Here is a 288,358-nt window from a genome sequence, read left to right as displayed (position 1 = left end):
ACTGCTTTTGCTGCATCCCATAGGTTTTGGATCATCGTGTTTTCATTGTCATTTGTCTCTAGGTATTTTTTGCTTTCTTCTTTGATTTCTTCAGTGATCTCTTAGTTATTTAGTAAAGTATTTTCATAGCCTCCATGTGTTTGTGTTTTTTACGTTTTTTTCCCCCTGTAATTCATTTCTAATATCATAGCGCTGTGGTCAGAAAAGGTGCTTGATATGATTTCAATTTTCTTAAATTTACTGAGGCTCGATTTGTGACCCCACATGTGATCTATCCTGGAGAATGTTCCATGTGCACTTGAAAAGAAAGTGTAATCTGCTGTTTTCGGATGCAATGTCCTATAAATATCAATTAAATCTCTCTGGTTTATTGTGTCATTTAAAGCTTGTGTTTCCTTATTAATTTTCTGTCTGGATGATCTGTCCATTTGTGTAAGTGAGGTGTTAAAGTCCCCTGTTATTTATTATTGTATTACTATTATTGTATTACTGTCGATTTCCCCTTTTATAGCTGTTAGCATTTGCCTTATGTGTTGAGGTTTTCCTATGTTGGGTGCATAAATATTTATAATTGTTATATCTTCTTCTTGGATTGATCCCTTGATCATTATGTAGTGACTTTCCTTGTCTTTTGTAACATTCTTTATTTTAAAGTCTATTTTATCTGATATGAGTATTGCTACCCCAGCTTTCTTTTGTTTTTTTTTTTTTTGCGGTATGCGGGCCTCTCACTGTTGTGGCCTCCCCCGTTGCGGAGCACAGGCTCCGGACGCGCAGGCTCCGGACGCGCAGGCTCAGCGGCCATGGCTCACGGGCCCAGCCACTCCGCGGCATATGGGATCCTCCCAGACCGGGGCACGAACCCGTATCCCCTGCATCGGCAGGCGGACTCTCAACCACTTGCGCCACCAAGGAGGCCCCCCAGCTTTCTTTTGATTTCCATTTGCATGGAATATCTTTTTCCATCCCCTCACTTTCAGTCTGTATGTGTCCCTAGGTCTGAAGTGGGTCTCTTGTAGACAGCATATATAAGGCTCTTGTTTTTGTATCCATTCAGTGAGCCTGTATCTTTTGGTTGGAGCATTTAATCCATTCACATGTCAGGTATTTATCAGTATGCACATTCCTATTACTGTTTTCTTAATTGTTTGGGGTTTGTTTTTGTAGGTCCTTTTCTTCTCTTGTGTTTCCTGCCTAGAGAAGTTCCTTTAGCATTTGTTGTAGAGCTGGTTTGGTGGTGCTGAATGCTCTTAGCTTTTGCTTGTCTGTAAAGCTTTTGATTTCTCCTTTGAATCTGAATGAGATCCTTGCTGGGTACAGTAATCTTGGTTGTAGGTTCTTCCCTTTCATCACTTTAAATATATTGTGCCAGTCCCTTCTGGCTTGTAGAGTTTCTGCTGAGAAATCATCTATTAACCTTATGGGAGTTTCCTTGTATGTTATTTGTCGTTTTTCTCTTTTTGCTTTTAATAATTTTTCTTTGTCTTTAATTTTTGTTAGTTTGATTACTATGTGTCTCGGCGTGTTTCTCCGTGGGTTAAATGCCTGGGACTCTGTGCTTCTTGGACTTGGGTGGCTATTTCCTTTTCCATGTTAGGGAATTTTTTAACTATAATCTCTTCAAATATTTTCTCGGGTCCTTTCTCTCTCTCTTCCTCTTCTGGAACCCCTATAAGGCAAATGTTGATGCATTTAATGTTGTCCCAGAGGTCCCTTAAGCTGTCTTCATTTCTTTGCATTCTTTTATCCTTATTCTGTTCCATGACTGTGATTTCCACCATTCTGTCTTCCAGGTCACTTATCCATTCTTCTGCCTCAGTTATTCTGCTATTAATTCCTTCTAGTGTATTTTCATTTCAGTTATTGTATTGTTCATCTCTGTTTGTTTGTTCTTTAATCTTTCTAGGTGTTTATTAAACATTTCTTGCATCTTCTCTATCTTTGCCTTCATTCTTTTTCTGAGGTCCTGGGTCATCTTCACTATCATTATTCTGAATTCTTTTTCTGTAAGGTTGCCTGTCTACACTTCATTTAGTTGTTTTCCTGGGGTTTTACCTTGTTCCCTCATCTGGTACATAGTCTTCTGCCTTTTCATTTTGTCTGTTTTCTGTGAATGTGGTTTCCGTTCCACAGGCTGCAGGACTGTAGTTTTTCTTGCTTCTGCTCTCTCTGCCCTCTGGTGAATGAGGCTATCTACAAGGCTTGTGCAAGCTTCCTAATGGGAGGGACTGGTGGTGGGTAGAGCTGGGTGTGGCTCTGGTAGGCAGAGCTCAGTAAAACTTTAGTCCTCTTGTCTGATGATGGGTAGGGCTGATTTCCCTCCCTGTTGGTTGTTTGGCCTGAGGTGACCCAGCACCGGAGGCTACAAGCTCTTTGATGGGGCTAATGGTGGCCTCCGGGAGGGCTCACACCAAGGAGTACTCCCCAGAACTTCTGCTGCCAGTGTCCTTGTCCCTGCAGTGAGCCACAGCAACCCCCTGCCTCTGCAGGAGACCCTCCAACACTAGCAGGTAGGTCTGGTTCAGCCTCCTATGGGGTCACTGCTCCTCCCCCAGGTACTGATGCACAGACTAGTTTGTGTGTGCTTTCCAAGAGTGGAGACTCTGTTTCCCCCTGTCCTGTCAAAGTCCTGCAATCAAATCCCACTAGCCTTCAAAGGTTGATCTCTGGGAATTTCTCCTTCTGTTGCCAGACCCCAAGGCTCAGGACCTTCACTCCAGTGTGTGGACTTCTGTGGTATAATTATTTTCCAGTTTGTGAGTCACCCACTCAGTGGTTATGGGATTTGATTTTATTGTGATTCAGCCCCTCTTACTGTCTTGTTGCAGCTTCTCCTTTGTCTTTGGATGTAGGGTGTCTCTTTTGGTGAGTTCCAGTGTCTTCCTGCCGATGATTGTTCAGCAGTTAGTTGTGACTCTGGTGCTCTCACAAGAGGGAGTGAGTGCACATCCTTCCGCTCCATCATCTTGAAGCAATCTGTCCCTCAATTCCTTTTTTTTTTGATGGCTCTAAATTTTCTGGTTCAGACTAACATCCACCAGATCTCCTGGGGAGGCCAAAACTATGGAAAAAGCCAGTGGCACAGCTCAACCATGTGTTTTTTATCTTCAAACATACCTTACTTGGCTCACATTGCTCTACCTGCCACCTTTGCTTCATCTCAGTCACTGCGAAGGCTCACCTGGCCTCCTGCATCAGACTCCCCACTCATCTCTCTGCTTTCACTCCTGCCAGAGTGATTATATTAGAAGACAATTTAGACTAAGTTATTCTTTTCCTCCATACCCTCCACTGGCTTTCTTCTGCACATAAAATTCAAGTAAAATAAAACTCCAAATCCTTACCAGTAGCTTCCACAGTTGTTCATGCTCTGGCCCCTCTGGGCTAATCTCCTGCTATCTTTGGTCAATCAAGGGCAGAGTGATGACTGTGGCAAGCTTTGGGTACAGGCAATAAGGGGATGCACTGACCACAGAAAAATATTAAACCATGGTAAAACCCACTTAGTCAGCTTTTTCTTATCTCCCTGAACCAGCAATTCCAAACTATGTCAGTGATAAAATACTTCCTTGAAAAAAATCATTTTTTGGTCTAAATTCTGAACAATTGCTGAAAGTATGTAGAGTTTTAATAACATATAAGTAAGTTAAATGAGCACATTTTTATTCCTTATCTTTTAATAAACATTGTATTTAATGTGGAAATCAATTTGGAGTTCTCCCAGGTTCTGCAGGCAAAACTTCTTCTTTTTAAATTGCTAGTCATTTTATAACTTATGAGTGAATAAAAATGATTGTTATGGATTCTACACAATTATTATAGAAAATAATTTTGTCATGTAGGGTAGCAAGTGTTAAAAATGCCTCATGGCCTTGGTTTGGTTCATTGGACACCTCAAGCTTGATTGTGACTATGAGCCTTTACTCCAGCACAGTAGTTCTCAAGCACAGTTTTGCCCCACAGGAAACTATCAGCAAAGTTTGGAGACATTTTGGTTATCACAGCTGGGGGTAGGGTGATGGAGCTGCTACTGATATTTAGTGGGTAGCACCCAGGGATGTTGCTATGTAAGCATCCTACAATGCACAGGACTGTCACCCAAAAGAAAGAATTATCTGGCCCCAAATGTCAATGGTGTTGAGGTTGAGTAACCCTGCTATTCTCTCTGCCTAGAATGCTCTTCCATCAGTGCTTCTCATGGATAGTTTCTTGCCATCCAGTTCTCAGAATAAAAGTCACTTCCTTGTAGAGGTTTTCTCCGACTATATCAGTGTACTCCACCTGGTCACTTGCCATTGTATCACCTTATTTTGTTTTATTTTCTTCATCACAATTTTCACCACCTGATCACATAACTTGATCACTTATGTGTTTGCTGGTTGTTTGTTTCTCTTCTGTGAATGGAAGCACAATGAAAGCAGAGATCTTGTTCACCTTTATATGCCCAGTGCTAAGAGAAGTGACTGACACTTAATAGGAACTCAATAACTATGTGTACAATGAATGAATGGACAAGGATAAGGCACCAGATATGTACTGAATTCCTACACTAATGTGAAATAGTGCATTACCGGTTTTCTCTATTCATTAGTGGTGCATTACTTTGCTTTATCTATTAGTCATTCACATATCTAGAGATCAGAATCACACTTTTTTTTTTTTTTTAATTTTGGCCACATGGCTTGTGGGATCTCAATTCCCCAACCAGGGATTGAACTGGACCACAGCAGTGAAAGAGCCAAATCCTAACTACTAGATCACCAGGGAACTCCTGAGAATCACACTTCTGATTGTCCCAATTCAGGATGGAAAATATTCCTTTCGACATATAGACTCAGTGTTTTTTTAATGTCAATATTCCAATAAGTTCTTTCTTGACCACATTCAACTTTTTCCCCTCTCCTTTTGTGCATATAGTTTCAGACCTGAGCAAGAGCAATACATTTTAAATATAAGAAGGTAATCTCTTCATTGATCTCTCAGATATTCTGTGTCTTGTGATTATGCCTATGATTATGCTTACTTTATAAATTATGCTTATATATTATTAAGGCAGGTTACATTGTTATTCACTGTGATAAACTTATTTTGGTGGTAAGAGAGGGGAAAATACACATAATCATTTCCTTTTAAACATTTTTAAAATGTCAATATTCTTCCAACAGACAGATGTAAGATGCCTTACTAGCCCTGGACTATGTAAGTAGAGAGAAGTCAGACAAGCCTCTGAGGGATCAGGGAGAGTACGATGTGCATCAATCAGCTACGACACAAGCTGTATAGGCTGTCCATTCTTCAGGTGTGGAATAGATGAAATGCTCCTGAAGTCCGACTGTTAGACTCAGTAAATCATAGAAGACTCCAGGGAAGAGATGGCATTGATTTGGACCTTAATGGCTGCAATGGATTTTGATCTGGAGAGATGAGGGGAAGGGGGGAAAGAGCAATGTAACCTGAGGGAATTTCATGAGCAGAGGCATAAAAAGCTGCTGCACGTGGTATAAAACAGAGTAGCGATAAGGAGAGGGAGTAGCAGAAAATAAAGTTAAAATTGTGATGGGGTCAGGTTCTGGACACACTAGAACTCCCTGCTAAGGTGTTGGGCCTCACTGAGTTGTAGATGGGAAAACAATGGGGTCTTTGACACATAGAAGTGAGATGAGTGGAACTTCAGGAAATGCAAAGTTGAAACACTGCTTAAGAAGAATCAGAGAAGGCAGGCTGAAAACCATAGCAATAGTCTGATGGAAAGGCCGTAAGGACCAGAACCAGAGATGCCTGGTAGTGCTAGGGTTAAGGTGAAAGTGGGAAGAGACCAGACCATCATTTATCAGTCCCAGATGTTGATAGTTTTCAATAGTTGTCCCTCAACGCTTACATGAAGATTCCCTAAAAGAGAATAAAAGTGCTATGTGCATGAAAACCAGAGGAGGTGCTACGGTAGTAGAGCCAGAGTTCTTTAGGTAAAGGCTATGCCCTTTTGGAAGGCAAATTACTGGTCATCTCTTCCTTTGTGAGCTAACCCTTGGATGCACCTCCCCTGGCACACCCTACCTTCTGGCCACATGCCACACTCTCCTTGAGGAGCTCTGGGAAGTATACTGGTACATCCTGTGCATTTCCAAGGGTATTTCAGTGTCCCTATCATTGGCACTTTTCACAACTGCCCAGGAGCCCCACCCTTTGATCTGGATATGGAATGGGTAGACAAAATGCTGAAGAACAGTCTGCTTCCACACCTAAAGTGTACTTGCCCTTCCTGGATGTTATTTAGAGTAAATTCAATCAGTTACTCCAAATGTCCATCTCCATCTTGACTCTGAAATTCCTTTTAAAAAATTGCTTCTCCATGTAACTGTCCTTTCTACCTCCTTTCAAAAAGCTGAGAATTACCTAAAAATGTAATGAAACTGCACTTATTCCCTCAGTGTCTTTGACTAATAACTTTAACATGAAGATAAGGTAAAATCATGTCGAAACTGCAGTACAAGAGGATCAAAGAAGGAGAACATGGATTTGACATGTTGAAGTTTATATCCATATTCCTTCTGGTTGATCCTGGAGATGTGGCTTTGGCACAATTTACTTTTCAGTACAAAATTTAGTATCTGATAGGAAGAAAGTCTTTGGGTTGGTGGGCTGCAGAGCTCTCTCTCTGAATCACCCTAATAGATCCATTCCTTGATAGCAAGAAGCAAAATCTTTCTCACACCAGGTATAACCACCCTGTCTAAGGGTAAATTATGGTGATTATACCAGTCACCCTTGCAGAGTGCTCCATTCACAGGCCACTGGCCTCAGCATTGCCCACTCTTTTGCTTTTCCAATTTGTGTTCCTTTTATTTCCTTTTCTTGCCTAATTACCATGGCTAGGACTTCCAAAAATATTTTGAATAATAGAGGCAAGAGTGAACATCCTTGTCTTGTTCCTGATCTTAGAGAAAATGCTTTCAGTTTTTCACCATTGAGAATGACTTTTGCTGTGGGTTTGTAGGAGATGACCTTTATTATGTTGAGATAGTTTCCCTCTATGCCCACTTCTGGAGAGATTTTATCATAAAGGGTATTGAATTTTGTCAAACTTTTTTCTGCATCTATTGAGTTGATCATATAGGTTTTATTCTTTAATTTGTTAGTATGGTATATCACATTGATTGATTTGCATTTACTGAAGAATCCTTGCATCCTTGAGATAAATCCCACTTGATCATGGTGTATGATCATTTTAATGCGCTGTTGGATTCAGTTTGCTAGTATTTCGTTGAGGATTTTTTCATCTATGTTCCTCAGTGGTATTGGTCTGTAGTTTTCTTTCTTTGTGATATCTTTGTTTGGTTTTGGTATCTGGATGATGGTGGCCTCGTATAATGAATTTGGGAATGTTCCTCCCTCTACAATTTTTTGGAAGAATTTGAGAAGGATAGGTGTTAACTCTTCTCTAAATGTTTGATAGAATTCACCTGTGAAGCCATCTGGTCCTGGACTTTTGTTTGTTGGAAGATTTTTAATTAGAATTTCAATTTCATTATTTATGATTAGTCTGTTTATATTTTCTATTTCTTCCTGGTTCAGTCTTGGAAGGTTGTACCTTTCTAAGAATTTGTCCATTTTATTGGCATATAATTGTTTGTGGTAGTCTTTTATGACCCTTTGTATTTCTGCAGTGTCCCTTGTAATTTCTCCTTTTTAATTTCTAATTTTATTGATTTGAGTCTTCTCCCTTTTTTCTTGATGAGGCTGAAGGTTTATCAATTATGTTTATCTTCTCCAAGAACCAACTTTTACTTTTATTGATCTTTACTATTGTTTTCATTGTTTCTATTTCATTTATTTCTGCTCGGATCTTTATGATTGCTTTCCTTCTACTAACTTTGCAGTTTTGATTTTGTTGTTGTTCTCCTTCTTTCTCTAGTTGCTTTAGGAGTAAGGTTAGATTGTTTATTTGAGATTTTTCTTGTTTCTTGAGGTCAGATTTAATTGTTATAAACTTCCTTCTTAGAACTGGTTTTGCTGCATCCCATAGGAGTTGGGTCATAGTGCTTTCATTGTCATTTGTTTCTATGTATTTTTTGATTTCCTCTTTGATTTCTTCAGTGCTCTCTTGGTTATCTAGTAGTGAATTGTTTAGCCTCCATGTATTTGTGTTTTTTACAGTTTTTTTTCCTGTAATTGTATTCTAATCTTGTAGCATTTGTAGTCAGAAAAGATGCTTGATATGATTTCAATTTTCTTAAATTTACTGAGGCTTGATTTGTGACCCAAGATGTGATCTATCCTGGAGAATGTACCATGTGACCTTGAGAAGGAAGTGTATTCTGCTGCTTTCCGGTGGAATGTCCTATAAATATCAATTAAGTCTATCTGGTCTATTGTGTCATTTAAAGCTTGTGTTTCCTTATTAACTTTCTGTCTGGATGATCTGTCCATTGGTGTAAGTGGGATGTTAAAGGCCCCCACTATTATTGTGTTACTGTCAATTTCCCCTTTTATAGCTGTTAGCATTTGCCTTATGTATTGAGGTTTTCCTATGTTGGGTGCATAAATATTTATAACTGTTATATTTTCTTCTTGGATTGATCTGTTGATCATTATGCAGAGACTTTCTTTGTCTCTTGTAACAGTCTTTATTTTAAAGTCTATTTTATCTGATATGAGTATTGCTACTCCAGCTTTCTTTTGATTTCCATTTGCATGCAATATCTTTACTCATCCCCTTACTTTCAGTCTGTATATGTCCCTAGACCTGAAGTGGGTCTCCTATAGACAGCATATATGTGGGTCTTGTTTTTGTATCCATTCATCCTGTCTGTGTCTTTTGTTGGAGCATTTAATCCATTTAAATTCAAGGTAATTATTGATATGTATGTTCCTATTACCATTTTCTTAATTGTTTTGGCTTTGCTTTTGTGGGTCTTTTTCTTCTCTTGTGTTTCCCACCTAGAGAAGCTCCTTTAGCATTTGTTGTAAAGCTGGTTTGGTGGTGTTGAATTCTCTTAGTTTTTCTTGTCTGTAATACTTTTGATTTCTCCATTGAATCTGAATGAGATCCTAGCTGGGTAGAGTAATCTACCAGGGTTGTAAGTTGTAGGTTTTTCCCTTTTGTCACTTTAAATATATCCTGTCACTCCCTTCTGGCCTGCAGAGTTTCTGCTGAAAATATCACCTGATAACCTTATGGGAGTTCCCTTGCATGTTATTTGTTGATTTTCCCTTGATGCTTTTAATATTTTTTCTTTGAACTTAATTTTTGATAGTTTGATTAATATGTGTCTTGGAGTGTTTCTCCCTGGGTTTATCTTGTATGGAACTCTTTGCACTTCCTGGACTTGGGTGGCTATTTCCTTTCCCATGTTAGGAAAGTTTTCAACTATAATCTCTTCAAGTATTTTCTCAGACCCTTTCTCTTTGTCTTCTTTTTCTGGGACCCCTATAATTCGAATGTTGGTGAATTTAATGTTGTCCCAGATGTGTCTGAGACTGTCCTCATTTCTTTTCATTCTTTTTTCTTTATTCTGATCCTCAGCTGTTATTTCCACCATTCTATCTTCCAGCTCACTTATTCATTCTGCTTCAGTTATTCTGCTAATAATTCCTTCTAGTGTATTTTTCATTTCAGTTATTGTGTTGTTCATCACTGTTTGTTTGCTCTTTAATTCTTCTATGTCCTTGTTAAACACTTCTCATGTTTTCTCGATCCATACCTCCATTCTATTTCTGAGATTTTGGATCATCTTTACTATCAGTACTCTGAATTATTTTTCAGGTAAGTTGCCTATTTCCTCTTCATTCATTTGGTCTTGTAGGTTTTTATCTTGCTCCTTTGTCTGTACCATATTTTTCTGTCATCTCATTTTTTTTGATGGTTGGGCCTGTGCTCCTATCTTGCTGGTTGTTTGGCTTGAGTCATCCAACACTGGAGTTTGCAGGTAGTTGGGTGGAGCCAGGTCTTGGTGCCAAGATGAGGACCTCTGCAAGTGCTCACACCAATTAGTATTCCCTGGGCTCTGAGGTTCTCTGTTAGTTCTGTGGTTTGGGCTTGGCACTCCCACCACAGGAGTTCAGGTCTGACACCCAGCCTGGGAACCAAGACCTCACAAGCCACATGGTGTGGTAGGGAAAAAAAAGACAACAAACAAAAAGGAGCAGAACAATAACAAGGAATAAAAAGTAAAATAAAATTAGTAAAATAAAAAATATATTAGAAAAAATAAAAATAAAAATGTAACTACCACAAGATCAAAGCAAAACAGAACCATAACACTGCAAAAGCAGAAAGAAAAGAAAAAAAAAGCCAGAAAAGGCCTTGAAGGGGGGTGGTTCTCAGGACTGGGACACTTGCAGCTGGAAAAGGCCTTGGTTGGGGGGTGGGGCTTAGGTTCAGGACAGCTAAGGCCCTGGGGTTGTGGCATAGACTCAAGACCTGAATGGCCAGAAAAGGTCCTGTGGGGAGCGTGTGGGTGGTGGTGGGGTGGAGAGGTAGGGTTGGGGAGGGTATGGGGGCTTAGGTTCAGGACCCCTGTGGCCAGAGTGGGCCCTGGAGGGCTAAGGATCAGGCCTGGGACCCCAGCAGGCTCGCTGGGGCCCTAGTGGGCGGAGAGCCACTTGCCTCATTCCCCTCTGATCCTCTAATCCCCTGAAGGTCTCTCCCCTTCCCCACCAATCCTCACACCATGTGTTAGCCTCTCCGATCATGGGAAACCCTCCCCTCCCCCAGCCGCCCCTCAGGGGTGTTGATCCAGTCCTGCCTCCACTTTCCCTCCTCCCCCTCTCCCCCCAAGTCCTACCCAGGCACGTGGGGATTCTTCCCATTCCTTTAGGTGTCCAAGGTCACTCATCAGCACCTGGTTGGTGCCCTAGTTGTGAGGAGACATGAACTCTGTGTCCTCCTACTCCACCATCTTGACTCTGCCTTCAAATTCATTGTTTCTTACCATAACTACTGGATTATACTATTAAAAACCTTGGGACTTCCCTGGCGGTCCAGTGGTTAGGACTTTGCCTTCCAACGCAGCAGGTGTGGGTTCGATCCCTGGTTGGGGAGCTAAGGTTCCACATGCCTCGTGGCCAAAAAACCAAAACATAAAACAGAAGCAATATTGCAACAAATTCAATTAAGTCTTTAAAAATGGTCCATATCCAAAAAATCTTTTTAAAAAAACCCCGTGACATTGACAAGTTGTATCATTATATAGATTTAAGCTTAACAGAAAGGAGAGCTAGGACAGTATCCTATTTTACATCACTTAAAATTGGAATCTGGTTTTTATTATTCTGTTCTGCATGCTTATATTTGTGGTTTTACAACACAGGCTTTGACAGAATATTTGTAGTCTAGAATCTTCTGAGATCATATGGCTTAGTCTGTGGCATCAGATTAAAAAATACTAAGAAACATTTCAACCATCTTCTTGGTAAGAAAAAGCTGAGTATGGAAAAGGTCTATAGGAAACTTGTCATTAAATGAAGTCCACTAGTCCACTCAAACCTCATACAAAATATTGGATGGAGACAACTACAACTTTGGGTGAGGAAATGCTGAGCCATGTGTGATTGAGGAAGACAGAGAGTACCTCTTCTGAAAATATGATTGAGTCCATCTTGAAGGAGTGATACCTGCTTCCTCATTATGGTAAGTAATTATTAAAAATCAAGGTCCATAGAAGGATTTAAACAGTTCTGGAAGCATAAAGATTTTCACTGAGTGCCATTTTCCAAATTATTACTAATAGTATTTGTACTGAGGCTGGGCTGAGGAGAGAGTTATCCAACTCTAATTATGAAAACTGAGTCTCACATGGGATCCCTATCATGCACCACTGTGTCCCCAAGTCTTCATTCATTGGTGGCCTATATGGCTGTCTCCTGGTGAGATTTAATTTACCTCCATTTTTTAAAGACTAGTTTATTTTCAAAATTAAGTGGACTTCCATTTATTTTTGAGAGTTTTATTTAAGACTTCTTACTTAGCCAGACTGTTTGTTCCAGCAGTGTCTATTAAATCAAGGACAGGCTAGCCAGGCATGGGGTAGTCACAGTTTGTTTTACACTGTCTATTAAACTGTCCATTAATGTGGCTATCAAAGAAGCTGCTCCCACAAAACAGCCAAATTGCGGCTCATGAATTCTTTGCTCCACCAAATAAGTTTTATGAACTTGAGGACACCCTCACTTTCTTTTAGTTTCATTAAACTTTGTATTTATTCTACTTATATGATTAGTTAGACTTAGGAGCCTGAATGCTCAAGGAGATTTTAAGAACTAATTGATGATTTTGCAGCCCAGCTTATTGACTAATTATAAGTAATCCCTAAATCTGATCTATTGATGAGAGGTGACAGTAAGTCTCCTTACCCTTCTCTGCTAATGAACAGTACTACTTTGTGATTACACATGAATTTGGATAAGTGTTTCCTTCTCTGACTCCTCCTCCTCTGATTCCTAACTTAGTTTTTCCATTTATATTATTTATTGGTAGAACATTAACAGAACCATTGCCCAAATTAGTAAGGTTTAGAAGATTATTTATACAGAATGCCTCCAATCTGGCATGTTTCAGCATGGTATTTCTGCAGTTTCGGTGTCTTAGCTCCAAGAAGGCACAGCAATGAAAAATAGTCACTAATTTCAAATTGTTAGTGAAAGATATGTTACAGACGATTTTATAAAAATCAGCTAGTTAACCAGCAATTGCTATCTAAGCAGGAGGTAAGGTTAAAATATATTCTTTGAAGTCTGTTACCATTTCAACTTTTTATCTTGTAGGCTACTGGAGGAGTGAGATAAGAAAGATGCATGTCTTCAGCGGTGAAAAGAAAAGAGTAAACATTTTTCTTTGTTGAGGAACAGCCAACAGTTTTATTTTCCTAGAAAATCCAAGGCCTGAGGAATCACAATTGATAGGATGTGTTTAATAAAATAACAGAAAATTGTTTGGTTGGAAAACGTCAGTCAGTTGGCTAGTTTTACTCAAAATTGTAAAGTATGTGGCTTTTGTCTTTCATGCACCCTTTCTTCCCTGCCCCCTCCAAATGCAAAAGATTACGATGTCTACAATTGACTACAAAATACTTGTGCAGAGTCAGGGGGTATCAATTGCTCTAACCAAATATCCATAATCTAAGATGGTGAGCTTCATTCTACCAGAAAGGCCAAACTCAGGGGCTACTCCTTGACCAACACCTGGGGATTTTCTAATTAGTGTAGTGAATGTTGAAAACAGGTTTTTATTGATGAAAATAGTGGCCTGTTGACTATCATGATAAACACTATACATAAGCTCTAAATGTTGAAGTTAAAGGTATTCAGGACGCACAAATAAACTAAAAGTTTTTAATTTTTTTAAACTTCCCTCCCTCAAATGTAAGGGATGTAAGAATCTAACGAGTAGCCTGTGTACTTTGCCATAACATCTACGCTTGATCCCCAAGGAGTCCTGTGTCCAGTCATTGGTTAAGGTTCTAATGAACGAACTAATAAGGGTAACAAAATCTTGCTTCTGGAACATTGCCCTGTTTTTTTCTCCAGAGAGCCTTCCATGCAATGTAGTGGCCAGCGTACTAAAAGGCTAAGAAGCTGGAACTTTGTGGAGCCTGTGAAACAGGTGATAAAAAGTGTTTAGGGCCTGTTTACCTGAGAATGTGTTTGATAAATGTTTGTAAGGTAGCAGAATTTTTTGAGACTTGCTTCCATAATAACCTGATAGTAAGGTTGTGTTTAAGTTACTAACCCTTATCCGCATAAAGGCTCTTCCTCAGCTGCTGTTATCTAAGACCAAAGGGGACCTAACAGTGGTGTATGGCCAAATTGGCTTTCAGTCCTTTTGGAACACACACCTACAGCAGGTTCATGGTCTGTTTCTTCTTTTCCTAGTGCTCTTCCTTTTATCTTCTCTCTGTAAATCTTTTTAAAACTATACAGACATTCCAGGGATCCTGTGCCCTCATGATATCTTCTATTTCTCAGGTTTCTACTCTCCTCTGCCTTCTTGCCTCACTCACACACCCAAGCGCAAACAGCTAACTTACTGTTAAGGCGCAAGTGCTTACGGTCTCAATGGGATTTCTATTTTAAGCCCCCCAAATGAAGTTCTAACAGTAGAATTTCAGGCATCATAAAGAGTAAGAGAGGTATTTCAAGGTTAGTTACCACCAAATGACTTTAATATTAAAGGCCAGGTCCTGGCAGTGTTACCCAATTAACAGGAGGGCAAATTGAGACAGGGACATTCTGGGCAAATCTGGGTATGGAGTGCCATTTGTTTTATGATTTCCCCATCCTGCATGTGCCTTGTCCTCAACCAGCATTTCAGGCTCTGAACTTTTCCTGACCTTCTACTGGAAAACCTTCTTTTACTCTCCGTTTTCTAAGCACCAGTAATCTGACAAATCATCATTGCAAGGATATCAGTGAAGCTTGTGGGTTCATGTATTATTTTATTTTTTAACATCTTTATTGGAGTATAATTGCTTTACAATGTTGTGTTAGTTTCTGCTTTATAACAAAGTGAATCAGCCACATATACATATATCCCCATATCCCCTCCATCTTGTGCCTCCCTCCCACACTCCCTATCACACCACTCTGGTGGTCACAAAGCACTGAGCTGATCTCCATGTACTATGAGGCTGCTTCCCACAAGCTATCTATTTTACATTTGGTAGTGTATATATGTCAGTGCTACTCTCTCACTTCGTCCCAGCTTACACTTACCCCTCCCCATGTCCTCAAGCTCATTCTCTACATTTGAGTCTTTATTCCTGTTCTGCCCCTAGGATCATCAGAAACATTTTTTTAATTCCATATATATGTATTAGCATATGGTATTTCTTTTCCTCTTTCTGACTTACTTCACTCTGTATGACAGACTCTAGGTCCATCCACCTCACTAGAAATAACTCAATTTAATTTCTTTTTATGACGAGTAATATTCCATTGTCTATATGTGCCACATCTTCTTTATCCATTCATCTGTCAATGGACATCTAGGTTGCTTCCATGTCCTGGCTATTGTAAATAGTGCTACAGTGAACATTGGGGTACATGTGTCTTTATGAATTATGGTTTTCTCAGGGTATATGCTCCATAGTGGGATTGCTGGGTCATATGGTAGTCCTATTTTAAGTTCTTTAAGGAAACTCCATACTGTTCTCCACATCGGCTGTATCAATTTACATTCCCACCAACAGTGCAAGAGGGTTCCCTTTTCTCCACACCCTCTCCAACATTTATTGTTTCTAGATTTTTTGAAGATGCCATTCTGACCGGTGTGAGGTGATACCTCATTGTAGTTTTGACTTGCATTTCTCTAATGATTAGTGATGCTGAGCATCCATTCATGTGCCTCTTGGCCATCTGTATATCTACTGTGGAGAACTGTCTATTTAGGTCTTCTGCCCATTTTTTGATTGGGTTGTTCATTGTTTTGATATTGAGTTGCTTGAGCTGCTTGTATATTTTGGAGATTAATCCTTTGTCAGTTGCTTCATTTGTAAATATTCTCTCCCATTTTGAGGGTTGTCTTTTTGTCTTGTTTATGGTTTCCTTTGCTGTGCAAAAGCTTTTACGTTTAATTAGGTTCCACTTGTTTATTTTTGTTTTTATTTTCATTTCTCTAGGAGGTAGGTCAAAAAGGATCTTGCTGTGATTTATATCATAGAGTGTTCTGCCTATGTTTTCCTGTAAGAGTTTTGTAGTGTCTGGCCTTACATTTATGTCTTTAATCCATTTTGAGTTTATTTTTTTGTATGGCAATAGGAAGTGTTTTAATTTCATTCTTTTACATGTAGCTGTCCAGTTTTCCCAGCACCACTTATTTTCTCCATTGTATATTCTTGCCTCCTTTATCAAAGAAGGTGACTATATGTGCGTGGATTTATCTCTGGGCTTTCTGTCCTGTTCCATTGATCTATATTTCTGTTTTTGTGCCAGTACCATATTGTCTTTATTACTGTAACTTGTAGTATAGTCTGAAGTCAGGGAACCTGATTCCTCCAGCTCCTTTTTTCTTTCACAAGGTTGCTTTGGCTATTTGGGGTCTTTTGCGTTTCCATACAAATTGTGAAATTTTTGTTCTATTTCTGTGAAAAACACCATTGGGAATTTGTTAGGGATTGCATTGAATCTGTAGATTGTTTTGGGTAGTATAATCATTTTCACAATGTTGATTCTTCCAATCCAAGAACATGGTATATCTCCCTGTTTGTGTCTTCTTTAATTTCCTTCATCAGTGTCTTATAGTTTCCTGTCTTTTGTCTTCTTATGTAGGTTTATTCCTAGGTATTTTATTCTTTGTGTTGCAGTGGTATATGAGAGTGTTTCCTTAATTTCTCTTTCAGATTTTTCATCATTATAGAAATAAAAGAGATTTCTGTGTGTTAATTTTGTATCCTGCTACTTTACCAAATTCATTGATTAGCTCTAGTAGTTTTCTGGTAGCATCTTTAGGATTCTTTATGTATAGTATCATTCTGCAAACAGTGACAGTTTTACTTCTTATCTTCCAATTTGGATTCCTTTTATTTCTTTTTCTTCTCTGATTTCTGTGTCTAAAACTCCCAAAACTATGTTGAATAATAGTGGTGAGATTGGGCATCCTTCTCTTGCTTCTGATTTTAGAGGAAATGGTTTCAGTTTTTTACCATTGAGGATGATGTTGGCTGTGGGTTTGTCATATGTGGCCTTTATCATGTTGAGGTAAGTTCCCTCTATGCTGACTTTCGGAAGGGTTTTTATCATAAATAGGTAATCAATTTTGTCAAAACCTTTTTCTGCATCTATTGAGATGATCATATGGATTTGCTCCTTCAGGTTGTTAATATAGATCCTCACATTGATTGATTTACGTATACTGAATATCCTTGCATTCCTGTGATAAACTCCACTTGATCATGGTGTTTGATCCTTTATGTGCTGTTGGATCCTGTTTGCTAGCATTTTGTTGAAGATTTTTGCATCTATGTTCATCATTGATATTGGCCTATAGTTTTCTTTTTTGTGTGTGTGACGTCTTTGTCTGGTATTGGTATCAGGGTGATGGTGGCCTCATAGAATGAGTTTGGGAGTGTTCCTCCCTCTGCTATATTTTGGAAGAGTCGGCGAAGGATAGGTGTTAGTGCTTCTCTAAATGTTTGATGGAATTCACATGTGAAGCCATCTGGTCCTGGGCTTTTGCTTGTTGGAAGATTTTTAATCACAGTTTCAATTTCAGTGCTTGTGATTGGTCTGTTTATATTTTCTATTTCTTCCTGGTCCAGTCTTGGAAGCTTGGGCTTTTCTAAGAATTTGTCCATTTCTTCCACATTGTCCAGTTTATTGGCACATAGTTGCTTGTAGTAATCTCTCATGATCCTTTGTATTTCTGCAGTGTCAGTTGTTACTTCTTTTTCATTTCTAATTCTATTGATTTGAGTCTTCTCCCTTTTTTTCTTGATGAGTCTGGCTAATGGTTTATCAATTTTGTTTATCTTATCAGAGAACCAGGTTTTAGTTTTATTGATATTTGCTATTGTTTCCTTCATTGCTTTTTATTTCCAATCTGATCTTTATGATTTCTTTCCTTCTGCTAACTTTGGAGGGTTTTTTGTTCTTCTTTCTCTAATTGCTTTAGGTGTAAGGTTAGGTTTTTTGTTTCAGATGTTCCCTGTTTCTTAAGTTAGGATTGTATTGCTATAAAATTCCCTCTTCAAACTGCTTTTACTGCGTCCCATATATTTTGGGTCACCTTGTTTTCATTGTCATTTGTTTCTAGGTATTTTTTGATTTCCTCTTTGATTTCTTCTGTGATCTCTTGGTTATTAAGGAGTGTATTGTTTAGCCTCCATGTGTTTGTATTTTTTACAGATTTTTTCCTGTAATTGATATCCAGTGTCATAGCATTGTGGTCAAAAAAGATACTTGATACGATTTCAATTATCTTAAATTTACGAAGGCTTGATTTGTGACCCAAGATATGATCTATCCTGGAGAATGTTTCATGAGCATTTGAGAAGTAAGTGTATTCTGTTGTTTTGGGATGGAATGTCCTATAAAAATCAATTAAGTCTATGTGGTCTATTGTGTCATTTAAAGCTTGTGTTTCCTTATTAATTTTCTGTCCGGATGATCTGTCCATTGGTGTAAGTAGGATGTTAAAGTCTCCCACTATTTTTGTGTTACTGTCGATTTCCCCTTTTATAGCTGTTAGCATTTGCCTTATGTATTGAGGTTTTCCTAGGTTGGGTGCATAAATATTTATAATTGTTATATCTTCTTCTTGGATTGATCTGTTGATCATTATGCAGAGACTTTCTTTGTCTCTTGTAACAGTCTTTATTTTAAAGTCTATTTTATCTGATATGAGTATTGCTACTCCAGCTTTCTTTTGATTTCCGTTTGCATGGAATATCTTTTTCTATCTCCTTACTTTCAGTCTGTATATGTCCCTAGGTCTGAAGTGGGTCTTGTATACAGCATATATATGGCTCTTGTTTTTGTATCCATTCAGCCATTCTGTCTTGGTTAGAGCATTTAATGCATTTACATTTAGGTAGCTATCAATGTGTATGTTCCTATTACCATTTTCTTAATTGTTTTGGGTTTGTTATTGTAGGTTTTTTCCTTCTCTTGTATTCCCTGCCTAGAGAAGTTCCTTTAGCATTTGTTGTAAAGCTGGTTTGGTGGTGCTGAATTCCCTTAGCTTTTGCTTGTCTGTAAAGGTTTTAATTTCTCCATCAATACTGAATGAGATCCTTGCTGGGTAGAGTAATCTTGGTTGTAGGTTTTTCTCTTTCATCACTTTAAATATGTCATGCCACTCCCTTCTGGCTTGCAAAATTTATGCTGAAAGATCAGGTGTTAACCCTATGGGGATTACCTTGCGTATGATTTGCTGCTTTTCCCTTGCTGCTTTTACTATTTTTCTTTGTATTTCATTTTTGATAGTTTGATTAATATGTGTCTTGGCATGTTTCTCTTTTGGATTTATCCTGTATGGGATTCTCTGTGCTTCCTGGACTTGATTAATGATTTCCTTTCCCATATTAGGGAAGTTTTCAACTATAATCTCTTCAAATATTTTCCCAGTCCCTTTCTTTTCTCTTCTTCTTCTGGGACTCCTATAATTCCAATGTTTTTGTGTTTAATATTGTCCTAGCAGTCTCTGAGAGTGTCCTCAATTCTCTTCATTCTTTTTTCTTTATTCTGCTCTGCAGTAGTTATTTCCACTATTTTATCTTCCAGGTCACTTATCCATTCTTCTGCCTCAGTTATTCTGCTATTGATTCCTTCTAGAGAATTTTTAATTTCATTTATTGTGTTATTCACCATTGTTTGTTTGCTCTTTAGTTCTTCTAGGTCCTTGTTAAACGTTTCTTGTATTTTCTCCATTCTATTTCCAAGATTTTGGATCATCTTTACTATCATTATTCTGAATTCTTTTTCAGGTAGACTGCCTATTTCTTCTTCATTTGTTAGGTCTGGTGGGTTTTTACCTTGTACTTCATCTGCTGTGTGTTTCTTTGTCTTCTCATTTTGCTTAACTTACTGTGCTTGGGGTCTCCTTTTCGCAGGCTGCATGTTCGTAGTTCCTGTTTCTTTTGGTGTCTGTCCCCAGTGGCTAAGGTTGGATCAGTGGGTTGTGTAGGCTTCCTGGTGGAGGGGAGTCATGCCTGTGTTCTGGTGGATGAGGCTGGATCTTGTCTTTCTGGTGGGTAAGTACATGTCTGATGGTGTGTTTTGGAGTGTCTGTGTGTGATCTTATTATGATTTCAGGCAGCCTCTCTGCTAATGGGTGCGGTTGTGTTCTTATCTTGCTAGTTGTATGGCATAGGGTGTCCAGCACTGTAGCTTGCTGGTCGTTGAGTGGAGCTAGGTCTTGGCATTGAGATGGAGATCTGGGAGATTTTTGCCATTTGATATTATATGGAGCTGGGAGGTCTCTAGTAGACCAATGTCCTGAACTTGGCTCTCCCACCTCAGAGGCATGGCCCTCCACCTGGCTGGAGCACCAAGAGCCTGTCATCCACATGGATCAGAATAAAAGGGAGAAGAGAAAAGAAAAGAAAGAAAGAAAGATAAAGATAAAATAAAATAAAAGCTATTAAAATAAAAAATATTATTTAAAAAAATTTTTAAGTAATTAAAAAAAAAGAAAGAACCACCAAACCAAAAAACAAATTCACCAAAGATAACAAGCACTGAAAACTATACTAAAAAAACAAACAGGAGAGGAACCAAGATGTCGGAGTAGAAGGACGTGCTCTCACTCCCTCTTGCAGGAACAGCAAATCATAACTAGCTGCTGGACAGTCATCAACAGGAAGACACTGGAACTCACCAAAAAAGATACCGCATATCCAAAGACAAAGGAAAAGCCACAATGAGACAGTAGGAGGGGCGCAATCACAGAAAAACCAAATCGCATAACTGCTGGGTGGGTGACTCACAGACTGGAGAACACTTATACCACAGAAGTCCACCCACTGGAGTGAAGGTTCTGAGCCCCACGACAGGCTTCCCAACACAGGGGTCCGGCAATGGGAGTAGGAATTCCTAGAGAATCAGACTTTGATGTCTAGTGGGAATTGATTGCAGGACTTCGACAGGACTGGGGGAAACAGAGACCCCACTCTTGGAGGACACACACAAAGTAGTATGTGTATCGAGAACCAGGGGAAGGAGCAGTGAACCCAGGGGAGACTGAATCAGACCTACCTGCTAGTGTTGGAGGGCTTCCGGCAGAGGCGGTGGGTGACTGTGGCTCAGCATGGGGACAAGACATTTGAAACAGAAGTTCTGGGAAGTACTCCTTGGCATGAGCCCTTGCAGGGTCTGTCATTAGCCCCACAAAGAGCCCAGGTAGGCACCAGTGTTGGGTTGTCTCAGGCCAAACAACCAACAGGGAGGAGCCCAGCCCCACCCATCAACAGTCAAGAAGATTAAAGTTTTACTGAGCTGTGCCCACCAGAGCAACAGTCAGTTCTACCCACCACCAGTCGCCCCCATCAGGAAACTTACATAAGCCTCTTAGATAGTCTCATCTACCAGAGGGCAGACAGCAGAAGCAAGAAGAACTACAATCCTGCAGACTGTGGAACAAAACCCACATTCACAGAAAGATAGAGAAGATAAAAAGGCAGAGGGCTATGTGCCAGATGAAGGAACAAGATAAAACCCCAGAAAAACAACTAAATGAAGTGGAGATAGGCAACCTTCCAGAAAAAGAATTCAGAATAATGATAGTGAAGATGATCCAGGACCTTGGAAAAAGAATGGAGGAAAAGAGAGAGAAGATGCAAGAAATGTTTAACAAAGACCTAGAATAATTAAAGAACAAACAAACAGAGATGAACAGTACAATAACTGAAATGAAAACTACACTAGAAGGAATCAATAGCAGAATAACTGAGGCAGAAGAACACATAAGTGACCTGGAAGACAGAATGGTGGAATTCACTGCTGCAGAACAGAATAAAGAAAAAAGAAGGAAAAGAAATGAAGACAGCCTAAGAGACCTCTGGGACAACAATAAATGCATCAACGTTCGCATTATAGGGGTCTCAGAAGGAGAAGAGAGAGAGAAAGGACCAGAGAAAATAGTTGAAGAGATTATAGTTGAAAACTTACCTAACATGGGAAAGGAAATAGCCACCCAAGTCCAGAAAGCACAGAGTCCCAGGCAGGATTAACCCACAGAGAAACACGCAGAGACACATAGTAACAAAATTGGCAAAAATTAAAGCAAAGAAAAATTATTGAAAGCAGCAAAGGAAAAATGACAAATAACATACAGGGGAACTCCCATAAGGTTAACAGCTGATTTCTCAGCAGAAACTCTACAAGCCAGAAGGGAGTGGCATGATATACTTAAAGTGATGAAAGGGAAGAACCTACAACCAAGATTACTCTACCCAGGATCTCATTCAGATTCGATGGAGAAATCAAAAGCTTTACAGACAAGCAAAAGCTAAGAGAATTCAGCACCACCAAACCAGCTTTACAACAAATGTTAAAGGAACTTCTCTAAGTGGGAAACACAAGAGAAGAAAAGGACCTACAAAAACAAAACCATAACAATTAAGAAAATGGTCATAGGAACATACATATCGATAATTACCTTAAAAGTGAATGGATTAAATGCTCCGACCAAAAGACACAGGTTTGTTGAATAGATATAAAACAAGACCCATATACGCTTTCTACAAGAGACCCACTTGAGACCTAGGGACACATACAGACTGAGAGTCAGGGGATGGAAAAAGATATTCCATGCAAATGGAAATCAAAGAAAAGCTGGAGTAGCAATACTCATATCAGATAAAATAGACTTTAAAATAAAGAACGTTACAAGAGAGAAGGAGGACACTACATAATGATCAAGGGATCAATCCAAGAAGAAAATATAACAATTATAAATATACAGGCACAAAACATAGGAGCACCTCAATACATAAGGCAACTGCTAACAGCTCTAAAAGAGGAAATCGACAGTAACACAATAATAGTGGGGGACTTTAACACCTCACTTACACCAATGGACAGATCATCCAAAAAGAAAATAAATAAGGAAACAGAAGCTTTAAATGACACAGTAGACCAGATAGATTTAATTGACATTTATAGGACATTCCATCCAAAACCAGCAGATTACACTTTCTTCTCAAGTGCGCATGGAACATTCTCCAGGATAGATCACATCTGGGGTCACAAATCAAGCCTCAGTAAATTTAAGAAAATTGAAATCATATCAAACATCTTTTCTGACCACAGTGCTTAGAGATTAGAAATGAATTACAGGGAAAAAAACGTAAAACACACAAACACATGGAGGCTAAACAATACATTACTAAATAACCAAGAGATCACAGAAGAAATCAAAGAGGAAATCAAAAAATACCTAGAGATAAATGACAATGAAAACACGATGATCCAAAACCTATAGGATACAGCAAAAGCAGTTCTAAGAGGGAAGTTTATAGATATACAAGCCTACATCAAAAAACAAGAAAAATTTCACATAAACAATCTCACATTACACCTAAGGGAACTAGAGAAAGAAGAACAAACAAAACCCAAAGTTAGCAGAAGGAAAGAAATCATAAAGATCAGAGCAGAAATAAAGCAAATAGAAACAAAGTAAACAATAGCAAAGATCAATAAAACTAAAAGCTGGTTCTTTGAGAAGATAAACAAAATTGATAAACCATTAGCCAGACTCATCAAGAAAAAGAGGGAGAGGACTCAAATCAATAAAATTAGAAATGAAAAAGGAGAAGTTACAACTGATACTGCAGAAATACAAAGGGTCATGAGAGATTACTACAAGCAACTCTATGCCAATAAATTGGACAACCTGGAAGAAATGGACAAATTCTTAGAAAGGTATAACCTTCCAACACTGAACCAGGAAGAAATAGAAAATATGAAGAGACCAATCACAAGTAATGAAATTGAAACTATGATTAAAAATATTTCAACAAACAAAAGTCCAGGACCAGATGGCCACACAGGTGAATTCTATCAAACATTTAGAGAAGAGCTAACACCCATCCTTCTCAAACTCTTCCAAAAATTTGCAGAGGAAAAAACACTCCGAAACTCATTCTATGAGGCCACCATGACCTGGATACCAAAACCAGACAAAGATACTAAAAAAAAAAAAAGAAAATTACAGACCAATACCACTGATGAATATAGATGCAAAAATACTCAACAAAATACTAGTAAACAGGATCCAGAAACACACTGAAAGGATCATACACCATGATCAAGTGGGATTTATCCCGGGGATGCAAGCATTCTTCAATATATGCAAATCAATCAATGTGATACACCATATTAACAAATTGAAGAATAAAAACCATATGATCATCTCAAAAGATGCAGAAAAAGCTTTTGATAAAATTCAACACCCATTTAAGATAAAAACTCTCCAGAAAGTGGCCATAGAGGGAACCTATCTCAACATAATAAAGGCCATATATGACAAACCCACAGCAAACATCATTCTCAATGGTGAAAAACTGAAAGCATTTCCTCTAAGATCAGGAACAAGACAGGGATGTCCACTCTCACCACTATTATTCACCATAGTTTTGGAAGTCCTAGCCATGGCAATCAGAGAAGAAAAAGAAATAAAAGGAATAGAAACTGGAAAAGAAGAAGTAAAACTTTCACTGTTTGAAGATGACATGATACTATACATAGAGAATCCTAAAAATGCCACCAGAAAACTACTAGAGCTAATCAATGAATTTGGTAAAGTTGCAGGATACAAAATTAATGCACAGAAATCTCTTGCACTCCTATACACTAATGATGAAAAATCTGAAGGAGAAATTAAGGAAACACTCCCATTTACCATTGCAACAAAAAGAATAAAATACCTAGGAATAAAACTAGCTAGGGAGACAAAAGACCTGTATGCAGAAAATTATAAGACACTGATGAAAGAAATTAAAGTTGATACCAACAGATGGAGAGATATACCATGTTCCTGGATTGGAAGAATCAATATTGTTAAAATGAATATACTATCCAAAGCAATCTACAGATTCAATGCAATCCCTAACAAATTACCAATGGCATTTTTTATGGAACTAGAACAAATAATCTTAAAATGTGTATGGAGACACAAAAGACCCCAAATAGCCAAAGCAATCCTGAGGGAAAAAAACGGAGCTGGAGGAATCAGTCTCCCTGACTTCAGACTATACTACAAAGCTACAGTAATCAAGACAGTATGGTACTGGCACAAAAACAGAAACATAGATAAATGGAACAGGATAGAAAGCCTAGAGATAAACCCACACACATATGTTCAACTAATCTATGACAAAGGAGGCAAGGATATTCAATGGAGAAAAGACAGTTTCCTCAATAAGTGGTGCTGGGAAAACTGGACAGCTACATGTAAAAAATGAAATTAGAACACTCCCTAACACCATACACAAAAATAAACTCAAAATGGATTCAAGACCTAAATGTAAGACCAGACACTATAAAACTCTTAGAGGAAAACATAGGAAGAACACTCTTTGACAGAAATCACAGCAAGATCTTTTTTGATCAACCTCCTAGAGTAATGGAAAAAACAAAATAAACAAAATAAAAACAAAAATAAACAAATGGGACCTAATGAAACTTCAAAGCTTTTGCACAGCAAAGGAAACCATAAACAAGATGAAAAGACAGCCCTCAGAATGGGAGAAAATACTTGCAAACGAATCTATGGACAAAGGATTAATCTCCAAAATATATAAACAGCTCATGCAGCTCAATATTGAAGAAACAAACAACCCAATCCAAAAATGGGCAGAAGACCTAAATAGACATTTCTCCAAAGAAGACATACAGATGGCCAAGAAGCACATGAAAAGCTGCTCAACATCACTAATTATTAGAGAAATGCAAATCAAAACTACAATGTATCATCACCTCATACCAGTTAGAATGGGTATCAACAGAAAATCTACAAGCAACAAATGCTGGAGAGGGTGTGGAGAAAAGGGAACCCTCTTGCACTGTTGGTAGGAATGTAGATTGATACAGCCACTATGGAAAACAGTATGGAGTTTCATTAAAAAACTAAAAATAGAATTACCATATGATCCAGGAATCCCTCTGCTGGGCATATACCCAGAGAAAACACATAATTCAAAAAGACACATGCACCCCAATGTTCATTGCAGCACTATTTACATTAGCCAGGTCATGGAAGCAACCTAAATGCCCATCGATAGATGAATGGAGAAAGAAGTTGTGGTACATATATACAATGGAATATTACTCAGCCATAAAAAGGAATGAAATTGAGTCATTTCTTGAGACGTGGATGGACCTAGAGACTGTCATACAGAGTGAAGTAAGTCAGAAAGAGAAAAACAAATATCGTATATGAACGCATATATGTGGAGCCTAGAAAAATGGTAAAGATGAACTGGTTTGCAGGACAGAAATTGAGACTCAGATGTAGAGAACAAACGTATGGACACCAAGGGGGGAAAGCTGCGGGGATGGTGTGGGGATGGTGGTGTGCTGAATTGGGCGATTGGGATTGACATGCATACACTGATATGTATAAAATTGATGACTAATAAGAACCTGCTGTATAAAAAAATTAAATTAAATTAAAACAACAACAACAAACAAAACAAAACAGAAATGGACAGACAGAACCCTAGAACAAATGGTAAAAGCAAAGCTATACAGACAAAATCACACACAGATGCATACACATACACACTCACAAGAAGAGAAAAAGGAAAAAAAAAAAAAAAATATATATATATATATATATATATATATATATATATATATATATATATATATATATATATCCTTGCTCCCAAAGTCCACTTCCTCAATTTGGGATGATTCATTGTCTGTTCAGTTATTCCACAGATGCAGGCTACCTCAAGTTGACTGTGGAGATTTAATCCGCTGCTCCTGAAGCTGCTGGGAGAGATTTCCCTTTGTCTTCTTTGTTCGCACAGCTCCTGGGGTTCAGCTTTGGATTTGGCCCTGCCTCTGCATGTAGGTCGCCTGAAGGCATTTGTTCTTCCCTCGGACAGGACGGGGTTAAAGGAGCAGCTGATTCGGGGGTCTGGCCCACTCAGGGAGGGGTACGGCGAGCCCGCGGCAGCAGAGGCTGGCGTGATGTTGCACCAGCCTGAGGAACGCTGTGCGTTCTCCCAGGGAAGTTGTCCCTGGATCATGGGACCCTGGCAGTGTCGGGCTGCACAGGCTCCCAGGAGGGGAGGTGTGGATAGTGACCTGTGCTCGCACACAGGCTTCTTGGTGGCTGCAGCAGCCTTAGCGTCTCATGCCCATCTCTCGGGTGCTTGCTGATAGCCGCAGCTCACGCCCGTCTCTGGAGCTCCTTTGAGCATCGCTCTTAATCCCCTCTCCTCGAGCACCAGGAAATAAAGAGGCAAGAAAAAGTCTCTTGCCTCTTCGGCAGCTCAAGACTTTTCCCCAGACTCCCTCCCGCCTAGCCGTGGCGCATTAGCCCCCTTCAGGTTGTGCTCACGTCGCCAACCCCAGTCCTCTCCCTTCGCTCCGACCGAAGCCCGAGCCTCAGCTCCCAGCCCCGCCCGCCTCGGCGTGTGAGCAGACAAGCCTCTCGGGCAAGTGAGTGCTGGTTGGCACCGGTCCTCTGTGCGGGAATCTCTCCGCTTTGCCCTCCGCACCCCTGTTGCTGCGCTCTCCTCCGCGGCTTCGAAACTCCTCCCCTCCACCACCCGCAGTCTCTGCCCGCGAAGGGGCTTCCTAGTGTGTGGAAACCTTTCCTCCTTCACGGCTCCCTCCCACTGGTGCAGGTCTCGTCCCTATTCTTTTGTCTCTGTTTTTTCTTTGTTTTTTGCCCTACCCAGGTATGTGGGGAGTTTCTTGCCTTTTGGGAGGTCTGAGTTCTTCTGCCAGCATTTAGTAGGTGTTCTGTAGGAGTTGTTCCACATGTAAATCTGTATTTCTGATGTATTTGTGGGGAGGAAGGTGATTTCCACATCTTACTCTTCCGCCATTTTGAAGCCTCTCCCTATCATATGGTTTTTATCCTTCAGTTAGTTAATATGGTGTATCACATTGAGTGATTTGCATATATTGAAGAATCGTTGCATTGTTGGGATAAACCCCACTTGATCATGGTGTATGATCCTTTTAATGTGCTGTTGGATTCTGTTTGCTAGGATTTTGTTGAGGATTTTTGCATCTAAGTTCATTAGTGATATTGGCCTATAGTTTTCTTTTTTTGTGACATCTTTGTCTGGTTTTGATATGAAAGTGTTGGTGGTCTCGTAGAATGAGTTTGGGAGTGTTCCTCCCTCTGCTATATTTTGGAAGAGTATGAGAAGGATAGGTGTTAGCTCTTCTCTAAATGTTGATAGAATTGACCTGTGAAGCCATCTGGTCCTGGGCTTTTGCTTGTTGGAAGATTTTTTTTTTTTTTTTTTTGCCGTATGCGGGCCTCTCACTGTTGTGGCCTCTCCCGTTGCGGAGCACAGGCTCTGGACACTCAGGCTCAGCGGCCATGGCTCACGGGCCCAGCCGCTCTGCGGCATGTGCGATCCTCCCAGACCGGGGCATGAACCTGTGTCCCCTGCATCGGCAGGCGGACTCTCAACCACTGAGCCACCAGGGAAGCCCTGTTGGAAAATTTTTAATCACAGTTTGAATTTCAGTGCTTGTGATTGGTCTGTTTATATTTTCTATTTCTTCCTGGTTCAGTCTTGGAAGCTTGTGCATTTCTAAGAATTTGTCCATTTCTTCCAGGTTGTCCATTTTATTGGCATATAGTTGCTCATAGTACTCTCTCATGTTCCTTCCTATTTCTGCAGTGTCAGTTGTCACTTCTCCTTTTTCATTTCTAATTCTGTTGATTTCAATATTCTCCATTTTTTTCTTCATGAATCTGGCTAATGGTTTAACAATTTTATTTATCTTCTTAAAGAACGAGCTTTTAGTTTTATTGATCTTTGCTACTGTTTCCTTTGTCATGTATTATTTTTAAATGACCTACTTAATCATCACCAGGGCCTTTCATGTTCCCAAACCAGAGAGGGAACCAATAGAGGAAATGTTTGTAATCAGGATAGTTCAGAGGAGAAGGTAATTTTAAGTAGATGTCTTTGCCTATGCCCCAAATTGTATACTATTTTTACTGTCAACCTCAGCTTCATAGACTGCCGGTCTCCAGCAGTGACATTCTATTTATGAAAAGAATTAACTAGACTTTCTGCTAAGGAATTTTTTTTATTCCTCTTGTTTTCTAGATTGATGGGGTATATTATTCATTATTATTTTTATAATGATTATAATACAATGAATGAATATCTTACCTTTCTTTTAGGAATGCCAAGTAGTTTCTATAAAATCATATAATTATATATAAAGCATATATTTTTATATATATTTACATTAGAATATTTCCATTAAGTCAATGTGAGATGAGATGGTAGATGTTTTTATTTTTATCTTATAGGCAAATAAATTGTAGCAGATGCTGTTGTGCCCCACCCATACAGGGTCTTATCACTTCAGCGCTGGCCTGCCTCTTTCCCGCTACCCAGAGCCGTATTTCTATGCTGGAGATAGGCAAGGCTACTCTTCCCCACTCACTGGAGACAGAATTACCAAGGGGAATCAACCACCCTTTACAATGACTGATTTCAGTTGGTGTATAAATACTCCAGCTCCCTCTACCCTCAGCAGTGTTACACGTTTGCAGTGTGTTACACCTTTTCAGTATGTCTTGTTATATTTCCCACAGCTTCTCGAGAGAATTAAGTTCCAGCTTAATTTTAGGGGCAACTGATTTAATAATGTGCCCTTAATAATGTGTCCCTTCCCTGTTTTACTACTTCTCTCTGCTACTGTGTTTCTTCTACTAATGTTGTGCTAGTAAACTGGTGCTCAAAACACAAAGAAAACAAAAAACAACAAAAACAGCCCTGATGTGTAGCACCTGTTGATTTCCATGGTGTGAATACTGCTGCTTGGTCTATTCCAAGCTCCTAATGCAACATCACTGAACATGGAACTGAGGAGAGATGTGCACAGTCAGTTCTCCCAGTCGTCATGAGCTTCCTCCAGGACACCACTCCCTGTACCTCCTAAATAAATTGTTTGCATGCAAATCTGTTTCTGGGGGAACACAAAGTAAAACAGAAAATAGAGAAACTAGGTAAATCCTTAGGTGTGGACACGGGGTCAGCAGCTGAAGGAATGCTTTATTATTACCAAATAAATTATATGGTAAGATGTGATATTATGTTGTCAGTTTCTTAGACTTTCCCTTAGTTGTCAAATAGTAATGCATTAAGTACATGCTGCTTTATAGAGAAAAGTGAAAGCAATTATAATTTTATTATTACAAACACTGTGAAGCAGATAATAAAATCCTGTATTACAGCATTATCTCATAATATTCTGCCAAAAGGCCCGATTTCTCTCCATTCATTGCTTTGCTACATCAGTTTCACTAGCCTTGTCTGTACTCATGTAATTAGCAAGATTAATTTTGCCTAGTAAGATTAAGAACCATAACATATTATTGTATTCTTCAGCAGAACAGAAATTAATCAGTCTTGGGCTTTTCCTTTTTTTAAAAAAAATTGCTAAAAGATGTTTAGAACCTCCTAACTTTTGATAACATTGCCTTGAAGTCACTTTTAAAAAACCTTTTTTCCACTGCCAAGACATTCCAAGCAGCTCAACTCCTTTTGCTTTTCCTTTGCAACATAGGCTCCATACTGCCAGCATAGGAAGGGTGCTGGAAACTGCAGGAATTACCCTCCAGTGTGCAAAATGAAAGGATTTCAACTATCAGAAATGTTCCACTTTGGCTTCCTAGAAAAATGGGTCAGTGTGCCAAATACAATATGTGGTATGAATTGGATGCTAAGAGAAACTTGGATGACTGATTCATACAGAGTTCTCAGTACTTCTGAAAACCTTCTTTTAAGAATTATTCCATGCTTCTCTGGTAGAAACAAATGTGAGTTTTGGAGATAAACAGTAAATAATCATTTCCCCCAACTTTACTGACCCTACATACAGATTTTAATCCCTCCTTTACTATATTTATATTCATGGTTCCCTCAATATCCTCTTCTATTTAAGACCCTCTTTGAATTATTTTTTATTTAATTCTTAAGTAAAAGAGCCCAAGACTATAAAGCATTTTGTGATTATTAAAGCACTAACTGTCCATGATTTTGTGGTACAGCAGTGCATACTGAGTCTACTTATGCAAATTAAGAGTGGATAAATTGTAGACTAAGCCATGAGCAGACTGTTTAGGCCTGGGAAGAGACATGATCATTTAGTTCACTCAAAACGCCATTTATCAAATGTCTACTTTGTACTGGGAACTGAATGTGCTAAGAGTAGTCTAAGGGAATGTGGGGAAGTTAACACCTTACTCACTGTTGTTGTCGTTGTTTTTAAACCTTGGTCAATTATTACCATGTCTTGCATTTATTGATTTGTGTATTTATCTTACCCTCTTCATTAGATTTTAAACACTTTCAAGACAGACACTTGGTCTTATATCATTTGTCTAAGTGCCTCGTAGGTACTTGAGAAAAAGTGTTAAACTGAACTGAATTGAGACAGGCTGGGACCTGGGGCCCTTTGCTGGGACCTGGGACCCTTTGCTGCAGTGCTGCAATGCTTGTACCTGGACACATCTCTCCTCAAGCAACAAAATACAAAGAAATTGTATGGGACTAAAAATACTTGTGTGCCTGCACAGTTAGGGCAAATTCTGGACCCAAAAGATACAGAGACCAAAAAGTCCCACTGCCACTTTTAAAGAGCCTGGAGTAAAAACAGGGTGTAGGGAGCAAAAGCAGGGTACTGCACATGACCCCTGCACAAAACATCACCTAATGGGTGGGCAAAACACCTAAGCCACCCCTCTGGCTTGACCCTTGGACACACCCCTACCCTCACCCCATGTAAGAAACAAGCTTGCCCCACCCTTGGGGAGTGAGCAAGCACTCCCCCCTGCTGCAGCAGGGACCCAAATAAAGCCTTGCCTGAATTTCTTGTCTGACCTCTAGTCAGTTTCTATTGATTGGAGAAGGCCAAGAACCCTGGTTGGACTACCAGATGTAAAATAGATAGCTAGTGGGAAGCAGCCACATAGCATAAGGAGATCAGCTCAGGGCTTTGTGACCACCTAGAGGGGTGGGATAGGGAGGGTGGGAGGGAGATACTAGAGGGAGGGGATATAGGGATATATGTATATGTATAGCGGATTCACTTTGTTATGCAGCAGAAACTAACACACCTTTGTAAAGCAATATACTCCAATAAAGATGTTAAAAAGAAAAAAGAATTTATCATGGCACTTAATATAACAAATCTAAATGCCTTTATTCATTCACTCAATAAATATTTATTGAAGCTTTCCTAGCTCCAAGGACACAACAGTGGAAAAAAAAAAAAAACAACAAAGAACCCTGGTTGGTAACAGAGAGGTGAATGCCATTTTTTTAGGCCCGTGCTTAAGTGAGTAACAGAATTTAGGATTCCTGGCTTTACATTCTCAGCTGCTTTACCTTTTATTTATAACTTGTAACATAATTTGTGACATAAATGCCTTTTGTGTCTAAAGAGTTTATTATTAATGGGACCCTTTGAGTGCTTAATATGGCACCATTTATAAATGTGTATTTGGATACTATTTTTTAAGTGTTAGATTTTATTCTGACTCAGCATATTGATTTGTTCACTGGCTCCTGTAAATGTGGCTCAAAGTCATGGGTAGCAAACATGCAGCCTGTGGACCACATGTGTTTTCTAGGCCAGTGGTCCCCAAACATTTTAGCACCAGGGAACGGTTTTGTGGAAGACAGTTTTTCCACTGATGGTGGGGGGGGATGTTTCAGGTGGCAATGCCAGCGATGGTTCAGGCAGTAATGCAAGCAATGGGGAGCGATGGGGAGCGGCAGATGAAGCTTCAGTCACTGGCACGCCACTCACCTCCTGCTGTGCGGCCCGGTTCCTAACAGGCAGCGGACTGGTACTAGTCCACAGCTCAGGGATTGGGGACCCCTGCTCTGGGCCATATTCAAAACATGAAGAGTTCTTGAATTCCAGATGAAACTTGGGCTTCTGGTACAACTTGCCTAAGAGGAGCCATGTCTATGAGATTCTGAGCCAGTGATGGGGCTGGCTGAAAAATGCATTGACCACCCTTACCTGCTTCACAGTCTTTAGCCTTCAACCCAGTTCTCAAGCTTCAGTATGCTTTTAATTGAGTACTTGGGAATCCACAAGAAATCTTTGCACACACTTTTCTGTTTGACACTCTCTTCTTCAACTTGATTCTGTCAGTTTTGCCCTTGTGCCTTCTTCACTTTATTCTAGTCCTTTCCTCTCCTCCTCCATTTCCCTACCTCACACTTCTCCCCACCCCCTCCCAGAAAAAGAAAAACCCAACACCCTGGCTGGGTCACTTTGACTTAACTTTTGCTGAAGCCTTACACCAAAGAGGTATAATTCTGTGATGTGAATTAAACTTGAGTGTAAGAGTGAGATTGTACTATAAACAAGACTAAAACCAGTCAACCTGTGGATGATGAATGTGTGGCATGTACTGTCAGTTGCTCCTCCTGTACCTACAGTGTGCATTATTACTCTGTCCTAGAGCTCTGTTCCATCGAGACTGGACATGACTCAAGAATCCTTCTTAACACTGAGTTTCCAGTATCCAGTACCTTCAACATTTTTTTAATCCTCTTTTGAATTTCTCCTCTTGTTGGGTGGGAAAAACTAGTCTTTAAAGGAGAGGTTTCTCCAAGTGTGGTTTCTAGGCCAGCAGCATGAGTATCACTGGGAAACTTGTTAGAAATGTAAATTCTCTGGCTCCAACCCAGAGCCAGAGACTCTGGGAATAGGACCCAGGAATCTGTGGGGTATTTGTGTGTGTGTGACAAAATACACATGAGATAAATATGCCCTTTAAACAATTTGTATGGTGTTCAATTTAGTAGTGTTAAGTGCATTAACACTGTTGTGTAATCATCACCATTATCCATTTCCAGAACTTCTTCCATCATTTCAAACAGAAGGGCTTCCCTGGTGGCGCAGTGGTTGAGAGTCCGCCTGCCGATGCAGGGGACACGGGTTCGTGCCCCGATCCCGGAAGATCCCACATGCCGCGGAGCGGCTGGGCCCGCGAGCCATGGCCGCGGAGCCTGTGTGTCCGGAGCCTGTGCTCCGCAACGGGAGAGGCCACAGCAGTGAGAGGCCCGCGTACAGCAAAAAAAACCAAAACAAAACAAAACAACAAACAGAAACTCCATACCCATTAAATAACAACTCCCCATTTCCTCCACCCTACTCCCAGTCTCTCTATTCCACTGCCTATCTTTATAAATTTGCCTACTCTAGATACCTCACATAAATGGAATCAGACAATATTTGTCTTTCTGTGTCTGGCTTATTTCACTTAGCATAATGTTTTAAAGACTCATCTATGTTGGAGCATGTATCTAAATTTCTTTCTTTTTTTTTTTTTTTTTGCGCTATGCGGGCCTCTCACTGTTGTGGCCTCTCCCGCTGCAGAGCACAGGCTCCGGACGCGCAGGCTCAGCGGCCATGGCTCACGGGCCCAGCCGCTCTGCGGCATGTAGGATCTTCCCGGACCGGGGCACGAGCCCGTGTCCCCTGCATCGGCAGGCGGACTTCTCAACCACTGCGCCACCAGGGAAGCCCTAAATTTCATTTTTTTTAACAGCTGAATAATATTCCATTGTATGTATAGAAGACCTTTTGTTTAGCCATTGACCTATTGATGGATATATGGGTTGTTTCCATCTTTTACCTATTATGGATACTGCTGCTATGAACATTGGTGTACAGTAAATGGGTCTCTGCTTTCAATTCTTGTGAGTATATACTGAGAAGTGGAATTGCTGGATCATATGATAATTCTGAGTTAACTCTTTGAAGAACTGCCAAACTATTTTCTACAGTGGCTGCACCTTTTTACAGTTATACCAGCAATGTACACAGGTTCTAATTTCTCCACATCCTTATCAATACTTGCTGTTTAATTAATTATTTATTTATTTAAATAATAGCCATCCTAATGGGTGTGAATCAGTATCTTACTGTGGTTTTTTTTTGGTACGTGGGCCTCTCACTGTTGTGGTCTCTCCTGTTGTGGAGCACAGGCTCCAGATGTGCAGGCTCAATGGCCATGGCTCACAGGCCCAGCTGCTCTGTGGCATGGGGGATCTTCCTGGACCGGGGCACGAACCCGTGTGCCCTGCATCAGCAGGCGGACTCTCAACCACTGCGCCACCAGGGAAGCCCCTCACTGTGGTTTTGATAAGCATTTCCCTAGTGACTAGTGACGTAAACATCTTTTCATGTGCTTATCGGTCATTGGCATATCTTCTTTGGAGAAATATCTTCAAGTCCTTTGCCCACTTTTTGAATCGTGTTGTTAATTTTTTGTTGCTGAGTTTTAGGATTTATATTTTATATGTATCTTTTTAAAGTTATATTTTAATATATCTTTATATTCTGGATATTAATTCTTCATCAGATATATGATCTGCAAGCGTTTTCTCCCATTCTGTGGGTTATCTTTTCACTCTCTTGATAGCATCCTTTGATGCACAAATGTTTTAAATTTTCATGAAGTTCAATTATCTATTTTTTTTCTTTTGTTTCTTGTACTTTTGGTGTCATGTCCAAGAAATCATTGCCAAATCCAATGTCATGAAAACTTCCCCCAGTGTTTTTTTCTAAGAGCTTTATAGTTTTTAGCTCTTGTATTTAGGTTCTTGATCCATTTTGAATTAATTTTTGGTTGAAGATAAGGGTCCAGCATTATTCTTTTGCATATGGATAGTCAGTTTTCCCAGCATCATTTGTTGAAAAGACTGTCCTTTCCCCACTGAATAACCTTGACACTCTGGAAGCAATCTTTGTTTTAACTAGGACTTGAGGTAACTCTAATGCATACTCATTTTAACTGTGCTTTATCCTTTATCTTACACTTAACCAACCTAAGATTGGAACAGTCATAACCAAATGGTCTTCCCAATGCATAGAAGGCATATTATCTTGAAAATTATTACCAATCTCACTGCAATAACCTAATGGGAATCCTAGACAATGAGAGAGCTCTTAACAAAAATGAAAATGTTACCAACTTAAATCCATACTTGTTATGACCAGTAAGTGATCCACTGAATTTCTCTCATTGCCCTGTTACAGTTAACCATAAGAAAAGACCCATGACATCTGGTTAATTGGGCTCTAGAAATACAATTTTCTAACAGACACTCAAAAAGCTTATATACAGTCTTTGAAAGATTTTTACCAAACTTGATTTTAAACTTGTTTATGGTAAGCAATGTGCATCTCAATTTTAGTGTAGTAAGTTAACAAGACTAAAAATTTAAAAGCTCTGCTGAATTTTGTACTAAAGCTTGATTTGAATCATGCTAAATTGGTACTTAGCTTTCATGTATTAATGAAAAAAGAGTCTAACACATCATAAATAAATCTACTTAAACAGTTAAAAGTCTGCTTGTATACAGCCAAGCTAAACCAGCCGTATCTAAGTGGGGCAATGATATGCATGTCCAAGCTTTGTAGCAATACCTAGAAATTTATCTTCAACATAGCCCTGGAAGAGAAAGAGTTACATCAAACATTTCAAAGTTCAGTGACATAGATTGATTTCTACTTATTATTTAGATATTTGATTTCTACTTATTATTTAGATATTCAGGTTTATTTAACTGACAAATTAGAATTTATATTTTAGTTAGCTGTATCTTTCAATGGTCAGTCGTCATCCAACCCTGAAATAAATGTTAGCTGATTAAAGTAGTAAAGGTTAAAACATTTAAACCACAGGCTATAGATCTAAAAAAATCAAGTCAACATGTATAAAGGGAAGAATTATTAGAGGATTTATGAAATCTGGCCCAAACAAATTAATTCATCAGTTTAGGCAAAGGTCTGTCAATAAATTCAAAAGCCTTTTCAAAAAGAAAAATATCCATTGCAATTTATGTTTCTGTTTATAAGTGAATGTTGTGGATTATTCCTTCTGAAAAAGGATACAACAGTTTACACAAATGTATTGAAAGTTGATTTGAAACTACTCTTGTGTCTTCCAGGATCAGGGGGCAATCCATAGGGGATTTGTACTATTACTGTACTCTCCACCCCTTCTTGGTGATAGAAGGGAATTTGAACCTCATGGGACTGAAAGATGTTACAACAAACCATGATGCCAAATTTCTAGGAAGACGTCACTAGATGAGTATGCAAGGCCTTTACCTACCTGTGTTGGATTTAATAAAAAGGTGTATTTATGGGAGATTTAAAGGCATTTCCAAGAATATACATATATATCATATACATATACATACACATACACCATATACCATATATATGTACATACATTTCTGCATTACACATTTATTTAGAACCTAACCTTCAAATTAGAAGAAACTCCACTGTATTTTGAGCTATGTAAGGCAGGTATTACACACATGTAATAGATAAGGAAACTAAATCTCAGAATCATTGCATGTATTTGTTCAGGAATGCATAGTTAGCAAGTGGCAGGACTTAAATTTAAACTAATGGCATTTGATACTGGGGTATTGTTCTTTCTTTTGCAACACATTACCTTCCTAGACATTCCCAGCTGTGTTTTCATAGATAATTAAGGCTCATCAGAGGTCACCTACCCTTCCTACTCAAAGTGCGATCTTTGGACCAGCAGTATTGGCATTTCTTGAGAGCTTGTTAAAATGCAGACACTCAGGCCCCACCCCAGACCTAGTGAATCAGAATTTACATTTTAACAAGATCCCAAGGTGCATATTATTGTTTGAGAACCTGGTTTAGAACTCACCTTGGGAAGCCAATGCTATAATTTGTGTGCTAAAATAAGATCTGCTGAAACCCTTAAGATTTCATTTTAAGTTTCAAAACAATAATTTTCTACATTTCAAAGATGCATAATGATTGATTTTTGTGGGTTTTGTTCCAGACTTATTAAAAGACAAAAGATTCACTAACTATAATGGGTTTGAGACCAATTCTTTAATTTTTATTTAGGAACTAGTACAATGCTACACAGAAGAAAATTGAGCAATTTACTTTTGAATACAGTTTTTTAAATCAAGAATAAACTTTTAAAAAGATTTTGCTAACTTAAGTTAAAAACTCATGGTATTCTCTGTTTCTTTCATCTTATATTTGATATATTCTGTATGGTCTTGGTAAAGTTTATGGTTTTTATCATAATTAAGTATGGAGAATGTGTAGCTTTTATTTTGCTCAAAGAATAAGAATCTCAATTAAATATAGTGACCAGTAGTAGGCATGAGTGCTGCAATTGAAAACCATCTTCATTATGGTTCCATTAGCCTTCCAAATTAAGGCTATTCTATTACTGACTTTTATTAGATTTCTAATACTAAAATCATCCCTAGGCAAAGATATATCCTTATTAGCACAAAGGTACAAGACAACGTCTATTATCAAAAGGCCTTTAATAAGCCTGTGGCTTCATGATAACTAGTCCTCAATGGTAGAAAGTGATGACAGTCACTCAATAGTTAAATTTTGATTTTTGGGGTCTTTGTGAAATGCAAATTCTAACTAGCTTTAGCAAGAAACTCATAGCCATGTCAAAGAGGAGTTAACTTCTAACTCTGGTATTTTATATTCAATAAAAATCCACAAAATCAAAATTTGAAATTCTTTAATTGTGCCTCTGAATTACTTAAGTGTAGCAGAACCCCAACTTCAGATGGTGCCATACTCACCATGAGATATGGGCATAATCAGACATGTTGAGAGATCTTGCTGGCATCCTAAGGGTCTATTCACTTGGGAATCCAAGGAGCTTTTGTGGGAGGTTGGAGGTCAGGGTTACTGTAGGAAAAAATATGTGTTGGCATTTAGTGCTTTCTTAACTATCCTCACAGGTAGTTGGAGCAGAAAGAGGCAGACTTCAGTACTATGGAAGCTGGAGCATGATTCACTGGGTAGAGCAGGCAAATAGTAGCAGGTATAAGGTAAATGGGGTATATAAGCCAGATACCACAGAGCCAACCTCTGAAAGCAAGAGGGGAGTTTCAGATAAATAAATCCAAATGGAAGGGACTTAAATAGAAGTTAAACACAGCATGAAATGAAAATGTGCTCAAAATCCTTAGTCATCACACAAATTAGATAACCACTATACACACAGTGGAATGGCTAAAATGAGAAGATAAGCAGTTCCGAGAGCTGGTGAGGAAGTGGAACAACTAGAACTTTTACACGTTGCTGAAGGTAGTGTATGTTGGTACAACCACTTTGGAAAACTCTTTGGCAGTATTAACATATTGATACATATACTCCACGACCCAGCAATTCCATTTCTAGGTGACAAAAATAAGTGCATATCCCAGTTTCTAGTCTGGAATGTAAGGAGCTTGGAAGTCATCACTTCGTCCTAACAACAAGTAAAAAGCTAAACAAAGAGAAAACTCAAGTCTTCTTAGATCTGTCAAAGAAGTGAAGTCACAGGACAAAGTGCTGCCCTCAAAATTGGAGAGACAAACAGGCAAATACACAGCATCACAGCTTTTACTGGAGCTGAAACCCATGCATAGAAACCTCCATGGGAACAAGTACCAAGGTAGGAAAACCTGAACTATAACCAACCAGTTTCTGGCGGCTCAATGTGGACAAGTCTGAGACTTAAAAACTCTAGAGGAGACGGGTGGCTAGTCGTGGGGGGAGGACACAGTTTTGTAAGCTCTTACAGGTACTGATAGTGAATATCAGAAAAATCTTCTCATGCTTCCTGCAAAGGAGAGGGGAAAAGAAGCCATTATGAAATAAGCCAGAGCATTCTGTTCTTTTTAACAAGGGCTGCTCTCAAGAGACACTCGTTTACTGAAGCCTATCTTATTGGGTTATTAGAGCCTAACTGACTTGGGGGAAGGGAAATACCAAAATCCAGCTCACTTTGACCATCCAGTCCCACCTAAGGGGGGGTGGGGAACAGAGAAGCTCCTGCGAAGTTTATAGCCTGGGGCATAGGCTCACTAAAAGACTGAGACCTAATCACAGGAATATAAAATGCTTTCCCTCCTCTGACACCACAGCATTAATGCTTATTCACTAGAGTTCTTTTTACTCACTATATCATATCTAGCTATCAAGAAAAAATTACAAGGCATACCAAAAGGCAAAAACACAGTTTGAAGAGCCAGAGCAAGCATCAGAACCAGATTCAGCTGTGGCAAGGATATTAGAATTATCAAATTATGAATTTAAAACAACTGTGTTAATATGCTAAGAGCTTAAAGGAAAATTGTTTATCTGCTCACAATACTTCTGACATCAAATGTGTGGGTTTTCCCAGAATTTTCCAGTTCTTTGTGGACACCAACTGGGTGACCTACAATTAATTAATTTCTAACATTAGCTACCTTGAGTTAGAACAGACCCCATAGGTTAAGGGCTCAGTCCCACAAGATTGTGCCTCACTTGCCACTTGCAAGTACTGAGTCTCCAGATTGTCCAACTTGGCTACAAATCAGGAGATCTTACAACCGTCCCCTCAAGTTCAATAATTTGCTATAATGGCTCACAGAACTCAGGGAAACATTTTGCTTACATTTACTAGTTTATTTTAAAGGACACAAATTAACAGCTAGATGAAGAGATACATAGGATGAGGTCCAGAAATGTCCCAAGGACAAGAGCTTCTGTCCCCATAGAGTCTGGGGTGTGCCGCACTCTTGGTAAGTGGATGTCTTCAGCCATCTGGAAGTTCTTCGAACCCCATCATTAGGGTTTTCATGGAGATTCCACTTAGTAGACATGATTGATGAAGTCATTGACCATTGGTTATTAACTCAATCTCGGCCTCCTCCCCTCCCTGGACCTCAGGGCATGGAGCCAAAAGTTTCAACCCTCTAATTACATGGTTGATTCCTGTGGCAACCAGCCCCTATCCTCCAAGAGTCACATTATTAGCATAAACTCCTATATGGTTAAAACAGGTTTATTATGAGTAACAAAAGACACTCCTATAACTCCTATTATTCAAGAATTTACAAGAATTTTAGAAGCTCTGTACCAGGAAGATGAAATATATATTTCTTATTATATCACAATATCACAGGGCTCTACTGGAAAAGGTAGATGACATAAAAGAACATGTGTAATGTAAGCAAACATGAAAATTTTAAGAATCAAAAAGCAAGGCTTAAAAAGAAAAGAAAACCCACTGTAACAGAAATGAAGAATGCCTTTGATGAGCCTACTGGAAGACTGGACATGACTAAGGAAAGAAACTCTGAGCTTGAGGAAATGGTGATAGAAACTTCCAAAACTGAGAAGCAAAGGGTAACAAGACCGAAAAAAAACCCCAGAATATCCAAAATCTGTGCGACAACTACAAAAGTTATAACATGTGCACAATGGGAATACAAGAAGGAGAAGAAAGAGAAAGGAACAGAAGTAATATTGGAAGCAATAATGACTGAGAATTTCCCCAAATTAATGTTAGACACCAAACAGGAATCTCAGAGAACACCAAGCAGGAAAAATGCCAAAAAACAAAAACAAACAAAAAACTCACATAGGCATTTCATATTAAAACTTCAGAAAAATCAAAGATAAATGGACATCCTGAAAGAAGCCAGAGGAAAAATTCACCTTATAAAGGAACAAGGATAAGAATTACATCAGATTCCTATCAGAAACCATGCAAGCAAGAAGAGAGTGGAGTGAAAGATTTGATGTGTTGAGAGAAAAACTCATCAACTCAGAATTCTTTATCCTGTGAAATTATCCTTCAGAAGTGAACCTGAAATGAGGATTTTCTCAGACAAACAAAAATATAGGAAATTTATTGCCAATGGACCTACCTTGCATGAAATGTTAAAACAAGTTCTTCAGAGAGAAGGAAAATGATAAAGGTCAGAAACTGGAATCTACATAAAGTAAGGAAAAGCACTGGAGAAGGAATAAATGAAGGTAAAATTAAAACTTTTTTTTCTTATCCTTAATTGATGTAGGAGATCAATTTGTTTGTTCAAAATAATAATAGCAACAATGTATCTGATAATGTACTTTTACATATATATGTTTATATATAAGTAAAATGAATGATAAAAATGATACAAGAAATAGGAGGGAGGAATTAGGACTGTTTTGTTATTATAAGTTATTTGCACTACCCCAGGAGTGGCATAGTGCTATTTTAAAGTGGACTTGGTTTTAGGTGTAGATGTATATTGCAAACTCTAGGGCAACCAATAAAAAAAGTTAAAAAAGTATAATGAATAATGTTAAGAAAAGAGAAAAAATGGAACTATATAAGGAGTTCAATTAAACTACAAATGACAGAAAAAGAATGGAATTTAAAGATAGGAATAAAGTGAAAGCCACTGAGAGAGCAGATCTTTTAAAAAATATTTATTTATTTATTTATTTATTTGGTTGCATTGGATCTTAGTTACGGCAGGCAGGCTCCTTAGTTGCAGCTTGCGGGCTCCTTAGTTGTGGCTCGCCAGCTCCTTAGTTGTGGCATGTGAACTCTTCATTGCAGCATGCATATGGGATGTAGTTCCTGGACCAGGGATGGAACCTGGGCCTCCTGCATTGGGAGCACGGAGTCTTAACCATGCACCACCAGGGAAGTCCCAAGAGTAGATCTTTCTCATCACAAGAAAAAAAGTTTTGTTAACTATGTACAGGGATGAATGTTAACTAGACTTATTGAGGTGATCATTTTGCACTATATACAAATATCAAATCATTTTGTTGTATAGCTAAAAGTAATGTTTTGCTTTTTTTGTTTTTTTTGCTTTAAATTTTCTATTTATTTTTTTACTGAAGTCTAGTTGATGTACAATATTATATAAGTTACAGGTGTACAATATAGTGATTCACACATTTTAAAAGTTTTACTCCATTTATAGTTATTATAAAATATTGGCTATAGTCCCCATATTGTACAATATATCCTTTTTTTTTAACATCTTTATTGCTGTATAATTGCTTTACAATGGTGTGTTAGTTTCTGCTTTATAACAAAGTGAATCAGTTATACATATACATATATCCCCATATCTCCTCCCTCTTGCATCTCCCTCCCTCCCACCCTCCTTATCCCACCCCTCTGGGTGGTCACAAAGCACCGAGCTGATCTCCCTGTGCTATGCAGCTTCTTCCCACTAGCTATCTATTTTACATTTGGTAGTGTATATATGTCCATGCCACTCTCTCACTTTGTCCCAGCTTACCCTCCCCCCTCCCCATATCCTCAAGTCCATTATCTAGTAGGTCTGCATCTTTATTCCCGTCTTGCCTCTAGGTTCTTCATGACCATTTTTTTTCTTAGATTCCACATATATGTGTTAGCATATGGTATTTGTTTTTCTCTTTCTGACTTACTTCATTCTGTGTGACAGACTCTAGGTCCATCCACCTCACTACAAATAACTCAATTTCATTTCTTTTTATGGCTGAGTAGTATTCCATTGTATATATGTGCCACATCTTCTTTATCCATTCATCTGTGTACAATATATCCTTGTAGCTCATTTTATACCTAATAGTTTGTACCTCTTAATCCCCTATATTGCCCTCCCCCCTTCCCTCTGCCCACTGGTAACCACTGGTTTGTTCTCTCTACCTGTGAGCCTGCTTCTTTGTTGTTATATTCACTAGTTTGCTGTATTTTTTAAATTCCATATATAAATGATACCATACAGTATTTGTCTTTCTCTGTCTGATTTATTTCACTTAGCATAATGCCCTCCAAGTCCATCCATGTTGCTGTAAATGGCAAAATTTATCCTTTTTTATGGCTGAGTAGTATTCCATTGTGTGTGTGTGTGTATACATATATATATATTATATTTTTTATCCATTCATCTGTTGATGGACACATAGGTTGCTTTCATATCCTGGCAATTGTAAATAATGCTGCTATGAACACTGGAGTACATGTATCTTTTCAAAACAGTGTTTTCATTTTTTCCAGATATATACCTAGGATTGGAATTTCTGGGTCATATGGTAGTTCTATTTTTGATAATGTTATACATCAAGCATACCATAATAAAAAAGGAACAAAAAACAAAAGCATCAAATTGAAAATAGTAACAAATATGGTAGATATTAATCCAACCACATCAGTAATCACTTTAAACATCAATGGCTTAAATATACTATTAAAAAAGAGATTGTCGAAGGAATCAAAAACCAAAACTTAACTATATATTGTCTAAGAGAAAACCACCCTAATTTTAAAGACATATATAGATGAAAAATAAATGGATGGAAAATGATACAACATGCTAACACTAATTAAAAGAAAGCAGGAGTAGCTACATTAATTTCAGGCAGAACAGATTTTGCAGCAAGGAAAGTAATCAGGAATTAAGAAGAGCATTCCATAATGGTAAAGTGTCAATTCTTCAAGAAGATATAATAATCCTTAACATGTATGCACCTAAGAACAGAGCTGCAAAATACATGGGGCAAAAGCTGGTAGAAATGCAAGAAGAAATTGATTAATCCATTATTATATTTAGAGACTTAACACTCCTCTAACAAAAATGGGCAGATCTAGTAGGCAGAAAATTAGTAAGCACATAATTTAACTCAATAGAACCATCAATCAAACATAAATAATTAACACCTATAAATTACTTAGTCCAATAACAGCAGAATACATATTCTCAAGCTCACAAGGAACATGCACCAAAACAGACCAAAACAGACATTATGGCACATAAAACACACCTTAACAAGTTTAAAAGAAGAAAATCATATAATGTCTGCTCTCAGACCACAGTAGAATTAAACTAGAAATCAATAATAGAAAGGTAGATGGAAAATACCCAAATAATTGGAGATTAAACAACACACTTCTAAATAAAACAAAGGTCAAAGAAGAAATCTCAAGAGAAATTTAAAAATAATTTTAACTAAATGAAGATGAAAATACAACTTATCAAATTTGGGATTCAACAAAAGCAGTGCTTAGAAGGAAATTTATCACACTGAATGCATATGTCAGAAAAGAAGATCTAAAGTCAATAATTTAAACTTCTACCATAGGAAACTAGAAAAAGAAGAGCAAAATAAATCCAAAATAAGCAGAAGAAAAGAAATAAAAATTAGAGAAGAAATTAATAAAATTTAAACAGAAAATCAATAGAGAAAATCAATGAAACCAAAATCTAGTTCTTTGAAAAGATCAATGAAATTAATAAGCTTCTACCTGGGCTATCCAAGAATAAAAGATAGCAATGCAAATTACTAATATCAGAAACAAAAGAGGGGACATCATTACTGATCCCATGGAAATTTAAAGAACAATAAATATTATGAACAACTCAATGCCCACAAATTTGATAACCTAAATGAAATGAACCAATTCCTTGAAAAACACAATCTGTCAAAATGTACACAAGAGAAAGAGACTCTCTGAACACACCTATATCTATTAAATAAGTTGGGTTAAAAATTAATAACCTTCCAAGTCAGAAAGCACCAGGACCAGTTGGACTCATTGGTGAATTCTACTAAACATTTAAGGAAAAAAAATTATACCAATTCTCTACAACCTTTTCCAGAATGTAGAAGCAGAGGGATTACTTCCTAACTTATTTTATGAGGCTAGTATTATACTAACACCAAAAGCAGACAAAAAGGCATTACAAGAAAAGGAAACTACAGACCAGTACCCCTCATAAAACTAGATGCAAACATCCTCAACAAATTATTAGCAATTCAAATCCAACAATATATAAAAAGAATTATACACCATGATTAAGTGGGATTTATCCCAGGTATACAAGGCTATTTTAACATTCAAAAATCAATTAATGTAATCCATCACATCAACAGGTTAAAGAAGGAAAATCACATATCATTAGATGCAGAAAAAACATTTCACAAAATCCAATACCTATTCATGATAAAAACTCTCAGAAAACTAGGAACAGAGGGGAACTCCCTTAACTTGATAAAGAATATCTACAAAAAACCTATAGGTAACATCATACTTAGCAGCAAAAAACTAAAAACCCCTGCTAAGATTAGGTTCTCTCACCATTCCTTTTCAACATTGTACTGGAAGTACCAACTAATGCAATGAGAAAGAAAAGGAAGTATAAGGTATACTGATTGGGAAGGAAGAAATAAAAATGTCTTTGTTCACAGATGACATGATCATTTATACAGAAAATCTGAAAGAATGGACAAAATGTTCTATATTTTGATGTGGGTGGTATTTACACAGATGTATTCATATATAAAATTCATTGAGCTGTACACTTAAGATATGTGCACTTCACTATATAGCATAGAAGCTTTTCTTCAGAGTGTCCTTCAGCCTGGTTCTCATATACTTTGGCCTGGGTCCCAGGATGGAGCTCATCAGCTGAAATCCTATGGGACATTGAGATCCCAAGGTGTCAGCAGCTTTGGTAATAACAGGAGGTAGCACAACCAGCAGCAATGTAAAGGGTCCTCTGTATAGACAGTAGTGTCCTCACCTTCAGGCATTTGCAGCTTGGATTCCCACATCAATAGCAGGAGCAGCACCATTAGTTAAAGCTCTTGTGACACTGGGGGAATCACAGCTGTTTTTGATATTTACAGGCACTAGAGATTTCACCACTGAGGTGGAGGAGAAAAATGGAGGTTACTTTGTGGGGTCCAAGAGAACCACTTCATGGAGACCACTCCTTCTGAAGACTGCTGTCACACAAGGAGGTCAATGCATTTATGCCCTTTTGCACTAGAGTTCTGAACCATTTGATACAGAAAGTGGAACCAGACAGATGGAATGCAAATGTCAGCCTCATTATTAATAGATCAATGGGAGAAGAAGGTATAGAAGAAACATGAGAAGAATTAGATTCCCAATACTTAACCTCAGAATTAGAGGCAGTGCTGGGAAACCACAGCCCCCTGCTCCCCTGCAATGACAAAGCCTTTATCATTTACCTCATGATCAAGAGCAGCCTAAAACACATGCCTTCTGCAGGCAAGCACACACCAGTAATAAAGAAAGAGGAAGGAGCTAAGCTGTAAGTGCCCAGTTCATTATCTGAAGCTCCCTACTCAGATGAGGTGCTACCTTCCAGAGGAGGAGAGTGAGGCAGCACTGTGCCACACAAAGAGCTGTCCCCTGCCTGGAGACCTCAGGAGTGGGGAATGAGCGTCTTCCAACAGCTGCCCGAAATATCTGGCAGGAATGAGAATCTTGAGTTCCCACAGAGCAGACAGGGAATTGTCATTATCACTATGGTCTGTTTTTAGTCAGATAATAGCATAGTCTTGCAAAAAAAGGCACATCCTGAATGTAGGACATTTTGTAATGACATGTGGTGGTCATCATATTATGTCAGGGTCCTGAGAGTGTACGAGGAGACAACAGGAGAAGGATGATGTTTTTTTGTCTATTTATGAGAAGAAAATAAGGCAGGCTCATATTTGGATCAGAATGTAATTTTTACAATTCTAGGTGCCTGTTGCCCCAAGACGAGTGTAAAGAGAGCATTCCTTCTTTCTATGAGGTAAGCCTGTGTAGGAGGAGAAGATGCATACTCAGGGGTCTTTCATCTGGACAGCTAGATCCCCCAGAAAGAGGTCAAATCCAACCTTTCTCTCATCTAAAATGGGATCAGGATGCTGTTCAGATCTTCTGGAGCAGGGCTCCAGTTATAAAGCAGGGAAAAATCAGTGTGCTCAAAAAGGCACATGCTTTCACACAGAAAATAAGCTTAAAAGCTTAAGGTCACTTCAAGCTGGGAGAAAGTGAACTAAATTGCTATCAAGTTTTAAAGGCAAAGATAAAGAATTGCCACAATCATGTGAACGATGTGTGAAAAGTACCAAACTTTAGGTACTTGACAAATATTGTACTTGGGACATCTTATTTCCAGTTATTACTGGATGATATTTTCCTAATGTTTTAGAAATTATTAATATTTTTGAGAACCATTCATATTTTTACCTATAATAGTTTATTTAAATATGTGATTTTAACAGCTGTTGTATTAAGAGCTTTATCCAGATATTAAATTACTTCCAGGAAAATATATCTCTTTATGATAGTCAACAATCACATCACAAAGTAGAATTCACTTGAAAGATATGCTTTACTGTTTTTATTTCAAACCAAAATTCATGTAGTCCATAAGCAACCATGCCATGAAATACAAATGGAGGGTTTCAGATCCTCTGTGGGGGTAGACTATCAAGCCACTTAGTGCATCCTTGAGAGAACACAGATGTTCTGGCAAAGGAATCAGAGAAGAGTACAGAGGGGAAATGACCAGAAGCGACACCAGCGAGGGAGAGACAGGGTCTACAAGAGCAACCACAAGGAAGAAGGAAAGGTTGTTACAAACTTCCCCTATTTCAAAATTTTGCAAAGGACTTGGGTCTAAACTTCTAGTAAATTGAGATAGAAAATTTATAAAAACATTATTATACACTTAAGGCAATTCTTAAAGTTTTGCTTTAATCTTTTGTGTAACTTCCTCTATTCCCTGGAATGTTGCAGTGATAAGGAACAGCAGAGACATTCTTCGTAGAAACAAGAAGAGGTAATTACCTTCTATACTGGCACTGTTTCTTTTTTTTTTTTTTTTTCTCTCCGTTTTATTCATTCATGGGCTTCTTCAGCTGTCCTGAGTCTAGGGGAAAGGGTGTTTACCCGTTAGTCATTGAATGCCTATTTCTCCCTTTCCTGCACTACTGATCAAGTAAAGGACACTTTCAACTTCTCAAAAGTCCATTTTAGATGTTCCTTGTATGACTCAATTGACATGTTCACTGGCGATAAGCAATCTCACTATGACTAACCAGCTTCTACTTTTGACATCTTCCAGTAGAAGAAATGAGTTACTGTGTAGGAGTTTCCTTTCAGGGGGCCTTTACCTCAACAACTAACAACTGATCAATTCTATAATGCAAAACTTTCTCTTCAAGAGATCAGATGCCTTATTAATGTAAAGTGCTTACCGCTGCCAAGTTCTACCTCTCAAAATGGTAGAAGAAAGTGATTTTCCGTTACTGTAGGGAATTTTTAAAAGAATTTTTTACTTGGCACCCAAGAATAAAACTTTTTCCTGTTTCAGATTTTCAGAAAAAATAAGAACATTCCTCCTAAGAAGCTGTCATCTGAATGTACCAGACTGAAAGGAGGGTTTTGCATGCCAGGTGGAAATCTACATTCAGTTGAAGGTAACTAGAAAGCTATAATATTTAATATTAGCTTTAAGATCCTATCTTCCTAACCACCCTGAAGAACCTTGTATATTTTTCATAGTGGATTTCAGAGCAGACTTGGATCATCAAGGCATTTGAGACGGGGTCGACAGTTATGGGAGCTCTAGTATAAGATGAAGCTTCAGTGATGGACTGGGTTTGAGGATATGATGGAGGGACCATAATTTAGTACTTGGTGTTCCCAGGGCTTGTTGGAAATCACAGGATATCATGACAGTTTTTCAACACACGTATTAAAGTGAAGGGGAAAAGCGAGGGGAAGAGAAAGGTATTGTGGGTAGTAGAATACAAGCAAGATAAATGGAAAAAAAAAAGAAGAATTGAGTATTAATTGCAGAGTGATAGCAAGGATAATTTAAATTATTTAACTTTAATTATTTAATTTTAGCTTTTTCATGTTAATTTAGGTCATAGAATATGACATAATTGATGCATAAACCTTATTTTATATTAATATGATTATCTTTACATTTTGTCAAAATCCCCTGAATTAGTAAGAAACATATCCTTGATCACGCTGCTTACTATTGTATACAAAAATGTCACTGCCAGATATTAAGGGAGTAATTTTTATCACCATTTCACAACACTAACAGATATTTCTTCAGCTCAATATTTCACTTTTATATTTAACAGATAAACCAATTTGCTACTAAGTTTGTTTCTCCAGCCTGGGCTGTAAAAAAACAGCATCTTCTGGGAAGCTTTGCAATTAATGCAGTATTACAGAGATGCCAAGACACAACTTCAGTGAGATCCATACTTACTCAGGTAAATTCAACTAATTCTTGTGCTATGTTAGCTAAATGGTAAACTATTAGTCATTCTACTTACAAAAATTGTTAGATTTTACATTACGTCAGAATTTCATCAAATGCCTATCTAAAACTTATGTAAAGGTGGATGTCTGTGATACTGAAAATAATTAAAAATATACTGACCTCTACGAGCTTCAAGTTGTGCAGTGCTCTAGGCCATTAGCATCCATATTTATCCTGAGAGAATACATATTTAGAAATGCAGATAACTGGTACTGTGATGCCAGCTGCCTCTGTCTTAAGGATGATTACCATTATTTTCTTGGCACTTATTTAGTAATAGGTTAATGGCATTCTTTGTAAAGAGTGCTAGTTCATTTTTGAGCTTAGCTCTGTATCTTTAATAGAGAATTCCTTTGGATTCTTTTTTAAAAATTCTAAAAAGTTCTTTTATTATAAATGCTTAAATAACTTCTGTTTTTCCAACTTTTTACTATGAACATTTTTCAAGCATATAGAAAATTTGGAAGAAAAATACAACAAACACTCATATCACTTATACACATACCATCTAGATTCAGCAATTGTTAATATTTTTGCATATAAGCTTGTGTGCGTGCCTGTGTGTGTGTGTATATGTTTGCTGAATCCGTTTCAAAGTGCAGACTTGATGATATTCTTCCCTAAAGATTTTAGCTGCATCCCCTTAAAACGGCATTCCACTACAGAATCACATCATTAACACCCCAAGGAAATTAACATTAATTCTATAATATTATCTAATACCCAGACCACATGCAAATTTCTTCATTTGTTCCGCAAATACATTTTATGTCATATATTGTATAGCTGGTTTGTGTGTCTCCTTAGTCTTTTTTTTTTTTTTTTTTTTTTGCGGTATGCGGGCCTCTCACTGTTGTGGCCTCTCCCGTTGCGGAGCACAGGCTCCGGATGCGCAGGCTCAGCAACCATGGCTCATGGGCCCAGCTGCTCCGCAGCATGTGGGATCTTCCCAGACCGGGGCCTGAACCCATGTCCCCTGCATCAGCAGGCGGACTCTCAACCACTGCGCCACCAGGGAAGCCCTCCTTAGTCTCTTTTAATTAGAACAATGCTCTCCCCAGCACTCCCCGCCCTCAACACATGCACATTTTCTTTTCTTTGGCATTGGACTTTTAAAGTGTTCAGGCCAGTTTTTTTGTAAAATGTTCTACATTCCAAATCTGTTTATTTTTTCATAGTGTCATTTAACTCGTTCACCTCTTCTGTGTATTTCTTGTGAACTCAGTTGAGTCCTTTAAGTCCATCTTAAACATTTGATCTAGTTACACTCACTTATGTTGATCTTTTTTATCATCACATGTACATAAGACTTGGCCTTATCCAATAAACTAGTCTTTCTAATTTCATAAAATGTAATACCATTTAGTGAGACCACTCTTCTGTGCTTTATGATTTCTTAGCAAAACATACACTGCACATTTACCAGTTGAATCATACTATTCATATTCAACCTCTTTGCATTCTCATCCAAATATTTTCATTTAGAATGTAGTATACTACACTAAAAATTATTCTTTTCCTGTCAGTGTGCCATCATTTTTTCTTAGTATTATCTGTTTTTTGATTTTAATTTAATATACCCTCCTGTATTAATATGCAGTTAAAATCTTAGAACTATCTAAACAACTGGTTATCTGCTTCTAGAATAATAATATATATTATGAATATATTAGAATGAATGCATTTTATAAAAACTAAATTCTTTAGTGTACCAATGAAGTGTGAGGGAAATCTGTATGCTATTTCTATAACGTGTAATGAGTATCATGAAGTAAAATAGTCTATAAATGTGAAATTTTTAATCCAAACTATGAATATCTGGAAAACCAATGTCTGAATGTTTCAGTGACTGCAAATTAAACTAATTACAAATCTATTACAATTTATAAGTTAGTTCTTTAAGCTCTTCTCAAAAGAACATAAAAGTGGAATGTTTAATTATGTTTGATTTGACTATGCACAGTATTTGTTTTAGGGCAACATTTTAGTCTTTTTAAGATTCACCTTTTAACTAGATATTGGGGAGAAATTAAACTTTTATAAATAGCAGACATATTTCTGGCCCAGAGGGCACAAATTCAATCACAAATGACACAGTAAAATGTACAGCACCTTGCATCAGAGAATCATTATGTATAATACAGAAAAGAATTAAAGCCAGAAAAGGAGATTTTTCATCCATTTAATTAGTCATTTAAGTTGAGAATTAGAGAGCTGGTAAGCCCTTGAGGTACAGTATCTGGAAGAGGAGGCCAACGTTCTGAAAATTTATTAAAAGTTAATTTACCAATTTTCCAATCTTAATTTTAGCTGATAGTCTTCTTGAATCTATTTGCCCACTAGGAACAAATTATTCTTGTATTCAATTAATTCATTTAACAAGTACTTATTGAGTGCCTACTATGTCCAGGAATTTTTTTTAATGTTGTGCCCAAACAGAGAGCATCAATAACAAAAAGTCGCTGCCCTCACTGTGCTTAAGGGAGATGAACAATGAACACATAAAATACATAAAATGTAACATCTGGTAATGATAATTGCTATAAAGTCCCAACTGTACCTCCTCTCCCTTTCTCTCCTTAGTAGATCTCAGTGGTCTAGATCTGGTATCTATCCCCTGGCAAGTAGCCAAGAAAAGGAGTAATGCTCATAAAGTCATATATGGATCCATGGTCCCTACTTCGGATGAATGAACCATGAGAATATCTAGGGAAATAATAGTACAGGCTGAAGGAACTGCAAATACAAAGAACTTAAAGACAAATTCCTTAATAAACATTTATTTTAAAAGACTACACTAGAAAAAAATGGCCATAAGAACCCTAGACTGCCTATGTCCTCACTTGCTACAAGTTGAATATTCTTTAAAATGATCCCATGAATACAGGCGTTTAATATATTCAATATATTTCAGAATGTTAAATTATCTTAACCATGAGGATAATCTATTTCTCTAATTATTTAGATCTTTATGTCCTGTAATTGGGTTTTAAAACTTTCTCCATAGATGTCTTGCATATTATTTTAAAAGTTTATTACTAGGCACTTCATAGTTTTTCTACTGCTCTGTATTTCCTACTGTGTTTTCTAGATCAGTGGTCCCCAAACTTTTTGGCACTAGGGACTGGTTTTGTGGTAGACAATTTTTCTATGGGGGTGGGGATGGTTCAGGTGGTAATGCGAACCATGGGGAGCGATGGGGAGCAGCAGATGAAGCTTTGCTCGCTTGCCTGCCACTCACCTCCTGCTGTGCAGCCTGGTTCCTAACAGGCCAAGCAACGATACTGGTCCAAGGCCTGGGGGTTGGGGACTCCTGTTCTAGATGATCATTGCCTCTATAGAGAAATGTTAACTGACTTTTAAAAACTGATCTCATACCCAGCATCTTTGCTGAACTTCCTGATTTGTTTTACCTTCTTGAGTTGTTATAATATCCATATATAACATTGTTCTTTGGCCTTTATAATATTTTTCCTTGAATTCTCTTTTGATAGATATTAAGATTGGTACTCTAGCCCTTTTTACTGTTGTTTATATTTTAGTATGTTTTATTAATGATTTAAATTTCCATCTTTCTGTATCTTTTTGTTTTAAATCTCTTATTTTTACATTTAGTATATTGTTTTGTTATCCAATATGAGTAACATTTACATTTACTGTAATTACAGTTATATCAGATTTATTTCTGCATTTCATATTTCCCTTTGCTATGCTGCTGCTTTTTCTTCTTCCTATTCTTTCTTTCACACGGATAAAAATTTGTTCAAATATCAAATTTCTTCAAATGTCAAAAATTGAGATTTACATTCCAGTTTTATTCTTTTAATGGGTTATCCCTAACTTATTAAGACTGATCGTTATACTTTTTCATATTTTTCTATTTCCCAAGTTTATCAATATCTTTCCTCAAACAATAAAAATGATTTAGAATTCTCTCATCTCTTTTTAGTTTCTCCCTGAAGTGTTTTGGTTCACATCATCTAGAATTTCAGTTTTGGAAATTCAGTTGTAAATGTGTTTTTCTTCATTTTCTGACACTTTCCTCTTATTATTCTTTATTTTTTGTCCTTATATTTTTAGACAATAATTTTTAAAAGTTTTTTGCCCACTCTTTCTTCCCCTATTTCTATAATATCATACTGAATTTATTTCTATTAGAGTTCTTCTAGAAGTTTTCATGTATTTTTTAATTGTGGTAAAATATACAAGGCATAAAATTTACAGTTTTAACTATTTTAAATTGTGGTAAAATACACGTAACATAAAACTTACCATTGTAACCATTTTTAAGTGTACAGTGCAGTAGTGTAAGTACACTCACATTGTTGTGCAACCATCACAACTCTCTGTCTCAGGAACTTGTTTCATCTTCCCAAACTGTACCCATTAAAAGTAAGTCTCCATTCCCTCCTCTCTCTAAACCCTGGCAATGGCCATTCTACTTTCTGTCTTTATGGATTTGGCTACTCTAGGCACCTCATATGAGTGAAATCATATAGTATTTGTCCTTTTGTGTTTGGCTTATTTCACTTAGCATAATGTCTTCAAAGCTCATCCATGTTGTAGCATGTGTCAGAATTTCCTTCCTTTTTAAGGCTGAATGATATTTATTTGTATGTATATACCACATTTTGGTTATCCATTGATGGACACTTGGGTGGCTTCCATCTTTCATTATTTGAATAATGTCACTATGAACATGAGTGTACAAATATCTGTTCAAGTCCTTGCTTTCAATTATTTTGGGTGTATAACCGGAAGTAGAATCGCTGGATCTATGCTAATTCTATAATCAGATGATAATTCTACAATCATATGATAATTCTACATTTAACTTTTTGAGTAACTGACATACCATTTTACATAGCAACTGCACCATTTTACATCAACATCCTTCCTACCAATGCACAAGGGTTCCAAATTCTTCACATTCTCACTAACACTTGATGCTTTCTGTGTGGTTTTTTTTTTTTTTGCCTGTTTTTTGTTTACAATAGCCATCCTAATGGGTATAAAGTGAGGTTTTGACTTGCATTTCCCTATGATGTGTGACATTGAGCATTTTTTCATGTGATTATTGGCCATTCACATATTGTCTTTGGAGAAACATCTATTCAGGTCCTTTGCCCATTTTTGAAATGGACTGTTTTCAGATTGTTCATTGCTAGTGTGTGGAAATGCAACTGATTTTTGCACGTTGACTTGTATCTTGCTACTTTGCTGAATTCATTTATTAGTTCTAACAGCTTGTGTGTGTGTGTAGTCATTAGGGTTTTTTACATACAAGATCATATAATCTGCAAACAGAGATAATTTTACCTCTTCTTTTCCAGTTTGGATGCCTTTTATTTCTTTTTTTTTTTTGCCTTATTGCTCTAAGACTTCCAGAACTATGTTGAATAGGAGTGGTGAAAGCAGGCATCTTAGCCTTGTTCCTGATCTTAGAGGAAGAATGTTCAGGCTTCCATCACTGAGTATGATGTTAGCTGTGGGTTTTCCATAAATAGGATTTATTATGCTGAAGTAATTTCCTTCTATCCCTAGTTTATTGTTTTTATCATGAAAGTGTGTTGAATTTTGTCAAATGTTTTCTCTGAATCAACTGAGATAATCATGCTTCATTTTGTTTTTTGGTCTTTCATTCTCTTAATGTGGTGTATTACATTGATTGATTTTTGTATGTTGAACCATCCTTGAATTCCAGGAATAAATCCCACTTAGTCATGGTGTATAATCATTTTACTATACTGCTGACTTCTGTTTGCTAATATTTGGTTGAGGACTTTCACATTCATATTCATAAGGAATAATGTTGGTAGTTTTCTTGTCTGAGTTTGATATCAGGATAATGCAGGCCTAAAATAAGCTAGGAAGTGTTCCTTTCTCTTCAAATTTTTGGAAGTATTTCAGAAGGATTTAATTCTTCTTTAAATATTTGGTAGAATTCACCAGTGAAGCCATCTTGTCCAGACTTGTTTATTGACATTTTTTTTTGTGTGTGTGGTACGCGGGCCTCTCACTGTTGTGGCCTCTCCCATTGCGGAGCACAGGCTCCGGACACACAGGCCCAGCAGCCATGGCTCACAGGCCTAGCCGCTCTGCGGCACGTGGGATCCTCCCGGACCGGGGCACGAACCTGCGTCCCCTGCATCGGCAGGCGGACTCCCAACCACTGAGCCACCAGGGAAGCCCTGTTTATTGACATTTTTGATTAATGATTCAATCTCCTTACTGGTTATAGGTCTATTCAGATGTTCTACTTCTTCATGATTCAGTCTTGCTAGGTTGTATGTTTCTATGAATTTGTCCATTTCATCTAGGTTATCCAAATTGTTGGTGTACAATTATTGATGCACTTTTATAATTCTATTTATTTCTATAAATCAATAGTAATGCCCCCTTTCTTATTTCTGATTTTAGTTATTTCCGTTCTTTTTATTGGTCAATATAACTAAAGGTTTGTCATTTCTGTTGATCTTTTTGAAGAACTCTTGGTTTCATTTTCTCTATCATTTTTATATTCTCTATTTTTGCTCTAATCTTTATTTCCTGTTGCTGGCTTTGGATTTGTTTGTCCTTCTTTTTCTAGTTCCTTAAGTTGTAAAGTTAGGTTGTTGATTTTAGACCTATATTCTCTAATGTAAGTCTTTACAATTATAAACTTTCCACTTGGCATTACTTTTGCTGCATCATGTAAGTTTAAATATGCTGTGTTTTCATTTTTATTTTTCTCAAGACGTTTTTAATTTCCCTTGTGATTTCTTCTTTGACATATTGGTGTGTTTAATATTTATATATTTATGAATTTTCTAGTTTACCATGTACAGTTGATTTCCAGTTTCATTCCACTGTGATTAGAAAAGACACTTGGTATGTTTTCAATCGTTTAAACTTTATTAAGACTATTTTGTGGCCTTAACATATGGTCTATCCTGGAGAATGCTCCTTCTGCATTTCAGAAAAATGTATATTATGCTGTAAGGAGAGTTCTGTGTATGTCTGTTAAGTCCAATTTGCCTATAGCATTATTCAAGTCCATGCTTTCCTTACTGATCTTCTGTCTAGTTCTTCTATCCATTATTGAAAGTGGGCTATTAAAGTCCTCTACTATTATTGTAGCAAAGAGCTTTTTTCTTTTTTTTTTTAACAGTCTGTGTGTGGCAATGTTTCTGAGGCCTTAAATGGCTGAGATGATTTTTTATTGTACTCTCATATTTAAACGATGATCTGGATAAGTGCAAAATTCTAGCTTCAGAAATTTGTCTCCCCTACAATACTAAAAAGTATAACTCAGTTATCTTTTTACAGAAGTTTTTGAAATGCCTAAAATGAGTATATTGCCTGGTCATATGTGAGTGATCTGTTCTTTCACTCTGGAAGTTTTTCTTTATTTTTGAGATTCTTAAATTTTACTAAAATGAGGCAAAGTATGAAAACTATCCAAATAACATCAATCTGTCTTATTTAACTGTGTGAGAGTCTATGTAATCTCCATGTTTTAAAGTATTAATTTTGGGCATGTTATTGACTTTGAATTTTATGAGGGCAGGGGTCATGTCTTTCTGGTTCTTGGCTTTATCTTCAGTGCCAAGCAGGGTTCCTGGCATATGACAGGTGTGCTAAATAAACATTTGTTGAATGAATGAATGAATGAATGACTAAATAGATACTAAGGGAACTGCCAATTTCCTAAGATTCTATAAAATTTATTAATATTTCTTCTGTAATTTATTTCAATAGCTAGGGAATTTTTATGGCAGAAATGTAAGAAATAGACATTTAATAGAATTTAACAGTAAACTGAATTAGTTCCATTAAATGATCTATGGATTATATGAAATATAAGAAATACATAGTCAGGAAAAGGACCATGCAAATTATCACTGGCTTCTACACAAATCTGGAAACTGAAAGATAGAAGTCTCAGTCATAAATGCAGCAGCGCTTTGTACATGTCACTTATCACACTGTACTTGGTCTACAGCCCTTCCTCCCCTACTAAACTGTGACCAACTTGGAGGGACAACCTATTTTTGAAGGAATACTGTATATGACAAGATTTGTACTGCACTTCTTTAGACTAGTGATATGTACCACTTTATAATAATTTAAATACTTAAAAGTGGAAAGAAGTGGTAGTTTTCTTTTTTTCCCTCAAGAATATCCACTTAGGATTTAATGTACAGCATGGTAGCTATAGTTGATAATACCATTGTATATATTTAGAAGTTGATAAGAGAATAGACCTTAAAAGTTCTTATCACAAGAAAAAAATTTTGTAACTTTATATGGTGATGGATGTTATCTGGACTTACTGTGGTGATTGTTTCTCAATATGTACAAATATCGATTTATTTTGTCATACACATGAAACTAATAAAATGTTGTATGTCAATTACATCTCAATAAATAAAAAAGAATATCCACTTATATCAATGAACACTAAGTTAAAAAAAAACAGAATGGAAGAGAGAATGGGGGACATTCTTTCTTAACTCGTCTTTGCTATGGTTCTAAGCTTATTATGCTTAGTGGTATGATTTTTTTCTAATGATAACAACCAGGTGTGAGCCCCCACCATCATATTCTCTGCTTCTCTTAACTACCATCTAAACTAATAGCAGTAAGATGCAGACGTAGAGAATGGACTTGAGGACACGGGGAGGGGAAAGGGGTAAGCTGGGACAAAGTAAGAGAGTGGCATTGACATATATACACTACCAAATGTAAAATAGATAGCTAGTGGGAAGCAGCCGCATAGCACAGGGAGATCAGCTCCGTGCTTTGTGACCACCTAGAGGGGTGGGATAGGGAGGGTGGGAGGGAGGCACGAGAGGGAGGGGATATGGGGATATATCTATACGTATAGCTGATTCACTTTGTTATAAAGCAGAAACTAACACACCATTGTAAAGCAATTATACTCCAATAAAGATGTTAAAAAATAAATAAAAATAAAATAATATCAGTAATGTCCACTTTTAACAGTCCTATACATTTGAAAGTTGTCACAGATTTAGAAACATATAATCTTTCCTGAAGAAAAGTAATAAAAATGTTGATAGAAAAAGAAAAGACAGGTATTCTCATGGTTGTGAATATAGAAAGTCTAATAATAATTCACAGCCACAAAAGACATTATTGTGACAACAATGGTAAATGCAAAAAGATCTTAAGAATATGCTTTGGATGGTGGAATTCTTGCAGGTTTGTTGATATTTAGAATCTGTAACACTGAACTGTATAAATAACTAACAGTAAAAAAAAAAAGCCTATGTTTTTCTACAGAATTTGAATGAATTACAGAAATTCGAGAAGGTTTTAACAGACTTGAAAATATGAATTATTTGGATTTTGCACAGTTGGTGCAAAAGTGGTATGTGATATTTCAACCAGTATGTCAAATAATATATGCATAAATTGGACAGAGTTGCCTTATATTTTAAATAATAGTAATCAGTTTAAAAATAAACTCATTTAACTTTTACATGCTTTTCATATTTCCCTGTCTTAATTAGTTCCTCAAGTTATTCCTAGCCCATGCTATTTCATTTGAATATATTGATGAATGTAGAGCAAGGTGAGAAAAATGATTCTCATAAAGGAAGTATAATAATATATTTGCTTTCAGAATAAACCTCTATTCAAGTCTGCACATCCTGTAATGACCACAGAATTCCCTTTTACTGTTGTTTCATGGTTCCTAAGGTATCATTCCATTTGGGAACATATTTGAAAATTAAAATTTCGGCAACCATCTTTACAAAGTATATAGGCATACTTTAAAATCTGAACTTTAACATTTTGAACCATGTCTATATATCTTCCCTTTTGAAACAGTTGCCTTGTTTGAATAATTTAAGCAATGAAAATGCAGGTAAAGTCACCAACAATGAGGCCATGTGGGCTAAAATAACTTGAGGAAAAGTTACCTTTAACAGAAGTTACACAGAATTTTAGACTTGAAATGGACACTACAGATCATGTAATCTGAAAACCATTTGGGGAGCCCATGGTAAGGATTGAAAACATCTTTCACCCTAAAATTTTTAAATGATTCAGATATTTAATGTTTCTATCCTGCTTAGCAAAGGCAAATCTACATTTTTTGCACTATCTAAATGTTATTTAAATGTAATTCCCATTACGTTGACTAGAATCTTTTGTGGAAAAGAGAATCACATTATGAATATGTAATGAATTTTTGGAGTTTACTTAATTCCTTGGAAAAATACATCTTCATTAGTATTTTCTTAGTTGGGCAAAAAGTCTTTCTATGATACTTATATCAGTTAATTTTTTATGCTACCACACTTTTGGATAAATATGAGGGAAGGAACATATGGATTAAGTCCAAGTATTGTTTTTCAATATTTTATCTAAAATTGTATTCAATTTTCAATTTAGTTTTTAAAAGTTAGTTTTGCAATATCATTGCAATTAAGCCTGTAATTGTTGTATTTATTTAAAGCAATACTAGCCTATTGATTTACATTTAAGTTTTAAACAACTTATTTTGTTTTTATAATGATAAAGTTGAGTAGCATGTTCTTACATGGATATACTAGTTTTATGCTGATTGTTTTCAGAATAAGCTAATCATATATGATATAATTAAAATTTTATGTTAAATAAAAGTATGCTAAAAGAAATACTTCAAACATAACTATATATACATCATTAATATGCAAATTTGACATGTAAACAATAAAATACTGTTCTAGTTGTCTGAAGAGTTAGAATAAAGGCATGTCTAGTAAGGCAACTGCCTTGTACATAGTCGTACAAATGGTATAATTATACCACTTTGTTTATCATTCTATTACTTTACCACTCATTTGGTGTTTGATAGCTGTGCTGGGCTGACCAGAAATTTTGAATATGTGAAAAGAATTTGTTGGGTTGGTGGGTTTTTTTCTTTCTTTCTTTCTAAATTTAAAATTTCCTAAAAATTTTAAAGTTTTTCATTTGGTTTTTCATTTACTTGGAATTTAATTTAATTTTATGTATAATGTTGGACACAAATTCAACTCCAATTCTCTCCCCCATGAAAACTCAATTGTTCCAGTTTTGAACAATTACTTATTGAACTGTTCCTCCTTTCCTTTTGGTATCTTGTCAAAACTGTCTTGATATTCTTGGCACTTTATACTTTTTCTTTATAATCCCCTTGTCAAGGTCCACAGGAAAAAGCTCTGCCAGTAATTTGATAGTGAATTTCATTGAATCTATAGATTAATTTTGGGGAAAGCTGACATCTTTATCATATTAAATTTTTATACCATGAACACAGTGTATCTCTTTTCCATGTATGTTTCCAATAAAGTTTATTATTCCTTCTACAACTATCTTGCATACATTTTAAAAGATAATTATTAACTGTTCTTATATATTTTTAGTTGATACTATAAATAGTATATTTTAAAAATTATGTTTCCTATTTTGTGTTGCTAGTGTACAGGAATGCAGTTGATTTTTATAAACTGCACTTGTATTTGAATTCTCTTATTCTAAAATATTATCTGCATAGTCTTGTATTTTTATGTGAATTCTCAGTTTTTGAATAATAGGTTTTTTTATCTTAATGTGGTAAAATACACATAAAATTTATCATCTTAACCATTTAAAGTGTACAGTTCAGTGGCATTAAATACATTCCTATTGTGCAAGCATCACCACTATCCAACCCCATAACTCTTTTCATCTTATGACACTGAAACTCTGTATCTATTAAACAATAACTCCCCATTCTCCCTTCCACCCAGCCCCAGGCAACCATCATTAACACTTTCTGTCTTTATGATTTTGACTACACTAAGTACCTTATATAAGTGGAATCATATAGTATTTGTCTTTTTGTAACTGTCTTATTTCACTTAGCATAATGTCCTCAAGGTGCATCAATGTTGTAGCATATTGCAGAATTTCCTTCGTTTTTAAGGTGGAATATTTCATTATTTGTATATACCACGTTTTGCTTATCCATTCATTCATCAATGGACACTTGGACTGCTTCCACATTTTAGCTATTGTCCACTCTGCTGCCGTGGACTTGGGTGTACAAATATCTCTTTGAGACCCTACTCTCAATTCTTTGGGGTATATACCCAGAAGTGGAATTGCTGGATCAAATGGTAAAGTAATTCCATTTTAAATTTTCTGAGGAAGTGTCATACTGTTTTCCACAGTGACTGTATCATTTTACATTCCCACCAACAGTGCTCAAGGGTGACATTTCTCCACATCCTCTCCAACAAGTTATTTTTTGATGTAAGTGTTCCTAATATTTGTGATGCGGTACCTATGTTAGTTTTGATTTGCACTTCCCTAATGATTAGTGATGTTGAGCATCTTTTTTATGTGCTTATTGGCCATTCATACATCTTTCATATCCAAGAAATTACTGCCAAGTCCAATGTTATGAAGTTTTGTTCTGTTTTCTTCTAAGAATTTTATTATATTAGGTATTACATTTGGGTCCTTGATCCATTTTGGTGTTTGGTAAGGGTCCAACTTCATTCTTTGCATGTGAATATCCAGTTTCCCAGCACCGTTTGTTGAAAAGACTGTCTTTTCCCCATTGAATGGTCTTGGCACTCTTGTTGAAAATCATTTGACCATATATGTGAGGGTATATTTCTGGGCTCTCTATTCTATTCCATTGATCTATGTCTGTCTTTGTGCTAGTACAAAACAGTTTTGATTACTGTAGCTTTGTAATAAGTTTTGAAATCAGGAAGTGTGAGTCCTCCAGGTTTCTTCTCCTTTTTCCAGATTATTTTTGGATATTCTAGGTGCTTGAGATTTCATCTGAATTTTAGGATGGGTTTATCTATTTCTGCAAAAAAAATCATTGGGACTCTTCTAAGGGTTACATTGAATCTGTAGATTGCTTTGGGTAGTACTAAATCTTAACAATATTAAGTTTTCTAATCCATGAACTTGGGATGTGTTTCCATTTATTTTTTCTGCTTTAATTTTTTTCAGGAATGTTCTGTAGTTTTCAGTGTATAAGTCTTTCATCTCCTTGGTTAAGTTAATTTCTAAGTACTTTCTTAGTTTTGATACAATTCTAAGTGGAAATGTTTTATAATTTCCCTTTCAGATTATTTATTGTTTGTGTATGGAAATACAACTGATTTTTACTTAGTGACTTTGTATTCTGCTATTTTGCTGAATTCATTTATTTTAACAGCTTTTGTATGGGTGTGTGTGTAGTCTTTTTTTACATGTAATATCATCTGCAAACAGATAATTTTACTTCTTTCTTTCCAAGTTGAATGCTTTGTATTTCTTTTTCTTGCCTAATTACTCTGACTAGAACTTCCAATACTATGTTGAATAGAAGTGGTGAAAATGGGCATCCTTACCTTGTTACTAATCTTAGAGGAAAAGTGTTCAGTCTTTCACCATTGAATGTGTTGTTAACTGTAGGTTTTCCATAAATCAAATTTATTACATTGAAGTAGTTTCCTTCTATCCTTAGTTTGTTGAGTGTTTTTATCATGAAAGGATGTCAAATAATTTTCTGCATTCATTGAGTTGATCATGTGGGGTTTTATCCTTCCTTTTATTCATGTGCATATTGCATTGATCAAATTTTATATGTTGAACCACCTTTGCATTCCAGGAATAAATTCTACTTATCATGCTGCTGAATTCTGTTTGCTAGTATTTTGTTGATTCCTGCATCAGTGTTCATAGGGATTTGGCCTGTAGTTTTCTTTTCTTGTAATGTCTTACCTGGCTTTGGTATTAGGTTATGCTGGCCTCACAGAATAAACCAGGAAGTGTTCCCTCCTCTTCAATTTTTTATAAAAGTTTGAGAAGTATTAGTATTAATTCCTCTTTAAATGTTTGAGAGAATTCACAAATGAAACCCTCAGGTCCAGGACTTCTCTCTGTTGGCAGATTTTTGATTACTGATTCAATCTCCTTACTGGTTATAGGTATACTCAGATTTTCTATTGCTTTGTGATTTAGTTTTGGTTAGTTTTATATTTCTGGGAAATTTGTCCATTTCATCTGGGTTATTCAATTTTTTTGGCATACCATTAATTGTACTCTCATAATCCTTTTTATTTCTGTAAGATTTCTAGTAATGTGTCTACTTTTATTTCTGATTTTAGTAATTTGAGCCTTCTTTTTTCTTAGTTCTTCTAGCTAATGGTCTGTCAATTTTGTTGGTCTTTTCTAAAAATCACTTTTGTTTTCATTGATTTTCTCTATTGTTTTTCTATTCTGTATTTCATTTGTCTCTGCTCTAATTTTTATTACTTCCTTCCTCCTGCTAGCTTTGGGTTTTGTTTGTTTTTTTTCTGGTTCCTTAAATTGTAAAGTTAAAGTTGTTGATTTGGGAGTTTTCTTCTTTTTGTATATTTCCTGCTTAGCACTGCTTTTGCAGCATACCATAAGTTTTGGTACATTATGTTTTTGTTTTCATTAGTCTCTAAGTATTTTTTAATTTCCCTTGTTTTTCTTTGATCCATGGTTGCTTAAAAGTGTACTGTTTAGTTTCCACAATTTTGTGAATTTTCCAGGTTTACTTTTGTTATTGATTTCTAACTTCATCCCATTGTAGTCAGAGAAGATACTTTTTACTTTGTTGATATATATATTTTTAAATCTGTGAGACTTAATTTGTGGCATAAAATATGGTCTATCCTGGAAAATGTCTCATCTGCACTTGAGAAGAATGTGTGTGCTATTGTTGTTGGGTAGATTGTTCTGTATGTCAATTAGACCTAGTTAGTTTATTGTGTTAAATCCTCTATTTCTTACCTATCTACTGTCTTATTGTTCTATCCATTATTTTGAGTGGGGTATTAAAGTCTCCAACTATTATTATTGAATTGTTTTTCCCTTCAATTCTGTCAGTTTTTGCTTCATATTTTGATAGTGTGTCATTAGGTACATAAATGTTTATAATTGTTATATCTTCTTGCTGTGTTTAATCTCTTATTAATATATAATGTCCTTCTTTGTCACTTATAACTTATTTGATTTAAAGTCTACTTTCTCTGATATTAGCATGGCTTCCCCCAGATCTCTTTTGTTTACTCTTTGCATGAAATGTCTTTTTCCATCCTTTCCCTTTTAACTGTTTGTCTTTGGATCTCATACGAGTCTCCTGTAGACAACATGTAACTGGTTCATGTTGTTTTCTCCATTCTGCCAATCTCTTTCTCCAACTTTTTTTTTGTGTGTGTGGTACGCGGGCCTCTCACCGTTGTGCCTCTCCTGTTGCGGCACAGGCTCCGGATGCGCAGGCCCAGCGGCAATGTCTCACGGGCCTAGCCACTCTGAGGCATGTGGGGTCTTCCCAGACCAGGGTACGAACCCATGTCCCCTGCATCGGCAGGAGGACTCTCAACCACTGCGCCACCAGGGAAGCCCTCTTTCCTCAACTTTTGACTGGAGAGTTTAACCCATTTACATTTAAAGTTATTACTGACAAGGAAGGACTTACTCCTGCCATTGTGCTATTTGTTTTCTATATGCTGTATAGCTATTTTGTCCCTCATTTCCTGCATTTCTGTCTTCTTTTGTGTTTAAATGATTTTTATTTTCTAGTGAAATGTTTAAATTCTTTTCTTATTGTTTTGGTGTATATTCTACAGCTATTTTCTTTGTGGTTACCATGGGAATTACATTTAACATCCTAAAGTTTTAACACTTTAACTTGAATTTATACCAGCTTAATTTCAATAATATACAAAAACTCTGCTCCTTTACAGCTCTGTCCTTATCCCTTTTGGTTTTTGGTGTCACAAAATGACATGTTTATACATTGTTATGTACGCAAACATAGACAAATAATAATAATTAATCTCCTAAATTAAGCAGAAAACTTTTGGACTTACAAACCAAAGTTACAGTAATACTAGCTTTTACACGAAGAGTTGTTTTCTTTAAATGTATTAGTCTCATAAATCGTGTAGAAAACAAAACATACAGTTACAAGCCATTGTTATAATACTAGCTTTTATAATTTCCCATGTAGTTACCTTTACTGATTTCTACATTTTTCTATACAGCTTCAAGTTGCTGTCTAGTGTCCTTTCATTTCACTATACAGGAATCCCTTGAGCACTTAATGCAGGGCAGGTCTAGTGGTCACAAACTCTCTTAGCTTTTGTTTCTCTGGCACTGCCTTAACTTCTCCCTTCACTTCTGAAGGGCAGTTTTGGCAGATATAGGCTCTTTGGTTGACAGTTTTTCCTTTTAGCACTCTGAATATATCAGCCAATTCTCTTCTGGCCTCCAAAGTTTCTGATGAGAAATATACTGATAATTTTGAGCATCCTTTGTATGTGATGATTTGCCTCTCTCTTGTTGCTTTCAAGATTCTCTCTTTGGCACTAGCTTTTGAAAGTTTAATTATAATGTGTCTTGGTATGGACCTCTTTGCATTCATCTTATTTGGAGTTTGTTGAGCTTCCTGGGTGTTTCTATTCATGTCTTTCACAAAATTTGGAACATTTTCAGCGATTATTTCTTCAAATATTCTGTCTCTTTCTCTCTCTCTCCTCTGGGACTCCCACAAGTGTGTATTTTGGTCTTCTTGATGGTGTCCCCCTCAGTATGAATTTCTCATAAACTTTGATATGCAGTATTTCTATTATTATTGAGTTCTAATGGATACTGAAACAGCAAGACTCCTGAGAGGAAATCAGAATATAAGTTCACTTATTTGTTACACTGCTCATTCAAACCCACTTGGAGGGCTAGTTTTTCTCCATACCCTTAAAAGGAAGGGTACAGAGAAATCACATTAATCTTCTGGTCTCTCTCAATAATAAAAAATCCTGTGGTCACTTCTAGCCACTAGACAAATAAGCAAAAAGTCTTGGTTTGATAGTTAATAGGTCCACTGTAATATTAAAATTCAGAATTCAATACTCATTTAAACTTAAAGTTCTTCTGCTAGCAGAGCTTACACATGCTGCAGGTGAGTTGTTGCAGTGGAAAAAGTAGGGGTGATTACTACTTTTATATACGTTTCTGTCTTTCTCTCATACTTACTAGGCTGCTCTGACTTTTCCAGAATTGTTTGGGAAAAGGAGAAAAATTAAGACACAGGAAAGGTCTTTTAAACCAGTACTGCCATGAGAGTGCAGAGGCCTTCCTTGGATGTCTTTCATAGGGTGCTTTCCTGTATTCTTCAGGGTCACTGTTTTATCCCTATGTATCCAGCTGTCCCAGGTCCCCTTTTGGGGTCATCTTGAAGTCTCTGCTGGCTTTCTCTCACCTAAGACCTACATCTTGAGGAAATGTACATCCTTTTGTCACAATAAACTCTGGGAGTAAGGTGGCCCCAAACACATTAAACTTTCTTACTCAACTTCAGAGCAGTTAGCCAGCCATAACACTTGCCCTTCAGATTCTTAAGGTTTGAGTCAAATAGTCCACCATGTTCCAAATATTCCAAGGGATGCATATTAAATATTCCAAGTGATTCCTCTGAAGCTCCTTTTGCTTGTCTTGAGGTGTGGAACTTAGCTCTGCAATAGCTCTATCAAAAACATTTTCTTCTCTTCCTCTAACCTCCCATTCCCATCCTCTAATCCCTTCCATCCAACACTTTCATATGCTCAATGTAGATGAGGAATTAGGATCATAAAATCTATGTTGTTGACTTCCTTTGGAAATCTTATATGGAAGACTATCTCACATTAAATGTGAGGTTTGTCATTTTAGGGCCTCAGCTGAAGAAGTCTTATAACTTGTTCCTTTTAATTATTACATATTTATTATCTAATTTCCATCATGATTTTTTTCTCTGACCCATAAGTTTAGAAGTGTTTTTAAATTTCCAAATATATCATCTTTTAAAAATATTTTTGAAATATTGATTTGACTTAATTCATGGGACTAGAGAACATGATCTGTCTGAAGCAGACTGCTGGAAAGTTGTTGAGACTTATTTTATGACATAGTTTATAGTCAATTTTTTAAAATGTTCCCTATGTGCTTGTGAAGATGTTTATTCTCTAATAATAAAATAGAGTACTCTATATATGTCCATTAGATCAAGACAGTTAATTGTGTGGCTTGATTCTACTTTTTTAATCTGACAATTACTGTGAAGAATATTAAAAATTTCTACAATGTTTATGGCCTTACAAGTTACTCCTTGAAATTCTGACAACTTTTATATATTTGAGACTATTGGTAGGTGGTTATAAGTAGAGATCTTTTTTTATCTCCTTGGTAAACTATGCCTTTTATAATTTCTGTGGCTAATTTCTTTGTCCTTAAGGCTTTTCACATTAAAGCTTGTATTGTCTGATATTAATATTCTGAGCTATTCTAATTGTTTTTTCCCTCTACTATTTCTCTATCTTTTTACTTTACTTTCAGCCTTGTCTTTACTTTCTTAAGAGTATGTATTGTAACTGACATACAGCTGGATTTAGTTTTTATCCAATCAGAAAGTACCTTTTACCAGGAAAATTAATCTTTTAAACACATTTATTGCTTTTACTAAAATATATGGATAATTTTTATTATTTTGAGCTATTAATCATGCTTTTGCTTTATTTTTCTCCTTTCCTGCTTTGTATTGGATTGATTTTTATTATCCACTTTTTTATTAAGAACTTATATGTTCCTTTAATATTTCATTACATATACCCTGACATTTAATGTGAATATTTCGCTTAGTAAAAATCATCAGGTGAGCCATGGCCCCTGAGCCTGTGTGTCCGGAGCCTGTGCTCCGCCACGGGAGAGGCCACAGCAGTGAGAGGCCCGCGTACCGCAAAAAACAAAAAAAATCATCAGTATCTCTACTCTCCTCTTTTCCAACAGAAACATCTTAAACACCTTAGATTCTTTCATTGTTATCACATTTTCAAGTTTTTTGTCCAGCATTTTAATTTTCCTTTATTTTTTACATATTTAAATTACATCATTATTATAGTTTTACACAGTTAATGATTGTTTGCTAATTTTTTTAGGCTAATCATTCTTCTTACATTTCAGATGTTTTCTGAGTTCAAAGTCCTTAAAAAGATCCTGTAGTGAGAGTCCACTGGTTTTATACTTTTGATTGTTTGAAAATATTCTTATTTTGCACTCACTATAGTGTAGCAGACTATGAAGTTCTAGGTTGACAGTTATTTTCTTTTTGCACTTTGAAGTTACTATCCCATTGTCTCCTGGCTTCCTTTCTAATATTGAGAAGTCTAGTGTTATCAGTTAAATTGTCATTCTATTCTATAGGTAACCTGTCTTTTCTAATGGCTGCTTTCAAGACTCTTTGTTACTTTCTTTTGTAATTTTACTTCAATGTGTGCAACTACTGGCATATATTTTTTTTAATATTGCACCCAATTTATTGTGCTTCCTGAATCTGAGGATTTCAGCTATCATTTCTTTGAAAATTTTCTTTCCTCATTCTCTCTATTCATTACTTCTGGAAATCCAATTCTAGCCTCCATTTTTCTTAACCTTTCTTTTGTACTTTCCCTCTACTTGACATTTTGTCCTGCATTTGGGGTCATTTCTTTAGATCTTACAGGTCATGAATTCTCTATTAGGGTTTTTTCTTTTCTTTCTTTTTTTTGGGAGGGGGGATATGTCCACTCTGCTTTTATTTTTTTAATTTTGTATTTTTAAATTTTTATTTTTTTTGAACTATAGTTGATTTACAATGTTTCAGGTGTACAGCAAAATCAGTTCAGATTCTTTTCTATTATAGGTTATTACAAGATACTGAACATAGTTCCCTATGTTATATGGTATATTATGCTGTGTTTGACCTGCCATTTAACTTAATATTGAGTTTTAAATTTCAATAATTAAAATTGTCACTTCCAAAAGTTCTAGTCCTTTTAAAAAAATCTATTTGCTGTTTTTTGACTGTGTCTTTTCTCTTTCTCATGTTCTCAGTTTCATTTTTTAAAATATCAGTATGTATTTTATCTATTCACACACACACACAAACTTTTATCTAATACTTCTCATAACTGAAACTACTAAGGGTCTATCTTTGTTGCATGTTTGTCCTACTGGCTTTTGTTCATGGTGGCTCATTTTTGTGTTTTACAGTTTGGGGACTGTGAACTGTTTTATAGGGCTTTATCTCTGAGAATTTTGAGGGATCTTTGTTTCAACATGTTTTCTTTTAGAAAGGATATGCTATTTTCTTTCTCCCAACCTGGATGTAATTAAACTGGCACTACATTATGCTATTATCATGGCTTGGGGTTTCCTAGATCATGCAGATTATGTGAATTCAAATTGTAATCCATTTGGGGGCATGGCTGTGGTTTCAAAATGTCAGAGGAAATACACACACACACACACACACACACACACACACACACACACACACACACACACACACATACACACACACACACACACACACACACACACACACACACACACACACACACACACACACACACACCCTGTCCAAAGAGCCCATGCCAAGAAAAACAAGTCTCTCTTCTTCATCCTCCCTCTTTTCTGCTCTCCAGAGTTTTCTTCTAGCCCACTGTTTCACTGAGGATGTTACCTTTCAAGGTTCTGATTTCAAATGAGAGCCTCAGTTCCAATTTGGGACCTTATGAGAGCTTAAGACCATGTCTTCTGTCCCCACAAAACTGTTAAAATTCAGACCTTTTGGTAACTGAGATGCGCAGATGCTTCCAGGACAGCAGTGGTATAAGTGCCAGCTAAATCAGCTAGCTTTCACCTCCCTCCTTACTTTTGGCCTATGAGTATCTTACATACTTTTTTTTTGCAAGGTCTGCTATGCATTTTGAGTATTTTTATAAAATTATTTCAACCTGCAGTTCCTCGTGTTTTGTTGCTGATTTGTTAGGCTTACTATGTGACGTGATATGAAATATTACATGAAATTGAATCACAGGATTTAAGTTTTCAAATCTAAAAGTATCTTCTGTGAAATATTTTTGTATACCTATCATATTGCAATGAGTATCAGGAATCATGTTCTAGTCCTGATTTTATTTGTTATTTGTGACCAGGGGCAAATAACCTAACATTTCTCAAAACTATTTTCTTGTCTTTAAATTAAAGCACAGGATCAAGGAATCCCTTAAATTTCTTCAAGTTCTAATATATAATGAGTCTATGAAGTAAAAACAGCATTGGTGAAGGTTCAAGAGGTAATAATGCTCATCACATTCCTAACACTAACCTGCCATTCACTATATATCTTTCACTACACTTGACTCAAGAATCAAATTGTCCTTTTGTTGACCCAAGTTTTTTTTTTTTTTTTTTTTTTTGCGGTACACGGCCCTCTCACTGTTCTGGGCTCTCCCATTGTGGAGCACAGGCTCCGGACGTGCAGGCTCAGCGGCCATGGCTCACGGGCCCAGCTGCTCCGTGGCATGTGGGATCTTCCCGGACCGGGGCACGAACCCGTGTCCCTTGCATCGGCAGGCGGACTCTCAACCACTGCACCACCAGGGAAGCCCTTGTTTTGTTTTTTAATGAGAGTAAAAGAATATATATTACATGAAATTTACCTTCTTCACCATTTTAAAGTCTACAGTTCAGTAGTATTAAGTACATTTACACTGTTGCATAACACTGACTTTTAAACTTTAAGGTTTAGGTTACTTATTGGCAAACAAGAACACATCTATTTCTATCATCTCTACCCTGCTCTCATCTGTTCTTCCTTTCTCCCCCTTGATACAATGGCTGGAAAACTGTATCAGGGGAGAAATGCTACAACCTAAAATCAGCTAACTAAAACTCTGAGACTCAATTTCTTATGCTGTCTTATGTTTTCATACTTCTATGGTCTGAATGTTTGTGTCCCCTCAAAACTCATATGTTGAAATTCTAATGCCCCTTGTGATGGTTTTAGAAGGTGAGGTCTTTGGGAGGTGATTAGTTCATGAGATGGAGCCCTCATTAACAGGATTAATGCTCTTAAAAAAGAGATACCACAGAGCTCTCTAGCCCATTCCACCACGTGAGGACACAGCAAGAAAGGGCCAGCTATGAACTGGACGAGGGCCTTCACCAGAATACTACCATGCTGACACATTGATCTTGGACTTTCCAGCCTCCAGAACTGTGAGAAATAAATTTCTGCTGTTTATCCACAGCTACCCAGTCTGTGGAATTTTGTCATAGCAACTGAAATGGACTAAGACACATACCTATTTTTTTTGAGCCTTTTTGCTGGATTAACTCACAATTTTGGAGGTCTATGAACCACAGATAGATTCATATTTGACTTCTGCAGTGTGAATATAAAGACTACTTTTTTGTAAAATATTAAAAGGTTTAATCCTCTTTCTCAAGGGCCTCTTTGATAATCAAGTAATACTCTTTTGAAATGCCCATGCTATCATCATCTGTGTTTTTTCTCTTTTTGTATATTTTACAGGCTTAATTTTGCTAGATCATACTTTGCCAATGGTTTTGCATCCAACTTAGTTATCCAATATCATTTTTATTGACTTTTGGTAATTCCTGAATATTTTGCAAGGTTTTCAATTTCACTTTGCAGTGCAGTTTTACAGTGTTGGATGCTTACAATATCAGCACCTAGACAAGGATGTCACTCTAATGGGCTCAGACAAAAGCTACTGTTAAATGGGGGAAGGAATGTTTCAGGATGTCTAATTTTGTGAGGCATGTAAGTCACTAAAACATATTTTATGTCATGATTATTTCGCTTCACCATGTATCATAACCATGGTGGTGAGATTAAATAAGAAACACTCAGAAATTGAGGCCCCCTTCACTTCTGTTAGTCACAAGAGTATTCCATCAGCCAGATGATCTCTTTCATTTAAATCAATGTTTACTTCTACGTGATTTGTCTACTCACTCCTATTTAGAGGTTAGCTCTTTAGAAATGAACATCTTAAATCAGTGGACCTCTGGAAAAATAAGACAACATTAAAAAATAAGACATTACACAACTAGTCATTTCAATAGGGGAAAAAAATCAAATTTCTTCTCTGATAGTTGCAGAAAAAAAAAAGTAAGCTTGATTGAAATTTCCAATTGCTATTGATTTTAGGGACAATGTGAACAGAATTTAAGTAAAACAGATATATTTCATCAATTCCAATTCCAAGAAGATTTTTCCCTACATTTTAGAATTTCCAATATCAAGATGCATGTTAAAATCAAGAGTAACAATTATAATGAGTTTTTTTCAGCTACACCTAGAAAATATGCCTTATAATCCATGGTGTTTAAGTTAGAATCTAGTCTAAAATTCTAATCTAATTAATAATGTACTATCAACGATTAGCCAAAATATTAAGTTGAAGAAATGGCTATGCAGAATTCAACTTTCAAGTGGATGCATTCTATTGATAACAATAGTATATTGCAATACTAAATCCTTACTGTGACTAGGCATTGTTTTAGGTGTTTTATTTATTTTATTTAATTTTTACAATAACCCTATTATTAATCTGTCATGGGTGAGGACACTGAAGCAGTGGGGTTAAATGACTTAACCTCTTAACCATGTGTGAGGACCAACATAATGGATGAATTAGATGTTTCTCTTCCATACAAAATTTTTACCTGCTGGTAAACAGAAACAAGTGCTATTCTAGATGAAGCATTTTATGAAAACACACTAAGTTTTAGTATCTGTCAAAGAATGGATACCTATTTACAGAGCAAATAGCCATATAGTTTTTCTCATTAAGACCCTGTGGTAGGCCGAATAATGATCCACCAAAGATATTCACATCCTAATCCTTGGAACCCATGAATATGTTACTTTATATGGCAAAGGGACTTTGTTGATGTGAAAAAGGGTATAGACCTTGATATGGGAGGATTATTCTGGATTATTGGGGGACCCAGTCTTATCATGTGAGCCCTTAAAATCAAATAGTCTTTCCCTGCTGCAATTAAAGGGAGATGTGACTATGGAAAGGTCAGAGGGATGCAACATTGCTGGCTTTGAAGACAGAAGGGTGTCCATGAGCCAAGGAATGTGTATAGCCTCTAGAAGCTGGAAAAGGCGAGGAAACATACTCTGCAGAGCCTCCAGAAAAGAAGGCAACCCAGCTGACACTTCGATTTTAGCCTAATGAGACCAATGTAAGGCTTCTGACTTACAGAACTATAAGATAACACTTTTATGCTGTTTTAAGCCATTAAGTGTTTGATAATTTGTTACAGCAGCCATAGGAAACTAATACAGGCCCATGCAGGCTAATCTACTTCAATGAAATATCCTACAGCACACAAAAACATTTTAACATGTGATGAAGCATTTTTGGATCAATCTACATACAACGTCTGGAAAAGTATTAGATGAGCAGTATTCATTAATTCCTGAGTGGTATGCTGCCCTGAAGATGCTTACCAAAACAGCCTGATGGTTTGCTTAGTGTTCACCCATAACGTGTTATACAAACCACTGGTAACTTGGGATGGTACACGAAAAAACACTTTCAAGTTTTCACAGTATCTTTACCTTTGCCTTCTACTTAGGGCATGCGATGCAGGTTTTGTACTTAGAGAAGTTATTTATAACTTACTACATTTTAGTATATGGCCTAAGAAAATATGCCTCCTCTGGGTGTCCTGAGCCGTCGGTGTCCACACGGCTGAGGCGGCACTCCAAGCGGGAACCGCTCGCCTCCTAAAGTCCCTGGGCGTCCGGCAACTCGACGAAGGAACCAAGCGCCTAATATAAGCCACAAGATACGATCGCGGGGACGACGGTCTCCTGCCAGGCCGCCGTCCTCCTTACCGGCCCTTAGAAGACCCGCCGCAGGTTCACGCCCACGAGCATCTTTCTGCCTCTCTCGGCAACCGCAAGAGCCGCAGCAGGCTACCAGGCGATATCAAACTTCGCGATACTTGCAACTATCGCGGATCTTTGTGTTACCGGTTTCCTAGAGGAAAGACGGCCAGAAGATCGCTCCGCCCATGTCAACCAAGATTTTGTTCTCGCGAGATCCCGAAAACAGTTCGGGAGCCAGTTCTCGCGGGATTTTCCGAGTCAGGGCTGGAAGTTGTGGTGGGTCCCAGAGGGAGGCCTGTTACTGCGAGGGAGGTTAGGGGGTCGACCTACCTGTTTGTTGTCCTCCCCCGGCGGCGGAGCCCCAGACGATTAGGTGAGCGCCGCCTTGCCAGCTTCCACAGCGCCCTCCGGCTCTGCCGCTGTCTCGAACGCCACCGGCCCTTCTCCCGGGACCCTGTCAGGCTCCACCTTTGCTCCCTCTCGTCCCGTGACGTCGGGCTTCGGGGGTCGGGGGGCGATGTACAGAGGGCGGCGGCAGGTGGAGTTGGCCGCCGTCCGCCCGCCAGCCTCCTCCTGGCGGTCCTCCGCCGCCTGTCAGGTGTTAAAAGCAACCAGGCTGCCAGGCCCTTCCCCCTGGCCAGATGGATCTCTCTGTCCCGAAGCCCCGCGCGGAAACCGACAGCAAAGGTATAAGCTCCGAGCTCCCCTCTCTCCCCAGACAACTGTCTTTACTGCGTAGGGTTGGACCTGTTCCTGCCAGTTCCCTTGGGGTTGGGGTTTTACTCTGTGGCTCCTGTGAGTGACAGCTGGAGATTGTGAACCACCTCTAGGGCTGGGACAGTTCTTTGTGATTCAGAGTTGAGAACCTGCACTCTGAAGTCAGACTGCCTTGGGATCTAGTGCTGGCTCTGACAGTCATTTGCTGAGCAACTTTGGGTGGTTTCTTCGTCTGTAAAACTGAGATCTTTGCTGAGTGAGTTCTTGTGATTATTAAATGAGATGGTGTTAAAGCATTTATGTGACCCAGTGTCTGGCTCATAATAAACCCTAAGTACATGCTTGGTATTTTTATTCTCTGTTCTTGTATGCCTCAGTTCTTAATGAATGGTAAATTTGTTATTAAGTAGGTGAATAAAGGTTGAGATATTTCATTCAGTTTATTACACAAAGAGCTTAATATATGATGTACTGAGTCAGGATCACCTTTAATGGGTCACCAAGAGAGGGTTTAAGGAGGGTATGGTTATCTGCCACAAGTCATCTGGGATGGCTTCTTGCCCCTAAATTAATAGCTTTCATTATTAATAGTGACATAACAAAAGCTACCAGATATTGAGTGCTTGTTCTGTGCCCAGAAATATGCTAATTGTTTATGTACATGTTTTCCTTTTTGGAAGATATTGATCTCATTAAATAGATGAGGGATTCAGAACTAAAGTTCAGAGACGTTTAAGTAACAAGCCTCAGCTCTGATGGCTAGGAATTGATGACACTATAACTCAGCGACCACAAATATAAATACCTATAGAAAACTGGCAGGTGAAATAAATGGATGAAGCTGCTGAGTGGAGATTATAGTAACTGGAATGCTCATACCTCATTTAAAAGGGGCAGGGCTACTCAGTTCCAAGGAATTGTTCATTCATGTGTGAACTGGTACAGCATTGTAGTTACAAGTTCAAATAGCTTGGTTCAAATCCAGGCTCTGCACTTTCTAGCTGTGTGACCATGGTTAACCTTTATCTGTTTCAACATTTGTAAAACGGAACTAATAATATTACTTACATGAAGGGTTGCTGTGAGGCTTAAATGAACTACTACATCTAAATTGCATGCCTGGCACACATAAGCCCTCAAAATGTTAGCTATATATAAATATTTGTTAATTTGACAAGTATTTGAGTTTCAAACATTGTCCTAGGTGCCCAGAATATGGCAGTGAACACAAGTCCCTGCTCTGGGGAGCTTATATTTAAGTTGAGATAAACAATAACAGACAGTTCATATTTTTCTCTGAAAATGGAATCAAGCAGGGTGAAGGAAGAGAGAGTGGCGGGGAGTGCTATGTTAAATTGGGTGGTCAGAGAAGATACCTCTGAGGAAATGCCATTTGAACAGAACCCTGAATGAAGTGAAAGAATCAGTCACTTTGGTATTTAGGAGGACCGTTGGCGGAAGGAAGAGAAATCTCAGGGGACTAAGGTGGGAGTATGCTTACCATGATTGAGGAATAGCAAGGAGGCCAGTTTGGAATGAAATCAGGAGAGAGGGAGGAAATGAAGTTAAAGAGGAACACAGGGACCAGATCAAAAGGAGCCTTACCCCTATTCAGTCCAAAAGGAAATCACCCTAATTTAAGCTATTTGTTCTGGAGTTTGAATACTGAGAGATAATCGCCCTGCTCAAACTTAACTGAATCTATTAATATTTAGTTCTAGAAATTACCCAAACTCAGGAACCAAATAGACTTCTGTAAGTTGTGTGAAGCCCATGAGGATTTTGCACATGCTATATGTGCCCTCTGACATTCTCTTCTTAGATCTCCTTACTTTTTTCATTTCATTTTATTTTATTTATTTTTTGCTGTACGCGGGCCGCTCACTGCCGTGGCCTCTCCCGTTGCGGAGCACAGGCTCCGGACATGCAGGCTCAGCGGCCATGGCTCACGGGCCCAGCCGCTCCACGGCATGTGGGATCTTCCCGGACCGGGGCACGAACCTGCGTCCCCTGCATCGGCAGGCGGACCCTCAACCACTACGCCAGTAGGGAAGCCCCTAGATCTCCTTACTTTTTAAACTGTTTCCTCAGTACCTGTTTCTTACAGCACTCTGTTCTGCCAAAGCACTTAAAGCAATTTCATGTGTGTGAACTTTTGAGTATTTGTCTCTCTCATTAGATGTCAAGGTTCTATGAGATCATGGATGTGTTTTTGTTAATAAATTCAGCTCATTTATTGAGTGCCTACTGTGTGCTGGTCCTGGGGATAAAATTTTGAAGAATACAGACATTTTCTTGGAAAAGATATTATTCTCTAGTGAGAGAGGCAGATTAAAAAAAGTGAACGTGATAATTAAACATTGTGATATGTGCTATAGAGGCAATAAAATAGTACAGGATAGTGGGGTTCCGTACTTTAAATAAGGTGGTCTGAGATAAAATCTCTGAGGCGATGACATAAAAACACCTGAGAAAAGACCTGCTTAATATGCTTGAGTCAAGGGAAAAATTGATAGATTAAGTTGGAGAGGTAAGTAGAGGAAGATCATACAGGGTCTTATAGGCTATAGTAAGGAGCTTGGACTTTATTCTTTGTGCAGTGGGTCATTATTAAAAGATATTAAAGATTTACTAATAATTTATATTCTTAAATAGTCACTATTGCTGCTATGTGGAAAATGGATTGTAGAGGGAAATAGTGTCAGCAGAGAGAATGGAGAATAGAGAATGGAGTCTGTAGCAGTAACTTAGGAGAAAGCCAAAGTTTGGCAAATACAGTCAAGGCTGAATTCAGCCTGACACTTGTTTTTTTGTAGATAAAGTTTTACTGGAGCACAGCCATACCCATTTGTTTATGTGTCTGTGGCTACTTTTGTGTTACAAGGGCAAGAGCCAGTATAGCCTGCAAGATGTAAAATAACAAGTAGCTAAAATCTGACTCTACAGAAAAAGTTTACCAACAGTTGTTTTAAAGTGATGGTGGCATGGAGGAAAGTGATACTTTTTTTTTTTTTTCTTTTTTAGGGAGAGCCAGCAGGACATTCTGATGGAGAGGATGTAGGGACTAATATAAAAAGAGGAATAAAGACTGACTAAAAGTTTTCTACCTTGAAAAGTTGGTTAGACAATGATGGCCTTTTAATGAGATTTGGAAAGACTCGTTCTAAGCAAGGTTTAATCACTATTATTTTTGACATTGGTTTTCTTCATTTTAACTGTGTGGTACAGTTCTAGCAAATAATTGGTGTTAAATCATATATGTTGAAAAATAAATTAATGAATTAAGTCTTTAAAAATTAGAAGGCATTTGCTGGATAGGTAGACAAAGCATGTGAAACAAATAATGTATTAAGAATTGTTGCAAGGCTTAATGTAGATTTTAAGGCTCAAATAGTACTGTTATGAAAATAGGGCCCATCAACCTATTTTTTATCCCTGTATAGTGAATAAAGGTTTTTTTTTTTTTTTTTTTTTTTTTTTTTTGCGGTTCGCGGGCCCCTCACTGCCGCGGCCTCTCCCGTTGCGGAGCACAGTCTCCGGACGCGCAGGCTCAGCGGCCATGGCTCACGGGCCCAGCCGCTCCGTGGCACGTGGGATCCTCCCAGACCGGGGCACGAACCCGCGTCCCCTGCATCGGCAGGCGGACTCCCAACCACTGCGCCACCAGGGAAGCCTGAATAAAGGTTTTATTTTCACATTAAAACTCTTGTCTTTTAGAATAATATAACAATTCTCAAACAGTTTGGATGCAAAGATTAGAGTGGGAGAACAGATTTTTTTGCTGATTGTTTTATAAAAACAACAATCAAAATTAGAATGGTTTTACTTTTGAGGAACAACTAATGAGGAATAGTATAATGAGCTCTTCTTGCTGAAGAGAATATAGATGTATTAGTTATAATCATGAATGTTATAAAAGCCTAATTCAGCATCATTAGGAAGTCCCTGGGAAACTACCAATGATATATGATCTCAATGAGAAATATGTGAGAAAAATAATTCCTAGTATCCTTACAATTGTAGCCATACAATTCCTCTGGGATTCTTGCTATAAGAAATTCCATTTGGGAAATTATTTTTACTTAATTTCCTCTATTTGGTACCTTTTAATTGTACCAACAGTATACTCTGTAGGGGCCCTCTTCCTCATTCACAGTGCTGTATTTTCTGAATAGAAAATAAAAAGCTCTACAGTTAAGCACAGAATAAATTTGTACATAGAGACAAGTCAGACTCTTCAAAGAATAATAGAGTCTTAGCAGAAAGAGATCTTAGAATTCATCTCTTTTTTAAGAACCTTGGCTCTTCAAAACCTAGAAGGGAAAAAAAGCTGCGACAAAGCTGGTACATATCACTCTAGTTGAGTTGGAGATTCCCTTGGTTAGTTGTATACAGATTCAAGCAACATTTTAGAAGCAGCAATATTGACAGTGAGAAGAAACAGCTGTCTTCAGAGAAAGGAGATGGAGTAACTAAAAAAGCAGGCAGAAGAATCACAAAAACATTGCTCTTCAGAGGATTTTAGCTTACCTGTTACCAGGTCCTATTCAGTGTTACTCTAACATATCATGAACGTTATACCTAATGTTCATGAGTCATCATGAATATTTAAATAAGCGGTTCTCAATCCTGGCTGTGCATCAGAGTCACCTTTTGAATTCAGCAGTAACAACCAAACACAATAATAAAACCAAATGCCCATGGCCCATATCCACTGAATCAGAATCAACAGACGAAGCATATATGGGGAGATTATGACACACAGCCAAGGTGAGAAAAACTGGAAATAAATTATGTACCCTTTATTATGATAATATACTTGAGGAAAATATACTTTCAGAAAATATTTGTACATGTTATAAGTATAATTTATCTTGTTTCAGACTTTGGAAAGGGTATGTGAGGAACACTTTTTTCTCATAGCAGTGGATAAATGAGGTATTACTTTATAAGTTAGATTTGTCAAGTTTATTTTCTCTTTTATTATTATAGATATATGGCATCCAGGAGAAAGATGTCTCGCCCCTTCTCCAGATAATGAAAAACTTTGTGAAGCAAGCATAAAATCTATCACAGTGGATGAAAATGGGAAGTCATTTGCAGTCATCTTATATTCAGATTTTCAAGAAAGGAAAGTACCTCTTAAAAGACTTCAAGAAGTGAAATCTGTTAAAGATTGCTCCAGGAATTTTATATTTGATGATGAAGATTTGGAAAAACCTTATTTCCCAGACAGAAAATTTCCATCATCTGCTGTTGCTTTTCAATTATCTGAAAATGGAGACTCTATTCCTTATACTATTAATAGGTATTTGAGAGACTACCAAAGGGAAGGAGCCCTGTTTCTCTATGAACACTTCATCCAAGGAAGAGGGTGTATTCTTGGTGATGACATGGGACTTGGAAAAACAGTACAGGTATTTACTTTAATTACTTTATAATTAAAATTCAATAAAGTCATACATATTATATCATATATATTACATACATGAATGGATACCATATGGAAATTTCTGTTTGTATCCCAGATCTTATAATTGTTTCGTGTGTGTGTGTGTGTGTTTGTCTCACACAGTACTTAAGGATGGTGTTTAGTCATTATTTTATCCTCAATATTTATTTAGTACCTATGAAATACATTATTTAAAATGATGTTATAGTATAACTTGACTTGTTTTTACCTTTGGTAATACTAGTACTAAGATATCAATTATATTTAGAGTAATTTAACTTTCTTAGTAATACCTTATGGAAGGAAAGCATTCTGACATTTGTTAAACTACATAGCATGGTTAAATTGACTTCTGCAGGCCTTTTGTGCATATTGTTGGAGTTTATCATAGCATAAATTTCTTAGTCTGGGATCTCTGGGCCACTAGGAGTTCTGTTGGTGGGCTTCAGAGAGGCCTCCTATTTCTCTAAAATGTGTGCCAGAATTTGTATATGTATATACTTTTCTGCAGATAGGCTCTATGTTAGTTATCTATTGCTGAATAACATTATTCCAAAATGTAGCAGCTTAAAACAATACACATTTATCATATTAAAGTTTCTGTGAGTCAAGAATCTGGGTACCATTTAGCTGGGTCTTCTGGCTCTGCCTCTCATAAGGCTGCAGTTATTTCAAGGTTGGACTAGGGAAGATTCACTTCCTAGCTTGTGTGGTTGTTGCAGGATTCACTTCCTTGTGGGTTCTTAGACTGAGGCCTGTGTTTCTCGTGAGCTATTGGCAAAGCCCTTCCTTGGTTCCTTACCACATGGGCCTCTTCATGGTGCTTCTCACAGTGTGGAAGCATGCTTCAACAGGGAGAACAAGTGATTGGGCAAGAGAGAGCACTAGTGAGACAGAAGTCATGGTCTTTTGTAACCTAATCACAGAAGAGACAGCCTTCATTTTTGCCATATTCACATCATTAGAAGCAGGTTGTGAGGTTCAGCCCGTACTGGGCTGAAGGGGGGACATTAAATAAAGTCATGGATACCAAGAAGTGGGGATTATTGGGAGCCTTGTCAGAAGCTGTGTACCACAAAGGTTTATAATCCAAGAAGATTAGAGTTCTGAACCTAGTCTTTATACTAAGCAATCACTCTGGATTTTCAGGAGTGTTTGTCTAGTGTGATTAAGTCCTTCTGTGTTTCCATCTTTACAATTGACTTTAAGCTACTTTATTCTTCATGACACCTCCACTGTTAGTGGAGTTCAAAGGTAAGTGAAAAATTAAGTTTAACATTTGAAAATAGCCAAATAATAGCTAGGTATAAAGCTCTGGTGTAAAAAGCTAGGGTAAAATTAAGTCCCTCAGTAATCATAGTGTGTTTCTATTAGCCATAATCTGTTTTCCTTTAATCTCAGACAATGCACATAGTTCTAGGCTTGCACATTGAAGGTGTTAAATAATTGCTTGTGGAATAAACGAATTTACTTTCTCAGGAGAACAGGTTCCAAGAATAAAGATAGGAGCCTTTTGGAAACTACCATCTGTGACCAAGATATGCAGATGAATATTAAAGGAAAATAAATAATAAAGCCCTTCTGTGACTGTCTTTACATATACTTTTACTGTTTTTGCCCATGCTAGAATGTTCTTTCCCACATGTCATTGACTAGTCAATGCCTGTTCACCTTCAAAATCAGAAACATGAGGGTGCTACAAAAAGTGACCTGCAATTTGGGAAACCCCACCCTAAACCTACTAAATACAATTCAAATTCTTCTGCACATTTTAGGCTCATATTAAACTTTCATCTTGGAAGCTCATGTCACAAAGAAATTCCCTTTATTTTACATTTTATAAGATTATTTTAAAAGTGATTTTACTGCACAATTTTATATTATCTGACACACTGAAATCATTGGAAGGCTTTGAGTTGTATTATATGCTATGACAGTGCTGCTATGAATATCTTTGAGGGCTCACCTTCTCAAGATTAGGAAATAGTTTTTGTACTAATTTTGATACATATAGGATTTATCTGATCCTTGGGGACCTAGTTCTCTGGTTATTATTCTTGTAACTCAGAAAATAATTTCTACATAAATAGGCGGTTTGGGGAGTTCCATTTAAGAGCTTCTGTGGATAGGATGACTAACCCAGTTGAAGAAATGTGAACAATAGTTAATGAGTTCACTAGAATTTAAAATGTAGTAGAATTAGGTGAAAATGTTCTCTGAAAATAGACCATTGGCAATTACTCTTTGAACTATAGTAGTAACTTCTTCATTTCTTTTTCCTTTTTTCTGATCTCATCCCTTAAGTTTTCCCCTTCATACATTCTAACTTGGCCGTAGTATGAAATTGAGCTCTTCTTTTTAAAAATGCTTGTTTTACATACCAAAAGAGTTTGCTTCCCTCATTCCAAATTGAAAAGTGGGTAAATTTAATATTTTACATTCTTCAAGGGATGAGGATTTAAAAATATCCATTTGGTCTACTGACTTGGAAATCATTGAAATCTTTGAGTAAGAGCCATTTTGCTGGAGTATTGGGGGCACAAGCCAGAATGGAGTAGGTGAAGACATGGACACCAGAAGTGTGCTCATCTCTTTATACGACCTAGTCTAAGTAGCTGAAGGAGGATGGGATTTCTTTTTTGTTTGTTTTGAACCATTTGGGGATAGGGGGAACTTGAGTATGTTTAAAGTGAATTGGAAGGATCTGATTGAAAGGGAATAGTTGCATATACAACATACATAAATATATACATGCATATGCTTCATATGTGCATGTTGATGAACACACAGACATACATAAATATGCAAAAAATGGAATCCCTACTACCTTACAAACTGATTTTTCCTCAACATCTTGTTATGAAGCTTTTCAAACACATAGAAGAGCTGGAACAATTGTACAATGAATACCCACATACCTACCACCTAGATTCTGTTAACATTTCATTATGTATGGCTTATTCACATATCCATCCATCCCACCATCTTTTGTTGAGTTTTAAAGTGGCATACATTAGTATGTTTTATCCCCAAACACTTGAACATGCATATCATTACCAAGGTTCAATATTTAATTATAATTATTTTTTTTTCATTTTGAAGTAAGATTTACAATGAAATGCAGAAATCTTAAATGTACCCACAATTCCATGAGATTTGACAAATACATGTCTCTGTGTAATCTGGCTAAACTGTGTAAGCTCTTTCAGGATATAGAGCATTATCACTCCAGAAGATGTCTTCACGTTCCTTCCTGCCACCCCCAAGAGACATCATTGTTTTGCTTTTTTATATCATAGATTAGTTTTGCCTTTTAATATAAATGGGATCATACAGATGTATTCTTTTTTTTTTTTTTTTTTTTTTGTGGTACATGGGCCTCTCACTGTTGTGGCCTCTCCTGTTGTGGAGCGCAGGCTCAGCGGCCATGGCTCACGGGCCCAGCCGCTCTGCGGCATGTGGGATCCTCCTGGACCGGGGCACGAACCTGTGTCCCCTGCATCGGCAGGCGGACTCTCAACCGCTGTGCCACCAGGGAAGCCCGCAGATGTATTCTTATATAAGGCTTCTTTTACTTAGCATAATATTTTGTGATTCATCTTGTTATTGAGTGCATGGGTAGTTTGTTTCTTGTTACTGCTGAGTAGTATTGCTGAGTTGTATGGATGCTGCATTCTGTTTATCCATGCTCCTGCTGATGGACACCTGAGCTATTTCCATTTTTTAGCTGTTAGAAATAAAACTGTTAAGAACTTTCTTGAACAATCTCTTGTGTATCCCTTTCTCTTGGGTAAATAATTAGGAATGGAATTACTTGGTCATAAGGTGATGTGTGTTTAGTTTTGTATGAAACAGACACTTTGGAAACACTTTTCTTTCATTCCTGTCAGCAGTGTATCAGAGTTATGGTTACTCAATAACCTCACAAAATTTGGTTTTGTCAGTCTTATTAAATTTTTGTTGGTTGTGTGTATGTGTGTAAGTTTGTGTGTTGTTTATGTATTTGATTAAGGTATAATTGGCATACAATAACTGTGTAAATTCATAGTGTACAATTCGATAAGTTTTACATATATTTGCACCCAAGAAATGATCACTGCAGTACCACAATCAAAATAATATATCACTCCAGGGCTTCCCTTGTGGCGCAGCGTTTGAGAGTCTGCCTGCCGATGCAGGGGACATGGGTTCGTGCCCCAGTCCGGGAAGATTCCACATGCCACGGAGCGGCTGAGCCTGTGCGTCCGGAGCCTGTGCTCCGCAATGGGAGAGGCCACAACAGTGAGAGGCCCGCGTACCGAAAAAAAAAAAAAATAATGTATCACTCCAAAAGTTTCCTCATGTCTATTTGTGCCCATGATTGTTTCAACACCAATAATTCTATCACCACTATTTTCACTTTTAATTTTTAATTGGACTAAGAAGTTAAATTGGGAAAGAATGCAAAATCCTAGATTTTTATGAAAATTTCTTAGTGTTTTACAGAAATCTCACACCTAATTCAAAGGTAATTTGAAAATGACTATATATTTACATGATATTTAAACAGCTAATGTAACTATAATAAACAATTTCAACTGGAATATACAGGTTTGGGAAACTGACCTTTGATTATCAAACAGCTCAAGTGATAGGAATGGAGTTGAATGGGCATTTACTATAAGGCCGTGTTTCTCAAAAGTGTGATTTCTGGACCAACAGCATCAGCATTACCTGGAATTTGTTAGAATTGTAAATTCTTGGGTCTTGTCCCAGACATACTGAATCAGAAACTCAGGGGGTGGGGCCCAGCAATCTGTGTTTTAACAAACCCTCTAGGCAATTTGAGGTCCACTAAAGTTTAAAAACCTTTGCTCAGACTATACATTTTTCAGAGGTGATGGAAAACTTGTTAATCTGGTGAGTTGGTTCAGTGAAGGTTGATTAAGAAAGTGTTTAGTCTATGTGAATATTTATACATAAGATGACCATTTCATTTTTAAAATAAAATTGTAGAAACAAATAATATTAGAGATAATCTTGTTCAGCTTCTTTAAATGAAGAAACTGAGGCACAGGAGTACTAAATGGCTTCCCTCTAAGGACACATACAGGAAGTAACTTTTTTTTTTTTTTTTTTTTTTTTTGTGGTACGCGGGCCTCTCACTGTTGTGGCCTCTCCCGTTGCGGAGCACAGGCTCCTGACGCGCAGGCTCAGTGGCCATGGCTCACAGGCCCAGCCGCTCCACGGCACATGGGATCCTCCCGGACCGGGGCACAAACCCGCATCCCCTGCACCGGCAGGCGGACTCTCCACCACTGCGCCACCAGGGAAGCCGCGGAAGTAACCATTTTAATTTCCATTCTAGTACTTTTTTCCCCTTCTTTCTCTTCCCTTTGCTGCCTCCATCTTGCAACCTTTTGTTCAGCTTTTAATTAACTGTATTCATTCATTCAATTAGTTGACATTTATTAAGCACTTAGCGTGGTCCAGGCCCTGTGATAGGCACTGAAGAGCCTAATAGATGTGCATGATCACTACCCTTACAGAGGTCACAAATGATGATGAAAAGAAATGTAGTTAAGGGGCCATCACCCAGTCTGATATTCCAGTGGAATTAAGTGGAGAAGCAAGCCTGCCTGGGGGTGTCAAGGAAGGTTTCCCAGGAAGTTGGTATTTTCATCCTTTGCTTTTTTTGTTGGGTTTGCTTTTGAAAGTTCACCAAAATTTAAAACTAATTTGAGTGATATCAGTTAGGACGTTGAGGGTTTTCTTGTTTCTTTTTTTCACTGATGGCATAGTTCTAGTACAGTGTTTGAAAGGTTTATCATAAAAGAACTCATTCATTGAATCAAAGTGATTTTGAAAATCTTAATTTGGTAATTAGCTTTCATAGGCACAAAGTCTTAAAACACTATTATTAAATAAGTACATATGTGTTTTACATGTTTATTTCCCCATCTGCTATGTGAAGAAGATGGTATTAGTACTTTTTGAGCAGCAGAGGAGAGATAAAATTTTGCAAACTAAAGATTTTCTTTGAATCTTTGTTTTTATATTATTTGATATTATAAAAAATGTCATTACTATACATTTAAAAAATATAGGTATAGTGAACCTCAATCCTGAGAGAAATGGTGGGATTGCTGATAATTACAGCTTTCTTAGGTTATTGTCAATACTATTTTTGGATAATATGATCTTTAGTTGATTCAAAAGGTATACTAAAATTTAAAATTTCTTTAGATCACAAGTCATGTTGTTCACTCAGGAATATAGTAATAAAGAAAATAATCATATTGTCTTTATTTTCATTCATGGAGAAAATGCCATGACATCCAATGTGAAAGGTGAATTAACCTCCAGAGGCACAAAGCCTTTAAAGCAGAAACAAAAATGTCTTAGCATTTTGAAGATAAATTGCTTTTCTTGTTTTGGCATGTATTTCAGGTTTTAGAAGTAGAACTTTGTAAAGATAAATGTGCTAGGTCCCCTTTTAAAACAGCACTTTGTTGTTTCTGTTGTTTAAAGCAAGCAAAAGTCATCATACTTTTTGAAGTATGATTCCAAAGTACTTGCTTACCTTTTTATCTCCCAGGGAGATGAAAAATAAGGAAAGTAGGTTTTTTTTTTAATCCTATAAGAAATAAACAATTTTTGCTCTGCCTTCTGTTGATCTAAGAGGAGGTTTGTTGCGTTATTTGCCTGTCTCTGACTTATGCTATATATCACGAGCTGACTGTGTATGAGAAAAGATGGCCTATAAAAATGTTTGCCTGACAGTTTCAAAGGAACGCCTGTAAAAACAAAGCTTTCCCAGAGTGATATATCATTTCTGAAATGCAGTTTTTGGCCTTTTACTGTTCTATAGGTGGCTGATTAAATAGTTTTTTGTTCTTTTCATCTTTAATCATAATTTTAGAACTACTGTATTCCACATTAAAGCATGTTCTGTTTTTTTTTTTTTAGATTAGTTTTGTAAACCTGCATTGTAAATATGTTGTTCTCCTTCTGTGAATTAAGATTTTGATAGACCTCTCCTGTGCTAGTATGAGTGACAGAGATGGCTAGATCTACACCAAAATTATGTATTCCCTTTGCCTTCTTGGAGTTGTGGCCAAATGACAAAGAATACGTTTCCCAGTTCCCCTTTCATGTCTTGGGCTTGTCAACAGAGATGAGGGTGGAAGTGATGAGTGCTATTTACAGTCTTGGTACATAAAATCCACCTGTGCTATTCTTTGCATTCTCTCTCTCTCTCTGTCTGCCTTCTGGATGTTGACACATTACTGCTAGCATTACCCCAATATAATGAGCTAAAAAGTTTGTCAGTGGTTTTAAGTTAGCCTTTCTAGTTAGTGTGTATTCTCAACTAAATTCACATTTATTTTCATTTCAACTTACATTTTAGGGGGTGGGTGAATAATCTGTTAAGAGGTAGTATAGACTATTTTAAAGGGATGCAAAATTTTTCTTTAAAATCATTAATGTATTTAGTGAATTAAGTAAAGCTAATCCATAATTAGAGCTTACAAATTTAATCATCTTTTATGGAACTTCTTCTAAAGATGAGATTTTTCAGTAAAATAGACATTTTATGTATCTTTGTTTCATGGAATTTGACAAGTTAGAGCTAAGATTGTATATCAGATAGATGAACAGATTGAATTATGAATTATCATAATTAGGACTATATAAGCATACCTCAGAGATATTGTGGGTTCAGTTCCAGACCATTGCAGTAAAGTGATATCATAATAAAGCAAGTCACACGAATTTTTTGGTTTGCTAGTGCACATAAAAGTTATATTTACACTATGCCGTAGTCTATTAAGCATGCAATAGTGTTATGTCTAAAAAAACAATGTATATACCTTAATTAAAAAAATACTCTGCCACTGCTTTATCAACTAAGTTTATGTAGTATTCTAAATCCTTTGTTGTCATTTCAACAGTCTTCATAGCACCTTCACCAGGAGTAGATTCCATCTCAAGAAACCACTTTCTTTGCTTATGAATAAGAAGCAACTCCTCATCCCTATAGTTTTCTCATAATATGGCAGCAGTTCAGTCACATCTTCAACCTGTAATTCTAGTTCTCTTGCTATTTCCACCACATCTGTGGATACTTCCTCCCCTGAAGTCTTGAACCTTACAAAAGTCATCCATGAGGGTTGGAATCAACTTCTGAATTCCTGTTAATGTTGATATTTTGACCTCTTTACATGAATCATGAATGTTCTTAATGACATCCAGAATGGTGAATCCTTTCCAGAAGGTTTTCAATTTACTTTGCCCAGATCCATCAGAGGAATCACTATCTATGACAGTTATAGCCTTATGTAGTATATATTTTAAATAGTAAGACTTGAAAATTTAAATGACTTCTGATCTATGAGCTGCAGAATGGATGTTGTGATAGTAGACATGAAAACAACACTAATTTTATTGTACATCTCCATTAGAGCTGTTGGGTTAACAAGTACATTGTCAATGAGCAGTAATGACAGATGTGCTGTCATCCAGGCTTTGTTATTCTATTTATAGAGCATAGGTAGAGTAGATTTAGCATCATTTTAAAGGGCCCTAGCGTTTTCAGAATGGTAAATGAGCATTGGCTTCAACTTAAGTTACCAGCTGCATTAGCCCTTAAGAGAGTCAGCCTGTCCTTTGAAGTTTTGAAGCCAGGCATTAACTTCTCCTCTCTAGGTATGAAATTCCTAGATGGCATCTTCTTACAATATAAAGCTGTTTTGTCTATATTAAAAATCTGTTGTTCAGTGTAGCCACCAACATTATTAATTAGTTACCTAGATCTGGGTAACTTGCTGTATGTTGGCACTTGCTGCTTCACCTTGCACTTTTACGTTATGGAGATGGCTTCTTTCCTTAAACCTCATGAATCAACTCTGCTAGCTTCAAACTCTTATTCTGCAGCCTCTTCACTTCTCTCAGCCTTTGTAGAGTTGAAGAGAGTTAGGGCCTTGCTCTAGATTAGGCTTTGGCTTAAGGGAGTTATTGTGGCTTGTTTGATCTTCTATCCAGATCACTAAAACTTTCTTCATATCAGCAATAAGGCTGTTTCACTTTCTTATCATTCATGTGTTCACTGGAGTAGCACTTTTTTTTTTTTTTTTTTTTTTTTTTTTGCGGTACGCGGGCCTCTCACTGTTGTGGCCTCTCCCGTTGCAGAGCACAGGCTCCGGACGCACAGGCTCAGCGGCTGTGGCTCACGGGCCTAGCTGCTCCGCGGCATGTGGGATCTTCCCGGACCGGGGCACGAACCCATGTTCCCTGCATCGGCAGGCGGATTCTCAACCACTGCGCCACCAGGGAAGCCCTGGAGAAGCACTTTTCATTTCCTTCAAGAACTTTTCTTGTGCATTCATAATGTGGCTGTTTTGTGCAAGGTGCCTTGTTTTTGGCCTGTCTTGGCTTTTCACATGCATTCCTCACTAAGCTTAATCATTTCTGGCTTTTGATTTAAAGTGAGAGACGTGATTCTCTCTGTCACTTGAACACTTAGAGGTCACTGTAGGGTATTAATTGGCCTAATTTCAATATTGTGTCCCAGGGACTATAGAGTCGCAAGGAGAAAGAAGGAGAGAGGGGAACAGCTGGTTGGTGGAGCAGTTAGAATACACACAATATTTATTGATTAAGTTTGCTGCCGTATGTGGGCACAGTTCATGGCACCCCAAAACAATTTGAATAATAACATCAAAGGTCACTGATCACAGATCACCATAAGAAATATAATAACAGTGAAAACGTTTCAAATATTGTGAGAATTACCAAAATGTGACACAGAGACATGAAGTGAGCAAATGTTGTTGGGAAAATGGCACTGATAGACTTGCTTGACACAGAGTTGCCACAAACCTTCAATTTATAAAAAACACAATTATCTGTGAAGTGCAATAAAGTGAAGTGCAATAAGATGAGGTACGCCTGTAGTTTTCCTATAATGAAACAATCTGAGATGAGTGAAGAGGAAAGCAATGGATTAGGTCTTATACTGCCTCATTTAAACTGTTGTATGGTAGCTAATAGGTATTTTTTTTTTTTGCCTTATCAGTAGCCTTTGAAGACCAGTTGCCTATAATTTAAAAGAATATATGTATCAGTGTGTGTGATGGTATGATTACAAACAGTAAAATGTACACATCCTTAAGATGAATGAGTTTTGACAAATATATATATGTGTGTATATATATATTTGTAATCAGTACTGTAATCAAGGTATAGAACATTTCCCTCACCATAGAAAGTTTCCCCATGTTCTTTTACAGTTAATACCCCAGTTGCCTAAACTTTTTTTTTTTTTTTTTTTTTTTTTTTTTGCGGTATGCGGGCCTCTCACTGTTGTGGCCTCCCCCGTTGCGGAGCACAGGCTCCGGACGCGCAGGCTCCGGACGCGCAGGCTCAGCGGCCATGGCTCACGGGCCCAGCCGCTCCGCGGCATATGGGATCCTCCCAGACCGGGGCACGAACCCGTATCCCCTGCATCGGCAGGCGGACTCTCAACCACTTGCGCCACCAGGGAGGCCCTAAACTTTTTATTATACATTTTCTATGATTCTTTCTGTTTTAAGTTATATTCTAGGAAGTGTTGAGAACCCAAGGTGAATACTTACATCATCTATGAATTCACTAAATTCTAAACTTCAGTTACATATCTTTGAATACAAAGTATAAATAACTTTAAATTGACTAAAAAAATTATAAAGTGGAAATAGTGGGCATGTATCAAAGATCTTTTATCAGGTTATATTAAAAATATTCAGGAGGTGGGATCAAGATGCCAGAGTAACAGGATGTGGAGGTCACCTCCCCTCCATAGACACATAAAAAATATATCTACATGTGGAACAATTCTCATGGAAAACTAACTGGAAACTGGCAGAAGAACTCCTAACAAGCAAAGCTGCAAGAAAGATCACCACATAACCAGGTATGATGGAAAAAAATGGCATTGGATCAGGACCTGCATGCCTGGGAAGGATCTGAAAGAAAGAGAAGGTCCACATGGGCAGACCCTTTCCTCAGGAGTGAGCAGGTTGAAGCATAATCTGGGCATCCCAGTCCTGGCATCCTGTGTAGAGGAGACAGGCTCCATTGCCTGTGGAAAAAACCACTGGACAGACAGAAGGGCTGGAGAAATCTAGACTCTATTCCAAGGAATGCGTGCATGCTGGCTTGCCATTTGAACAATATTAATTCTTCCAGTGCTTCTTCCAAGAGCATGAGATAGTTTTCCATTCCTTTGAATCATCTTCGATATCCTTTACCAATGTTTTATAGTTTTCAGCGTATAGCAGTGGTCCCCAACCTTTTTGGCACCAGAGACTGGTTTCATGGAAGACAATTTTTCCACAGGTTGCGGGGGAGGAACGGTTCAGGCGCTGATGCAAGCGATGGTTCAGGCAGTAATGCGAGCAATGGGGAGCAGCAGATGAAGCTTTGCTCACTCACCCACCACTCACTTCCTGCTGTGCAGCTCATTTCCTAACAGGCTAAAGCTCAATAACAGTCCATGGCCCGGGGGTTAGGGACCCCCGGCATATTGGTCTTTCACCTCTTTGGTTAAGTTTATTCCTAGGGTTTTTTTTTTTCTTTCTTTCTTAATGTGAGTTTTAAATGGGATTTTTTTTTTTACTTTCTTTTTCTGATATTTCATTATCAGTGTAAAGAAATACAACAGATTTCTGTATATCAATCTTGTATCCTGCTACCTTCCTGAGTTCATTTATTAGTTCTAATAGTTTTTGGGTGGAGAATTTTGGGTTCTCTATATAGAGTATCATGTCATCTGCAAATAGTGACAGTACCTCTTCCCTTCCCGTTTGGATCTTTTATTTCTTTTTCTGGTCTGACTGCTGTGGCTAAAACTTCAAGTACCCTGTTGCATAGAAGTGGTGAGAGTGGGCATCCTTGTCTTGTTCCTGAATTTAAAGGGAAGGCTTTCAGCTTTGCACAGTTGAGTATTACTTTGGCTGTGTGTTTGTTGCAAATTGTATTTATTATGTTGAGATATGTTCCCTCTATACCCATTTTATTGAGATTTTTCTTGATCATGAATGGATGTTGAATTTTGTCAAATGCTTTTTCTGTCTATTGAGATGATCATGTCGTTTTTGTTACCTTTTGTTAATGTGGTGTATCACACTGATTGATTCACATGTGTTGAAACATCCTTGTGACTCCAGAATGAATCTAACTCGATCATGGTGTATGATCCTTTTTATGTATTGTTGGATTTGGTTTGCTAATGTTTTGTTGAGGATTTCTGCATCTATATTCATCAAAGATATTGGCCTATAATTTTCCTTTTTGTAGCCTCTTATGGCTGTTAGTATTTGCCTTATGTATTGAGGTGCTCCTATGTTGGGTGCATAAATGTTTACAATTGTTATATCTTCTTTTTGGATTGATCTCTTAATCATTAGGTAGTGTCCTTCTTTGTCTCTTGTAATAGTCTTTGTTTTAAAGTCTATTTTGTCTGATATGAGAATTGCTACTCCAACCTCTTTTGATTTCCATTTGCATGGAATATCTTTTTCCATCCCCTCACTTTCAGTCTGTATGTGTCCCTAGGTCTGAAGTGGGTCGCCTTTAGACAGCATGTATACTGGTCTTGTTTTTGTATCCATTCAGCCAGTCTATGTCTTTGGTTGGAGCATTTAACCCATTTACATTTAAGGTAATTGTTGATATGTATGTTACTATTACCATTTTCTTAATTGTTTGGGGTTTGTTATTGTAGGTCTTTTCCTTCTCATGTGTTTCCTGCCTAGAGAAGTTCCCTTAGCATTTGTTGAAAGGCTGGTTTGGTTGTGCTGAATTTTCTTAGCTTTTGCTTGTCTGTAAAGGTTTTAGTTTCTCCGTCAAATCTGAATGAGATCCTTGCTCGGTAGAGTAATCTTTGTTGTAGGTGTTTCCCTGTCATCACTTTAAATATGTCCTGCCTCTTCCTTCTGGCTTGCAGAGTTTCTGCTGAAAGATCAGCTGTTCACTTTATGAGGATTCCCTTGTATGTTATTTGTTGTTTTTCCCTTGCTGCTTTTAATATTTTTTCTTGTATTTAATATTTGATAGTTTGATTAATATGTGTCTTGGTGTGTTTCTCCTTGGATTTATCCTGTATGGGACTCTGTGTGCTTCCTGTAGTTGATTAACTATTTCCTTTCCCATATTAGGGAAGTTTTCAACTTTAATTTCTTCAGATAGTTTCTCAGTCCCTTTCTTTTCCTCTTCCTTTTCTGGGACCACTATAGTTTGAATGTTGGTGCGTTTAATATTTTCCAAGAGGTCTCTGAGACTGTCCTCAATTCTTTTCATTCTTTTTTCTTTATTCTGCTCTGCAGTAGTTATTTCCACTATTTTATCTTCCAGATAACTTATCCATTCTTCTGCCTCAGTTATTCTGCTATTGATCCCTTCTAGAGAATTTTTAATTTCATTTATTGTGTTATTCATCACTGTTTCTTTGCTCTTTAGTTCTTCTAGGTCCTTGTTAAACGTTTCTTGTATTTTCTCCATTCTATTTCCCAAGATTTTGGATCATCTTTACTGTCATTATTCTAAATCCTTTTTCAGGTAGACTGCCTATTTCCTTTTCATTTGTTTGGTCTGGTGAGTTTTTCTGTTGCTCCTTCATCTGCTGTGTGTTTGTCTTCTCATATTGCTTAACTTACTGTGTTTGGGGTCTCCTTTTCGCAGGCTGCAGTTTCGTAGTTCCCATTGTTTTTGGTGTCTGCCTCCAGTGGCTAAGGTTAGTTCAGTGGGTTGTGTAGGCTTCCTGGTGGAGGGGACTGCTGCCTGTGTTCTGGTGGATGAGGCTGGATCTTGTCTTTCTGGTGGGCAGGTCCACGTCTGGTGGTGTGTTTTGGGGTGTCTGTGACATTATTATGATTTTAGGCAGCCTCTCTGCTAATGGGTATGGTTGTGTCCCTTTCTTGCTAGCTGTTTGACATAGGGTGTCCAGCACTGTAGCTTGCTGGTCGTTGAGTGGAGCTGGGTCTTGGCATTGAGGTGGAGATGTCTCAGGGATTTTTGCCGTTTGATATTATGTGGAGCTGGGAGGTCTCTGGTGGACCAGTGTCCTGAACTTTCCTCTTCCACCTCAGAGGCACAGCCCTGAGGCCTGGCTGGAGCACCAGGAGCCTGTCATCTACACGGCTCAGAATACAAGGGAGAAGAGAAGAAAGAAAAAGATAAAATCAAATTAAATTAAAAAAACACTTACTAAGATAAAAAACAAAAAAGAAGCATTAAAATTTTTTTAAGTAATTAAAAAAAAAAAAAAACGGACAGACAGACCCTAGGAGAAATAATAAAAGGAAAGCTATACAGACAAAATTACACACAGAAGCATACACATACAGACTCACAAGAAGAGAAAAAGGGAAAAGTATATATATATCATAGCTCCCAAAGTCCACCTCCTGAATTTGGGATGATTCATTGTCTATTCAGGTATTCCACAGGTGCAGGGTACATCAAGTTGACTGTGGAGATTTAATCGGCTGCTCCTGAGGCTGCTGGGAGAGATTTCCCTTTCTCTTCTTTGTTTGCACAGCTCCTGGGATTCAGCTTTGGATTTGGCCCGGCCTCTGCATGTAGGTCACCTGAGGGTGTCTGTTGTTTGCTCAGACAGGATGGAGTTAAAGGAGAAGCTGATTAGCGGGCTTTGGCTCACTTAGGCCTCGGGGAGGGAGTGTGGGGCTAGCCTGCGGTGGCAGAGGCCAGCGTGACTTTGCAACAGCCTGAGGCGTGCTGTGTGTTCTCTTGAGGAAGTTGTACCTGGATCACAGGACCCTGGCAGTGGCGGGCTGCACAGGCTCCCGGGAGGGGAGGTGTGGATAGTGACCTGTGTTTGCACGCAGGCTTCTTGGTGGCTACAGTAGCAGCCTTAGCGTCTCATGGCCGTCTCTGGGGTCCGTGCTGATAGCCGCAGCTCATGCCCGTCTTTGGAGCTCCTTTAAGCAGAGCTCTTAATCGCCTCTCCTCGCGCACCAGTAAATAAAGAGGTAAGAAAAAGTCCTTTGCCTTTTTGGCAGTTTCAGACCTTTTCCCGGACTCCCTCCTGGCTAGCCGTGGCGCGCTAGCCCCTTTCAGGCTGTTTTCACACAGCCAACCCCAGTCGTCTCCCTGGGATCTGATCTCTGAAGCCCGAGCCTCAGCTCCCAGCCCCCACCCATCCCGGCGGGTAAGCAGACGAGCCTCTCGGGCTGGTGAGTGCTGGTCAGCACTGACCCTCCATGCAGGAATTTCTCTGCTTTGCCCTCTGCACCCCTGTGGCTGTGCTCTCCTCCATGGCTCTGAAGCTTCTTCCCCCCTCCGCCACCCACAGTCTCTGCCTGCTAAGGGGCTTCCTAGCATGTGGAAACCTTTCCTCCTTCACAGCTCCCTCCCACTGGTGCAGGTCCGTCCCTATTCTTTTGTCTCTGTTTTTACTTTTTTCTTTTGCCCTACCCAGATACATGGGGAGCTTCTTGACTTTTGGGAGGTCTGATGTTTTCTGCCAGCGTTCAGTAGGTGTTCTGTAGGAGCTGTTCCACATGTATATGTATTTCTGATGTATTTGTGGGGAGGAAGGTGATCTCCATGTCTTAGTCATCCTCCATCTTGAAGCTCCTCCTCTCCTTGTCTCTTGTAACATTCTTTATTTTAAAGTCAATTTTATCTGATATGAGTATTGCTACTCCAGCTTTCTTTTGATTTCCATTTGCATGGAATATCTTTTTCCATCCCTTCACTTTCAGTCTGTGTGTGTCCCTAGGTCTGAAGTGGGTCTCTTGTAGACAGCATATATATGGGTCTTGTTTTTGTATCCATTCAGCAAACCTGTGTCTTTTGGTTGGAGCATTTAATCCATTCATGTTTAAGGCAATTATCGATATGTATGTTCCGATTACCATTTTCTTAATTGTTTCTGGTTTGTTTTTGTAGGTCCTTTTCTTCTCTTGTGTTTCCCAGTTAGAGATGTTCCTTTAGCATTTGTTGTAGAGCTGGTTTGGTGGTGCTGAATTCTTTTAGCTTTTGCTTGTCTGTAAAGCTTTTGATTTCTCCATTGAATCTGAATGAGATCCTTGCCAGTAGAGTAATATTGGTTGTAGGGTCTTCCCTTTCAATACTTTAAATATGTCATGCCACTCCCTTCTGGCTTGTAGAGTTTCACCTGAGATATCAGCTGTTAACCTTTTGGGAGTTCCCTGGTATATTATTTTTCATTTTTCCCTTGCTGCTTTCAATAATTTTTCTTTGTCTAATTTTTGCCAATTTGATTACTGTGTGTCTCGGCATGTTTATCCTTGGATTTATCCTGTATGGGAGTCTCTGCACTTCCTGGACTTGAGTAGGTATTTCCTTTCCCATGTTAGAGAAGTTTCGTCTATAATCTCTTCAAATACTTCTCAGGTCCTTTCTCTCTTTTTTCTCCTTCTGGGATCCCTATAATGCGAATTTTGTTGCATTTAATGTTGTCCCAGAAGTCTCTTAGGCTGTCTTCATTTCTTTTCATTCTTTTTTCTTTATTTTGTTCTGCAGCAGTGAATTCCACCATTCTGTCTTCCAGGTCACTTATCAGTTCTTCTGCTTCAGTTTTTTTGCTATTGATTCCTTCTAGTGTATTTTTCATTTCAGTTATTGTATTGTTCATCTCTTTTTGTTTGTTCTTTAATTCTTCTAGGCCTTTGTTAAAGATTACTTGCATCTTCTCAATATTTGCCTCCATTCTTTTTCCGAGATCCTGGATCATCTTCACTATCATTATTCTGAATTCTTTTTCTGGAACGTTACCCATCTCCACTTTATTTAGTTGTTTTCCTGGGGTTTTATTTTGTTCCTTCATCTGGTACATAGCCTTCTGCCTTTTCATCTTGTCTATCTCTGAATGTGGTTTTTGTTCCACAGTCTGCAGGATTGTAGTTCTTCTTGCTTCTGCTGTCTGCCCTCAGGTGGATGAGGTTATCTAAGAGGCTTGTGCAAGTTTCCTGATGGGAGGGACTGTTGGTGGGTAGAGCTGGCTACTGCTTTGGTGGGCAGAGCTCAGTAAAACTTAATCTGCTTGTCTGTTGATGGGTGGCGTTGGGTTCCCTCCCTTTTGGTTGTTTGGCCTGAGGCGACCCAACACTGGAGCCTACCCAGCCTCTTTGGTGGGCCTAATGGCAGACTCTGGGAGCACTTACACCAAGGAGTACTTCCCAGAACTTTTGCTGCCAGTGTCCTTGTCCTCTCAGTGAGACACAGCCACCCCTCGCCTCTGCAGGAGTCCGTCCATCACTAGCAAGTACGTCTGGTTCAGTCTCCTATGGGGTCACTGCTCCTTCCCCTGGGTCCCGATGTGCACAGTACTTTGTATGTTCCCTCCAAGAGTGGAGTCTCTGTTTACCCTAGTTCTGTCAAAGTCCTGCAATCAAATCCCACTAGCCCTCAAAGTCTGATTCTCTAGGAATTCCTCCTCCCATTGCCGGACCCCCAGGTTGGGAAGCCTGAAGTGGGGCTCAGAACCTTCAGTCCAATGGATGGACTTCTGTGGTATAAGTGTTCTCCAGTCTGTGAGTCACCCACCCAGCAGTTATGAGATTTGATTTCACTGTGGTTGCGCCCCTCCTACTGTCTCATTGTGGCTTCTCCTTTGTCTTTGGATGTGGGGTATCTTTTTTGGTGAGTTCCAGTGTCTTCCTGTCCACGATTGTTCAGCAGTTAGTTGTGATTCCGGTGCTCTCGCAAGAGGGAGTGAGAGCACGTCCTTCTTCTTTGCCCTCTTGAACCAGTCCCACTTACACTCAATTTTGTGTTAAGTACCTTCTTGTTATTTTCTGTCTCTTTTTATCCCTTTGCATTTCCATGTAAAGTTTTAATCAGTTTGTCAAGTTCCATGGACAAATCTGTCTGGATTTTGATTAGGATTGTGGAGTTTAGTTGTACTGAATTTATACAACAGTTTGGGGAGAATTAACATGAAGTGATAGCTCCCTTATTTAGGTCTTTAATTTGTCTCAGCAGTGTTTTATAGTTTTGTGCATGGGCCTTATACATTTTTTGTTAAATGCATTCTTATATTTTTGATGCTTTTGTAAATGGATTTTTTCATTTAACTTTCAAATTTTTTGATGGTATTATATAAAAGTCAAAGTTATGTTTGTATGTTTTGTATGTTGCTAAATTCTTCACTTATTAGTTCTAGTAGTTGTTTTGTAGATGCCTTAGGGTTTTCTATGTAAACAATCATGTCATCCACAAATAGAATTTTACTTCTTCAATTTTTATGCCTTTTATTTCTTTTTCTTGCCTTATTTCACTATCTAGGTATGATCTCAGTACAATTTGAATAGAACTAGTGGGAGTGACATCCTTATCTCATTCCTGCTTTTACAGAGAAAGCATTTAATATTTCAACAGTAAGTATATTAACTGTAGGATTTTCTTAGTAGCTTTTATCAGAGTTAGGATGTTTCCTTCTAGTCCATATTTCTGAGATTTATTATAGTTAATGTGTATTGAATTTTATCAAATATTTTTTGACATCTATTGTGATAATCATGTTTTTTCCCCATTTATTCTGTTAATATATTATTATATAAATCAGTAAGATTTATATTAGTTGGTTTTTAAAATGTTAAACTAATTTTGTATTCCTGGGATTAAACCTAGTTTGGTCATCAGATTTTGTTTTTTTTTTTTTATTGCTGGATTCAGTTGCTTAACATTTGAATAATTTTTGCATTTATATTTATTACGGATATTGGTTTGTAATTTTCTTTTCTTACAATATGTTTGTCTGGTTTTGTATATGGGCTTTGTAGGCCTCTTAAAATAAACTGCAAGGTGTTTCTTTCTTCTGTCTTTTCTAAAAAGGTTGTGTATTTGAGTTATTTTATACTTATATATTTGATGGAATTTACTAGTGAAATCTTTTAGACCTGGAGTTTTCTTTAAGGGAAGTTTTTTGTTAATGAATTCAATTACTTTAATAGATATGTGGCCATTCAGGTTTTCTATTTTTTGCTGTGTCAATTTTGGTAAATTGTATTTTTCAAAGAATTTATCTGTTTTATGTAAGTTGTCAAATTGATTGGCATAAATACTTCCTCATGTTCCTTTTTTATTCTTTTAGTATTTGTGGCATCTGAGTAATACCTCTCTGTATCTTGATGTGGATCTTTTGTAGCCTCTATTTTATTCTTAATTAGTATAACTTGAGGGGTATTGATTTTGTTGATCTTTTCAAAGAATAAACTTTTAGCTTTGCTAATCTTCTCTGTTGTTCGGTACTTCATTGATATCTGCAGTTTTTCTGCTATTGTTTCTGCAGTTGGATGTACTATTCTATATAATTACCAATTAGCAGTTCAAGGTAATTGATAATATTCAGATTTTCTGTTTTTAGTATTAATAGCTGAGGGAGGAAAGTTAAAATCTCCTGCTATGATTTTGGGTTTGTCTATTTTTCCTTTTAATTCTGTCAATTTTGTCTTCATGTACTTTGAAGCTCTGTTATTAGGTTGTAAACTTTTATGATCACTATGTCTTCCTGACCCCTTTATTCTGTATTTCTGGTAATACAATTTGAAATCTACTTTATCTGATATTAAGATAACCACTCCAGTATACTTATGCTGACTGTTAGAATGGCTTGTCTTTTTCCAACCCTTTATTTCAAGCTATCTGTGTCTTTATATTTAAAATGTGTCTCTTGGAGACAAGTCTTTTATTTATCCTGACAGCCTCTGATGTTTAATTGGAGTGTTTAGTCCATTTACGTTTAATATAATTCCTGTTATGTTTGGATTTGGTTATATTGTTTGTTTTCTGTTTGAACAGATTGCTTTCTGTTTCAATATTTCTCCTTTATTTTGGGTTGATAGGATATTTTTTAGAATTCCATTTTAATTCTTCTATTGATTTTTAACTGTGCTCTGTTTATTATTTTTTTCATGTTTCCTCTAGTGATAAAGATATACATTCCCAACTTTTTACTATGTGCTTAAAGCTAATGTATCATTTCACGTAAAATGTAAGTATCTTGAAGTGAAATGCTGGGTTGGCCAAAAAGTGCCTTCGGTTTTTAAGTAAAAGTAAAAGACACGTTTTTCATTTTCACCAATAACTTTATTGAACAATGTATTCACCCTTTTGTTCCACTACCTTCTGCCATTTTTCAGGCAGCTTCCTAATTCTCTTTTTCCATTAAGAGAATTTTGTAAAGATCAAAATAAATAGAAATCCAAAGGTGCAATGTCTGGTGAATATGGTGGATGAATCAGAATTTCCCAGCGAAGCTGTAACAGTTTTGCCTGGTCATCAAAGAAACATGTGGTCTTGCATTATCCTGATGGAAGATTATGCTTTTATTTTTTTATTTTATTTTATTTTTTTCTTTTTGCGGTATGCAGGCCTCTCACTGTTGTGGCCTCTCCCGTTGCGGAGCACAGGCTCCGGATGCGCAGGCCCAGCGGCCATGGCTCACGGGCCCAGCCGCTCCGCGGCATATGGGATCCTCCCAGACCGGGGCACGAACCCGTATCCCCTGCATCGGCAGGCGGACTCTCAACCACTGCGCCACCAGGGAGGCCCAGATTATGCTTTTTTTGTTGACTTTTTCTGGATGCTTTTTGTCAAGTGCTGCTTTGAGTTGTTCTAATTGGGAGCAGTACTTGTTGGAATTAATCATTTGGTTTTCTGGAAGGAGCTCATAATAGAGGACTCCCTTCCAATCCCACCATATACACAACATCACCTTCTTTGGATGAAGACCGGCCTTTGGTGTAGTTGTTGGTGGTTCATTTCACTTGCCTCATAATCCCTTCCATCCCACATTATTGTACAGTATCTACTTTTCATTACCTATCACAATTTGTTTTAAAAACGGAACATTTTCATTGATTTTAAGTAGAGAATTGCATGCAGAAATATAAGAAGGTTTTTTTCAATTAATGTGGCACCCAAACATCAAAGGGATTAAACATAACCCAGCTGGTGCAAATGATTTTCAGTGCTTGATTTGGATATTTTGAGTATGTTGGCTGTCTTCTGCATGGTGTAAAACGTTGATTGTTCTCAATTAATGTCTCTCTATTAACTTCAACTGCTCTACCTGACCGTGGTGAAATCTCCAGGACGAAACTTCACAAGCCACTTTGGGCATGTTCAATCAGTCACAACACTTTCTGCATACATTGCACAAATCTTTTTTTGCATTTCAGTTGCATTTTTACCTTTCTTGAAATAATAAAGCATAATATGCTGAAAATGTTGCTTTTTTCTTCCATCTTCAATATTAAAATGGCTACACAAAAATTCACCAATTTTGATGTTTTTTTTAAAATGCACACTGATATGACAGCTGTCACATACAATCTAACAAAATTGTTTTGAATGAAGTTAGAAGACAACTAAGTGCTACTAGAACCATCTTATGGAAAAAACAGAGCAAACCTTTTGGCCAACCCAACAGATTGTCCTATTTTAATTTATTTTTATTTTAAGGAAGCTAAGAGTTAGGAAAGCTAAGTGTAATACCTAAGATACTAGTTAATACGTATCTAATATCTAAATTTTGAAGGTTAAACAACATTACATTTCCAGAGTCAACCAAACTTGGTGTTAGTATATAGTTCTTTTTTACATTTCTATGTTCCATTTGCTAATATTTTAAGAGTTTTGCTCCTATGTAGGTATGAGAAATTGGCCTGTGAATTTCCCATATTTTTGTTAGATTTTCTTATCAAGGTTATGTTGAACTCATAAAATGAGTTGAGAATATTTCTCCCTTTCTCTAAAATCTGGAGGAGTTTAAGACTGGCATTATAGCTTTCTTTAGCATTGATAGACTTTATTGGTGGCTATTTGACCCTTAGTTTTCTTTGTAGAAGGTTTGTAATTATGTATTTAGATTTCTATAAAGTTATTTGAATATGTAAAATTTCCATTTCTTCTTGTTTCAGTGTTGATAAGTTCTGTTTTTCCATTTCACCTAAAATTTCACAGTTATTGGCATAACATTGTTTATTATGTCTTATATATTTTTTTGTGTGTGTTTGCCTGTTCTCTTAGTTTCTATATTTTTTATCAATTTTCTAGGGGTCATCACTTTTAAAAATCTTTTCACAGAAGGATCATTTGGCTTCATCAATCTTTTTTATTTTATGCTTTTTCATGTTTTATAATTCTATTTTTGTGTGTTAAGTTTTCTGTTATTTTTATATACTTTTCAGATAGATTCTTAGATATTTTATTAGCTGGCTCTCTTCTGTCCTAATATATATGCATTTAAGTCCATAAAGCATGGCTTTAAATGTATTCCACAAATTTAATATGTAATTATTACTCATTAGTATTCAACTTAAATATTTTCTAATCTCCATTGTGAGTTCTACTTTGAAATATATTCCTTACTTTCCAAATATTTGGGGATTTTCTATTTATATTTTTGTTATTTCTGATTTCTTGCACTGTGACCAAAGAACATATTCTGTATGATTTTTGTCTGTTGGATGTATTAAGATTTGCTCTATGACTTTGCATGTCAACTTTGGTAAATATTTCATGTGTACTTTAAGTGAAACTATGTTTTGCTGTAGTTTACAGTGGTCTATCAAATGTTTATTAGGTCAAGTTTGCTTACCATTTTTTTCAAATATTCTATATCTTTACTGGTTTCTTTGTTTTGTTCTTACTAAGTTATTTCAAAATCTACCATTGTGCTTATCAATTTGACTACTTTTGTTTCAGTAAATGTTTCTTCTTTAGTAATTTACACTTCGTATAACTTCCAAATGAATTAATCAGTATCAAGTGTACCTCTTTAATTTAGTAATGCTTTTTGCCTCAGTATTATCTGATATTAATATAGCTTTATCAACTTTTGTTGGGTTTTTGTTTGAATGGTCCTTCTCTACCTCTTGTTGTAGATGTTTTTTGTGTAAGTGGCACACATTGTGAACAGAACCTCCATACTGTTCTCCATAGTGTCTGTACCAACTTACATTCCCACCAACAGTGTAGTAGGGTTCCTTTTTCTCCACACCCTCTCCAGCATTTATTATTTATAGACTTTTTGATGATGACCATTCTGACTGGAGTGAGGTGATACCTCGTTGTAGTTTTTATGTGTATTTCTCTAATAATGATGTTGAGCATTTTTTTCATGTTCCTTTTGGCCATCTTTATGTCTTCTTTGGAGAAATGTCTATTTAGATCTTCTCCCCATTTTTTGGTTGAGTTGTTTGTTTTATTGATGTTGAGTTGTATAAGCTATTTGTATATTTTGGAAATTAATCCCTTGTCAGTCACATCATTTGCAAATATTTTCTCCCATTATATAGGTTGTCTTTTGTTTTGTTTATGGTTTCCTTTGCTGTGGAAAACCTTTTCAATTTAATTAGGTCCCAGTTTATTTTTATTTCCATTACTCTAGGAGACGGATCCAAAAAGATATTGCTGCATTTTATGTCAAAGAGTGTTCTGCCTATGTTTTTCTGTAGGAGTTTTTTACATTTAGGCAGTGACAAATTCAGTGCAATCGCTATCAAATTACCAACGGCATTTTTCACAGAAGTAGAGCAAAAAATTTCAAAATTTGTATGGAAACACAAAAGACCCCAGATAGCCAAAGTAATCTTGAGAAAGAAAAACAGAGCTGGAGGAATCAGGCTCCCTGACTTCAGACTGTTCTATAAAGCTTCAATAATCAAAGGCATATGATACTGGCACAAAAACAGACATAGATCAGTGGAACAGGATAGAAAATCCAGAAATAAACCCATGCACCTGTGGTCAATTAATCTATGACAACGGAGGCAAGAATATACAGTGGAGAAAACACAGTCTCTTTAATTAGTGGCACTGGGAAAACTGGACAGCTACATGTAAAGAATGAAATTAGAAGATTCTCTTAACACCATATACAAAAAATAAAGTCAAAATGGATTAAAGACCTAAATAAAAATATCACTCCATTGTATATTATCTCCACTGTTTTTGCTGCAAGATCAGCTATTTGACTAATTGTTGCTTACTTAATAGATAATCTGTTGTTTTTTTCCTCTGACCACTTTTAATATATTTCTGTCTCAAATTTTGAGCAATTTTTTCTCTGCAGGAACTACTTGTGGATTTTTTTGGGGGGACTTCATGTTCTTAGTCAATATGGAATATATGGCTTTTTAAAAAAATTATTTAATATATTTTTGGCTGTGCTGGGTCTTCTTTGCTGTGTATGGGCATTCTCTAGCTGTGGCGAGCAAGGGCTACTCTTCGTTGTAGTATGTGGGCTTCTCATTGCAGTGGCTTCTCTTGTGGAGCACGGGCTCTAGAGCGCAGGCTCAGTAGTGGTGGTGCGTGGGCTCAGTAGCTCCGCAGCATGTGGGATCTTCCCGGACCAGGGGTTGAACCCTTGTTCCCTGCATTGGCAGATGGATTCTTAACCACTGTGTATGGCTTGATTTTTGAAATCAGTTTTTGAAAGCTTTCAGCCCTTATCTCTTCAAATATTTCTGCACCATTCTTTTTCTTCTGTCATTTGAGATTCACATTGTAGGTATCCACACCATGTTGAAAACATTATTTTTTGCTAGTTTTTCTAATTCTCTCATATTTTTTCTTTAGATTTTAATATTTGTATAACTTATTTTTCTAAAGTAATGATCAGTTATTTTCCCCATATATATGTATACCTCATATATTTTCCCCTTAATATTTAAAACAACTCTTCCAGTATTATATTTGGTGTTTTCATATAATTTTAGTTATTCAAAGAGATTAACTTAGTTGCCCAAGTTCACATATCTGCCAAGCAACTTAGATTGAAATTTGAACCAAGGTCTAGTTTAAATATCTCTTGCTCTTCATTGTATGAAGTTACATTTCCTTTTTTCCTACGTCTTTTTCTCTTTCTCACTTGATATTTGGAGAATAGCTGTTATTCAGAAAGGTGTGTATAATGATGAATTGCCTTACTTTATCTTAAAATAACATTCTATCATTCCACCTATATGTATTGGATACAGAAAAATGCACAAATTTATGAGCCAAGTATTACCCCTTTAATGAGTTTATTTTCTACAAGGAAAAAGGACTGTACACAGTTTATTGTAATAAAGAATATGATATCTCAACTGATGAGATGAAGAAAGAATTCATTGAGTAGTAGAACTGATCATGGAAGAGATGGCAATGTGAGAATTTTTATTTTAATTTTTTTTACTGCATTCAAGGGTAACTTTTATATTATAGATTTGTTTGTTAATACAAATAAAGAAAACCAATACTAGTGGTTCATATTGTGTTTCCTCCCAGCAAATCTATTTGTACGTACTCAAATTGTCACTTACTGAGTATTCAGGTAAACAGTAAAATTTTGTCCATCACAATACACAGTGATTGAAAAAATTGGATTTTTTATCCCTAGGTTATTTCATTTTTGGCTGCAGTTTTGGGTAAAAAGGGAACTCGTGAAGATATTGAAAATAACATGCCAGAGTTTTTACTAAGAAGTATGAAAAAGGAACCCCTTTCTTCTACAGCAAAAAAGGTAAGATATCTAGAAATGTACAGTTCATGAAGCTGGTATTGCAAAAGTGTCTGGAAACTTTTAAACATTATACATTATAGTATAAATTTAAAACATAAGTATTTAAAGACATTATTTAAACATTTCTTTCATAGACCTAATTTCTGAAGGATTATCAGTTTTGTCCTCAAGTTAGATATGATTGACTCTGAAAATAGCAAAATGTAATTTCAGTTTGAATTTTGGGGGTGGGGTGGGGCTTTCAATCTTTTGCTTGGCAAGATTTACATGACTTAATTTAATTTGTTAAATTTCCATGAATGTGTATGTAAAGTTAATTGAAGTCCATTGTATTGTTTTTTATTTATGTGAGAATGAAATGCAGACAGTAGTAGATATTGCTAACACAGGTGCCTCAGTGATAAAGTTGCTTAGCAGAATAATTACCTCCTGAATATATGAAACAAATCCTTCCTATATAAGGAACATCAAAGTTGGAATCAGAAAGGCTAAGTAAGGTCTAGGCTTGTCACTGTCTCTGCCCATGTGACTGTTAACGCTATTCATATCTATTCTTCAGCTTTCTCCTTTGTAAATATGTGTTTATAAATATCTTATACATAATTCTTATAAAAATAAGAGATTTCTAAAAAAAAATGAAATGCAAAAAAGAAAGGTGTACTATAGGTATGTGTCTGACTTTTATATTGTCCTCAGCATCCAGAAAACTGGATAGAAATAAAGTTTAACTGATTTCATGAAATCCTTATCATATTATGGTGATGAACCACTTTCTACACGTTTTTAAGCAGTGTCTTTTACATATTTCTTATATATAAGATTGCTGAGAAGTCCAAGTTTACTCTTGTCTATGATTAAGGGCATTTCAGTATAAAATTTTGAGAAGTATTGGCTTAAGGTATTAAAAAATCTTATTACTTAAAATTTCCTATTATTTTCAATAGCATAGGTCCATTCTTAGTGTCAATTTAAATTTGATCCTAAAGAAGCATTATAATTCTTAATGTGTTTTAAGTTTTCAAGAGTTCAAGTACTGTTTTTAGCTTTGTTTTCAGATTGATATGAATGTGTTGAACCATACTTGCATCCCTGGAATAAATCTCACTTGACGATGGTGTATGATCCTTTTAATGTATTGTTGAATCCAGTTTGCTAGTATTTCACTGAGGATTTATGTTTATCAGGGATATTAGCCTGTAATTTTCCTTCCTTGTGGTGTTCTTCTCTGGTTTTGGTATAAGGGTTATGCTGGCCTTGTAAATGTTTGGAAGTATCCCCTCCTCTTCTATGTTTTTTGGAAGAATGTGGGAAGAATTGGTGTTAATTTGGTAGAATTTACCAGTGAAGGTGTCTGGTCCTAGATTTTTGTTTGTTTGGAGGTTTTTGGTTAATGATTGAATCTCCTTACTGGTAACTGTTGCGTTCAGATTTTCTGTTTCTTCGTGATTCAGTCTTGGTAGGTTGTCTGCTTATAGGAATTTGTCCATTTCTTCTAGTTTATCTAATTTGGTGGTGTACAATAGTGCAGAGTAATTTCATATGATCCTTTGTATTTCTGTGTTATTATTTGTAATGTCTCCTGTTTCATTTCTAATTATATTTATTTGAGACTTCTCTCTTTTTCTTAGTCTAGCTAAGGGTGTCAGTTTTGTTTATCTTTTCAAAAAACAGCCCTTAGTTTTATTAATTTTTTCTATTATCTCTCTAGTCTCTATTTCATTTATCCTCTCTGATCTTTGTTGTTTCTTTCCATCTACTAACTTTGGGCTTAATTTGTTCTTCTTTTTCTAGATTCTTAAGGTATAGAGTTGGGTTGTATATATGACTTTTTTTTTTAATATAGGCATTTATCACTATATACTTCCCTCTTAGAACTCCTTTTGCTGTGTCCCATAAGTTTTGGTATGTTGTGTTTCAGTTTTCATTTGTCTTAAGGTATTTTTTGATTTCGTTTTTGATTTCTTCTTTGACCCATTGGTTGTTGAGGAGCATATTATTTAATCTCAACATATTTGTGCATTTTTTAGTTTTCCCCTTTTATTGATATCATACCATTATGTGATAAGATATGTGATATGATTTCAGTCTTCTTAAGTTTATTAAGTTTATTAGGACTTGTCCTGTCTCCTAACATTTTATCTGTCCTGGAGAACATTCCGTATGTTCCATATTCTGCTGCTGTTGAATGTTCTGTATGTGTCACTAGGTCCATCTGATCCAATGTGTAGTTTAAGTTCAATGTTTCTTTATTGATTTTATGTCTGAGTGATCCATTGTTGAAAGTGGAGTATTGAAGTCCCCTATTATTTTATTGTTGCCATTTTTTTCCTCTTCACATCTGTTAATATTTCCTTTATATACTTAGGTGTTCTGATATTGGGTGTATAAATATTTACAGTTGTTAACATCCTCTTGATGAATTGACCCTTTTATCATGATCTAATGACCTTCTTTGTCTCTAAGAATAGCTATCCCCACTTTCTTTTGGTTTCCATTTGCATGGAATATCATTTTCCATCCACTCACCTTCAGTTTATATGTGTCTTTAAAGCTGAAGTGAATTTCGTAGGTAATATGTGTTTGGGTCTTTTTTTTTTAATCCATTCAACCACTTTATGTCTTTTGATTGAAGAATTTAATCTATTTACATTTAATGTTCCATTTGTTTCCATGACCCAGTCCTTCCAACTGCCTGTTCTTCATTGAGTTTTTTGTTGTTGTTGTTTTATTTTGTTGGTTTTGTCATATTTAAGTTTCTTCTGGGAAAACTCACTTTGTGGGTTTTCTTTTTTTTTTGGAAGGTTTCTCTTACGTAGGTAAAGGATGAATTCCTCAGGTCTTCAAGTATGTCAGTTCTCATCTGCTCTTGTAGTGTTCTGATCATCCGGTAGTGCCCTTCCAGGCATTTTACTGCTATTATGGATTTATTTTTATATTTGTTCTTTTGTTTTATTGGCATCAATAAATGCATGTGTTTAGTTAATCATTTGAACTGGAATTCTATAAAGAAAGTTTTTAATGAGATTACAGTGACGTCCTACAGTATTCCCCAGAAGCAAATCCAAACAAAACTTATAATTTTGTGTGATGAAATGTACAAAAGATAAATTTGTTTTGATCCATTTAAAAACTCTGTGCATTTTTAAAGGATAGTCTATTGGGTTTCCCTGGTGGCGCAGTGGTTGAGAATCTGCCTGCCAGTGCAGGGGACACGAGTTCGAGCCCTGGTCTGGGAAGATCCCACATGCCTCGGAGCAACTGGGCCCGTGAGCCACAATTACTGAGCCTGTGCCTTTGGAGCCTGTGCTCCGCAACAAGAGAGGCTGCGATAGTGAGAGGCCCGTGCACTGTGATGAAGAGTGGCCCCTGCTTGCCACAACTAGAGAAAGCCCTCGCACAGAAACGAAGACCCAACACAGCCATAAATAAATAAATAAATAAAATTAAAAGATAGTCTATTAAATAGCTAGAAGAGAAATTTCTTTATACTTATTATGCTAATGCCAAAATTTCAATGGAATATTGAAAAATTAATGTTTGAACTACTTGAAAAAAATCCTTTTAATGAATTTAAATATTATCAATTAAAGAGTGATGGGTTGGAGGTATGTATGTGTGATACATGATGCATCTTATATATATTTTTAACCTTTTCAAGTGTGAATAAATCATCTAAGAATGTGTGAAATAGATGTTTTGTGCCAAGAATAAATTCCTAAGGGAAAACATACAAACTATGCATTTCAAATATTCTTGGAATGATACTTTAGATTTAGGCTGTTAAGATTGGAATTCAGTCTTTATGAAAATGAATCAAAGTAAATTATTTTAAAAGTACTACTGTCTTGTTTGATAAAACTTTAAAGGTTCTGTGTAAAATTCATAATCAGTATTAATGCAGAGAGGGAGGATTTTTCTAGCAGTCATAATACCAGCATCAGATGCAATTTCAATGGTGATTAAACAAAAAATTTTCCAGTATTTTATTTACTATACACTATTTCTTTAGTTTATTATCTTGCAAATGATGCTACTTGTTTGATTTTGCTACTGAGTTCTTTATATATTTTGGATATTAACCCCTTGTTATATACATGGTCTGAAAATATTTTCTCCCATTTAGTAGATTTCCTTTTCATTTTGTGGATGGTTTTCTTTGTTGTACAGAAGCTTTTTTTTTTTTTTTTTGCGGTATGCGGGCCTCTCACTGTTGTGGCCTCCCCCGTTGCGGAGCACAGGCTCCGGACGCGCAGGCTCAGCGGCCATGGCTCACGGGCCCAGCCGCTCCGCGGCATATGGGATCCTCCCAGACCGGGGCACGAACCCGTATCCCCTGCATCGGCAGGCGGACTCTCAACCACTTGCGCCACCAGGGAGGCCCTGTACAGAAGCTTTTTAGCTTGATGTAGTCCTACTTTTTGGTTTTTGCTTTTGTTGCCTTTGCCTTTGGTGTCCAATCAAAAAATTCATTGTCAAGATGTAAAGGAGCTTACCGTCTATGTTTTCTTCTAGGAGTTTTATGGTTTCAGGTCTTAATTTCAAGTCTTTAATCCATTTTGAGTTCATTTTTGTGTATGGTATAAGATAGTGACCCAGTTTCATTCTTTTGCATGTGGTTATCCAGTTTTACCAGCACCATTTATTGATATCTTGACAATATTTATTCTTCCATGAGCATGGATTATCTTACTATTTATTTGTGACATTTAAAATGTGTTTCATCTGTGTCTCATAGTTTTCAGTGTACAGGTTTTTTATTTCTTTGTTTAAATTTATTTCTAGTTATTTTATCCTTTTTCATACAGTTGTAAATGGGATTGTTTGCTTAATTTCTCTTTCTAATAGTTTGTTGTGAATGTGTAAAAATACAATGGATTTTTGTATTGACTTTGTATCCTGTAACTTTACTCAATTTCTTTATTAATTCTAACAGCTTTCTGGTGGAATGTTTAGGGTTTTCTGTGTATTTCTATGTCTTTGGCAAATAGTGACAGTTTTACTTCCTTTCAAATTTGGATTTTTTTTTCCCCTCTGGTTAGGATTTTCAGTACTATGGGAATAAAAGTGGTGAAAGTGGACATCTTTGTCTTGTTCCTTGTCTTACAGGAAAAGTTTTCAGCTCTCAGCATTGAGTATGATGTTAGCTGTGTGCTGGTCATATATGGCCTTTATTATGTTGAGGTATGTTGTCTCTCTACCCAATTTGTTGAGTTTTTATCATAAATGGTTGTTGAATTTCCTCAAATGCTTTTTCTGCTCTATTGAGATGATCGTATGGTTTTTATTCTTCATTTTGTTAATGTGGTGTATCATGCAGTTGATTTGCATATGTTGAATCATCCTTGCATCTATGGAATAAATCTCACTTGATCATAATTTATGATCATTTTTGATGTATTGTTGGATTCATTTTGCTAATATTTCATTGAGGATTTTATATTTATGTCCATCAGGGATATAGCCTATAATTTTCCTTTCTTATGGTATCCTTGTCTGGTTTTGGTATTGGGCCTCATAAAATAAGTTTGGAAGCATCCCCTGCTCTTCTGTTTTTTCAAAAAGTTTGAGAAGGATTGGTATTAATTCTTCTTTGAATGTTTGATAGATTTTACCAGTGAAGCTGTCTGGTCCTGAACTTTTGTTTATTTGGAGGTTTTTGGTTACTTACTCAATTTCCTTACTAGGAACTGTTCTGTTCAGATTTTCTATTTCTTCATGATTCAGTCTTGGTACGTTGTATGTTTCTAAGAATATATCCCTTTCTTCTAGTTTTCCAATTTGTTGTAATAAAATTGTTCGTAGTAGTCTCTTATGATCCTTTTTATATCTGTGGTATCAACTGTAAGTTCTCCTCTTTTATTTCTGATTTTATTTGAGCCCTCTTTTTTTCTGTTACATCTAGCTAAAGGTTTGTCAATTTTGTGTGTGTTGTCAGAGAATCAGCTCTTAGTTTCATTAACCTTGTCTGTCATCTTTTTAGTCTCTATTTTGTTTATTTCCACTCTGATCTTTATTATTTTCCTCCTTCTACTAACTTTAGGCTTCATTTTCTAGTTTGTGTTTTTCTAGTTCCTTGAGGTGTAAGTTTGGTTGTGTATTTGAGAATTTTTTTGTTTCTTGAGGTAGTCATTTATCACTATGAACTTTCCTCATAGAACTGCTATTGCTGCAGCAATAAATTTTATTACATTATATTTCCATTTTCATTTGTCTTAAGGTATTTTTTGATTCCTCCTTTGATTTCTTCTTTGACTCATTGGTCGTTCAGTAGCATGTTGTTTAATATCCACAAATTTGTGAATTTTCCAGTTTTTGTCTTGTAATTGATTTCTAGTTTTATACCACTGTCATCAGGAAAGATGCTTGATATGATTTCAACCTTCATAAATATATTGACTTTTTTTGGCTTAACGTATGGTCTATCCTGGAGAATGTCGCATGTGAACTTAAGAATACATTCTGCTGCTTTTGGAATCATCTGTATATAAGTTATAAGTCAATCTGGTCTAAGTTATTTAAGGTGCCACATATATTTTTAAATTTGACTTTCTTAATTCTTTGATATTCTTGTTAATTTACTGTTCATTTATTTGCTTTACTTACATTTTCTGCAAATATAATTTTACTTGTCATTTCCATTCTCATGTTTTATTTACTTTTGTTTAATTAGAAGAGATGATATTTATTGTTTTGCTATCCATTGATCTAAGTGATATTGGTCTATAATTTTCTACTTTGTTAGACTGTTTATCAAGTTTTGGTATTACTATTATGCTGCTTTTCTAAAAGGAATTTGCAGAGTCTCCAAGAGTGGATTCTCAACTTAAATTTCCATATATTAAATAGCCATAATATATCAAAGGAAAAGTTATCAATTATGCACAATTAGGATGTAAATTAATTAGATTTGGCATTTTTGAAAGAATTGAGCTTGTAGAGTTAATTACAGGGAATATGCTTTAGAGCTTTGAGTTAAATAGCAAAAATTCCAATTTTATGGTCTGTAAGTTCTCTTAATATAGGTACATTTTATTTTTCAGCTTGATATCACACGTCCTCCAATGTGAAGTTTTTACTTTGGCTCTGGTGGTCTGTCATTGTCCTCTGGATAGACAGTGCTATTCCTACCTTGCCACTGACACATGCTTTATTCATTATTTCATTTATCAACTGAACACCTTTGTTTTCTAAGCATAGCACAAAGTACCATAGTTACAGTGGCAAATAAGAAAGTTATGCATCTCAAGGTCATAGGCTTTCTGATTTAAGGTGCTAACATGATATATCATTGTTGGTTAAGAGCTTTGGAATTACACAGACATGGGTTCAAATACTTACTTTGCCACTTTATAGCATTATGACCTTGGGCATATTATTTAACACATCTATACTTTAGTCTTCTCATCTCTAAAAAGGAAATAATAAATATTTTTACTTTATAGCATTTTTTTTTTTTTTTTTTTTTTTTTTTTTTTTTTTTGCGGTATGCGGGCCTCTCACTGTTGTGGCCTCCCCCGTCGCGGAGCACAGGCTCCGGATGCGCAGGCTCCGGACGCGCAGGCTCAGCGGCCATGGCTCACGGGCCCAGCCGCTCCGCGGCATATGGGATCCTCCCAGACCAGGGCACGAACCCGCATCCCCTGCATCGGCAGGCGGACTCTCAACCACTTGCGCCACCAGGGAGGCCCTACTTTATAGCATTTTTATGTGAAGTCCTTGGGTTAATGTCTGTTAAATGGCATAACTCAGTTCTCTTACCTCTTTTAGTATTAAAATGAGTTACTGATCCATTTGATTTACCTTTTACAACTTTGAAGACCAATAATGTCTATAAGGAATATCTTAATTTTTAAAGAACTTCTGGAATCTTAGGGCCGATTCTAGGAATCTTTAGGTTCATTGGCACCTTTTTTTTTTTTTTTTAGGTTTGGGATTTTTATTTATTTATTTATTTTAGCACCTTTCTTGGAGTATAATTGCTTTACAATGGTGTGTTAGTTTCTGCTGTACAGCAAAGTGTAGATTCATTGACACCTTTGACGAATGACCCCTCGAGTGGAAAACTGCTCAAAGTATTCAGATGGAGTTTGGATAACATTTTCATCTTATGATATTAAAAAGTAAAAAGGTTGGGGGGGTCAGGCAGAGAAAATAACTGGGCTTATTACTTGGAGCCCAAATTTTTTATTTGAAGTTAGTAGGAGAAAAATGGAATTCATAGGATAAATTCTGAGCCAAAAGATGAAACTATTTGAGATGAATCACGTATGACAAAAAAGTACTTATATATGCTTGATGCTGGGGTAGAAAGAGGGAACTCTCACATTTAGTAGGTTAATATTCTCTTCTTTTTCTTTTTCCTGTTTCTAAAACAAAGTCACAGATTTGACATCTTACAGCTGACAAATGGCCCCGCTGAAATGTTTCACAGAAGACAGTGTAGGATTTAGAGTAGTATTGTATTATTTTTTGTTTGTTATTTTATTCTTTTGTTTGTATGTTTGTGTAATTGGCTCATCTTTATCAAGTAGGACAAGTATAAAACTTCAGAAAAGAAACTTACTTAAAACCCTATTAAAAAATAGCTTAGAAATTGTGGTAACAGTAAGAGATAAAAACATTAAAAATTAAAATGGCTGATGACAACAGGATTTGGGATTAGAACAGGAAAGGTTGGTGAAACCCCAAAACATTTATTTCAAGATTAAACAGAAATATTGTTAATCTTAGTGGGTTAGGGCAGAAGTCCCACTTACATGAGTTAAGAGAGAACAGGAGGAGAGTAAGTAGGGATAGCAAGTATTGATAACTCCTGAGGATCATTTCTATAAAGAAAGTAAAGTAATGGGGGTTAGCTAGAGAGAGATGTAGGTTTAAGGAAGAATTTTTTTGTTTGTTTGGTCTGTTTTTTTAATGCTGAGAAATATATATTAGAATGTGTTTGCTTGGGGTTGTATGTGGTCCATTGAAAAGCAAAATGTAATCATGTTGGGCAGATTGGGGATACTTTCTTCATCATTGACTTCAGGTTGACAGGAAGTGATTGGAGCCACTATATAAGTTCAGGGTTTGTCTTTAGAAAAGAACATGGACAGTTCACCCATGGTAATAGGTGGGAGGGCAGAATATATAGAAGTAAATATATGTAGGTCATTGATCTAGTGATAAGAGGAGGTTTTCTTCTAACTGCTTCAATTTTCCAGTGAATTTTCCAGTTTATCAACTGATAGTATCTGAGAGAGGGGGAGAGGAAATGGACTAGGAAAGTGAAAAGGAAAGAGAGCTCTGGAAGACCATACATTTCAATAAAAAAACCTGGCCTGCTTTGCGTATTTCTATTACCCACGTGGCCCTTAAAGTTATTATTGGGATCCTGATTATACTCTTTTTTTTGTTTTGGAGAATATTTTTTTCTTATCTCAACTCCTTTTGGGGGGAAAATAAAAAATAGCTGCTCCTTTGGACAAGGTTGGGTACCTATTTTTTTCCTAATAAGGTGCTAAGTAAACAACAAAGTATTTTTTGATGGTCTTCTATATCCAGATATATTCAATTTCTCAGTTGTTTTTATACTTATTAATTACAGTGTCAAAAATCAAGGAATAGGACTATTGATATTCTGTGTTTAACTTTGGGGTTCTTTTTCATTTAAAAAATTATATCATTAATTTCTTCTTACAGATGTTCTTAATAGTTGCTCCTCTTTCTGTCGTCTACAACTGGAGGGATGAACTGGACACTTGGGGATATTTCAGAGTCACTATTTTACATGGTAACAAAAAAGACAGTGAACTGACTCGTGTGAAACAGAGGAAATGTGAAATTGCTCTAACAACATATGAAACACTGCGCTTATGTCTGGATGAACTTAACAGGTAATCGGAATAATGGGAATGATTGCATTAGTATTCTGTTTACGTCAATTGTATATATCCCTTTATATTGTGATTTTTTTAAAGCTCTAAATATTCTTTAACATGATTTAACTTGATTTCAGGATTATTGAAATAGACAGTTTATAATAATTAACTTATTTTCTAAGAAGAAAAACCTGAGTCAGATTTTCTACAGTTCCTTATTTTATTTCCTCTATTACCTATCCAAACAATGCATGTTAATGCATAGGACTTTTCCTAAATCTCATGTACAACCTTTTATGTGTATGATACCTCTGGACTAAAACAGTGATTTTCATGAATTATTTTAATTATGGGAGTCTGTTGTGAATATAGAGTGGCAAAAAATACATATACATATTGCGAACCACTATTCCAGGACTATAAGTACCCAAAAGAAATGAACTGTATCTTAAGATTTTAGTGGGGAATCTAGAGACAGGCAATTATAAAGTCATGTGAATGCTATAATATGAAACAGGGGATGTTATAGGAGCACATGAGGGGCCTGACTGCTGCAGAGTGAGAGAGTAGTCAGGGATCTTCCCAGAGAAGATGACCTATGAGCTGAGTGAGAATTGAAGGATGGGTAAGAATAGGAAAGAGCAGGAAAATAATCCAGGAAGAGGGAACAAACAACATTTGCAGAGAGAACTTCCCTGGTGGCGCAGTGGTTAAGAATCTGCCTGCCAATGCAGGGGACATGGGTTCGATCCCCAGTCCAGGAAGATCCCACATACCGCGGAGCAACTAAACCCGTGTGCCACAACTACTGAGCCTGTGCTCTAGAGTCCGCAAGCCACAACTACTGAGCCTACATGCCACAACTACTGAAGTCAGTGTGCCTAGAGCCCGTGCTCCGCAACAAAGAAGCTACCACAATGAGAAGCCCACGCACCGCAACCAAGAGTAGCCCCCACTTGCTGCAACTAGAGAAAGCCTGCATGCAGCAACAAAGACCAACACAGCCAAAAATAAATAAATAAATTTATCCCTTATAAACAAAATTGTAGAGGGCCTCAGGCAACAAAGATCACAGCACTTTTTAATAAATGAAAGCAGTTCTGATGCTTTCTGCATGTAATGACTGTAGCCTAGAGTGTAAGAAGGAAGTGGCCAGGAGACAACACCAGTGTGGTGAGCAAGGAACAGATCATAAAGAATACTGAAAGCCTCTTAGAGGATTTTGGTCTTTATCCTTAGAGCAGCAGAGTGTCCCTGAAGTGTTTTCAGGAGATTACTATTTTGATAAAAATGATTACATTTACATTTTATAAGTAACCAAGCTGCTCTGTGCAGAGTAGAGCTGAATTGAATGGAGAAAGACCAATTAGGAGGCTTGTTATGAGCTAAATTGTGTCCCCTCCAAATTCATGTGTTCAAGTCCCAACTCCCAAGAACCTCAGAATGTAATTTAAGGTAATTAAGTTAAAATGAAGCCGTTATGGTGGGGCTTAATCTGGGAGTCCAATCTGACTGGTTGTCCTTAGAAGAAGAGAAGGAGATACGAGGAACTCATGTACACAGAGGAAAGGACACATGAAGACACAGCAAGAGGGCAGCAATCTGTAAGGAGAGAGACCTCAGAAGAAACCAAACTTGCCAACACTTTGATCTTGCAATTTGAGCCTCCAGAACTGTTGTGTCTGGCATCTTTTGCTCATCATCATATTTTTAAGATTCAGCTATGTTATTGAATGTATCAGTGATCATTCTTTTTTAATGCAGAATTGTATTGCATTTTATGAATATATCACATTTTATTACCCATTCATTTGAGGATAGATATTTGGGTTTTCTAGTTTTTGGTTACTGTAAGTAAAAATTTAAGTAATATTTATGTATAAGCCTTCTTTTGACATATATTTTGATTTCTCTTCTGTAAATTCCTAGGAGTGGGATTTCTGGGTTATATGGTAAGTATAGGTTTAACTTTAGAAGAAACTGATAAGCCATTTTCCAGAGAGGTTGTACTATTCTACTCCAACTAGCAGCCTATTAAAGTTCATTTGTTTCATATTCTCACCAATATTTGGTATTGTCAGTCTTTTTGTTTTTAGCGTGTATAGTGGTATCCCATTGCAGTGTAATTTGCAATTTTCTGATCTGTGTACACTTGAAAAAAGTGTTTTTTCTACCGTGGTTGGATGTGATGTTCTATAAATATCAATAAAGTCAGTTTGGTTAGGTGTTGTTCAAGTATTCTCTATCTTTACTGATTTTCTTTCTAATTGGCTTACAATTTCTGAAAGAGGAATGTTGAAATTTTCAATTATAATTATGGATTTGTTTATTTCTCCTTTCAGTTCTGTAAATTTTCAATTCATATATTTTGAAGCTCTGTAATTAGGTACACACACATTGATGATTAGTATTTTTTCCTTATAAATTGATCCTTTTATCTTTAAAAATGTTCCTTTTCATATCTAATAATCTTGAAGTTTTATCTGGTATTAATGTAGACAATACAGATTTCTTATGCTTACTGTATGTTTATCATTTTCCAACTTTTTGTTTTTATCTGTTCTTTATATTTAAGGTGAGTGTCTTGTGGTTAGCATATAGTTGGGTCTTGCATTTTTATCCTTTTTGATAATCCCTGCCTTTTATTTGTAGTGTTTAGTCCATTTATATTTAATGTAATTATTTTGCAAAGTTGGATTTAGAGCTACCATTTTTGTAAGCTCTAGGATTTTATTTTACTACACTTATAAGCTCATAAGTTTGCCTGTTACTATTTCCTGGATGCTGTCAGAAGACAGGAACAATCTGAGGCATGAAGTTAAGTAACTTACCCAAACCTACAACAACTAAGTCAGTGGTGGACATGAGATTTAAACCTTGACTTTGGGCTTTTATGCAATGTATTATATAAGAGATATTCTATAGTTAGATAAATGTAATAAGAAATTCATTTATCATAGCAACAGTCATTTTAATTTTTGTTTAACTGCTCCTTTAGACTGTGAGGTCTTTGATATAGAATAATTTCTGTATTTCAGTGCTTATTACACTTCTAGTATATAATAGTGTTAAGTGGTTATTTTCTGTGATTGTTATAAATATTAAATAAGAATTCTAACAGAGTTATATAAATATAAATCAGGTTTCTGTGCAAAATTAGAAAAATCAAATGTTACAGTTTCTGTTGTATTTAGTTTTCCTTTATTTGTTTGAATGGCTTTATTTTTAACAATATTCAAAATAATTTATATTCAATCTGAGTAAATATTAAGTAATTTTTGTGAGAATGCTCTATATGATAGACCAGGATTAAACATTTATCATAGATAATCCATAGAGTAGATAAACACTCTATGAGTGAGCTGTATCTCTTTTTGTTATTACTATTATGTTTTACTTCATTTTTATTTTTATCAAAGTTATATATGCATATTATTTAAAGAGCCAAATATGAACACAGTTCACTCCTGTCTGCCACCTCCATTAGCTATTCTTCAGAGACAGTAACCTTCAACTCTTTAACTTATCTTCCTAGTTTTTACTTCCATATCTCAAAGAACATGTTTATGCTGCAACTTAAAAATTGTCCTTTAAGTTTTTAACATCACTTGTTGATTTCCTCTTAAGGAAAAATGAGGATTTTGCTGTATTTTGCCCTTCTTTTGCTTACTTTACAGTGTCCTGGCTGGCTATTTTGTGGGATAACGTATAGTATATAGGTGCTCCAGCAACTTCTTAAACAGACTGTTGAACATTTACCTAACTCCAATTTCCAGAAGCATCTGGTGCTACCATTTAAGAAAGAGCTCAATAATATGAATCAGATTGTTTCTTGGCTTTCTTTACTACTGGCATGGGATACTTCTTCCTCTGTTTTTATAAGTTGTCTTGTTCATCTTCTTCCCTGCTTTTAAAATTTTGTGATTGTTTTCTCCTCTTTTCCTTTGTTCTTGATCTCTTATCGTTTTTCAACTTTATATTAAGAAAATGATTAAACCTTTAGAAAAACTGAAGTAATAGTACATGAACATCTATATACTCAACACCTATAGTCACCAGTTGTGTGTGTGTGTGTGTATATATGTTGGCAAGGTATAAGTTAATGTGTGTGTGTGTGTTGACTATTAAGTCTGTTTAGTCTCTTCTAATCTAGAACATTCCCTCAACTTTATTTTTTTATTATTTTGAGGGGACCAGGCCAGTTGTGTTTTAGGATGTCTCACATTAGATTTGTCTGATTGCTTTCTCAAGGAGTTATGTATTCCTCTAACGTATGTAGTTTTGTAAGCTGATTTTGATCTAAAGACTTCATTAGCTTCAGGTCAGACATTTTTGACAAGAATACTTCATAAATGATGCTGTGGACTTCATATTACATTATTTCAGGAGATATTAATGTCAAGTTGTTCTACTATTAATGTTCTACAAACAAATAAAGGAAAACTAAATACAACAGAAACTGTAACATTTGATTTTTCTAATTTTGCACAGAAACCTGATTTATATTTATATAACTCCGTTAGAATTCTTATTTAATATTTATAACAATCACAGAAAATAATGTTCTACTATTAATGTTGCGAAGTTTGTCCCATAGGCTAAGGAGGTTATCGTCAGATCTCTCCATTGTAAAGGTATGTTTCTTCCTTTACAATTAGAAGTACTTTGTGGGTTACGCTTTGCTACCATTTGAATATCCTGGTCCCGCAATCCTTTTACTTAGGGGTATTAGCATACAGAAATTATTCTTGCCTGAAGTTATTTTATTGGGCTTTGCAAAATAATATTTTCCTAAGTTTATCATTTCTTCTACACTTATTAACAGCATTCTCCTATAATTAGAAATTAACTATAATTTAATTTAAATTAATTTATTTTAAATTTAATAATTTAATTTAAATTTAATTAATTTAAATTTAATTTAAATTAACTGGCAAAGCAAGGTGAGTGATGCTTGATTCTTTTGCTTTAATTTCCAATTTTCAGACTAACAAATTGGTACAGTGGTCATTCACAATGATAGCAAAGTTTCTCTCCCACTCCCCAACCCCTGTTTTTTGAGTATCACTATGGACTCATAGATTATTGAGGTACAATTGACATGCCATAGAATGTACCCATTTTAAGCATAGAATGGTTTTTAGTAAATTATAAAGTTGTGCATTTATCACCACAATCCAGTTTAAGAACATTTCCATCACCTCAAAAAGTTTTTGGTTTTCAGTCAATCTCTGGTCCCATCTCGTTCCAGGCAACCACTAATCTGCTTTCTGTCTCTATAGATTTGCCTTTTCTGGAAATTTCATACAATATGTAGTCTTTTGTGTCTGGCTTCTTTCACTTAATATGTTTTGGGGGGTTCATCATGTATGATGTTTCAGTAGTTTATTCCTTTTTATTGCTGAACAGTACTATTTTGTGTGTGTATATATATATATACCTCATTTTGTTTGTCCAGTGAATGGATTGTTTCCACTTTTGGGCTATTACCAATAATGCTGCTCTGAACATTTACATACAAGCCTTTGTGTGAATGTAAATTTTCATTTCTCTTGTATAGATGCTTAGGAATGGAATTGCTGGGTGGTATGAGGAAATTTTAACTTTTTAAGAAACAGCCAAACTGTTTTAGAAAAATAGCTGTACTTTCCCAAAAGCAGTGTATGAGGTTTACAGTTTCCCTTGCCAGTACTTAATATTGTCAGTCTTTTTTTGATTGACAGTCAAATAGGTTTTTGGTGGTATTTCTTGGGGTTTTTTTGCATTTTTCTAATGATGACTTTTTTTTTTTTTTTGCGGTACGCGGGCCTCACACTGTTGTGGCCTCTCCCGTTGCGGAGCACAGGCTCCGGACGCACAGGCTCAGTGGCCGTGGCTCACGGGCCCAGCCACTCTGCGGCATGTGGGATCTTCCTGGACCGGGGCATGAACCCATGTCCCCTGCATCGGCAGGAGGACTCTCAACCACTGCGCCACCAGGGAAGCCCTCTACCCATCTTTTAAATTGGATTGTTTTAACTTCAACTGTGTTGTAGTAGTTCTTTATATAATTCTGTATACAAGTTCTTTATCAGGTTATGATTTGCAAATATTTTCTCCTAGTCTGTAGCGTGTCTTTTCATTTTCTTAATTGTGTGTCTGGAAGAGCAAAAGTTTTTAACTTTGATGAGGTCCAACTTATCAAAATTTTTTTATTGACCATGCTTCTGGTGTCATATCTAAGAAATTCTTCCCTAACCCAGCGTCACAAGATTTCTTCCTACATTTTATAACTTTTATAGTTTTAGCTTTATATTTAGGTCTGTGATCTATTTTTACTTAGTTTTTGTATATGGTGTGAGGTAAAGGTCAAGTAAATTTTTTCATACAGCTCCTGGGTTTTTATTTATTCAATGTTTTATACTATCCTATAATCATGCTTAAATTTTCTAATTAGTCTGGTTCCTGTGTCCTTTGGACATGCCCCCATTTGTCTTTGAATACATCTGTGCTTTCTCACTCTCCAGTATTTCCCCTGCTGCACACCTGAAATCAACTGTTTCACCATGGGAATCTGCTTCCTTTTAGTGGATTGACCACTATGCTTGTTCATTGCTACTGGGGTAACAATCAATTCTAAACCTTTTTAGCAGACAGAGCTATGTAGTACAACTTTTAAAAATCATGAGTTTATATTGATATTTTTTCACTCATAATTAACGTGGTAAGTTTTGCTTCTTTTATTTTATATTTATTTCTCTGTTTTATTACTTTTAGAAGATTCCTTGTCAATTTAGTCATGTTTAAATGAGTTATTTCATTTCATTGTTACTAAAGAGAATCTCTATTTCTTTTTATCTTCCTACACATTTAATTTCATGGGTTGTCCAAAGCTGTGATCATTTAAATAAGGAGGTGAGAATTCTGTGGAATCAACAAAGAGTAAAGAGGAAAAAAACTTTAAAACTTTGGTAGAGAAAGCTGTATTCTAAAAATTATATAGACTAAGAAAGGGAAGTTTTTTCAACCTTTCCTCCCTTTTTCCTTACTTTATAGTTTGGAATGGTCAGCTGTCATTGTAGATGAAGCTCATAGAATCAAGAATCCAAAGGCTAGAGTAACAGAAGTTATGAAAGCATTAAAATGTAATGTCCGAATTGGCCTCACTGGAACCATTCTTCAGAACAACATGAAAGAATTGTGGTGTGTCATGGACTGGTAAGTAAAAACACTTTTTATTTTTTGGAAAATTATTTAATACTTCCTTAACAATGTTACCTTGTTTCCTAATTATTTGTTTCTGAAAAAAAATTGTCTGTTTACAGACGTGTTTGATCCCAAACATAGTATACAGAGTAGAGTGTCCCATGAAAGCCTATCTTTATTATTCTTGGTCCCTGAAGTAAATAGCTGAACTAATTTACCAGTTCCATCATCTTCTTATAGTTGTTCACTAAAATTGTCATAAAGAACATTCTGCTTTCTTGCCTTTTGTTATTGTTATCATTAATAAACAAGTGACTTAGTATATTCCTTTAAAGCAAAAAGAAGCCAGTGATTTCCTATTTAGATAGTTTAATAAAACCTTAACATTTTTTCTCATTGCCTTTATAAAGGGCTGTGCCAGGACTTTTAGGTAGCAGGATCCACTTCAAGAAGCAGTTTTCTGACCAAGTAGAACATGGTCAGAGACACACAGCAACAAAAAGAGAACTAGCTACTGGCCGAAAGGCCATGCAAAGGCTTGCAAAAAAGATGTCTGGATGGTTTCTCAGGCGTACCAAGACTCTAATCAAGGATCAGTTGCCTAAGAAGGAAGACCGGGTAAGAACAGCTTTTGTGTATATTATGAATTTCTTGTTGTGTTTTATTTTTTCTAAAAATATTCCTTTTGAAGAGAAAACCTATCTCCTATGGTATTTTATGAATATAGTTTTTTGCCTTTTACTCAGTATGAAAAAAGTTATATGCAGAATTTCATAAAATATTAATTGAAACCAATCATCTTCCTCACTAACTTTACTAACATTTTACCTAACAGGTTTACTGTTATATACATTAAACTCATTTCTCTTATTTTAGAACAAGAAGGTTTTGATACAATTCTTCCTCAATGAAGGAAGAACTTCTCTCCCTAATGTGTTTTCTGTTCATATTTTGTCCTTCCTATTCTGTGTACCATCTACAACCCAGTATATTCTTTGGTAATTTAATTCTAACTACAGGCCAAAGTTGTTAAAAGCTTTTTTTATATAGGTACATTTCTTGTAGAATGCAATGTACAGTTACACAACTAACCTAATTTTAAGAATTTGTAGGAAAATTACAATTAAATTCTGTTAATTATATAAGAAAATTTGAGGCATTAACCTTAAGAAAATTTTTTTTAAATATAGTGGTCTTTTATAGTTTTTAATCTTATGGTTCTTCTAGCTCAGGCAATGGAATAGTTTCTAAAAATTACTGTGAATTAAATCTAATAAATATTGTCCTCAATAGGGGCAGTCCAATCACATACCCTAATCTTAGGATATCCTGTTGATTATTACTTTAAAAAATAGATTTGAAAGGAAAATATGATCTTGATATGCAAGTTGGGGAAACTGATAACAACATTTGACTTTTTGATCCAAAGCATATATTATAATTCAATTGGAATACTTCATGAACCCCACTTTTTTTTAACATTATATTGAAGTATAATTGCTTTACAATGTTGTGTTAGTTTCTGCTGTATAACAAAGTGAATTAGCTATATACATACGTATATCCCCATATCCCCTCCCTCTTGCATCTCCCTCCCACCCTCCTATCCCACCCCTCTAGGTGGTCCCAAAGCACCAAGCTGATCTCCCTGTGCTATGCAGCTGCTTCCCACTAGCTATATATATGTCAATGTTACTCTCTCACTTTGTCCCAGTTTTACCCTTCCCCCTCCCCAGGTCCTCAAGTCCCTTCTCTACATCTGTGTCTTTATTCCTGTCCTGCCCCTAGTATCATCAGAAACATTTTTTTTTTAGATTCCATATATATGTATTAGCATATGGTATTTGTTTTTCTCTTTCTGACTTCACTCTGTATGACAGACTCTGGGTCCATCCACCTCACTACAAATAACTGAATTTCATTTCCTTTTATGGCTGAGTAATATTCCATTGTATATGTGTGCCACATCTTCTTTATCCATTCATCTGTCAGTGGACATCTAGGTTGCTTCCATGTCCTGGCTATTGTAAATAGTGCTGCAGTGAACATTGTGGTACATGACTCTTTTTGAATTATGGTTTTCTCAGGGTATATGCCTGGTAGTGGGATTGCTGGGTCATACAGTAGTTGTATTTTTAGTTTTTTAAGGAACCTCCATACTGTTCTCCATAGTGGCTGTATCAATTTACATTCCCACCAACAGTGCAAGAGGGTTCCCTTTTCTCCACACCCTCTCCAGCATTCATTGTTTGTAGATTTTTTGATGATGACCATTCTGACTGGTGTAAGGTGATACCTCGTTGTAGTTTTGATTTGCATTTCTCTAATGATTAGTAATGTTGAGCATCTTTTCATGTGTTTTTTGGCAATCTGTATATCTTCTTTGGAGAAATGTCTATTTAGGTCTTCTGCCCATTTTTGGATTGGGTTGTTTGTTTTTTTTTGATATTGAGCTGCATGAACTGCTTGTATATTTTGGAGATTAATCCTTTGTCAATTAATACTTGTATATTTTGGAGATAATCCTTTGTCGATTAATACTTGCTTCGTTTGCAAGTATTTTCTCCTATTCTGAGGGTTGTCTTTTCGTCTTTCTTATGGTTTCCTTTGCTCTGCAAAAGCTTTTAAGTTTCATTAGGTCCCATTTGTTTATTTTTTGAACCCCACTTTTTAAATGTTTTGTGTAATTTTAGTTATCTATCTAGTAGGAACAATAAATTTAAAGTATATGAAGAAAGAGTTGTGCACAGAGGTTTAGAATTTGATCTCTGAAATCAAATACCATGGGCTTGAATCCTGGCTCCCCTACTTATTAGTTTTATCACCTTGAGCAATTTGTTAAATCTCTCAAAACTTGATTTCTTTATCTTTTAAATGGGAATGATTACAATGGTGCTTGCCTCACATGGTTGCTCTGAAATGTGTGACATGTAAGAAGTGTTCAGTAAATATTACTACATGTTTTAGTAACAATTCAACAATAAAATACTTTGGAATATATTTAACCAAAGAGGTGAAAGACATGTATGCTGAAAACTATGAGACATTGATAAAAGAAACTGAAGAAGACACAAATAAATTTAAAGATATTCCATATTCATAGATTTGAAGAACTAATATTAAAATGTCCACACTACCCAAAGCAGTGTACAGATTCAGTACACGCCCTATCAGAATTCCAATGACATCTTATGACATCTTTCACAGAAATAGAAAAAACAATCCTAAAATTTGTATGAAACTGCAAAAGATCCCAAATAGCCAAAGAAATCCTAAGAAAGAAGAACAAAGCTGGAGGCATCACATTTCCTGATTTTAAAATATATTACAAAGCTACAGTAATCAAAAGAGTATGGTGCTGGCATAAAAACAGATACATAGACCAGTGGAATAGAATACAGAGCCCAGAAATAAACCCATGTGTAAATAGTCCACCGATATTTTAGAAGTGAGCCAGTACTCAATGGAGAAAAAAAGACAGTCTTTTGGTGCCAGGAAAATTGGGTATTCATGTGCAAAAGAATGAAATTGGACTCCTGTCTTACACTGCTCATAATAATTAACTCAAAATGGATTAAAGATTTAAATGTAAGACCTGAAACTATAAAATTCGTAGAAGAAAACAAGGGAAAAACCTCCTTGACACTGGTCTTGGCAATGATTTTTTAAAATTAATTAATTAATTAATTTTTGGCTGTGTTGGGTTTTCGTTGCTGTGCACGGGCTTTCATTGCTCGCAGGTTCTAGTGCGCAGGCTCGGTAGTCGTGGCGCATGTGCTTAGTTGTTCTGTGGCATGTGGGATCTTCCTGGACCAGGGCTTGAACCTGTGTCCCCTGCATTGGCAGGTGGATTCTTAACCACTGTGCCACCAGGGAAGTCCTTGGTAATAATTTTTTGGATATGACGTCAAAAGCACAGCAACAAAAACAAAAATTAACAAGTGAGATTACATCAAACTAAAAAGCTTCTGTACAGAAGAAGAAACAATCAACAGAATGAAGAAGCAGCCTATTGAATGGGACAAAATATTTGCAAACCATATATTTGATAAGGGACTCATTTAAAATATATGAAATCTCATACAACTCAATAGCAAAAAAGCAAACGATCCAATTAAAAAATGGGCAGAGGACCTAATAAACAGACTTTTTTCCAAAGAAGACACACAGATGGCCAACAGACCAATGAAAATATGCTCTATATCACTAATCATCAGGGAAATGCAAATCAAAACCACAATTAGATATCAGTGCACACGTGTCAGAATGACTGTTATCAAAAAGGCAAGAGGTAGCAAGTGTTGTGATGATGTGAAGAAAAGGGTACCCCAGGGCACTGTTTGTGGGAATGTAAATTGGTATAGCCACTATGGAAAATGGTATGGAGATTCATCAAAAAATTAAAAATAGAATTACCAGCAATCCCACTTCTAGGTATACAGTCAGCCCTCTGCACCTGCAGGTTCCACATCTGCGGATACAGAGGACCAACTATACTACACTATTTTATATAAGGGTTTTGAGCATACACAGATTTTGTTAAACTTAGGGGAGGTGGGTCCTGGAACCAATCCCCCGCAGATATTCAGGGATGATTGTGTACCTGAAGGAAATGAAATTACTCTTGAAGAGATACCTGAACTCCTATGTTTATTGCGGCATTATTCACAATAGCTAAGATGTGGAAACAACCTTACTGTCTGTTGACAGATGAATGAATAAAGAAAATGTGTATGTACATAGAATGGAATATTATTCAGCCATGAAAAAGAAGGAAATCTGTCATTTGTGACAACATGGAGGGCATTATGCTAACTGAAATAAATCAGACAAAGACAAATACTGTATGATCTCACTTATATGTGGAGTTAAAAAAAAAAAAACTACACTTACAGAAACAGAGAGTAGAATGGTGTTTGCCAGAGGCTCAGGTTTAGGGGAAATGAGGAAATGGTGGTTAAAAGGTACAAAGTTCCAGTTATAAGATGAATAGTTCTGGGGATCTAATGTACAGCATAGTGACTGTAGTTAGCAATACTGTGTAGACTTGAAAGTTGATAAGAGAATAGATCTTAAATGTTCTCACCACACATACAAAAAGTAATTATGTGAAGTGATGAATGTGTTAACTAACCTTATTGCTGTGTTAATCATTTTGCAATAAATACACATATCAAATCATAATGTTGTATACCATAAACGTATACAATGTTATATGTCAAATATATCTTAATAAACCTGGAGGAAAATAATAACTCAGAATTTCCCTCTGTACCTTAATCATTGACCCCATCTTCAATATTCTTATATGCACAATGTGTCTTTTTTTTGCAGTAATATTCTATTGTAGTGATACACACATAAATATTTTAAAATAGGTGGCTTTTCCCCTATTCACACTTCTCAAAGTCCTGATATGGATATATTTAGTTTTATGACCCTGGTTACATACAGCTATATGTAGAAGAATTTTACCAATTTCCAGTACTACCAGAAATATAAGGCAAACTGTATCCACTATAACTTTGTGGCATTGTTTTCTTATATTTTTTTCTTTTCTTGAATTTGGGCACAAAGTAGCAACGTCTACAAGTTTTGCTTTTATGTGTATTTACTTAATTTACTGCATTTACTCTTTACTAATCTTGGGAATTTATAGCAAGATATCAAATGCAAATATTTTATCCTGTTTTCAGTAATAGGAAGTTTTTTATTTTTTTCTTAATTTTCAAGTAATTCAGTAACTATTATCCATACCATTGTTCTAAAAATCTTCCCTTTTTCCTTTTCTAGTTTTTTTATTTGACCTAAACTTTAATCACTTATTTGCATGATGAGCTAATAATATGGAACCCTGAAAAGACCCACAATAATATGTTGAGAAATTTATAAAGAAATTACATACATTTTTCATATTTTGATTTTTTTAAAGAACAAACTATGAGATTTATTTGGAAAGTAAGTTCTAATTTGTATACTTTAGGGTAGGGTTGTAGCATAGAATATGGGAGAATTAGGAGAAATTTTCTTCTATTCTCCTATGTATAATGATGTATCCAGAAAAAATTTAAATTTATGAGCAGTTTTCACTATTACAGTCTATGAAATCTGATGTGCATTGTGATTATTATTGCTATAAAAAAGATACTAATAGTTACCTTGTATTTTATCTTGGCAGATGGTATATTGTTCTCTGACAGATTTTCAGAAAGCCGTCTATCAAACAGTATTAGAAACAGAAGATGTGTCTTTGATACTTCAATCTTCTGAGCCTTGTACCTGCAGCAGTGGCCGAAAAAGGAGAAATTGTTGTTATAAGGTAAGCATTTCCGTGTGATATCTTTACTATCTTGCTTTTGATTACACAGTACTCTATTCTAATAGTATCAGAGTAAGTAGCAGATAAAATAACATTTCCTCACATGGTTCTTTATCTTTAGAAGCTGTAAGTTAAGAAAAGGGACTAATTTTCCAAAAGATTTTACAATATCAAATAATAATCACAGAAAAATACAATATTCAAGTATCTTTTCAAAAAACTAGTTTTTAAAAGTAGCTCCAATTTTATTTCTTCCCTTTCAACTGTTATTGGGAAGTATCCTGCTTTAATCTTGAAATTTCATTTCATTTCCAGTAAATTTCTCATTATCAATGGATAATACTTCCTCTTTGATAGCAGGCTTAAAATATTATTCTGATCTGAGATTGAATGTTAATTTAAAAGAAACTGTGTATCAGTACAGTAAAGTATTTTATTTTTATTTAGAAACAAATATTCATTTATGCTTTTTAAAAAAATCTATGTATTTCCTGCCCTTTTTTCACCTTGCTACTTTATTGTCAACTCATATCCACATACATATGAGGGACCATAAGTAAATATTTATCTAGATTGATATTTATTCCATATCTCATTTATTTTGCTGACTTTAACCACTTCACATTTTTGTAATAGCACAGTTTCCTAGAAAACTGGAATGGGTGAGCGGAGAGAGTAAAGGCTTCTGTGTGACACCATCACCGCACTGTAGAGTTTTATGACCAGGAACCTCTTATGGCAGCATTTCTATCACTGTGTATACTTCCTGGAATGAGGACTTTCTCCCCTCTTTTATTAAAAACATCATTGTGTATGGTTCACCAAAACTACGATTCCACATTAGTGATTCATGGATATTTTGTATATCAGTTGACCATTATTTTCTCAGGGTGTATTGTGCCAATAGTAACCGGATAATAAGTATTTTTGTAAGTGGCATATTTTGTGATGTAAGTAGTTACATAACCATGTTAGTCCCTTGCTTATTTTTATTTTCTGTACTTTTCTGGTTACAGACCAATTCACATGGCGAAACAGTGAAAACCTTGTATTTCAGTTACCTTGCAGTCCTTCAGAAGGTAGCTAACCATGTTGCATTACTGCAGGCTGCTAGCACCTCCAAACAGCAGGTTTGGATTGGCTTTTTAAATTTCTTTGTGATGCTATTTGGTATAAGTATTCTATATTTAGTATAAAATTTCTTAGCCAAATACCCTTAAGTTATTTTTGTATGAAATTTAAGAGGTAACTGACTTGCTTGTTTTTTTAATTTAGGTGTCAAAGAAGTATATGCACTTAAATTTTTAATCAAAGTGAGAAAAGTTAACCTTAAAATAATTTTTTATGCCTCTGATAATGTTCATATATTTATTTTCCTAACATCTTTTGATATAATTACTAATTAAAGATATTTGATGAGTCAGTCCTAATTCCAGTAATAATGTGTCTAATTACATTTATCTTATCTACTGGATTAAAATGAGGATTTATAATAATCTGTATATTAAATATTAGGAGTGCTTCCCAAACTAGCAAAAATCAGTAATTTCAAAATTTAGGCATACATGCATTTACTTTAGTCATTTCAATTGTGTCTTATTCTAAAGCACAATGTAAAAAAAAAAGATCTTTTTAAAAACTATTTTATATAATGATTTTACATTTTCTTTTTGTGTGATAGGCTTGAGGCTGTTCAAATGTAATTTTAAAAGACTGCTCTTTGGGAAGTATTCAGTTCCTTATTTTGGAAATCTTAAAAAAAAGTAACAGCAAAATTAATAGCCATATCACTATCTCAGAACTCATCAAAGCCATATATGATTAACATATCACTTTAAGGTTTTCTGAATTAGAGAAGGTAATATCTTCAACCTAGGAAGGAATATATATTCCTTCTAGTTAGATTTTTTTCATAAATGATTTCAATTTATACAGGTTTAAATTGTGTTGAGATTTCTTTTCTCCTTTCCCCTTAAGGAAACACTTATCAAGAAGATATGTGATCAGGTATTTTCCAGATTCCCAGATTTTGTTCAGAAAAGCAAAGATGCAGCCTTTGAAACACTTTCTGACCCAAAATACAGTGGAAAAATGAAGGTAAGTATTCTTTCAGTTTGCATACATGCAAGGATGATATACAATATATTTATCAAATGGTATGATAGGGACACCAATTAATCAGAACAGATGCCCAATCATTCAGAAGAGATAGTGACCAAAGACAACTGGTATAATTGTATCAGCTCACTACAAACCCTGCGTATGGTAGATTTCTCAGTTAGTAGTAGTTACATCAAGTGTACTTCAAACTTTCCTTATTGATGTATTGGATGCATGCCCTGTTAAGAATGTATGCTGTCACCACATATATAATATCTTGTCTTCAAATGTTTAAGGAAATAATCTACCAGAAATAAAAATGTTAATGCCAAATAAGAGGATGAGGATAGCCAGTAGTTCCAAATTTGAGGAAGGAACTACCTGAAGAGTTCAAGGTGGACAGGGCCTCTATGTCTAGACCGAATTTTCTGGCTCTTGTTTTTACTTGCTGACCTAGATTGTAAGGTTGCTAAATCTCATTTATGGAAAGTGGACATTTGCTGTATAGCAGAAAACTGACCTGTTGGTGCTGCTCTTGATGGTGTATTACTGAGGGAGGGGTGCGAAAAGTAAGGCTAGGTTCTCCAAACATGTCCAGGCCTTTGGGAATTTCCTGTGACAGCTGTGTGAAATACAGCTTCAAGCCACCTTGCAATAGAATTTGTTTGTTTAACCCTTTAATAACTATCAAGAAACTTTATTTATGGATTCAGATTTTTACAGAACAATTCCCAATTATTATGTTTTAATTAAGAAAAAATAAATTATTTCTTTTGGCAAAAAATAAAAAATAAAAGGAAGTAATTTAAAATAGTCAGGTTTTTTTCCCCTTAAAATCCTGCAAATATTCTTAAAACATAATGTACATGAACACACAATAGTTTAGTTTGCTTGGATGTCTAAATTCAATGAAATAAAATAAAAGCTAGGAAGATTACCTTAAAATTTTGTGTATTTTTTTTACTGAGATGTAATTGACTCTGACATTGTATTAGTTTTAAGTGTATAATATAATGATTCGAGATTTATATATATATATATATATATATATATATATATATATAGAGAGAGAGAGAGAGAGAGAGAGAGAGAGAGAGAAATGACTGCCCCATTAAGTTTAGTTAACAGTCATCACAATACATATTTACAGTGTTTTGTCTTGGGCTGAGAACTTTTAATATTAGCCACTTTCAGGTACCAATGTGGTATTGTTAACTATAGTTACCATACTGTACATTACATCCCCAAGAACTTATTTGTCTTATAACTGGAAATTTGTACCTTTTGACCACCTTCATCCATTTTACCCACTCCCCACCCCCTGCTTCTGACTACCACTAATCTGTTCTCTGTACCTATGAGGTTTTTTTTTTTTAGATTCCACTAAGTAAGATCATACTGTAATTGTCTTTCTCTCTCTAACTTATTTCACTTAGCACAGTGCTCTCAAGGTCTAACCATGTTGCCACAATGGCAGGATTTCCTTCTTTTTCATGGCTGAATAATATTCTTTGTGTATTTTATATATACACACATACACACACACACACACACATATATATATATATGTATCACCTTTTCTTTATCCATTCATCCGTCAATGGACATTTATATTGTTTCCATAGATGTCTCTTGTAAATAATACTACAGTGAATCTGGGGGATGCAGATATCTTTTCAAGATTAGTTTCTTTCTTTTGCACGTGGCTGTCCAGTTTTCCTAGCACTATTTATTGAAGAGAGCCTTTCCCCATTGTATATTCTTGGCTCCTTTGTTGTAAATTAAATGACCATATATGCAGGGTTTATTTCTGGGCTCTCTATTTTGTTCCATTGATCTATGTGTCTGTTTTATGCCAATATCATACTGTTTTGATTATTTTGGCTTTGTGATATAGTTTGAAATCAGAAAGTGTGGTGCTTCCACCTTTGTTCATCTTTCTCAGGATTGCTTTGGCTTCTTGGAGTTTTTTGTGGTTTCATACGAATTTTAGGATTGTTTTTTTCTACTTCTGTGAAAATCGTCTTGGAATTTTGATAAGGATTGCACTGAATCTATAGATTGCTTTGGGTAGTATGAACATTTTAACAGTATTAATTCTTCCAATCCATGAGCATGGAATATCTTTCCATTAATTTGTGTCTTCTTCAGTTTCTTTCATCAGTGTCTTACAGTTTTCAGTGTACAGATCTTTCACCTCCTTGGTTAAATTCATTACTAGTTATTTTAGTCTTTTTGATGTGAATGTAAATGGAATTGTTTTCTAATTCCACTTTCTGATAGTTCTTTATTAATCTACAAAAATGCAACTGAGTTTTGTATATTGATTTTGTATCTTGCAACTTTACTGGATTTATGTATTCTAACTTTTTTTGGTGGAGTCTTTAGGTTTTCTGTATATAATCTCATATCATCTGCAAATAGTGACAGTTTTACTCTTCCTTTCTGATTTGGATGCCTTTTTTTTTCTTGCATAATTGCTCTGGCTAGGACTTCCAGTACAATAAAAGTGGCAAGAGTGAACATCCTTGTCTTGTTCCTAATCTTTGAGGAAAAGCATTCAGTTTTTCATCATTAAGTATGATGTTAGCTGTGGGCTTATCATATATAACCTTTATTATGTTGAGGTATGTTCCCTCTATGCTCACTTTGTAAAAATTGTGTATTTTTAAAATAAATAAGTTTGTGTTAGAGAGAACATCCTATGATTTATTATCACAACAAATAATTCAAATCTAACAATATTTCCTAACAATAATATTTTTGTCATCCATATTGACTTTTATTTAATTATTTTTAAATTGAGAAATGTAAAAAGCCCAGTTAGTTTAGAACTGAGCACTTATAATCCTATAATTTAAGCCAATAGAATATTTCCAGAAATCATGGCCTTCTCTGAAAACTTCATTATTCATGGCTATTTATTTAAATTTTATTCATTGTGATTCTTCACTAAAAGTTGACCACTCTTGGGCCTCCCTGGTGGCGCAGTGGTTGAGAGTCCGCCTGCCGATGCAGGGGATACGGGTTCGTGCCCCGGTCTGGGAGGATCCCATATGCCGCGGAGCGGCTGGGCCCGTGAGCCATGGCCGCTGAGCCTGCGCGTCCGGAGCCTGTGCTCCGCAACGGGAGAGGCCACAACAGTGAGAGGCCCGCGTACAGCAAAAAAAAAAAAAAAAAAAAAAAAAAAAAAAGTTGACCACTCTTGAAATTAAATGGAATTTTATTACTCTGCACTTTATATTCTTATATATCCATTAACTATATGATTTAAAACATACTGTTAGAGTTACTTATTTAGGAATAATAGTGTTTGATTAAGATAATTATTACATTTATTTTTATTATGATTTTTAGAAGGGATTTATTGCCAGAGGCTGGGTGTGTGTCTTTATATGAGAAGGAAGCCTGTACTTTACTTGTTTTGTGGGAGAACACCAATAAAGCAGAGACTGATGGTAGTAAGCTAGGGATATGTTTTCAAGACTGTGTTTCATCATTTGATTAGCAACATCATCTCATGATCTAGTAATACAAAACTTACAGGCTTATAATGGAATTATTGCCTGTGGGGTTAAGAACTCCAAATTGCATGTACTTCTTGAATTCAAGTGATAAAAGATCCTAGATCTGCTTCTTTTATTATAGGTTAGCCGGCAACTGCAGTTTATTTGTGGACATAATACCTACTGTACCCATCATAGCCTCAAAGCTATACTCATGAACTCCAGCTCTTTCTCTTAAGTGCCAAGGTCTTTTTTGACCTCAACTACTATTCAAGGGGATAGGCACAAAGTTGCACTCATTCCCCTGATGAGAATCCTCATTTTCCCTTTAATTCCCTTGGGAAATGCCACAGAGTCTTATTGTGGAGGGTGGAAAAAAGACTAGGAAACCCAATTTAGTGCTGTTGGAATCATACAAGGGTCATGTTCATCTCTAGGCCTAATTTGAGAAAAATTAGATCTAAGATTCATTAACTGTGAACATCCTCAAATTTAGGATTCCTTTACAGGTGGATTGTCTTGTTCTGTGGAGGACAACTGAGTGACAAAACATTGGGTCTGTATTATTAAGACTCCAACTATAGTGACCACACTGTTATTTCTGAAATTTTTAGTAAGGGATCTTAGCTTATAGTTATTCATTTAACTAGTAAGTTTTTTTTTTTGTTTTTTAACTAGCCTAATAAAGACCTTCGGTCCAAAAACATTCACTTTCCTTATTATTTTTTTTCATTTTACTATAAAATGTTCAAGAATACCTGAAATTATAATAGGTATGATACCCTCAAACAATCAGAGTGGATTTCTGTGCATCATGTCCTTGTCTTAAAATGTTAATGTCTGTAAGAGAATGATAAGACAAGCCACAGACTGGTAGGAATTTATTTGCAAAACAATAAGGGACTGGTATCTAAAATATACAAGGAACTGGGCCTCCCTGGTGGCGCAAGTGGTTAAGAGTCCGCCTGCCGATGCAGGGGATACGGGTTCGTGCCCCGGTCTGGGAGGATCCCATATGCCGCGGAGCGGCTGGGCCCGTGAGCCATGGCCGCTGGGCCTGCGCATCCGGGGCCTGTGCTCCGCAACGGGAGAGGCCACAACAGTGAGAGGCCCACATACCGCAAAAAGAAAAAAATAAATAAATAAATAAATAAAATAAAATATACAAGGAACTGTTGAAACTCAACAATAAGAAAATAAACAATCCAATTTAAAATACAGAAAAGATCTGAACAGATGTTTCACCAGAGAAGATATACAGATGGCAAATAAGCATATGAAAAAATTCTCAACATCATGTCATTAAGGAATTGCGAATTAAAACGAGATATCACTAGACACCTATGGCTAAACTCAAAACACTGACAACACGCAATAGGAACTCTTATTGCTGGTGAGAATGCACAGTGGTACAGCCACTTTGGAAGACAGTTTGGCAGTTTCTTACAAAGCTAAACATATTCTTACCACACGATCATGCTCCTTGATATTTACCCAAATTAGTTTAAAACTTAGGTCTGCATAAGAGCCTGTACACAGATGGTTATGGCAACTTCATTTGTAATTGCCCAAACTTGGAAGCAACCAAGATGTCCTTCAATAGGTGAATGGATAAACAAACTGTGGTACCTCCAGACAATGGAAAATTATTCAACAATAGAAAGAAACAGGATATCAAGCGACAAAAAGCCACAGAGTCACGTTGAATGCATATTGCTAAGTGAAAGAGCCAGTCATACATACTGTATGATTCCAACTATATGATATTCTGGAAAAGGCAAAACTGTAGAGAAACAAAAAAATCAGTGGTTGCAAGGGGTTTGCAGGGAGGGAAGAATAGATGGAGAATAGGGAATTTTTAGGACAGTGAAACTATTCTGTATAATAATGGAATCATGGATGCATGTCATTATATATTTGTCAGGACCCATAGAACTGTACAACACAAGTGAACCCTAATGTAAACTATGAACTTTAATTAATAATAATTTATCAGTATTTGTTCATCAGCCAAATATATCATCCTAATGCAATATGTTAATAATAAGGGAAACTGTTCAGGGAAGAGGCCGAAGTGGGGGGAGGGAGGGAAGGAGTCTGTGGTAGTTCTCTGTATACTCATTTCTTCTGTAAATCTAAAATTGCTCTAAAATATAAAATATATTAATTTTAAAAAGTTAATGAATTATGTGAAATTCAAATGCACATGCTTTATTCAGTTATTTTATTAAAAAATAAAGCTAATACAAATAAAATTTACTTTATATGTTCTCCATGTATCAAAATAATGTTTACCTGATGTGTGACATTTTTATTTACCATTTGCTTGGTTGTCCGGGTAGCTTTTTTTTTTTTTTTTTTTTAAACTCCAGAGCTATTTTTTTTGAGAGATTGTTGCGTGGAGGTCAGAGTTAGCACAATGTCTTTTCTTGCTCAACTATTAAGAATTTTATATTGAGTATAAATTTTTTTATTTAAAAGTTTAAATGTTTATCCTTTAATAAATAAAATTGTTTATTGTATAGTTCAGAAAAACCTTATACTTAGTACAGAAAATTCCTTTTCTTTCCTTTGTGGTTTGCTTTTCCGCAGTGTTCTGGAGCTGTCATTGCCAGAGTGGAAATGCCTTTTTAAAAATAACAGTACTACTCTCATACACAGGCTTTGGGTTATTTGTTTCCTCCCTAAAAGTGCTACATATGGGGGCAAATTATTGGCATTTTGAGGTCAAAATCAAATCTGGAATTCAGGGCTTACTGTAAATAGAGAAACAGGGAAGAAAATGAGAAGAGGTGTATATCTGACTGATTATTCTGAGAAAATAAATATCAGAACTTTAAAACCTAGGTGAAATTAAACACATTTTATTATATCTATCTAGAGAAAACTTAAATACTTCCTAAAAGGAATACTGCTCTGTAATTTAGTTTCTGAACATACTGTAGGTATAAATAAAGTGTATTTTGGAAATTAAATTAATCCATTTAAATGCATCCCATAATCTAAAATGCTTCTTTTTTATTAAAACCAGATGAGATGAAATAAAAGTCTTTGAGAACTTTACCTCATTATTAACAATATGATGATGAATTTCATGTAATATCTAATATTTTATTTCTCTAACTTGGAAAAAAATGAAGGGAATTATAAAAGATAACTGAGGTTATATTGTATCAAAGTAATTTTTAAGAAATTCTCAAGTGATGTTTATATGTATATAGTATACTTTTTGTTGAAACTGGTTCACTGATGTTCTCTGGTTCCCTTCCAGGTCCTTCAGCAGCTTTTAAACCATTGTAGGCAAAACAAAGATAAAGTTCTTCTTTTCTCCTTTTCCACCAAGGTGAGTTTTGTCTGAAGCATATTCTTGATTGGTTCAACCTTAATTCCTGAGGCATAAAGCCTAAGAGATAAAACAGCATCCAGCCACATTTACTATCTTATGTATCTTCTGTAGGAAATGGTAATGAGGTAAGAACTTTTAAAACAGATACTAAAATTTCAATTATATCAGAGTTGCTTACTGTGAAATAGCAAACTCAAAGATAGATTTCTAATTCTCTGTTGATGTTTTTGTTAATAATTAAAGTGTTCTTTAAGACATTTAAGAAATTTTAGAATGTGGAAAATAGCAAAAATAATGTAATATATTTACATAAATGAGTTAGCCATTTCTTTTTATTCCATTTTAGTTTAAAAAACTAAAAATTGATTTTTTCCCCTGAAAGATTGATTTTTCTTTTTTTAAAACAAAGATTGCTGAACACGAACGTCAGTTTCAGTATAATGGGAAGATACATGTGAGTCAGAAATTAGAAAAATATTTGTTGTCCTTGTAATTATAAGAAATTGTGATCAGCAATATTAATACTTAGTAAAGCTCATCTCTATAATGGTATGAAACTTATTAAACCATGAATTTGTCTTTTCACGTCTCTGTATTTTTCCTCTAGTTGCTCGATGTGCTGCAGCAATACTGTATGGCATCTGGGCTTGATTACCGACGACTTGATGGAAATACAAAATCAGAGGAAAGAATCAAGATTGTGAAAGAGTTCAACAGTACACAAGATGTTAACATTTGCCTTGTCTCCACAATGTAAGAAAATAAAATTTGATAACTTGATTTTTATCTAATTGCTTTTAAGATTTAAGGTAATCTTTAAACTATTACTAGATTTTCAGTGGTTATGCTTGTATTGCTTTGTTTCATTTAGCTTTAAGAAGAAGCAACAAAAATGCTGTTAATTTTGACTGAAATAACAATATCTTGAGTTTTATCTAAACTTTTCTCTCAGTTCCCTTATCACTGAATTCTCTTTATATGTATGGCTTTATTTTATTTTATTTTATTTTATTTTTGCGGTACGTGGGCCTCTCACTGTTGTGGCCTTTCCCGTTTGCGGAGCACAGGCTCCGGAAGCGCAGGCTCAGCGGTCATGGCTCATGGGCCTAGCCGCTCCGTGGCATGCGGGATCCTCCCGAACCGGGGCACGAACCCATGTCCCCTGCCAATGCAGGCAGACTCTCAACCACTGCACCACCAGGGAAGCCCTGGCTTTATTTTTTTTAAATCCAAAAAATGGATGTTTCCTCAGAAATTTTCTGTACTATTTTGACTCATGTCTTGTGGTTAGAGCAATTAGACTTAATTGGATAATCAAGTTATTAATCAAATAGCTGAGAATGATAGGTAGCAGTGGTTTTCGAACTGTGATCAAGGAGCCCTTGAGAACCCACAGTGCTTAGTGGGCGAGGAGTTTCCCTCCTCTGTCTCTACCTGGTCTCAAGCAGAGCAGCTCAACATTTATAGGTTTTATAAAAGTTAAATCAGTTCTAACACCTATTTATGAATCTCTCAATAAACTTTTTAAGAAATACACTCACATTAGAGAAAGATTTGATATAAACACCTAAGATTAATCCCTTTTGGGGGGGTAACAAATCTGTAACTTTCAACATCTAATGTAATAAGTATTTTATAGATGTGCTTCCACTGTCTTTCAAAAAGAATTTCAAAGGACTTTTATTTATTTATTTATTTATTTATTTATTTATTTATTTATTTATTTAAAATTGAAGTATAGTTGACTTACAGTGTCACTTGTGTTAGTTTCAGGTGTACAGCACAGTGATTCAGTTATATATATACATATATATGTGTGTGTGTGTGTGTGTGTGTATATATGTATATATATATATTCTTTTTCAGATTCTTTTCCCTTATAGGTTATTACAAAATACTGAGTATAGTTCCCTGTGCTATACAGTAGATCCCTGTTGGTTATGTGTCTTATCTCTAGTAGTGTATATATGTTAATCCCATCGTCTTAATATATCCCTCCCTTCCCTTTTGTCTGTGAGTCTCTTTCTGTTTTGGAAAGTTCATTTGTATTTTTTTTTTTTTTTTTTTTTAGATTCCACATGTAAGTGATATCATATGATATTTATCTTTCTCTGTCTGGCTTACTTCACTCACTTAGTATGATAATGTCAAGGTCCATCCATGTTGCTGCAAATGGCAGTATTTCATTCTTTTTTTATCACTGAGTAATATTCCATTGTGTGTGTGTATATTATATATATATATATATATGTATATACCCCATCTTTATCCATTCATCTGTTGATGGACATTTAAGCTGCTTCCATTTCTTGGTTATTGTAAATAGTGCTGCAGTGAACACTGGGGTGCATGTATCTTTTCAAATTATAGTTTTCTCTGGATATATGCCCAGGAGTGAGATTGCAGGATCATACGGTAGCTCTATTTTAGTTTTTTGAGGAACCTCCATACTGTTTTCCATAGTGGCTGTACCAAATTACATTCCCACCAACAGTGTAGGAGGGTTCCCTTTTTTCCACACCCTCTCCAGCATTTATTATTTGTAGACTTTTTGATGATGGCCATTCTGACTGGAGTGAGGTGATACTTCATTGTAGTTTTGATTTGCATTTCTCTAATAATTAGTGATGTTGAGCATTTTTTCATGTGACTGTTGGCCATCTGTATGTCCTCTTTGGAGAAATGTTTGTATAGATCTTCTGCCCATTTTTTGATTGAGTTGTTTTTTGATATTGAGCCGTGTAAGCTGTTTGTATATTTTAGAAAGTAATCTCAAGGGACTTTTAAAATAAACATGTAAAATACAAAAAATGAAAAGCTAAGTCAAAATAAAAATTACTTTGGTAATTCTCTGGCAGTCCAGTGGTTAGGACTTGGCACTTTCATTGTCATGGCCTGGGTTCAATCCCTGGTCAGGGAACTAAGGTCCCACAAGCTGCATGGTGTGGTCAAAAAAAAAAAGAAAAAAGAAAAAAAAATTACTTAAAATGAGGAATCAAGTGTTATATATGATGAGTGAGCTACTTAACTGTTGAGCACTAAAATTCTTGAATTCTTGCAACTAAGGCCCAAGCAGAGAAGCTCTAGATTTCCATTTTCCTGTGAATGAATTCAAGAAGTAATTTCACACAAGAGTCCTTAAATACAAAGTATTAAATGACATAGAATCCTGTCTTGAGCTAAGTTTTATAAGACACACATAAGCATTCTTATTTTTTAAATAATGTTTTTTTAAAGTAATATCTGTAAATCAATCAATGTGATATACCACATTAACACATTGAAGAATAAAAATCATATGGTCATCTCAATAGATGAAGAAAAAGAGTTTGACAAAATTCAACATCCGTTTATCATATAAACTCTCAAAGTGTGTATACAGGGAACATACCTCAACATAATAAAGGCCATATATGAAAAACCCACAGCTAATAATATACTCAATGGTGAAAAGCTGAAAAGTTTTCCTATAAAGTCAGGAACAAAAGAAGGATGCCCAGTTCTCACCACTTCTACTTAACATGGTACAATGATTCCTAGCCACAGTAATCAGATAAGAAAGTTTAAAAGGCATACAGATTGGAACAGAAGAAGCAAAATTGTCAGTATTTGCAGATGTCATGATTCTACATATAGAAAACCCTAAAGACACTACCAAAAAACTATTCGAACTAATAAATAAATTCAGTGAAGTTTCAGGACACAAAATTAACATACAGAAATCTGTTGTATTACTATACCAAATAATGAACTATCAGAGAAATTAAGGAAACAATTTTATTTATAATTGTGTCAAAAAGAATATAATAACTAGGGATAATTTTCACTAAGGAGGTGAAAGATATGTACACTGAAAACTATAACACAAATTTGAAAGAAATTGAAGACAACACAAATAAATGGAAAGATATACCATGTTAATGGATTGGAAGAATTAACATTGTTAAAATGTCCATATAACCCAAAGCAATCTTCATATGCAAAACAACAATCCCTATCAAAATACCCATGGCATTTTTCAGAGAACAGATAGTCCTAAAATTTGTATGAAACCACAAAAGATCCCAAATAGCCAAAGCAGCTTGAGAAAGAAGAACGAAGCTAGAGGTGTTATGCTTCCTGATTTCAAAATCAAATGTCTGGGGCTTCCCTGGTGGTGCAGTGGTTGAGAGTCTGCCTGCCAATGCAGGGAACGCGGGTTTGTGCCCCGGTCTGGGAGGATCCCACATGCCGTGGAGTGGCTGGGCCTGTAAACCATGGCCGCTGAGCCTGAGCGTCCAGGGCCTGTGCTCCACGACGGGAGAGGCCACAGCAGTGCGAGGCCCACGTACCGCAAAAAAAAAAAAAAAAAATCAAATGTCTGGTATACAAAGCTATAATAATCAAACAACATGGTACTGGTACAAAACCAGACACATGGATCAATGGAACAGAGTAGAGAGCCCAGAAATAAACCCACACTTACATGGTCAATTACTCTATGACAAAGGAGCCAAGAATATACAGTGGGGAAAAGACAGTCTCTTCAAAAATGATATTGAGAAAATTGGACAGATACATGTAAAAGAATGAAAGTAGACCGTTTTCTTACCCCACATGCAAAAATAAGCTCAAAGTGGATTAAACTTTTAATGTTAGACCTGAAACCATGAAAGTCCTGGAAGAAAATATAAGTAGTACACTATTGGACATCGATCTTAGTAATATTTTTTGGATCTGTCTGGGCAAGGACAACAAGAGCAAGAATAAACAAATGTGACTACATCAAACTAAAGAGCTTTGGCACAGTGAAGGAAACCATCAATGAAATGAAAAGGCAACCTACTGAATAGGAGAAGATAACTGTAAATGGTATGTTCAATAAGGGGTTAATATTCAAAATATATAAGGAACTCATAAAACTCAATATCGAAAAAACAATCCAATTAAGAAATTAGCAGAGGACCTGAATAAACATATTTTCAAAGAAGACATACAGATGTCCAACAGGCACATGAAAAGGTGCTTAACATCACTAATCTTCAGGGAAATGCAGATCAAATCAAAAAGAAATTATCACCTCATGTCTGTTATCAAAAAGACAAGAAATAACAAGTGTTGGTGAGGATGTGGGGAGAAGGGAACCATTGTGCACTGTTGGTGGGGATGTAAACTGATACAGTTACTATGGAAACCAGTATGGAGGTTCCTCAAAAAATTAAAAATAGAACTATCATACAATCAAGCAATTCCACTTCTGGTCATTTGTCTGAAGAAAATGCAAAACACTAATTTGAATAGATATATGTATCTCAATGTTCATTGCAGCAGTATTTAGAATAGCTAAGATATGGAAGCAACCTAAGTGTCCATTGATAAATGAAGTGGATAAAGATTACACACACACACATATATATACACAATGGAATATTACTTGGCCATAAAAAGAATGAAATCTTGCCGTTTGTGACAACATGGATGGACCTGGAGGTATAATTTAAGTGAAATAAGATGGAGAAAGACTAGTACCATATGATTTCACTTATACGTGGTATCTAAAAAACAAAAGAACAAACATAGCAAAACAGAAACAGACTCATAGATATAGAGAACAAGCTAGTGGTTGCCAGGGGGGAAGGGGTGAGATAGGTGAAGGGGTTTGAAAGGTACAAAATAAAGAAGTCATGGCGATGCAATGTATAGCATAGGAATATATTCAATTTTTTAAAAAGTCTTATTTATATGTTTCAAATCTAGCTGATCAGTTTTACATATATTTTGTTTTTTATGGTTTCTAGCTTTCCTTTTATTTCTTTAGTAATTTTAGTCATTTTTTAAAATATCTTTTTGAATGGCATTTTTGCTCTATTAACTCCTGTGCTTGGGGGGTGCTAATCCTTCTATTTGTTCTTCCCTCTGGCTTTTGCTTATGGTTGATGGTTTCTTCACACATTTTATAATTTTTTATTTTGAGCTTATCTTCAGTGGGGCTTCTTTCCTCTGTGGAAATCCTTTGGAGACTGGTTGTAGGAGTTCTCCATTACTGTAATTTTACATTGACTTCTTTGTTAGGCATCCCAACCAGGACGAGAAGTTTTGGATTCCTGTTTCCCTATGACTGAATTCAAAGAGTGATTTGTTACCTAAGTCCTTACATTTGTTACATAAAGAACCTTACAAGACATAATAAGTCCATTCTTTAGCTATGTTTTTTAAAAGACATATGCTCAGTTTTTGTTTTGTTTTCCCTGTTTTGCAAAAATTTATATTTAATTTCTAGGTGTTGAAACAAAAGAGTTTCACACTGGCTCAGTCCATCATTTTTGCCAGAATCCTAATTCTTCATTATCTTTTAGTTTATCAGCTTTAAACAGCTTGGACTCTTTGTTATGTTAGAGGAGGATTTAGTTTACTTACACTCCTCCCTCCCCATTTTCCACACAGTATTTACTATTTTTATTTTTATTATTTGTCTATAAATTACTTTTTTAACCTGAAATAATATACTTCAATCTTTGATTTTTAGTCCAGCAACTTTCTACAGTATCTTTTAAGTACTTGTAATGTGTGGTATTAGCATTAGAACACATCCACCCTTTTTTCTACTTTTGTTACCTGTCCATATCGTCTGTCAGCTATTTTTTTTTTTTTTTTTTTTTGCGGTACCCAGGCTTCTCACTGTTGTGGTCTCTCCCGTTGTGGAGCGCAGGCTCCGGACGCGCGGGCTCAGTGGCCATGGCTCACGGGCCCAGCCGCTTCGCGGCATGTGGGATCTTCGCGGACCGGGGCACGAACCCGTGTCCCCTGCACCGGCAGGCGGACTCTCAACCACTGCGCCACCAGGGAAGCCCTGTCAGCTATTTTAACAAATAACTTTGTATGCCAGAATATATAGAAAGTAAATTTTATGTTATCTTTGAATATCAGAAAACGTCTTTTATGTGCTCTCTCACTTGCTACTTTGGCCAACTGTAGAATTCTGGATTGAAAATAATTTCCTCTCAGATCTTTGTGGTATTACAACATTGTTTTCTGGTATTTAGTGTTGCTGAATTTTTGTCTAATGTCAATCTGATTCTCCTTCCTCTTTGTGAACTCACAAGAGTTTCTCTTCATCTGTTGTATTCTGAAATTTCACAGTGATATTTGAGTCTTCGTCTGGGTGTTTAGTTCATTTATTTTGCTGGGCATAATCCGAGGGCTTGTATTTTTCAACTCTGGAAAATTCTCTGATTATTTCTTTGACAATGGCTTCTCTTCCATTTCCTTTGGTATTTCTCTCAGACACTAGGTTATCTGATTTTAGGGCTCCTACAATGATTCTTTTTTTTTCCGGCCGCACTATGCAGCTCATGGGATCTTAGTTCCCCAACCAGGGATCGAACCCGGACCCTTAGCTGTGAAAGCTTGGAGTCCTAACCACTGAACCGCCAGGGAATTCCCCTACAATGATTCATTAAACCTCTGAACTTGGACTCTTTTTTTTTTTTTGTGGCATGCGGGCCTCTCACTGTGTGACCTCTCCCATTGCGGAGCACAGGCTCCAGATGCACAGGCTCAGTGGCCATGGCTCACGGGCCCAGCCGCTCCTCAACATGTGGGAGCTTCCTGGACCGGGGCACAAACCTGTGTCCCCTGCATCGGCAGGCAGACTCTCAACCACTGTGCCACCAGGGAAGCCCTTACTTCATATTTTTATCTTTTTTGCTCCATATTCTGAAAAATGTCATCTTGCGATGTTATTATTTTATTTTAAGTAACTGATTTTTAGTCTTTTTTTTTAAGCCCTGATTCTCTGAATTATCTTTATTCTGAAATGTCAACACCTTAAAGCTTTGCTTTCCATAATCATCTCATTCAGTTAATTAAGGAAGGGTTATCTGGCATTTTTCCTTGGGTTGGGATTTTTACTGGAATCGCTGAATTTATAAATGACTTTGGAGAAAAGTGACATTTTAATGCTATCGAACCTTCCTATCTATGAACATGGTATCTCTTACTTATATTTATGTTTCTCAGAAGTATTTGTTCAAGTGACTACTTCATTCGACCTTTTATAATGGTTAATACATAACAGTAAAATTTAATTCATTGACAGAATTTTTTTGTTGAATATTAAGATATGGTTATAATATAATTTTTTACATATTTATTGATACAAAATAGAACATGGAAGACCTAAGGAATGAATAGCCTGCATGTTTATTAGCAGTCTATCTTAATACCGTTCCTCAGCTTGAAAAGGGCTATATTCTAAATGTTTTATTGCTTAAGGAGTAAGCCTTTGCTGTTATCCATATGAGAGGAGTGACACGTTTGAAAGTTTGTGATTCTGAGTTGTATTATTGTCAAATAGCGAATCATCTCATCTCTAGAGATAGAGTTTAGAGATTATTTTTTCTTTAAAAGAAACATTGTCTCTGCTTTAACTCAGACAGTCTTAAGTTGTAACTTCAGAATATCTGTGAAGATTGTTACCTCAAGTGGTGACCTTTCTGTGACTCATTTAGGGCATCTGAAATAAATTCATGCATATCTTACTGACAAGAAGCTAACTGAACAGTTGACTAGACTTACTTTTGGTGTTAAGTGTTAGAAAATACTTCTTGATTTCCATTTTTTTTTTTTTTTTTTTTTTTGCGGTATGTGGGCCTCTCACTGTTGTGGCCTCTCCCATTGCGGAGCACAGGCTCCAGACGCGCAGGCTCAACGGCCATGGCTCACAGGCCTAGCCACTCCGCAGCATGTGGGATCTTCCCAGACCGGGGCACGAACCCGTGTCCCCTGCATCGGCAGGCGGACTCTCAACCACTGCGCCACCAGGGAAGCCCTCCAATTTTATTTTGATTATAACTGGTTGATTTTTCACATAACTAGTCTAATTATATAATCTTATGAACCTTGTTTCTTCAGAATTTTCCCCATCACCATAGTAGACAGATAAACTTCTAACTTATCTTCTACTTGTTGGGTATCTAAATCCCACCCACTCCTGTAATTTACCCATTTTTTAAATCCTTTCCCAAACTTCCTCTTTATCCTACCTAACTTCTTTCTTTGAGTTCAAGTCTCTGTGACATCTTTATGCTGCTGCCTCTAATAAATAATTTTCCAAAGGAGAAAATTCAATTTCTGTTGAATATTGAACAAGTCAGGATACTTGGGTTTGAATCTAGACACTGGCCACCTCAGAGACCTTGAGCAGGTTAATCAGTATTTCAGATTCTCAATTTTCTCATCTGTAAAATGAGAATAATAGTTAGCTCATAGAGCTGTGTTGAGGATGAAAGAATAGAATATATGAAAATATCTTGCACCATTCCTGGTATATAGTAGATGCTCAATAAATGTTAATTTTTTTCTATTTAATAGAAACTGTACAAGGGAAGATTATTAACATTTTCCCTCCCTGGATGGTTAGTATCTAGTGTAAAGCATTATCTAAGTGTGAGTTACATGATGGTCTAAGCATCTGAAAAGGGAAAATCAGCAAGAGAAAACCTCAGTGAAGGCTTTGAAGGTTGAGATTAGAAAAATGAAGAAAATGAAGAAAATGATTTTATTATTGGATTTTAATTTTACCTTCCCTTTAAAAAATACAAAATTTTATCATTATTATATAATAAAATAATTATTAAATGTATGGTGTTTAGACCCAGAAAATTCAAAACATGAGAAGATAACAGTTATTTTTAGGTAAAATCTAATAAGCTATAAGGCAGCTGAAATCTTTAACTCAGTAGACAAGCATTTTATATATTCAGTTTTGCTAAAAGATACATTTAGAAAAGATATCTTTAGAAATAAACTTCATTCCAAAATGGATTATTTGTATTCTGACATGTTTTTACTGATAGAAAAATGAATCTATCAAATCCATTAAGTTATATCATATTTTAAAAACTATCAAATTATACATATATCTTTCGTGGCTTCTTTTCACTGTATATTTTAACCACAGGTCAATTAAATGAAGATAAAGCTTTGGCTTTCCAAAGAATTGAGGGGTTTTAAACAGGAATGGCATACTTAGTTTTCTATATTCTGTGCTTAAAATTATTTTATGTAATGTGGGTATGGATTTAAGGTCTGAGGTAAGGGAAGACAGGAAGCCACTGAAGTAATACATACAGGTGTGACATAAAAGCTTGACCTAGGGCAAATGAAAATAGGAATGGAGAAAGGACTCATGAAAAAAACATTTTTGAGGTAAATTTGACAGGACTGGATATTGGTTGACTTTTTAGTTGTTTTATTTTATCTTTCCTCTAACTCTGTTCGTGACAGATTCTCTTAGTTTTCCTTAATCTGAGAATGTCATGATTCCCCTTTCATTCCTGAAGGATATTCTTGCTGGATATAGAATTCTGGGTTGATAGTTCTTTGAGCACTTGAAAATGTACTGCTTCCTCCTGGCCACCTTGGTTTCTAATGAGAAATCCACTGTCATTTGATATTTCCTTAAAAGTTGTGTATCATTTCTCTCTGACTGCTTTCAAGAGTTTTTCTTTGTCTTTTGTTTGCAGAAGTTTAATTATGCTGTATTTTAGTGTAGGTTCCTTTGGGTTTATCATTTTGGGAGTTCATGCAACTTTTTGCATTCTGTAAGTTTATCTCTTTTCCCAAATTTGGGAAGTTTTCTTACAATATTTTTTCAGTCTCACTTTCTCTTTTCTCCCAGGACTACAATGATTAGTGTTAGCTAAGTGTTAGCTCTTCTGTTACTGTCCCTCAGGCCTCTAAGAATGTTATTTTTTTTTCAGTATATTTTCTTTCTGTTGTTCAGATTGGGTAAATATCAATAATATTGACCTGCTCTTATGTTTATTGATTCTATCATCTGTCATCTCCACTGTACTATCAAGTCCATCCAGCAAGTTTTGTAATTCAGTAATTTTTCAATTCTAAAATTTTCATTTGGTATCCTCTCTTTCTTTGCTGAGATTTTCTATTTTTAAATTGTTTCAAGCATATTTATAATTGTTTTTTGAAGCATTTTTATTGTGGCTGCATTAAAATCCTTGTCTGATAATTCCAACATCTGCTTCTTTGCAGTGTTGTCATATGTTAATTATCTTTTCTTATAGAAATTGAGATTTTCCTAGACCTTGGTAAGACTAGTAATTTTTTATTGTATGCTCGACATTTTGAGTATTATGTTACGAAACTCTGTATCTTATTTAAAAATTCTGTTTTACCCAGACACCATGCCAGCCACATGGGCTGGAAATCCGTGTCTCTTGCTTGGCCTCTGTTGACATCCTGAGTTTGAGGCACTTCATTGCTATTTCTCCATGGCTTCCACCCACACTACAGAGGGGCCTGGTTATAGCTGGGCAGAAATGAAAAGTTCTGGCTCCTCAATCAGTCTTCTCTGATACCACCCGAGTGAGAATGAGAGGTACCTCATTACTGTCAAAGGTGGGAATTTAGTCTCCTCACTTAGCCTTTGCTGACCAGGTTAGGGTTGGAGCCACAGTTTTTTTTTTCTGTGGTGTTTGCAAGAATAGGCTGTTCATTATCTAACATTTTTCTGTCTTAAAACTCTGTATGTTTCCTGGTTCTTTGGCTAAAGGAAGAAGGCTTTTCTTGGGGCTTTTTTGGTCTGTGACTGTTGGCTGCTGGCATTTCCAGTTCACTGGCTTCTCCAGAACCCAATCTGGGTTATATTAGGCAAAAATAAAGCCAGGGAACTCACTGCCATGTCATTCCTTAGGTTTTGTGGTCTCTAGCCAATCTGTATTCTCTCTACCTTTCATAATCTTGTGTTTTATTTTACATATAATGCCCAGGGTTTTTAGCTGCACTTAGTGGGAGGAATAAGGAGAAGCGCATTTTTTTAAGTGTGTATATTTATTTAGCTGGAGTATACTAGCAGTTTTTAAAACTTATGTTAGGAAAATCTTCGAGAATAGTATTTGAGTATCCAAAAAAATGTAAAAACCAGCACAACCTACTTACATGGTCTCTAATGCTCAAATTTCTTAGGGATATTCTAGAGTGGTACAAAAAAAATTGTTCCATAGCCATTTTACTTGTGGCATATTTGTCTTTTAATCACCTTTTATAATGTTAATGTAATATTGTGTTGATTTGGTTATAGAAACCTGGCATAATTTAGAGAGCAAAAATTATTTTTGCTGTTTTAATGTGCTCTTTTCTGTTTACTCCAGGGCTGGTGGACTAGGCCTCAATTTTGTTGGTGCCAATGTGGTAGTATTATTTGATCCTACATGGAATCCAGCCAATGATCTTCAAGCAATTGACAGGTACAATGGTGACAAAATTTAAAGTGACCTGCAAATACTTTTAATCTAAAAATGCTCCTGAATTTTTTAGGTTGCTTACAATATGACTGTCATTAGAAGATAGGGAAGACCTTGTAAAAAAATTTTAAACTTTTATTTAAGATAACCCTGAACTTCTGAATACAAATGGCAGGCTGACAATAGCCATTAATTTTCCATTCATCTCAAAATCCCATTATTGTGACAAGATTAATTTAGAAGAAAGAATAAATCCCCAGTACTGCAGGAAAATAGAAAGGTCACTACTAGTAGATCAGAAGTTTTGAGAAACTCGTGGGAGAATTTTTATGATGAAGGAAGGAACCAGCAGAGAAAAGCCACAATCCCAAGTCCACAGGAGAGCACAGAGAAATTCAAGCATGGGTTCAGCAACTAAAGGATATGGGAGTAGACTAAAGTACATCCTTATGGGAAATTAATTAATGTGCTGACTCTAAAATTCCTCTCCCACACCTTGCACATAAAGAGGGATTAACCTATAACATGTGCTCCTTGATCAAAACTGAAAGAATCATTTCATAAATTTTATAAATAAGTGGGGAATGAGGCTGACAAAAGGTTCTTGCAGTGGATGTTTGGACCAGATCGTAAAGCATTGAAACCCAGCTTTCTTATACAGTCCATTTCATCAGTGTCTTATAGTTTTCTGAGTAAAGTTCTTTTACCTCCTTAGTTAAATTTATTTCTAGATATTTTATTCTTTTTGATGTGATTGTGAATGGGATATGTTCTTAACTTCTCTTTCTAATAGTTCATTGTTAGCATATAGAAATGCAGCAGATTTCTGTTTATTAATTTTGTATCCTGCAGCCTTACCAAATTCATTGATGAGCTCTAGTAGTTTTTTGCTGGCATCATTAGAATTTTCTATGTATAGTGTCATGTCACCTGTAAACACTGACAGTTTTACTTCTTCCTCTCTAATTTGGATACTTTTATTTCTTTTTCTTGCCTAATTGCTGTGGCAAAGACTTCAAATACTATGTTGAATAAAAGTGTCCAGAGTGGGCATTCTTCTCTTGTTCCTGATCTTAGAGAAATGCTTTCAATATTTCACCATTCAGTATGTTGTTAGCTCTGGACTTATCATATGTGGCCTTTATTATGTTGAGGTATGTTGCCTCTGTACTCACGTTTTTGAGAGTTTTTATCATAAATTGATGTTGAATTTTTTCAAAAGCTTTTTCCACATCTATTGAGATGATAATATGATTTTTATTCTTTAATGTGTTAACATGGTATATCACATTGATTGATTTGCAGAGATTGAACCATACTTGTGTCCCTGGGATAAATCTCACTTGACCATGGTATATGATCCTTTTTTTTAACTGTTTTTTTCTCCATTTTCCTTTTTTTTAAAAAAATCTTTATTGGAGTATAATTGCTTTACAACATTGTGTTACTTTTTGCTCTATAACAAAATGAATCTGCTATACGTATACATATATCCCCATATCCCCTCCCTGTTGCATCTCCCTCCCACCCTCCTTATACCAACCCTCTAGGTGGTCACAAAGCACTGAGCTGATCTCCCTGTGGTATGCAGCTGCTTCCCACTAGCTATGTTTACATTTGGTAGTGTATATATGTCCATGCGACTCTTTCACTTCTTCCCAGCTTACCCTTCCCCCTCCCCATGTCCACAGTTCCATTCTCTACGTCTTTTTTCATGTTTGCCCGTAGGTTCTTCAGAATCATTTTTTTTTAGATTCCATATATATATGTGTTAGCATACACTATTTTTCTCTTTCTGACTTACTTCACTGTGTATGACAGACTATAGGTCCATCCACCTCACTACAAATAACTGAATTTCATTTCTTTTTATGACTGAGTAATATTCCATTGTATATATGTGCCACATCTTCTTTATCCATTCATCTCTTGATGGACACTTAGGTTGCTTCCATGTCCTGACTATTGTAAATAGAGCTGCAATGAACATTGTGGTACATGACTCTTTGCATTATGGTTTTCTCAGGGTATATGCCCAGTAGTGGGATTGCTGGGTAGTATGGTAATTCTATTTTTAGGTTTTTAAGGAACCTCCAAACTGTTCTCCATAGTGGCTGTATCAATTTACATTCCCACCAACAGTGCAAGAGGGTTCCCTTTTCTCCACACCCTCTCCAGCATTTATTGGTAGATTTTTTGATGATGGCCAATCTGACTGGTGTGAGGTGATACCACATAGTAGTTTTGATTTGCATTTCTCTAATGATTAGTGATGTTGAGCATACTTTCATGTGTTTGTTGGCAATCTGTATATCTTCTTTGGAGAAATGTCTATTTAGGTCTTCTGCCCATTATTGGATTGGGTTGTTTTGGGTTTTTTTTTTTGATATTGAGCTGCATGAGCTGCTTGTAAATTTTAGAGATTAATCCTTTGTCAGTTGCTTCATTTGCAAATATTTTCTCCAATTCTGAGGGTTATCTTTTCATCTTGTTTATGTTTTCCTTTGCTGTGCAAAAGCTTTTGAGTTTCATTAGGTCCCATTTGTTTATTTTTGTTTTTATTTCCATTTCTCTAGGAGGTGGATCAAAAAGAATCTTGCTGTGATTTATGTCATGGAGTGTTCTGCCTATGTTTTCCTCTAAGAGTTTTATAGTGTCTGGCCTTACATTTAGGTCTTTAATCCATTTTGAGTTTACTTTTCTGTATGGTGTTATGGAGTGTTCTAATTTCATTCTTTTACATGTAGCTGTCCGGTTTTCCCAGCACCACTTATTGAAGAGGCTGCCTTTTCTCCATTTTATATTCTTGCCTCCTTTATCAAAGATAAGGTGACTATATGTGCATGGGTTTGTCTCTGGGCTCTCTATCCTGTTTCATTGATCTATATTTCTGTTTTTGTGCCAGTATCATAATGTCTTGATTATTTTAGCTTTGTAGTATAGTCTGAAGTCAGATAGCCTGTTTCCTCCAGCTCTGTTTTTCCTTCTCAAGATTGCTTTGGCTATTTGGGGTCTTTTGTGTTTCCATACAAATTGTGAAATTTTTTGTTCTAGTTCTGTGAAAAATGCCATGGGTAGTTTGACAGGGATTGCATTGAATCTGTAGATTGCTTTGGGTAGTAGAGTCATTTTCACAATGTTGATTCTTCCAATCCAAGAACATGGTATATCTCTCCATCTGTTCATATCATCTTTATTTTCTTTCATCAGTGTCTTTTAGTTTTCTGTACAGGTCTTTTGTCTCCTTAGGTAGGTTAATTCCTAGGTATTTTATTCTTTTTGTTGCAATGGTAAATGGGAGTGTTTTCTTGATTTCACTTTCAGATTTTTCATCATTAGTATATAGGAATGCCAGAGATTTCTGTGCATTAATTTTGTATCCTGCTACTTTACCAAATTCATTGATTAGCTCTAGTAGTTTTCTGGTAGCATCTTTAGGATTCTCTATGTATAGTATCATGTCATCTGCAAACAGTGACAGTTTTACTTCTTCTTTTTTTTTTTTTTTTTTTTCTTTTTGCGGTATGCGGGTGTCTCACTGTTGTGGCCTCTCCCGTTGCGGAGCACAGGCTCCGGACGCGCAGGCCCAGCAGCCATGGCTCACGGGCCCAGCCGCTCCGCGGCATATGGGATCCTCCCAGACCGGGGCACGAACCCGTATCCCCTGCATCGGCAGGCGGACTCTTAACCACTGCGCCACCAGGGAGGCCCTTACTTCTTCTTTTCTGATTTGGACTCCTTTTATTTCTTCTTCTTCTCTGATTGCTGTGGCTAAAACTTCCAAAACTATGTTGACTAATAGCGGTGAGAGTGGGCAACCTTGTCTTGTTCCTGATCTTGGTGGAAATGGTTTCGGTTTTTCACCATTGAGAATGATGTTGGCTGTGGGTTTGTCATATATGGCCTTTATTATGTTGAGCTAAGTGCCCTCTATGCCTACTTTCTGGAAGGTTTTTATCATAAATGAATTTTGTCAAAAGCTTTTTCTGCATCTATTGGGATGATCATATGGTCTTTATCCTTCAGTTTGTTAATATGTTGTATCACATTGATTGATTTGTATATATTGATCAATCCTTGCATTCCTGGGATAAACCCCACTTGGTCATGGTGTATGATCCTTTTAATGTGCTGCTGGATTCTGTTTGCTAGTATTTTGTTGAGGATTTTTGCCTCTGTGTTCATCAGTGGTATCGGCCTGTAGTTTTCCTTCCTTGTGACATCTTTGTCTGGTTTTGGCATCAGGGTGATGGTGGCCTTGTAGAATGAGTTTGGGACTGTTCCTCCCTCTGCTATATTTTGGAAGAGTTTGAGAAGGATAGGTGTTAGCTCTTCTCGAAATATTTGATAGAATTCGCCTGTGAAGCCATCAGTTCCTAGGCTTTTGTTTGTTGGAAGATTTTTTTAATCACAGTTTCAATTTCATTGCTTGTGATTGGTGTGTATGATCCTTTTAATGTACTGTTGAATTCAGTTTGCTACATTTTGTTGAGGATTTTTGCACCTATGTTCATCAGTGATATTAGCCTGTAATTTTCTTTTTTTATGATATATTTGTATGGTTTTGGTATCAGGGCAATGCTGGCCTCATAGAATGAACTTGAAAGTGTGCTTTTGCAATTTTTTTGGAACAGTTTGAGAAGGATATTGTTAATTCTTCTCTAAATGTTGGTTGAATTCAACTGTGAAGCTGTCTGGTCCTACACTGTTTTTTGTTGGTAGTTTTGTGATTACTGATTCAATTTTCTTACTGGTAATTAGTCTGTTTAAAATTTCTATTTGTTCCTGGTTCAGTCTTGGGAGATTATTCATTTCTAGGAATTTGTTCATTTCTTCTAAGTTGTTCACTTTATTGGCATAAAACTGTAGTAATCTTTTATGATCCTTTGTATTTCTGTGGTATCAGTTGTAACTTCTTTTTCATTTCTGATTTGATTGATTTAAGTCTTCTCTCTTTTCTTGAAGAGTCTGGCTAAAGGTTTATCAATCTTTGTTATCCATTTGAAGAACCAGCTCTTAGTTTCATTGATCTTGTCTTCTTTTTTTTAGGTCTCTCATTTATTTCTGTTCTGATCTTCATTTCTTTCCTTCACTAACTTTCAGTTTTGTTTTTTCTTTTTCTAATTCCTTTAGGTGTAAGTTTAAGTTGTTGATTTGGGTTTTTTCTTGTTTCCTGTGATAGGCTTGTAATGCTGTAAGCCTCGAAACTGCTCTTGCTGAGTCCCATAGATTTTGGATCATTGTGTTTCCATTTTCATTTGTCTCCAGGTACATTTTTATTTCTTCTCTGATTTCTTCAGTGATCCATTGGTTGTTTAGTAGCGTATTGTTTAAACTCACGTGTTTGTGTTTTTGCAAGTTTTTTTTTTAATATTAGACTTCTAGTCTCATATTGTTGTGTCAGAAAAGATGCTTGATATGATTCCAATCTTAAATTTACGAAGACTTGTTTGTTGCATAGCATATTGTCTATCCTGGACGGTGTTCCATGTGAACTTGAAAAAAATATGCATTCTTCTGCTTTTGGATGGAATATTCTATATTTATCTGTTAAGTCCATCTGATATAATATGTTGTTTAACGCCAGTGTTTCCTGATTGATTTTCTGTCTGGATGATCTGTCCAGTAATGTCAGTTGGGTGTTAAAGTTCCCTACTATTATTGTATTACTGTCAGTCTATCCCTTTATGTCTGTTAATAATTTGCTTTATGTATTTAGGTCCTCCTGTGCTGGGTGCACATCCATTTACAAGTGTTATACCTTCTTCTTGAATTGATCCCTTGATCATTATGTAATGTCTTTCTTTGTCTCTTACTACAGTCTTTGTTTTACAGTCTATTTTTTCTGATATAAGTATTGCCGCCACAGTTTGCTTTTCCTTTCCATTTTCAAGGAATACCTTTTCCCATTGCCTCACTTTCAGTCTGTGTATCTTTAGCTCAAGAGTGAGTCTCTTGTAGGCAGCATATAGATGGGTCTTGTTTTTGTATCCAATGAGCCACTCTGTGTCTTTTTTTTTTTTTTTTTGCGGTATGCGGGCCTCTCACTGTTGTGGCCTCTCCCGTTGCGGAGCACAGGCTCCAGACGTGCAGGCTCAGTGGCCATGGCTCACAGGCCTAGCCGCTCTGTGGCATGTGGGATCTTCCTGGACCGGGGCATGAACCTGTGTCCCCTGCATCGGCAGGCAGACTCTCAACCACTGCGCCACCAGGGAAGCCCCCACTCTGTGTCTTTTGATTGTAGCATCTAGTCCATATATTTTTAAAGTAATTAGTGATAGGTATGTTCTCCTTTCCATTTTGTTAATTGTTTGCTCGTTGTTTTTGTAATTATTTTTGTGTCTTTCTTCTCTTCCTTGTGATTTGATGGCTATCTTTAGTGCTATGTTGGCATTCCGTTCTCTTTTTCGTGTGTGTTTAGATTTTTGGTTTGTGGCTACCAAAAGTTCTTCAAAAGGATAACATAAATTGCTGATCATTCACATACACTTAAGAACCCTAAATTTTTACTCTCCTCACCCGCCATGTTTACTGGTTTTGACATCATATTTTACATCTTTTTGATTTATGTAGCCCTCAACTACTTATAATGGATATACACAATTTTACTACTTTTGTCTTTAAACCATCCTACTAGCTTTATACATGGTTGATTTACTACTGTTACTGTATATTTGCCTTTACCAATGAGATTTTTTTCCTTTCGTTATTTTCATATATCTAGATGTGACCTTTTCTTTTTCACGTAGAAAAGTTCCTGTAACATTTCTTGGAAGCTGGTTTGGTGATGCAGAACTCTTAGCTTTTGCTTGTCTGTAAAACTTTTGATCTCTCCATCAAATCTATATGAAAGTCTTGCCAAATAGAGTATTCTTGGTTGTAGGTTTTTCCCTTTCATCACTTTAAGTATATCTTGCCACTCACTTCTGGCCCTGCAGAGTTTCTCCTGAAAAGTCAGCTGATAGCATTATGGAAGTGCCTTTGTATGTAACTTGTTGCTTTTCCTTTTGCTGCTTTTTAATATTCTCTCTTTATCTATAATTTTTGCAGTTTTAATTGCAATGTTTCTTGGTGTGCTCCTATTTAGGTTGATCCTGTTTTGTGCTTCCTGGACCTGGATGTCTTTCCTTTTCCAGGTTAGGGAAGTTTTCAGCTATTATGTCTTCAAATATGGTCTCTGCCCCTTTCTCCCTCTTCTTCTGGGACCCCTATAATGTGAATGCTAGTATGCTTGATGTAGTCCCAGAAGTCTCAAACTGTCCTCCTTTCTTTTTATTCCTTTTTCTTTTATCTGTTCCTTCAGTGATTTCTACTGCTGTGTCTACCAGCTCACTGATCCATTCCTCTGTATCATATAATCAACTGTTAATTCCTTCTAGTGTATTTTTAAAGTTGTATTTCTGCATTTTTTATTACTGAGATACAACTGACATATTATAGTATTTTTTAAATGAAGTATAGTTGACTTACAGTAGTATATTAGTTTTGGATATACAGCATAGCAATTCAGTATTTTTACAGATTACACTCCATTGAAAGTTATTACAAGATAATGGCTATAATTCCCTGTGCTATACAATATCTCTTTGTTGCTAATCTATTTTATATACAGTAGTTTCATCTCTTAATCCCATACCCGTATCTCATCCCCACCCGCTTCCCTCTCCCCACTGGTAAGCACGAATTTGTTTTCTATATCTGTAATTCTGTTTTTGTTTTTCTATATACATTCACTTGTTTTATTTTTTAGGTTTCACATATAAGTGATATCATATAGTATTTTTCTTTATCTGTCTGACTTAATTCAGTAAGCATAATATTCTCCAGGTCCATCCATGATGCTGCAGTTGGCAGAATTTCATTCTTTTTTTTATGGCTGAATAATAATCCATTCTATATATGTACCACATCTTCTTTATCCATTTGTATGTTGATGGACACTGGATTGCTTACATATCTTGGCTATTGTAGTTAATACTTCTGTGGACATTGGGGTGCATGTATCTTTCAAATTAGTGTTTTCATTTTTTCCAGATATATACACAGAAGTGGAATTGCTGGATTATAACATAGTTCTATTTTTAGTTTTTTGAGGAACCTCCATACTGTTTTCCATAGTGGCTGTACCAATTTACATTCCCACCAACAGTGTACAAGTGTTCCCTTTTCCCCACATCCTTGCCAACATTTGTTATTTGTGGTCTTTGTGAGGATAGCTATTCTAAGAGGTATGAGGTGATAGCTCATTGTCATTTTGATTTGCATTTCTCTAAAAATTAGCAATGTTGAGCATCTTTTCCTGTGCCCGTTAGCTGTGTATATGTCTTCTTAGGAAAATGTCTTTTCAGCTCTTCTGCCCCATTTTTTGATTGGATTGTTTGGGTTTTTTGACATTGTTTTTTTTTTATATTGAGTTGTATGAGCTATTTATATTTTTTGGATATTAACCCCTTGATGGTCATATCATTTGCAAATATTTTCTCCCATTCTTTAGGTTGTTGTCTTGTTTTGTCAATGGTTTCCTTTGCTGTGCAAAAGCTTGTAAGTTTGATTAGGTCCCATTTATTTATTTTTGCTGTTGTTTCTTTTGCCTTAGGAGACTGATCCAAAAACTGTTGCTAAGATTTATGTCAAAGATTGTTCTATGTTCTCTTCTAGGAGTTTTATAGTTTCAATTCTTACACTTAGGTCTTTAATCCATTTGGAGTTTATTTTTGTAGTTGGTGAGTAAATGTTCTATTCTCATTGTTTTACATGTGGCTGTCCAGTTTTCCCAGAACCACTTATTGAAGAGACTGTTTTCTCCATTGTATATTCTTGCCTTCTTTGTCATAGATTAGTTGACCATAGGTGCTTGGGTTTATTTCTGGGCTCTCTATTCTGTTCTGTTGATCTATACTAAGGAGAAATGTTAAAGAGAGAGTTTCAATTTCAAATGAAAGGACTCTAATGATATCTCAAAGTCATATGAAAATATAAAGTTCTCCAGTACAGGTAAGTACATAAACAAATATCAAAACCAGTATTATTATAATTTTGGCTTATAATTCTTCTCTTTGTTTTCTACAGGATTTAAAAGACAAATGCATAAAAATGATTATAAATCTGCTAATGAATACATGACATATAAAAATATAATTTATAACATCAATAAGATAAAAGGTGAAAGCAGAGCTATAAAGGAAAAATTTTTAATGCAATTGAAATTAAGTTGGTATCAATTTAAGATAGAATAAATTTGAATCCACACAGTCTGACTTGCAGAGCCTGCACTTTTAACCAACCTCTTGCCAGTGACAACTGCCCAGGAAAATAGTCAAATGAAAACCACAGAAAAATATCCATTTCCTTTGTCTTAACAACATTTGTTGTAATTTTGTTCTTTTTCATCTAGGCCATCAAGATTTATTTATCCCAGTGTTCCCTCGAAACACAGTTCACTGTGCTTTGGCTTTCAGTGGAAGTTAGTTGACAGTAAAACTAAATGAACAGAATTCCTCTTCCTCTCCCTCTCCTTCCATTTACTCTGACAGGAGGAGCAAAGAAGAGAAATGAAAATACTGACCTCCACACTGTATAACAGTTTCTCGACACTTGTCTTTGTGTGATAAAAGACCATTTACATATCTGTACTTGATAGACCTAGAAAATGATAAGCATAGGTCCAGTGTAACATGTTATAAGGTTTTTGTCTGTAAAGCTTCAAGAATATGTATACTGACAGAATCTATCCCATTCAGCAAACAGTTGCCTTACACCCAAAGGACATTTCCTTAGACCCATATTTATTTTTTTTTAGACCCAAATCCATTGTGGGAGAGAAAGGGATTATGAGTCCCTCTCTATCCAGGCTGCAGGATGGAAGTGAGAATTGCAGTAACTTACTGCAAAACCCCTGGCTTTGCTGTGTCACAGGAGCCCCCATTCTTTTCTGGGAATGCAAGATTTTCAGTACCAAGATGTCCTCTAGTAAAAGCCCTTCTCTGTGAGGAGGAATGGGTAAAGGAGGCAGAAGGAGCACCAAATATAACAATACAGTGTGACTTTATAAGGTCAAAATTAAATTTCCCCCAAATTGTAACATTTTCAAGCATGAAGCAGTATGGCTTTGCCCCAATCTCCCATGACTATAACAGGTATTTAGAAACAGGTGACCTCATTCAGAACATCCAATAAAGTCTCCACCTGGGAGAAGCTACGGGGACTGGACCTATAGTTAATAAGTGTGGTGAGTCAGGTTAGAGTTTTAATTAACACTGCAGTCCATATCAAAACACCTGGGGTACTAATCACCTGAGTGATCCAGTCAGACAAACTGCTTGGAAATCTCTGGATGCAGGCTGTAAATCTGCACTTCCATAGGCTTGCCAGTTGATTACTGCTTTACCTCCAAGGTTTTTTTAACAGTTTTGTTGAGATATAATTAACATATAATAAACTGCACATATTTAAAGTGTACAGCTGATAAGTTTTGCTGTAGGTATACACCATGGAACCATTACCACAATCAAGATAGTGAACATATCCATCACCCCCCAAATTTTCCTGGTGCCACTTTGTAATCCATCCATCTGGCCCCTCCCAGGCCCCCCCACCAAGCAACCACTGATCTGCTTTCTGTCACTGGATTAGTTTGCGTTTTTGAGAGTTTTATATAAATGGAATCATTCATAAGCTTAAGACTGCCATAAAAGAAAAATCTGAATTTAGGAAAAGTTTTTGCACAGTAGAAGGTGATGTTTATAACAGAAGTGAAGTTGATATGTATATTTTTTCTATAATACTTTCCTCCTCAATGACTGGCCTTTTTATATGAATTTCTGTTTTTACATTATTATTAAATAATATAGCATATCTAAACATAAGATATTTCTTTTTAAATTAAAATTTTAGCAATATTTCATTTTTATATCCAAAAGCTACCTCCTGAACCTGAAGTTGTTTCACTTGATCTTGGTTGCCTTCTCTTTTTAATGTTTTTACAGAGCATATAGGATTGGTCAATGCAGAGATGTCAAAGTGCTTAGGCTGATATCCTTGGGAACTGTGGAGGAGATCATGTACTTACGACAGGTATACAAGCAGGTAAATATATTTACCTTTTTCTAATTAAAAGTAAACACTTGTCAGTTTTCAAAAATAATAAATTTGTGTACAAATATGTTTTTTATTTTATTCTAGCTACAATAAAAAATTTAATAAGATTATGAAATACACTCTAGAATACACTTCTATAAAACAGATTAAATCTTAAGTTCATTGAATTTTAGAGCTGAAAGTTTCTTAGAGCAGTACTTCTTTAATGTGCACATGAATTACCTAGGGATCTTTAAAATTTAGATTCTGTTTTAGTAGTTCTGGGTGGAACACAAGATTCTGCATTTTTAACAAGCTCCCAGAAGTGCCAACACTACTAGTCTACAGATCACAATTTGAGTAGCAAGGTCACAGCTCCCCAAACTGTGGGCCAAGATGTAAGTGTATGCCACAGATGGGGTACAGGTGCACCCAGACATCCTACAGCTCTCTGGGCAGCAAGATTATCTAAGCCAGCTTCCAGCCTTGAGTAACCTCCTCTTTGAGTAGATGTTCACATGTTTCCATTATCTATGTGTGCATGAAGAAGATTGGAGAGGAATACCTTAGGGATATCTAATACAAATGTTTCATGTTGTATATAATGAAACTGGGATCCAGGACACCCCAGTAAATGAAATTATAGGAACAGAACTCAAGTGCACTAACTACTGTGCTGGTGCTTTTAAAATTCATCTAAAATTGCATTAACTCTTTAATACCCTTAGGGTATCAATTACTACTCCATTTATGCCTCTAAATAAAGTTTAGTTAGTCTGTAACTGCCCACTTGAGAAGATCTGGAATGAGGTTCAAGTTTAATTATAAATGTTAAATTTGAATTACTCCCTATATATTCAGCTGGAATCTGTTTAAGAGCAAACATCTGCCACATGTGGTGGTAGTTAACCTAAGAATGATCCAGTCTTAAATTTATGCTATTTTCTTAATTCTAAAAATAGAATTGTACACAGCAGTGTTTATTTTTCTTAAAGCATTTAGCTCTGTAAGAAACCTTTAATCTTTTTGTTCTTAGGTATAGCACAACTACTTGAAAATTATTTTTTCAGACATTAACTAATCTTGGAAAAAAGTAGGATATTATTTTTTCATCTTAGGAGCAGCTGTTTAGGATACTATCTTTGACTTGTCACAAGTAAGAGTCTTTCCTCAATCACATAGTAAGTTTTCTTGATCCCATTACTATATGTATTTCCTTTTTGCCTTTTCATCTGACTCATTTAATGAAATAAAATGGCCTGTTATATAATATATAATAATATGTAATAAAAAAGCTTCAGAAGATAAGAGTAATTTAAGTTTTCAGAACTTTGTATGATCTAATTGCTTATTAAAAGAAGCCACTTAAGGAACATTCAGCCATACAACTTGATAAGCACAAATAAAGTTAAGATGGCAATCATATGAGGAAATGGCATAAATGTGATTTAAACATTGATTGGAATTTGAACCAAGGGTGCAAATGGCAAACACACTCTAGCCTCACAAGTGTTCCTCAAATCTCTTGCGGGGAAAACAATCCAAAATGATGTTTAAAAATCCTATAAAAATGTTGGAAAGAAAAAATAGTTCTCTCTGTGGGCCAAAAATGATAAGGAACCCTGAAAGACAAAGGGCAGTTGAGATGAGATTGAAGGAAGAAACAAAGCTAAACTCAGTCATGAGAAGACTACTGGAAAAGGTAGGTACAACTTGTGAATATTCCAAGCTTAGAGTCAACAGATACTAAAAATAGAAAGGAGCCTTGGGTTAACTGTGATGCCCCCTCTTTGGGGCATTATTAATGATCTAACAAGGTGGTTTAACCCTTATGATCTTTCCCCCATTGTACCAGATTGCAGACAAAGGAAATGTCTGCTCTCAATTAGGAACAATAAGTAGAAATACTGGAAGGAAGGAAACAAAGCTCTAAATTTTTGCTGAAATCGAGAAGAAAGTCCAAAATAATAAATACTTGCAAACCCCTCCACCTGCTGCCTGCTTTGAATAATTACTGCAGTAGGCCTAGATAAGCCCGTAAGGCATTTGAAGACAGATGAATATCCCCCCACGCCTCCAAAAAAATAATTAGTATTGAACAGTTTAGGAAAATAAACACCATGAAAATGGCCCTCAAAGATACCAGGTCCTAATCCCTGGAACCTATAAATGTTACTTTATATGGAAAAAAGGGTCTTTGCAGATGTGATTAAATTAAGGATTTTTGAGATGGGGAGATTAGCCTGGATTGTCCAGGTTGACCCTAAATCATAAGCATTCTTATAAGGAGGAAGCAAAGGGAAATCTGACAGAGACAAAAGAGAAGCCAGTGTAACCACAGAGACGAGATTGGAGCTATGTAATTATAAACTAAGGAATGCTGGCAGCCACCAGAAGTGAAAAGAGGCAAGGAATGGATCTTCCCCTAGAGCCTATGAAGAGAACATGGCTCTGCCAAAACTTGATTTCATTCTGGTGATACTGATATCAGACTTCTAACCTCCTGTGAGAACTGTAAGAGAATACATTTCTGTTGTTTTAAGCCACCAAGTTTATGATAATTTATTACAAGAGATATAGGAACTCATATAGGCACTAAAAAAGAATTACATCAGAGAAAACAAAATTAATAGAAAAGAGTAAAAGATTTTTAAAGAAATATAACTATTCAAAAGGTAAATGAGGGGCTTCCCTGGTGGCACAGTGGTTGAGAATCCGCCTGCCAATGCAGGGAATACGGGTTTGTGCCCCGGTCCAGGAGGATCCCACGTGCTGCGGAGCGGCTGGGCCCGTGAGCCATGGCTACGGAGCCTGCATGTCCAGAGCCTGTGCTCCGCAACTGGAGAGGCCACAACAGTGAGAGGCCCGCGTACCGCAAAAAAAAAAAAAAAAAGGGTAAATGAGGTTGTAGGATCCTGGGAACAACAAAAGACTACTAGAAAAAAAATCCATTAGAGATCCAGAAAACGAGCAACTCCAGCAATAGGCTGAATAGCAAAGAACAAAATTTTCATCTAAAAGAAAGAGCCATGCAATTCTTCTAGATTACAGAGCAAAAAGACAGAGGTAGAACGAACACATGTAAGAAAACTTAGGAGAAATGAAGGCTAGATCTAGAAGTTCCAATATCAGTCTTATAGTTGAGCAAGGGAACAGAAGAAAGAGAAGGAAGAAGCCCCAAAGGATGAGAGTCCACAGATTATATGAACCCACTGAGTGTTAAATAGGATGAATGAAAATAGATCCATACTTACATTGTCTTTCTATAATTGTAAAACCCTTAAAATTTCCAGAGATAAGCTTCATGGAGAGAAAAAAAATTGTCTACAAGAGTACTAGAATTAAATAGATAGCTAACTTCTTAATAGCAATACTGGATATTTCAGAGCAGTAACTTCAAATGAGGGGAAATCATAGCTCTATATTGTCAAAGAAAGTGAATTTTTAATTCAAAACTTTTCCACAGTGGTGGAAATTTTTCCCTCAGTGGTGAGTTCTATCAAACATTTAATATTCTTTTTGAGAACAGAGGAGGGAACAATTCCAGCCTACTTTAGAAAGATAGAAGAATCCCAATGCCAGAATTGGCAAAGACATTACAAGAACAGAAAATTATAGACAAATATGTCTCATGAACATAAATGTAAAAATCTTTAACAAAGCCTCTGTTAGAAGTTGAATTGTGCCTCCCCCCAAAAAGAAACATAAAATAAAAAACATATGTTGAAGTCCTTAACCCCTGGTACCTGTGAATGGGATCTTATTTGGAAGTAAGGTCTTTGCAGATGTAATCAAGTTAAATAAGGTTATACTTATTTAACCTATTTTATTACGGTGGGCCCTAATTCAATGACTGATTTCTTATAAGAGGGAAATTTGGATACAGACAGACACAGAAGGAGGATGCCATGTGATGACAGAGGCAAAGATCGGAGTGATGAAGCTGCAAACTGAGGAATGCCTAGGATTGCCAGCAACCACCAGAAACTAGGAAGAGGAAAGGAAGGATATTCCCTTAGAACCTTCAGAGAGAGCATGGCCCTGCCAATATCTTGATTTCAGACTTTTAGCCTCCAGAACTGAGAGAGAATAAATTTTTGTTGTTTTACACCACCTGGTTTATGGTACTTTGTTACAGCAACCTTAGGAAACTGATATAGCCTCTAAGGCAAATATTGTAAATTTGACTACATTTTTATATGAAACTTCTATATGACAAACGAACTATAAGCCAAATTAAAGGAGAGACCAGAGAAGATGCTTACCATAAGTATAATAAACAAATTAGCATCTATTATATATAAAGAACTCCTACAAACCAATAAAAAGACTGATTAGGCATTTTAGTGAAGAAAAAATACAAACAGTTAACATGTATATGAAAAGATGTTTAACTACACTTATAATGGAGAAGTAAAAAATAAGATTGTGTTCTGCACGTTCTGCAAAAGACATTTTTGTTCTGTGGGGTTTTTTTTAGGGAGGTGAGGAGATTGGCATTGCTCATTGTTGGTGGGGATATTTTTAAAGAGGTGCTAATATAGTGTTTTTGAGAATACAGCTTGGTGCACTTATTTTAGAAGCTAATTTAACAGCATTTTTAAAATGCACTTTCTCCCTATTTACCTGGCAGAAATATTCTCACATATGCACATTGAAGGATGACAAGGATTTATATTCAGAATTGTTAGTATTTGTTCAAAAAATGAAAAAAGGAACAGCCTAAATGTGCAATAGTAACAGAATTAACATAAATTCTGATATACCCATATACAGCAAAAAAAAATTTTTTTAAGATTATAGAGCAAATGTACTGATGTGGCACAATCTTTAAGACATTTTAAGTGGGGCAAAAGTAACTTGCAGAACAAGTATATCAATTGTGTTTATTTATAAAACTGTTTCTACATGTATATATAAATAGTTTTAACTGCATTGAAAAAGATCTAGGAAGGATAAACCTAAACATTACAGTGTTGGTTAGACTGATAAGGGATGATCTGTGTTGTTCAAGGGGGACTTGCCCTTTGATGTTTTTGTTTATGTTTGTTGTGATAATGCCTTCACAACATAAAATATAAAGTATATTTCATACTTTAAAAAAATCACTTATACAGCAACTGCACTCCTTCAGGTTTGGAGCATTGCATGTAATCTAAAATTTGGCATTCAGAAATTCATCTTTCATATATATGTAATTTATTTAGAAATTAATATGTATTTACAGAAGAGTTACAAGATCAGCACAGAGAACTCCCAATTAACTTCACCCAAATTCCCCAGTTGTTAACGTTTTACCACATTTGCTTTCTCTTTCTCTCAGCCATGATTTTTATTCTTTTTCTGAACCGTTTGAGAGGAAGTTGAAGATTTATCACCTTTAAATTCTTTGTTTTCTCCCAAGTAAGGACACCGTCCTATTTATATGTACATATAAAAATAGCTTTATGCATTATAAACACTCAGTTTTACATATTGTTCTGCAACTTGCTTCTCCCTCACCGCCCCCCCCCCCTCAACTCTCCTCTCAAAAATGCAGTTATCCAGGGGCTTCCCTGGTGGCGCAGTGGTTGAGAGTCCGCCTGCCAATGCAGGGGACACGGGTTCGTGCCCCGGCCCGGGAGGATCCCACATGCCACGGAGCCTGCGCGTCCGGAGTCTGTGCTCCACAATGGGAGAGGCCACAACAGTGAGAGGCCCGTGTACCTCAAAAAAAAAAAAAAAAAAATGCAGTTATCCAAATCAAGAAACTAACACTTATACAGCATTACCTTGTAATCCATAGAACCCATTCAGATTTCATCAGCTTTCCTGGCAATGTCTCCTTTCTCATTCTGGCTCAGGGTCCAATCCAGGATCATAATTACATTTCTTTTTGTGTCTCTTAAGTTTTCTTCAACCTTAAGTTACCCAGGCTTTTCTGGTCTTTCATGATCTTGACAGTTTTAAAAAGTAAAGCCTTTCCTTGTGTATGCTTTCCCTCAACATATGTCCATTTGATGTTTCCTCATCTTCCAACTCAAGACAAGAAGCCTTGGCAAGAATGGTACAGAAAGAATGCTGTGCTCTTCTCATTGCATTGGTCAGAAGGCACCTGGTGGTGACCTGATCCACCACTGGTGATACTAACCTTGATCACCTGTCAAGTTTGTGTCTGCCAGCTTTTTGCACTGCAGAGTCACCACTTTTTTCATTTGTAAAATAGTATATATTTTATGGGGAGATCATCAGAGACTATGCCCATATAGTCAGCCCTCTGTATCCATGGGTTCTGCATCCTCAGATTCAGCCAACCATGGATTCAAAGTATTCAGAAAGAAAATTCCAGAAAGTTCCAAAAGCAAAACTTGAATTTGCTGTGTGGACTCATGAGATAGTATTTTAGTAACAGATTTTAGTAACCCACTGAATATCATTAATTATTTTTATGTTCAAACTCTCATTTTTTGACCAGTGAGAACCCCTTCAAGGGGGCTTCTGCGTCATTTTGACAAGCCCTCATCATGCTTATTGCACTTCCTTACTGTGGTAGGCTGAATAATGGCCCCCCACAGATATCCACATCCTAATTCCCTGAACTGACCTGGATTATGTGAGTGGGCCCAGTGTAATCACAAGTGTCCTTATAAAGGGAGGCATAGCAGTAGGGTCAGAAAAAGGAAAGAAGAAGGCAATGTGATAACAGAAGCAGAGGGTCAGAGGATGATATGAAGATGCCTCATTACTGGCCTTGAGGATGAAGGAAGTGGTCATGAACTCTAACATGATGAATATTCCTTTTTTACTTCTTGCATCTCTTGTATATTGTGAAGAAATCTAAGCATTTTATAGCCTTGTATGGGTTCTTAAGATAGAAACTAAGCTACATTTTCCAAATACTGATTTTTTTCCCTACCCTCTTGAATTTTAACATGGTTTTGTTATAGTTACCCTACAGATGGATGCATCTGGCCTTCACTTTTACTGGAGCCACTTTGGAAAACTTAAGTACAAAATAATCTGCCTTTTATAAGTTTTGTGACAAAACTTTGGTAGGAGACTTATAAAGATTCAGATTAATGCTTACAAATTACTTTGGTGATTATATTTAGTAGTATAGCAGTCTGACAATACAGTGTTTAAGGAAGAGTCAGTAGCAAGGGTAAAATCATAGGTAACTGGGCCATCGAGTACATCATTTGCTATTGTGATTCTGTATTTCCAGGACTATAGCCCATATTTCTGGGACATTGATATAAAACTAATCAAGTTGGTATGTTGATCCATAACTTATGCAAACTTAGGTCCCAAGGGTCTTGTTTTTTTGTTTTTTTTTTTTTTGCGGTATGTGGGCCTCTCACTGTTGTGGCCTCTCCCCATTGCCGAGCACAGGCTCCGGATGCGCAGGCTCAGCGGCCATGGCTCACAGGCCCAGCCGCTCCACAGCATATGGGATCCTCCCGCCGGGGCACGAACCCGTATCCCCTGCATCGGCAGGCGGACTCTCAACCACTGCGCCACCAGGGAGGCCCCCAAGGGTCTTGTTTTAAGAGGGACATCTGGATATGAGAAATTGATACAAGTATAAATTTTGAATTCAGCCAAACTCGGGTAAAAATTCTAGAAATGATGCTTCCTAGTGAGGCAGCTGTGAGCAAGGCACTTAATTTCTTTGAATTTAAGTTCTTTTATTTCTAAAAGGGAGATGATAGTATCTTATAGGGTTGTAGGAATTAAATGAGAATGTAAAAATGCTAGACGTGTTCAATAAATAGTAGCTATTATTAATAAGAATAATTTTATTTGCCTAAAGTAATTTATTATAGTGCAAATCAATCTGATGATAATTACCATAAAGTATCTCTTCTTACTCATCCTTCCATTAGCAATAGATGGAAGTTATTTTTCATTCTTTGTTTCAAGAAATGTTAGAGTGTACATGGGTTAATCAAATTGTATATACATTATATACAATAAAGTATCTAGTAAATAAAGAGATTACATTATGTTGGTACTAAAGTGGTATATGTCCTTAAGGGTTCCATGTCAGTGTTCTTTCTGTATTCAGAATTGTTTCAGAGATGCAATGTTGCCAAACAATGATTGGGTTTTTGCTGTTAGTTGACAATGTAACCATGGCCACAATAAGTTTGATACCAAACTAATTATTATGGTTATTATATAATTACTTTAGATTATAATTTAACTTTAGTGATGTAGCTACTATTTCTGCCAGTTTTAGTAGTTTCTATTGAAATGAGAGTCTAGAAAGGAGAAAAGTGTATTCAGATGTATGCCTTTTACATTTTACATCAGGTGGCTAGTCCATAGGGATATGATCTTGAGTCAGTTGTTAGAAAACAGATAAAATAGGAAATGTAAGATTTCTTCTTTAATAAAACTGGCCAGATTATTATTATTTCACCATAATGGCAGCATCTGCCAGGGAAATTAAAATAAAATTTCCTCCCTACGGAGATTCTGCCTGCTCCAGCTAAAGCTGTGTATATACAGGGAATGCCAGGAAATTCTGACATATTGTTGGAGCGAACACTTCAAACATCTTGTGTTTTTTCTGTTATAGCAACTTCACTGTGTGGTGGTTGGAAGTGAAAATGCCAAGCGGTATTTTGAAGCAGTTCAAGGATCAAAAGAGCATCGAGGAGAGCTTTTTGGGGTCTATAATCTCTTCAAACTGAGGTCCCAAGGGTCTTGTCTTACAAGGGACATCCTGGAGGTGTGAAATTTTTCTCTGATTTTTTTCAATATTTTAAACATGGATTTCTCCCTCAGGAAAATTGCTGGTGCCTTTTCAGAGAAAGTTTTGGTTTTCTTCTTAAAAAATGTTTTATGTTTAGAATTTCTACTTTTATAGAAATAGGAAATGAATTACTGTACCTCTAAACTAAGATTTTCCCCATGCATAGTTATAAATAATGTACATATACAAATTCAGATACATATACAAGACAGTATGACCTCCAAGGCCATTTTCAGACGGTAAAGAGAAATTTATTATTTTGAAAACAGCTGTTGAAGTCAGGAACTAAAAAAAGAGACTTTCCTAAATAAACAAAAATATAAAATGTGTTTTGATTAAAAGTTACCAAATACTCCCTGAGATGCACTCTCATGTCTCATGGAGATTTTTGTTTTCTGTTCCCAATAAAAATTCCACACCAATATTTCAAACTCTCCCAGTTGTGTTCATCCTCAGGATACAGATGTTTCTTATTCTTAACAGGATATTTATATCCTTTAAAAAATCTTTTAAATTCTTTAATATACCAGAGTACTAAGAATATTAACCTATTTTTTAGTTAATATTGATATGAGTATCATAAAATCCTGGACTATCATTTTTTTCAATCCCATCATCATACATTTGAGGAAACTGAGTCTTGGAAAACTTAAGGCTATTTCCTTTAACTTCCAGGACTTTGTAGTAAAACCTTAATATACTTCATTTTTTTTAATAGTACCATAAAAACAGTTCAAGGAACAATTGGTCCCTGTCCTTAAAGAACTTAGACCATCTTTATGGGAGGTGGAAGAGAACATTTACATACTGAACACGTAACATCATTAAGCATATGTTAAGCAAGTTTAGTAGTAGTTCAAACGTGATCATCAATGGTTGGGGAAGAGGAAGGTATGTATGATTCGTATGTTGTGAATATTACAACTATTATACAATGTCTGATATATATTGCTGAGTTTTTATTTTATAGTAACTATTTGATTCTGAATTGAGTGACCCATTTAAAGTCTACCTTTCTCTGTCTCTTTCTTGTTTTGAATATGCTATTTCTCTGATGGACTTGTTCTTTCCCATTCCTCTTCTATAATCAGTAAATAGCCTGTTTGTCCTCCAGGACCCCCTCAGATCCTACGTCCAGCGTTGGGTAGTACTACCCAATGTACTAGAGTATATTCATGTTTCTAATTTGAAATCATTATCTGTAAAATGTATTAGTATTATATTACTTGTCCTGTTTTCTGCTGTGTATCAAATAGTTTTGTTCTCTTTTTTATCAGAATAGCCACCTATTCCTCTGTTAAAAAAGTGTTAGGTAAGACATTCCATATGACAAGTTATTAAACGGAAAGTTCTCTTATTCTCTGGTTGTCCTAAATATATGTTGTTTCTCCTCCAGGATTGTTTATTAATGACAGGACCCTCCATATCTTATACTTTGTTTATGGTAAAATATGCTTAACTGCTTGCTAGGCACATCATTGGCACTCAATTATTAAATTAAATTTTGAATTAAAATTGCTCATTTGTTATCAATCAGAATTTCGTAGATTCATGCTGTGCTTTTGGCCAAACGATGTTTTAAAATATTATTAGTCCAAGCCCTGCATAATGGAAACATATGTTATAAAGTAAAAGAAGTATTTTACTTCCTATGATACATTTTTAATTTTTAAAGGTTGTAGAAAAATTCCTTTTAAAATGATTTAAGATGTAGAAATTTGAATATATAGAACACTTTTAATCTGATGATTTCTGGGCAATTTAGTTCTATTTTGCATTGACTTTCTTTTAATGGTTTCCCTTTAGCGATAGATATTGAGAGCTAATGTCACAAATATTTATTGAGTATATGTTAAATGTCCAATACTATACATCATAGGACTAGGCATACAGAAATGAATAAAACAGACAAAAAGCCCTGCATACAAAATTTTACATTCTATTTGGGGGAAACAAATAATAAAGAGAAATATAACTGAAGTTAGTATATTATGATGATAGATTCTAAGGATAAAAATAGAGCAAGTAGATGAATAAGTTCTAGAGATCTACTACACAGCATGGTGAGTATTGTCAACAATACTATTATTATATACCTCAAAACTGCTAAAGGACTAGATCTTAAATGTTCTCACCACATAAAAGAATTGATAATTATATGCCATATTAGAGGTGTTAACTAAAGCTATGATGATAATCATATTACAGTATATAAATATATCAAATTAACACCTCATAGACCTTAAACATACACAGTATTATATGTAAATTATATCTCAAAAAAAAACAAATAGAGCAAGGAAGGCAAATAGGGAGACTGTCAAGGAAAGAGCATTAAAATTTTAGATGGAGTAGCCAAGGAAGGATGCACTATGAGATTGCATTTGATTCTTTGAAGAGACAAGAAAGGAAGAGGTGTTTTAGACAGAGGAACAAATGCAAACAAAGGCCCTGAGGGAGGAGCATGCCCAGCATGATTTCAAAATGGCAAGGAAGCCAAAGTGGCTGGAGTGGAGTAATCAAAAGAGCAAAAGATGGGGCCAGAGAAATGACAGGAAACCAGATCCTGCAGGAACTTTGGCTTTGACTTGAGTGAGAACAAAAGCAATTAGAGTTCTGAACAGCAGAATGACATAGTCTGATCTATACTATCTATTCTAAATGTTAAGAATTGGACTATAGAAGTACAAGAGCAGAAGCAAGAAGCCAGGTAGGAGGATACTGCAACAATCCAGCCAAGAGATGGTGGTTTGGGCCAGAGGGTAGTGGTGGATGCCCTGACGCACTGACAGGATTTGCTGCTGGATCGTCTGATAGGGTATGAGAAACAGGAGTTAAGGATGACTCCAAGTCAACAGAAGACTGGAGTTGCCATTTACCTATCACAAAGGGGTTCTGACAGCTTGTAGATATCTGTTGCTGCCAGTTGCATCTGTTGTAGGCATTTGGCTTCTGTTGAAGAGATAAAAGGGAGTTCTCGGACAGAGGCTTCCCATTCCCTTACAGTAATAGCCTCTAGGCACTGGAAGAAAAGATCTCATGACAATTCAGGAACTCTTTATCATTCTTTCAAGTTCTTTAGGGGTGATTCTCACTTGTTGCCCTGGATACCAGGTAACTGGAACCATGCCATTGCTATATTATGAATATTGGTGTATTCGTAAGTTGGATATTTGTAACTCTGGTGATGATAGTATTATTTCCCCTTGTTCTATCAACAAATAAAGGTTTGAAAAGAGAAATAAATTTATTTCCTTTTGAAGAAGAATTTAATATTCTAGAATCTAGGCCATTAAATATCTCTGCTAAATGATATACCAAAAGCTATAAAAGCATACTTTCCTAAAAGATGTAGCAAGCCTATTATCTAATTAAGATTTTTTTAGTTTTATATTAGACGGATATTTTCATTTTAATGTCTACTACACTGAAGGAATCAATAAACATATTTTAATGAATATGAACTATAAACACACGAGCAATATAAACTAGAATATCGAGTTCCCAATACCCAACATCATCTGTGGTATTTAAAATGTTGATAATATGTCCTTACAGTTATTTCAGTATTATATAATATTTACACATATACAATAGTTATATAGTTATCATATAGACATAGTTATTGTGGCTATCACTACTTGGTAAATTTTTAACATTTTTTCACTCTCCCTCCCTACTAGGGCTTTTACTGGAGTTTGCTGAAAAATGTTATTAGTTATCTATCAGAAAAAGTAAGCTTATGATAAGAAGTAAGAATCTTTTATGAGCCCAGCCGGCTTCCACTGTGCCTCTATACTACCTAAGAATTATGATCATTTAAAAATATATATGAATTCCTTAATTAGCAAATTGAAAAATAGCATTAAGAGAGTTAAAGCAGGCTGTACTCAATTTTTTTTTTTTTTTTTTTGGCCATACCACGCATCTTGCAGAATCTTAGTTCCCTGACCAGGGATCGAACCCAGGCCCATGGCAGTGAAATCACAGAGTCCTAAACCACTGGACCACCAGGGAATTCCCCGTACTAAGTTTTCTTAACTCTAAGTTTTAGCATGCAGTTGCTGTTGTTTATCTGGTTGTTTCTACCCTATATTTTACACAGTTATTTGCATTCTTTATAGAGAGAAGGCCAAGTGGAAGCAGGGATCATGACAGCTACAACATGGTTGAAAGAGGAACCTCCAGTACACAAACTAGAAACAGTAAGCAATCTTTGAATCTGTAGCCTAGAACTCCTGGGAAACATGTATGTGAAGATTTTAAGTTTCTTTTCCTTTTCCTTCATTTTTCAATGTGTAAAGAACATGTTTTTTTAAAAAAAGTCAAGGACACAAAGAGGACTGTCAGTAAAATTAATAATCTAGGCTAATATTTCATATCATATCATAAAAAAAAAATTCAGGAGCAGTCACCAGGTGTTTACATCCAAACTGGAATTTTAACTATGCCAAACTGTAAATCCAAAATTAAATGCACTGTATAGGTAACCAATCCAACCTAAATAATTTTTTTTTACTAAACAACAAATTAAATGGAAAAATAGCAATCAATGTATATTTAAAATTATTAAATTCAAACACCAAACTCACTCTCTGACTCAAGCAGATATTTTGAGTCCTTTGTCTTGTGGTAGTTTGTCATCTCACATACTACAAAATCTATACTGTCATCATAAAGTCTTTTTAAAAGTAAAGAATATATGTAGAAGATTTTTTTTAATTGTTGTTGCTATTTTTTTCTTGTTTTTTTTTTTTAAGGGATTTAACTCTAAATTTATACTAGCCCAAAGATATAATGGGCTATATGATAACTATATATTATGATATAACATATATATATATGATATAACAGTATATCATATAACTGTATGATAACTATATGCAATGATAACTATAAATTTATAACACCCCTATAAATTTATATAACCAAGTATGGGGTGAATATTTTTCTAAATTTTTAGAAATACATGAGTATCAAATGTTGGCAGAAGTATTACCAGATAATACTTTCCCAAAATCTTTTACTAATGAAGCCTCAGTTTTCAGAAACTGAGAATGTATTTAGCTCTAATTAATGTGAAAAAAGTAAATATTGGATTTAAATTTGTAGCAAATTTTACTTCAAAATAGCTTCAATATTTTCTTTATTTATGGTGGTCAAGATCCTATCCAATCTATTTTTAATCAATTAGAAACATTTTCCAGTTGGGAATTCTTTAGCTCCTACAAATTTGTTTTGTTTTTAACGCATGATTGAAAGTATCTGCTGGACTGTCATAAGCAATAAGTTGTGTGCTTTTCACTTTGAGACCAGAATCAGTCTCTGCATCTTATAAGCTAACAGCTCTGCTCTGTGTTTTCCTTATAAATAACTTGATCATTTGACATTCTAGTTTTAACTTTTATTTATTTGGAAAGTTATTCAACTTTAAAAGAGTATACCAGACTGTAATATTAAATCCTTTATGTTTGTTTACTATCAATAAATGTTTTACTTTTAGAAAATACCAAGTAATATACTTGTACATAAATTATCTGCCCAAATTCAATTCCCCTCCAGTGTGATAGATTTGATATCCTTATTTTGACGTTTTCTAATGTTTCCACCATTGCTTCTTATATAGGCTAGGGAGCCTGACTGTCAAGAACACAAAGGTCCCGAACAGCCTGCAGAACCACTAGCAAAAGAAGCATGTGATCTCTGCAGTGATTTTAGTGAAGATGAATCAGTAGGAAACTCAATAATAAAGACTGCTAAAAACAAAGCATCTGACTCAAGTAAAGCTTCAGGTTCTCCTGGACAGCTTACCTTACTCCAGTGTGGTTTCTCTAAATTGTTTGAGACAAAATGTGAAGCAGTTGAGGATAGTGATGAAAATATTGCCTCTGACGATGAATGTTCTGATGAACAGCCCACATGCCTTTCAACAGGAGCCAAAGATGTTGGTTGTAGGAAAAGTCAAGACTCTGTTGGTACTTCAAAGCATCAGAAATTCACTAACATCCTAAATCCAAATGGAAAATATATTTTTGATAAAACTGAGATTTTAGAACAGAATATTTCTTCTGAGTCTGATGATGAGAAAAATTTTAAAAATACAGTTGGCCACCATTGCATTTCACAGAATGTCACAGAATCAGAAGATAGTGATATCATCTTTCCCACACAGTACAAAACTCAAAGATTCCTCAAGAAGAGTGTAAGGTTTAAGCCACCTGTGGATGGATCTGAAGATTCTGAAACAGAAAACCCTGTAAATATAAGAAATAATGGTGATAATAGAAAGACCAATGTCAGAGGAAATGGACTAATTTCAAAACAATTAAATCCTGAGAACAAGACCCTAAAATCTAATACAAAAAGAAAATGCAGTAGTGATATTAGTGACGAATCTGATGACATTGAAATTTCCTCCAAGTCAAGATTAAGAAAGAAAAGAACTACTAGTTCTCTGAGACTTAAGAGAAAAGAGGAAAATAAAAGGGAACTTTACACTTTTCCAAAAACAATGAAAAAAACAAACCAACTGTGTGCAACAGATGAAGCCTATACCTCTCAGGCTATTGATGATTTTACATCCTCAGATGATGATTTATCTGTTAGCCACATCAGTGTCTCTAAACAGAACCATAGACCAAAAACTATAAAAAATAGAATCAGTTTCTCTTCAAAATTACCTAGCCATGAGAAAAACAGCACTTTCATACCAAGAAAACCAATGAAATTTCCAAATAAGAGCATTGTCAATCAAGATCAGATGTGTGAATCAATGGATAAATTTTTAGGTAACTGCAGATATATTCTGAAAACTTTTCTTTGCATATTTGTTTCGTGCAATCAAATAGTTCCGCAAGAGATTCTTGAATTAACTTGAATTAGCTCTACAATCAAGATGCTACATTGAGACACAGTGAGGAAGTGGGTGGTAGCAGGATAAAGGGGAAGACCACCTAGGTCAAGATAGAGAACTTTGTCATCTAGACCAGGACCCCTTCCATGTGGCCCATCTGAATCACAACCTTCCCATACACTAATTATTCTAACTTTTTTGCATTTTTATGGCTTTATTAAATGTATATACATTTGATACTAATGTGTATCCCTAGACATTATAGTTTAGTCTCACTCATTAAAAAAATTTTATATAGCTTAATGTATAGGATTCCTCCTCCATCCCTTTTGTTTCTTTACAATTTATATGATTTCTCTGTTGAAGAAACCAGGCCAGTTTTTTCTGCAACTTGCATATTATGGATTGGTGCAGTTGGACATATTTCTCCACCCTCTATATTTCCTGAAAATGAGCAGTTGGCATCTCACACTATTTCAAACTCAGGTTCAATCCCTTTGACAAAACAAAAGTTAGTGTTTGACAGAATGTATGCTGGTTTCTCTCTTTGTGATCTGAGCAGCCATTGATGCTTAATGCCTAGAATTATTTATTCATTCAGAGTAGCAAAATGACATTTTCTACTTCTCTCATTTCTTTTTCATTTGTTAGTTAGGATGCTTCTGTAAGGAGATACTTCCTCTCATCTACTATTACTTACCCAGTGGTACAGTTCATATAGAGAAGGCAGGAAAAATAATTTCTTTAACAGCTTTTAGTATAATAAATTGATTTCCTATCATCCTTAGATTTCTTTTCTTAAAATCATTATGAATTAATTGATTCAAACACATTTAATGAGTCCAAATCCATTTCAATTAATATAATTATTGAGGCTCAATTTTCCCATCTTTGGACAGTGGGAGCCTTTAAAATTGAGCATTTTGATTCCTGAGATCTTTAACATGATGCTAATCATCTTTGATACCTATCAGGTATTACAGGATGTTCCATCATGCATTTTTTGCCTCAGACCTAAAATCAGTCATTTCTCTAAGAAGTCTTGGTTTCTTTTAGTGAGAAAGTGTGTTTCAAGACCACAGTCTGGTGCTAGGAATGATCATTACTACTACTTGCTTGGGCCTTTTCAGTGGATAAATTGTTCGTGTTATGTATGTTTATATGTACGTGTGTGTGTATATATAGGTATATATGAGTTTATATGTGTATTTATGTACATGTATGTATTTTTATATATGATGATAAAATATTTCATGAATTCATATTGATACTTCCATATTTGTACTTACTTTGGGGGTATAGAGTTTAACCTCTATCATATTTACATACCACTTCTATGCTGATAATACCGGTTCTTTGGCATATAGGGAATGATTTAATTATAATGTTCTATAATTACTCATGTTTTATCCATGTTACACAAAAGTCAAATAAGAAAAATATTATTATAATATAATTCCTGGAAACATTAAGGTTTTGGGGTGGTTTTTTTTTTGTATATACTCTCCCATTTCTGCCCATTTTTAAAATGGATATATTATGTCTTCATTGTCAACATACATGAATATTGCATTATACTCTCTTCTCTTAGACTTCATTTATTCTTGGTTTGCAGGTAACTATAAATTTAATGCTTCTCATTAGTCAATGTCTCTTATGTCAATGTCTCTCTAGTCATTTTGGTTGTCTGAAGTTTATTTTCTAGTAGATCCCTTATTTCTAGTAGATCCCAGGAAGTACTCATGAGAGTAATATTCCCTGAGATACTTGTTCATAGAAGTTTGTGCCCTTTATACTTAAAAGTCATTTTTTCTGGATATAAAATTCTTGGCTTACACTTTCTTTTCTTAAGTATTTTAAATATGTAGCTTCATTTTCTTCTGGCATGAAGTATTGTGCTATGTTTTTTTTTTTTTTCTTAGATTCCCAAAGTGTGTTTTTTCTTTTCCTTATTTTCTAGTAATTTTACTAGATTATATTTTGGTGTTTGTCTTAGCTCAGGCTGCTGTAACAAGTTACCATAGACTGGGTGGCTTAAACAACATTTATTTCTCACAGTTTGGGAGGCTGGAAGTCCAAGATCGGGAAGGGTTCTTGATTAGGGCCCTCTTCCTGGTTTGCAGATCACTGCCTTCTTGCTGTCTTTACATGGTCGAGAGAGAAATCATCTCTCTCATGTCTTTTATTATAAGGGCACTAATCTCATTCATTAGGGCTCCACCCTCAAGACCTAATTGTCTCCCAAAGGCCTAACCTCCAAACACCATCACATTGGGAATTAGGGCTTCAACATATGAGTTTTGAGGGGACACAAATATTCAGTCCATAGTAGTCTGGATCAATATTCTCATAGTGTAGTTTCAACTCAGTTTTTATTTAAGGAAAGCTTATTTGTACTAGTATTTTTAGTTACTTGTTCTATTCCTTTACTTTGACTTTCCTCTTCAGGAATTTCTGTTATTCAAATGTTCAGTCTTCTTTGCCTGTCTTCAGTATTTGTCACATTCTCCCAAATCCTATTTTATTTATTTTTCATTTCTTTTTGCTTTTTAAAAATGTCCTTCTGTTTCTCTTAAATCAATATCTATTGTGTTTATTCTCTCTTATGTTCCTTCTAATTTAGTCTCCATTTCTGAATTTTTTAAAAAGTTTCTTTGTCTTTCTGAGTTCTGCGACTCATTTCTGAGTTATTCTAATTCTGATTTATATTGTTGGTTCCTATATTTTACCATTTTCTTAAGGTGTTTTACCTAATTTTGAAATCAATTACAATTTTGTTGTTTTGTAAGCATATCTTTCTGGCATATTTTCATTGTAGGGATATTATTCTGCTGCTTATTCTCTTTACTCTTATAATTTTTATGAGATTTGACCCTCTTACTCATTTTTATAGAAATTCTTTTCCCTGAATTTTTTTAAATGAGGCAGAGTTTAAAAAATCTTTTCTAATTTCACAGAGATTCATATTTGTTATTTTTCTAGTGTTCAAAACTATGATAGGATTTCCTGTTTCTGTTTACCCTGCTTTGCTCTAGACCATCTCTTTCCCTCATCCCTGTTCTTCCTATTCTGCTCATTTTGACTCCATCCCAGCAGTTTTTCCTCATTGTAAGGCCCTGGTCTGGGAGCCCTGGTGGGTTAGTTTGGGGAGTTCCTTAGGGCTAGCTTGCCCCAGCCCCTCAGGCCTTCTTACCACAGCCCCCTGTACGCTGTACTCAGCTTTAGAGAATGCAGAACCTTCCCAGATCCAGCTGTTGATCTCCAAATAACCCACTGTGCTAGGGTCTCCTGTTCTCCGATCCATCAGATGCCACCCTGTCACTTCCTTCTTCCTTCACACAGACCCTGATGCCATGCAGAGTGTGTAGCTATTAGTGGGTTATACCCTCCCTCTTGTATTTTAGGGCTAATAGGAGTATCTTGTCATCTAATTTTGTTGTAAGTGTTGTCCTTTGGTTTTGCAGTCTAGTTGTTCTCATGTTCTCATATGGGGATTTAGAGAGATTGAAAAACTGCTTCCCCTTACCACCATCTGCTGAGAATCTGATTAGTAGTTTGTTTTTTGTTTTTTGTTTTTTTTGTTGGGGGGTGTATGGTGCGTGGTCCTCTCACTGTTGTGGCCTCTCCCGTTGCGGAGCACAGGCTCTGGACGCGCAGGCTCAGCGGCCATGGCTCACGGGCCTAGCCACTCCGCGGCATGTGGGATCTTCCCGGACTGGGGCACAAACCTGCATCCCCTGCATCAGCAGGCAGACTCTCAACCACTGCACCATCAGGGAAAGCCCTGATTAGTAGTTTTTAAGAGTTAGCATTGCTTTCAAAAGTGTCTCACTCATTCCCCAAAAAAATACATGAAAGAATCTGATATGTAAGCAAGCTTATATTTTGATAAGCTTTCTTTTGTGGTTATTTAGTAGTGTCATTTAAAAGTTCATTATGATATATATTTTGATACCCTTGTAATTAAGTACAGGTTTACCCTGCTCTCCTAAAGAAGAGCCTTCCTATGTAACTTTGTAAGCTGAAATGGTGTAAAGCAAATTGCCTTAGGACACATCTTGTTAATGGTTGCACAGAATAAATCCAGATAAAGCACAGATGCTCACAGACACAGTCCAAAACCATGATGGCTTGGTGCTGAGATGCTGAGTGTCATTCCTGGGGAAGGAGCTTGGTGGTGCCAGGCTTGCTGCTGGGCTGTGTGCTGCCTCTATAAGGGCTTGCTGCAAAGCAAACACTGCAACACTTCACTTTTCGCCCTTTTTCACAAAAGCGAAAATTCTCTGGATTTCTTTCTGTTAGAGTGAAAACAGGTACTGACGTAGGTCTTTTGGAAAAGCTAAGTGGTGTAAAGCAAACGATCAAGAACTAAGGGATACCGGTACTGGACTATCCTTTGGTTTCTGTGCTACAATTAGATTTTAGGTTTGAGAAATTATTGCATAAACTTTTTTTTTTTTTTTTTTTTTTTTTTTTGCGGTGCACGGGCCTCTCACTGTTGTGGCCTCTCCCATTGCGGAGCACAGGCTCCGGATGCGCAGGCTCACCGGCCATGGCTCACGGGCCCAGCCGCTCCGCGGCATGTGGGATCTTCCCGGACCGGGGCACGAACCCGTGTCCCCTGCATCGGCAGGCGGACTCTCAACCACTGCGCCACCAGGGAAGTCCTGCATAAACTTTTTTAAAAGAGCAGCTAAGTTTTGTTTTTTCTTTTTGTTTTTTACTGTATAGAAGGTGTCAATAGTTTGTGTGGAACTCATTCTATTTTGAATAATGCATAAAATGTGTCATCAAAATTAAGGAAAATCTGAGTAAATTTTCTACCAGAATCCTTTTGAAGGTTTTAAACTGTTGGTATACTTACTACTGATATTTTGAAATTTAAGGCGAATATTATCTTGGTTACTCTTTTACTCAGCTTATTTAACAACATCTTGTTTTCTCATGATTGGCAATTCTGGTTGAGAAAGGTTCAGGACTAAAACAGCACAAGTGCTGAAGGTCATAATTGAGGTTCATTGCCAGAGCTGTTTGAGGGAGCTTTTATAGACCTCAATTTGAGCCTTCTTTTTTATGACCGCAATTTAAAAGTAAATTATAGGTGCCCAGAAGCAAAGCAATAAAAAAAGTAGCCATTTTTTATACTTCTTTCAGATAAAAGGTGTAAGTTAATTTTTTTCATTTCCTAAAAACCTCCAAATCTGGGCATATGTACAAAAAAGACAGTATACAAACAGTAAAACTGAACAAAGCCAACCAAACGAAACTCCCTGGTCATAAACCCCATGCTCCTATTTCGTCACTGTAATCAAATACATGTTTAAAGGAACAGGTGAGGTTAGCACGGCGTTTAAATTAGTAAACTTTTTTTTTTACATCAACAGAGACAACAAATTCATAGAGACAACCTTCCACTATGACTTTCCTCTTAGCCAAAACCCTCATTTCAGGCTTAAATCTAAAAATTGTTACATGATTCAGAAGTTCTTATATTGATGAGAGGGAAAAGTCATTTCTAAGTTAACCTAGACCAATATATTTTAACTCTTTCTCTTTTCAATTGTTTTAAAAAAGAATATTGTGATATTGACATACAAACAATGTTTTTCTTGAGGATTAAAAATAAAATAAGCATAACCTGTTTTTAATGTGTTGCCGATAATTTTTAAAGTATACCTTGAACCATATTGCTTCATCATGAGACATCACTTAATAAACATCAATTACCTCTTAGGTGGTGTTCAGGAAGTGGCTTACATTCACTCAAACCAGAATGTGATTGGATCAAGCAAAGCTGAAAATCACATGAGCCGATGGGCAGCACGTGATGTATTTGAATTGAAGCAGTTTTCCCAGCTTCCTGCTAACATAGCTGTTTGTTCTTCTAAGGTAAGTAGAACATAGGATAATGTATCTCTAGTTTTTACCTCATTTTCACTGAAGTTCCTCAATAGGATCTTGTGTAAGTACTCCCTCAAAAGTACCAACAAGACTATAAATGACTTACAAATAAGTGTAAAAAACAGAATACCATTTGGGGCACTATATTCACTAAAGATGTTTTATATTAAAAGACAAATCTGTATCTAAATGCCTAATAATGTTGAGTTGCTTAATAGTTTCCCACAGTGAAAGTCTGCAAAAATGAGGAATCTGAGGGAATCACTTAAATCAGAACCAAAAATACTTCTCATATGGAAAAAGGAAAATGTATCATTAGATTTACCTCCATAATTTTTCATCTAAAATGAAGTCACACACAAAAACTAACTTCATATAGAGTTTATATTTTTAACAAAAGGATTTTTATAATGTTAAAAGTAATAAATACTTCCTATGGGCTCTTCTCATTTAAATTTGCTGTTATATATATAGAAATAAGGCTTATATAAAAGTGATATTTTATTTACACTTTTCAAAAGTTTTAAAAAATATTTTCTTCTCTTTGGCTTATTATTCTTTCTTAATTCCTTAGAGCTAGGTGTCTGAGGAGTAGTTTTTCTACCACTTTATGTGTAGAAGTGAAAAATTGGTATTGTATATAACAATGACACTTTGTTTCAAGTTAGTGCTACTTTTGGGAATGGAGGGTGGGGGGATGCTATCTGAACTGTCAAGCTGAGACAGGAGATAGATGGGCCCCCAGGGCAAACGGTTTGTGTTCGTTCCTTGTGGACCGGTACTCTGAGATGGGAATAACAGGACAATTGAGAGAGGAGGCTGGACCCTGCTCAGAGGGAAGATAAGAAACCACTTATTCCTCATTCTTGAAGTCAGGAGACCTCCCAGACTACACATGAGCAGAAAGGCTCCTGGGAGGTCAAAAGGGGAATGATGCCAAGTGTCCAAACCTACCCAAAGGCCTCTTCCGTAGAATTCATCTTGGCTAAGAGATGCATACGCACACATGGAAAAATCCTGAGCTATACCAAATATGGACTTTGAACCAGGCAAATCAAAATGACTGGCCAAAGGAAACCCGAAGAAATGCCCCATAAAAGTGATTCAAACTGCCTCGAGGGTGCTACTCTTTCTCTGAGTCCACCCATGTGTCTATCCACACATACTCTTTTTCTCGCCTAATAAATACTTTACTTGTTTCACTACTTTCCGTCTTTGTGGGAATTCTTTTTCTGCAAAGCCGTACAGCCAGAGCCTTGTCACTGGCCACTGGTCTAGTGGCTAGGATTCGGTGCTCTCACCAGCACGACCCAACCTCAGTCACTGGCCAGGAACCGAAACCCCGCTTCAAGCCGCTGCAGGCCTAGGCCACCCAAGATCAAAGCTATCTTCATTTATTTGTACCTCATCTGGTTTGACAAAGATTTTGGATTGTCTTAATAAAATCAGAATACAAAATTAAGTTCATGACCAAGGAAAATATAAATTAAGACGGAAGTTCAAGACTGGTAGAAAGTTAGAATGCAGGTATATAGGATATACTATACTCTCCCAGATATATTTTTTAATGAGAAATTTGATTGAGTTTCCTGGTAGACAAAACAAAGGAAGTGAACAGTGTATTTAGTGTTTTCTCAACTAGTACATTTGGAAATGTTGGGCAGTTTGGGTGGTCACAATGACTAAGTGCCTGACTGGCATTAATGTCTGGAGGCCAGGGATACTAAATGGCTGTCCTGGGGGGTGGGGAGAGCATCCCACATGCCGAGAATTGTTCTGCCCAAAATGCCATAACCCCCTGCTGAGAAACACTGAGCTAAATGATTGTCCTTAAGGAAAAAGAAAAACAAAAAACAAAAAAATAGCTCTTCTAAGGAGGAGCAAAGCTTTTCCTAGCGTTTAATTTGAAAGAAATTTGTCACCTGGCATTTTAAATGGGGACCACTGAATGATCTAGTTAACTGTCAGTTGTCTTATAATATCCTTAGAGTAAATGTAATATTGAGCTTTGAAAGGCTGTGCTTTTAGCATTTTTCAGTGTAATCCAAAGGCCCAATTCCAAAATGCAACTCATGAAAGCAGTTTCATGACCCAAGTATGCCACTTTTTAATATTCTCATTTGATCTTGGAGTATACCATATCTCAGCCAATGCTGTAGATAGCATTTCTACAGTTTGACTACCTTGTAGGAGCTATATGAAAAAGGTAGGCAGAAATGTGCTGGGTTTGCCAGAAATTTACTGTATTAAAATGAAGAGCGTATCAGAATCTTTTAAACAGACAGCTAATTTTTTATTAGGTTTTTCTTTCTTTTTAAACCATGCCTTTTTTTTAAACCATGCTCTTTTCCAAACAGATTTTAATGTGAAAGGTCAGAAAATTTGGCAAACTCTGTAGTAGATGTTAATGCAATAATTTAACTGGATATTGGTCACTAGCTTATTTAAATATTTCTGAGAAGAAATTTACAGCCATGTAATACCTCCCAAAACGGACCCAAGAAGCAACCCCTAGATATAGAAGCAATAAAAAGTACCTTTGGAACCTTCGTTAGGAAAATTGTAAAGATGAAAATGCTGGAAATATATTTTGCCTTTAGTTGGCGGGGGGGGGGGGGGGCGGGCGGTGCGAAGGGATTCCCTTTATCCTTACATTAGCAATACCAGTAGTTTTCAACCTTTTTCAGCCCCAGCATTCTTGAGATGAACAGCACAGTCTCATCAGAAACCTTGTCTTTTCACAGTAATTTTCAGAGTGAGGGGCATTTCTTACCAGGAAACAAATTGGAATACCCAGCCCCTGGAGTTTCTGATATGTCCTTTGAGGCCATATATCTCCCCAGTCACACATAGACCAATTTAGTAGACCTTTTTCAGGGAATATGAAGAAATCTAGTGTTTAATGACTAAATCACAGTGGGTATAAAATACTCAGGGAAGTTTTAAAGCTATTAAGCAGGAAGTCCAGTCCCATGCCACCAATGCTAGCAGGCATTATAGAACAGTCCATATAAACATACTTATTTCAGTGGCTAACTTCTTTAAATCAATACTTGATACAGTAAAATTCTGACAGAATAAGATTCAGTCCCTCAGATTTGACCTATATCATTTAATACATCAGGTTAATAATATAGTTGTACTTTAACATCTTGAAAGCTGAAATGTATTACCTATAAGCAACAATCACTTAGGGATGGTATTATAAACTTACCATCAAAAAAGAAAGGTCTTGGATACACACTACTATATATAAAATAGATAGCTAATAAGGACCTACTGTATAGCACAGGGGACTCTACTCAATACTCTGTAATGACCTATATGGGATAAGAATCTAAAAGAGTGAATATATGTATATGTATAACTGATTCACTTTGCTGTACACCTAAAACTAACACAGCATTATGAGTTAACTATACTCCAATAAAAAGTTGCATAAATAAAAAGAACAGTCTTGGTATATGAAAATCCGAGTTTTCAGGGCTTCCGTGGTGGCACAGTGGTTAAGAATCCACCTTCCAATGCAGGGGATATGCGTTCGAGCCCTGGTCCGGGAAGATCCCACATGCCAGGGAGCAACTAAGCCCGTGTGCCACAACTACTGAGCCTGTGCTGTAGAACCCGTATGCCACAACTACTGAAGCCTGCGTGCCCAGAGCCCGTGCTCCTCAACAAGAGAAGCCACTGCAATGAGAAGCCCACACACGGCAACCAGAGAAAGCTCGCTCACTGCAATGGAGACTAGCCCCCCCAACCCAGCTCACTGCAACCAGAGAAAGCCTGCACGCAGCAACGAAGACCCAACGCAGCCAAAAATAAATAGAATAAATAAATTTTTTAAAAAATCAGTTTTCAGGGCTTCCCTGGTGGCGCAGTGGTTGAGAGTCCGCCTGCCGATGCAGGGGACACGGGTTCGTGCCCCCGTCCGGGAAGATCCCGCATGCCGCGGAGCGGCTGGGCCCGTGCGCCATGGCCCTGGGCCTGCGCGTCCGGAGCCTGTTCTCCGCAACGGGAGAGGCCACAACAGTGAGAGGCCCGCATACTGCAAAAAAAAAAAAAAAAAAAAAATCAGTTTTCAAAATAGTGATCATACATATTTTTGTTGTTCTTAGTTTTTCACCAACATCAAAAACTAAACCTACTATATTTTTGACATAAAACTGCAACCCCTGAGACATACCTCATTCTTCCCTCCTTTTAGTGTAACTAGAAATACATAAATAAAAGAACTCATATAATGAGACTCATCTTCAGTTTGTTGAACTCTAATATTCTAGAGACAGAAGGAATTTTTGATTGTTATAACTAGCCTATGGCATGGAGTCTATTCAGGCTGTCAGTTTGAATTGTAGCTTTACTTGATACTTCCTGTGTGACCATGAACAAGTTACTTACCTTCTCTGTGCCTCGATTTCCTGTGCTTAAAATACAAGTAATTATACTTCTTACCTCAGATGGTTGTGAAGAACAAATGAGGTAATAATACCTGTAAAATGCCCTGAACACTACCTGACACAAAGTAACCAGTCAATGAAAAATAAGTATTGTTATTACAACCAATGGATAAGACTGATGTCAGGTCTCTAACTCCCCTGGAGGGTGAGGATCAACAAGAACAAATAATCTATAAACAGTTGTATGCAGCTATATTTAACTATAAGTAAAAGAATGGGTGGTACTAGTCCATCTGGGGCTTTGAATTTCCTTAAAAACAAAACAAGAATGTTTATGGTAGATTATTTTTCAAATTTTTATATGTGACTTGTTTTCATTTATGAAAACAAAGTCACTCAATACTTTATATTAATTTTATTTTAGGATATTCTGTATTAGAGTAGAAGTTATTAGTAACTTTTCTCCTTAAAGCTGATGATAGATTTATTTTCTGTTTAGATTCATTAGTTTGTGACTACTTCTAATTCATGATATCTCCATAGCTGCTGACAGACATTCAAATGAGTGAGAGAGCACTCTGCCATCAAACTAGTCCTTTTGCGTCTCTATACATATTACTCTGGGTTCTCATTATAATTCTTCTGGAAACTAGAAACTACTTTAATAATATTAGTGAGATGGAATGATGGTAATGTGTTTCTCTTTACTAAAACTATTTGTAAAGATGGTTAAATTAAGCATTTCTGAAGACTTTTAAAATTAAAAAATATTATTTTACGTAAATGAGATATTGATGACATGTCAAAGCCATTCACAGAATTTCTAAGGAAAAAAAAATGATCACAATCACTGATTTCATCATATCTGGTCGATAGTATTTATTTCAACACCTTTAATGAGTAAGTCATTGAACCACACCATCATCTTTGGTTAGAGATATATATGTCACTCACTGAGAGGTTTTGCAGTTCTCCCTGTGGTGGTGGCTGGCAATAGTGGATTTGCAGTTTTGGGAAAACTTTTAAACCGTTATGGGGAGAAAAGAGAATAAACTAAGGTGAAGGTAAATGAAGCAAGATGAAGGCAGAAAGACTCAGCCATAGTGTTAGAAATATTGACAACCCTCTTCTTCTGAAATCTCCGAAGATCCCTAGACCTCCCAGCTACAGTACAGTATCTTTCATCTGGGGCTCACATCCAGAATCTTTTTGATTACTGAGAATTCTTTTGAGTGCTTCATGTCTGTCACCAAAGTTTTATTAGAGACCTTTGTGTTTGAAAAGATTTTGTGTGTTTGTGTGTGTGTATGCCTGTGTGTGGTCTCTGTGTGTGTCTCTGTGTCTGCAGCCAGATGCAGATGTGTTGCCTCAATTCCTAAGAAAACAAAACAAGTCCTACTTATTTGTATGAAGGCAACACAAGATTAACAATGGCCACAATATGCAAGTATTTCACTTTCCAAGGAATACTGTAATTGAGTCTAAGTAAGAGCCTTTAACTAAATTGCAAAGGAATATACTAAATGGAAAACTTACAAAAGAGAAGTAATGTACACTGCAATTATAGATAACGTACTATGGTCTTTCAGAGTTTCTCAGTCCTTTTATGTAATTATTGGTAACCAGAATGACAAAAGCTATGAATCAAATGGAATTCACCCATATATTAAGAAAAGTTCTAAAATGTACTATCTTTTCCATATTTCCTTTGGTTTCTTACAGTTTATACTTTTATAAAATAATTTCTACTTATTTGAACATATTTGATAAATGTCTTGAATTAAAACCTCTCTCCTAAAATAAATTTCTAATTATACCTTTTTAATTTAGCAATACAAACTATGTAAAATAAGAACTTGCTTTGCCTTCAATTGTACTTGGATATTTTAGAACCATTTCTGAAGACAGCTTATTTTAAAAGCAAGATGTCTGATAACAAGGGGGAAAACCTGTGTGATTTAGGTTTAAGCTTAGACCAAAAAGAAGTGTTTTAAGCATTGGAAGGAACTTCATTAGAGTTAATTTATTCTTTTAATATATGGAAGTATGTCATAAAACTTAGCTATACCTGTGTGTGATATGGTACCTCATTTTTTCAATCAACTGCATGTTTTCAACTTAAGTTTACTTAAAGTTTTCTGAAAAGAATTGTACAAAGACAGCATTTGATTAAGGATTAATCACTATGGCAACTGAGACGTGGTAACTGAAAGGGGGAGGATGTATTCTCCCCTCAGTTTCCTGCCAGCTGTCATAGTCAGCCTATGCTGCCTGAATCCAAGCCAAAATATAGACTGTGACCAACTCGAAGAAACTATATCTGTATTTTTATAAATTGGTACAAGTATCAGACTATAAAAGAAGACTTAATCCCCTGAATTGGATGACAGACACTTGGCACTCTTGCCAGTGTTTGACAGAGAAATAACGGGTTGCTTTGTAGTAAAACCTGGATTAATAGTAAACCGTTCTTTATGTTATTGCAGTGTGGTGTAAATGAGAAAACTAAGCATGCCGTCAGCCTGGAGGCGGGGGTGGCATGGGGGAGAGAATGCCTTTTATATAACCAGTGCAGGTTTAAGCACTGTTCAGAATACTGTAAATACAAAATGTTGTCTTAGAACTTCTCTTTCTTGTATTTGTATTAGATTGGCATTTTGTAGATTACTTAAAGAAAGGATTTCTATGAGCTATGGTGGATTTAGTTGCAGTATGTTTATACAGCTTTTGGAGTCAGCAAGGAGGGATGGACTGTTTACAGTGAGCCGACTTTGGGGAGATATAGCATTCCATTAGCCTAGTTTTCAGGATAGTGAATGGCATGATGGTTTAAAGTAATTGTTCACAAATGACTGGTTTATGAAGTAGTCCAGTAAGTAAGGTTTATGGTTTCAGCATGTAGCGGAATTAACTCTTACTGGGTGGGATTTTTCATGGTCTTATGATTTTTCTTTCTATAGCTAGGTGTTAATTTTATGGTGTTTGTATCAGAAAGTTATTCTTTCAAGTGATTTTAGTAGAGATTGGATTTTTTAATTGTGTGTGTATATGTATGAAATTATGTGACCAGTGCTGGCATGAAAAAGGCTGTTGTGTTTCTATCCTTAGAACTAGGATTGATTCAGAGAGATAGTGTGTCATTTGTGAAGAACACCTGTTACCTCGTCCGAGGAATGAGAATCTGGTGTTAACTCTAAGCACCTATACCTATTCCCCTCCTAGCTGGTGGCGATGAGAAGCTGTGGCATCCTTCCTCACAGTGACGTTACCAGGCTTAATATGCCACTAGTGAGCTGATGTGTACAAAACACATTCAACTCCTTGCAAGAAAGGCATAAATTTTTATTATTGTAATTATGATTATTGCTTATTAGTAGGGGTGATGAGTGAAACTCTTTCTGTTATTCTCTGCAATGCCCTGTTATTCTTTTTGTTGTTAATAGCACCAATAATAGAATATGTTAGAATGCCATAAAAGATATCTAGTCCAGTCCTCAAATTTTATAGATGAAGGGCCCACCTTGAACTATGCCTGATTTATCATAAAGAATACTATAGAAAAAAATTGTATTTGACAGTACTTATAAAAAACTAATTTGACCATGGCCTAGACTGACAAAAATTTTCTTTGCTTATTAGGAAGTAGCTTGATTCTAACTCTTCTCCTAGCTGGTCATTGATCCAATTGCATAGACGATTCATATGGCTTCTTTGAACAGTTTCTCCATTTAGAATAGTTGGAAGATTATAAATAGCTTAAAAATACTATTTCTTCGGGCTTCCCTGGTGGCGCAGTGGTTGAGAGTCCGTCTGCCGATGGAGGGGACACGGGTTCGTGCCCGGTCCGGGAAGATCCCACATGCCTCGGAGCGGCTAGGCCCGTGAGCCATGGCCGCTGAGCCTGTGCGTCCGGAGTCCATGCTCCGCAACAGGATAGGCCACAACAGTGAGAGGCCCGCGTACCGCGGAAAAAAAAAAAAAAAAAAACTATTTCTTCAAATAATGCCTTCTAAGTAACAATATAAAAGCTTAAAGATATAAGACCTCATTGAACTCTGATTTACTCCACCTAGGGACTTAGAGAATGTTAAGCACTTAACAGCCCTTTTCAAATTATATTTTATCCCTCTACTGAAAACCATGGTATCAATTGGACATGGCCACTTAATGGAAACACCTATTGCCTTGTCATCTGAGAATCCTGCCTGTATACATATGAATTCTGAATTTTATAGGACGAATAAATCAAAATTATAAGGTCATAATGTGAAGGATTCTTGGAGACTAATGCAAACATAATATTTTATTGATTTTTTTAAAATGAGAGGGTACGTGACTTCCCTCAGGCTCAACAGTGGCAGTCAGCTTAAATCCCTGTAGTCTTTCAATCTTTCTGTCTTCTCTTGTGCTTTTCCCTCAGTTCCTTTGGTTTCTATTTTGCTTTGAAGGTTTTTACTTTTTTAAAAAAATTCCATTTTGCTTTTCCAATATGACAAATCAGCCTAATTTTTCAAGATAACTTGCCTGTGAAGAATTACCATCACTTTAGCAGTTAAACAAAAAATTCAGGTGGACTGAATGCATCTTTCTCTAAAAAATATTTTTTTAGATAGTTAAAACTATCTGTACACAAGAAATATGGTAAGACTGTTTGCAATATCTACTCTGCCAGAGATATTTTGGCAAAGACATAATTTTTTTTCCTTTTTTTCTCTTTACTTATGCTTTTTCTCTACCACAAATAACCTTCAGCCTTAGTTTTTCTAACCTCCCAAATCTCCAAACCTCTCTACCTTTCAGCATCTACCTCAGATGTGTCACTCTTTCACAAAGTCTGCCCCAATTCCAACCTAAGATGGAAGTAAGCTGTCCTTCTCCTTACACTCTTTCTGCTTCTCCCAATAGTACTTTAAGTGGCCTGTTATTCTAATATATGACTTCCACATATTTATCATAGTTATGTAAGTATACATCTTTTTCTTCTTTTCTATAAACTCTGGACTTCAAAAAATAGCACAATATATCTCTGATTCACATTTGATAATTCTGGAGACTTAAAGTAGTGTCTTGTACATAATTGATACTTTTTGAATAATTTAGGTTTTCAGTTGTTGTCAGCGTATAATGAACCCCATCAGTATCTCTGAAAATTAAATGGCTTAAACTATCTTTTCCATGAACAACTTTCATAGTTTTCCTGAAAATCCTCTGGCAATGACTTAACATTGTTCAGAGCTACTACTGAATATATTTAATTAGCCAAGGGAAACAGTCCCTCCTTATCTGAATTAGAAGTAGTCTCGGGTTTGCCTGGCATTCATGGTCTTCAATAAATTTACTCAATCTGCACCTCCAAGTAAATCATCTACTGGCTGATCCTCCACTCCCAATTCAAGTTCCACTTCTTACATGAAGCCTCAGTCTTCGGAGATCACTCTATTCCAAGTTCCTTTCACACCCATTCTCTGTGCCAGTCATCACTGTAGACATGGCAGACACCGTATTAATGTTTGCTCTCTTCTCATGTATGTTACAAGCTGCTTAAGGATCAGGACATGACATACATGTCCGTAAGCATCACCACTTAGCAACAGGCAGCACAGAGTGGAAGTTCAGGAAACATTTGTTACTGGTAATTCCTGTAAGAAAGTACTACATAAGGCAGATCCCCACAACCATTTTCACTATGAGTAAAGGCTCTTTAACTCTTAGCTCCACAAGTTAATGTTAAAGGGGATATACTGGCAGATAATGTAAAGGTGTTAGTTATTTTAGAGCAGCATAAATGCTGGTATTCTTCATCTTCACTCATTATCTGTCATCTCTTGACCATAGTGCTGGTTTAAGACACCCACTCAACAAGGGAGAACATGGAGAATGGTGTCAGAAAGATATCCCTACCCATGCATGACTTTGTAAGCTTTCTTCATCTAGCAGTAACAAATCTGAACAGTCATTTTGGGGCATAATTTTCTCTCTTCCAAAGTTCTGTAAAATATCTTATTGTGTTTCTTTTCCATAGCACATGAGGCCTATCTCAATTTGGTGCTAATCTCCTTTTCCAGTCTCATTCTGAGACACTCATTCAGAATTATTGACACTATGCGCCAGGCACTGTGCTAGACTCTGGGGATAGAAAGATGAGCGAGCTCTTCCTAGTCAGCCTTCAGTTTATAAATCAGTCTCCAAGCACACCATGGACTTTTACTCTTCCATGTCTTTGCTCTTGTGGTTCTTTTGTTTAAAATTCCATTTCACCTTTGTCTGCCTATTGAACCCCTACTCCTTGTATCATCAGTGACAGTTGTCCCGTCTTCTCCAAAGCAGTATAAATGTTTTCCTCAAATTCATCTTTACTTATTTGTGGGTGTGTGTATGTGTGTGCATGTATGTCTGCTATAACACTGATCACATTGTATTATGTGATACTTCATAAGTATCTACAGGATGCTTTCAGCTGCAAGGAATAGAATAACCATCTGAAAATGGCCTATACAATAGGCTGTTGAACTAATTTACATAACAGCAAGTCTGGAGGGAGGTATTTCCAGGTGTGTTACTACAGTCCAATGACATCATAAGAATTCAGGCTCTCTCATTTTCTGCCCCACTATCCTCAGTAAGTTAATTTTTAGTTCCATGATGCCTTTTGCCTTATGTTACAAGATGACTACTGCATCTCAAGAACATATTTCCTCATACAAATGTATCCAAAGACAGGAAGGCGTGGTTCTTTTCCTGTATCTCTCCTTTTATTGAGGAGGAAAATCTTTCTGGCAGAACATAATTGGCTTGACTAATTTGTTTATCCCCTAAGAACTGAGAGGGCAATCTACCTTCCCTGTGCACATTTCTAAGAGAACCTCAGTTTTGTTCAGACAACAAAGAGGGAGGCAGTGGCTGTTAGTAGGCCATCCGCAGTGTCTGGCACTGTATTCCTGGTTAGACTGTGAAACTCTTTTGCATTAGGAAGTGAACCTTACTCTATCTTTTATTCCCAGGACCTAAAAAAGTACCTGCTACATAGATATTCAATTAGAGCTTACTGATTTTAATTGAATTTCTAGTAGATACCAAAGAGATTCTATACAGAGAAATGTGGAGAATTATTCTAATTTATTAGTATAAGCATGAATTATTTTGTAGTAGATTAGCTTTAGGCAGGATAAATATGTTTGAACTATGATTCTTGATCTAAGATGGAAGTTGTGATATTTTTGCAAATTTCCTGATGAAGATAGAATCCCTTTTAACATAACCAGAGTCAGCTCTCACAGCATTTATGGCAAAATTGTTGGTAGGTTGATGTTTTATTTAAAGGTGTCAGTCATTTTGTAACCAAGTTATTATCGGAATCAAATTTCAATTAATCTGTAAACAACTTTCATGACTATTTAGCATTAACTGCTTCAAAATGGAACTTGAAAGCCATATCCTACTTTTATTCAGTATTTAAGGCTATCCCGTTGCTGTGGCCAGATGAAATAATGAATACCTTAAGAGAAAGAACTTCTCATTTTGTTCATAAAAATTATTTGGGCCACTAGTATTTACCACCACATACTTGCAGGAAAAGAAAACTACTTTAGTTTCTCTTAAGAATATCCTTGATGGGGACTTCCCTGGTGGTTCAGTGGTTAAGAATCCACCTGCCAATGCTGAGGACCCGGGTTCGAACCCTGGTGCAGGAAGACCCCACATGCCACAGAGCAACTAAGCCAGTGCGCCACAATTACTGAGCCTGTGCCTTACAGCCCGCATGCCACAACTACTGAGCCCACGTGCTGCAACTACTGAAGCCTGCGTGCCTGGAGCCCATGCTCCACAACAGGAGAAGCCACCACAATGAGAAGTCCGCACACCACAACGAATAGTAGTCCCCGCTCGACGCAACTAGAGAAAGCCTGTGTGCAGCAACAAAGACCCAACACAACCAAAAAATAAATACATAAAATTGATTCTTTTTAAAAAAAAGAAGAATATCCTTGATGAATCAATAAAAATTACTAATTTTCTTAAATCTCAACCCTTTGGTACTCATCTTTTTTTTGTTTTGTTTTGTTTTGCGGTACGCTGGCCTCTCACTGTTGTGGAGCGCAGGCTCCGGACATGCAGGCTCAGCAGCCATGGCTCACGGGCCCAGCCACTCCACGGCATGTGGGATCTTCCCGGACCAGGGCACGAACCCCTGCATCGGCAGGCGGACTCTCAACCACTGCGCCACCAGGGAAGCCCTGGTACTCATCTTTTTAATATTCTGTTTGATGAAATAGGAAGTGTACACAAGCACTTGTATAAATGAACTGCAGACTAAACTAGCCACTTTTTTTTTTATGGAACACAATTTGTATCAATACTTGAAAGAATGACTGACAAACTGTGGTTATTTAGACTTGTGTATTTGGTAGATACTTTCTGTCACTTCAAGGAAAACAACAGACAGTACTTGTTGCCAGTGATAAAATTCAAGCTTTCGAGTGAAAATTAAAATATTGAAAAGCTTGTGTCTGCCACCGTGACCATGACCCCTTCCCAATATTTAAGAAGATTTTTTCTGATGCATAGGTGGTAATAACAACAAATATGGTTTTCCAATGTTGTATAATTGAATGTGTCAACATTTTGAAGATCTGCATAACTGACTTAATATTTTCCAAATGACCAGTGAATTATATTACAAAATCATGCATGGGGAAAAGATTCAGCCAAAGTACAAAATATACCAATGAATTTTAATTTTAACAATATAAAAAGTTCACTGGGGCTTCCATGGTGGCGCAGTGGTTGAGAGTCCGCCTGCCGATGCAGGGGACACGGGTTCGTGCCCCGATCCCGGAGGATCCCGCATGCCGCGGAGCGGCTGGGCCCGCGAGCCGTGGCCGCGGAGCCTGTGTGTCCGGAGCCTGTGCTCCGCAACGGGAGAGGCCACAGCAGTGAGAGGCCCGCGTACGCAAAAAAAAAAAAAAAAAAAAAGTTCACTGATATAGTTTCAAATATTACATGAAACTAACCTTAATTGAATTTTGGTAAAGTATCAAAAAATATCTACAATTATCTGAAAAGGCTATGAAAATATTCTGCCCTTTTTCAACTACATATCTGTATGAGGCTAATTTTCTTCATATACTCCAACTAAAACAGCATTGTTGCAGCAGATTGAATGCAGAAGAAGATATGAAAGTCCAGCTGTTTTTTATTAAGCCAGCTATTAAAGACATTTGCAAAAATGTAATACATAGCCACTCTTCTGGCTAATTTTTTGTTTGTTTGCCTTGGAAAATATAGACTTTTTTGCTGGTAAAGAGTTATTTAATTATTTTAAACTTTCAATAGATATAACCTACATAAACAAAATTTCTTTGGCGTCCTCAATAATTTTTAAAGTGTAAAGGTGTCCTAAGACCAAAAAGTTTCAGAACTGCCATTTTAGACCATAAGAAGGGGTCGCTTGATCATTAAATTCAGTTCTAGTAGAACATACTTTCAGTTGGCCTTTCTCTGTGGGAAAGCTTTACTTCCTCTTCTACATGACTCAAGAAAGCATATTAAAATAGAAGAGAGTGAAAATGATGTGGTTATAGGAAATCCACTCTAATTTACTAAAAAGGAGAATTATTCACAGATTTCAGTACTTTATTATTAACAATAATTTGCATCCAACTTCACAACTAGTTACAATGTCCCGGTGTTATTTGTGGCAGAGTGCTTGAAATGTTCTTCCCTAGACACTGAAGAGCCATCGATGGCCTTGTCACTGAATCAGCCTGCATAGAAGCCTACACTTACTCCAGCTGGAGGCCTGGAGGAAGGAAGTGAGAACCTAAGCTCCCCATGGAAGTGCCAGCCACTGGAAAGGCAAGCAGGGGCAGGTGCCTGCCAAGAAAGACTTTAATTAAAATTTTTCCATCAGCACCACCCTTCCGTGATCTTTTCACTAACAGGCATTATTTAGTATAGGACCTTCAAGTAGTCTTTAGAGACATTTTTATAGTAATATAAATAATATATGTAAAGATTTAAAATTGAGTCAGGGCTCAAGATGCCAAGGACCTATTCATTACTACTTACTGGAGATCCTAAAAAGACTAGTAGAGACCAGGGCTTGTGGTGCTGAGTCCAGTGCTCAGACAGCCACCCCAAAAGGCCTTGCCTTTGTCTGTAGGAGGTATTAAGGGGAATTTACTCCCTGACCACCCTCCCATGAAGGACTGAGGGAATATTAGCCAACACTCCCTGTTGCTGGTCTGCAGGCTTTTTTAAAAGTAGTTGCTACCATCTCACCTGGCCTTTTCCCCCAGGTTGACTGCTGTGGCACTGCCTTCATGTTCCCAAATCCCAAGGAGATAGGGCTTTTGTATTTCTGTTGGTAGTGTGTGCCCCACAGTATTCACCTGCACTCCCGAGGCTATCACTTTGTTCCTTTAGATAGATGAGTTTCTTGTACAATGAGAAATGGACTGTTGTGCACAAAAAAAGGAAGCTAGGCTCAGGGAAGCCAATATAAAGTTGTCCTTTTGTGGCTCACTCAGCAAGCAAAGTACTATCAAAAAAGAAAATATATATCTATATATATATAAAACTGAATTACTCCTTCCAGGAGGAAAAGAGAACCATAATTACAAACTTTAATCTCCCTTCACCACCAAAAAAAAAAAAAATGTTTTAGATTTGAATCTAAGTGTTTGTTTTTTCAGACTTGAATGACATTTTTAAACATATGCAGAAAATTATACTTCAGTGTATATTCGTGGTAGGTCCTCTAACCAGCTGGCTTTTCTCCAGAGGCTGAGTGAAGACAATTCAGGGGTACCTCACAGTTGCCTTAGGTTTTTGTTGAGTGTTGGAAAACTGCATTTACAGTAATATTTCCTACCTCCAGGCAGAAATCTTGAATGATTACTTCAAAGATAAGGGGTTTTTCACACTTGTGCAAAGATCCTTAAAGGTCTTTGTCCTTTTAGACTCTCAGATGCCATTTGAATGAATTTATTTACATGTGCTATATGTCTTTATGGTACTTCTGATTCCCTGCTTTGCAAAGACAAGCAAGTTGATGACTTTTTATGTGTTTATAGGGTTTGGCCCTTACCCAAAGAGAGATTTCTTTTTAATCTTTTGTTTGAACAGATGTGTAAACAAAAGCATTGCTGCCTCTCAGACTTAACTATTTAAGGTTTAATGAAGAAAAAAAATGAAAGAGCACTTGATTTTTTTTTAGTCTTTATGGCAAAGTTGGTGTGATGAGGCCAATGTGAGGGGCTTTGGCTACACGGTTTGCCCACCTGTGGCCGTGACCATAGACTGGCTTGTGAAGCTCTGTGCTATTCTCAGGAGCAAGGTGTAAACCAAAGAGCTTTCCTGTGATGGGCAGATCCTCTGGTGATCTTAGAATCCAAACTCAGGCTTCTCAAGTCAGAACCATTGGGACCTTCCATTGCCTTTGAAAATCTCCTCCATGGTTTCCAGTTTTCTCAGTGACTAATCAGGGCTGATCATCCAGTTATGGAAAAAACAGTGAATGTGGCTGTTAAATTTACATTGCTCTTTGTTCTGGTATATCCTCTGTAAGGTGTTTTCTAGAGAAACCGGCTCAGCAGACAGATCCATTCCAAAATTGCTTAATAAAGATTTCACTACATCCTGGTAGCCTATCATAGACAGGCTACCCATCCTATCAGGCTGTTCTTCATTGTACATTGTCCCCCTCCAAGCTTCCTCTACTTGTCGGGGATACAGATGAGCAGAGGAAAAGGAATCAGCATTATCTGCACCACCTATGGATGTGTCTCCAGTAATTAGCCCCAAAGAGATTTAGAAAGATGGTAGAGATTATGATAGTGTTTCTCCTGCCAAAATGAGAACTAGAGGCTGTTCATGGTTGTTTTTGAAACTCAGTCTCCTGGATTGTAATATTTCCTGCCCCATTTGTTGCCCACAGGTGGGTGTGTTTGGGAAAAACTGATTCCTATCAACTTTTCTCATTTCCTTGCTATTCCTACCTAGGTGCCCTCTATAGTTCTTTAGTAATTTGCCTCCAAAATTATTTTTTACTTCAAAGAAAGAGGGTTTTTTTCCTTAAACATTCTGTGCACTATTCCAATGAAGTTTTCTATTATATAAAGATAAATTTCATATGTAGCAGAGAAAAAAGAAAAATGCTAATGTAATCATATGGCTGTGAGGTAGGGGGAATATTCCCTTTTTTCCTTTTCTCAGTACACTGACATCAAAGATTGTTATCTGCAAACTTTTTAAGGGTAAGTTTTATTTTTTCTTACTCTTTCATATTGAAAATCTATATATACCTTATCTTTTTTTCAGTTATATCTTTAAAAAAATAACTACTGGTTCAATATTTTAATTGGCTATTGCCATTAATATGGCTATTTGGCTTAGGTCTAATGCCTTGAAATACGGACAGTACACTTTGGGTCCAAAGGAAAAAGAAAGTATTTATTATCAAAGGTCATTTGAATGTCTCATACTATTGATCTAAAGATAAACTTTCCTTCTAGAACCAATGTAAACCTAAAAGTTTACAGTAAGAAATAAGTTGTACAGGATTATGTACAGTTGACTAGGTCTAGTGTAAATTCATTTTGGCTACTCTAAAAGAAGAAATTTTTCCCTACAAAAGTGCCCTCTTATTTATTGTAATCCTAATGTATATCTTTTACAACTTAAAATTATAGCTTTTTGGCCGCATAGCACAGGGAGATCAGCTTGGTGCTTTGTGACCGCCTTGAGGGGTGGGATGGGAAGGGTGGAAGGGAGGGAGATGCAGGAGGGAAGGGATGTGGGAACAGATGTATATGTATGACTGATTCACTTTGTTATAAAGCAGAAACTAATAAAAAAATTAAATTAAATTTTAAAAATTAAAAATAAAAAATAAATAAAATTATAGCTTTTATTTTACAGACCGTATACTTTATACACGTTTAAATAGTAATTTTATGATGTATTTTAAAATATATTTTATAGAGACATTAGAAAAATGAATAATGATTTTATAACTATCAAAATTAAGTCAAAACAGATGTTCATGATATACTACTATGCAGCATAGGGAAATACAGCCTTTGTTTTATAATAATGTAATAATTTACTAATAATGGAGTATAATCTATTAAAATATTGAATTACTATGTTGTACACCTAAAACTAATATAATATTGTAAATGAACTATACTTCAATTTTTAAAAAAGCAGTTATTTATGAAGTCTTTGAAGTGAGCCATTTCCACATTAAACATTTGATTGTGGATAGGTGAGGAGACTGTTTTGGCCAAAATATATTAAAACAATTACCATTTATAGAAATAATATATATTTAACGTTTTTATTGAATTAAATAATTTTTTATATTCCAAATTTTATTTTTTATGACAAATATTTACTTTTCTGACAACATATTACGTTTTAAATGTTTAATTATATAAATCAGATTAGCACTTAACATAATTAGCCGTGGCCGACCTTTTACCTTTTTAGACCTGTTTAACTCTGAAGAGGGAGGGTTTTCCTCTACGTTTTCAACATTCAACTGGCTGCTCCACATAGTACATATATGTCCAAAGGAGGAAGACATATTACCACTCATAAATTAGGATTATTATTTCAATATTCTCTGATAAATTCAGCTTCTTAACTAACCTCACATTTCCATTCAATTAATCTCATCATCAAATGGATCTTTTAACTGTATGTTTATGTTATTTAGAAATAATTACTACACTCTTTACACTTACTAAGTTTTATTTTTAATAAAGATACCATAAGTTGAACTTGATTACTTTCATAAATATACCATAGTAGAAATGCCTAACAATATCCAATAATTTATGAAGATAATCATGAACATAGCAATTACTAAGTTATAAATTAAACTCTAACAGTGTCAAGCTTTCTAAAATACTTATTAGCAGTCATATTTATACTATACAAATACTGTACAAAGTTCTTGTCTTCATAATTCCCTCCTTATCATTATAACCATAAATCTTAAGAGGAAGGAAACCTTCATCAGAATCATGGAGTACAGAAGTAATTTCTCAAAGCAAATCTTGGATAATTTAGAAGAAACTTTCTAGGAAAAAGTTAGGAGCAATTAGGAGCTCTTACAGAAATTGGGCTTTCTGCTTTCTTCATGTTATGATCTCAAAATTTCCTATCAGATACAGACATAGTGTTCCAGTTGTTGGCCATTCTGTTCTCTGGTGGAAAGAAGAGTGGGTTTATTTTGCTTTCTTGAGCAAGTAATCTCACCCTCTACCATAATATTAAGGAGCAATAATGTTATATTTTAATTTCCTAGTCCAGCTCATTTTTACTGAATTTTTCATTACTTGACCCTTCATTACTATTGCTACTTCATAGTGTGGCCTCTGTCATATGACTTCCCAACTTTGACATAAGCGGTAGTGAAAGAGTTTGCGTCCAATTTCACGTGGTCTGGAATCTTTTCATCATGGCCACAGGCATTGTACTTTGCTTTATAATAAATTATAACTGTCCCTTCAATTGCAACTGCACTGTCACTATTTTCCTTATATCAGCTATTGTAAAAGATACTATTTTACCATAAATAGTGAAACCAGCTCTTATAACAAGGACATCAAAATGTTTATTAAAATAATTAGTAAACAAAATTTTGTTTCACAGCCTTGTTTCAGTAAGTATTAAACTACTCTACTAAAATGGAAATCTGAACCTAGATTTTTTTTTAAGTAAAAGATGGGATATTGAGCCAGTGTGAGAGAAAAAATGCTTTTCTCTTTTTATTATTATCTAAAATAATCAGGTTTTTAAGTATATAATATTTGGCATAAATTAAAGATCCACATGTCTGATAGCTATGAATAGAAAAGTTGAATTTTCCTGAAGAATTTGTAAAACCAACTTGAGAAAAAAATGTATCTGTTCGAAATATGAGCTTTATAATGCTGCCAGGGTCAGAAAGACCCAGAGTAATCATGTAAATAATTGAAAATTTCCATGGCCTTGCATGCTTTCTCCATGGCTTCAGAAATTGCAGTATATGAGGTGGGAGTGTTCTTGGTTGGCCCCGTTCCTTCCCTTTCGGTTTACTCCCTTTATCCCCATGTAAACATTCCCATCCTTCCTTATAATAATGGATAATTATTTCTTGGGAATCATCAAAGATTATGAGCTATTTTATTAGGAACTTTTAACATTCACCTTGTTTTCTTGTGATGTAAAATAAATGCATCAAATCTCTTTCAAATTTATCTTTAAAGATCAACATTTCCCTCTCTTTATTAATGACGTTTTAAGCTTTAAGAAATGATGTCTTTGAGGAAAGTACTTTCAGCATTACTAACTGAAGCAAAGCCCTGGTTCAAAATGGCAACCTGGCATTTTGTGTTTGTCCATGTGAGTCACACTAGATTTTGAAGAAGTCAATTTCTTTTCATTAGAAATGGTTTGCTATTAAAGAACATATAATTATGTCTTTTGTTCAGTTTATCTCAATGAAATGAAGTTCAATATAAATTAAAGAGAGAAATGATTTATTTTAAAAACAGAAAAAACTAACAATGGAAGGGGGGGCTCAGCTTTTTTAAGCCCCTTAAGAGCAGGGGCCTCTTTGTATATGTAAATATTTTTCTTCTCAGCTGCATAGCATGATGGCAGGAACGTAATAGGTGCTTAGTAAATATTTGTGGAATGAAAGCCATTCCCTACCAACATTCAGTGATATGTGCCACTTCAATCCCATTGAACTCCTGTAAAAGAAAAAATCACTGTCTCATTGACAATTACTAATCTGTGTTTTGTAGTATTTGTATGCCTGCAAATTTCTTAAGTGATAGTTTAACTGGGTTTAGAATTCTAGGTTGACGGTTTTTTTCTCCCAGCATGTTGAAGATGCTCTCATTATCTTCTCTTGGTGGTGGTGATGGTAGTAGTGGTAATGAGAAGTCTGCCTTTAATTTGATTATTATTTCTTTGTGGGATAGCTTATTCTTCTCTGGTGGTTTTTAAGATATTCTCTTTATCTGTGATATAACAAGGTACAGATTTATTTTCATTTTTCACACTAGAGATTCTCCTATTTTAGTTTGAGGATTCAGGCCTTCTTCAGTTCTCTGCCATTACTTCTTTGACATTATCTCTTCCATTTTCTGTTCTCTTTCTAATATTTTAGAAATATTGTTATGTTTTCTGCCATGTCTTCTGTCTCTCAATTTTTCTTTCTAACCTTTCTTTCTTGTCTGTCTTCCTTTCTTCCATTCTTTCTTCCATTCTTTCTTTCTTTCCTTTCTTTCTTTCCTTTCTTTCTTCTTCCTTCCTTTCTTCCTTCCTTTCTTCCTTCCTTTCCTCCTTCCTTTCTTTCCTCCTTTCTTCCTTTCTTCCCTCCTTCCCTCCTTTCCTCCTTTCTTTCTTTCTTTCTTTCTTTCTTTCTCTCTCTCTCTCTCTCTCTCTCCCTCCCTCCCTCCCTCCCTCTCTCTCCCCAGCATTCTGAGTAACTTTACTCTACCAATTTATCAACTATCATTGTAAGGCTGTGTAGCCTGCTGCTTAACTCATATTTTAAGTTTGTTTCTATGTCTATTTTTTTTCAAACCTATATTTCTTTTCTAGAATTTGTATTTGGTTCTTTCTCAGATCTGGTATTTTACAATACCCAGTTCTTCCTTTATCTTTCTGGACATGCGAATGATTTAAAGTCTCTTTCAGATTGCTTTGTTATCTATAATTCCTCAGATATGGATTCTCACATTTGTTGTATCTGTCCACTTTCATGGCAGTGGGCTTTGTGTGTTCTTTATAATTTTTACCTGAACTCTTTTTCCCCCCGCCGCATTGGAATCACAAGCATTCTCTAGATTTAAAAAGTGTTCCTATGTTATATTTTTGTATTCACCCCTCATTGAGATCTATGGTTTTCACTGGTTCTGGGCCAGTTTTTTATGTTGGTTTTTAGCTTAAATTTTTACATACAATGCAAGTGCTACAAAATCAGATTCCACAAATGGCAGAGGCTGGGCATTCCATGTTTTCACCAGTGATTCTATCTAGAGTAACAAGGGAGCCTGTGTCTATCCTGTGCCCCCAGTTTGGGCTTTCCTAGCTTTAATTTGAAAACTGGATATCCATTTAATTCCTGCTGTGTTTTTATTTTGTTTGTTTGTTTTTTAATTCAGAGACTTAAATCATTTCCATTTTCCCTCTACACATGGAATCCTGCAGACTAGAATTTAGGACCCTATCCCTGGGGTTGCTGAGCTTCAGCTCCCACCTACCACTATGTTACTTGGTTTTGGCATCTAGAGATTTTCCTTTCTTACTTTTGAGCTCAAATATAATTTTGTTGTTGTTGTCAAATTGCATCCAATATTTCTGTTTTTTGAATAAGATGGGGACTTTCCACATACTCACCTTACCATTTTGTCGTGGAAAATGGAACCATACAGTTTAAAATTATTTTTTTCTTGACTCACTATTTTTAACAATTTGTGTTATGCAAGACACCCTTAGTCTGTAAAATAAATATGATTCTATCTGTAATTTCAACCACCTGTAGTTAACATCTTAACAATCACTAAGTAATTCTTGCAACCCACTGGAGATTGAAGTAGGGTTTACAAAACTAGTGTATTGCATTATTATATAAAGGTTGTTATTTCTTAAAAGTTTGACTGCTTATATAAGATTAAATAACTGAAAGTCTGCTTAATAATATTGAGAGAAATTACTGAATTAAAATTTTTAAATATCCCATTTTTATGCCATTATTTATATAATCATTAATTTTTATCCTTGTTTAGGAGAGTGGATGCCAGCATGTGTATCAGTATACCCATAGTCTTGACAGTAGAAACATCATACTACCATTGCTTTTATTGTATCTTTAAGAAAGGTATATCTTTAGCATATATCTTAAACAATGAAAAGAGAAACATCGCATTACTGCTGCAAGTAATATCTTTTAAAGATCTAACAAGATCTGACAGTGATATTACTTGGAGAATATGATATACTAGATTGTAAAGAATACTGGGAAAACGTAAGACAGTCTCCTTATTTGACCAAAAATGACTGTTTTTTCAGAGTTTTTGCTTTCATCCTTTTTTCAGACATATAAGGAAAAAATGAAGGGAGATACATCGACACATACAAAGGAATGCCAACAACCAAGTGAAGGCAGCATTTCCTTTCCCCTTTACATTTCACACCCTGTAAGCCAGAAGAAGAAAAATGTCTACCGAACAGGCCAGACCACCTTCATAATTGGAGAAACACCAAAAGGGATCCGCAGGTATGTCATCTATAACAACATTGGACTTTATGAATGATTCTCAAAAGAAATATAACTACCTAGTAAAATACACAAATTATTTGAATTTTAACTATACCTGGCATCTGAATATTTCAGAGAAATATGAATTTGTACACTTTAAAAAATAAATCCCAGAATTCCCTGGTGGTCCAGTGGTTAGAGCGCTTTCACTGCGGTGGCCTGGGTTCAGTCCCTGGTCGGGGAACTAAGATCCCACAAGCCATGCAGCACGGCCAAAAAAAAGAAAAAAAATCCCAAATGTTTTAGTGTTTTAAGAAGGCTAATCCCCAAATTGATAAAAAAAATGAAATTATTTTATATAAATGAAATACTTAAGTTCATTATATTCATTCACTCATTGAGTATTTATTGAGCATCTAATATGCACTCAGGCATTGTGCTAGGTGCTAAATATACAGTGTAAAAAAAGAGACAGAGAGCTTACAGTACAGTGGGATGGGGGTTGGCATCAAACCATAAAATTTTCAAAAGTAAAAAAACTTATAAATAAATAATTATAAAATGGTGTGTTATAGGAAGAAAGTAGACAGGCCTCCTTTATAGAGAATAATGGGATTAGGAGGGATATAACTCCCTTTCTACTAGGTAGTCAGGGAAGACCTCTCTATACGAGTGACATTTAAGTTAAGACCTGAAGGATAATGAAGCAAAGAACCAAAGTAACTTTCTGAAGAGGGAGGAGGTTTTGAGAGAAGACTGGTATACTTAGTGCATAATAAATCAAGCAGAGAATGGCATGAGATGAAGGCAGAGACATAGATGGGGCTGGAGCATGCCAAGCCTTGTAGATTATAGAAAAGAATTTGGATTTTGTTCCAACTGCAGTAGAAAGCTGTTGAAGCATGACATGATCTGATGTATGTTTCTAAAAGATTTTTCCAGCTTCTGCATGGAAGAGGGCAGAGTGGACTAGGGGAAACCATAAGGAACTAGGTGATGGTAGTTTGCAATAGAGTAGTTGCCATGGAGACAGAGCTGAATGGATAAATTCAGTTTGATGTTGAACTGGTTTTTGGGAAGGGGTGAAGACAGGATTACTCCCAATTTTCTGCCTTAAGCAGCAGACTGGATTCACTGAATGGGGAAAACTGGGAGAGACACACGTTTGGAGTAAAAAAAAAAAATCAAGAGTTCTCTTTTGCTCATATTAAATTTGAGGATATAGGGAAATGTCACATGGGCAGTGGATATGCTACTCTGAGATTTGGAGACGGGAGGTCTAAATTTGGAAATTATCAGCATAGAGATTATAAATAGATTACAGATAGTTTTTATAGCCATAGACTGTGTGAACAGCTTAGGAACAGAACACAGAGAGGAGAGGAGAAGCCCCAGTACTGAGCCTGGAGAGTGACTGTGGCCTACTGGGTAGGAGGCCCAGTGCAAGGTCCTAAAGTCCAACACAAGTGAGAGTTTCGAAAAGGAGGGAACACTTAACTTTATTGACTGCTGCTGAGAACCAGAATCAGAAGAAGTGGGAAAGCCCCTGGAGCTGAAGAACTCTTTGGTCACCTTTCCATGAGCAGTAGAAGTAGGCAGATGCCAGGGTGAGGTGGGCAAGCAGTGAAAGGGCAAGCCCCTGGGACTGCTCCTTAAGTTTGGATGTGGAAACTAGCAGTAGCTGGAGAGCATTGTGGGATGAAGTGTAGTTTGTTTTTAAGTTGGGAAGATAATAGAACCTGTTTGTGTGTTGAGGAAAAAGACTAATAGGAAAAAAAGAGATCATGCCAGAGAGGTAATAACAGAAAAAGTGAAGTCCTGGAGGCAGGAGAGGGTGGGATCCAGACCACAGGCAAAGGTCTAGCCTTTGAGAAGTATTAAGAGAAAGGGATAAAGAAGGGCACAGATACAGTGATATTTCCTCAATTAATTGAGAATTAAAGTCATCAGTACAGAGGGAAAGAGATTTGGGGAGAGAGAAATTATGAAAGAAGTCATTAGTGGAAGTCATAAAGTGGGAAAGCAAGCTTAGTGGGGCTAGACTTCCTGGGTGATGTTAAGTTCCTATTTGAGAGTAATTCCAGTAAAACCATCTGTGCAGTTGTGCAGACTGCATTCAACAAGCTTCAGTTGTTCAGTTGCAGACACAGAATAGGGAAACAGCTGAGTTTTACCAGGAGAAGGAGAGAAAAGCAAAGAAGCTAAAGGATGTTTGCAAAGAAGCGATTATAAAATCGAACATAAGCTGGAAAAGGGGAGGCTGATGTTAGTGAGAAAGCAAGGGTATATTCCAGCATTGTTGTCACTGGGATAATTGAGCAGTTGAACTGGAGCATGATATGATTGAATTCAGGGATTTGGAGGATGTGCAGTTAATGGTAATGGCATTAGTGGTATATGACTTTGGGAATAGGGGCCTAACATGGAATCAAGTCTGTGGAGGTGAGGTCAAGAAACTGGTGGGCCAGGAGTTGGGTGGGACATCCACATGGATACTGACGTTATCAAGAATGACGGCAGGAGATGGGAAAGGAAGCAACATTAATCCAGGATCTTGAGTGTTCAGTCACTATCAGGAAGCAACTAGACAGTCAGTTAACAAGGTGGGGTGGGGGCGAGAATGGTTAAGCTGGATAGCATAAACCTTAAAGAGGGGAAGGAGTTTTTAAGAAAAAATGATCTGGAAGCAGCAATGGGAAGCATGAACTCTGAGGTTTAAGGATATGAGGTATAAGATCTTGACTTGTGAGGGCTGCAGTGGGGAGGCAGTATCAGGAGGAGACAGAGGGCCCCTTGGGCAGAAGACACAGGAGAGTTAGTAGATCATAGCCTGGTTCCAGGGGCACCGAGGAATGGTCTGGCAGGATGGGGGATTGGATTAGATCAGGGATGTAGAGACTAGCAGGGGCATGAGAAGCCAGTGGTTATGTGTAACTGAGAAGTAGTGACTGAGGTAAGCAGGGAGAGGAGGCGCGGTCCAGTTGGTCCTGATGACTTCTACGTACGATAGGAAAATGGTGGTTGCTCTGCATGTTCCAGATGCTTCCCTCAGGTTTTGGCAACTCCCAGGCAACCTGTCCCTTAGCTCCTGGGGTGCTGGTGTGGCCGATTGGAGCACGCCTCTCAGCTGCCCACCGTTGCCCACAAAGGTGAACACCCCACACTGCTATAGCAACACAACTCCTCACAAACAGATTTACAACAATGATTTTGGGTAAATTGCAGGTAATTTTCTTTGGGCAATTATTTTTGCTAGGAGACCAACCATATACATTTCACCAGTCTTTAAGCACAAGTGTCTTATCTAACCCTTTAGCACTGTATATAAAAATAAAAGTATTAACAGTGATTAGTTTTTGCCTCTTTTTTTATTCTCTACTTATCCTAGGGATAAATGCCGCATGCTAAGTACAAAGGTGAAGGGTGTCTAATATTAGAATGCCGACATCTGAACTAGGGATCGGTGTCCAAACTGCTAGCACCTCTTTCCTGCTAACCATCCTACTTGATGTGAATCAAGAATCTGTACTATGCTGTAGCCCCATGGATTATCTGAATGAAGTTTCAATCCTACCTTCACTTCAGAAAGCTTAGGCAAAAAGAACATGGTTTTAGCTGTGTTCCATCCCTTCTCCTTCAGTTCCTCGAGAAAAAAGGAGAAAAATTGAATTTTTTCCGTGATACATAAATACTCTTGATACACTTGCTGAAAGACTGAAAGATACCTAACTTTGATTTCCTTTGCCCCACCACTGCCCCTTTCTCTAAATGGATTATGAGTGTCTACAAAATTTTCTTCACAAACTGGTGGCTAGCTTATATCCCCTGGTTGTACCTTGCAATTCGTTGAGTGTTTAGAAAGACCAAGAATTACAAAAGCAAGTTTAGAAGGCAAAAATAAAATGAATTGTAATCATAGCTCATCCTGTAAAGGGCAACCACACAGCCCAGTTTACTTGCATACTACTCGGGTAGAATAAGGTCTGAAGCACCTCTCCTCCCAGAGGTGACAGATTTGCAGGGTCATGGGTGAGTTCAGCACAGCAAAGGTGAAAGTACTTTGGCAACTGCTGAAACACTACCAAGTCTTGGATGAATAAAAGACATCAGCCTGTAACCCCGCCAATAACTTAATCTTCACAGCACAAATATTTATGAGAAAGGCCATGAAAATGATTCAGAGATGATTAATAAACAAAATAATGACACTTCATTACTTCATGTGAAGTTAAAACTGGAACCTTTTAAGAACATACTTGTTGTTTTCCAACAAAGAACATTGGCCATATCCAGGACAGAAATTTGGAAACTTGTTTTTGTGTTATTAACTATTCTGTTGGCAATGAGAGTGGCTGTTGATCAGGCATAGATAGTACCTGGATTTGGAACAAGTAACAGGACCAGTGTGGTGAGGACTAGAAGCCAGCGTACTCATCTGAAGCCACAAAAGAAAGTCATGAATTTGCAGCATGGATTGCCACTAAAATCAAAGGAAACACAAACTTTATATAACCTGGTCTGAGTGGCAAAAATAATAGTGGCTTTAAATAAAGCTCCTGGTTACATACATTTAAAAAAATCATTTTTTATCTTCGGGATTCTCTGTTGTATACAGGATAAAATTCAAACTTCTGAAATTGGCATACGGATCCCCTCATGATTTTCAGCCTTTTTCTTGGCTGATTCTCCTGCCCCTATGTGCACCAAGTCTTCTTGGAACTGGGCCCATGCACGTTCCCTCTCTCCCTAGAAGGCTTCCTGGCTCATCTTTACCTGACTGGCTTGTGGTGACAGCAGAGAAGCCTTCCCTGCCACCTTGCCCACTACCAATCACTGGCTTAGGTACCCCTTCTGTGGATGCCAACAGGGTGCTGTATTCACCTCCATCATGGGGTTTATTACTCCCTTCTGGTTTGATTTTCATGTATCTGTCTCCCCCAACTAGGCAATAAACCCCTTGAAGACAGGGAACTGGGGTTTGTTCACTGTTGTATAGTTTCTTTTACAGTGCCTAGCAAATAAGAGGGCTCTATAAATATTTGTTGAGTGGATAAATGCATGTTGTAAGGAAATATTATATAAAAATAGATATAATTCTACAATTCGGGGACTTTTAATCGTACGCTGCAGCACTATCTATGGCTTTTGTTTAAAAGAACATTTATAAGCATTGGGCTCTCCTGACTCATGGCCTAAACTCAGCATCAGCAAACCAATACCCTCTTAGCCCGTCTTAGTCTGCTCGGGCTGCTATAACAGAATGCCACAGACTGCGGCTTAAAAGACAGAAATTTACTTCTCACAGTACTGGAGCCTGGGAAGTCCAAGATCAGGGTGCCAGCTGATTTGGTTCCTGGTGAGAGCTCTCTCCCTGGCGTGCAGATGGCCACCTTCTCACTGTGTCCTTTCATGGCAGAAAGAGAGCTCTCTGGTTACTTTTTATGACCTCTTTTAACCTTAATTACCTCCTGAAGGCCCCATCTCCAAATACAGTCACACTGGGGTTTAGGGCTTCAACTTCTGAATTTTGGGGGAGGCTACAGTTCAGCCCATAGAACCCTCACCTAGGGAAAGGAGCAGAGTCTAGTGCCCAGGGTTCCTAGACAGCTTTTCCACTTCCAGCTTAGCAGGGTTTCAGAAGGCTCATTTCCTCACACATGCATCTAACAGCTTTTATTAATATCTTATACTAAGACTGAAACGCATTTCTTCAAATAGCATCTGACTATAGTTTAGCTATCTATACTGAAGTCAGATCAATACTGAAAAAGAATCTAGGTTTATCAGTTTAGAACTTGCCCTTAGGCTCATCAAAAAGTTGTGTGAAATTTCTATATTGTATCGATATTTGTGGAAGGAGAAAAGAGGAGATAGATGAAAAAAATTCCTGTCTTAATTTTTCAACATTTTCTCTTTTCTATTTAAGACCCTTCTTTGACAGTTTTATTTCATGGATCTTGAGTGCAATATAGATTTCCAAATACAGATTATATAAATTATGATTCTCATGTAAGTCTTAAATTGGCTGACTGGAGTAGCAGCATGCTGGGATCACACAATTCCCAGGAAATACCTGATAGTATAAGTCAGAATAACTTAAAAAGCTGGTAATTTCATGAGCTAGAATTTTTTTTCAGTAGTATAAGGAAAGAGATCACATTCTCCTAAGTGCAAAATGCATGGTCATTATGGAATTAAGCTAATACATGCTAAAGGAATATGCTTACATTGCTTTGTTGCTACATAGCATAACACTGAAGACAAGCTCTTTAAAAATAAAATGTAATAAAAATAACCACTGATTTTGTTCATTAAATCTTCAGAAAACAATTTGAAGAAATGGCTTCTTATTTTAAGTTGTCTTCTGTAAAGGAATTTGGTAAACACATAACTAATGCCACATCAGAAGAACGACAGAAAATGCTAAGAGACTTTTATGCTTCTCAGTATCCAGAGGTAAAAGAATTTTTTGTGGATTCCCCCTCAGAATTCATTAAATCTGCCTATGAGGAAGGAGAGAGAGTCAGGAATCTGTCTGAAAAAAGAGAGTCTCTTATAAAAGAAAGGGTGTCAGATTCTGTAACTTTGTCATTTAAAAATTGTACCAAAAATTTTTCTCAAATTTGCAGCCCAAAAATATATAAAGAAAAATCAATTAAGTTTCGAAATCACAGTTTCTATAGAGAAGAGTTGCTTTCTAATTATGTGGAAACTAAGAAATTACCTGTAAGCTCTACCCAAAAGACGAACAATGGGAAAAACAGCCAAGCATCCAAAGATACTGTAGCATCCTGTTTCCTGAACAGTAAGTCTGGAGCGTATAAGTTGGAAAAGTTGGAAAATACCATGAAAAACCGACAGGATCTCACAGGATTGGGTGTTTCAAGAAATGGACCCTTTTTCAAAGTGGAAAACAAAAAGATAGAAAGTCCAGTGTTAGAAAACACTTCTGTGGTAAGCTTACTTGGTGACACCTCTATTCTTGATGACCTCTTTAAAAGTCACGGGAACAGTCCCACACAACTGCCAAAGAAAGTTCTTTCAGGGCCCATGGAGAAAGCAAAACAGAGACCAAAAGATTTCTGGGACATCTTGAATGAACAGAATGACGAGAGTCTTAGTAAACTCACCGACTTGGCAGTAATAGAGACTCTGTGTGAAAAAGTGCCTTCTGCTGCATCCTCCAAAAGGAAAGAGGATCTTGAAGCTCCTCTTTGGAAATCAAATGAGAAATTTTTGTGGAAAAAATTTAACTCCAGTGATACAGATGAAAGCACAACTAATACACAAGAGTAATACATAAACACACAAATAAATTACTACAACCAATGAACTTCTGCCATCAATGTTTACAACACTGTATTCCACACTGATTATGTTACACAGTTGTCAACATATATTTTTAATAAACTCTTGCTCTAAGGTTTTCTTTTTAAGTCTAAAATGTTATCATGTATTGGTTTTCCTTGATAGCTGATTTGATCTTTAAAAAAAAATACGTATTATAGTATAAACCTCTTTTATGAAATGGAAAATATTCTGGATTTGTTATCAGGAGACCTGGGGTATGTCTCTTATTGTATAATTATATGACCTTAGATAAGTCATTTAGGCTGGTGTGCAGCCATTTCCTAATATGAAAGATGAAGGGCCTGAACTTGATCCACGAGTGTCCTTCCAGTTTAAAAAAGCTTTGTTTCACTCTCCTAGATTCCTTAAGTCATAGGCCAAATTATGGTCACCCCCCAAATCAAATGTATACTAATGAGTTTCTTTCTTACTACCATTTGGAAAATTATTAACTGTTTTATTTTCCCTCAGTATCATGTACTACTATTAAGAAATTATTTATACAAAAGTAATAACTAGTACTGAATACATGATGTATATTAAAATAGTAAGCTTATAAACTGCTCAAAATCAAAGGGTTAAGTTGTATAACTTTATGATATATGATACTGAAGTCATACAGGTTTTATCATTAGCCACAGAACACCAATGCGTCAACTTTTTGTACAACTATATAAAGCTTTGTATAGTACTTTTGCACTTTTTTAAGTATGAGTAAATGAGTAAACATTTGATTTTATTTAAAACTCTTATATTTTGTTGAACTTAACTTATATAGTTTATAACCAATGAGTATGTGCTTGTTGTTGGATTCACTTATTTGGAAGCATTCACTCAGCCCCTATGGGTGCTGTGCTAGGAGCTCGAGATGTACAGGTGAGGCACTGCTACCAGTAAAACAAAGGAAACCATGTGTATAAAGAGTCGGGTCTGTAAAGCCCCTGGCATCATGCCTGGCACATGGTAGCAGGACCTGAGGCTTCTACTGACCCACAGGCAGATACACTGTGGCAACTTTCCCTCAGTTGAACCGGCAGGGCTATGATGGGAGGAAATGTCCAGAAAATAGCAGTGAACCAGGAAATTATGGTGCTCAGAGATCACTGTGAATTGTTACTGTATTGAGGGGAGGGGGCCTTTGGAGTACCCAGCCATCGCAGTGTGGAGCCATTGCTCAGAAATGGGGAAAAAAAGAAAGAAAATCTTTTCTTAAGGGACTGAATGGCCAAGTATGTTTTTCTCTAGGGCAGTGCTGAGAGCTGTGAAATATATATTATTTCATGACCCAGTACATGTGTTAATAAATATATATGAATGAAATAAAATGTTTATGAAATAATATTTACCCTTAAGGCATGCAACATATTTTGGTATTTTCTCTTCTGTTGCACTTTTGGCTCTTGTGTATGTATGTTTTTTAATGCTTTCATCACCCACTAAGTTGATTTCATGACCCACTAATGACTGGGAACCACAGTTCAAAAATTTTCTGTTTTAGGTTATATAGACTTAGTCTTTTTTTCTTTTTTCTTTTTTTTTTTTTTTTTTGCTGCTCGCAGCTGAATTGTGTCCAGACTTATTAGATGCTACATTTCACCACCAGGATCTTGCTACAAAATGAATGTGCTGTGCAGTGTGTGATAGACTTGACATATAAATGTTGTTAGACTGCTGTGGGGTCAGCTGTACGAGGAGCTCAGAAAGAAAGTAGATACATCTTCATCTCAGTTTATATATCAGACAGTAGGGTTCAGTCATTTTAATCAAAGTATATCTTTCATAAAATAAAGTACCTTTTAATTTTCTTACATACACATGACCTTAGAAACATAAAATGATGTTCATACAAATATTAGCTCTCTACTCTTCAAATGTAATTAAATGCTATTTAATTTTAGATTTTTATCAGTGCTGGTCAAAATGGGAGCAAAAGTACAGATCTGGAGTTTAAAAATCAGTTTCCAACAAATGTCAGTGAAATGTTTGTCATAATTATCATGTAGGAATGGTTTGCCAAGCAGAGTATGAGGTTCAGTATAGAAAGGAGCCAGTCAGAACGTTCCAGAAGGGTAACTGTAAGGGTTCACCTTCCTTGCAGTGGAGCAGTGGGAAGATTTGGTTCAACTATTGATGAATGTGAGAACAAACACTGTAATAATCCTTCCTTCCCCACTACACTAGTGTCACGCCACCAAGTTCTGCCAACTAAGAAGGTGACCACAGGCAAATCCCAGGGTTTCTTTCAGCCTCAGTTTCCCCTTTAAATTTGAGGTGGACCGGATCAGTAGTGTTCAAGCATTTTTTTCAGCAAACGAACTCGACCGTAATTAGAGGCTCAATTATTTATAACAATTAAAATGGAGCTCTGTTGATTCAAGCAGCACCACTGTGGCTCCATGGAGCATTAGTTTGAAAACGACAGGGATGAGATCATTGCTAAAAAAAATCTTCCAACTTCAAGTTTCCATGATTCTATTTGCCACAATCTGTATTTTTTTACTTCTCTTCCAAGCAACAATAGAGTTTCTGGCTGCTAGCACTCAAAACATAATTATCAATATTGGAAACTGAGGCAAGATACTGTGAGACCGTTGCACTTGAACTCTTCAGAGTTCCCTTCAAGCCCTGAAACCACTTCTTTGAGTAAATTAACATCATCTGCAAGCAGTGCAGCTGCCCCTAAGTGTTCAAGGGGACAGAGCCTTAGTTTGCAGAGATGAGTTGGTGATACACTTTTCATCAATCCATAGAAAATGAGAAAGCCAAGGACAGTATAGGGTTGTTTTTAAAGTTGAATGTGCAGTTTTAAGATTCTGAAGTTATCCTTCCTTTATGATATAAAATAGTCATCTTTTATGAAATGATAGCATATCATAGTTTTTCACTTATTTCATTGTCCTTACTTGATATAAAAGTTGATAACCATATGTCAGTTCCCAAGTTTCGACATTTACTAGTCTATAAAATCTAAAAGAATGGGTTCGCTGCCTGCCTCAAAGGTCACTTTTCACATATGAGGCAATAGAGCTCCACGGTCACTATGTCATAAACCCAGTTAACAGTGGGTCTAGAACCCACCAAGGATGTCAGTGAACCTATAAGATGCATCTGCCTTCAAAGAGCCCAGAGTGCAGAGCCTTTTTTAGGCTCCTCACCTAATTCTCATTTAATCATCACTGATGTGATCTTCTTTCCCAGTTCTGTCCCCACCTTCTTTTGCAAAGCATCCTCCACCCAGCGCTTCTGGGGGGCCTTAAAGGGAAGGTTCGAAAGCTGAGGAACAGGTCTTGGTACTGGTGACAGTGCATTTGCCCTGGGTGACAGCCCCATGCACTGCCCTGTCTCCACACCTCCCCCAGTGCCGGCTCCATGTGGTGTTTGTGGCAGGTGGAAAGAACACCATTGCCTCACAGGATCTTGCAGAGTATTAAGTACGAAAACAGCCACTTGGGTGTTTACTCTCTGCCCCTAGGGGGAGAGACTCAGACTGACCTTCCCTTCAGAAGTCCAAGTCTGTGTGGTCCCCAGCCCTGAAGTGGCAAGTCAGAACTACCTGCAGAGGCTTTTCCACACACAGGTGCCCAGGTCCCTCCCCAGAAGATTCTAGTTCAGAAGGTCTAGGATTCAGCATAGATGCCCATTTTTATTTTCACAATAATTCTGATATGTTAATGTTTTGTCTGAGACTTTGTTGCTGGACAGGACTCACTTGACCTCTCCAGTGAGCCCCCAACCCACGTGAAACCAGTGGACATGCAACTGAGCTCACGCTGGAGCCATCCTGTATTTTTTTTAGGCCCCAAAGTGGTTGTTACGTTTCCATAAAAATACCCACACACAGAATTGTTTCTCTGATTAAACTTTACCAAAAGTACTTTATTTATTTATTTTTACTGTAGGTTAACAGTTTTTGTGGTAATATTTATCCCCTAAATTTCCAAATTTAAGACCAATCTTATTTCTATGAGCATGATGCCCTTATGTCACTGACATGGATAATGCCCAATGGACATTCTTGGTTTTGTACTGCTTTCTTTCTCTCATAGTTAAAAATCAAGAATGCCTCTTTCTACAGATGTCTTTTTGGGCCCCTTCCTCTCATTGAAAGAAATAACTGAAACTCAATTTATATTGTTTATATATTTAAGCAAGGGGGAAGGTGCATCTTGGATGTATAGGAAATCTTGGAATTTCCTAGACATCTCTAAGGAAACTCCAGTGAGTCCTCTTGTCAAATAGGAGTTTTTGTCCCCCTCCCCATATCTTTTGACTTTGGGTTTTTCTTTATTTTTTGTAAAGTGAGGCATGCCTCTGGACTGAAAGATGGACTTCAAAAGAAGCCTCCTAATAGCTAATTCATATATATTTTCTTCTTTCCTAAAGCCATTATAAAAGTATTGATAAAAACAAAATATCAAAATTTTTCAAAACATAAATGTCAACATGTGGTCATGGGAACTTCTGACTTTCCATGATCAGAGTCCGCCTGCCCTGCCCGTCTGCCACCGTCCTCGTCCTCACTATGCTTCCAACAGTCAACTCTGTCTCACTGTATCAGCCAGTACTCACCGCCTTCCTGACCCAGTGACAATGCCCTATGTGGCCTCCCTTCAGCACTGCCTGGCAAAACCCCAGGTTTTTTCCAGGTCAGTCCTTACCCACCCCTCCCTGTCCCCAAGCATCCTGCTCAGCAGTTATCAATGGAGCCCCCAATGCCCTGCCCAGCAACCTAATAGCTTCCCCTCCTCGATCAGCTTTCCTCACTTCCCGCAAACACTACATCAAACCTGCATCTCAGATTTCTTAACTCCCCAGTTTCCCTATTTAGTAGACACCTCACCCTCCGGCTTCACATATCGGGAAATGCCATCAGCAGAGGAGCTCTGAATGTCATATTTGGGACACTGCAGAGGCCCTATCACCAGGCAAGTCAACCCCAGAGGCAGCAATTCACTGACCTCCCATGAAAAGGGAAAACCAACCAGTTCGTGGGGCCCTTGCAGAGGTGCCATTCACCACCCGAAATGGCCCAGAGCTGCCACACTGCCCTGAAAGGCATAACAGCTTCTATAGTCCTAAAAGACACCCTAGGGCACAGCAGTGTGCTGGGGGATGTTGGGGAGGACAGCCAGGTCTCAGGAAGATTGGAGTGTCCCCTAGGTAGGTATGTGGGTAAGGGAACAAGAGCCACCAAGGAACCCAGGCACAAATGATGGGTGCTCTCTGAGTGAAGCATGAATTGGGCTGGAGTGATAAGAGAAGGTCACCCCCAAATTCTGGAGATGGGTTGGTGGCCAGACCTGAAAGAATGGGAATGCCAGAACATCACTTCCTCCCTTGGTCTTTAAAACCCCAAATGAGCAGGAACGTGGGCCTAGTAGAGAAGTTGGAGCTTTGGACTGCCAAACATAAAAATGCTTCTGACGACTAACCTAACCTCCAAAATATGTAAGAGGGGCGGGGGACAAAAGGGCGGAGGGGGAGACTGAGAGCTCGGGTGTTAATGACTGCAAGTCCTGAGTGTAGGGGGACTGGCAGCACCTCGCAGATTTCCGTCTCTGGGCAAAGGGGAGGCTGATTGGCTTTTCCTCCCTCGCCTGTTACTCTGTGGGATGGTGTCGGGCACATGGAGCCGCGCTGCGGCTTGCGGTGCGGGTTAGGACGGCGGACCCAAGCGCGAGCGCGCACTCTGCTCTGCCCCTCGCCCCCGCTTTTCCCCGGCCCTGCACTCCCTTTCCCAGGAGCGCTGTCGGGGAATCCACCTTACTCCCGGCTCCGCCTTCCCATCCCGCCCGGCAGGCAAATATTAGAGAGTGTATGTAGAAATTGCTTCAAGTAAATCTCATGTGAATTTTCCTCAGCGAGTTTCCAGAAGGCCACCCGCCGCTTCTGAGGATCATCGCTGGAAACCCCCGCTGCTGTGCCACAAAACGGGAGAGGGGATTCACCGCCCCCAAGCAGGGGAGACAATCTGTTACTCCGAATCAGGTTTATTTTCTCCTTTGGGGGGAAAAAAGAAGGAAAGCTAATTAAATTACGCTCTGGCTGTATTGATGGAAAACATGAAAGCAAACTGCAGGGACTTGCGCCTCGAGGGCGCGTGATCTTCCACTAGCCGCAAGCCTCAGGAAAGTCCCCGAGCCCCTCTGTGCGCAGGAAACGATGGGTGGCCGATCTTCACCGCGCCCCGGGGTCTCGTCCACCGCGGAAAGTGAGGCAAGGAAGGCGGAGGGGCGGCCCTTTGTGGGGTCCTGCTTACCCTCGAGCTTCGGGTGCAGGGAGCGCTTGATAATCCCCAACCCTGGTCTGGGGGACCAGGCGGGAGCTTGCGACCCCGCCGGGGACAGAGAGGGGCGAGGGATGTGGGCTGGCGGCGGCGTGAATGCCCCCCGCGCGCACACGCCACAGCTGCGCGCAGCCCTCGATCGCCCAGCACGCAGACACCGCTCGGGCCGGCGGGGTCAGCACTCTGCGGGCTGTGAAAGGCGAGACCCTCTGCCGGCCGCGCCGGGGCTGGGGGATCCAGCCGAGAGGGGCTCCTCCCCGCCGCCCGCGCCCTTCCCGCCCTGGCCGCGGAGGGCGCGCGGCCACCGGGTGTGAAGGGCGACGGTTTCTGCGGTCTGGCTGGCGGCCGGCTGAAAAATCAGCCTCAGCTTGATCCCCCAGCGCGTCTAACCGAGGTCAAGCAAAGCAGGAGGGCGGAGGCGCCAGGGAGGTGGGCGGAATGGGAGCTCTGACTGAGGACGGTGAGGTGCGGAGGGAGGGAGGAAGGAAGCCAGCGACTAGATGGAACTCCTCCTGGCGGGTCCCAAGCTCGGTACCTGCGAGTGCCCCTGGGCGGCTCGTCCGGCACACCCGACTGCCGCGAAGCCGACGGTCCGGGGAGGAAATCGGGCCTAGCACCTACTTGCACAGCACCTAGACCAGAGCCAGCTGCTCCAGGAAGCAGGCCCCCAACGTGCAAAAATACTCCACCTTCTGCCCTAACTCCATCCTGCACTTCCCGCCTCCTCTGGGCCTGCTGCTTGTCCCAAACCGCACGTGTTGCACCCCCACCACCACCCCCGCCCAAGATCGTCCCTGCACCTGCCCTCCCTACCTTCCATCTTCCTCCCGCCATCCAAGCCTGGTGCTTGGCCAAGGGCCCTTTCCCAGCCTGTTATCAAGTACCAGAGATTATTTCTCCAAAATAATGACTCAAACTGCCAGGGGTCCGAGGTCCCGCCCCTTCACCTCCCATCTGGATGCCTGCAGACTTCTCCCTGGATTCCTAGTCTCGCTCCTCCTCCCTCCCTAATCCATTTTTCACACTGCTTCCAAGAGCCTGTTGAAGCACAAGGGGACCCCGGTGGTGGTAAACCGCGTATTTCCTCTGTTAAGCAGGCTAAGGGTGCTTGGGCTGGGGAATAAATGTTCTGAGGACTTTGGCTCACATTTATTGAGCGCTTACTGTGTCATTTGTTAAACACTTCAAGTGGATATTCTCATTTGACTGCCCAACAACCCTTCTGGATAGGTATTATTAAGTATTAGTTATCTATTATTGTTATCTATTATTATGAAGGAAGAAACTGAGGCACAGAAGATCACACAGCTTATGAGTAGCAGAGGCAATTTGGAGTCAGGCAGTCCTCCCCCACTCCCCATGCGGCCCCCAGTCAGTTTCTCCACCACTGCAGAAAGCCCTGACCTTCCTATCAGGGATGGAATGACCCACAGCACCTGCTCCCTTTCCAGGACCCACACTGACACCACAAGAGTCCCTAGCCCCCATTTCCTGTCTAGGACTTAGGGGTGATTCCTCCCCCACTGGCCTTTCTATGACCTAGGTAAGATGGGCAGACATTCAAGACGGTAAACAGGGACCATCTGATTACCATTTGCTCAAGTGAATCCCTGCTTTTTATTTCTGTGAACTGAACTATTATGTAATACTTGAACTATTATGTAATACACTACTAAATAACCAGGAGATCACTGAAGAAATCAAAGAGGAAATAAAAAAATACCTAGAAACAAATGACAATGAAAACACGACCACCCTAAACCTATGGAATGCAGCAAAAGCAGTTCTAAGAGGGAAGCTTATAGCAATACAATCCTACCTCAAAAAACAAGAAACATCTCAAATAAACAACCCAACCGTACACCTAAAGCAATTACAGAAAGAAGAACAAAAAAACCCCAAAGTTAGCAGAAGGAAATAAATCATAAAGATCAGTTCAGAAATAAATGAAAAAGGAATGAAGGAAACAATAACAAAGATCAATAAAACTAAAAGCTGGTTCTTTGAGAAGATTAAAAAATGGTAAACCATTAGCCACACTCATCAAGAAATAAAGGGAGAAGACTCAAATCAATAGAATTAGAAATGAAAAAGGAGAAGTAACAACTGATATTGGAAATACAAAGAATCATGAGAGATTACTACAAGCAACTATATGCCAATAAAATGGACAACCTGGAAGAAATGGACAAATTCTTAGAAAAGCACAAACTTCCGAGACTGAGCCAGGAAGAAATAGAAAATATAAACAGACCAATCACAAGCATTAAAATGGAGACTGTGATTAAAAATCTTCCAACAAATAAAAGCCCAGGACCAGAGGGCTTCACAGGCAAATTCTATCAAACACTTAGAGAAGAGCTAACACCTATCCTTCTCAAAATCTTCCAAAATATAGCAGAGGAAGGAACACTCCCAAACTCATTCTACGAGGCCACCATCACCCTGATACCAAAACCAGACAAAGATGTTGCAAGGAAAGAAAACTACAGGCCAATATCACTGATGAACATAGATGCAAAAATCCTCAACAAAATACTAGCAAAAGAATCCAACAGCACATTAAAAGGATCATACACCATGATCGAGTGGGGTTTATCCCACGAATGCAAGGATTCTTCAATATATGCAAATAGATCAATGTGATAAACCATATTAACAAATTGAAGGAGAAAAACCATATGATCATCTCAGTAGAGACAGAAAAAGCTTCTGACAATATTCAACATCCATTTATGATAAAAACTCTCCAGAAAGTAGGCATAGAGGGAACTTACCTCAACATAATAAAGGCCATAAATGACAAATCCACAACCAAAAACATTCTCAATGGTGAAAAAATGAAACCATTTCCTCTAAGATCAGGACCAAGAAAAGGTTGTCCACTCTCACCACTATAATTCAACATAGTTTTGGAAGTTTTAGCCACAGCAATCAGAGAAGAAAAAGAAAAGGAATCCAAATCAGAAAAGAAGAAATAAAGCTGTCACTGTCTGCAGATGACATGATACTACACATAGAGAATCCTAAAGATGCTACCAGAAAACAATTAGAGCTAATCAATGAATTTGGTAAAGTAGCAGGATACAAAATTAATGCACTCTTCCATTCCTATGCACTAATGCTGCAAAAATCTGAAAGAGATATTAAGGGAACACTCCCATTTACCACTGCAACAAAAAGAATAAAATACCTAGGAATAAACCTATGTAAGGAGACAAAAGACCTGTATGCAGAAAACTATAAGACACTGATGAAAGAAATCAAAGTTGACACAAACAGATGGGGAGATATACCATGTTCTTGGATTGGAAGAATCCACATTGTGAAAATGACTCTACTACCCAAAGCAATCTACAGGTTCAATGCAATCCCTATCAAACTACCACTGGCATTTTTCACAGAACTAGAACCAAAAATTTCACAATTCGTATGGAAACACAAAAGACCCCGAATAGCCAAAGCAATGTTGAGAAAGAAAAACGGAGCTGGAGGAATCAGGCTCCCAGACTTCAGACTACAAACCTACAGTAATCAAGACAGTATGGTACTGGCACAAAAACAGAAATATACATCAATTGAACAGGATAGAAAGCCCAGAGATAAACCCATGCACATATGGTCACCTTTTTGATAAAGGAGGCAAGAATATACAATGGAGAAAACACAGCTTCTTCAATAAGTGGTGCTGGGAAAACTGGACAGCTACATGTAAAAGAATGAAATTAGAGCACTCCCTAACACCATACACAAAAATAGACTCAAAATGGATTAAAGACCTAAATGCAAGCCCAGACACTATAAAACTGTTAGAGGAAATCATAGGCAGAACACTCTGACATAAATCACAGCAAGATCCTTTTTGACCCACCTCCTAGAGAAATGGAAATAAAAACAAAAATAAACAAATGGGACCTAATGAAACTCAAAAGCTTTTGCACAGCAAAGGAAAACATAAACAAGCCGGAAAGATAACCCTCAGAATTGGAGAAAATATTTGCAAATGAAACAACTGACAAAGGATTAATCTCTAAAATTTACATGTAGCTCAATATCAGAAAAACAAACAACCCAATCCAATAATGGACAGAAGACCTAAATAGACATTTCTCCAAAGAAGATATACAGATTGCCAACAAACACATGAAAGTATGCTCAACATCACTAATCATTAGAGAAATGCAAATCAGAGCTACAATGAGGTATCACCTCACACCAGTCAGATTGGCCATCATCAAAAAATCTAGAAACAATAAATGCTGGAGAGGGTGTGGAGAAAAGGGAAGGCTCTTGCACTGTTGGTGGGAATGTTAACTGATACAACCACTATGGAGAACAGTATGGAGGTTCCTTAAAAACCTAAAAATAGGGCTTCCCTGGTGGCGCAGTGGTTGAGAGTCCGCCTGCCGATGCAGGGGACACGGGTTTGTGCCCCAGTCCAGGAAGATCCCACATGCCGCGGAGCGGCTGGGCCCATGAGCCATGGCCGCTGAGCCTTCATGTCCGGAGCCTGTGCTCCGCAATGGCAGAGGCCACAACAGTGAGAGGACCACGTACTGCAAAAAAAAGAAAAAAAAAAAAAAACCTCAAAATAGAACTACCATACTACCCAGTAATCCTACTTCTGGGCATATACCCTAAGAAAACCATAATGCAAAAAGTGTCATGTACCACAATGTTCATTGCAGCTCTATTTACAATAGTCAGGACATGGAAGCAACCTAAGTGTCCGTCAACAGATGAATGGATAAAGAAGATGTGGCACATATATATAATGGAATATTACTCAGCCATAAAAAAAAATGAAATTGAGTTATTTGTAGTGAGGTGGATGGACCTAGATTCTGTTATACAGAGTGAAGTAAGTCAGAAAGAGAAACAAATACTGTATGCTGACACATATATATGGAATCTAAAAAAAAAAAAAAAAAAAGGTTCTGAAGAACCTAGGGGCAGGACTGGAATAAAGACGCTGATGTAGAGAATGGACTTGAGCATACGGGGAGTGGTAAGGGTAAGCTGGGATGTAGTGAGAGAGTGACATGGACATATATACACTACCAAATGTGAAATAGATAGCCAGTGGGAAGCAGCCACATAGCACAGGGAGATCAACTTGGTGCTTTGTGACCACCTAGAGGGGTGGCATAGGGAGGGTGGAAGGGAAACGCAAGAGGGAGGCAATAGGGGGATATAAGTATATTTATAACTGATTCACATGTTTATAAAGCAGAAACTAACACACCATTGTAAAGCAATTATACTCCAATAAAGATGTCCCAAAAATATTTTTTTTAATTAAAAACAAGGAAGGGAGCATGGTCTGCTTCTGGCTGCAGCTCTGCAGTCTCCCTCTAGTGCCCCCTATTGGCATAGCCAACGGGGCCACTGACAGAGGGGAGGGTCAGAGTCCTATGATGGTCCCACAGGACAGAGCAGAGCAGAATTGGGTGGATTGGGAGCTTAATAACTGGCACAGGGGAGAAGGGCAAAGAGAAGGGAGACTGGGAGCAGGAATCATGAGTAGGGGAAGAGACGTAGCAATGGGAGAAGGTGGGAGAGTTCTCCCCAGTCACCTCTTCTGGGGCATCGAATGGAGAGAAGATAGAATACCCTTGAAACAAACAGTGTCAGGTGGGCTGACTTTTCCCCAAGCCCATCTCCTCCCACCTCAAACGCCAGACTTAGTAACACATACCACACACATATATATACTATACAGACCATACACCACACACACACCACACACACACACCACACACAGCACACACACCACACACACACCACATACACACACCACACACACCACATAAACACACCGCACACACCACGCACACACACCACATAAACACACCGCACACACCACGCACACACACCACACATGCCACATACACACACCACACACACATCACACATACACCATGCTTTTGTTCATGAGATTCCTCAGCCTAGGTCCAGTTCCCCAGAAGTGGGTCTGGGACAAGGTTTGGTCCGCATGTGATATATTAAAGAAGTGCCACCAGGGGAGAGGGAAGAGGGAGGAAGCCAAGCAAGGATGTGATTTCCGGCTGCATCCAGTGGATGTAGCTTCAATCTGAATTTGCTGAGGGCTCTGGAGGCTAAGTTGTACCCACAGGCATCCTAACCTGAGGCCAGAGAGCCTGAATTTCATACTTCTGCACTCAGGAGTCAGAGTCAGCACTGTCTGACCCTCCTGTGCCCTTGTGGCTCTTAACCAGTGGCTGACCCTGCAGTTCCATTCCAGGTCAAGATGAGTATTCAGAGTTGCCACCCTTAGATGGCCTTCCTCCCTCCCTCCCTCCCTCCCTCCCTTCCTTCCTCCCTCCCTCCCTCCCTCCCTCCCTTCCTTCCTTCCTTCTTTCTTTCCTTCCTTTCCTAACACTTGTGGGGCCTGGGTAGCATTGCATGTGGAGGCTCCAGCCTACAGCCTACCCTCCTTCTCTCCCTGCTTATGGCTCCATTAGTCACTGAGAGGGACCTCACATGCAGTGGTGTGGACATCCCAGCTCCGTGCATGTACCTTCTAGTTCCACCAAATACGTACCCCTTGGCCACCCCTCAGGCCCAGGAGTCCATATATCAAGTGTACGCTCCAGGAAAGAGACCTGCCTGAGCCTTGGAAACAGTGGAGTTTTTTTGTTTTTTGGTTTTTTGGTTTTTTCTTTGCGGTACGCGGGCCTCTCACTGTTGTGGTCTCTCCCGTTGCGGAGCACAGGCTCCGGACGCGCAGGCTCAGCGGCCATGGCTCACGGGCCCAGCCGCTCTGCGGCATGTGGGATCTTCCCGGACCGGGGCACGAACCCGTGTCCCCTGCATCGGCAGGCGGACTTTCAACCACTGCGCCACCAGGGAAGCCCCAGTGGAGTATTTTTCTCATTTCTGTTTTTATCTCTCCTTGGGTAAAAGCTGAACACGCTACTTCCCTTATTTTGTTTCCCTAAACATTTTAGCATGCATACTAAACAGACCAAATCTGTGGGTAATCAATATTTTTATCCTACTCCTTAAATCAAAGGACCTTAGAAAATTTTAACTCTGAGTCTCCCTTCCCAAATTGTGTGCTCTTTTTATTATGTTTTATCTCTTTAAAAACCCCACAGAACATTATTATTCTTTGGGTTTGATACAGGTAATTCTGTTTACATTTATGCCCATATTTTTATTTCCTTTGTTCATCAATCCTTATTGCTTCTTTGACCATCCATCCCTTTTTCCCTCTATTTGAAGTGCATCTCAGAATTTCCTTTTGTTAGCTTCTGTCAGGGGAAAAAAAAAAAACAAACCCCTATGTTTATCTTTTTCTGAAAAGTTCTGATTTCAGCACCTTATTAACTCTTTCATATCCGAAAGGGCTTTGGAACAGTTTTTGTATCATCTGGTAAGGGTGGTAAAGAAAGTGAGAAGTTGAAGACTTTCCAATAAATGGAAAAGAGGAGGCAATGTTCATCAACTTGCTTTTCTTTGGGTGGTCCTTTATGCAAAGACATCAAAAAAATAGAGCTTTGAGAAAGATGTACCTACGAAAGAGAAAATGATTCACCCTTATTACTTTGATTTTCTTTTATATGGTTCTCACCTCTTCTGAGGACTACAGGATACTTACAAAAAGTTTCTGTCCTCGAATGGCCCAAGGCATTTGGGCCATCCAAGCCTCCTGAAATTCTTTATACACGCTGGTTCCATTTTACCAATTTCTACTCAATATTAATTCACCCTAGTCTGACTTCCAGCCTCATAATTCTATCTAAACGTCTCTCACTGAAGTCACCAGTGGCCACTGTGTCAATTCAGGTTCTTCTAGAAGCAGACTCTGAGCTAGAGTTAGAAGTGCTTCATTGGGGCTAACACCTGTAGAGTTAGAGGTGCTTCATTGGGGCTAACACCTGTGAAGGATGAAGCAGGCAGGAGAAGGAGCAGGCAGGGAGAGCCCCCTACCACGCTTTGCTGTGGATCTGACACCTGTAAAGAAGAGAGGACAGGAAGGGGAGAGGCTAGGAAGGACACTGGGCTTCGGGGAGTCTGAGCCCTAGCACTACCACTCTGGGCAGCCACTGGTCGAGGGCTGCCCTGGAGGAGCAGGCCTTGTTCAAATGCTGAGGCAGATCCTGAGGGCACCACAGCTAGAGGCTGTCAGGAACTGCACTCCTTGGGCCAGGTCCTCCCTGGCAGCGGGAGCTGAGTGGTGTACTGTCATGTGACCATGGCCACTGTGGCAATAAACCCAGGCTCGTCCTCCAGCCTGGATGTCACCTGGCTTCTCTGAACATCAAGACTTTTTTTTTTTTTTTTTTTTTTTTTTTTTGCGGTACGCGGGCCTCTCACTGTTGTGGCCTCTCCCGTTGTGGAGCACAGGCTCCGGATGCGCAGGCCCAGCGGCCATGGCTCACGGGCCCAGCCGCTCCGCGGTATATGGGATCCTCCCGGACCGGGGCACGAACCCGTGTCCCCTGCATCGGCAGGCGGACTCTCAACCACTTGCGCCACCAGGGAGGCCCTGAACATCAAGACTTTGGACCCGCCCCTTCTTCTGAGACTCCATCTTGCCTTGGCTTCTGTATCTCAGTATTTTCCTGGTTTACCTGAGATGTCACTGGATGTTCTTCCTGAGAATTCTTGGCAGGTTCCTCTTCATCCACCTGACCTTTATACATGGGTATTGTCCGAGCCTTACTCTTAGGTCTTCCGCTCCACATGCTCCCAGGTGATCTCACCCCCGCCCATGACTTAAATTACAATCCTGATCTAGAACCCAGTCTCAAATTGGCAACTATAAGAGAGTCAGAGGACAGCTTGATCCAGTTTTGCACATGAGCCTGAGTCCTCCTCTGTCCCTCCGACCCTCAGCTTTCTCAGAGCACATTGCATCATTAATCAATTCTGTAATCTGGACTGATAACTCCCACCTCAGAGTTGACTGGGGTAATGTACTTGGAGATACTCTGTAAACTGTAAAACTCACACAAAATAAGGTTGTCATTATAACACTTTTCAAAGTTCTCTATTTTCTAGAGAACTTTATCTAACTTTACGCAAATCCCTCTCTGCATTAAAAATTCAGCCCGAATTGTATTTTCTACGACCCCATTCATTCACACTCTGCTCTGCATAAACATATCCCAAAGCTGTCTTACTTGGAACACTAGTGTCCCTTAAGATAGAAGTTGATGCGCCATGAAAAAAGTCAAGTTTGAGAAATATTGCTCTCCTGGAAAGTTAAAATATACTCTCTTATATTAAAGCTCCTGAGAAGCATAACCTTTTTAACCACTTTTTTCAACTACCTTAGCCACAGGGTCTTTTTTTTTTTTCCATGCGACACTATAAAATTCCTGTGGGCCACTAGTGTTCACACAACACGTAGAAAACTTTGCTCTATGCAGGTGGGACAACTAACTATTCCACCTAAAGAGGTCATCCACAAGTTCTCCCTACCAAAATCCGCCCCCCTAGTAGGGGGAGACCTGACTCACATCCTTTTCAAAGCCTGGCTGTTCCCTCTCTTCCTTCTATTCTGTGAGCTCCTTAGAATGGTTCCAATAAACCCACCTTTTTGAACCAAGTTGTCCAGTGTAAGTTCTGTTGGTCAAAACTGAAATGCTGCCTGACACACCAGTGGGCAAAAAGTCAGTGCAGGGGCCAGAGTCCCAAACTGGAAGTTTCCCGAACGCCCCTTACATTTGAATGGATAAATAAATTGTGGTGTATCCCTACAATGGGATACCGTACAGCAATGAGAATGGACTGTCTTCCACATGGGCAATAATATTCATGAATTTCACAAATATAATTAGACAAAAAATTAAGGCATAATATGAATCCTTTTTTATGAAGGTAAAAAACAGGCAAAACTAACCAATGCTATTAGACGTCAGGATGGTGGTTGCCAATGGGAGTGAACAGGGTACAAGAGGGCTGGTTTCCTGGGTGTGCTCACTTTGTGAACATTCATGAGCTGTACCTTATAATGGATGCATTCCTCTGTATGTATGTTATACTCCAGTAAAAATTTTGGAGGGGTGGTGTCAGAAGAGATCATTCCCCACTGACAATTCCATTGGCAAAACCACCCGGAGGGAACATGCTGATTTCAGGACCAATATAAATGATAGCTCCAATATGATAGCTCCAGTTGTCTTAGCTCACTCTGTGTTTGGTTATCATATTTATCTAAACATCTGTACCCATAACTTTTACATTTCTATGCATGTCAAAGAGTCATTCTGTATTAATCTTGTTTTATGTTGTCTTTTATTTTATGATATTTTGACATCTCAGGACTCTGGGGACCCAGTGAGGGACTGCCCCTCCCAGGATTAGCTAATTCCTCCAGGCAGCAAACAACTTGCCTGCATATCTTTCATATGCAAACCAACCCATCCAGAGCCCACACTCCAAACCACCTCCTCTATCTGGATTTTACACTCCTGGAGGCAATATCCTCTGCCCTAATCACAAAATACTAGACAAGGAGGGACCACCCCTATAACCCAGAGCTACAGAAATTATTCAAACTATTCAATCTCGAGACTGCTCAGCTGTTCACCCTACCTCATCCATCCCTTCCCACAAAAGTCACAATAAAGGCTTGTGCCCATGCTTTACCCTCTCTTTCTGCCTCCTGATGGACCCTGGTGCTTCCCCACATGGCCCTGCTATGCCTCCAGTTTCTAGGGATCTGTGAGTATAGACTTCTTCTTTAATGACAGTCATTTCCACAAGTCTTACCAACCTGATAAAAAAACAAATCCTGTGTACATTTCAAAGCACATTCATTCATTCCACAATTTTTTTTAAAGCACCTGCTATATTTCAGGCATAGTTTTAGGTGCCAAGGATAGAGCAGTGACCGTACAAACAAGGTTTCTGCTCTCATGGAGCTCATGTCTAATGGGACAGAGATAATCAACAAGCAAAGAAATAAATATTTCCAGATAGAGTTAAGGTGGTATGAATGAAATAGGCCAGGATGGGTCATTTTATGTTGTTTGGTTTTTGTTTGTTTTTTAGGAAGACTGGTCAGAGAAGTTCTCCCATTAAGGAGCTGACACTTGACCCAGGGCCTGAATAGATGATTGTATACCAAGGGCACCCAGAGATCTGTGATGGGAGCCTGGAGTCATCCAAAATAACCAGAATGACGTATTGCTGCCAATACTCATCCAGAACAAATTTTCTCCCTTATCAACAAGCAAAGGAGGGCTTGAATCCAACAAAAAATAATTTACCCGCATCAGCAAAGTCCACAGCCTGCTCCAATCAATTTTCCTTCCAAATGCTATAAAGCTGAGGTGCCCAAGCACCAGGACCCAGGGGATGGTTTGGCTACCTGCCCAAACCCTCAGGGCAGCAACCAGCTTGCCTATGTGTTTACATAACTGTTTGCAAATAGAAAGGAAGTGTGTAGAGCCCTGAGCCCTCTTTGCTCTCCATCCCTGGGCACCCACTGCCTGGTTCAGCTCCGCACTGACAAAAGCCTTCCCTGGCCACTGCAGACCTGACTACCCTCCCACCTGCCCCCTGCCCCAGGCCCACCCCAGGAAGGGCAGGCTGGCCATCCACCATCCACATTAAGAGCAAACAACATTTCCACCATTTTTTTTTTTAAGATCCAACTGACTTTGGACAACATTTGAATCAAATAACGGTAGAAAAATGAAATCTCAGGGCCCTCAACTCATCAGTGGCACAATACGGGTCATTGACATGATGCAGGTCTGTCCAGGGGCCTGCAGCTAAGGAATGCGTATGCCTGGGGGCAGAGAGGGGCTGGAACATTCCCCTTCCTCAAAGCTCCCGGGCTGGGCCTGGGTATGTCGCACTGGGAACCTTCCACACATGCCCTGGGCCCCAAGGCCAGCGCTACACATACCTGCCTTCACCAAGGAAGAGCCAGGGACCCCAGATCTGAGCATGCCTCCCACTGGAGCCTCCAGGAAAGTGCAGATCCATTTCACTTGGGGCAACGGAGCTGGGCCGAGCGAGGCCTGCTAAGGGGAACCTGCACGTAGCATCTCACTCAGGCTGTTTTTCCATAGCCTCTCTCTCCTCAGAGGGTTTGTGCCGGTGACAGCTCCTCAGAGAACATTTCCTAGGAACCCCGGCGGTAATTTGGCTCTGTCGCTGAAACTGGCTTGTTTATCTTTGCCTCAGATTCCAAGTTTGTCTCTCACCATATACCTCCCTGGCGGGTTTGTTTGGGTACTCATACAAACACAGCCCTTCAGCTTTGATAGTCATCCTTCCGGAGCCTTTTTTTTTTTTCCCCGGTACGCGGGCCTCTCACTGCTGTGGCCTCTCCCGTTGCAGAGCACAGGCTCCGGACGTGCAGGCTCAGCGGCCATGGCTCACGGGCCCAGCCGCTCCGCGGCATGTGGGATCTTCCCGGACCGGGGCACGAACCCGTGTCCCCTGCATTGGCAGGCGGACTCTCAACCACTGCATCACCAGGGAAGCCCCGGAGCCTTTTTGTATGTCAATAATGTCATGCTTCGGAGTTATGAAAACTTGAAAGGACCCCATTATACCTTGCAGCAATTTAAAACCAGCAGAGATCTCATGGAGAGCCTGGGGCTGGCAGAGCCAGAGAGAGCTTCTCTGTGGCCAAGATACAATGCTGACCACCTCTAAAATGTCCTTGTCCTCCACAAACTCCATCAGGTACTTGACGGCCTGTGAAAAGGGCAATTCCCTTGTATGTAGGTCAAATCTCAAAGTCTCAAGGCTCCCAGCTGGCTTACAAATCAAGCAAGAATCTTTCTACTTATCAAGCATTCTGTATTTCCCTATTTAATCAGAAAGCCTGCAGAGGCACGGCCCCCACTTCCTGTTTAATCAAAGAACCAGGCCTCAAGGGTCACAAGTTGGCTATTTAGCAACCTTTATGCATAAGTGCCTTTTTAGATAAAGCGTCCATGGAAAGTGCCTAAATCCTATGAAAGTAATTTATTTGCTGACCCACAAAATTATAATATTCATTTTGTTTGTGTAAACCTGCCAGGCCCTAGTCATTACTATGAACCACAAAAAACCGTTTCAAGTAGGATTTCATCCCAGACATAGTTTCCAGTTTGAATCTGACATATTATACCTGAGAGGATTACAGGAAACCATAGATAATTCCTAATTTCTACTTTGGGTCTTCATATAATAATTTTTCTTTTTCTCTTTTTTTTTTTTTTTTTTTTGCTATTTGAAGAATCACCCCACACAGGAAGAGGCTGGGAACTAGGTATCCGGGAAGGAATGCTGGCCTTGGGATGACACTGCCACTTCTTGTAGCCATCACAAAATAAAAGTGATGCCCCTTTCTGTCTGCAGTTATCATTTGGACAGATTACAAAAATGTATTTGGGAGTTTGGGCATGTGGTCTGAATCTAGGCGCCCCAAGCAGGGTGCGGGCCAGTGCTGGCAGGAAGCCCCAACCCCCATGCAGGATGGAGCAGGGAGGTCAAGGCCACTGCAGGACCTCGGGCGGGAAGCAGCCATGGAAGGGCCAGCTGTCCACGCAGCCCAGCTGCTGGGTTGTGGCAGCCAGCTCTGCCCAGGCTGCTCCCCTCTCGCTGGGAAGCACATCAGAAACCTATCCTGAAGCCTCTCTCTCTTCTCCCAAGTTGAAAGGAAAGACAGCAACCTTCAGGGGCCTGACAGGCCCAGGGGACTCTGCACTGCCTGCCCTCTCCATGCGGCGCAGGGTGGGGACAGGGCGGGGCCCGGCTGGGAGTCCCCAGAGGTTCACACCCTCAGGGTCCTGTTATCTGACACCATCCACCTGCCTGGAGCCCGCTGGCTTTGAAGAACCCCTGATTTGCTAAAGAATCTGGAGGAGGAAATGGTGAGAGACACAAAAACACATGGCAAGTGGCGGAGGACCTTCCAGGCATCACTTGGGGAGTGTCAAGTAGTGGCTTGCCTAAAGCTTCCCTCCTATAGCACATCAAAGTGCCTGACCTCTTACTTTACAGCTTCTGAAATTCGTGTGATGCCAAGGAAGCTCATTTTCCCACAGTTTCCCACATACTCCTAGTGGTTTCCTAGACTTTCAGAGGAGGCTTCTGGGAAAAGATGGCCTTTGACAGACAAGCCAGAATTAGGTGGATGGGACACAGAGGCAAAGGCATTACAAGCAAAAGGGCAGCCAGTGCCCCTACCAGGAGATGCAGAGCCCCCTGGGATGCTCAGAGGATTGGCAGATCCATCCATGGGTGAGGCTGGGCAGGGGCACAGACTGGAGCCCAGAAGAGTGCCCAGCTGAGGAGTTGGAGGTTTTGCTCAAAGCAAGCAAAAAACGACTGAACAACTTTGCCCAAGAACAACTTTGCCCAAGACAGACACGATGTTAGACTTGCCCTTTAGAAAGATCACTGTGGCCACAGGGTGAGAAATGGATTGGAGAGGGGTGAGAGTGCAGGCAGGCAAACCAGTAAGGAAGGGTGGAGAGCCTGACCCAGGGCAGAACTTCTGGAAGCATCTGTAGTATGCACTGGAGGACCCGTTTGTTTTGTTTCCAATCCTTCTTGGACAGATACTTCTATAAAACATATTACCAGAGAAAGTGAAATTTTAAAAAAACATACAAAATATAAGCCCTAATTTTTTATCAAAACAGTTTTTAAATTGGGATCAAATATACACAACATAGGGCTTCCCTGGTGGCGCAGTGGTTGAGAGTCCGCCTGCCAATGCAGGGGACATGGGTTCATGCCCCGGTCCAGGAAGATCCCACATGCCATGGAGCGGCTGGGCCCGTGAGCCATGGCTGCTAAGCCTGCGCGACCGGAGCCTGTGCTCTGCGGCGGGAGAGGCCATAACAGTGAGAGGCCCGCGTACTGCAAAAAAAAAAAAAAAAAAAAAAAAAAAAAATATATATATATATATATATATATATATATACACACACACACACACACACAACATAAAATTTACCATCCTTACCATTTTTCATCATATATAGTTTAGTAGTGTTAAGTACAGTCACACTGTTATGCAACCAATCTCCAGAACTTTTCCATCTTGCAAAACTGAAACTACCCATTAAACAACCTTCTATTCTCTCTTGCCCCAGACCATGGCAACCACTCTTCTACTTTCTGTCTCTGAATTTGACTACTCTGGGTACCTCATTCAAGTGGAATGGTACAGTACTTGTCCTTTTGTGTCTGGCTTGTTTTACCCAGCATAATGCCCTCAGATTTCATCCATGTTGTAGAATGTGGCAGAATTTCCTTCCTTTTTAAGTCTGAATAATATTCTACATTTTGTTTATCCTTTAATCCTACAATGGACACTTGGGTTTCACCTATCTTTTGATAGGTGAATAATGATACTATGAATATGGGTGTACAAATATCTGTTCAATCCCTCCTTTCAATTCTTTGGGGGATATACCCAGAAGTAGAATTGCCAACTGTATGGTAATTTTTAAAAAAAATTTTACTAACTGCAATACTCTTTTCCACAGTGGCTACACCATTTTACATCTGCACCAACAGTGCACAGTGTTCCAATGTCTCCGCATCCTCACCAGCACTTGTTATCTTCTGGTCTTTTGATAGTGGCCTCAATGAGTGTGAGATGAAGCCCCAATTTCTCATCATTAGATTCAACCTGTATAAAATTATCCATCAGACCCTATAACAGTTTAGAACTCTTCAGGGTTAAAACAGTTTAACACGCTTACTCTCAACTTCTGAACTTATCTCGTTGCAAACCAATGATAAGTATTTCCCAAACTGGCCCCAGTCTGTGGACCAGACCTTGAGTAGCACTCCTAGGCCATCTCTATCCCTGGGGGTGAAGAGCAGTGATGGTCAGAGCCAAACTTTACTGAGCTCTTACTCTCTGGCACTACGTGTATTCATCACGAAACCAGCACAACATCCCTATGAAGTATATACTGTTATTATGCCCAGTTTACGGAGGAGAAAGCAGAGGCACAGAGGTGACGGGCCTTGCCCCATGCCAGCAGGTCAGGAGGTGGCCGAGGCAGCTGTGAACCCTGGCAGTATGGCCTCAGCCATTTTTGTAATTATTATTGTCTTGTTTGTTTCCCAAGATTACTTAATTGATTGGTCATATGGGGGGGAAGACGGAAGGCTCCCAGGTTCTGGTTTGAGTGACCAGGTGGACAGGGATGCCAAGTTTGGGAGGAAATGTGATCAGTCTAGCTTTGGACGTGTCAAGGTTAAGGTTCGCCTGTGACATCCAGGTGGAGCAGGGCCATGGACTGCTGGGCAGTAAGTTGTGCTCTCCTTAACAGAGACAGGGCTAGAAGTGCAGCTGTGGAAGGCCAGGGTGAAGGTGACATGAGTTTGGTGAGCTACCTCAGAGAGACCAAGAACATTCTAGGAAGAAAGAGAGGAGCCAGAGGGGAATGAGGAGACAGACAGGAATGGGGAGAGAGTGTCAGAGGGAACGACGTATCGACAGGGAGTCCAGGGCTACATGGAGGCCACACAAGACAGGATAATCTGTGGAGCTGGCTGTGTGGTGGCCCCCAGGGCATCAGGGAAGCCAGGAAGGGGAAAGCTAGGTTGCCAAGGGTTGAGAGGTGGGTGGTGGTGGAAAGGGTGGAAGAAGAGACCAAGAGTGCAGACCACTCTTTCTAGAAGCTCAACAGTGACATAGAGGAGACACAAGACCATCCAACTATGGGTGTCTTGTGTGGTAGGGGAGAGACTGGGCCAAGAGTGGATTGTTATTTTGTCTCACCTTTTAAAAAAAAAGGTTGGAACAAACATCAGTTTGTTCTTAGTTTGGGGGTGAGGGGGGCAGGGGAACCCAGTAGAAAGGTGAAAGATTGAGAGGAATCTGTGCTGATTGCTGGAGGAATAGGGCATTGGATCAGGAATGGTCAAGCTTGAATAAAGGAGCGAAGCCCCTTTTCCCATAAAAAGGAAGGGAAGGCAGTTTATGATACAGGTTCATTTGTGAAAGAGGGAGGAAGCTGATGCCATCAATGAAGCTGGTGGCAACTGCCTGCTGAGAGCGTGTGGTGTAAGGGTCCGGAGAAGGGAGGCGGACTTTGGATGTGCCACCGAGAAACAGCAGTGAGAGTCACCTAGGGTGGCAGAGAAGATGCACCAGAAGCAGGAAGAGCCCAGTGAGTCTGGAGAAAATGTGTCAGCATGAACCCCATCGCCCATTTGTGAGACTTTTCTTCATCAGGGCTCCATTGCCCATGCACAGAAGAGAAGGTGGATGACAAGATTGATCCCAGTTAAGGTTTCACAAGCTGGCTCTGACTGTAGTCAAGGGGGCAGGAAAGTGGAGTGATTGCTGCCATGAGAGGAAAGGAATGAAGTGATTTGTGGTGGTTTTTAAAAATGTCCACATGCTCCCAACACTCCTCCCTTCAAAAGGTTGAGTCTAATTCCCCTAACTTTGAGGGTGGGCTGCACTTAGCAACTTGCTTCTAAGGAATAGAATGTAGCAGAAGTGCCAGTGACAGTGTGTGACTTCCAATTCTAGGTCACAGAAGACCTGTGGCTTCTCCTTTGCTCTTTCTCCTTCTTGGATCACTTGTTTTGGGGGAAGCCAGCTGTCATGTCCTGAGGATGCTCAAGCAACCCTATGGAGAGGTCCTTGTGGCGGGAGCTGAGGCCTCCTGTCAATAGCCACACAGGGAGCCCTTGGAAGCAGACCCTAAAGCCCTAGTCAAGCCTTCAGATGACTGCAACCCTGGCCAACATCTTCACTGCAACCTCCCGAGAGGCCCTGAACCACAGCCACCCAGCTCAGCCCACAGAGAATAAATAAAGAAAACTAAGTGTTTGCTATTTTAAGCTATTAAGCTTTGGAGTAATTTGTTATTAACAATTGATAACCAATATACTGCCCAAGTGTGAGAGCAGAGAAGGCAGACAGTGAGACTCATCCAGGGTCAGGGTTTGGCAGGTGGGCCCTGGTAGAGGTCAAGGGGCCGGAAAATAGGGTGATTAGTGGCATGAGAATAGAATGAAGTAGGGCCGGGAAGCGCCTCTCAGGTGAGGTGATGGAGAAGGCACAGGACTGGAGGAATCAAAGAGCATATGTATAGGAGTGGGGGTGAGGGGGTGAGGTGTAGGGGAGTCAGGTAGTGGGATTTCTTGTTTGAGGAGAACATGTTCAGGTGGACAGGGTGAAGGTTAAGGGAAGTTGAGGACAGTGGCGTTAAGGTTCATGGACAGCAAAGGCAGTCAGGACAGAGGCAGGACTTAAGGTGGAGAGAAAGACCTACCTTCAGAGGCCAAATGTCTTAACATGCATGGGAGAGTGTCAGACCAATAGGTGGCATCTCTGGGTAGCTTGAGGCTTCAGGGAGGTTTTTCCAAAGAGTGGAACCATAACAGCCTGAGCAGAGCCAAGGATGGCACTCAGGATGCCCCCACCCCAAGAGGGCTGCAAGGAAGATGGTGTGGCCAGGAGAAAGCAGGCCACAGATGGGCATGGAGTCATCCCCTGTGTCGAATCCCACCATCTGCAGGATGCCAGGGACACTGAGATGAAGACGTGGCCTAACCTAGGGGAGAAACAGACAGCAAAGGAAGAAAAACCCAGAATGGGAATCGGGCTTCAGAGAAACAAAGTCCTGCCGGCCCCTCCCAGCTGGTCTGCCTTCTATTCCTGTGTCACTTGTGCTGTGCTGGGATGAGGGGACTCTTCATTCATTTACTGTTCTCCCCTTCAGAGGCAGGATCCTGTTCCTCCTCACGTCCTGTTTCCTCCTCCCATACACAGTGTTTCTTTATCCACGGGTGCCCCTCCCACACCGTGTGCCACCACCACTGCTGTTCTTCCTTCTCCTGGCCACACCACCTTTTTCTGGGGGTTGCTGTGTTCCCCAGGCACTACCTCCTGCTGAGAGTCTGTGCTACTGAGTCACCAGGTAGGCCTAAGGCGCCTCTTTTCTCTGGACTGGCTTGTCTGCTAGATTCCATCTTCACTGACATGAGTCTTTCCCAGGAGGCCCTACAGTTCCTCAGGTGAGTAAATCTCAGCCACACCTTGCCATCAGTTCTAGCAGGTCTGAACCCCAGAAAGAGGCAGAACTTATTGCCAAGTTTTGACCCCTACTTGAGCTCTGTACATTTGCCCTGAAATCCTAATATCTGTCTCTATATCGTTAAATTCATTAAGGTTCCCAGGTCCAGGTTTATCCGCCAGGCCAAATGCCTTTGAAAGGACAATGGCAACTCTCCAGGTGGTCCCCTTGCCCCTTTCTGCTGTCCATGCGCATGCATAGTCCACAGCCACACCTTCCCTGTGAAGTGACACATTTGCAGGAAAGTGAATATTGCCAAACAAACACAAAACAAAGCCAAAAACACATTTTGCAAAAAAATGTTAGGAGTAAAATGACAGGCTTGTAATGGTCTTGGACATCAGTTCTTATCCCTCTGCTTTTGCAGTTGTTTAATGTTGAAACAAGTCAACTTGAAGCTGTATAATAAATGAATTCCAGCTTGATCTTGGCAGGATTTGTTTTGCTTGAGGGAAGTTGTTTATGCCCCTAGTTGTTATGCGGGGGGTGGGGGAGGGCATGTTTAAACTATGCCCCCCCCCGCATCGTTTGATTTATGTTATACAGAATCTTGTCCGTCATCTGATGCTGCTATAAACAAGATTATCCTTGTCTACCAGGAATGAGCCCAATGCCAATAACTTTAAATAAACACAAGCACCAGTTTTGTATTTACATTGTCTGAGGTAACCGCTGGCAGAGTTTTTAATGGCGCCATCGGCCCCTCCCTGACTAAGGTAGTGTGGGCTTTTGGGATTGACCTTGTTTGTGGAGGACTCACTCAGGGGAAAGCTTTCTTACTTAGCAGATGAGCGCTACACCCAGGCCTGATTCTTATGTGTGGTTTTGGCATTTTCATTTCTGTCAAGTTCGCATTGCCTCTTTTTGTGCTGGATGCAGCAGGACAGGGGTGGGGAGGCGAGGAACCTTAGATGTGTAAAGTGAAATCCTGACCTGGAGCTACTGAAACCATCAATGGAAAGGCTTGAGTGAAAGTGGGCTCTGAGAATTGTGTTATTCATAGGACTAATTATTAGAAAATGATTCCTGTTGACCTGCTCTCTGGAAGACATCAGTGCATTCAGTTGCATTCCACGCAGAAAATAATTGGAATTTTGCAGAAGTCTCAGTGTCTGTTGCAGTTCCAAACCAAGAAACCACAGAAACATACAATTCTTCAAATAGTGATAAATTATCTCTGTGGAGGAGTGAAAAGAAGAGCAATCGCCCCCCCCCCCCCGCTAATCTCCCCTACAAAGAAAGCAAGAACTATGTAGTGCACACTCCAGCCCTCCTTAGGAACAGACTGAGAATGTCTTTCGCAGTAGCACTATTTGGTTAACATTCCAGACTTCAAATGAAGGACATAAAGAAATCAGTTTCTAAGAGCTAAACAGGCTTCTTGTGGAATATCATTCTGCTGGGGGATGGTGTAAGGGAGGGGTGGAAAAGAGCTGACTATGTGGAAAAACATAATGGGAGAGAGAGATTTATGGTCCCTTGTTTGAGTTCAGGTTTCAAAATCTCTCAGGAAAGTTATTTAATTCACCTGTGACTCCATTTCCTCTTCTGTATGATAGGAGTGATAATAGTACTTTGCTCTTAAGGCAATGGAGAGGATTAACGTAACTTTGGTGCAGCACGTTGCGAGCCATTCTAGTACTTCTCTGATGGACTCCTTCTTGCCTAGTCCAATGTGAACTCATAGCAGATGCTCAAAATAGATCGATCCTGTAGAATAGCTGTATCAGTGGGGGCTCAGTTGCAGACAATAGAATCCACTCTAGCTAGTGTAAGTGAGTCGGGCTTAATTAAGCAAAATGGCTTGTAAAATCAGTGGGAGGTGATTCTGAAACCACCTCTAGGGAGAGATTTCAGAGGTGATTCTCAAAGCCACCCTGCAGAATGGAGCCACGAAAGGGTTGCTGCCTCTTCTGTAATCAAGAAACAGCCACGGGCTTCCCTGGTGGCGCAGTGGTTGAGAGTCCGCCTGCCGATGCAGGGGACACGGGTTCGTGCCCCGGTCTCGGAAGATCCCACATGCCGCGGAGCGGCTTGGCCCATGAACCATGACCATTGAGCCTGCGTGTCCGGAGCCTGTGCTCCGCGACGGGAGAGGCCACAACAGTGAGAGGCCCACATACCGCAAAAAAAAAAAAAAAAAAAAAAGAAACAGCCACTACAGAGGGAGGCTCCAGAAATCACATGTGTTCACTACCAGCTACCCCAGCTAAATGGAAGGCGCCCATGGCTGCTGATGTCCGCAAGCTTGCAGAAACCGCAGACGTCAACCCTGCCTCACTCCCATCTTCCAAGCCTGTCCCAGATGTACCTGAGTGGTTAACTCGAACTCATGCGAAAACATTCAGGTACAAGAGAGTTTGATAAAGTTGTTTAGTGCTCCGGCCCCAGCAGGTCAGGAGTGAGCAGAAGGCGGGACAAGGGCCAAGCCCCAGCCACCATTCTATCACTGTTGTCATGAGATCAATGCCTAAGGACAGGGAGAAGGGAAATGGGACTTGTGTCTCCTTCTCTCCCTACCTTCCTTGTCCTTGGGTTCCTCAGCATCTGTGGCCATGGATGAACCCCAGTGTGGTTCTAAAAGCTGTGTTCATTTAGACCAGTGCTATAGAGAGTACTGAAAGAGTCAAGGAATTTCTAGGAGAGAGGAAAAATGGAAAATATAAGGGGAATCCAAGCAGGTATTGCTGGACATCTAGAAGTATTGGAAGGTAAATATAGATTCTGTAATAATTAGAAAAACCCACAAGGTTTTCTGTTGTTGAGCTAAAGTCATTTGTCTATGCTGGTAGGATTCTATGGGATAGCAGTACAGTATGAAAATCACTTAATTCTTGCTGGTTAAAAAGGAAACAACAGAAGGGAATACAACAAATGTTAGCAGGGTTCTGGGTCACGGGAATAAGAGTGACTATTATTTTCTCCTTTATATAATCTCTTTATATATCCATCAATATCTATATATTAATTTTACTATCTGTAAAAAAGCCATTTATATGATTTTTAAGGTAATCAACCAAAACCAAACTTTTTCTCTCCTTTTTTTTTTCTTTCTTTCTTTTCAACCTTTCAAATCATTTGCTGATATTTTAAAAGCCCTCACCAGTAGGTAAATCCTTACCTGAGCAACTAATAGACCATTAAACATTTTCAAAATATTATAAACATACAACATTTGAACTAAATTCATCTGCTTGCTAATGGCTGGATTTTATCCCATCTCTTGAGTGAATTTGTCTCTCAACATCTTGAAACTGAAATGCTGACTTAGAAGCTATTTTAAAGTTGTCTGGTTTAACTTGTGTCTCTAAAGAAAAATGACAACGGTAAAAACCAAGAAATGCATTTTGTTAAAGATTAGAGTTATTTTTAACCCTCAAAAATATCAAGAGTATTCTCTATCAGGTAAGGTAAAAACTGGTATTTGTTTATTTGCTTATATAGTATAAGTGTGTGGACTACACAAATTCCTCTTGTATAGGATCTCATTTAGCCTCATAAGGCCCTTAAGGAAGGTATTATGCTCTTTAATTGATAACAAGGAAATAGGCTGAGCGAGGTTGAGTGGCTTCTCAAAAACCACACAGCCCTCTGATTGTATCCATGGACCCATGTTAGCCTTAGACAAACACCTGTCAGCTAAGGATCGTGACACATGTTATGTCAGCTTGCCTCCTGCAGCCATCCTGTGGTTGCTCACAGCCTGGGGCCCCCACTCCTCAGCCCAACCCGAGTACTAATCAGGGAGCCGAACTGAATGGGATGATAAGCCCCTGTCATTGACACCCTCACATCTCCATGATTCTCGGTTGGGCTGCGTCCTTCAGGACCCCTGGTCCCCTCAGTAGCACCCTGAGGTTGCCAGCCTCTGGCTGCCATGCAGATGATGCTCTGGGGGAGCATGTCCATGGGACTATTTCCACAAGTTCCACTACTAGTTTCACAGGTTGGAACTTCATGGACTAGGAAAATGTCAGTTTGCCAACTTTTCATTTCTTCTCAAAAGGACATTTCATACTATTTAACATCCCGTCCCTAAAATTGCAAAATCATACGTTCAGAATTACAAATTAAAAAAAAATAGCTTCATAGGAAAATCACTACATTGTTATTTTTCTCATTTTGCTGTGGACCAGTGTGGTAGGTCTGATGGCTACCTCCTAATCCCTGGAACCAGTGAATGTGTTATCTTACCTGAAAAAAGGGAATTCAGGTAGCAGATAGGATTAAGGTTGCTCACAAACAGACCTGAAACTGGGGAGATTATCCTGGATTATCCAGGTGGGGCCAATGCAATCACAAGTCCAGTGTAATCTTAAATGGGCAAAGGAGGCAGAAGAGGAAGTTGGAGTGATGCCATATTCGAAGCCCTCCACCCACTGCTGTGGCTGAGATGACAGAGGAGGAGCCGTGGGCTGAGGCAGGAGGGCGGCCTCTTGAAGCTGGAAAGGTTAGGGAAGGGATTCTTCTGCAGAGCCTCCAGGAAAACATGCAGCCCATCTGACACCTGGATTTTAGCCCAGTGAGACCTGGAACCTACAGAACAGCAAGATATAATGCATTCATGTTGTTTTCAACCACTAAGTTTGTGGTAATTTGTTACAGCAGCAATAGAAAACTAGCACAACCAGTGAAACTTCGTCGTGGCCTGACTGAGGTCTGGGGGGCCCCTAGCTTTAGAAGCCCATCCTAGAAAGAGCCTGTCAGAATTTCGCATTCTACAGAAGGATATTTTGCATAACCAGGTAAGACGATGTACACGAGAACTCTGCCCAGTGCCTGGCATGTAAAGCCATTCAGGAGCAGGTAAAGCCCAGGCCCCACCTACATGTTTCTGAGATCACAGCCTCAAATGAGGGACACAATGCCCCAAGAGCAAGTTGTGGAGGGCCGAGGGGAAGAACTGCTGCCTGGTGGAGCATGACCTGCCCAGGAGGGTTGGGGGAAGAGCAGTTCAGAAGGTGCTGGGCTTGGAAATGCCAGCACAAACCCTAGGGTGAAGGCTGAGGTCGTTTATGAGCGTCTCTAGGAATATAATAAGTGCTTGATGAATGGCAGCTATCATTATTAATAACAACATCACTACCATTTTGTCATTGTCATTATTGTTATTTTTTAACCAAGGCAAATGATCAGGTCCATTTTTAGAAAAGGCCACTCTGGAGCTAAGACAGAGAATTACTGGGAGACCAGAAGAGTCAGATCACAAAGAGAACAAGGAGGAGGCTGCTGGACACACAACCCCCAATCTCAGCTGCACAGGTAGGTACACGTATATGCACCTCACTTCTTTACTCCCTAGTCTTGCAGCAGAGGAGAATGAGGCTTAGAGAAGTCCAGTGACTTAAACTCCAAATGCCAGGAAGTGCTGAAGTGGGAGTCGATCCCTGGTTTCCACACAGACAGAAAGATGGGGTAATTTCTCAGCACTAGAGACCAAAATAGTTTCATGGGGAAGTCAGCACAACTTGTCAGTTCCCTGTGGAACCCGAATTTGGGTTAAAGTCCCAGATCCTCAATGTGTCATTAGTCAGGGTAAGTAGAAGTGACTGCAGTAACAAACAATCCCCAGACATCAGTGCTTTAACACAAGAAAAGTTTTTTCTTGATTACATCTCAGCCCAGTATGGGAGGTTGAGGGAGTGACTTTGCAGGACATGGCCATTCAGGGACACTTTGGAGTTTGCCTTCCTCTGTTAATCTTTCTCAGTGATGAAAGATCACTGGATCATGTGTCTTAGGGGTATTTGGCGGGTCCAGTAACTAAACTTGTTGTTTTGAGACAATCATAGATTTACATGAAATTGTAAGAAATAATACAGAAAGAACCCATGGACACTTCACCCAGTTTTTCCCAATGGTAACACCTTATAAAACTCTAGTTCAATATCACAGCCAGTGCTGACATCAATACTGTCAAGATAGAGAACAGTACCATCACACAAGGATCCCTCATGTTGCCCTTTTGCAACCACACCTGCTTGCCTCCCACCTCCATCCCCTCCTTAATCCCTGGCAAGGTAATCTGTTCTCCAGTTCTATAATTTTGTCATTTCAATCATATTGTATACGTGAAATCATATAGTACATAATCTTTTTTTTAATTTATTTATTTAGTTATTTATTTATGGCTGCATTGGGTCTTTGTTGCTGCACATGGGCTTTCTCTAGTTGCTGCGAGTGGGGGCTTCTCTTTGCTGTGGTGCGCGGGCTTCTCATTGTGGTGGCTTCTCTTGTTGTGATTGTGGACTCTAGGCACGTTGGTTTCAGTAGTTGTGGCACATGGGCTTAGTTGCTCCATGGCATGTGGGGTCTTCCCGAACCAGGAATCGAATCTGTGTCCCCTGCATTGGCAGGCGGATTCTTAACCACTGTGCCACCAGGGAAGTCCCAGTATGTAACCTTTTGAGACTGGATTTTTTTCACTCAGCATAACTCCTGTGGAGATTCTTCCAGGTTGTTACATGTAGCAATAGCTTGTTCTTTTTTATTGCTGAACAGTGTGCCATGGTATGATGTGCCACAATTTGTTAACCATTCACCCACTGAAGGAGATCTGGGCTGTTCCCAATTTTTGGCTACTATGGATAAAGCTGCTGTAAACATTTGTACAGAGGTTTTTATGTGAACATAAGTACATAAGCCTTCATTTCTCTGGGGTAAATGCTCAGGGGTGTAATAGCTGGGGTAGAAGATATTTGCATGTTTTGTTTTTTTGTTTTTGTTTCTGTTTTTTTAAGAAACTGCCAAACTGTTTTCTGGTATGGTTATCTCATTGTCATTTTAATTTGCATTTCCCTAATGGTTAATGATGCTGAGCGTCTTTCATGTGCTTATTTGATTCTGTATATCCTTTCCAGTGAAATGTCTCTCTTCATGTTTTTTTGTCCATTTTCTAGTTGGATTGTTTGCTTTTTGACTACTGAGTTTTGAGAGGTTTGTATGTATTCTAAACATATGGATATATGGTTTACGAATATTTTCTCCCAGTCTGTAGCTTGTCTTCTCATCTTCTTAACAGAATCTTTCTCTGAACAAAGGCTTTCATTTTGATGAAGTCTAATTTAGGAGGTCTAAAGGATTTTTTTCATTTTATGGTTTGTGGTTTTATGTCAAACTCTTTGCCTAGCTCTGGATTCCAAAGATTTTCTTCTATGTTTTTTTCTAAAGGTTTTATAATTTTATGTTTTATGTTTAAGTCTGTGATCCATTTTTGAGTTCATTTTTGTAAAGTGTGGGAAGTTCTTATGGTCTGGGCCTGGACATGGCACACATCACATGCTCACATCTCATTGGCTGGGACCCAGTCACATGGCTCTACCTGACAGCAAGGGAGGCTGAGACTGTATTCCAGGGGTGTGCGCAGCAGGAAGAGAGGATCACAGGAATCAGGTATTGATTGGTGAGCACTACAGTCTCTGCCACACCTAGTTATAATGTTCAAAAATGTTACTCCTTGCTCTGCTAATGTGTTCCAGAATATTTACCAAATAACTGGGAACTGGCAATGTTTCTGTACCTGGAATGTAATAGATATTTGATAAATCTCGGTGGACTTTAAAAAAGGGGGGATCTTACTCTTTTCACATTCTCCTGCAAGATCAGAATCATGATCTCTATTTTACTGCTTGGGGAAGCTGTATTTTTCTGTCCCTCCTGGGAGGCCTGTAGAGGAGGGTTGACCTGGGTGTGACACCCTGGGCCACAGGTGAGAGGCTGGCTCTCCAGGAGGACATGTGGATGCTATAGGCCCAGCCCTCTGTTTACCTGGTATTCCAGAGGCAACAACAGTAGGAATGGGAGGTGTGGAGGTGCAGGAGCAGAGATGCCAGGGGAGCAGAAGGTTGAGTGTCTATTTAGCAAGGGAACAAGGACATGAATTCCCAGCAGTACAGAGCAGAAGGATTAAAGAGCAGCTCTTGAGTTAAAATATGAGTGACTTTATTGTGGGAGGTGACACCATCACCTGAAGTGATAGCTGGCTCTAACAACCCAGGATGGAGGGAGGAAACCTTCCTGGATGTGAAGTGACCACTCACCCAGGAACCTTTGGCTCTTGTTCCATCTCTGTGGTTTGTGCTCTGGGCTAGGGAAGCCGAGGTCAATAATTTCACCAGCATGGTCACAGACTAAGAGGAAGCTTCAGGAAAACCCCAAGAAAGCTCGGAAGAGAGAACTCATTCTCCTGACTGTCCGCACTGCTTGAGGTTAAGAATTTGTGTACCCAATTAAGACATCCTGGAACTGTGTGGTTCCCGTTCCAAACCAAACCAGAACCCTGGGCTTCCAACTTTGTACCTATTCTTGGCAAAATCAGAAAGTGTGAGTGTAAGAAGAAAGAAGGCACACCACAAGTCTTCTTTCCAGGTCACTCTCCTTGAAGCACCCTAGTGAGAGTCAAGCGGGGACAACCTTAGGAGGCACCGGCAATCTGCCTCCCACGCCGCCCCCGGCACAGCCACTCCACAGTGCCCGGAGGGGCGAGGGTGGGTAGTGGATGGTGAAGGAAAAACAAAAACCGTGAAAAAGCGTGGCAGTTTTTGCCAAGCTAGATGTGGCAGTGATGTCTGCCTGGGCCTAGCTTCCCTTCATAAGGACCAGGACTCGGGGTGGGGGCTGGGGGCTGGGGCTGCCCTCCCTCACCCTGCCCAACTCTGCCTCTAACCCACCCAGTTCACTGAAGCGCCATAAATATTTCTTGAGTGTAACTGCCTCGTGCTCCTTGGATGCATTGGAACCTATGTCTAAATAAAAGTTCAAAAGGGAAAAAGAGAAAGCCTAAATCTTCTAAACTTCAAACAGGGCCCTAGTCAGATTCAGTTTACCCTGCATGAAGTTTGCAGTCAGTGACAGAGGAACAACAACAATTTTGCCCCGATGTCTCCTGCAAGAAACATACTCCTAGAGTCCTCATAATCTCATTTGGGTGGGCCCACATTTCAGGAAGTGGGGCCGGGGGGAAGGGGCATCCCCTGGACGCACTGAACGCAGGGCAGGTTTTCACAAAATGGACCTCATTCTGGGGGAAAAGTTGTGTGTTTCTTGCCTCCCCACACAAAATTGATTTCAACAATTCCATTCGGCTCCTTTTTCTTCTCTAACAGCTGTGTTTAGGTGGCGCTGGCTTTTGTGTGAGCTCTCCTTAGGATGGGGTGCACACACTGTACTAATCCATTTTTTTCATCAACTTGTTGCTAACAAAGGGCCGCCTAAGCCCGGGACACCCCTTCACATTCAGCTGTGGATGCCAATGAGCTTTCCCGCTGTCAGTTGGGGCCCTCTGTCAGGGCGAGGAGAGTGAGTGTGTGTGTGTGTGTGTGTGTGTGTGTGTGTGTGTGTGTGTGAGATGGGGGCGGGGGGAGGGCAGGCACCGCTGGCTGGTTTAGAACCATCTCTGTGTGTGGTCTGAGGCTACTCCTCATTTCATGAAATCCAGGCTTCATTCCTGGCTCCGGTCAAACTTGCACGTCACTGAATGAGTCCCTTGTCCACTTTCCCAAACACCGCTGAGGTTTGAAAGGGCTCTGTGGGTTGACTGTTACTGTCAGCAAAAGCAAACAAGCCGCCGTATTTAGTGAAGCATTTTCGAATATTTAAACATAATAAGCTTCAGCTAGTCGTGCACAGTTGTGGCCAGCAAGAAGGCAGGAGGGGGAAAAGCTGTGAATGTTCCTTCCTCACAGTGACCTTGACGTTCCTCTGAGGGGCTGGCTCTGGGCGGGGCTGAGCTGCCTGTGCCTGGAGCTGGGAATGAGGGCCTGTCACGCCTCTAAGGCCTCCAAGGCGGGGAGAGCCCAGGGGCCGTTTGGGTGGCAGCTTGAGTGTAATTCACTCACAGCCCCTTCATAATCAGATGTGGTCTGAGCCTAAGGTAAGGTTGTTTTTCCCACCCTTGGAAAAATAAAAAGCTCTGGGCAGCCCCTCCTTGTATAAGAAAGAAAGCTCTATGATTGCAGCATAAATAAAAGGCTAAACTGGGTAGCTGTGGGTGTCCCAAGCAGTTACAGCTAAGACTGTCCCCGTGGACGCGGTCTGGCACCCTCTGGGGCTGCTAATGGCTCTAGAATCACCTTCCCTGCAGCCAGCAGAGACCACGGCCCCATCAGCCAGCCACCATCCCACCCACCAGGCCCCGTTCCACCAGCTCGAAGTGGCTTTCTGGTGTACGGGGCAAGATAGAACCGTAAAGTCAGTCCTTCTCATCGGCCAGCATAAGGTCAGCACCCTCCCCCACTCGAGCCAAAGGAGGCTTCCGGAGGCCACTCCAACCCCTCTAACCAGGCGTGGGGTCCAGGCTCCCAGGCCGGACTCTACCTGTGCCACCCAGGACTCTGAATGGACTCCCTGTCTGCCAGAGCAAACAAGGTCCCTGTGGTGGGGAGGAGGTTACAAGGGACATGTAGGAAGACAGGGGACTTTTTCTCTCTAGATGTTCCATTAGAGAAAGCCTGCCAAGGGATTTGTCGGAGTCCAATCTGCTCCAGTGTTATGGATTCACCAGGAAATAGCCCCATTCAAGGAAGACAAGGCCCAAAGGGCTCTTATAATGCTGCTGCTTCCCGCGCCCCAGCCAGAGCCACCTCCTGTCCACCCCAGGCTGCCACCCAGGTTTCCTCCCCGCTTTGGGCTCACACAGTTTGTCTGCCTGCCTTATACATGCTCTGGGTTCTGGAACACACAGTTGACTAACTTTAGCTTCTGTCTTCCTATCTGTAAAATGTGAGTATTGATAGCTGACTTGCAGGGCTGTTACGGGGTTTAGAAAAGGGCCCGGCTTAGGTAGTACCTGGCCTCAGCAACTGCCCAATGAATGGCTGCCTCATTCAAACTTTGAAGCACTTTGGGGAGCTCCCATAGCCTTGCTAACAACCCAGGAGTTGGATGGGAGCAGGGGGCCTGGGGCTGTGTTACTTGCTGTCAATCCACCTCTCAGAGCCCATTTCCCATGGGGACTGGTGGGGTGGCGGTGGGGACAGGACGTGGATGTCTGACTTCTGACTGCATATCCTTCCTCCTTCAATATCCAGCCCCTGGAGAAACTAGCATGCTGTCTTCACCCTGCCCCAGGGACCTCTAAGTTCCCTCCCCTCCAAGGCCCCTGTGGCCTGAGCCCTGGTGCAGCCTCCAGCACCCCAGCCTCTGATACACTCAGCACTGAAGCTCAGAGTGCAACCTGGAGAAGCCCTGGACTCATTGCATTGGCAGGAGACCCGGGAAGGCAGAGAGGACCCACTTCACTGCCAACCCCCCTCCTCAAGCCACTTGTCCTATACGTCAGGAGGGCATCCTGTGATTTCCTCCCAAGGAGACCTTGGAAAGTTGGACTTCTTCTTTTTTTTTTTTAATTGAAGTATAATTGACTTACAATGTTGTGTTAGTTTCAGGTGTACAGCAAAGTGATTCACTTATACATATATACACTATTCTTTTTCATATTCTTTTCCATTATGGTTTAGTACAGGATATCGAATATAGTTCCCTGTGCTATACAGTAGGACCTTATTGTTTATCTATTTTCTGTATAGGAGCTTGTATCTGCTAATCCCAAACTCCTAATTTAACCCTCACCCAAACTCTTTCCCCTTTGGTAACCATAAATTTGTTTTCTGTCTGTGAGTCTTTCTTTTTCTGACTTACTTCACTTAGTATGATAATCTCTAGTCCATCCATGTTGTTGCAAATGCATTATTTCAATTCTTTGTTATAGCTGAGTAGTATTCCACTGTATATATGTACCACATATTCTTTATCCATGCCATTTGTTGATGGACATTTAGGTTACTTCCATGGCTTGGCTATTGTAAATAGTGCTGCAATGAACATTGGGGTGCATGTATCTTTTCGAATTAGAGTTTTCTCCAGACATATGCCCAGGAGTGGGATTGCTGGATCATATGGCAACTTTATTTTTAGTTTTTTAAGGATCCTCCATACTGTTTTCCATAGTGGCTGCACCAATTTATATTCCCACCAACAGTGTAGGAGGGTTCTTTTTCTCTACACCCTCTCCAGCATTTGTTATTTACAGACTTTTAAATTATGGCCATTCTGACTGGTATGAGGTGGTACCTCATTGTACTTTTGATTTTCATTTCTTTGATAATTAGTGATGTTGACCATCAAGAAGACAGACTTCTTGAGTCTGCGGCCCAATGGGCATGATTTGAGACCATGGAATCTCTTGGACAACTGTGCCTGCCATTTGGAAAGCTACAAGATAAGGAGAAAAAGAAGTGTTCTGCAAAGAGCAGGTGCTCAATAAAAACTTCTTGGCCTCATTTACTTTATCCTGAAAAGAGAGGGCAGAAAAGAAGAAAAGAGTGGCTAAAAGGAGAGCAAAGTGAGGTTGGGAAGAAGAGAATTTCAAACTTGGAATTAACAGAGAAGCGATCCCTGGCATGTGCCACTAGGACAAAAATAGTGTTGACCCATGGCAGGTGACTTATCACCAGTGCTTCAGTCCCCACACCCATAGGGGCTGATGATACCTCCCCCTGTGATGAGGAGGCAGGGCCATGGCCCATGCGAAGTCGTTGGTTCAGAGTCAGAGAACAATGAATGGCTGGTCCATGCCCCTTGTGTTTCTTACTCTTCTGTAGAGGTAGGACCAGAGCCCATGGCTCAGGCTCCCAGAGAATGTTCTCCCTGCTCCCTCTGGAGGTCTTGTGTGTTGGAGCCCAATTACCTTTTTCTGCACCTCTTTAGCATGCAGTGCCTGGGCCTTGTCCCTCCTGTGGTGGGGCCTCGCTGCAGGGGGGAACATCTCTGAGAGTCTGTGGGCTCAGCGCCTGGCTGGAAGACTCCTTAAGCAGGATCAACATGCCAATGACCGCCAGGGCCCGCATTCCAGTCAGGAGACTTCTGCCACTGAAGCTGCCACATGAAAAACTGCAAATCACCAAAACAACTATAAACAGAAAACTGATTGAATAAATTAGATGTAATCATATGGTGGAATACAATACAGCCATTTTAAAGAATGAACTAGAGTGATCACATGCTAATTTGAAAGAGCTCTAATGTGTAGAAAGTAAAGTCAGCAAGGGCCAGAGTTGTGGATATAGAGAAATTCCTTTTATATGAATAAAAAGTATATAATCTTTCCTGGTTTAGGAGCTGATATTTTTCTGTAAATATCCAATCACTGAAAGTTTCTTTTGGGGGGAACAGCTGGGATTTTATCATACACTTCTCTGTACTGTTTTGTTTTGTTTTGTTACTCTATGTATGTACTGCTTTTAGTTTAAATAATGAACACTGTACGTGGTGGTTACCTGAGATTAAGGACACTTGGAGGGAGTTTTGTTTAAAATAGAGCAGGAGAGCTTGGCTCCCCTGGTGGCGCAGTGGTTGAGAGTCCGCCTGCCAATGCAGGGGACACGGGTTCGTGCCCTGGCCCGGGAAGGTCCCACATGCAGTGGAGCGGCTGGGCCTGTGAGCCATGGCCGCTGAGCCTGTGCATCCGGAACCTGTGCTCTGCAACGGGAGAGGCCACAACAGTGAGAGGCCCGCGTACCACAAAATAAATAAATAAATAAATAAATAAATAAATAAATAAGATAAAATAGAGCAGGAGTTGATTGGTGGGAAGGAGATTAGAGACCCTGACGGAGTTCAGCATGTTTATGACAGTAGAGGCAGTTTCAGCTCGAGCTGCTTCTGATTAATCCCAGTGCCCTCCAGATGAATGGGATGTAAACCACAGACCGATTATGAGAATCCCAAGAAGGAAACTTCCTCTTCCGTCTATCTATCCACTCACTCATCTGCCCACCCACACACAAGACTGTAGTGTCTACCCACCACCCCACAAAAAAGGGGGGTAAAAGGAAGAAAGCAGTGCTGCTGCTAATAATAAATGATCCCTGTGGACAAATCCCCTCTATGTTTCCCTCTTTCTCTCCTCTGTGTTGCAGCCCAGCGCTCAGCGAAGAGAGATTTAAAAGATGCAGGGGAGCTGCTTACTCACATGTTAAAAAACCACGATTGTCAATGAAGAGAATCATTTTCCCTGGCACTGAAACAGAACACATGCAGTGGAGTCCCTGAGAGCCGGCAGCACACTAAAAGGTAAACAGCTATTGTGAAATGCATGAAATGCACCTCCCAGAAAGGCTCCACCCAAAAGTGTGGGCTGTTTTTCCAAATGAGCTCCAACTACTTAATTTCCCTGCCCTCTGAGTCAACCCATATTTCCTGAGTGTTGCCCACATCCAGCTCTGCCCCTACCTCATGAGGTCAAAAGTAACCAAAACTATCACACAGTTGACTAGACCCAGCTGACAGGTCAGCTCTGTTGTCTGACAGTGTCTACTCTGGGTCAGGACACCTGGATTTTACTCCTGGGGTGACGACCGCTAGCTGGAGGCTAATTTGAAGAGTCATTTTTCCTCTTTTGGTCTGTTTGCTCTCCCACAGCATGTGGGGCAGTATATCCCACATATGTGCATAGGTTTATGTGTGTTTATTGGGGGGGGATGGCTTTTGGAACAATGGGGAAAACGCATGTCCACCAAATCTAGGTAGGTAGGAACAGGACGTAAAAATGAATCTGGATCAGAGAGGGCTTACTGGATGGAAAGGTAAAATTCTATGAAGAAAAAGGAGCATGGGTGGGTACAAGGAGAAGGGAAGGAGCTTGGAGGCCTAGGCCTCACTCTGGTAAGAAGATGGATCTGAAAGTTTGGAGTGTATGGAGAGAAGATATGGGGAAAGGGGACTGACAGGAAAAGATCCTTGAAATCTTAAGTCTATCAGACGCAGGAAGAGAGAAGGATCCAAGGTCTGGGCAGAAGAGTGAAATGCACTTTAGGAGCTGAACACTTTGTTTTGGGAGATGCAGGGCTGAAGACCCTCCCCTCTGGTGTCCAAATGCCACGGGGCTCCGATGCTCTGCCGGCCCCTAGACGGATGCGTTATAATAAATGCCACCAAACAAACATCCAGATTTGTGCTCTGATCCAGAGCTTCACAAGTCAGCCAAACTGTGTCTCCAGCTGATTTTCTAAGGAATTCAGAAATCACAGCAGGGAAGAACCTATAGAGAGGATGACAGAGCAGGTGACTGAGTCTCAGAAAAAGTTCAGGGCAATGTTTTCATGCTCTAGGGCTCTGCAAAGTTGCAAAAGCTTTCTGCTCTGTGAAAATCTGTTATTAAATGCCAGACTTAGCAAAGAGACAAATGAGGGAGGAAAGTTGGGGCTCAGGGTCAACTGAATCTTATTATCAGGGAAGGTGGCATATCCTTGAAGGGACTAGATGGTCTGCTCTGAAAATATTAGCCAACATTTGTGTGATCAGCCACCTCTATGACAGGTGCTGCTTTAGGCATGTTACAGCTCACCCATTTCATTCTTACCACAGCCCTACAAAGCAGAAGTGTATAACTATTATTCTAATTCCAGTTTTAAAGATGAGGAAACTAAGACATAAATTGGTTTAGTAACTTCCCTGCAGTCACACAGTTAGTAAGTATATCATTATCTTTTGTTGCCTAACAAATCACCACAAAGTCAGTGGCTTAAAACAAAGCTCATTTATTATCTCATTTATTACCTGATATTATTTATTATTCCTATGTCAGGAACCCAGGCACAGCTTAGCTGAGTGATCTGGCTCAAGGTGTCTTATGAGCCTGCAATCAAGGTATCAGCCAGGGCCGGGGTTTCACTGGAGGCTTGACTGGGGAAGGATTTGCTTCCAAACTCACAGGGTTTTTGGAGGTGGCAGATCCTTGAGTACTGTTGGGGTGAAAACCTCAGTTCCCTGCTGACTTTTGGTCAAATACCACCTCATTTCCTTGCCTCATGGGCTTCTTTTTATGATGACTCACAGCATGGCAGCTTGCATCATCAAAGCCCGCCTGGGAGAGGGTCTGTTAGCAAAGAAGTTACAATCTAATGCAACATAATCACAAAAATGACATATTCTGTTAGTTAGAAGAAGTCACATGTTCCCACTCTCAAAGGGAAGGATTTCACAGGGGAAGCATGCAGGAGGCAGGGTCACTGGGGGCCATCTTCGAGACTGGTTACCACAGTGAGCACAGTACTTTATCTGAATGCAGGCAGTGTGGCACCAAAACTTACACGCCTAACCACGATGACCTTCTACCACTGATGGCTTTGCCACTTCTGTCTAGCACCCAGATCCTTGATGCCCTTCCTCTTTTGTGTGTTGTTATCTTTACTTCACAGAGCCCTTGAAAGAAATAGCAAAGCCTCCACTGGCTTCTAGTCACCAAATTAAGGAAGGATGCAATCTACTCTCAAATGATTCCTGAACCCTCCAGACTTTATCAGACAGGGACCCAAAAGGAAAGAGAAGGCACACTCAAATTACAATAATTAGAATAGGGTTTCTTTACAAAGGTACTATTTACAAGGTTTAGGCTAAACAGTGGAGCTGTTATTACCACCAGATCCAATGGGATGAGGAAAGGAGAAGTTATGGGCTCCTGGAAGGAGGGAGTTGTGTGGAGGATGCCCTCCTGAGAGGTGACTTTGCAGGGAGGAAGCCAGAGCAATGAATACCCTGGACCCCTCTTCCCCCTCCCTCTGATCTCCTGTTGGGGCCCCCATTGGCCAAGTCCACCCAGAAGTCTGAGGACCTGGCAGCTGTAGAATGCAGTCCTTACAAGCCAGACTCCTAGGACAGGGTCATTTGGGAGGGGGAGGGTGGATAGTGAGAGGGGGAAGGTGGCAAACAGGATACCCTGCCCTTAGACCAATCCTTTATGAGGTTTCCCTGGAAGGTTTATGTGTTTGCCAAAACTTAGCCTCTTGGGAGAACTTAAAACTAAAGTTTTAAGAGCAGAGAAAATTGAACACCAATCAGAAAGGAAAATAGAGCCATTTCCAAGTTTAAGTGTGAATGTATGATTTAATTTATTAAGTGTTTATTTGTCCCAATCTTTCAGGAGCACATACAGCTAAAGTGAAACAAGCTATTGCTTTGTGTAATTCTAAATCTTCTATAGGTTCCTACTGTAGACCCAAAGTCTAAAACTTAATTTATAATAAAAATGCTATTATTATTGTATTGTTATCATTATCATTATTATTATAATTACATAGCAATTTTATATCTCACAGATCACTTTAAATGTGTTATCTCACTTAGATATTATCTATTCCAGGGAAGCCATCAATTTCACTGAAGCTTAAGGGAACCATCAGAAATAAGGAATTCTTAAACAGGATTCAGTGATTACTTGGCATGGGACCTCTATTTTCCCCAGTCCTCCTTTGTATAGACCCTTATTACATTCTGAAAAGTTGGGAGATGCAAGATGGATGTCTAACAGAGAGCCCTGTTCTGGCTCTGCCCAGGAGACTCAAAAATGTGTTGCTCTGATTATAATTATTAGTCTAATACACTTGAAGGTTGTGATACATCCCTGGGATGGAATACTAATCAAGCACTAAAAATAATGTGCATGATGCAAAAGAACTGATATATAAAACACAAACAGACTCACGGACATAGAAAACAAACTTATAGTTACCAAAGGAGATGGGGGAAGGAGTGATAAACTGGGAGTTTGGGATTAGCAAATACAAACTACTATATAGAAAACAGACAAACAGATTCATCAAGAAAAAAAGGGAGAAGAATCAAATCAATAGAATTAGAAATGAAAAAGGAGAAGTAACAACTGACATTACAGAAATACAAAGGAGCATGAGAGATATCTACAAGCAACTATATGCCAATAAAATGGACAAAGTAGAAGAAATGGACAAATTCTTAGAAAAGCACAACCTTCCGAGGCTGAACTAGGAAGAGATAGAAAATATAAACAGACTAATGAGAAGCACTGAAATGGAGACTGATAAAAACTCTTTGAACAAAAAAAAAGCTCAGGATCAGATGGCTTCATGGGTGAATTCTATAAAACATTTAGAGAAGACCTAACACCTATCCTTCTCAAACTCTTCCAAAATACAGCAAAGGGAGGAATACTCCCAAACTCATTCTATGAGGCCACCATCACCCTGATACCAAAACCAGATAAAGATGTCACAAAAAAAGAAAACTACAGTCCAATAACAATGATGAACACAAATGCAAAAATTCTCAACAAAATACTAGCAAACAGAATCCAACAGCACATTAAAAGGATCATGCACCATGATCAAGTGGGGTTTATCTCAGGAATGCAAGGATTCTTCAATATACGCAAATCGATCAATGTGATACACCATATTAACAAATTGAAGGAGAAAAACCACATGATCATCTCAATAGAAGCAGAAAGAGATTTTCACAAAGTTCAACACCCATTTATGATAAAAACCCTCCAGAAAGTAGGCATAGAGAGAACTTACCTCAACATAATAAAGGCCATATATGACAAGTCCACAGCCAACATCATTCTCAATGGTGAAAAAATGAAACCATTTCCTCTAAGATCAGGAACAAGAAAAGGTTGTCCACTCTCACTACTATTATTCAACATAGTTTTGGAAGTTTTTTTTGTTTTTTGTTTTTTGTTTTTTTTTTGCTGTACGCGGGCCTCTCACTGCCGTGGCCCCTCCCGCCGCGGAGCACAGGCCCCGGACACACAGGCTCCGCGGCCATGGCTCGCGGGCCCAGCCGCTCCGCGGCACGTGGGATCCTCCGGGACCGGGGCACGAACACGCGTCCCCCGCATCGGCAGGCGGACTCTCAACCACTGCGCCACCAGGGAAGCCCTGGAAGTTTTATTCACAGCAATCAGTGGAGAAAAATAAATAAAAGGAATACAAATAGGAAAAGAAGAAGTAAAGCTGTCACTGATTGCAGATGACATGATACTATACATAAAGAATCCTAAAGATGTTACCAGAAAACTACTAGAGCTAATCAATGAATTTGGAAAAGTAACAGGTACAAAATTAATGGACAAAAATCTCTTGCATTCCTATGCACTAATGATGAAAAATCTGAAAGTGATATTAAGAAAACACTCTCAGGGCTTCCCTGGTGGTGCAGTGGTTGATATTCCGCCTGCCGATGCAGGGGACATGAGTTCGTGCCCCGGTCCAGCAAGATCCCACATGCTGTGGAATGGCTGGGCCCGTGAGCAATGGCTGCTGAGCCTGCGTGTCCAGAGCCTGTGCTCTGCAAAGGGAGAGGCCACAACAGTGAGAGGCCTGCGTACCGCAAAACACCCCAAAAAAACAAAACAAAAAAACCCCACTCCCGTTTACCATTGCAGCAAAAAGAATAAAATACCTAGGTATTAACAAAACTGAGGAGACAATACACTATATGCAAAAAAACGATGACACTGATGAAAGAAATTAAAGATGATACAAAGAGGTCAAGAGAGATACCATGTTCTTGGATTAGAAGAATCAACATTGTGTAAATGACTATACTACCCAAAGCAATCTACAGACTCAATGCAACCTCTATCAAACTACCACTGGCATTTTTCACAGAACTAAAACAAAAAATTTCACAATTTGTATGGAAACATAAAAGACCTTGAATAGCCAAAGCAATCTTGAGAAAGAAAAACAGAGCTAGAGGAATCAGGCTCCATGACTTCGGACTATACTACAAAGCTACAGTAATCAAGACAGTATGGTACTGGCACAAAAACAGAAAGATAGATCACTGGAACAGGATAGAAAGCCCAGAGGTTAACCCACACACATATATATGGTCACCTTATTTTTGATAAAGGAGGCAAGAATATACAATGGAGAAAAGACAGCTTCTTCAATAAGTGGTACTGGGAAAATTGGACAGCTACATGTAAAATAATGAAATTACAACACTCCCTAACACCATACACAAAAATAAACTCAAAATGGATTAAAGACCGAAATGTAGGGCCAGACACTATCAAACTCTTAGAGGAAAACATAGGCAGAACACTCTATGACATAAATCACAGCAAGATCCTTTTTTTTTTTCGGTATGCGGGCCTCTCACTGTTGTGGCCTCTCCCGTTGCGGAGCACAGGCTCCGGACGCGCAGGCCCAGCGGCCATGGCTCACGGGCCCAGCCGCTCCGTGGCATATGGGATCCTCCCAGACCGGGGCACGAACCCGTATCCCCTGCATCGGCAGGCAGACTCTCAACCACTGCGCCACCAGGGAGGCCCACAGCAAGATCCTTTTTGACCCACCTCCTAGATAAATGGAAATAAAAACAAAAATATACAAATGAGACCTAATGACACTTAAAAGCTTTTGCACAGCAAAGGAAAACATAAACAAGACAAAAAGACAACCTTCAGAATGGGAGAAAATCTTTGCAAATGAAGCAACTGATAAAGGATTAATCTACAAAATTTACAAGCAGCTCAATACCAAATAAAACCAACAACCCAATCCAAAAATGGGCTGAAGACCTAAATAGACATTTCTCCAAAGAAGATATACAGATTGGCAACAAAGACATGGAAGTATGCTCAACATCACTAATCATTAGAGAAATGCAATCAAAACGACAGTGAGGTATCACCTCACACCAGTCAGAATGGCCATCATCAAAAAATCTGCAAACAGAGGAGCTTCAAGATGGCAGAAGGCTAAGACATGCAAATCACCTTCCTCACCACAAATACATCAGAAATACATCTACATGTGGAACAAACCCTACAGAACACCTACTGAACGCTGGCAGAAGACCTCAGAGCTCCAAAAAGGCAAGAAACTCCTCACATACCTGGGTAGCGCAAAAGAAAAAAGAAAAAACAGAAAGAAAAGAATAGGGACGGGACTTGAACCAGTGGGAGGGAGCCGTGAAGGAGGAAAATTTCCACACACTAGGAAGCCACTTCACTGGCAGAGACTGTGGGTGGCGGAGGGGGGAAGATTCAGAGCCATGTAGGACAGTACAGCGACAAGGGTGCAGAGGGCAAATCAGAGAGATCCCACACAGAGGATTGGTGCTGGTCAGCACTCACCGGCCCAAGAGGCTTGTCTGCTCACCTACCTGAGTGGATTGGGGCTGGGACCTGAGGCTCGGGCTTTGGAGGTCCGATCCCAGGGAGAGGACTGAGGTTGGCTGCGTGAACACAGCCTGAAAGGGGCTAGTGCTCCACAGCTAGCTGGGAGTGTGTCCGGGAAAATGTCTGGAGCTGCTGAAGATGCAAGAGACTTTTCCTTGCCCCTTTGTTTTGTGGTGCGCAAGGAGAGGGGATTAAGAGCACTGCCTAAACGAGCTCCAGAGATGGCTGTGAGACGCAGCTATCAGCGTGGACCTCAGAGACAGGCATGAGATGCTAAGGCTGCTGCTGCAGCCACCAAGAAACATGTGTGCAAGCACAGGTCACTATCCACACCTCCCATCCCTGGAGCCTGTGCGGCCCACCACTGCCAGGGTCACATGATCCAGGGACAACTTCCCCAGGAGAACACACGGTGCACCTCAGGCTGGTGTAACGTCACGCCAGCCTCTGCCACTGCAGACTCACTCCGCATTCCATGCCCTTCCCTCCCCCCGGCCTGAGTGAGCCAGAGCCCCCTCATCATCTGCTACTTTAACCCCATCCTGTCTGAGTGGGGAACAGACGCCCCCAGGTGACCTACATGCGGAGGCGGGGCCAATCCAAAGCAGAACCCCCGGAGCTGTGCGAGAAAAGAAGAGGAAAGGAAATCTTTCCCAGCAGACTCAAGAGCAACAGGTTAAATCTCCACAATCAACTTGATGTACCCTGCATCTCTGGAATACAAGAATAGACAACGAATCATCCCAAATTGAGGCTCTGGATTTGGGAGCAATGATATATATATATTTTTTCCCCTTTTTCTCCTTCTCTGTGTGGATAACAGGGTCTTGCTGCTCCAACCAGGCATCAGGCCTATGCCTCTGAGGTGGGAGAGCCAAGTTCAGGACACTAGTCCACAAGAGACCTCCCAGCTCCACGTAATATCAAACAGCGAAAATCTCCCAGAGATCTCCATCTCAATGCCAAGACCCAGCTCCACTCAACGACCAGGAAGCTACAGTGCAGGACACCCTATGACAATCAACTAGCAAGACAGGAACACAGCCCCATCCATTAGCACAGAGGCTGCTTAAAATCATAATAAGGCCACAGACACCCCAAAACACACCAACAGACTTGGAATTGGCCACCAGAAAGACAAGATCCAGCCTCATCCACCAGAACACAGACACTAGTCCCCTCCACCAGGAAGCCTACACAACTCATTGAACCAACCTTAGCCACTGGGGACAGACACCAAAAAGAATGGGAACTACAAACCTGTGGCCTGTGAAAAGGAGACCCTAAACACAGTAAGTTAAGCACAATGAGAAAACCGAGAACACACAGCAGATGAAGGAGCAAGGTAAAAACCCACCAGACTGAACAAATGAAGAGGAAATAGGCAGTCTACCTGAAAAAAATTCAGAATAATGATAGTAAAGATGATACAAAATCTTGGAAATACAATGGCGAAAATACAACAAACGTTTAACAAGGACCTAGAAGAACTAAAGAGCAAACGAACAATGATGAACAACACAATAAATAAAATTTAAAATTCTCTAGAAGGAATCAATAGCAGAATAACTGAGGCAGAAGAATGGATAAGGGACCTGGAAGATAAAATAGTGGAAATAACTACTGCAGAGCAGAATAAAGAAAAAAGAATGAAAAGAATTGAGGAGAGTCTCAGAGACCTCTGGGACAACATTAAATGCACCAATATTTGAATTATAGGGGTCCCAAAAGAAGAAGAGAGAGAGAGAAAAAAAAAAGACTGAGAAAATATATGAAGAGATTATAGTTGAAAACTTCCCTAATATGGGAAAGGAAATAGTCAATCAAGTCTGGGAAGCTCAGAGAGTCCCATACAGGATAAATCCAAGGAGAAACACACCAAGACACATATTAATCAAGCTATCAAAAATTAAATATAAAGAAAAAATATTAAAAGCAGCAAGGGAAAAACAACAAATAACATACAAGGGAATCTCCATAAGGTTAACAGCTTATCTTTCAACAGAAACTCTGCAAGCCAGAAGGTAATGGCAGGACATATTTAAAGTGATGAAAGGGAAAAACCTAAAACCACGATTACTCTACACAGGAAGGATCTCATTCAGATTCGACAGACAAGTTGAAACCTTTACAGACAAGCAAAAGCTAAGAGAATTCAGCACCACAAAACCAGCTTTACAACAAACGCTAAAGGAACTTCTCTAGGCAGGAAACACAAGAGAAGGAAAAGGCCTACAATAACAAACCCAAAACAATTAAGAAAATGGTAATAGGAACCTACACATTGATAATTACCTTAAATGTAAATGGATTAAAGGCTCCAACCAAAAGACATAGACTGGCTGAATGGATACAAAATAAGACCCATATATATGCTGTCTACAAGAGACCCACTTCAGACCTAGAGACACATACAGAATGAAAGTGAGGGGATGGAAAAAGATATTCCATGCAAATGGAAGTCCAAAAAAGCTGTAGTAACAATTCTCATATCAGACAAAATAGACTTTAAAATAAAGACTATTACAAGAGACAAAGATGGACACTACATAATGATCAAGGGATCAATCCAAGAATAAGATATAACAATTGTAAATATTTATGCACCCAACATAGGAGCACCTCAATACATAAGGAAATACTAACAGCCATAAAATGAGAAATCAACAGTAACACAATCATAGGAGGGGACTTTAACACCCCACTTTCACCAATGGACAGATCATCCACAATGAAAATAAATAAGGAAACAGAAGCTTTAAATGATACATTAAACAAGATGGACTTAATTGATATTTATAGGACATTCCATCCCAAAACAACAGAATACACGTTGTTCTAAAGTTTTCATGGAACGTTCTCCAGGATAGATCATATATTCGGTCACAAATCAAGCCTTGGTAAATGTGAGAAAATTGAAATCGTATCAAGTATCTTTTCTGATCACAGCACTATGAGACTAGGTATCAATTACAGGAAAAAGTCTGTAAAAAATACAAACTCCTGGAGGCTATACAACACACTACTAAATGACCAAGAGATCACTGAAGAATTCAAAGAGGAAATCAAAAAAACCTAGAAACAAATGACAGTGAAAACACGACCACCCAAAACCTATGCGATGTAGCAAAAGCAGTTCTAAGAGGGACTTTTAAAGCAATACAATCCTACCTCAAAGAACAAGAAACATCTCAAATAAACAGCCTAACCTTACACCTACAGCAATTAGAGAAAGAAGAACAAAATACCCCAAAGTTAGCAGAAGGAAAGACATCATAAATATCCGATCAGAAATAAATGAAAAAGAAAGGAAGGAAACAATAGCAAAGGTCAATATAAAAAAATTGGTTCTTTGAGAAGATATACAAAGTTGATAAACAATTAGCCAAACTCATCAACAAAAAAAATGGAGAAGAGTCAAATCAATAGAATTAGAAATGAAAAAGGAGAAGTAACAACTGACAGTGCAGAAATACAAAGGATCATGAGAGATTACTACAAGCAACTCTATGCCAATAAAATGGACAACCTGGAATAAACAGACAAATTCTTAGAAAAGCACAACCTCTGAGAATGAACCAGGAAGAAAGAGAAAATATAAACAGACGAATCAAAAGTGATGAAATTGAAACTGTTATTAACAATCTTCCAACAAACAAAAGCCCAGGACTGGATGGCTTCACAGGCTAATTCTATCAAAAATTTCAAGAACAGCTCACACTTATCCTTCTCAAACTCTTCCATAATATAGCAGAGGGAGAAACACTCCCAAACTCATTCTATGAGACCACCATCACCCTGATACAAAAACCAGATAAAGATGTCGCAAAGAAAGAAACCTACAGGCCAATATCACTGATGAACATAGATGCAAAAATCCTCAACAAAATACTAGCAAACAGAATCCAACAGCACATTAAAAGGATCATATACCATGATCAAGTGAGGTTTATCCCAGGAATGCAAGGATTCTTCAATATACACAAATCAATTAATGTGATACACCATATGAACATATTGAAGAATAAAATCCATATGATCATCTCAATAGATGCAGAAAAAGCTTTCGACAAAATTCAACAGATGTTTATGATAAAAAACCCTCCAGAAAGTAGGCACAGAGGGAACTTACCTCAACATAATAAAGGCCGTATATGACAAACCCACAAACAACATTGTCTTAAATGGTAAAAAACAAATAATTTCCACTAATATGAAGAAAAAGACAAGGTTGCCCACTCTCACCACTATTATTCAACATTGTTTTAGAAGTTTTAGCCTCAGCAACCAGAGAAGAAAAAGAAATAAAATGAATCCAAATCTGAAAAGAAGAAATAAAGCTGTCACTGTTTGCAGAAGACATGATATTATACAGAGAGAATCCTAAAGATGTTACCAGGAAACTACTAGAGCTAATCAATGAATTTGGTAAAGTAGCAGGATACAAAATTAATGCACAGAAATCTCTTGCATTTCTATACACTAATGATGAAAATTCTGAAAGTTAAATTAAGGAAACACTCCCATTTGCCATTGCAACAAAAAGAATAAAATACCTTGGAATAAACCTACCTAGGGAAACAAAAGACCTGTATGCAGAAAAATATAAGACACTGATGAAAGAAATTAAAGATGGTACCAACCAATAGAGAGATATGCCATGTTCTTGGACTGGAATAATCAGCATTGTGAAAATGACTATACTACCCAAAGCAATCTACAGATTCAATGCAATCCCTATCAAACTATCACTGGCATTTTTCACAAAACTAGAACAAAAAAAATTTTACAATGTGTATGGACACACAAAAGACCCCTAATAGCCAAAGCAATCCTGAGTAAGAACAACAGAGCTGGAGAAATCAGGCTCCAGGACTTACTGCTCCAGACTATACTACAAAGCTACAGTAATCAAGACAGTATGGTACTGGCACAAAAACAGAAATATAGATCACTGGAACAGGATAGAAAGCCCAGAGATAAACCCATGCACATATGGTCACCTTATTTTTGATAAAGGAGGCAAGAATATACAATAGAGAAAAGATAGCCTGTTCAATAAGTGGTGCCGAGAAAACTGGACAGCTACATGTAAAAGAATGAAGTTAGAACACTCCCTAACACCATACACAAAAATAAAGCCAAATTGGATTAAACACCTAAATGTAAGACCAGACACTGTAAAACTCTTAGAGGAAAACATAGGCAGAACACTGTATGATATAAATCACAGCACGATCTTTTTTGACCCACCTCCTAGAGAAATGGAAATAAAAACAAAAATTTTAAAATGGGACCTAATTAAACGTAAAAGATTTCCTTTGCACAGCAAAGGAAAACATAAACAAGACGAAAAGATTACCCTCAAAATGGGAGAAAATCTTTGCAAATGAAGCAACTGACAAAAGATTAATCTCCAAAATTTACAAGCAGCTCATGCAACCCAATACCAAAAACCAACAACCCCATCCCAAAATGGGCCGAAGACCTAAATAGACATTTCTCCAAAGAAGATATACAGAGTGCCAACAAACACATGAAAGAATGCTCAACATCATTAATCATTAAAGAAATGGAAATCAAAAGTGCAATGACATATCTTTTCACACCAGAGTGACTATCATAAAAAAATCTACAAACAAATGCTGTAGAGAGTGTGGAGAAAAGGGAACCCTCTTGCACTGTTGGTGGGAATATAAATTGATACATCCACTATGGAGAACAGTATGGAAGTTCCTTAAAAAACTAAAAATAGAACTACCACACGACCTAGCAATCCCACTGCTGGGCATATACCCTGAGAAAACCATAATTCAAAAAGAGTTATGTACCACAGTGTTCATTGCAGCTCTATTTACAATAGCCAGGACATGGAAGCAACCTAAGTGTCCATCGATAGATGAATGGATAAAGAAGATGTGGCACATGTATACAATGGAGTATTACTCAGCCATAAAAAGAAACAAAATTGAGTTATTTGTAGTGAGGTGGATGGACCTAGAGTCTGTCATACAGAATGAAGTAAGTCAGAAAGAGGAAAACAAATACCGTAGGCTAACACATATATTTGGAACCTTAAAAAAAAATGTTCTGAAGAACCTAGGGGCAGGACAGGAAAAAAGAGGCAGACATATAAAATGGACTTGAGGACACGGGGAGTGGGAAGAATAAGCTGAGACGAAGTGAGAGAGTGGCATGGTCATATATACAGTATCAAATATAAAATAGCTAGCTAGTGGGAAGTGCCTGCATAGTACAGGGAGATCAGCTTGGTGCTTTGTGACCGCCTAGAAGGGTGGGATAGGGAGGGTGGGAGAGAGACGCAAGAGGGAGGAAATATGGGGGTACATGTATATGTATAGCTGATTCACTTTGTTATAAAGCAGAAACTAACACACCACTGTAAAGCAATTATACTCCAATAAAGATGTTAAAAAAAAAAAAGAACACGTACTGTGAGACTCAATTTTTGAAGAAATTATATGTGCTTCTGTGTGTGTGTGTGTGTGTGTGTGTGTATGTGAGTTAGAGTATATTTTTAAGTCATGGAGAGTAGATGTGAAAATATTCTCAGTAACTAACAGGTGGAATTCTAGGTCATTATCACTTTTTTTTGTTTTGCTTCTTACACTGTTTAAATCAACATGTAATTAACATGTAAGAAAATTATTAAGGTATAAAAAATATACTGCTTATAACACCTTGGGGATAGACCAAAGCCCCAGGGTCCCCACAGGGCACAGCTCTAGGTGCTCTTGTCATATTGTGTCCTCTGCACACTGTGCAAAGGGGACCCCTTAGAGTCTTCATTCCACCCCTTAGCTACCCTGGTGTTTATTAGAAATATGCATTGTTTTAGGTAAGAACAAAAAGGCTGGCCTCAGTGTCCCAAAAGAGAAAGCCAAGGTGAGCCACCCTAGACATGACAGTCCAGTCTAAGCTAGGCCTTGTCTCTATGCCTTTTACTTTTTTCCTTCTCATGGCCTCTGGGGTCAGGGGCTAGTGGGTATAGTGCTGATATGGGCTCTGGAATTCTCATCGTATAACTTAAATCTGGTGTGGTCCCTGCCTTCTTTATGTTTCACTTCCTATTTGCAAAATGGTGATGCTGTTTTCTCATCCAGGAAAGAGGCCCTTCTAGAGATCCCTGGACTCCTTCCTGCACCCCATCCTGTTCCAGCTGGGCTCCAGATGAGAAATATTAACCAACACTTCCTCTGTGTAAAATCATTGCCAGTGATGCTTTCATTAAAGATATTCCCAGATCATATAAGGTCTTCTTGGTTCCCAGCAAATCACCTGAAGTGACCTCATTCTGGAGATGTATGACCTGAGCTCTCCGCATGTCATCTTCCATATGAAAAACACTGTTTTGGGATGTCTCCTTTCCCCAATATTTCTCTCCTGAAGGCAGTGACCTTTGCTTCTTTTCACTTGCTTTCCCAGTTCCAGATTCTATTATGTTCCCTAGCGAGTCTGCAAAATTTCCCTTTTTGGAAATGTTTCAGGTTGAGGAAGGTTTTTACAGCCATGGTACTCCTGATGATGAATGGATTCACTTCTCAGCATATGTTTTTTACCTTCCTTCAAAGGGATGGAAGGCTAGAGAACATTTGATGGCTGAAGGCCCAAGTGTTGAGGAATTGAGCCCATGTCTTTTTCCTCCTAGTGATCATTTCCCTACTTCTGGAATATGTTTTCCCTGCCTCATTAGACTGTTTCACACCTTGGCCTCAACTTTGGTATTCTCAAATCAGAACCAAAAAAGTGAAGCAGTCAGTCCCCAAAAACCAGTGTCAGTGGGAGGCAGGGAGTGCAGAGGAAGCCCCCCCATCTCCTGTAGACTGTGAGTTTAATCACTGCCCTCCACCAGGGCTCTTACTGTTTCAAGTCATCACGAGCCACTGCCACCAGCCTAAGGGAATACTCCTGAGTGATAGAATGTCCAACGAAGTCCACAGAAAGGCAGGAAAGGAGGAGAAACAAAAGACATGGACAGAGATACAACACAGGTCCTAATACCTAGTGCAGTATCTCCTTTAAAAAGTACCACACACTTAGGTGCAGAGGACAGGGCCCGGGGTGGAACCTCACCTGAGCAGTTCATTAGTTGGGAGAATGAGTCACATAAAAAGCTCCACTCCAAGCATCAAGACATTGCGGTCCTGACATAAAGATAAATTTACAAATCAAAGGGATAGAATTGAGAATCCAGAAACAAACCCATGTATCCATGTTCAATTGATTTTGGACAAGGGTGCCAAGACAATTCAACAGGGAAAGAATTGTCTTTTCAACAAATGGTGCTGAGACAAAAGCTTGATGACTTGAAACAGTAAAAGCCCCAGTGGACGGCAGTGGTTAAACTCACAGTCTACAGGAGATGGGGGGCTTCCTTGGCACTCCCTGCCTCCCACTGACACTGGTCTTTGGGGGTTGACTCTGCTTCACTTTTTTGGTTCTGATTTGAGAATACCAAAGGTTGAGGCCAAGGTGAGAAACAGTCTAATGAGGCAGGGAAAACATATTCCAGAAGTAGGGAAATGATCGCCACATGTAAATGAACCTACACTACAGACAAAAATTAATTCAAAATAGATCAAAGATCTAAATGTAAGAGCTAAAACTGTAAGGCTCTTAGAAGAAGACATAGGGTTAAATCTTCATGATCCTGGATTTTGCAGTAGATTCTTAGATATAGCACCAAAAGCTTAAGCAACAACAACAAAAAGATACATAAATTGGACATCAACAGAATTCTAAACTTTTGTGCTAATCGCCAAGAAAGTAAAAAGACAATCCGTGGAATAGAAGAAAATATTTCAAAATCATATATCTGATAAGGAAGTTGTGTCTGGAATATATGAAGAATTCTTACAACTTAATAATTAAATAACCTAATTTAAAAATGAGCAAAGAATTTGAATAGACACTTCTCCAAGGAAGATATACAAATGGCCAATAGCACATGAAAAGATGCTCAACATCATTAGTCATCAGGAAAATGCAAATCAAAACCACAGTGAATTACCGCTTCACACCCACTAGGATGGTTATAATAAAAATGTCAGATAATAACAAGTATTGGCTAGGATGTATAATAATTGGAACACTTGTACACTGCTGGTGGGAATAGAAAATGTTGCAGCCACTTTGGAAAACAGTCTGGAAGTTTTTCAAAGGATTAAACATAGAGTTACCCTATGTCCCAGCAATGCTACACCTAGCAAGAGAAATAAAAATAAGTGTTCAGGGGCTTCCCTGGTGGCGCAGTGGTGGAGAGTCCGCCTGCCGATGCAGGGGACGCGGGTTCATGCCCCGGTCTGGGAAGATCCCACATGCCACGGAGCGGCTGGGCCCGTGAGCCATGGCCGCTGAGCCTGCACGTCCGGAAACTGTGCATCCAGAGCCTGTGCTCCGCAACGGGAGAGGCCACAACAGTGAGAGGCCCCCGTAACGCAAAAAAAAAAAAAAAAAAAAAAAAGTGTTCAAACAAAAACTTGGACATAAATGTTCATAACAGCCAAAATAATAGTCTAAAGGTGGAAAAAACCAAAATGTCCATCAAGGGATGAATGGACAAAGAAAATGTGGTCTATCCATACACTGGAATGCTATTCAACAATAAAAAGGAATTATAGAGGTTATGTGAGATTTGAGAAGTGGGGATGGAGGAAAAAGAGATGACCATAAGAGGCAGTAACACACAGCAAGATTTTTTGGGCAGCATTTGGACAGGGTTCTATAAGAAGGGAAGTTCCTCGCAACATGAGATCGTGCAGAGGCTTATGACAACCCCAAAGGGGAGGAGGGCAAGGGAACCCCAGGGAGGGGGGCCAGAACAAGGGCATATGTGTCTAGGTGACCTTGCTTAGAAGCACAGCAATGAGTCTTTGAATTGGAGAGCTCTGAAGGGCAGTAGCACCTTGGGGCCTTAAAACCACAAGGCTCTATCTTGTCAATGGTCGGCAGAAGCTGGGTATAGTTTCCCAATGTATGCAAAACAGGCAGACCCTATATGGCTAAAAATCTGCTTGTTTGGGCTATTCTTAGCTAGACGTGTAAAATTTTGAGTGTGGCACCTGCAGACTTTGGAGATTAAGGGTCTCAGACTGCTGTGAAGAAATAAACAAGCTAGGACCACCTTGGTTCATTTGTATGATAGGAATGAGGTACTGATGTATGCTACAACATGGATGAATCTTGAAAACATTACGCTAGGTGAAAGAAGCCAGTCACAAAAGGCCACATATTATATAATTCCATATGAAATGCACAGAATAGGCAAATCAATAGAGACAGAAAGCAGATTAGCAGTTGCCTTGGGCTGCGCTGAGTGAGGGTTGAGGGGACGAGGGTGATAAGGATGAGGTAAGATGTATGGGGTTTCTTTGGGGGGAGATGAAATTGTTCCAAAATTGACAGCAATGGTGGTTGCACAACTCTGTAAATATGCTAAAAGCCATTGCACTGTAAACTTTAAATGCATAAATTGTATATATGTGAATTATATCTCAAAAAAGTGTTCCAAAAAGAAAAAAAAATTAACACTTAAAAAAAAAGGTTCCACCTGCAGGCTGCCTTCTCCACCTCTAATGTTTCAATATCAATCGAGCAGACTGGCCGTTCCACATCAACATATTACCACAAAAGCCGTTAAATAAGCCTCACAATTAGTGAAGATACACTCCTGCTCTGCCTCTTAACTAAGTCAATAGGTCTGAACTTTCCAATGACATGAAATTGTGCCCATAATGATAAAGCACATACTGTATATTCGTTTGTAATTCAAACTTACAGAACATTCAGAGAAAATTTGTGGGAACAGTATAAAGAACTCCCATATAACCTTCACCAGATTCATTTTGCCAAATTTGCTTTATCTCCCTTCATCTATATCTATATTTGTATCTATCTCCAGCATTTTTTAAAACTAGTTGAGATATCCTTTTAAACTTAAATCATGTCTCTGTACCCTTAATACTATACTGTTCATTTCCTCAGAACAAGAACATTCTCTTATATATCATAGAAGTCAGTAGATTTTTTTAAAAGTTTCCTTTTTTCCCCCACAACTCACACACACACACTGTATTTTATTTTTACAAGAGATAAATAAACTGACACCAAGTATTGTAAATGGATGACCACAACGAAAGCAACAATGATTGCAATTACCAAACACGAAACACACTCATACTGTGTCATAATATTGACGTTCAGTCCAGTAATCCTCCACAGTAACAGCTCCTTTACTTTGCAGTGAAAATTGATTTGTATATTTTTTGCCTCTTAGACCTTGTGGAATTTTTTTTTCAAACAGAAACTCACAAAAATTATAATCATCCTCATCAGTTCACTCAGTCCCATGTAATTAATTTTTTTTATCTTGATCTTTTGCTAGCACTTTTATGAATTCATTAGAGTTCTGAAAATGCTTATTCATTCAGTTCAGCAGTATAGTCAGTTACCAGAAACCTGTACTTGTCAGAGTCTTTTCCATGAATTCCTTGAAGATGAAACCCTTTTTTTTTTTTTTGCGGTACGCAGGCCTCTCACTGTTGTGGCCTCTCCCATTGCGGAGCACAGGCTCCGGACGCACAGGCTCAGCGGCCATGGCTCACGGGCCCAGCCGCTCCGCGGCATGTGGGATCCTCCCAGACCGGGGCACGAACGTGTGTCCCCCGCATCGGCAGGCGGACTCTCAACCACTGCGCCACCAGGGAAGCCCCCTGAAACCCTTTTTTTTATACGAACATTTTTGTGAAAGCACCAGAGTATACCCAGAACTGTCAGTAAATGACAAAAGACTTACAAATGACCATGGTTAAAGATTTGATGAAAGTTCATAATAATGCAATTGACAAGGAAATTTAGTTACTTCTGAGATATACATTTTAAAGTAATAACTAGAATTATGACTTATAACATTATACCAGAACATATAAGATTTTTAGAAATTTCATGTAACGTCTGAAACATTTATATTAACATATTTCCATACAAATAACCCAAAAAAGTTTAGTATTAGTTGTTTTTTTGCTTTTTTATACTGCAGGTTCTTATTAGTCATCAATTTTATACACATCAGTGTATACATGTCAATCCCAATCACCCAATTCATCACACCACCATCCCCACCCCACGCGGTTTTCCCCCCTTGGTGTCCATATGTTTGTTCTCTACATCTGTGTCTCAATTTCTGCCCTGCAAACTGGTTCATCTGTACCATTTTTCTAGGTTCCACATACATGCGTTAATATATGATATTTCTTTTTCTCTTTCTGACTTACTTCACTCTGTATGACAGTCTCTAGATCCATCCACAACTCTACAAATGACCCAATTTCGTTCCATTTTATGGCTGAGTAATATTACATTGTATATATGTACCACAACTTCTTTCTCCATTCATCTGTCGATGGGCATTTAAGTTGCTTCCATGACCTGGCTATTGTAAATAGTGCTGCAATGAACATTGGGGTGCATGTCTCTTTTTGAGCTATGGCTCTCTCTGGGTATATACCCAGTAGTGGGATTGTTGGATCATATGGTAATTCTATTTTTAGTTTTTTAAAGGAACCTCCATACTGTTCTCTATATTGGCTGTATCAATTTATATTTCCACCAACAGTGCAAGAGTGTTCCCTTTTCTCCACGCCCTCTCCAGCATTTGTTCTTTGTAGATTTTCTGATGATGCCCATTCTAACTGGTGTGAGGTGATACCTCATTGTAGTTTTGATTTGCATTTCTCTAATAATTAGTGATGTTGAGCAGCTTTTCATGTGCTTCTTGGCCAACTGTATGTCTTCTTTGGAGAAATGTCTATTTAGGTCTTCTGCCCATTTTTGGATTGGGATGTTTGTTTCTTCAATATTAAGCTGCATGAGCTGTTTATATATTTTGGAGATTAATCCTTTGTCCATTGATTCATTTGCAAATATTTTCTCCCATTCTGAGGGCTGTCTTTTCGTCTTGCTTATGGTTTCCTTTGCTGTGCAAAAGCTTTGAAGTTTCATTAGGTCCCATTTGTTTATTTATTTTTTTATTTCCATTACTCTAGGAGGTGGATCAAAAAAGATCTTGCTGTGATTTACATCAAAGAGTGTTCTTCCTATGTTTTTCTCTAAGAGTTTTATAGTGTCCGGTCCTAAATTTAGGTCTCAAATCCATTTTGAGTTTATTTTTGTGTATGGTGTTAGGGAGTGTTCTAATTTCATTCTTTTACATGTAGCTGTCCAGTTTTCCCAGCACCACTTATTGAAGAGACTGTCTTTTCTCCATTGTATATCTTGACCTCTTCTGTCATAGATTAGTTGACCATAGGTGCATGGGTTTATCTCTGGGCTTTCTATCTTGTTCCATTTATCTACGTTTCTGTATTTGTGCCAGTACCATATTGTCCTGATGACTGTACCTTTGTAGTATAGTCTGGAGTCTGATTCCTCCAGCTCCGTTTTTTTCCCTCAAGACTGCTTTGGCTATTTGGGGTCTTTTGTGTTTCCATACAAATTTTAAGAGGATCTGTTCTAGTTCTGTAAAAAATGCCATTGGTAATTTGATAGGGATTGCATTGAATCTGTAGATTGCTTTGGGTAGTAGAGTCATTTTCACAATATTGATACTTCCAATCCAAGAACATGGTATATCTCTCCATCTGTTGGTATCATCTTTAATTTCTTTCATCGGTGTCTTATAGTTTTCTGCATACAGGTCTTTTGTTTCCCTAGGTAGGTTTATTCCTAGGTATTTTATTCTTTTTGTTGCAATGGTAAATGGGAGTGTTTCCTTGATTTCACTTTCAGATTTTTCATCATTAGTATATAGGAATGCCAGAGATTTCTGTGCATTAATTTTGTATCCTGCTACTTTACCAAATTCATTGATTAGCTCTAGTAGTTTTCTGGTGGCATTTTTGGGATTCCGTATGTATAGTATCATGTCATCTGCAAACAGTGACAGTTTTACTTCTTCTTTTCCAATTTGTATTCTTCTCTGATTGTTGTGGCTAGCACTTCCAAAGCTATGGTGGATAATAGTGGGGAGAGTGGACATCTTTGGGTTCTTCCTGATCTTAGAGGAAATGCTTTCAGTTTTTCACCATTGAGAATGATGTTTGCTGTGGGCTTGTCATATATGGCCTTTATTATGTTGAGATAGGTTCCCTCTATGCCCACTTTCTGGAGAGATTTTACCATAAATGGTGTTGAATTCTGTCAAAAGCTTTCTCTGCATCTATTGATGATCATATGGTTTTTCTCCTTCAATTTGTTAATATGAGGTATCACATTGATTGATTTGCGTATATTGAAGAATCCTTGCATCTCTGGGATAAAGCCCACTTGATCATGGTGTATGGTCCTTTTAATGTGGTGTTGGATTCTGTTTGCTAGTATTTTGTTGAGGATTTTTGTATCTATATTTATCAGTGATATTGGTCTGTAATTTTATTTTTTTGTAGTATCTTTGTCTGGTTTTGGTATCAGGGTGATGGTGACCTCATAGAATGAGTTTGGGTGTGTTCCTTCCTGTGCAATTTTTTGGAAGAGTTTGAGAAGGATGGGTGTAGCTCTTCTCTAAATGTTTGATAGAATTCACCTGTGGAACCGTCTGGTCCTGGACTTTTGTTTGTTGGAAGATTTTTCATCACAGTTTCAATTTCATTACGTGTGATTGGTCTGTTCATATTTTCTGTTTCTTCCGGGTTCAGTCTTGGAAGGTTCTACCTTTCTAAGAATTTGTCCATTTCTTCCAGGTTGTCCATTTTATTGGTATAGAGTTGCTTGTAGTAGTCTCTTAGGATGCGTTGTATTTCTGCAGTGTTTGTTGTAACTTCTCCTTTATCATTTCTCATTTTATTGATTTGAGTCCTCTCCCTCTTTTTCTTGATGAGTCTGGTTAATGGTTTATCAATTTTGTTTATCTTCTCAAAGAAACAGCTTTTAGCTTTATTGATCTTTGCTATTGTTTTCTTTGTTTCTATTTCATTTATTTCTGCTCTGATCTTTATGATTTCTTTCCTTCTGCTAACTTTCGGTTTTGTTTGTTCTTTCTCTAGTTCCTTTAGGTGTAAAATTAGATTGTTTACTTGAGATTTTTCTTGTTTCTTGAGGTAGGCTTGTATTGCTATAAACTTCCCTCTTAGAACTGCCTTTGCTGCATCCCATAGGTTTTGGATCATCGTGTTTTCATTGTCATTTATCTCTAGGTATTTTTTGATTTCCTCTTTGATTTCTACAGTGATCTCTTGGTTGTTTAGTAACATATTATTTAGCCTCCATGTGTTTGTGGTTTTTACGTTTTTTTCCCTGTAATTGTTTTCTAATCTCATAGCATTGTGGTCAGAGAAGATGTTTGATATGATTTCAATTTTCTTAAATTTACTGAGGCTTGATTTGTGATCCAAGATGTAATCTATCCTGGAGAATGTTCCGTGCACACTTGAGAAGAAAGTGTAATCTGCTGTTTTTGGATGGAATGTCTTATAAATATCAATTAAATCCATGAGGTCTATTAGGTCATTTAAAGCTTCTGTTTCCTTATTTATTTTCATTTTGGATGAGCTGTCCACTGGTGTAAGTGAGGTGTTAAAGTCCCCACTATTATTGTGTTACTGTCGATTTCTTCTTTTATAGCTGTTAGCAGTTGCCTTATGTATTGAGGTGCTCCTATGTTGGGTGCATATATATTTATAATTGTTATATCTTCTTCTCAGATTGATCCCTTGATCATTATATAGTGTCCTTCCTTGTCTCTTGTAACATTCTTTATTTTAAAGTTTACTTTATCTGATATGAGTATAGCTACTCCAGCTTTCTTTTGACTTCAATTTGCATGGTATATCTTTTTCCATCCCCTCACTTTCATTCTGTATGTGTCCCTAAGTCTGAAGTGGGTCTCTTGTAGACAGCGTATATATGGGTCTTGTTTTTGTATCCATTCAGCAAGCCTGTGTCTTTTGGTTGGAGCATTTAATCCATTCACGTTTAAGGTAATTATCGATATGTATGTTCCTATGACCATTTTCTTAATTGTTATGGGGTTTTTTTTTGTAGATCCTTTTCTTCTCTTCTGTTTCCCACTTAGAGAAGTTCCTTTAGCATTTGTTGTAGAGCTGGTTTGGTGGTGCTGAATTGTTTTAGCTTTTGCTTGCCTGTAAAGCTTTTGATTTCTCCATCGAATCTGAATGATATCCTTGCCAGGTAGAGTAATCTTGGTTGTAGGTTCTTCCCTTTCATCGCCTTAAGTGTATCATGCCACTCCCTTCTGGCTGGTAGAGTTTCTGCTGAGAAATCAGCTGTTAACCTTATGGGAGTTCTCTTGTATGTTATTTGTCATTTTTCCCTTGCTGCTTTCAATAATTTTTCTTTGTCTTTAATTTTTGCCAATTTGATTACTATGTGTCTTGGCGTGTTTCTCCTTGGGTTTATCCTGTATGGGACTCGCTGCACTTCCTGGACTTGGGTGGCTATTTCCTTTCCCATGTTAGGGAAGTTTTTGACTATAATCTGTTCACATATTTTCTCTGGTCCTTTCTCTCTCTCTTCTCCTTCTGGGACCCATATAATGTGAATGTTGTTGCGTTTAATGTTGTCCCAGAGGTCTCTTAGGCTGTCTTCATTTCTGTTCATTCTTTTTTCTTTGTTCTGTTCCGCAGCAGTGAATTCCACCATTCTGTCTTCCAGGTCACTTATCCGTTCTTCTGCCTCAGTTATTCTGCTACTGATTCCTTTGAGTGTAGTTTTCATTTCAGTTATTGTATTGTTCATCTCTGTTTGTTCTTTAATTCTTCTATGTCTCTGTTAAACATTTCTTGCATCTTCTCGATATTTGCCTACTTTGTTTTTCTGAGGTCCTGGATCATCTTCACTATCATTATTCTGAATTCTTTTTCTGGAAAGTTGCCTATCTCCACTTCATTTAGTTGTTTTCCAGGGGTTTTGTCTTGTTCCTTCATCTTGTACATAGCCCTCTGCCTTTTCATCTTGTCTATCTTTCTGTGAATGTGGTTTTTGTTCCACAGGCTGCAGGATTGTAATTCTTCTTGCTTCTGCTCTCTGCCCTCTGGTGGATGAGGCTGACTAAGAGGCTTGATGGGAGGGACTGGTGGTGGGTAGAGCTGACTGTTGCTCTGGTGGGCAGAGCTCAATGAAACTTTAGTCCACTTTACTGTTGACGGGTGGGGCTGGGTTCCCTCCCTGTTGTTTCACCTGAGGCAACCCAACACTGGAGCCTACCTGGGCTGTTTGGTGTGGCTAATGACAGACCCTGCAAGGGCTCATGCCAAGGAGTACTTCCCAGAACTTCTGCTCTCAGTGTCCTTGTCCCCACGGTGAGCCACAGCGCCCCCCGCCCACCGCCTCTGCAGGAGACCCTCCAACACTAGCAGGTAGGTCTGGTTCAGTCTCCCCTGTTGTCACTGCTCCTTCCCCTGGGTCCCGTTGCACACACTGCTTTGTGTGTGCCCTCCAAGGGTGGAGTTTCTGTTTCCTGCAGTGCTGTTGAAGTCCTGCAATCAATTCCCACTAGGCTTCAAAGTCTGATGCTCTAGGAACTCCTCCTCCCGTTGGGGAACCCCAGGTTGGGAAGCCTGACGTGGGGCTCAGAACCTTCCCTCCAGTGGGTGGTCTTCTGTGGTATAAGTGTTCTCCAGTCTGTGAGTCACCCACCCAGCAGTTATGGGATTTGATTTTACTGTGGTTGCACCCCTCCTACCGTCTCATTGTGGCTTCTCCTTTGTCTTTGGATGTGGGGTATCTTTTTTGGTGAGTTCCAGTGTCTTCCTTTCGTTGATTGCCCAGCAGCTAGTCATCATTCTGGTGTTCTTGCAAGAGGGAGTGAGAGCACATCTTTCTACTCTGCCATCTTGGTTCCTCCTCAGAAGTCAGTAGATTTAGTCTTAGTATATTACCATTATTTATTGTGGAATTAAATGTTTCCAGTTGCTCTGATAATGTCCTTGTGACATTCCCCACCTGCACCCATCCATGATCCCACCCAGGAGTACACATGGCATTCGTCTGTCATGTTTCTTTAGTCTCAAACTGGTCCCCACTTTTTTTTTTGTCTTTCATAACATCAATTTTATTTTTTTTTTTTCAGTACGCGGGCCTCTCACTGTTGTGGCCTCTCCCGTTGCAGAGCACAGGCTCCGGACGTGCAGGCTCAGCAGCCGTGGCTCACGGGCCCACCCACTCTGCGACATGTGGGATCTTCCCGGACCAGGGCAACAACCCATGTCCCCTGCATCGGCAGGGGGACTCCCAACCAGTGCACCACCAGGGAAGCCCACATCAATTTTTTTGAAGAGCACAGGTCAATTGTTCTGTAGAATGCCCTCAGTTTTGGTCTGTCTTATGTGTCTTCATGAAGCAATTTGGTTTTTCATTTTTAGAAGGTGTTGAATAATGTTGATGAATGACCTTCCAATGATAACAGGTCTTAATCCCTGGAACCTGGAAATGTTATATGGAAAAGGGACCCTTGCAGATGTGATAAAGTTAAGGATCTTGAGATGGAGAGCTTATCCTGAATTATCTGGGTGGTCCCTTAGTGCAACCATGTGCATTCTTATAAGAGGAAGTCAGAGGGAGCTTTCACACTGACAGAAGAGGAGGAGGTGATGGGATCACAGAAGTAGAGATTGGAGTGATGGACTCCAAGCCAAGGAATGTCAGCAGCCAGCAGAAACTGGAAGAGGCAAAGAACAGATTTTCCTCTAGAGTCTCTGGAAGGATCAGGGCCCTGCTGGCACTTTGATTATGGCCCACTGACACTGACTTCATACTCTTGTCCTCTAGAACTGTGAGAGAATAAATTTCTGTTCTTTTAAGCTGCCAAGTTTGTGGCAATATTTTTTACAACATCCACAGGAAACTAATACAGCAGGAGTATACAAAAATGCTGTTTTGTCCTTCTTACTGCATCGTATCAGGAGGAAAATAAGGAGGTTTGTCCCATTGCTCCTTTTGTTAACATTGATCCCTTAGTTAAGGTGATGTCCTCCACGTTTCTTCACCATAGACTTACTATTTTTCCCTTTGAAATTAACGAATAACTTGTGGGGAGGTACTCTGAGACTCGATATAAAAATCCTGTTAAAGATCATATTTATAAATGTTGTTTATAAATATCATATTTTCCTCACTAGTTTTAGCATCTAATGATGATTCTTGCCTGAATTATATTACTGTGATGGTTCCAAAGGTGATTTTCAAAATCTAACTAATTATAACTTAAGTAGTTGGCATTAGACTATAAGAAAGCACGTTCCCTTCTCCACATTTGTTTATTTATCCACTTATTTCTATCAATATAGACTCATAGATTACTCTTTTACTCAAATGGTTATAATCCGTTACAATCGCTGTTTATTTTGATGCTCCTATTATCCTAGATTTAGCCACTGGGGGCCCCTTCAAACAGATTTCTGTGTCCTTTTTTTCTCCTCTTTTTCTTTTCTCTCTCTCTGATCCCTACCTCTACTCTGCATTCTCTCAATGTGTTCCCATCATTACATTCTAGCACAAAAATCTATTTCAGATGCATCTCATACTTTCTCTACCCTGTCCTAGAATCTGCCATTTTTTCAAGGAAACCTGGTTTCACTCAGTAGGGAATGGTATTTAGAAACCAAGACCTGAGCAACAGGTGAAGACACACATATTCTCAAATGGTTTCCTATAACACAGACCTTTGCTGACGGATAGACTTTTAGAGCCGAGAGAGGGGCTGACTCTCTTGTCAGCTTTTGAAAACTGTGTCCGGAGCTCTGTGTTTCTGTAGTGTTCTCCTAGGAGTCTCCATGAGAGGGGAATGGGTCAGAGCAGGAAAGCCTCTGTTATGGGTTGAATTGTATGCCCCTCCCTCCCCGAACCCCTGCCAAATTCATGTAAGTCCCAACCCCCAGTACTTCAGAATATGAACTTATTTGAAGATAAGGTATCTACAGAGGTAATCGAGTTAAGGTGAGGTCTTAAGGTGGGCCATAACCCAACATAACTGGGATCCTTACAAAAAGAGGACATGTGGACACAGAGACATCTTTAGAGGAAAGACAATGTGAGGGGAGAAGACAGCCACCTCTGAGCCAAAGAGAGAGGCCTGGACACATCCCTCCCTCACACTCACGCTCTCAGAAGATAGATTTAGGATGTCTGCCTCCAGAACTGTGAGACAATACATTTCGGTTTGTGGTCCTGTGTCACGACAGCCCTCACAGGCATCTTGCTCACCCTCCCCATTCCTCAGGTGAAATGTTTCCACCTGGTTTTGGTTAACATTTTGTTTGTAAAAGGACACCTATTGGTTTAAAACAAAAATTTAGTAATTTGTTGTTCTCATCCACACCTCTCCCATTTCACAGATGAGAATGTTGACGCCCACAGAAATGAGTGCTTTGCAGTCTCAAAGCCCTTTCCTGTGACTCACATTTTGCATTCTTGGAGGCTGAAGGAGAAAATGAGGGAAGAAAAGGAAGAAGCCTGGACTAGAGTCTCTGTGAGGCTGCATTATGGCTACCGAAGAAGGACCAGAGCTGCTTTGGCTCTGAGGATCGGCAACGACTGCGAGCCCTGTTCTCTGCCTCAGGGGACCAGACAGAGCTCCGAGTAGCAGCAGCAGCAGGGCCACCAGCTCCCAGGGGCACATGCAGTTCTCACCCTCTTCTGGTGCACAGCCTGGCATCGACCGCACTTACCACGTGTCCATTTGCCCCTGGGCTGCTCCTGTGACCTAGGACGTGTCCGGGAGGATTGATTGTTGGATTCCTGGGGATTGTCAACCTCCAGATGTCCTGAAGCAGCCGTCTGAAGTTTATAGAGTTCTTTGGTTTCCTTCACCCCCTTCCATTCTCCTCTTCTCTCCTCTCTTTAAATCTTTCTTGCCCCACTCTCTGGTGTATTTGCGGTGCAAAAAGGTAAATATACTTCTGGTGCTTTGGGTTTTACAAAGCTCTGGACCCAGCCAGTGCTGCCAAAGACTGGATCATGCTCTCTCTAGTAACTTTTCACACATTTCTTTTGTTTCTTATGTCATTTCTCCCTCCCTGGGCATGAAAAACTTGCATCAACGGAAGTTCAACTTGTTACAGGTTATTAGTGGGAAGAAGTTAACTTAAAGAATGCTTGTTTGAGAAACCTACAGTGCCCCTGCTTTTTGTACTGACTCCATCCCAAGCCACTGTTTCAGCGTGGGTGCCGAGGGCTGCTTTAGTAAAGTTCTAAGGCCTCGATGCCACAGGTTACTTGCTACTAAAATCTTTTACTCCAAGACTTCCTTATTTTGCTATCATCTATTCAGATTCATCATTAACTGTGTTTCACCCTTGTCCTTATTCTGCATTCCTAATGGAAAGAGTGGGGATGCCTCTACCTCTAGAACAAAGTTCATGATGGAACTATGTGTCACCCTTTTCCTCCTACAAATACGGTTACAACAAATGGGCAGCTTTATCCACGAGAATAGGCCTGGGCCAGACTTGGTCTGTGGGCTCTAGGGTGTCCTCTTGTTCACACATCAGGGACTATAGGGGGACATTCCTGGCTGGACCCCCACTCTTTCCTCACACTGTACCTGACATTCTGCCTGCAGTATGCTGAATGCCCTCCTCACACTGGGAAACTTTCCACTGGGGGATTTCTCTGCAATCCTGTTTCCTGGAGGGTCCCGAGTCCTTCAGACACTTGACTCTCACTGAGGCTTAAGTCCTTTTTAGTGGGATCCCAGGGAAACCAACAGATCTAGCTGGACATTAGTTTATGAGATCCTGAGAATTTGATCACAGTTAAGGTGGTTTTGTCTGCCCTGAGCAAACAAAGGTCCCCTGGGAGCCAACACTCAACTCCACGTCCTACCAGTCCTGTCTGAAATCACCAAGACACCCCAACCTCATGTAAAGTGAGGATCTTTCCTCAGTTGTATCCTCAGACTCTGCAGCTCTACACACCCAGGGTTTTCTATCAATAACTAGGAGGAGAAACAGCAAAAGATTAGAAAGGCTCTTTGCTGAATAACTAGTGCAGTGAGAAGAAAGGCATAAAGCTCTTTCTGGCTGAGTCAAGAACTCTAGATTTGGAAGCTTAACATATCCCAAGTTTGGGCTCCTCCCAATAGTTGGGCCTGGACCAGTTTCACCTGAAGTGAGAGTACTACAGGGCCTGGAAGAGGGAATGTAGAGCCATGTGATTCTGGAACTCAATAGGTAGTCATGTTCAGAGCTCACGCAGAACATTCCTTTCCCTCTTCACTGGACCAGCACTCGGATGACACCTGGAGCTTTCTCCATCTACAGAAATGTTGCACAACTAACATACACTTGCTCAGGAGCCATCATGCATGGCTTCTCATTACGCACAAGTTAAAGTGTCCAACATTTATGTTCTCGGACTTCATACAGCCTGCCATGTGGCGAAAACACTTTCTGACCCTTCTATATGCCACAGCATATTGTAGGCCAGGAAATACAGGAAAAATATCCCCTCTCTGCCTTGGAAGGTAAGATTTTGTTTCCTGTCATACCTTCTGTCTCCATACCTCTCCACCAAACAACAAAACCCAGGCACCTAGGGAGACTCCATTCAGAGGCTTCCTGCTAGCTGCCAGCTGTATTTGTTTTCATTAGGAATATTCACTACAAAACTTGAAAAATTAAAACAGTGAAACTGGCTGTATCATTTAACTATTGCTGGGAAAGAAACCACCCCAAAACTTAGTGGCTTAAAACTACAATGATGTATTATTTCTTTGGATTCTGAAGGTTGGTTTCTCTCTCTGCTGGTTCATTTAGACTCACTCACATGGTTACGTTCATCTGGAGGGTCGCCAAGTCTGGCAGATGCCACTGGCTCTTAGCGGAGTGCTTCAGCTCTCCTCCATCTGGCCTCTCATCCACCAGGAGGCTGGGCTGGCTTCCTTATATGGTGACCTCAGGGCAGCACTCCAAAATGGCAAGAGCAGAAGCCACAAGGCCTTTTAAGGCCTAGCTTTGGAGGTCACATACCCCACCCCTGGTGTAGTCTATTGGTCAAAGTAAGTCATGTGTCATGTCTAAATTTAAGGGAGAAGGAAACAGACTTCATCTCTTAATGCAAGGCGTGGCAGAGTCCCATTGCAAGAGACCATGGGATAAGTTACTGCCACATCTTTGAAAACATCTGGAGTAGCAACACAGGTATGAAGTCCTCCTGAAAAATCCCTGTCTTGTGGAAAAGGCCATGAGGGAAAGGCTTACATCCCTCTCTAGACAAAGGCCTTCTTTGTTGATAAAAAGGGAAAAGGGCTCTGAAATCTTTGGTTTAGGGCTCAGAGTTGAGCTTCTGCCTCTACTAGTTAGAAGTATCTAAGTTGCAAGTGACAGAAACTCCATTCAAAGTGCTTCAAACAAAAGGAGAAATGTTACAGAGATCATGGATCTCACACAGGAAGGTGGTGGCCTTTGGGAACATTACAAACCAGAGGTTCAGTGTTTCAGGACTCTTGGTCTCTCCTTCCCATTTCTCTGAGGACCTGGCTTCCTTCCTGTCTCTGGCTGTTGAGTGCTTTCTCCTTGTGGTGGCAGATGGGGCTGCCAATAACTCCTGGATTTTACAATTATTGGAGAGAAATAGACCCTGACTCCTTACTAATTTCAAGTTCAAAAACCCTGGGGAAAAAATCATAAACTGATGAGTCAGGGCACATTCATAGACCAATGACCTAAGGTTGGGGCAGGGTCATGTGAGAACACAAACCATGTTGATGGAGTCAGCCAGGGGCATCCAGAAGGAAAGAATGGGATGCTGGACAGGCAAAACCACAGCATCGACTTTATGACCCCTAGACACAGGGCAGGGAGGTGGGCATGGGAACAAGGTCCACAGGCCGACTGCCTGGGCTGGGTCCCAATTCCACCACTCATTAGCTGAGTGTCTAAACTTAGATCCTAAATCATCTGGGCCTCCCTTTCCTCATTCGTGAAATGGACATAACTGTTCCTATACAGTTGTAAGAGTAAAAATGGGTTAATATATGCAAGCCTCTTTAAACAGTGCCTGATTTCATAGTGTGTGCTTACAGTGTTAATTCTTATCAATAGCAGGAACAGATTTCATTACATTTATATGATATGAGACAACATACAAAAGGTCAGAGAAGATTTTTGTTTCCTTGGAACTGAAATGATGAATCTGGGGCAAAATATGTATTAAGGGTCTTTTGTCTATTTCAGAATGCTTCCTGGAAGTTCACAGGGGAGACATTTACGCTTTCTCTTGTTCAACAAATATATTTGGAGCACCTGCCAGCTGCTCTGGGCACAAGGCGGACCCCACTGGGGAGGCAGGCCAGACTGCCTGCCCTCCATCCAGTGATGGACCATACACCTAGTTTAACAAGAAAATGTGGTTTTCTAGAAAAGTGAAGCTCCATCAGACCAAAGATGGTTGCGTCAAACCATAGCGATTTACAAAATTGCCACAGAGGATGGCCTACACTAGATTCTGGGCTGCACATCGCAGCAAACCTTCTCTTCTGGTCTATTTGGAAACAATTATTGGCTCCCATTTCCCCAAATCCCCTCAACCTCCATCCCCAAACAACCTCCCAGAAATACCCAAAATTAACCCAGTGTATTCTGCTATGGGTCAAAGGAAGGGAGAGAGAATTCCTGAGCGATCCCTGAGGCGAATACCACAAACTTCAAGATACCCTGGGGTACGAGTTTCACAGGGGATTTGGCCCCTTGACTTTTTCACTAAATCATACATAGTTTGTGTCCATTTCTCCCTCTAGTACTAAAATGAATTGTTCTTGAATTGTCTTGGGGAAAAAAATCTGTATCTCTAAAGGGGATAGCTCTTTACCCAGCTACCATGTTTCATTATCCTCACTGGGTTGGAGAGGCCTCATACAGGGCTGGGGGCCTGTCCAAACACAAGTAGGACCCACACAGAGCCACTTCAGACCCTCAGGAGAGACAGCTGAATGAGGTCTGAAGGGTGTTCATCCCTTCAGAAAAATAGTTGAACACAGCTGTTACCCTCCTTCCTGCCACCCATGTGGTTGTGTTTTTAAATACGGCTTGAACTTGAAGCAGTTTCCATTTATAAAAATTCTTTAGCAAAATGCTCTTTCCAATAACAATATTCCCATGTGTGCCTTTTGCTTCTGATATTTTCCTTATAAATGAATCTGCTAAAACAGAGTCCTCTTGTCCTTTGGCTTTTTCTGTTCGCAAACTATATTGCCACCACCATGTAGTTTTGAGACCTCTTGCTTTGGTACAAGAACCCAGAAAGGCAGGCTGCCCTATTTTCATTCCTAGGAGCTTATCTTACACTATTACAACAGTCCATATGGGGCTCCAGGCCAGTGTGTGGTGGGGTCCACGCAAGCAGGGCCACTGGCTTCCTGAAAGAATGCCTGCGCCTGAGGTCCCCAGATGACCCCACATGTTCCCTGTGCTGTTTCTCTCCACAACCTTCCACTCCAGAGAAAGAGACAGATTGAAGACAAGCTATCTTGGTAGTTTCTGCCCCCAAATACCAAGTACTTCTCAGCCAATGACCCCACTGCAGTGGTTTCCAACCTTGACTTGACCTCACCCATACCAGTCGGGGAAGACTCTGCAGGTAGCACCCCGACAGGAGTAGTTTTGGAAGCTCCTCAAGTGATTCCAATGGGCCAATAAGGTTCAGAACCGCTGCCCTAGGCAACACCCCACAGCACCCCAACCCCAGGATGCAGGGTATCACACTGGGGCACTAACTGAAATGGGTGTTTGCCAGCAACTGTTTTCATAAAACTGATTAAGTCCTGTAGGGATTTGGCTGCCAGTGTACGTTTCTCCCCCAGCAGATGTTTTCCGTCTGCCGCATGGGGATTTGGGTCAATTTAACTCCAAATGGTCTTATCACTAGAATTATATAATATTGCTCACTTCCAAAGGGTGACTCCCTCACAGGCTTAGAGTTGAGAAAATCATGGGGACATTCCTCTTTCAGTCACTACAAAATTCCACACGTTCACTGAGTCTTGAAATCTAGAGCCACAAACCAGTTAATGTTTTCATTTCTTTGTTAATGTTGCATTTTTTCTAATATGAAGAAAAAAGAGGCACAAACAGAAATATATATATATATAATATATATGCACATACACATATATATGCATATGTGTGTATAAAATATATTGAACATACATATGCATCTATATACACACACACATATATGTATGTATACACACATGCCTAGAAAAGATCCCAGAATGATAGTGGATTGGATCAGAATTTTGGAATTGGAGCCTGGGCAGTTGACACTCTCTCCCCAAAGTGAGGAGAATCCTCAGTGGTGATGCTGGGATTTTTAAGCCAAGGAAAATTGTAGTAAGGTAGGTTGAGCCCAAAGAATATCACCTGCAGTTGAACAATGACCAAAAAGCCTTTTTTAAAAAATCTAAAACGTTTTATAATAGTGGAACTTGTTGAAGTAGACAGAGGATGTCATTTCAGTGATGGAACTTAAATCTGCAAAGGGGAGCCAAAAGGTGGGGTCCTTGGCCTGGAACCCCTCTGCCCTCCCAGCACTGACAGCACCGAGCGGCAAGAAGGAGTCCTCCTCTGCTGGTCAGTGGACCCCAAGTCCCCTGCAGGCCTGGACCTCTTCTTCATCTTGTTCTCACTGCCCAGCAAGCATCCAGCATTGAGCGAGCTGCACACTCAATATTAGTTGGAAAAGTAAACAAACGATTCAAACACTTTCAAATGTTCATAACTAAGCTTATGAATTAGGTTTTAGGTTTAGAAGTAGATTTCAAAATATTGTGTTACCTGCCCCCTCACACTTTTCCACACTTCCCCTAACCAATTAAACTATTTTCTTCTCTCATTCTTTCCTCCTAAAGAGCTATTACGACAAAATTACTGAAACTACTTTATCTATAAGGGCAGAAAATAATTTGAAAAGAGAGTAACCATGAACTACCTTATATTGGGTTTCACCATTAAGGAGGGTGAAGGTATTTTTTCTTGAGGTCTGAGCCTCTCCATAAAACAGTTGTCCAACTGTCTACTTCCTACCTATAATGTGGGCATTACAGGGAAACGGGGAAGCTATATGCCCATGCATTTATAGAGGAAAGATATTTTAAATATTTTTTGACCAATAATATTGTGAAAGTACCCAGGAGACTTGTGATGTGGAGCCAGAAGGAGTCTATGTGGTGAGGTTATGTCTGCCCTAGTCCCCCTTGAAACACTTAGCAATGTTGCAAATATAGAATAAACCCAATAATCTGGAAAGGTAGAAAATGGGAGGGTCTTTTCCCTCTGTGACTTGGGTTTGCTTTGTCTTTTGAAGGGAAAGCAAAGTGTGTATCTAAGAAAGAAACATTTATTTTGAGATAAACCTCAAGCGATTTGTTAGTAAGGGATACATAGGCCTGATGGAAGCACTGCAGTCTCCTCTAAGTTGGGACTGAAAAACCAACAAACAGAACTGAAGAGACTTTATTTCTTGTACAGAAATGTTTGGGTTTTTTAATGCCCTGCTTACATTTATAGACCTGCTTAGGCCACCCGCAGCTTGCAAATAAGACACGCTCTTAAGTTTATAAACAGGTTGTTTGGAACTTGGAAAGCATACTAGGTCTTGTATCCTCTGGCCATAACCTACTTCATCAGCCTAGTTGAGTTTCCCTTTTTGTATTTTATATTCCAATATCACTGAATTTGCCATTCCTCTAACTGGCTTTATCTTTCATGCCTCCATGCATTTGTCCATGCTGTTACCTCTGCCTGGAATTCCCTTCCTCCACTTCTCCACTAAACCAAACGCTTAGTCTTCTTTCAAAGCCTGGCTTCACCTTTACTACGAAGTCTTCCTTGATACCACAAATAGATTTCACTGCTCCTGCTCACGCACTGCCTCACACTTTAGCTATGAGAATGTATAAGTTCACTTAAGTATTATTACTCATCTTTCTACATGTCTGTCTCCATCACTAGGCTGTGAAACCCTCGAGACAGGAATTATATTTCATTCATCTCTGTATGTCTGGTGCCTAGTCCAGTACCTCTTTGGTTGCTAATCTAAGAGTAATCAGTAGGGAAATTGTATCAAAATGTGGAATAAATGAAGAAAGAAGAAGATATGAAACACTGGAAACAATGCCTCCAACCCCCAAGAGTGGAATGGCAAGTCCAAGGATGACTGTTGAGCAGCAGACCCTGAGATCAACCAGTAGAGGATGAGACCAAGGAACAGAAGGTCCAGGAATAAGGGCCTTTGTGAGGCAGAAAAAAAGGAAGCATACCTGAAGTGATAGAGATTCAAGGGCAGAGTGGGGGTGGAGAAAAGCTGAAGCTATAATGATGACAGATAGTACCCCCCCCCAAAAAAAAGGCTAGTTAAAACTCTAGGAAAGAACAAAAATTTATGAGACGTTCCTTATAAGAAAAGAAATGATTCATTTCTTGTAGCTGGAGTAAACAATATTTACACAATCATAAAAGTAGAAATTTGATTATTAACTACAAATAGTGATATATCTATATCAGGACAGAGGTGGAGAGGAGATGTAGCTAAGTTAGGGCCAATGAAATCTGAGCCTAAGTTGTTGGTAGGACTTATGGAAAAGCTCCTTAAAAGGTCAAAAAACATGTGGGGGCATTCTCCTCTTCCTTTCCCTTGTCTCCTTTCCAGCCAGATGTAAAGAGTCTGGGATTTCTATGGTGGCTCTGTGATCATTTGGGATCCAAGTTCCTTCTATCTTTCTGCTCCCTGTGTCTGGTTTCTCTTATGTGAGAGATAAACAAATCTTTACCTTGTTTAAACAGACTTTGCTGGGTCTCTGTGCTGGCAGCTGAACACAATCCCTATCTGATACAAAAAATATAGCATTTTATTTAGAGGTATGGAAGTAAGCAATCAAATAAG

The 288,358-nt window shown here is 38.3% G+C and overlaps 1 protein-coding gene across 7 annotated transcripts; it reads left to right on the top strand.

Moving 5' to 3' along the window:
- The first annotated feature begins 74,596 nt into the window (after positions 1–74,596).
- On the top strand, positions 74,597–214,450 carry ERCC6L2 (ERCC excision repair 6 like 2). Of its 7 annotated transcripts, none has more exons than XM_060101564.1 (20): positions 74,597–74,710; positions 78,079–78,226; positions 80,047–80,471; positions 105,903–106,025; positions 115,707–115,900; positions 122,921–123,082; positions 123,481–123,688; positions 129,249–129,389; positions 130,406–130,519; positions 131,367–131,486; positions 138,267–138,338; positions 138,949–139,094; positions 150,494–150,589; positions 161,572–161,671; positions 170,226–170,378; positions 174,527–174,607; positions 176,029–177,190; positions 182,990–183,144; positions 205,658–205,839; positions 212,145–214,450. In XM_060101564.1, exons 2-20 carry the CDS (start codon positions 78,196–78,198, stop codon positions 213,115–213,117), a joined length of 4,638 nt encoding a protein of 1,545 aa, XP_059957547.1. In that variant the 5' UTR covers positions 74,597–74,710; positions 78,079–78,195; the 3' UTR covers positions 213,118–214,450. The 7 variants fall into 7 exon arrangements, with proteins under 7 accessions (XP_059957547.1, XP_059957546.1, XP_059957551.1 ...); XM_060101563.1 differs by having other exon boundaries at positions 74,597–75,024; XM_060101568.1 differs by lacking the exon at positions 78,079–78,226.
- Positions 214,451–288,358: the final 73,908 nt, after the last annotated feature.

The sequence above is a fragment of the Mesoplodon densirostris genome, chromosome 6 (assembly GCF_025265405.1).
Source record: "Mesoplodon densirostris isolate mMesDen1 chromosome 6, mMesDen1 primary haplotype, whole genome shotgun sequence".
NCBI classification, from domain to species: Eukaryota; Metazoa; Chordata; class Mammalia; order Artiodactyla; family Ziphiidae; genus Mesoplodon; species Mesoplodon densirostris.
Note: the sequence above shows the minus strand (reverse complement) of the source record. Positions and strands in the feature narration are given on the sequence as shown.

Coding starts and splice junctions, on each gene's coding strand:
- ERCC6L2 (XM_060101562.1), top strand. CDS start 74,979: ATGGATCTCTCTGTCCCGAAGCCCCGCGCGGAAACCGACAGCAAAG. Junction 123,083..123,480: donor TTGTGGTGTGTCATGGACTG/GTAAGTAAAAAC, acceptor GCCTTTATAAAG/GGCTGTGCCAGGACTTTTAG. Junction 150,590..161,571: donor GATCTTCAAGCAATTGACAG/GTACAATGGTGA, acceptor ATGTTTTTACAG/AGCATATAGGATTGGTCAAT.